The sequence below is a fragment of the Myodes glareolus genome, chromosome 4 (assembly GCF_982192425.1).
Source record: "Myodes glareolus chromosome 4, mMyoGla1.1, whole genome shotgun sequence".
NCBI lineage: Eukaryota > Metazoa > Chordata > Mammalia > Rodentia > Cricetidae > Myodes > Myodes glareolus.
In genome coordinates this window covers 101446619-101682233 of record NC_142029.1, presented here as the reverse complement: position 1 = coordinate 101682233, position 235615 = coordinate 101446619, and the positions used below count along the sequence as shown (strand labels likewise).

Here is a 235615-nt window from a genome sequence, read left to right as displayed (position 1 = left end):
CGATCTCCCCCCAGAATTCTACGGTGGACTCACACATTGCACCTCTGTGAACTCTCATCTGTAGTCCTTGCCCTTCTGCTAGCCACGATCACTCATTGCCGCACACCCGACCCCATCCTCACACTTCCTGAGAAATAGTTCCTTCCGTTTGCTTCTCCAGGGACCTGCATCCCTGATCCATCTCATCCACCCTGTTTTACATTGTCATCATGAACCTTTTAACCACCCCAACCTGCCTTGACCTTTGTGGCATTCAATCCAAGGTATCCCATCAAGGGCTTCCCATTGTCTGTTACTTTGAGTCAATGGCAGGTCCACCACTGCAATACGGGCAGAATCTTACCTTCCTTCTTTGCTTGGTTCCATCTCACCCACATGGCAAAGTTTCATCGTACAGCTCTGAGATCTGCAGCCATGCTGCTAAGGAATACTAGGGAAATGCCACAGCTTAGAGGGTAGGAACCCCTATGGATTCTTAGTTCTCTTGCCTGCTGGACCCTAGTAACTGTCTTTTATTTTCTTCTGACCCCACTCTCATTGCATGTGTAGAAAATGTCCACTAATGTCTGACACCTGCACATGCCACCAACCCACATTCTAGAAGATGGCTCCTCCATAGAGCCACTGGACACTTGTAGAAGTAGCTGTCCTACCTTTCCTCAGAGGCACCCTTGGTTTCCTTCCCTTTGATAAAAGGGGGAGCCCTCCTCTACATATCCAACTTCTTCTTCCGCAGCATCCAACTATCTTGGTGTCTCACTCTATCAACTGGATGCTTGGTTTACTCATGATTCTCCTGAGTATGTTCAACAGTTTCAAGGAAGGCCAGGTGTCTCTTATCTTAAACAGAACCTTCCTTAGAGCCAGTATCTCAAGGTTGCAATCCTCTTCCTCCTTCATCCATAGATGCTCTCAGCAGAGCTCCTGATACCTGCTGTTTCCGTGTTCTTATTTTCCTCCCAGGCTCACAGAACCTGGCATTTGCACCTGATCTTCTCCAACCCTTCTTCTGCCAAGGCCATAACAACCTGCACATTATCAGCTACACAGAAACGCAAGTCTTCTTCCGCCCTGGAATCTGGTCACTCCCTTCCCATGCTTCTCTCCTCCATGGCATCTAATCACTTACTTCCTGTGGTTTTTCCGAAGCACCCTCTCAGGTTTGTGATTCCTATGTCTGCTTTTTTTTCTGTTCTCCTTTGAAACTACCTCTTGTTTACAAATATTAATATCCCCCAGAATCTGAAGCTGCCCCTTCTATTTTTACTCCATTTCCCCAGGCAATATTCTGACTTTGTAATAGATACATATGTTGGCAGTGAAGTGTGCTGCAGAGAACAGCTGTTTGCAACATGGTAACTAGGTACTTGGAGAAAGAGGAACCAATTAGGTCTCCAGTCCAATGGATCACACACTGAAGGTATGTGTCCCCCAGCCCTCAGTTAATCTTTCTGCAAAAACCCTCACCATATACTAAGAGGTCTATCTCCATCTCCTAGGTGATTCTAAGTCTATTCAAGTTGACAATGAAGATGAACCGTTTCATTCTTTGTACAATATGCAAACCTGTATCCCCAGTTCCTCTCCCTGACACTCAGACCCATATACATGCAGGTCCACTCAGTACTTCTACTAGAATTTTTCCTGGTACCTCAAATGCCCAAATCTTACCCTGTGTTTTCTCTACTATCCTTACCTCAGTAAATAACCATTCCCTCAGTCAGGAAGCCATTCTTCCTTCTTGCTACTCTCCAGACTTGATCAATCCATAATCTGGACGTTCTGCTCATTGGCGTCTGTCATTTCTTTCCTTCTATAATCTGTCAAAGTCTTCACAGCACCTGAATCTGTCTCTGAATCTTCTCTGACTGCCCACCAACCATCTGCAGCCTGATTCCTAGCAAGTAAGTTACTTCTTAGGCAGGAAGTGCACGGTTTTGCTCAATCGTGTCTTTTCATTATAATGGACTCCCTTACCATAGGCCAAGAGCAGCAAAGCTAGCCAGTCATGGACTGCAACTGCGCAAACCAAAAGTCAAAGTGAGCTTTTTCACATGTTAAGTTGATTATCTCAACATTTTCAGTAATAAAATGTTTATCAGTAGTGCACAGTACATATTTGTAGCATGTGCAAATCAGGTCTTGCTTGGCAGAACTCTGACACAGATTTCAGATAAGTAGGTCACAGACTGATGAAGGTTCATTCACTATTCATTTCAAATTATTCATTATTTTTAAGATCCTGTAGATAGATTTTTAAATTAAAATGTTTAGAGATTTAGTTATTTGGCTTAGTAAACAGGTATTCAGTTCACCTAAGCTTGTGCTGGGAATCTTATTTTTCTGTCTGTTAACTAAACATGAAGGGGCAGCAGGAGATGGTTCACTTCTACCTCCCGATGACACAAAGCACACACTTCTAAGTGAGGGTACACTTGGTGTTGCCTGCTAAGAAGTTCTGTGTTGCCACTGTCTAGGTTTTGTAGCAGACAGCAGGTGGGGGAAGAGAACTATCTTGTCAGAAGAGAACTCACTAGCATCAGTTTTGCCCACTGATTTCTGCCTCTGGCCTGTGACCATTGCACACTGTGGAATCAATATTACTTCAGACGAGCCAAGTGCAAAGTTCAGTGGCACTGTGTGCTACCAGCCTTGACCCCGCTTGTGGAGCAGTGGAAACCATAGCAGGGTGCCAGCAGCCTTGGGAAGGAATACTCTGCATAGCAGTCTGGAGAAGCATGGAGACCCTGTAACCACTGCTGTGAATTAAAATGAGCCTTCGCACAGAGGAAAGCAATTTGTTTTTACAGTACAGTCAACAAAATAAGCAGCTTCCACTGAGCACGTGGCCCCAGATTCCATCCTTGGTCCGATAACTGCGCACGCTATGGCTCCCACCCAGGCTTGAGGACTGAGCGGGGGTAATGGTGCCATGACTAGCGATGAACACAGGAACTGGATGGCACATACAGGCCAGTGCCCCTTCTCACTCCGAACGTCACTCAGTTAACACTTGCTTAAAGTGTGAACGTCAGAGAAAATCAGTTGAGCCTCTGGAGTACCGTGATCAGATGGCACAGTGGTCCTGCCTGGTGATATGCCAGTGCTGTGCCTTGCTTGGTGTGACAGAGCTTATGCACAGCTGGATCTAAAGTAGTTTTGTGGGTGAGCGGACACAGACTGATCTGTGTCTCCCTCGCCAGCTTATTGTAGCCACAAAACTCACACAGACATGCGTTTGCCGCCTTCCCTCTCTCCAGTGCTGAAATAAACACAACTAGGGCTCTAAGAAGTTACTTACAGGGCACACACAGTCCTTTACCAGCTTCGCAGTTTAACCTGCAGTATTGTTTCCTTCCTGGGAGTTAGATCTACAAGGAAGATCGACTTGAGTATCCAGTACAACAGAGACCAGTGCTTGGGAGCAACCCCAGCGTAGCTGGAATTTTCTCTGGGCCAACAACCAGCTCCCAATAAAGACAAAGAGACTTATTGTTAATTAATGAATGCTCAGCCTTAGCTTAGGCTTGTCCCACTAGCTCTTATAACTTAATTTAACCTTTTTCTATTCATCTATGTTTGCCTCGGGCCTTTTTGCCATTCTTTCATTCTGTATGTGGTTACTTTCCTGCTTCACCTGTGTCTGTCTGACTGGCCCCTGCTGATTCCCTGGTGTCTCTTTTTCTTTCTCCCTCCAGCCTAAATTCCTCCACCTACTTATTCTCCCTGCCTGGAAGTTCTGCCTATACCTCTTCCCTCACTATTTGCCATTCAGCTTTTTATTAGATCCATCAGGTGCCTTAGGCAGGGAAGATAAAATAGCAACACATCTTTACATAGTTGAACAAACGCAACACATCTTCACATGGTTAAACAAATGCTCCACAATGCTCGGATGCTCAGAGCAGAGCCTCACACTCCTGTGAAACCCACTCCAGCTGCAGAAGACAAGCAGGGAAGCGGTGGCAGCAGTGCTAAATGTCCGACAAGCAAGAGGCAATGTCTGAAAAGTCAGCCTTATCATAACATCATAGGAATCGGACTGTTTCAGCGACTGTTTGCCAACTGAATGTCCTCTCAAAGTCCCCGACTACATAAGATGGTTGGAAGAAAGATTATGGTGAGGTGCAAGGAGGACAGAGGACCCTGACAAGGACAGCACAGGTAGAGGAGACAAGATGGATGGAGAGAAGGAAGGGAACAACATAGCAGAGGAGCCGCTCACTAAAGCAGAGGTGACACTGCTGTCTCCTGGACATAGGGCCTCAAAGAAGACCCTCTGGGGTCCCATGCCTCCTGCTGTGCCCAGGCTGCTTCCTCACCAGGTTGTTCCTACTACAGGAGATCCACCATAACCTATTTGGATAGTGGTCTTTCAAATTAATTTCATGCTAAAGACCGTGCATCTGGTGTAAAATAATCACAGTAATAATAAATTATATTTGTTTACAATACTATGAATTATTATTATTATCATCATCATCCTTCTTAATGACAACAAGGAAATCTTTAGGAAGTTTGCTTAAAATAATAATGTAGATTATTAGTCCCTGTCCCTAGGAGTTTGAGGTGGAATCTTTTTATGAGCCTCCACGCAGGGTGCTACATGCTGTGGCTTCTGAACACAGCTTGCAGCTGTCTCGTTTAAAGCAGAGGAACCAGTGACGAGTGCTGGAGGCCACACTTCCAAATAAGTATTTTTCCCTTCTGTTTTTGTTTCTGGAGTACAAATATTTTTTCTTCAACTAATTTTTAGCAGTTCGTATGCCTGTGAGGAATACAAAACAACAAGAACAAGAGCAAACATGCACACAGTCTTTCTAGAAACCATGGGGAAGGCAATAGAGAGAAGTTTTTGTGTAGTTTCTTTCATCATCTTTCTTGAAGTTCTGTTTTAAAGTTTTGGCCAGTGAATCTTCCTATACGAATTCTTTAGTCATCAAGATAGATTCTAAAATTAGATATTGACAAGATCGCCAAGGAAACCAGACAGGGAAAACTAGAACAAGCACTATTCATGAAATTGATTTGGTTTTCATATTTAGGAACGTGTGAACCATAATATTCCAGAGGTGGAAGAACACTGGAGGTTACCTGACCCTTCTTGAAACAGGCAGGGAAGGGGGTAACTAGGGTACCCATGGGTCTCCATGGACACCTGTGGTTTGAATGTGACATACCCCATGGGCTCACATTTGAACACTTGATCCTCAGATGGTTGCACTCCTTGGGGAGGTAGCTTTGTTGGAGAAAGTGTGTTACTGGGGGTGGGCTTTGATGTTTTATATCCAGTCCCACCTCCTGTTTACTCTGTGCTTCCAGAGTTTAGTTACAATGTGACCAGCCAGCTTCCTGCCATCACGTCTTCCCTAGCTGCTATATTTCTTCCCAACCACGATGGCTTGTATCCTACTGGAACTATAAGCCCAGATAAACCCATTTTTCCTTAATTTGCTGTGATCAAGGTTTTTAGCCCAGCAATGGAAAAACAACTAAGACAGAGCCCATATTCTGCCCTCAAAGCTGTGGAACGTGAAAGTTACTTGAGCTGCATTAAGAACAGCTGACAACTAGCCCTCACTCCAGGTCCTGGAGATGTTCCTCAAGCGGCTGCCAAATGGGCAGGCTGAGACCTACAGCTTTGGGGTGAGAACAAAGAGCTGCCTCTCAGATGGAGTTGAACCGTGGAAGAGGCTTTCACGTGGCTCAGCACTAGGTCTCCTCTGGGTCCCTCTTCTCTTTCACACATCTTGGGGGGCTGTCTTGGCAACTGTCTCCTTTCCATCTGAACCTCTTCTGGAGTATCCCCAGCACACGGGGCAGGCCATCAGCACCCAGAGCCATTTGCTTATAGCACTTATTAAAAATGCTGTGCCCACCCGAGCTGGGCAGCTCTGTCACCCGAGCTCTGTCCACCTGAGCTCACTTCACTCTCCACCCTGACCCACAAGAGGCCAGAAACAACAAGAGCTGAAAGTGATGGGTGAGGAGGGAGAAATGAAGCACAACACAACAGTGGAGAGAATCTTCAGGTGCTTTGGGTAAAAACTCTGTGGCAAGCGCCATTTTTCTCACAGTCACGAGCACAGATCATTTCAGGAGGCAGTCAGGAGATGTGGGGGGTTTTTAGCATCCCCAAAACAAAAGCACCGCAGGCTTTGGAAGTCCACCTGTTCGCGTGCAGTGTGACTCAACACAGTAAACATCTATTTGTTCTTCACACCCTAAGACAAACTCATCAGACAGCAGAACAAATAGAAGAAAGTCTCACTGTTCCAAATGGTAGCGCTTGAAAGCCAGTCCTTCGAATACATGAGTGTGTGTGACTCTCACAGCACTCTACAAGGGGCATGATGCCATCCCCAGTATTGTAAAGAAGGAGCACAGAGACCCTGAGTAACTCACTTGAGATTACACAGCTAGTCAAGGGTAGACTCAACGAGGTCTCTGTGACTGTGCCTTTGAGACTACTACACTTGCTGTTGAGATGTAGTATTCATAAAAGGCGGGCACCGTGTTTCACGGTTCCCCTTAAAAACTCAAAATTGCTTCTTCGAAAACGTGGCGATCGCTACAATCATAGGCTTTCACAGCATGTTCAGAGCAATGGAGTGTAGCATTTTACGGGGATTAACTTGACTCCCCTTTAATTTATATATTTATAAGTAAGCCCTTTGCAGACTGACAAACTATTGTTAGTAACAAATGACTTTTCCCACTGCTGACAGCCCAATGCAACACCCCGGTGTGTTGTGACACCACCATGGCTAGGAACCCACTGGCTTGGAAAATAAACCTGAGTGGGAGATATTTATATAACCAAGTTGGAAAGGTAGTTGGATTGTGCACAGAACAAGACGTCAGCAGTGCAGTCAGTCTCCTGGCTTAGAGCCTTCCTGGAAACAGAAAAAAAAAAGGGAAAAAAGTGTCTGGTGGTAAAGTCAAGGCCTGTGGTGCAGAAGTGGGGATTGGGGGCTGGGGATGGGGGTGTCGCTGGGATGCCTGCAGAGATAAACTCTGGATCTCTGTGGGGAGCAGGCTTGAGGACAAAAGGCCTAGATTTATTGCTGCCAAGGATTTCAGCTCTCCCTGTTGGAGAATGTCCTCTGAAAGATCACAGGATCCACCATAGGGAAGAAATTGGGTTTCTCCAAGGCCCTGTGGGTGCTTCCTGGGGAATTTGGTCTTCTGAGTGCCAAGGCAGTTTGTGACTTTGGTGGAGTCACTCAGTGCTACCCTGAGGGGAGAAAGCAGGCACTTCTTGCATTCCTGTCCAACTTGGAGGAACTGCGAAGCCTTGATAAAAATGAAGCCAAGATGGATTTCAGTTCCCGCTGGAAAGGGTGAACTCCGACTGTTCCATTCTCATGGCTTATTTCCTCTTGTCTTCAATTTCCTTCCAGAAATCCACCCCCAAATCACTTTCTTTTTCATTTCAAATGAGTAGGTTAGCGGAGCCCCTGTGTGTCTATGGTCTAGAAAGACTAAGCAATACACTTCTTGCGTTCAACCCATGCAGTCTTTATTTAGATAAAAACCAGTGGATCTGTATATCAGCTGTGTGTAAATGCAAAAGCTTCAATATTCTCCATATTCCTATACATCCTTTCCTCTCAGCCCATTCATCATAGAGTGCATTTGAAGATGTGTCACTAAAACGAATACATTCTGTGGGAGAAGTTTGTTTGCAATGTGAATCCTTTGCTTAGATTCACATGATCACAATGGGCTTGAGAGATACAGAGATACCACCTCACCTAGCGTACTAATTAGCTCCAGGGTCTCAAAGCCTTGTTAGTTGGGAGATGGGATGATTGAAAAGAAACCAACAAAACAACAACAAAAGAAACTGATTTGTAACTTCGGGGCTTTTTAGGGACTGATCAGTGGACTTGATGCTGAGCATAAACATGAATAAAACCTGGTCCTACCTTCAAGTCTAGCATAGCAACAAATTGTGTCAGACAGCTCCCACCGAAAATCCCAAGCTTGTGACTGGTGGGCGATCTATTGCACTGGGTGAGCATTTCGTCTGGGCTAGCGAGGAGAGGAGCATCGTGGGGCAGGTTTATCAGCTACCGAAGGGCAGCACACAGTGAGGGGAGAGGGGAGAGTGGGGAGGGAGGGAATATAGTGTGTGAATCAGAAGATGCTCATCTTTGGTTCTAGACCCTTCCCCAAGTCCAGCCACATCCCAAACACTCAAGAACTTGAGCACCCTACATTTTTCTAAGTGGGCTCACATTACTATTGCCATTTTAGTGTCTCTAAACCAAGAGTTAATGAAATGAATTGCATGACCATTAAAATGTCTATGGAAAAATTTGACCTGTCTTACAAACACAACTATCTTCAGTAACTACGCCAAAGACAAATGACGACGGCTCTTAACCAGCTTCTCCTGTAGAGACTCAGTTGCTGATCAGTGCCTGCCAGCCTCTGAGATCTGACAATAAGTATAAACGTTTTATTTTGATCAAGGATAAGGTCAGGGAAAAGCAAAACTACTAACTGGTAATATTTCTGTCTCATTCAGAATGATTTTGTTGTTACTTTAGAAGGGGAAGTAATATTTTTATGACTTGGGTGGTTATTCAGTAGAGCACTGTGCATGGAAAAAAAAAACGAGTGGTTTTTAGATTCAAAACAGTCAAGCATAATGCCATCTGAGAGTCTTCCTCCCTCTTCTGTTTGGGCACCAGGCGGGCCCATCTGCCTCAGCCCAGCTATTCCCCATCCTCCACAGAGCTCTACCGGAAGTTATTCCTTGCATTTATCACAAGAAGAAACTGAGGTCCATTGACATTTCCAAGCATGTCCTGTGGTTCTGATGTTGGTGGTCCCTCTCCTAGATCCCAGGCACCATTCCTCCCTGTCCCCAGCAAAGCATGCTAGAACTGGCAGGGTGACCAGGAAGCAGATCACCAAGAGCGGCTAGTTACAATAGGATTGACTATTCCAATTGAAACAAGCACTTTGGGACCCCGGTCGTTATATGCTAGAAGGTCCACAGGGAGGGACCCCACTTTGGTACTGAGAGGTGCTAAACATCCTGAGTGTATCAGCCCCAGATGTGTAGGTCTTCCCAGCCCAGGCTCAGGGCCTTACAAATGGAAAGGTTGCCAAGAGAATCCTAGCTACAGACGGTCATCGAGAAAAGGACTAAACCCTCCTGGCTGAGTATGGCCAACTCCCCAAAGGATAATAAATGCTTGGTGTTGTTTTACGTCCAGAAACTCGAAGTCATTCTCTGTGCTGCAGGCTGCAAGAAAGTGACTCCCAGGATCAATTCATCCACTCACTGCAGAATTAACCAGATGACTCGGAGCCTTGAGAAGCAGAGGAGGTTAAGGTATCCCACAAAACTTCTGCCAGCCCGTGTCGCCTCCTCCCGATGGCGTCCAGAAGCAGCTTCTTCCCACCCGAGTCATGCATTATGAATGCACCCTATGGCTGCTGGTCTCTAGAAACAGGCTCCAGGACTCTGGCTTTTCCTGGAACCTCGCTGTGTACAGGTGGCTCTGGCTTCGTTGAGGGGTGGCGCTTATCCCACCGCCAGCCTTAATTTCCTTACCACCTCTTCACTCCTAACTTGATTGTCTGATCCGAATTGAGTACAGACAAGCACCGCAAAGTTGTTTGGGTGTCATCCCACCTGCCTACAGTGTTGATTGCTTCTGATAAATTACATCCCATCCCTGGACTCACGTTTGGCTTAATCGACAGTGGAAATCTGTGTTAATGGTTTGGTCTAGCTTATTTCATTCCCTGTTAAGATTCTAAGTCGTCTAATTCCTCGGCTTTTTCTACTACGGCGTTTCTCTCTGTGCTCCAGCGGAGGCTTTTCACAGAATCCCATTGAATGGCTCCCCCTAGTGTACAGCAGCGCAGGAGCGCTGTGCCCAATGCCCATTAGACATTCCTTTTCATTCAGAGACAAGTACATTTAACGCCCACAACTGAGGTAAATCAGTAAGTATGTATTATTTTCGTCTTTAAAACGTCACTTTTCATAGTTTTTCCTTCCACGAATTCTATGACCAGTTAAGATGATCACTGCCAAGCTTCTATTTGTTTTCTAGGTTTATTTTATCCAAGATATTCTTGTACAGTATAGAGAAGGAGAAGAGGAGTAGAGAGAAAAGAATGGGGATGGGGAGAAGGAGGGTGATAAGGAGAGGGAGAGAGGAGGAGAAGGAAGAAGAGGAGGAGGATGAGGAGGAGAAGTTTCCCAGATGGTAAACCTAGGTTATTATTTTGCTTATGCGCTAAAGCAAATTCTTTTGCAGCTAATTAGACAGCATACAGTCGTGAAACTAGCAGGGATGTGCACAGAGAACATTTTGCTAAATCAACTTTCACAGGACACCAATTCACTAAGACATTGGCAAGCACTTTACAAGGCAAGACTTTTAGCATGCTTGAGTCAGAAGCAGATGCTTCACAAAGCTTGTTTGGCTTTGCTTAGCTCTTCTCCCCGATTTTAATTACCTAAGAGAGTCTCGGAGCTTCTGGAGCAGAGTGGGGAAATCCTCTGAGGGAGGAAGTGGTGAGGTCCAGGGTGAGACTCCATTGACTTCCTGCAGGGCCAGGAGGCCACATTGGACTAACAGCATTCTTGCCCAAGTGGAAAGCCATGGTCCTACCGGGTAGGAAAGCAGTCTTCTCTATACCCTTCTTTAAGAACTATTTGTTTCCCTAGGGGTCCTGGCTACCCCTAGAGCATACCCCTCGTGACCTGGCTGACCATCCCTAGAGTGTCACAATGGAGCATCAGCCCAGAATACATATTGAATAAACCATGGCTAGTGTATGCCGAATGCTACCATAATCACGTGAAAACCTTGCCCTCTGCAGAAGAATTCTGTTAGTCCTAAGAGCAATATTCTATGCTAATTAGCTTTTGTCAGCTTCACAGAAACGAGAAACATCTGGGAAGAGGGACCCTCAGTTAAGGAATTACCTACATCAGATTGACCCACGCGCATGTCTGTGGGGACATTTTCTTTAAAGATGGATGTGGGAGGGTCTAGCCCGCCGTGGGAAGTGCTACCCTGGACTGCTAGAAAAAAGGAAGCCAAGTATGCTGTGGAGAGCAAGTCAGCAAGCAGGTCTCTCTGTGGTCTCTGCTTTGGTTCCCACCTTGAGCTCCTGGACTCTGCAGATGATGGACCTGGAAGTGTAAGCTAAAATAAACCCTCTCTTCCTCAAGTTGCTTTTGGTTTTATGTTTATCACAACAGAAGAAAGTAAACTAAGACAAATATGAAGCAGTTTTGAGACATCCTGACTCTCTTAGAATGTGTTTATTGATCCTACAGCTGCTTCCTCTCTCGGGCTACTCTGACATCATCACACAGCATGGCCGCATTCAGAATATGCTCTATGCCCAGTGCAGTGTCAAGGACAGACACGGTGAGACCGAATACAGGAAGCACAAGGGATGACCCTATAAAAAATGTGAATCTACCAGGGGAGATACATTTACACAGGAAACTTAGAAACTAGCTACACGTGCATCACACACACACACACACACACACACACACACACACACACACACTTTCAGCTCTGCCAGTTCAACCAGTCACATGGCTCATGTGCCCCATTGGCAAATACCCAGTACTCTGACACTTTTCCCTGTCATTTTCACAGACTGGAAAATCTCCCAGACCTTTCCAGTGCTTTCCCAGCCTCACCTTTTGATTAAGTCTGATCTCTGCCTCTAAGTCACCACCTCAGAAGGGGATTTGTGTCTCAAAGTCTTTTTCTTGATCTGTCTCCTTGCTTCACCTGATTTTGCCTCCACAGACTTTACGACAACCTTATGTGCCTCTCTGCATTTCCTTGTTTATTGTGCTTTGACCGTCCACCCTTGCTGGGCCAGTCACTTCATGGAGGCAGGGGTCATGACAGTTTAACTTGCTGCAGTTTGGAATGGAACTTGCTACAACACAATCATTGTTTTCTGAGCAAGGAGACAAGGATCTATACAACTGATGGAACTTTATATATATTTAATAGGATAGTGATGAAAAACAGCATGATTTCCTATTTGTATGTTTGTATATTGTTGTCAGTTGCAGAGTCTCATTTAGGAATCTGAATTTACAAGCATTTTTGGAGTGTGTGTTTGTGGGTATATACTTGTGTAGTGTTTGTGTTGCTGTCTGAATCACTCAGCATGGCACAAAGACTGTGTAGCCTGAAGACACTTGATGCTCTACCCCTTGCTAATTTCATGACAAAGCATGTTTCTGTCTTCTCCGAACCCAGGGTTACTTCATTGTAATTTGGAAAATAAATGTACCTATTTCATAGGTTTATTATGAATCAGACAGTCAGCTTAAAACTCTATGAATGAGAACTATTATAAAGAAGCCCTGTTCTAGTAGGGCATATCCCCCACTCCCTCCCACGGCCTCTTCTTTTGCATCTTCTTGATAAAGGGTGTCACTCTGTAACCCCATGCTGGCCTGTAACTCACTATGAAGCTCAGGCTAGCCTCAAACTCAAAATCCTCCAGCCTCAGCCTCCTAGCTGTAATTACTTACATCAATACATATGACATGAACTTAAAGCTTTTAAATTTACATATAATGATCTTCACTCATTTTGGGGTACAAACAATTTTTACAAATCCACACAACTGTGTTCAGTATTCCCACTGTTCTTACTGCCCTGTGTACTGCTGTATCAGTGTCCTTGCTCTCTGAACTCCTGTCACCTACTGACCAGCACTTCCTCCCATAATTTTACCTTTTCCAGGGTTTCACGTTAATGGATTCTCTGCATACAACTTTGGAGCCTTTGAACATGAAGCATAGTGAGTTTGGCGTGTGTTGCACACATGAACAATTTGTTTTGTTCTTTGACTGGATTCCCTATTCATTGTTCATTCGCTAATTAAAGTGCATCTCATAGTTTCCAGTTTTTAGTTTCCAGTTTTAGTGAATTACCGACAAGCTGCTGCATTCCTTACCTTAAAGTGAGATTCCTGAGTCACATAGGAGGAGCGTGTTGGGGCCTACAGTATACTGATGGAATCTTTTCCAAAATACTGAGGCTCTGAGTTCTTGCTAACATTTTATAGTGTTATACTTTTATTTCAACATTAGTACTCATAGTTTGGATTATGAATAAGGTGACTTTGAACTCTCTTGTCCTAATGATTAACACAGTTAACTGTCTTTTCATGGTGCCTGTTTGCTATCTCTATGTTCACATACCCAGTGGTTGGAGAAACTGTCTAAATTTATGACATGCTTTAGAATATTGCTATTTCCATTTTGTTATATTTTAGAGTATTTTATATATTCTGGCTGCAAGCCTTTTGGCATATGCATATTCTAAAAATGTTTCTGTAGTAGCCTGGCTTGTCTTTGCATTCTTTTGGTGTTAATTTTGTTGGGAAGATTCTCAACTTCTGACTAATTCCAATTTATGAATTTCTCATGCATACATCAGAATGGGGGTCAAATATAAGGATCCTTTTAGCTAACAGTATAATATAATAACTTTCCTCATATGTTTGCTTCTGAAGCTTCGTAGCTTTAGATTTTAGCCCTTGGCTCAAGCTGTTGAAATTTCTGCTTTCACTATATTTCACTGACTTTATAGACTAGCAAAGACATCTTACCACTACCTAGTTTGCGAATGACATATGCTTCTCTTTTGATTTAGGCTTTCTTTGAGAGTTATCATTATTATTATTAATTATTACCATTGTGAGACAGGGTCTTATGAAGTCCTAGCTGGCCTCAAACTCGTGATACAGTAGAGAGTAGCCTTGAACTTTGCTAATCCTGCTGCCTCTACCTTCACCCCATCCTCTTATCAGGTCCTGGAACTACAAGCTTAGATTCCTGTAGCCCAGTTGAGTGGTTTTTTTTTTTTTTTTTATCAGGACTTGCAGTTTTTAGCATCCGGATGCTGTGACTCTATTTACTCTTAATAGGTCATTTGGTGGTACTATTTAACACACCTGTAAAATTTCAATATTAAGTATCTTTTTGGAATGACGTGGAAATAAAACTTTTTAGCACTAGAACATTTTTTTTTTGATTTTGTGATATTTTCTATGTATTCATGTCGACCAGGAAGAGATTGAGGGACTGGAGAAATGGTCCAGCTTTAAAAGCACCTGCTGTTTTGCCAAGGACTTGAGCTTGATTGACAGGACTCTCATCAGGTGACCCAAATGGCCCATCACTCCAACTCTAGGGAATCCGATGTTCCCTTCCAGTCTCTGCACACAAGTGCACACACCTGGAACATGGCACGCAGAAACATATAGGCTTACAGAATTTGTTTTAACGATGGTTTGTCTCATCTTTCCAATCTGCTTATCGTTTCTTTTTCTTGCCCCGTCACACTGGTTAGACTTTTGTGTAAGAATGAGAGAAGGAGATAACCTTGCCGTGTTCGCAATTTTAGAAACAAAGTGTGTAGGAAGAGTCACGAGGGGTGGGGGCAGACCTGGGAGGACTGGGAAATGAATGTGATTGGGGCGCATGATGGGACATTCTCAAACAGTAAGTTAAAATATTATGTTCGAAAAATAAAGTGTTTAGTCTTTTTACATTAAATATCAGCTATTCACCACTTCTCTATAAGCTAATACATTTTCCTCTATTAACAGTTGCCTAAGAATTTAAAAACATAACTAGATACTAAAATTTTCAGATATTATAAATAGAACATCACTTTTCCTCCACTTCATTGCTAATACGATGAAACACATTAATTGATTAATGTTGAATGAGTTCTGAATTCCTTCCTAAAATAAACTATTTATTCACAGAGAAAAACTTCTTAAATTTTTTTGCTTCTGTGCTTTTCTTCTATGTTCATGAAAATATTGGCATGAGCCGTAGTTTGGTTTGCGAATATACATCCTCCAAAGGCCTGTTTGTTAAAGGGTTGCTCCATAGCCTGCCCTATTGGGAGAGAGGGGCTCCTATTGGGAAGTAGGGCCAAGGGAAATGAAGTTAGTTCATACAGGTATGGTCTTGAATGGGGTTTAGAAATCTGTCTTTCTGTCTCCCTTTGTCTCTGTCTGTCACTCTTTACATGCCTGTTTCTGTTTGTCTCTCTCTGTCTCTGTTTCTCTCTCTGCTTTTGAGATGCCGTGAGGTACAGTAGGCTTCTAGTATCACATCCTCTTCCATGGCGCCGCTACCACAGGCTCAGAGCCACAGCGCTAAATGACCATGGACTGAAACCTCTGAAACTATTAGTCCAAATAAATCTCCCCCCCATACAAGAACGTTTCGTTATAGCGACAGGAAGCAGCACAGTGTAGTTTAGTATCAGTGTAATTACAGGCTCATAAAATGGACAGGAAGTAATTCCTTTTCTAATTTCTAAAAAATGTTCTTAGAATTATTATTTATTGTAACAAATGCCTCATATAATCAGCTGAGCAAGCGGACACTAGCTTCTTCTGATCCTTGCTCACTCTCTATTTCTGCTTCTTGGTACTGTGAAGTGAGCAAATTTCTCGGAAACAAGCTCCCATTGTGTGTGCCAGGAAACAAGCTCCCATTGTGTGTGCCAATGTGACCCAGACACAATGGAGTCAATGTAGCCTGACCCCGGAAAGTCAAAACAAATCCTCCCTCCTTGTAAGTTATCACAAGTACCTTGTGCTTCAGCGATAAGCTGACTCGGTGACTACTTCCTCTTTGAGGCTCTTGAAAACAATCTTCTGGCACATAGCAGGTCTGCGATGATACAGATTTTTAATGTCTTTGTTGTATTTCAAATTGCCTGAAAGCTTCTTGGCTTGAGATACAGCATTTTTCATGTCTTATTAAATATATATGATAAAATCATATCACTCCGCTCTAAGAACTATCCTGCAGTTACAGACCTCTCCTGCATGAGTGAGGCCAATTAACCATTTAGTAGCTTAAGCATCATAGAGCTGGCAAGAATTCTTAAACTGTTCTTCACAGGCAGGTGAAAGAAAGTTTAGAGACATTTTTCTATTCAGGGTAAAGTCCCAACCCACCATGAAGGTAAAATGGAGAGTAGGGTCCTACTGTGATAGTGTGGTCAGTTCCCATGGTTGAACAGTAGCTAACCCCAGCCTCAGTTTCCCCTTTGCATTAAGACATTCCTTGAGAATGAACTGACTTTCTCTGGGTCTCTGACTGCATTAGCTATCATACTCATGACTGAGCTGTGTCTCACCGGTGTTGTTCTCCGTGCTGTGCCGTTCTCATCCCATTGTGAAGCCATAGCCTTAAAATGCTCCGGTTTCCAAACACCAAAGCATTGCTGTTCAGGTGGTCTGTGAGTGCAGACAAGGAGGTTTCGTCTTATTTTCTAAGGCTTTCCTGGGGGTTCAGACACACATCCCGTTAGTCATTCACCTGTGGGTTTTCTGAGAAACAACCCTCCCCAGGGACTGATGCTAAGCGCTTGCACAGTAGGCCAAGAATACTGGATGGCCCCAGGGCCTCACAGGCATCTCACACAATGGCAAAAGTGATTCAGACAGGAAGGATCCTCCCTTCAGGTGACATCTGACATCCACTAAGGGAACACATGTAACCACTTGTACAGGACTTCCTTCCAAGGCGTAGGTGGAACTTCTGAGCATCAGTTGATCCTGGATCCAGGATCCCCAAACTTGAGTACAGACACCTTCACCCCCTCAATCTTCCCAGTGGTTTGTTGCTTGTAAAGTCAAGGAATATTTTCTTGCCCTTATTTCCTTTCAGCTTTGTTTATAGCATGTTCACTAGCTTCCCTTTCCTTCTCCACCCCAGGTGGGTCTGGCCCTTGACTTCCTACTATGGGCACCTGGCCTGCACCCAGCCTAGGAAGGCTGGGGTAAGATGATCTGTGTGATCTGCTAGGACAACAACCTTTGAAACAATTCTTGAGATGTGTTTTGGAGCCTCAGACTTAACCTACAAGGGTTCTTATGCCCCGTGTTTCCCTCAGGGAGTACCAGGGCTTTACCCTTAATAGTCTGCTCTCTATGTCCCCCTTGACCTGGCTACAAACATAAACTGACAAGTCAAGGGGTCCCTTGCTTTCTAGATGTCCCCTTAGGTAAATGGAGCATTTGAGTTTTGATTGCATTTGATAGATTAGATGGAGTAAAATAGAATTTCGAACCGTGGTCCCTTCCTAGGGACATCTCTGATACTTAATTTTCTCATTTGTAAAACTGCTTTATCAAGGTGGTCACATAAGTTACATGATGAGCCTAGCACAGAGCAGGTCTATAAATGGTGACTCTATAATTTTTTTCAGCGCATCTGCCTCATGTCCTTGATGACTGCTGGCTGGTTCCCACTGGTCTTCAGACTTACTTTATCAGATCATACAGCCTCTAGTAATGACTGAGTCAGCCCTTGACTCAGCTCTCATCCGGACACTGTACACTTTCAGCTGGATGATCGGCCTTTTCCGTGACTTTCTCTGCATTTTCTCTGCCTCCTTCACTTTATTATTATTACAGTTCCTTTAGTGTCAGAACACAGTCAAAAGAATGATGCATGGTGACCAATCCTTGGGCAACTGTGAGAGAGGCTCCCAGAAGAAAAGGCAAAGGGCCTTTTACCCCAAGTGCATTTTGTTCCCTGGATTTCTCTTGGATGTTTTTTCATACCTCCTGTATTGCACATTCACATTCAACTTGTAAGACATGTTCATTCTGGTTGGATGTTAGAACATAGCTATAGAGCCCAATCTGGCCAGTGTACCCTGAATCTAGATATGGCCTTCTGCTTTTCTTTCATGCTTTGCCAGATACAATCTATACAGCATGTGGAAGGCAATTGCATTTAAACTGCTCTGTCTTGAGAAAGTTCTGGGAATGGGGCTGCGCTGTTAATATTTAGTATGTACTCACTAGTGTGTTTATTTACATGTTTTTCTGAGCTTAAACAACCTTCCTTAGATCATTGGGTTTTTGTTACATTTGTGTATAAAAGAATACTAAAACTGAACTAAGACTGTCTACAGCAGGAGACTGTAGTCTACCCCATTGTTTAGGTCCTCAGATCCCAGGTCTAGTAGACAAGATCTGTACAGGTCAGCAAGAATCAACACTTAGTTGTTCATATGAGAAAGCAAGGGTGGGCTGCAGATTCCCAAAGAACAGATTTACTCCAAGGCTAGTTCATAAGTGGCTGAATTTTAATGGCTATGCAGATTGTCCACAAAAAAAAATCAAGAGCAAATCGTAGGAACACTCAAGGGATAGACTGTTCCGTGTTCAACTATGCTATCAGTGAGTTCTGAGTAAGAACAGATAGTCATAATAGTAAAACCGCAGGAGATGGTTTTGTGTATGAAGTTAATGATAGTGCACTCATTCCCTTTGTATGTGATCTGGTTCCAACCTCCTTTATGGCCATCTACTGCAAAGACCTTCAATGATATTGCCAGATAAGGCATCTGGTAGGAATTGGATACAATGTGTCTCAACAGGAACACCCTGCCTGGGCTCTAGAATTATGACTGTACAATGCAGAGCTCAGTCACCAAAAACTTCTTTATCTCACCTTTATAAATCAGAAAAGAGATAAGCATTGGGTATACATTGTAGAAAAGTAAGTGTGCAAAAATGTCCCTGAAGTATTAACTTGAAAACAAGTGTTCACAGTGAGCTACTGACGCCCTCTTCCAGCACAGGAGAGAGGATGGGCTCTTCTCACATGTGGATTGCTCATCCTGCTTTCTTCTTCATGCTTCATGCCATTCGTGCCCTTTTGTAGCACTAAACTCCATGGCACTCATAACGTCAGAAATGTGTTTAGCTGTTGTAGGATAACCAAACTAACTTTAAAAAAAGAATTTGTCATGTGTGTTGACAAAGGACTCCTTCTTCTCTTCTTCCTCCCTTTCTAGTTCATGTTAAGCAGGCATTATAGACTGAGTCATGTTCTCCTGTCACACCCATATTTGAACCCTGACCCCCACCAGCTCAAATGTTTAGAACTAAGGTCTCTAAAGTGACAAAATGAAATGAAGTCATTGTGAGGAGAGCAACCATACTTACTGAAGTAAGACTGGGGTCTTTACATGAACAGCTTCTTAGGATCCAGACCAAGGAAAGTGCATGTGAAGACACAGAAACGGCAGCCACTGACTTCCGGATCTCTCACCTCCATCCTTCCGAAATCTCCAGCATACGTTTGGTATGGTAGTCAATGAAGTATAAAGTACTTTCCGCAAGGGTGACCTCTCTGCAGCCATCATCATCCTCTCTCTGAAACTGGTCTCTAGTGGTCAAAAGCACTGCCCAGGAGCCTACTATGAGCCAAGGCCTTTGCTGGTTACTTCCAGTGATAAATGAACATCCACTAAGTTCATTTATGAACGGTGATACCGTGCCTAATGTGTGCAGCATAGCTTTAATTGGTTGATTTTTTTTTGTTATTAATTTTGTTTTTAAACTCTTTCCTGAAATAAAAAATGCCAGTGACAACAAATCACACAGCAGTCACAGGATTTTTAGAGCTGCTTGATGGGGAAGCTCAGTCAATCACATCTGGCTAGGGTGTGGTCACCTGGAGTCAGGTAGATAAACGGGGGGGGGGGGGGGGTTAGATAGGTGCGCACGCTCTCTTCGCTGTGCTCGCCAGACCATTTCGGATTTCGGACCTCTCACTCTGCTAGCGTGAGTTTCTCCCTTTTCAATGATTAAAAATATAACCGTTGTTCTTGAGTGATCTGGTTATTCATCGCACTGACCGGATACGCAGACACTTACAGCTGCTGGTCTTTAGAGCTCCAGAGTTGCCAGTGCTCCGCTGGCCATGGCAGGCATGAGCAGCTGCAGGTGAGATATTATAGTAATGCGTCTGCAGCCACAGCGATCCGCACACAATCCTGTGGTGTCTATTTCTTGATTATGGCATAGCTTTTAAAAATTAAATATATAAGCTCTTGCTTGTTAGAGGAGTGGCGGAGTAGTAATGCTCCTTCGGGTGGCATAAGATCATTTATGAAAAGCCTCCGGGAATAGAGAGTTCCTGGGTGAAGGATAGGCTCCCAGCCAGCAGCAGCTGCTCCGCTGAGCTCTTCACACACCCAGCTGGGGGCATCAATAGCACCACCACCACCAAAGAGTTCTCTGGACTCAGCGACATCAACAATGAACAGTTCTTGGGCTCAGTAGCACCAACCACCGCAAACAGCTTGCTGGGCGGGCGCTTACCTCATCCTCTTTGCCTTGCGTATATTATCGAGAATATTTCTTCAAAACACCATTTTGAGTTAGCTCTCTTTAGCATTCCAATTTTGTAAGTGACGCCATTTTTAAATATTAAATAAATTGCCGGGTTAGAGCAGGAATTCATATCTACTCTCAACTACATAATATCATTAAGGCCTGGACTGCAGTCCCCAGTCCAGCACTGGACATTAGAATAGATTAAGGGTTTATCTATTTTGAGGATAATTCAACCATACTATAGGAATAGAAAACAGAGGGAAAAAAACCCAAAAGGTCATCAAGCATACTGTTGGTGAAACATTCTGCATTGTAACTACTTATCTTTCACATATTTGTTTATTAAACATTATTGATTTCTTACTACTATGACATTACTCCCTGGATAGGAAAACAGAAATAAATGTCACATATCATGTACCTGAGTAGTTCATAACAATAAATAAAAGACTGTCAAAGGCAACCAGATAGTTTTTTGTCTTAATTAAGCCAAGCCATACATAGTTCTGAAGAGGTAATTCTACAGCCAGGAGCACTTGCTCTTGTAAAGGACCCAGGTTCTGTTCCCAGCATCCACAGGATGAACCACCTGTACTACCAGTTCTGGGGTATTCAACGCTTTCCTCTCACCCCCAGACACCTTGAATACACATGGTAAACAGATATACATGCAAGCAAAACATTCACATGCAAAATGAATAATTCCATTTCTTTTTTTAAAAAAAAGCTTAGTTTTGCTTTTTAAAAAAGCCATACAAAGTAGTGAGTTTTATTACGTGCTTTCATAATATTGATTTGTTCTTATTGATTCTCCTTCCTCACTTTGATTATCTATCCCGTCTCCCACTTGCTAACCCTGCCCCCAGTCATCTCTCCTCTTCTGCCTGCACGTCTCAGGTTCTACCCCACACATCCCTGCTGTAGATCTTCTCCCCTTATGATCCTCTTCTAGCCTCTTCTAATTTCATGGCCTGCACTGTCCCACACATACAATACCCACTTGCACTACGTAGGATCTAGGTTCTGTATAGGAGAGAAGCAGTCTGCTTGCCTGAGCCTTGTTCATTTCACCTCAAGACAAATTTCTAGTTCCATCATCCATTTCCCTGCAAAGGCGATTCATCTTCCTGCACAGCTGAACAAGATTCCGTAGCTATCCAGACTACAGCTTCCTTGTTGAACTACTTCTAGGTGGGTTCAGTGTCTAAGCCATAGAAATAAAGCATCAGGAAACAGGAATGAGCAAGCAGCTCTATGAAAGGGCTTGCTGTGTTAGCATGCCTTCCAGGGAGTACGGCTGGGCACATGGTAGTTCTAGCTTCAGTTTGTTGTTCCCTGGTAACATTGTTTCCTACGAGGCTGCACCAGCTAACATTCTCACTAGTAATAGCGGGAGATGGAGCAAGGAAACTGTGGAAAGGGCCAGGTTAGGGGGCATGGACAGAAGAGCCAGGGATGCTCCTATTATTGCAATCACACAGACTCAGAAAGCACAACTCAGGTTTTGAATTCTTGTGTTTCTCTCGCAGTACTTTCCAAGTAACTCCAGGACAAATGTTGTAAGGCTCACAGCCAGAAGATGGTGCTAATGAGACATACGAGACTGTTAAGTGTGTTACAGATTCCTTTGGAGAAGGGTAGCTCCTACTTACTTTTATGGAAATAAAGTTAGTTTTTATAATGTAGTAAATAATTTAAATATAGAGAATAAACTGAAGCTATCATTCGATTACGATTTTTTCACAATGCAGCCATTGTTTATTTAAACATATCCAGAATGGGGGTAATATTAACACCAGCATTTAACTTTCCATAAACACACGTACTATGCCGTGTGCTATGCCTCAACTGTTTATGCCAAGGGACTTTTCTTCACTTCAAGAACTCAAAACGTTGCCTATGGCCTGGAACTGAAAGGTAGGGTGGGCATCTTTGAAGGGTAACGTCTGCCCCGGCAAGGGTACCCAGAAGGACTTCTCCCAGGCAAGGTAACGCAGCAGCAAGGGTATGAAATGAATAAGTGCCTATGTGGCATCATGCCTGGGGAGTCAGAGGAAATCACAGAAGACTAGGTGGATGGCGAAAAGGTCAATGGGGTGACTGCTGTTAGAACAGCATGAGGAAGGGTTGGATGGTGAGAAGCTTCAGGCTATGAATCAACATGGTCATACAATATGCATACACATATTCATAAAAATACGTGTCATATATTCCTCACCATCATTGTTTGTTGAACACCAAACCTGCTCTATGACAGCCACTTTGAGGAGTGATGCAATAGACATTTGCTGCTGCAGTGTCTCTGTGACATCGTGGTCCAATCACACAGTAAACCTAGCTTTAGTTTTCTGAGGACGCTCCACAGAAATGCTTACAGTGGCTGCACGAGGTCACATTCTGTCAGAAGTACCTATGAGTTTCCTTAGGTCCATGTCCTCTTCACTGTTTTCTGACTGGGGTGAGATGGAATCTCAGAATAGTGCAAATTTGCATATCCCTGATGGCTAGTGAGACTCAGCATATTTTCATATTTATCAGACATTTACGTTTCATCTTTTAAGATTTTGGGGTTTATTTCATTGGGTCATCTCCTGATTTCTTGTTTAGTTTTTGAATCTCTCATGCACTCTAGATATATTAATTCTGCTCACTTGGTTGTTTCATTTACAGCATGGAAGTATTTCAATGTCATGAAATACCATTCAACAATTGTTGGCATGATTATTTAAAAATGAGAATCCTTTTATAGGCATATAAAAATAATAGAATCTTTTAAAAAATTAATTATTTTTTATGAGCATTGTTTGGTGTTTTGCCTGCATGTATGCCTATGTGAAGATGTTAGACCCCTAGAACTAGAGTTAGAGAGAGCTGTAAGCTATCATGTGGGTGCTGGGAATTGAATCTGGGTCCTCTTGAAGATCAGCCAATGTTCTTAACCAGGGAGTCATCTCTCCAGCCCCATAATCCAAAAAATTCTTCTCTCACATATTACATCCCAACTGCAGTCTCCCCTCCCTCATCTCCTCCCCATCTCTTCTCCCAAATTTCCCTCTCCCCCAGATCCACTCCTCCTTCTTTTCCTTCAGAAAAGGGTTATCGATCAAAATGATATATCAAGTTGCAGTAAGACTAGGAAGTTCCCCCTCATATTAAGGCTGGAGGAGGCAACCTAGTAGACCTAAAACCTAACTGCAGGTAACTGAGAAAGGCTGGGAAGAGAAGAGGTCGTCTTCCCCAGGAGTGAACACACCAATTGGCTGTCCAGTGTCAATAGGTCAGCCTTGAAAACATACATACAAGTAACATTATACAGGTTCTATTTCAGAACATATATGCACATACATTTATGATTGTAATACAATTGATGGTAAGGGAAGCCATGAATTTGATGGAGATTGAAGGTGTGTGGGGGAGGGTTTGGAGGCAGAAAAGGGAAGGGATTAAATGTCGAAATTATATTATAATCCAAATTTTAAAAATACATCAGAGAAAATAACCTCATCATATTTACATGTAGAAGGATGAAACTAGATCTTTATCGCACATCTCTCACAAAAATCAACTCCAGGTGGATTAAAGACCTTAATATAATTCTGAAAACTATGATGGAGGAAATAGGGAAAGCACTCCAAATTTAGGCACAATGTAGGTTTCGAATAAGATTCTGGTTTTTGAGCCTAGCATAATCATCATCAGAGATATTTAATTCAGGAACAAATGGGAGCAGATACAGAGACACAAACCAAATATTAGGCAGAGCTCAGGAAAATTCTGAGCAAGAGGAGCAGGGAGGATAATGGATCCATAGGGGTCAAAGATACCAAGAGAACATGGACCACAGAACCAATGAAGCAGGGCTCATAGGGGCTCAAAGAGATGGAAGCACAATCACAGAGACTGCCTGAATCTGACCTAGGTCCTCAGCATATACGCCATGGTTGTGTAGCTTGGTGGTTTTGTGGGTCTCCAAACAATAGGAGTGGGTGGTGTCTCTGACTCTCTTGCCAGTTCTTGGGACCCTTTTCTCCTATGGGATAGCCTCATCCAGCCTTGTTATGGGGGTTTGTGCCTAGTCTTATTGTATCTTATTATGCCATATTTGGTTGATACCCCTGGGAAGCCTGCTCTTTTCTGAAGGAAAACGGAAGAGTGAATCTGGGGTAGAGTGGAGGTGAGGAAAGGCACTGAGAGGAGTGGAAGGAGAAGAGGCTTTGGTAGGGAGGTATTGCACAAAAGAACAAAAAAGAAGAAGAATCTCTTATATTCATTGACAATTTGTATTGCTTTGTTTGTTTCTATTTTATTAATTTCTACTCTTGCTGTTGACTGGATTTGAATTTGGTTTCTTCTTGTTTTTCCAAATTCTGAGTTTCATCATTAAGTCATCTATTCGTGCTTTTATTTCTCCTTTTTTTTAAAAAAAATAATGTAGATACTTAGCACTATAAATTTCTCTTGTAGAACTGCTATCAGTGTGTCCAAACGGTTTTATTTTTTGTGTTTTAATTTTCATTTATATCCAGTAAATTTGCTTTTCCTTGATTTCTCCTTTGATTGATTCACCATTAAACAATGAGTTGTTCTATCTCTAAGAGTTTCTGTATTTCCTAACAATATGTTTGCTGAGTATTTTATATTTATTACATTGTAGTCAGAACACAAGAGTTGTTTCAACTTCTTTGAATTTGCAATTGTTTGGTTTTTTTGTCACAGTAAAATGGTCTATTTTAGAGAAACTTCCATGTGCTGCTGAGTAGAATGTATATTCTTTGATGTTTGGGTGGAATATTCCATAGGTAATTTAATAAGTCCATTTGATGTATGATGTCAACTAATTCTTATGTTTCCCAGTTTATTTTTTTGACCAAATATTTCATCTATTGGTGAAAGTGGGATATAGAAATTGTCCACAATTAATGGGTTGATGCCTTTAAATCTAGAAGCACATTTTTAAATGAAAGCTAGTGTACCAGAATTTAATGTATGTCTTTTTAGGATAGTAATGCCTTCAAAGGTAACTAATCCTTTAATTAGCATTAGTTTTGTTATGACATCTATTTCGTCAGCTATTAGGTTAATAACAACTGCTTTCTTTCTCATTCTATTTGGTTGGAGTACTTTTGTCCATCCCTTTACCCTCAGGTGGTATCCTTCCTTAATGCTAAGAAGTCTTTCTTGGAGGCAACAAATAGAAGGATTTTGTTTCTTGATCCTGTTAGTTCGTATCTTTTGGTTGGAGAATTGACGTCATTGTTATTTAAAGTTATTATTGAAATGTGTGCATAAACTACAGTCATTGTGTTGGTTTTGGCATTGCTTTTTGTCTTCTTAGCAGCACTTTCTGTTTTAAGAATTATGGCTTAATATTTCTTTCCAAATCTCTTGCTTATGCTCATTCCTCTCCTCAATGTGGAATATTACTTCCTCTATTTTCTTTAGATTTGGTTTGTTGTATGTAAAAAATTTTAGACAGTTTACAGCATAGTAAGTTTTTCTTTATCCTTCAATTATGGCAAATAGTTTTTCTGGATATATTTATCTAATATGTTTGTCACTGTCTTTTATGACTTAAAATTCTTTGCTCCTGGGTCTTCTGGTTTTCAAAATTTTTATTGATAAATCAGCTGTTATTCTAGTGGTTTTCTCTTCACATGGGACTTGTGTATTTTTTTCTCTTAGATCTTGCAATATACTTTGTTATGTATACTTGGTGTTTAAAGTAGTATCTGTTGTGGGGATTTTCTTTTCAGTCTGGTCTATTTGGTGTCCTGTGTGCTTTCTATTTTAGTATGGGGTGTGTTTCTTTAGTTTATGTAACTTTCTTTTGTGATTTTGCTGACCATCTGTTCTATGCTGTTGACTTGGGATTCTTCTTCATCATATATGCCTGTGAAGATTTGATCTTTTCATTGGATTTTACATTGCATACACATTTACTATATGTCCCTTTCATATTTTTCTACTTTTCAATTTTTTTTAAAATTTAAACTAGGTTCTCTCCTTTATGTTAATGTCCTGATAGTCTATCTTCTACTTAGTCATCAAACTATTTTATTAGCCTTTAATTATGGCAGATAGTTTTGCTAGGTATCATAGTCTGCCTTGGCACTGTTCTCTTTCAGCACTTGAAATGCATCATTTCTAGTCCTCCTGGCTTTTGAAGTCTCTGTTGAGGTATCAGCAATTGTTTTGAAGGGGTTGTGTTCAAATATAACTTTTTTCTGGTAGCTTACTTTCTTTGTTTTATATTTTTAGTGTTTCAGGTTTAATATGACAGGATTTTTTATGATCTTGTTTGGTGTTCTAAATGTATTCTATACATGTATATAGTTTCCTTTCTTTGATTTAGGAAAATTTATGCTATGGTTTTATCAACTTTTCTATGATTTCAGGATGAAATTCTTCATCTATGACCATGATTAATAGATAAAACCTCTCAGAGTATCCCATGGATCTTGATCTGATTTCATTTTCTTATTCATCTTTTTCATTGCTTGAACATTCTAATTCCTCTATCATGTCTTTAAATACTGATATTCTGCCATCACCTGTTCTGCCCGATTAATGATGCCTTAATGGACCTTTAAAAAAAATGTTTCCTTTGGGTCTCGGGTTCAATATTTGTGTGAGTGCTTATATGTCTTTATTGAATTTTATTATTATTTGTGCCACTTTTATTTAGACATTTGTGTTCTAGTGGAATATATCTAGGTCTTTGCATCTGCTTAGATTTCTGTGAAAATAGCCATTATTTTTAATTATTTGTCTGAATGGGATGAGTAATTATTGAAGGATACATGTTTCCATAATTTTTTTTTATAAGCTGGAACTTGTGCATTAGGGTTAGGTGACTGGTTCATTATTTTAAGTAATCTTTATTCTTTTAGCCGAAGTGTTTGCAATATTTATGATAGACTATGTCATAATAAGATTAAGTGCCATTTCTTCTTATAGATCAGTGTTGATAGTACCAGGCTCAATTTCCAGTACTCCGCTTGAATAGAATGTTGCCTGTAATATTAGCAGTAAAGGATAGACATATTTTGAAAATACAGTAATAATCAAATAAAAAACAATCACTTCTTAAATGGCAATAATGATAGGAAATAAAGGAGCACTGATAGTACTATGTACACTGATAATGTTATTCTTTTGGTCTGGTTCTTTTAAGGGGCAAGCCTCGCCCACTCCCAGCCACTTCTGACCTCTCCGTCACCATTTTAACCTTCCTTCTGTTCCCTTTCTTGGCGTGTATACACGTGTCTCCTCTATGTCTGTCTCCATGTCTCTCTGTCTCTCTGTCTCTTTGTCTCTCCTTTAAGTAATAAATGTTTACCTTTATGTTTAGCCTTACGTCTATTTACTATGTCCTGTAAGCTTTTTATCCGCCGACTCCAGACTCCACCGCCCGCTATTTGAAACTATTTGGCCTATTAGCTCAGGATTATTATTAACTAGCTCTTACAACTTAAATTAACCCATAATTCTTCCCTATGTTTAGCCATGTAGCTTGGTACCTTTTTTCAGTGAGGCATTCTCATTTTGCTCCCTCTGGCTGGTGACTTACTCTCTTTCTTTCCTTCTCCCAGATTTCTCCTCAACTGGTTGCTCCACCCATACTTCCTGCCTGGCTGCTGTACAATCAGCATTTTATTAAACGAATATGCACGACAAAACATGCAGTATCCAAATTCTCTGTGTATTTTTCATCTTACATGTCTTTTTTAAAAACACTATTTTTATTTCTATTTTTAATTTTTGTTTTTTTGAAACAGGGTTTCTCTGTATCTTTGGCTGTCCTGAATCTCATTCTGTAGACCAGGTTGACCTCAAACTCACAGAGATCTGGTTGCCTCTGCCTCCCAAATGCTGGGATTAAAGACATACACCACCATGCCCAACTACTCTATTTCTTTTTCTAAAGGACTTTCTCTACCCTTTTTCTTTCCTTTCCCAAGTCTATGGATATTTTTAAAATACTGTAAACCACTTAGAGTTTTTTTCTCTTTGAATCTGTCTTTGCTATCTCTCTCTTTTTTCTGAGCACATGAATCTTTAATCTGCAAAGCAGCATGGTTGGGATTAAAGCTGCAGTTTTGGCAGCTGGCTGTGCCCCATCCCTTAGCTTTCTGAGAGTCTAGCTTCATGATAGAGGTAGTGGTGGGAGCCATGTTTATTATCAAAACTCTGCAGAGTTTCTAGGTCCATGCCACCACCAAGAAGCCTGATGGCAGCTGCTCATAAACACTATTTAAGTGTTTGGTGGCAGAGCCTCTTGAAAGAGCTGAGAGGTTTTTACCACTAATGCTGAGTTAGGAAGTCTCTCTTAAAGGAGCCGTACCTCCGCTTGCCATAGTATACAGCCTACCAGAGTCAAGACAACTACCAAGAAACTGTGCTTGACTTTGTTCCTGTCTATCTAGAATCCTTTCCATAAAACCTTTCTTTGTGTGAAAATTCTTGCCATATGTTTGGGTGCCATTAGTAGACACATGTTTCTGTCCCACCCAGTACCACAGTCATTCAGTCCCAAAGAAACACATAGAGGTTTATATTAATTATAAACTGTTTGGTCAATTAGCTCAGGCTTATTAATATCTAGCTGTAATTAACCCATAATTCTTGTCTATGTTTAGCCATGTGGATTGGTACCTTTTCTCAGTGAAACATTCTCATCTTGCTTCCTCTGTGTCTAGCTGGTGACTGACTCTCTGCCTTTCCTCTTCCCAGAATTCTCCTAATCTGGTCACCCCACCTATACTTCCTGCCTGACTACTGTACAATCAGTATTTCATTAAACCAATATGAGTGGCAAATCTTTATAGTGTACACAGCATTATCCTACAGCAGTACTAGAAGGGAGATGAGGTAGTTTGACCAAAGGTAGAATGAAAACAGAAAAGGAAAGGTCAGTCAGATACTCTCAGGAGCCTGTGACAGGGACACCTGCAAACCAAGTCAGTCTGTGTTGTACGTGGACACTTGTCTAAAGTGTAATGGCAATGGGAAGAATGGGGAGAAGAGAAAAAGAGGAGGATGAGGAGAAGGAAAGGGAGAAGGAGGAGGACCAAAAGAGTGTGAGAATAGTGTGTCTGCAGAATAGACCTGATGTGCTGACTCGGAATTGTCCATCAGGAAAAAGAGAAATAGATATGAAGAGGGTTATCTGGATGGATATTTGAATACTGTCCTTCCTGCTTGTTGGTTTTACTCTCTGCTGCATCAAGAAGCCCAGTAATCACATAAGGCCAGTACCATACAGAGGACACGGCACTCAGCTCCCTTCCCAGGATGCACTGGTGGATAATAGGATGCCTTTCTAGAAACTGTGCATGATTAGACATGGTTCTGTAGTCCTCCTTTTTTTGAGATCTCCATCCCAGTTTCTAAACAATATGTTTTCCCTTGAGTGCCACATCATTGATCCAGTCAATGAATCAGGAAATTGCAACTTTCAGTGCTACTGTAACAGCTCCAGCCGTTGTTGCACTGAGGAAGACACTAAAAAGACAGTGCCGTGATGTTTCTCAGAGGCCCACAGAACCTAGGACCACAATAAGAACCTTTCTGGCACTGGAAATGAGTCCCCAATGAGCAAATGGTGACCTGAAAGAAGATATTCAAGAATTTCATTCTTAACATAGATGATTCATCAAATGGATGAAGCTGTGGAAGCTGAGAAAGCTACATTTAAGAAGGCAATGGCTTTACCTTGGGTAAGAGTGATTCTAACTACTGAAGTCCCGTGGAAAGGGTATCAGAGTTGTAGACCTGTGGAGAAGACCTTCTGAGACAGGGCCTGGGATGAACAGCTGAGGAAGAGGTGAAACAGACAGTGATGAAGAAGAAACTCAAAAAGATGCCAAGTGGTGTCAGCTCAGCGAGTTTCCTGGCCAGCAAGGGGCACTGATCCTCTAGCAGACATCCATTGTTTGCTCCTGACAGAAGCCCGGCAAGGAGGAGCTCAGACATTCCCCGACCCCCTTGACTCCCTGGTCACTTTGCAGGGGCCGCTCCACCCTGCTAAGCTCTCTTGCCTCCTACCCCATCCCAGATTTCACCCAGGTACCCCTTCCTTTATTCCTCCTTTCCCCCTGGGGCCATAAAATTCCCCAGCTCAGCTCCCTTGCCTGCTGGGACTGGGCTGAAAGTGCAACCCGGCAGGAGGGAGTTCCTGTGTTTCAATAGCCTGCCTGAGGAAAGGTAGGCCTTATGTCACTGAGGTCCCTGTCCAACAAGGCAACCTGACCCGGCATCAGAAGATCCAAAAGACAGCATTTGAAGGAAGAGATGGGCAGATGCCAAGGCAAGAATTCCTCCAACAATCTGAAAAACATCTTGAAAACACCAGATCCCAGCGATCCTACAACAGAAGGACTTAATCACCTTAATCCAGAAATAGTGGGAAAAAGTGCCATTATGAAAGCAATAGAGTCCCTTAAACAGGATATGAATAACTCCCTTAAAGAATTGGATGAGAAGTATAACAAAAAGTTTGAAGAAATGAGTAAAGCTGTAAACGATACCCTGGGAAACCAAGAAAAAGCAATCAAACAGGTAAAGGAAACAGTTCAAGAACTGAAAACTGAAATGGAGGCAATGAAGAAAACACAAACCAAGGGCCAGCTGGATATGGAAAATCTAGGTAAACGACCAGAGACTACAGAATCAAACATAACCAATAGAATACAAGAGATAGAAGAATGAATCTCAGATTCTGAAGACGCCATAGAGAAAATAAATGCTCTGATCAAAGAAAACAGCAAATCCAACAAATTCTCATCACAAAACATTCAAGAAATCTAGGACACAATAAAAATAACAAATCTAAGAATAATAGGGATTGAAGAAGGAGAAGAATTGCAGATCAAAGGCCCAGAAAATATATTCAACAAAATTACAGAAGAAAACTTTCCCAACCTAAAGAACGATATTCCTATGAAGGTTCAAGAAACATACAGAACACCGAATAGACTTGATAAAAAAAAAAACCCATCTCCTCGCCATATAATAATCAAAACACAAAACATACAGCGTAATGAAAGAATATTAAGAGCTGCAAAGGAAAATGGTCAACCTATCAGACTTACACCGGACTTCTCTATGGAAACCATGAAAGCCAGAAGGTCCTGGATAGAGGTACTGCAGAAACTAAGAGACCATGGATGCAAGCCCAGACTACTATACCCAGCCAAGCTATCATTCATAATTGATGGAGAAAACAAAATATTCCAGGATAAAACCAAATTTAAACAATTCGTAGCCACAAATCCAGCCTTACAGAAAGTACTAGATGGAAAATCACAATGCAAGGAATCTAATATTGCCAACACTGCCTACAATAACTCAGACATCTAGCGACCCTTCACAAGCACAACTCAAAGAAGGGAAACACACAAACTCTACTACACAAAAAAGTAAAATAAAATAAAAAAAACTGGAGTTAACAACCACTGGTCATTAATATCACTTAATATTAATGGACTCAACTCACCTATAAAAAGGCACAGACTAAGGGATTGGAAACGAAAACAGGATCCAACATTCTGCTGTTTACAACAAACACACCTCAACCACAAAGACAGACATCTACTCAGAGTAAAGGGCTGGGAAAATGTTTTTAAAGCAAACGGACCTAAGAAACAAGTGGGTGTGGCTATTCTAATTTCCTACAAAATCAATCTAATTTCCAAACTAAAATCAATCAGAAGAGATGGAGACGAACATTTTATACTCATAACAGGAACAATTCATCAGGAGGAAGTCTCAATCCTGAATATCTATGCCCCTAATAGATATGTTATTATCATATCTTATGATATGTAAGCACCCACTTATGTAAAAGAAAAACTTTTAGAACTCAAGGCAGTCATCAAAGCACACACACTAGTAGTAGGAGACTTCAACACACCTCTCTCACAAATGGACAGGTCAATCAGACAGAAACCCAACAGAGAAATAAGAGAATTAACAGAGGTAATAAATCAAATGGACTAAACAGACACCTATAGAGCATTCCACCCAAATAGCAAAGAATATACCTTCTTCTCTGCAGCTCATGGAACCTTCTCGAAAATTGACCACATACTTGGTAACAAAGCAAACTTCCACAGATACAAAAAAATATTAGTAACCACCTGTGTCTTGTCAGAACACCATGGAATAAAGTTAGAATTCAACAACAATGCTACCCGCAGGAAGCCAACAAACTCATGGAAGTTGAACAGTCAGCTAATGAATCACCCCTGGGTCAAGGAAGAAATAAAGAAAGAAATTAAAGTCTTCCTTGAATTTAATGAAAATAAAGACACAACATACTCAAACCTTTGGGACACAATGAAAGCAGTGCTAAGAGGAAAGTTCATAGCACTAAGTGCCCAATTAAAGAAAACAGAGAAAGTCCACATTGGAGACTTAACAGCACACCTGAAAGCTTTGGAAAAAAATGAAGCAGACTCACCCAGGAGAAGTAGAAGACTGGAAATAAACTGAGGGCTGAAATCAACAAAATAGAAACACAGAAAACAATCCAAAGAATCAACGAAACAAAGAGTTGGTTCTTGGAGAAAATCAACAAGATTGACAAACCGCTAGCCAAACTAATCAAACGGCAGAGAGAGAACACTCAAATTAATAAGATCAGAAATGAAAAGGGGGACATAATCACAGACACAGAGGAAATTCAGAGAATCATTAGATCTTACTACGAAAATTTATATGCCACAAAGTTGGAAAATGTACAAGAAATGGACTTGTTTTTAGATAAGTACCATTTACCAAAGTTAAATAAAGACCAATCTAATAGATTGAACAATCTAAATAGACCTGTTAGTCGCGAAGAATTAGAAGTTGTTATCAAAAATCTCCCTACCAATAAAAGGCCAGGACCAGATGGTTTCAATGTAGAATTCTACCAGAGCTTCCAGGAAGAGCTAATACCTATACTCCTTAATGTATTCCACAATATAGAAACAGAAGAGTCATTGCCAAACTCCTTTTATGAAGCTACAGTTACTCTGATACCAAAACCACACAAAGACACAACCAAGAAAGAGAATTACAGGCCAATCTGACTCATGAACATCGACGTGAAAATTCTCAACAAAATCCTGGCAAACTGAATCCAAGAACACATTAGGAAAATTATCCATTATGATCAAGTCGGCTTCATTCCAGAGATGCAGGGCTGGTTCAACATACGCAAATCTATCAATGTAATCCATCATATAAATAAACTGAAAGAAAAAATACATATGATCGTTTCAGTGGATGCTGAAAAAGCATTTGACAAAATTCAACACCCCTTTATGATAAAGGTGTTGGAGCGATTGCGGATACAAGGATCATACCTAAATATAATAAAAAGCTATCTACAGCAAGCCGACAGCTAACATCAAATTGAATGGAGAGAAACTCAAAGCCATTCCACTAAAATCAGGAACACGACAAGGCTGTCCACTCTCTCCATACCTCTTCAATATAGTGCTTGAAGTTCTAGCAATAGCAATAAGACAACATAAAGGGATCAAGGGGATTCGGATCAGAAAGGATGAAGTTAAACTTTCGTTATTTGCAGATGATTTGATAGTGTGCATAAGCGACCTCCAAAACTCTACCAAAGAACTCCTACAGCTGATAAACACCTTTAGTAGGGTGGCAGGTACAAGATCAATTCCAAAAAATCGGTTGCCCACCTATACACAAAGGATAAAGAAGCAGAGAGGGAAATCAGAGAAACATCACCTTTCATGATAGCCACAAATAGCATAAAATATCTTGGGGGTAACTCTAACCAAGGAAGTGAAAAATCTATTTGACAAGAACTTTAAGTCTTTGAAGAAAGAAATTGAGGAGGATACCAGAAAATGGAAAGATCTCCCTTGCTCTTGTATTGGGAGGATCAACATAGTAAAAATGGCAATTCTATCAAAAGCAATCTATAGATTCAATGCAATCCCCATCAAAATCCCATCAAACTTCTTCACAGACCTTGAGAGAACAATAATCAAGTTTATATGGCAAAACAAAAAACCCAGGATAGGCAAAACAATCTTATACAATAAAGGAACTTCTGGAGGCATTACCATCCCTAACTTCAAACTCTATTACAGAGCTACAGTATTGAAAACAGCTTGGTATTGGCATAAGAACAGAGAAGTCGACCTATGGAATCGAATAGAAGACCCGGATATTAACCCACAAACCTATGAACACCTGATTTTTGACAAGGGAGCTAAAGGTATACAATGGAAAAAAGAAAGCATCTTTAAGAAATGGTGCTGGCATAACTGGATGTCAACCTGTATAAGAATGAAAGTAGATCCATATCTATCACCATGCACAAAACTCAAGTCCAAATGGATTAAAGACATCAACATTAATCAAACCACTTTGAACCTGATAGAAGAGAAAGTGGGAAGTAGTCTACAAGACATAGGCACAGGAGACCACTTCCTAAGTAGAACCCCAGTAGCACAGACAATAAGAGAATCAATGAAAAAATGGGACCTCCTGAAACTTCTGTAAAGCAAAGGACACTGTCAGTAAGACAAAAAGGCTACCTTCTGACTGGGAGAAGATCTTCACCAACGCCTCATCAAACAAAGGTCTGATCTCCAAAATATACAATGTACTCAAGAAACTAGACACTAAAACTCTAATTAAAAAATGGGGTACTGAACTGAACAGAGAATTCACAACAGATGAACTTCGAATGGCCAAAAGACACTTAAGGTTATGCTCAATCTCCTTAGCGATCAGGGAAATGCAAATCAAAACCACTTTGAGATACCATCTTACACCTGTCAGAATAGCTAAACTCAAAAACACCAATGATAGCTTATGCTGGAGAGGATGTGGAGTGAGGGGAACACTCATCCATTGTTTGTGGGAATGCAAACTTGTGCAGCCACTGTGGAAATCAGTGTGACGGTTTCTCAGGAAACTGGGAGTCAACCTCCCTCAGGTCCCAGCAATTCCACTCTTGGGAATATACCCAAGAGATGCCCTATCATACTACAAAAGCATTTGTTCAACTATGTTCATAGCTGCACTATTTGTAATAGCCAGAACCTGGAAACAACCTAGGTGCCCCTCAATAGAAGAATGGTTAAAGAAGGTGTGGAGCATATACACATTAGAGTTTTACTCAGCGGTAAAAAACAATGACATCTTGAATTTTGCATGCAAATGGATGGAAATAGAAAACACTTTACTGAGTGAGGTAACCCAGACCCAAAAAGAGGAATATGATATGTACTCACTCATAAGTGGATTCTAGCCATAATTAAAGGTCTTTGAGCCTATAATTCGTGATCCTAGAGAAGCTAAATAAGAAGGTGAACCTGAAGAAAATCATATACTTATCCTCCTGGATATTGGAAGTAGACAAGATTGCCAGGCAAACTTGGGTGCATGTGGGGTGGGAGGGTGGAAGTAAGGGGAGATGGTGAGAAAGAAGGGAGAGGGGGAGGATTGGGGAGGGCTTGGGGGAATGGGATGGGGGGGGAGGGAGGAAGGATGGTTATGGGAGCAGGAAGGTATATATCTCAACTAAGGGAGCCATTTTAGGGTTTGCAAGAGACTTGATTCTGGAGGGGTTCCCAGGCTCAAGGAGAGGTCCCCAGATTGTTCCCTGGGCAGCAGAGGAGAGGGTGCCTGAACTGGCCTTGTCCCATAACCATAGTTATGAATATTTTGCATATCACCATAGAACCTTCATTTGGCGATGGATGGAGGTAGAGACAGAGACACACATTGGAACACTGGACTTAACTCCCTAGGTCCAAATGAGAAGCAGAAGGACGGAGAACGTGAGCAAGGAAGGCAGGATCAGAGGGAATCTTCACCCGACGATGGATGGCGATAGAGACAGAGACCCACATTGAAGCATTGAACTGAGCCCCAAAGGTCCAAATGAGGAGCAGAAGGAGGGAGAACATGAAAAAGGAAATCAGGACCGCGAGGGGTGCGTTTACCCACTGATACAAGGGGACTGATCTAATGAGAGCTCACCAAGGCCGGCTGGACTGGGACTGAACGAACATGTGATCAAACCGGATTCTGTGAATGTGACTGACATGGGGGCTAAGAAGCCATTGACAATGGCACTGGGTCTTGTTTCATCTGCATGTACTGGTTTTTTGGGATCCTAGTCTGTTTGGATGCTCACCTTCCTAGACCTGGAGGGAGGGGGGAAGAACTTGAACTTCCCACAGGGCAGGAAACCCTGACTGCTCTTAGGACTGGAGAGGGAGGAGGAGAAGGAGTCGGGGGAATGGGAGGGTATTGGGAGCAGGGGACGAAGTAGAAATTTTTATAAATAAATACATTTAAAAAAAAAGAAAAAAAGATGCAAAATGAGTGGTTTAAAAGAAACCTTTACAAATGTGAACCCCTACTCCAAAGATATTTCTATATGTTAAAGTATAATTACAGAATTTCTTCTTTTCACTTCTCCCTTCAAACCCTCCCATATCTTCTGTGTTGTCTTTTAAAGTTATGGCCTCTGTTTATTATTATTCTCTCTCTCTCTCTCTCTCTCTCTCTCTCTCACACACACACACACACACACACACACACACACGTATACATGCTACGTGTTGAACTCATTTTGTTGCTGGTATGTACATGATTTCAGGGCTTATTCCTTCATCTTAGACAACCAATTTATGGGCTCATCTCATCCCTGGAGAAGACTACCTCTCCTAGTAGTCCTTAACTGCCTGTGGTTCTTTGTCTACAGGTGGGGCCCAGATAAACTACCCCTTCCCATTTTGAATGTCTGTTGGTGCTGTCACTGTCCTGGGTAGTCATATTGTGGTATCATGGGTGTAGATTCTCTGACATTATTTGAGACATTGTTTCCAAGCAGACTCTCCAGGTCTTTGGGGATATCTGTGATGCATTATCACCTTACCAGAAGATCTGTGAAGACAAGAACAAGAAAGCCACTCAAACCTCATGGACACATTTCTGATAAGAGAAGCAAGTTCAGCAGTGCCTGGGGAGCATCCTTGGGAGGGAGCCAGAAGAAAACTGTCCTGTAATAGAAGGAGATAGGGGCACAGAGGGTGCTGCCACTGAAGGCTTTTTAGGGAGGAACACGTGGAGGGCAGTGGTGCTACTGATTGAAGGGCCTGGCCCTGATAGGCCTAAGTCAATCTATGTTTGTGTCTAGTTTTTAACCAAAAAGTTTTAAAAGTACAATAAAACATAGAAGGTTGTAGAAAACCAATGCGATGTTTTTACACAGTTGTGCAATTTTATGTGTTTATGTCTTCAGGTGTTACAAAGTCCAGGAAGTTTTAAAACTTTTATAAAACTTGTTTTACTATAGCAAAAGAAGACAATAAGCGGAAACCTGTCCAGGCATCAAGTAGAGCCTCCCAAACACTCCCTTCTCGTTCAAATTCTCTATCTTCAATAGACTTCATCTTTCTTATACAAATAAAGCAAAATAAAAGCCTAATTTTATTAGAACAGAAGTGATTTATTTTAGGGCATGGGCAGAAAAAGGATGAAGCTTAAGTGTTGTTTGTTATGGCCACACATTGCTTCTGAAGCTGGACAATAAAGGACAGCTGTGTGAAGCTCCCTTCAGCCAATTTGAGGTCAGTGTACGGGCCAGGAACATAGACAGAAAGAAAACCTGCCCACCATCCGCCTCACAGCACTCATGTGTAATCTTCAAACCTCAAAACAATAAGTGCTAAAACATGCAGTTAAGAAAGGAATAGCTTATTTAAATTAATTTAAAAATTAAAAATAAGTTGAAGTCTAACATTCCTATTTACCTACAACAAATTAATGCAGAGCTGTGTAGACTTTTGAGACAGGTCTACCTCCTCCCGTAGTTCTCTATTACTGAGATGACTTTTAGTGGGCCGGGGAAGGAAGAAGTGACATTGGCTGAGCACTTCTGCCTGCCGGAGCACTTCGACACTATTTAACCGATGCTCACTGACCCTGAAACTAGGTGAGTTCTGATTCATACTGAAGAAACGGAACTTCACAAGATAACCTGAACAAACTTGGCCCAGGACCTACCGTAAAACAAGCACCAATAGCCTTTGGAATGGCTGGCTGGCGGTGGACCAAGTGTGAAAGAACAGGGACAGACTTGATTTCCGCGCCTTCACCTTGCTCACTTGCTCTACCACAGTCCCTCGCCTCCCAGTGAGACCAGGAAAAAGACTTTTAATGGCTAAAGATCACTGCCAATGTAAACCCAGTGACTACACCCAACAACCTATGATTTCAGGGCTCTTTTAATTTCAAAAATATATGTTTCATGAAGAATGAAAAAAAGAAAATACAGAGAGTCTTTGAGGACCTTTAAAATGATTTAATAAGCATTGCACAGGAAAATAACAAAATTCATAGGAAAATACTATGTGTATGGAACATTTTATTGGTTAATATAGCTTGCATCGATTTTACTGAATTCTGATAGCATTGTCCTAAACATGTTACTTTAATGAATCTTTTCCCTTCTTTGTTCCACACAGCAAAAGAAATTACTTGAAAATGTTAAAATCAATACAATATAGCACTCTTTCTTGACTATTTTGTGTCCAGCATTAAAATATGTTCCAACTTTTATAGTAACTTTATATACGTATTTGCTTACCTATTGGCAAATAAATTAATCTGTGAAATTGACTCATCTCTTATGACTGGCCAAAAATATAAGGAAAATATAAGTATAAAACCTCCAAGATGCTTAATTTGTAGCAGATGCAGATTCAAACTTCCAGTGTGTTTAAAATTTATCATGAAAGAGAGGACTGCTCTTTTCAGGTACCCACTGTACTTTCAAGGTAATTGCCAATTTTCAAAGAATTTATGACGGATAGCTTTTATTGCAAGATAAAAATTTGTAAAACAATGCCATCTTCATCATAAACTAAAAATAAACAAGGACTTAAAAATATGAATTACAAAAGATGGTGGCTTCAAACACAGACCATACTCAGCGAGCCAGGGGCCACCGAGAAGAGAAGGCCATTACTTTGTTACGGTCTAGCCCCTGAAAACCTCATTTGATAAACCCAGGCGGATTTTCTATACTGATGCCTAGTTCTGAATTTGATTTGGTTCCATAATAATTTTCATTTTACCTGCTATTAAAAGAAAACAACAGGATTCTACCAACAGATTGATAATTATTGGGTTTGGTCTAGAAATTAATCAGTGGCAAATATTTATCTGGTTGAGTTAATAATCTTCACAGCATTCAAACTATTACAAGTCAAAGTGCTTAGAAACACTTGGACTGGAAATGATTTTTAAAGGTTCTTAAAAGCCATTAAAACTCTCTCTCCAGGGCTAGCTAGTAAGCTCAGAGCACGTGGGAGTTGAGGTTACCACCACCCTCAGGCTTCTCAGAGTCTGCGCAGAGTCTTCCTGGCTCAGAGGGTCTGGGCTGATTCGTGAGCTCTAGGGAAACTGGAAGCAACGCATCTAGCTGGGTTGAAAAGGAATTATTTATCCTTGGTTTCTTAAATTGTATTGTTATTTTGCATACACATTTCCTCAAAACTCTAAAATGAACGTTTGTTGATGAGGTATGAGACATCTTAAATCAGTTATGAGGTAAGCTTGGCAGGCTCACAGTTGATGTAAACAATGAAGTAATTTATCCTTAGTAACCAGTAACTTTAAATAATTGTATCTTCTTTGAAAGTGTCTCTTAGGAAAGTTTGTGATTTTTATTGTTGCAGGGCTGGAAGTGTTTAGTTTTGACATCTTTGCGCAGAATGATGGATAGCCTTGTTCTCAGTTAATCTTCAGGACTCTGTACATACTATTCTGAAACACTGTGGTGAAGTAGGGCTTGGCATTCTTGAGCAGGACACTACAGAGGGGAGGATTAGCTGCATTGGAAGGATCTTCCACATCCCAGATTTCAAGCATACTGCAACCAGGTCTGGAAGATAAACGGAATAGATAAATAGCCATAGTAAATAAATTAACATATTCAAATGAAGAAATAGCTTCTAAATTTCCAGAGACTAATCGATTTAACTACTAAAAACTTCAAACCATAAGTTTAGAAACCATTAAGCTCAGGAAAAGAAAATGAAGCATGCTTTCAGCATATGCTGACAATAAAGGCAAAATATGGGGTCAGAAATCTATAACTGAAATAGTTTACCTCCAAAATGAAACATAGCTGTACTTGTGGATTAGGATTCCCATCCAGTCATAAGATCTGTTTGCAACTGGGTGAGCTAAATTAAAGGAGAGCTTATTAAATTTCTTAGAAGATTCATATCTTTTAAATATAAACTGCCTTGAATTAGTATAAACATATCCAGGCAGAGAAAGAAGGTTCTTCGGCTCAGTTGCTTTCTTTAGCCTTCCCTTTCGGGGAGTGGTAATAGGAACACACTGAGTGGTGTAATGCCTTGATAGAGAGTAACCTACATAGGAATCATTAATTGGAAGAAGTCAGGCAAAACTGACATCAGATTTTTGAAGTGTATTTTAAAGTCTAACATATAAAATCCTGACATTTCCCATATAAAGTTAGGCTATATGTAAGGATCATCACAGCCAATTCAGAGACATTCCTATCACCTAACAAGTTCCTATGTCCTTCTTGTGGTCAATCTTCTTCCCCATGCATGGGGAAAGTCCATAGGCACGCATGGATCTCGTTTCTGCACTACAGCGTTTAAAATTCCATGCAAATACATTGAGGAAGCTTTTCATTTCTGGCTTCCTTATCTTAGAATACTGCACTGTTGATACCTTGGATACTATTTGCCCTGGTGAGCTTAAATGTCAAGTTGCCACAACCTAAAAACACTTGAAAAGACAGCTTCAATTCAGGAATACATCAGGTTGCCCCATGGGCATGTTCATGGGGGATTGTGTTGGTGGTTAACTGATGTGGGAGGACCCAGCCACTGTGGGCAGCACCAGTCCCATGACAATCTAGCTGAGGGGCTGGAGAAGCGACACAGTGGTTCAGAACACAAACTGCTCTTGCAGAGGACTTACATTCAGGTGGCTCACAAATGCCTGTATCTCCAGACAGGAAATCTTATGCCCCTTTGTAACCATCATAGACACCTGCAAACATGGCATACACATGCAGAAACACACACACACACACACACTCATAAGCAAATATTTTAAAATATAAATGCAAATCTAGATGAGCATGATGAGCCTTTGAGCCTTTCAGCAAGCAACATCCTCCATATTCCTGCCACACTTCTTTGGGGTGAACTCAGTTCCTGGGTCTAAAACCCAGCGTGTGTGTGTAATACTACAGTAATAACAGTAATGTGTAATAATAGGGCAACAACAAGCAAGTCTGCCTTTAGGTTCGTGAATGTCTGACTTTACTTCCCTCATGATAAACTGTGACCTAGAATTGTTAACCAAATAACTGAACATTTGGAGTATTTGAGTCTTGGTGACAGTGATTATCATTAATATGAGGACACAATGCAACTTATTTTAGGCAGACACCAAGCAGCGGAACCGAAAGGCAGAGTGCTAAGTGTGATTTGTAACTTTATAGTTCAACATTATCTTCCAAAGTGACTGTAATGTTTTCTGGTTCTAAAAACAATGTATGTAATTTCAAATTATTCTTAATTTACATAGAAATACGGTACTACTAATCTTCATAATTTTAGTCATTTTAGTATTGTTATGGGTCATTCAAAATATCTTCTCCGGTACAAATTTGCCAAATTTTGTGTAGTTTCTTATTAAGTTTGTGAAGTTTAAATATCCTATCAAATGTTCTAGACATAATATATAAAATATCAGTGCTGTATATCAATATATATAGAATATATCTGTATATACTTATATGCAAATGCATATATATGCATTTTGTACGTGTGTGTATTTACAGATTTTTATCAGAGTATCAGAGTTCTATGTACATTTCAATTGGTTATGTTCTTTTTATTTGATGTTGTTTATCCTTGAGGATTTCCACAAAGCTTTTCTATCACTTGCTAAATGTTGCGGTGTTGAATTGTATTTACTGGTCTGTTTCTACTTCTGAGCTGTCAGCCTTTGTTTCACACAGACTCGTGTTCTGTTTGACCCACAGACGTTCACTGCCACAGTCACTCCATCATCCCGCTGTGTGGACCGCTCAGCATTGGGCCGTTTTCCTTCGGTGTTGGGTTTTAATATCCATTTTATCTGATAAGAACTACATGCTTTCCATGAAATTAAGTAAAACGTTTAGTAATAGCCCTCCATTACCTGCTGCCTCATCTTAATTTTATTTTAAATTTTGTACTTTAGTAGCTGCTTTTTCAGATGAGGCTGAGCATTGTCCTTTTGAGGTCTGTGAAAAACTGTGTTGGGATTTTGATGGAATTGCACTGACTCTGTAGATTGACTTTGGTAAGAATGCCATTTTCACTATGTTAATCCTATCTACCCGGGAACATGGGAGATTGATTTTTCCATTTCTGATACTTCTTCAATTTCTTTCTTCATAGTTTTAAGTCATATAGATCTCTTACCTGTTTGGTAAGATAATATAGTTTATATTATCTGTGGCTATTGTAAAGGGTATTAATTCTCTGATTTCTTTCTCTGCCCATTTATCATTTTATATTAGTAGTTGTTTATGGATTACAAACAGAATTCTTCAAAATATCTTTTGCTGGGCAGTAGAGCTGAATTGTTTTCAGTAAATAAAGCTTTATATTTCCATTTATTCTTTTTTTTGTGCTGTTATTGTAATGTTATTCACATTTAAGCTAAGAGATATGTTGACATTTTCTTTTATTTCACAAAATTTTTAAATGTTCTCATAGAACAATGCGGTGATTAGAATATGCAAATTTTCAGCACATTGCTGTGTTCCCTGTATCTGAGCCACAACCAGGAATTACTTCTCTACAACATAGAGAACTCTAGGCCTCCTCAAAGTGGAAGTTTGCTTGCAAGATGCCTGTTAGATTTCATTGGTCTGAACACTGTCCGCTGACCCTCCTGTACAGATGAAGTTCATTAGAACACCATCGGTCGACCCTCCGGTACAGATGAGTCTCACTGAGTATAGAGTTCTTGGCTTCTTTATTCACTATGCTCATTCCAGCATCAGATGATCAGCATCTTCCTGATGAGGAGTCAGATGTCCATCATGGTGTGCTTGCCTCTTCTCTTCAAGACAGTCCTCCTCCTGCTCTTTCTGTCGGGCTGCAAGGTGCTTTGCTCTGACCTCTCTGTTGGGCTGCGGTGAGCCTTGCTCTGCTTTTCTCTGGATTTGCCCTGTGTGGATTTGCTGAACTTTGCAGGGGATCTCTCAGTTAATGACTTTCACAAACCTCAGAGACTTTGACATTTCTTCAGCTCTTATTTCTTATCACTTGTCTTCTCGTTCTCCCTGGTCCTGTGCTCTGTCCTAGCTGTTCTCACATCCAGTTACTTAGTTATGTTGTCGAAGTCTCTGAAATTTTTCCTTAAAAACAATTTAGATAAGCCCTGTTCTTATTAGTTGCTTTTCCTTGGTCAACTTCAAATTAACTGCTGTTTTTTCTATTGTTGTATCAAATAAAATTTTCAGTTCAGCACTTTTAAGTGTTTTATTTGAAGTATTTTCCCTCGAGAGCTCCTGACAGAGGTTGTTTTAGCTCTGTTGAGACAGTGTATCTTTCCACTAACTGACGGTAAATTCTACTTTATTTCATGCCCCTGCCTTTTTGGTTTGTTTGTTTGTTTGTTTTTGTGAAAAGGTTTCTTGGAGTAGCCCTGGCTATCTCTGTAGACCAGGCTGGACTCGAACTCAGAGATCCACCTGCCTCTCCAGTGCTGGGAATTAAAGGTATGGCCCATTTTTATTGTTCCTAGAACAGATGCCAGGGTCTTACGCCTGCCAGGTGAGTGCTGAACCTTGGAATTGTATCCCCAGGACTATTTTTTATTAAATCTTTGGATAGTGAATGTGGACTCTGTAGATGCTTAATCAAATACTTTGAATCAGTTTTTGATAACTTCCCCTGTTCAGAGTTTTGGTCCCATTTTGCCATCATGTGTATGACTAATAAGTGTAGCATGAAAAGTGGACATTGGTAATGCAGTCTAATGACACGGGAACCTGTATTGAGCTTCTGACTGATGAATGTGATTGTTGCTATAGGCAACAATTTACTTGCATGGATCTCTTGATACCTCTACACAGAAATCTAAACAATAACCTCAAGAAATAACCTGAACATATTGTTCTTATTTTTGAAAATGCAAATCTAAAAAAATTATATTTTTACTTACTATGTCATCTTTAGTTACAAGTAATTTTAAGCTTTATACGTCTAATCTAATTGAGTAACAGTAAGAGACACTTCACTTATAATTCAGACATCAATAGAAATATTATAAAAATTTGAAAAATTATGGAATATGTATGTACAATAGATATTTTAACCTGACTAGAGAATTACATGATGAATATCTGTGCTAAAACACCTTACTTCCTAAGGTGTTTTATCATAATCATAGCTTATGATTCCATATACACATATCCATGCAAAGTAAATATAAAAGGTCACATGAAAATTAAGATATTAAAATATAATTTTAATAGTTATTATGAAAAGATAATGTGTTTTAATTTCTCTAGATGAACTTACTATGTACTATGTTGTTGTAGATAATATTTTAACATGACAAATCTAAAATATAAAGCCTTAATCAATCAGGACTTCTACAAAGTAGCATTTTGTCAGTACATTATAACATGGAGTGGTTTTTGCTTTACAACATATCATACTATACATAACATTGATACTCACTTGGTTCTCACAACACACCATGCTTCTTCTAGAACATAATAATTCACATGTAATTTCAACAGCTTGTCTCTCACTTCTGCTGCAGATTTTCGACTATATGCAGAATACACTATTTTTGTTCGAGCCCTTTAAATTTAAAAACAGTAATTACAAACATATTTACAGAAATATTGCTAGCAAATTGATAACGTAACCCTCAGTGGATGGAAGATGGATATGTATGATCAAATTCTGCACCTGCTTTGATAGATTGGTTTTCACACAAATATTTATGTGTTTAATGTACCGAATCTTAAAGCAGTCTGAAGTTTGTTATATCTAAGCTAATTTAAAGTTGTACTGGGTGGCAGGCTGATAGGTCACGTTGTAAATTTTGCTTCACATAATCCACAAAAGAGTCTGCTAATAGAATATAGTTACTTAGAAGCTGGGGCTTGTAGTAATATGGATTTCAGTAGATAATCTCCCCTATAGGAACAGATAAATTGAGATGGAATGCTACCAAAGAAGTATTTAGCAGTGGGCATCCAGGATACTACCACAGATAGGAAAAGTCAGGTTGTTCATTTAAATATGGCACAATAGAAATTTGGCTGTTAAGTTAGAGTTCTTACACGATCCTGAACAAACTCAAAGTTTGAGGTGTTCAATCACCACAACCAGACAGAAATTTTTAAACAAATTAAAATTTTTCTTCCAGCCCCCAAATTAAGAAAAAATGATTTCTTTAACAAATGACAGACTAATGAAAATAATTTTTAAATCCATACCTGTTGCACTGGGATGATGACCTGAGTTCTGGTCTCCTACACCCAAATCAGTAATATTCATTCATATCTGTGACTAAAGCATAGGGAGATCCCAGAAACTCACTGGCCAGCCTAGCTGGACTTTATGCTCAATAGATCTTGTCTCAAAAAATAATGTGGAGAGCAATCAGGAAAGGCATCTACCACTGACCTCTGGTCCCCAGACATGCTCTCCTCTCTCTCTCTTTCTCTCCAGATGTGTGTGTGTGTGTGTGTGCGTGTGTGTGTCTCCCCGTCTGTCTGTCTGTCTTGTTTGTCTGCCTCTATCGCTCTGTATTATGTTGTCTTTGTCTCTTTGTCTCTGTCTCTTTCTCTCTCAGGCACATAACCCCCCATACATCAGAACCATTTTTTTGTGTATATGTGTGTTTGACTAATGAATGTGCTTGTGTGTACGTCTGGAGACCAGAGATCAATGGTGAATGTCTTTCTTTGCTTATTCTTTCACATGGTCTTTCACTGAATGTAGAGTCCAGCTATACTATCCAGTGAGTTTCTGGAATATGCCTGTCTCCAGTGCTGCCTATGCTGGAGTCACCTATGGAAGCCATTGTTACTGACTTTAGGTGCAAGGGACCTGAATTAGGGTCTTCATCCCAGTGTGACGGGTACTTTATTGACCAAAGCATCTTCCCAGCCCTGCAACATTATTTTGCTCATGTTTGATTCAGATTTGAGGTTCTATTGAACCCACATCAGAAGAAACAGTACCTTAAGATATCTATCTGTTTGTTAGAGACAAGGTTCCACTCTGTGCTTCAGGTTGACCTGGAACTCACTATGTAGGCAAGGTCAGTCTTGAACTCACAGCAGGTCTTATGCTGCAATTTCCCAAGTGATGGGTTATATGTGTGCCTTCCACACCTGATTCTTTGTGCATCTTTTTAGCTTCCAGAGATGAATATGAAAATGCTTATAGGAATATGTGCACATGAATATGTTTGTGTGTGTATGTGTGTTTGTAAACAAACACATTTTCTTTTTCTAAGGGCTAGTAACAAGTAGTGACAATTCTACTCAATGAATGCAGGTGACTGCTCACCTCAAGTCTGCATCCTCATAGTGCGGATGGTTCACAATTGGATGCAGTGTAGATAGTTTGATGCTCGCCATCGTAGGCATAGCGCCTGCAAAGACAGCATCTGGGGAACAAGACGACATTTCTTAGCAAAGTATTTCAAAGAAAATCAAGTCCAATGTGCCCCTAAAATTGGAATTCAGAATAAGAAAGATGAAAGGTTCTTACATAATGGCCACTGATGTAGATATTTTTCTTATTCGATATCTATTCTTTGCCTGTTGTAATATTTAGCCTTTGTTACACTGGTGTTAAGAGCTATATACAATACATTTAAATTTTATTTCATATATTTTAATTTGGGGTGTGTGCGTGTGTGTTTATGCATGTATACATGCATGAGAGGACAGAAGACAATTCTTGGGAATTCATTTTCTCCTGCCAGATGAGGCCTGGGAATTGAAATCAGATCCTCAGAGTTGGTAACAAGTGCTTTTACCCACTGAGCCTTCTCACTGACCCCATGCACAATATTTTTATAAGGATCCAGTGACTCGGTTTGTAGGACAACTCAACGAATTCTGTTTTCCTTATTGTGTAGATAAATAGATAGACACAACCATTGCAAAGCTAAGTGATCTGCCAAGACTATACAGTTGAAACCTATCCTATTTCACCCTTCACGACTTCATCAAACTTTCTGCTACACTTCAAGGACCAGTACCACAGGGAGAAAACTAGACAGAAGGAAAACCATCCTGTAGTACTATGCAAATTCACAATGAAGAAGCAAAATTGGCCAAAACAAACTGTCAGCAGACCAAAAGCACAGTAACTAATGACATACACTCCTAGCCAATCACAACAAGCCAGAAGCAACCTCAAGTTTCAAAAGGACCAACCAAAAACATCCCTGCAGCAGCTTAATTTTCCTAACCCCATAAAACCCCCAACCCTTTTACAACAAAGAGCTTTTACTTTGAAATCTTTCAGCGTCTGTGTCACTGCCTTTGCATGTTCTCACCCTGACCCCAGGAAACAGGAATTGTACAACAGGCAGCAGCAACAAGCCTGCAACAACTAAGGGCCTAGAACCGTAAGGCGTGTCAATTTTATCCTCTAGTGATGGGGTGGCTCACTGGAGCCTACAACATCCTAAGAGAGGATCATGGCTAGGTCTGGGGAAAGATGACAATCAAAACTGAAACATAATTTCTACTGAATGTATATTTTTTCCAGACAATTAAATGACTAAAAGTGAGGATTGTATACACATAAGCACACACACACACACACACACACACACACACACACACATATATATATATATACATACATCTAGAATGCTTAGCTGTGTGTGACAAACAAACATGTATGTGTTCTTTATATTATATATGTATAACAACTTACCTGGTCTCGTGTTGTATCTGATCCACTGTATGAGCTCTTCCTGAGGCATGTTAGTAAACTCTCCCATGATGCTCCATTGGTAATGGAGGTTTGCACAACCTTGTATTGACATCATTGTCAGAATACCGAAGACAATATTCTCAAAATGAACTCTGCAAAAAAGCCAGCCAAAGAGCTGAAATAAAAAACCATTTATTTATATTTCTTATATGAAGAGTACTATTGGATCAAAAGTACATTCTCGCCTTCCTACTGAATCCAAAGTGGGTTACCCTTCATCTCAGTACAGACACACAGAATGCCCACCTGCTGCTCTAAACAGCCAACATGCTGCAGTGACTGACTTGGTTATAAATAAATTTTCTGTGTTATTGAATGAATTGAGGGTCTTTTCAATTTTCAATCTTTTCAAGGATTGATTTGCAGACAGATACTAGGATTAGGGAACTACACCTTGAAATATGCTATACTGAAATCTTAGCTGATTTTTTTGTTTGGTTGGTTTTGGTTTTTTTGAGATAGTGTTTCTCTGTGTAACAGTCCTGGCTGTCCTGGAACTATCTCTTGTAGACTAGGCTGACCTCAAACTCATAGAGATCTGTCTTCCTTTGCCTCCCAAGTGCTGGAATTAAAGGCATGCAACACCATGACCCAACCATTTGACTGGTTTTTATGATGACTTGAGTAACCAAAGGAAACCCCACTAGCAATGATGTGTGTGTTCCTTTCAGGAAAATGGCTGCTAGATTGTCAATGCCGAATGAGGTACATCTAGATGTACTGAGTGTCTATCTAGTTCATGTAGTTGTCTAGCTAGCTTATTTATCTATTAGCTTTAGTAAAGAATAGCAGAATGGAGAGTTTTTGAGGAATTCTCTTATCCAAGCAGGGCCACTCTGGATTTCCTCAGCATTGGGAATGTGCTGTTTATGGGACCAACACACCTGCACAGACTTAAATGCTAAAAGACTTTATTTGAGGACATGATAATAACAGAGAGCGAGGAATACTCAATTGCTCACCACAGAAACACCATTCACAGTCTATCAGTATTTGTCAAAGCCACTCTCTTGCTGGCAATGAATCAAACCAACTGACATTTACAGTCATTGAACACAGTTAACTCAAAGCACTGCTGCGTTCATATTTTGGATGACCCAGCAAAGTCATGTCAGCCCCACGGCCGTCACTTTAGTTGTTCTAGTGACAGTCACTCAAGAATGGGTGGCTTACCCGTCGGGAGCAGATCAAAGAAGCCATAATGCACATGTGGGGTGTCAAAAACAGCTTCAACCGCATGATTAAAATGGCAAGAACTGTGAATGCCAGCAACTGCAAGGTGTGAAAGATCAGCTGCAAAACACAAAATAGTGACTTTATACACTTTGTACTTTATACATTTTAAATCAACACATCAAAATGAAGTGTCTTAAATTTTCTTATACAGGAGGGCAGCTATTTCCTAGCATAGCATTTATATGCATTCGACTATTCAACTAAGATTTCATAATATAATCAATGCCAGGAACTGTCCGGAGTACCTCGCATGGGGCACTGAGCAGTCCTACCCCCGTGAGGCTCACATGTTAGTGCATTTAGTGAGAAAGGGACACCAGTAACACTGTACACAAATAAGTTGCAATTGATTAGACAGTGACAAGAACAATGGGCAAGAAGATGGAAGGGGTAAGAGCCAAGCAACAAAGACTGTGTGAAAGGCCACGTGAAGACGCTGTATCTTAAGGAGTGTCAACACAGTGGACAAAACTGGAAAGGTGACATCTGGAAAAGGATTTGAACAAGGAGGGGGGCAGAAGAAAAGGTGACAAATGCAGAAAGCTCCATATATGCGCGTGTGTTTCACTAAGAGCTATCGCTGTAGAACACAACCCAGGCTGTTTTAAAGTAGGATTGGCCAAATGTTTGCGCTAGTCAGTATCCATTCCACTTTAGCCGGGCTGCAGGCTCCACAGGGCAAAGGTTTCAAATAACTCTTCCCTCACTGAGACATCCATACAGCACAACCTTTACTAGAAACACAGGCAGTGAATGTAGCAACAGCCACAGTAAACGGCAGCTAAATATTTACATCCCAATTCACCAATATTCAACTAAATTACAAATGCGTGGGGTAACAAATCTTTTTCTGTCTGGTCATTCAGCTCCCAAATAACGACACAAAAACTTCTTATTAATTATGAAACCTTGGCCTTTGGCCTAGGTTTGTCTCAACTAGCTCTTATAACTTAAATTAGCCCATTTATACTGACCTACTTTCTGCCACAAGGCATTACCTTTCTTCCTCTTTGTACCTCCTGTTTCCTCTCCATGTCTCCTGCCTTCTCTTATGTACTTAGCTTCCTCCTCCTCTTCCTTTCTCTCCCCGGAAATCCTGACTATGCCTCCTGCATAGTTATTGGTCATTCAGCTTTTTATTACAGCAAACACGACAGTATATTTTCACACAGTGTACTAATACCCCACCACAATGTGGTATTTTTCATTTATCAAAAGGCATACAGTCAGCTTGTACTTTAGAATGAAATGAAATAATCACTGAAATAGTAAAATGACCAATTTCTGTAATCCCAACCTATCAAGATCCTAGAGAATAGCCAATTACTTTGACTGACACATTTCTTCTAGGACTTTACCCAGGGAATGAGCAAGGTATTTTAACAGCCTCAACTGGAAACAAACTTTGTGACTAATATAGAAGAACAAATAACAGATACGCTGCATGGCCAGAAAAAAAATACTATTAAAAGATTAGTTAATGGAATACAAAAGGTTTTAGGAAACATGAACGGCTCCCTAACAGGTCTGAGCTGGTTTTGCCTATTACTTCCCCCCCCCCTATTAAACTGTGAGATTAAATCTTAAAGCTAGTCACCAAGGTCTATCTCCTTATTTGGTCACTGACTTATTCCTAAGACAAAACACCAAGTTCCAACAATCAAACTTCATTATTTGGATACACTGACTAACACATCCAATCAGGACTATCCACTCACCCTAGCATAAACCTCCCCCTTTTCTCCTTAAAAACCTACTCCTGCAAAAAATAAACAAACAAAAAACAAAACAAGCAAACAGAACACCTGCTGCTGCTGCTCCTGCTTTCCGTCTGCCTCTGCCAGGTCTATAGGCAACCCCCGTCCCAGCTCGCCCTTCTTGGGTAATCAATCTTTGTAATGAGAGTTTGGTGCCTGGGTGTATCCTATACTGACTCCAGTGGGCTGCCCTTCCTTACACTACAAACTTGTGTATGTGCAGAATAATATTCTGTAAAATAAATGAATAAATAAAATAAAAACCCATGTATCTATAGCACAGAGGATAAGGAGGGTGATAAAGAAATACACCAAAAAATTTTCAAAGTTGAAGGGTTACTTCTGGCAATTTTTATGTGTTTTCTGAGTTGACTTTCAAATCATTATTACTATTCAATTTTGAGACCAAAAGGAAGAAGTCTCAAAAGAAATGAGTACTACTGCCCAAAGTTCAAGCAGCACGGATCTACATCGGCAGGAAGGTTGCACCCCTGCAAACTGTTCTTCAAGTAGGGTTTAACAGATAAGGCTACCAAGAATGAGAGCTTTTACCTCACCGTTGTCAAGGATCTGTTTTCTGAAAGAAAAGAAAAATGATTTGTTTATTGAATGCCCATTACAATACAAAATGTAAAACACTATATATGCTAGTAAAATTAAAGAGTTTCAAAGATATAATTTATGATTGCTTTATGTATGGTGTATGAAAAGGCTGGTCTTTGATTAAGTCAGAATATGTTCTACTCATTCCTAGAGACTTTAACTCTAGAATGACATACTTCTGTTTAATATTTATTCTATGAATTATAAATGCAGTGCTTTCAATGATTACCATTGAACTTTTGGCTTGTTTTAAATTTTCACAATTATAAACTACATAAATATTTTATACATACCTTGGTAAATATCTTTAAGGCATACAAATATTTTACTTCTTGAAAGTCTCAATTTATTGACTATCTACAGTAACATATAGTGTTCTAAATACTGCACAGCGAGCATACTATGAATAGTATAGAAATTAATTTTTATGTTCATAGAATTTATAGTAATCTGATACAAAATAAAAATGTCTATTCTATTTCTCTACAGAAAGATGGTGCTTTATAAATGGCCTTACAGGGAGGGATATTCTCGGAGAAAGAGGTGATATTGTGATTGGAGGGGATTCACAAGAGTAGTCCTCAAGGTGCTCACAGGTCCTCTGGAAGGTAGGAGAGGAATCGGATTACTCTGATCCCTGCAGCTTCCCACAGAGAGAAGGCATTGTTTTCTTCCACATTGAGAGGCAATGTTTTCTCTCAGCACTGAGAAAAGCAGTACGGAAAATTATTACCACTCCTGCTGGGGCAATCGCTATCATATGGTGCTTAGGCCTTGGCATCTGGGTAGGAAGATTTAGGAAGAAATAGGAAATTCACATTGGACATGGACTGGAATAGATCAGCCACACTGATGGGAATTTAGAAGAGAAGAAAACTGAGAGAAATGTCAATACAGGTCTGACTCATTAAGTTCAGAGAAGAACAAGGACTTTGTTGAGTACAGGAATGGAAGACATTCATACATATTCTGGCATAGAATCTGATTGCCTTTTGTCCATATACTGAGACTTTGAGGCTAAATTCAATATACTGGTTTTTTTAAATAGAGAAAATGAGATAGTTCAGTGGGTAAATGTTCCTGCTACCAAGACTGATGACCTGAGATTTTCAGAACCTACACAGTAGAAGTAGAGAATCAACTCACGTTGTCCTGTGATCTCCACAAGTGTGTCATGGTATGCACACACATACAGCTGCCCATGCAACACACACACACACACACACACACACACCAAATATATGGTAAATGTAATAAAAAGCAAAATTTGAAGTTTGATAGGAGACTAAACTGGGAATAAAAGGGCCCTAACTGAGAACTACCACCTCAGGAAGTATCCCCCAGGATCAGGCCAGAGAGCCATGACAGGTTATTCCTGGAGATGCAGCAGGACTAGTTTAACTCATTCATCTGGCAATGGCTTTACAGGAATTTACGCATGGAAAATGCAAGAGTAGAGGAATATGAAGCCTGCACCAAAGTTCCTGAAAATTGCTGAAGCTAGAAAGAGAGTGGAAGTATTGGAGTCCCCTCAAGAATGTCCTGAGACATCAGTTCATTAGCATGTGAATGTAAGTCTATGTTGAAATGGATACTGTGGGATGTCAGAGATGCTACACAATAAGAAATTTGCTGAGCATCCCAGTCTGACTTTTTCATTGACTAGTTCTTTTAAGGCCACTATTTTAGGTTCTATTATGGACCACTGTTCCACCCAATGTCAGTATCAGAGAGCCAAGAAAGAGAAATAGGGTCATGGACCCACTACCTTGATGGCTCATGGCTGGCAGTGGCCTTTAGAATTGGAGTTGTGCTTCTAGGTATTCAGTCAGGAAGGAGCTCCCTGAGAGGCCCACTTTGCCATGGATCATATCTTCAAAGAATGCCCTATCAACTGTGGTCAAAACTACAACATGTCTTCTAGAATATCCTTTCCCCAAAGACTACAAGGGACATTGGTCACAATAGGAGGGAAGGAACTATGGTTACCATCGAGGTCCTTCCAGTACACAGGACAGACAGTAGTGTATTAGTCTAATTGGATGCCCACTAGAACCTTTCACAAGCAGACTAACACCACCATATTTGTCATCCACAGAGGTCGGCCATTACTCTAGGACCTGTACGTTGTTAATGAAAAAAAATGCAAAGAATGGGTACTGCATAGACTGGCCTGCCCCATCCCAGTACTACTCCCCCCCCTCACTAAATCTTTATCTTAGATAACAAGGACTGTTTATGTTTTAGATTCCATTTGCAACATCAGATAAATGATGCTTTACCTTCGCAGTCTGGGAACTTAACATGTAGCAACCTGCCCAAAGATACCAATGGACAATCTTACCCCAAAGCATGAAAAATAGTCCTACTGTTTGTCAGCTCTATGTTTCACAGTGTTGCCAATGATGTCCATTGCATGGACTACATCCTGCTGCTCAATATCTAAAAAGGGTATCTTTGCCACTCCTTGAAGATTTGGTCACACTCAACCTCTGGGTGGCCCCTGAAAAACTCCAGTCTTTTCCTCCTTATGCTTTTCTAAGATTTGCCATAGCTTGAAAATTACACCCCTTGTCTTTCAGCCTGACATTCAAGGAACAATACACCTTGGCAGACCTCCAATAACTCTGTGGCTCTATTAATTGACTTAAGTTGTTTTTTCTCATTCTGGAATGAGAGATGAATTCCTTGTTTCCTCTACTTGATCTGCCCCTTGGCAAAGATAAAGCTCACATGAGAAGTTAAAGAACTCATTTGTAGGGTGACCTCCCTCCTAACTGTAACCTCTTTAGCTATACACAAGCCTCATAGGCCTCTCCTAGCAATCATACTTTGTACTACTACAGGTATTTTGGGAGCATTTGGCAATCAGGTTTGTTAATATGGATACATCAAGTGTTCTCATGTCTACAAAAAAGATCACGTCAAAATTTGAAATGGTCTTCTGCCTCGTTGTTAAGGTACAGATGCTGGCCTTAAGGACTATCTTTTTTTTTGAGACAGGTTTCTCAGTAGTTATGGAGCCTGTTCTGCAACTCACTCTGTAGATCCAGCTGGCCTCAAATTCACCAAGACCTGCCTGCCTCTGCCTCCAGAGTGTTGGGATTAAATGTGTGTGTCACCACTTTTTGGCCCCTTTGAGGGCTGATAGTCAATAAGGGGTAAGGTCTTGTTTAGCAAGCCAATCGAAGACAGACACAGTCCAATTGCTGGGTGCTCCTGAGGCAGAGTCAACAAGATCGGGGCAATAGTTCCCTGATTCCTACTGAGTAGAGAGAGACCATAATGCATTCCAGATTGGCACCACCCCTGCGTCCTGGAGGGGGTATAAGAGGCCCGCCGATACCCTCAATAAAAGTAGTCGACTTTTGTTTTTATCTGGCTCCCAAAGTCTGTGTTGTTGATTCTGCACTTCTAGACCCCTCCCTTAAGATGCTACGCATCACTTGCAACAATTGAGGATATTTTTATATCAGTGTTCCTAAGCATGAAGCTGTGGTGTTTATGTTGTTGCTATTTTATGTACTGCCCCATGCTGTAATCCTCTTGAACACTGTAAAGATTTGTCATTCAAATTGGATTAATAAAATACAGACTGGTCAGTGGCCAGGTATAAAACATAGGTGGGTCAACCAAACTAAAGATGATGGGAAGGAGAAGGGTGACATTGGGAGATGCTGGCCAGATGCAGAGAGATCAAGATCATCATGCCATATTGAGTAAAGGTACTGCCATGTGGCAGAGCATAAATAAGGAATATAGGTTAACTTGAAATATAAGAGTTTGTTAATTGTAAGCCTGAGCTACTGGTCAAGCAGTTATAAGCAAAAAAAAAGAAATCTACTGAGGAAATCTGCATGCATGGATTGTAGCTGGGCCAAGAGAGGGTCTATTTATGCTACCAGAGGTAGAGATTTAGAGATTTGAGTACCCATGATCTTTGAGGGCCAAATGATTCCACAATGAGCACCACTTACCAGACACAGAGCTTCAGTTTTTAATATTTTTGCTGCTGTGTTTTAGTCTTAATTTGGTTAAGTCTGTCTTTGTTATGCTCCCACCCCTCAGTTTGGGAATGGGATCCTTTCTTCTGCGCCAGTTTCTGTTAAACATGTATTACAATTGTTTATGCTGTGGAATATTTATCTTAATGATACAAAGACATTTTACATTCTTTTATATTGCATTTGTTTAAGTCTGTGAAGTTGTGATATTTTGCCTGCCTAAAACACCTGATGGTCTAATAAAGAGCTGAATGCCCAATACCAAGGCAGGGGAAAGGACAGGTGTGCTGGCAGACAGAGAGAATAAATAGGAGAATTCTGAGAGAAAGAGAAGGACAAGCAAAAGAGAAGAAGGGACAAGAACAAGGAGAGGAGGGCAGTAGGGGCAAGTTACCCAGTCACACAGCCAGCCATGGAGTAAGAGTGAAAGTGAAAGGAAAAAGTCTGAAGACAAAAGGTAGCCGGGATAATTTAAGAAAAGCTGGATATAAATAAGCCAAGCTAAGACAGGACATTTATAAATAATAAGAAGACTCAGTATAGAATAATATGGGAGCTAGGTGGTGGTCCCCCAAAAAACTAACGAGCCAAAGAGTAGGAAAAATAACATTTTGGCATTAACCTAGAACTAAATTTTCAAAAGAGCCAAGAGAATAAAAACAAACAATATTTTGGCACCTAGCATGTGACTGCATTTTCACGTAAGGTCTAAGAAATCTGGGAAAAAAAAGAAATAAAGACAGAAATATAGACAGGAAGGAAGAAGAAAAGGAGGGAGGGAGGGAGGGAGGGAGAAAAGAAGGAATGAAAAGGACATGGCTCCCTTAAGAGACACTGCTGTTCAACTGGCCATGCTAAAGAAAAACTAGAAATGGCAAGCTAAGTAAAAACCACTTTTGCAATGTGGATACTGACTTCCTGCAGCTAGGACTGTTGAATGAAGTTCTCAGGTACAAACCTCCCTGTGAACTTTAGGCTTGGCTTTCTCAACCCAAGAAGTGGGCCAATTCAGTCACCAAAGCTTCACAGAGGTCCTAGCCTTGCTGCTTAGCAGCTTTTTGCTCATTTAGGTGAAAGAAAAAACCTAAAAATATGCGGAAAAAGAGATCCAGATAGATGAACCTGGTAACAGGTTCCAGTGTATTTTACAGTGTGTGTAGTCTTAAGAAAGAAAAGAAAATGGGTATAGACAGTCACAGAAAGAAAAAATAGTTTATAAAAATAAAGACTTTATAGAGAAAGTAAGAGTAATGTAGAAGAAAAAGTAAGGCAGAGATGGGATTTACACAGGGAGTCTGAATTCTGTATAGTATTGTGCTCATCTTAAGCTTTTTGAATGCTGGTGGGAAAGGGACACTGCTGACAGACATGGGATTGTGAACAGGACTGCAGGATTGAACTAACCCTAGATACTTAAGAATTCAATCCTGTATTTGTCAAAGGGAATTTAAAAATCCTTTGGAGAATGGGCTTTGATTTTGTTCCTACAGAAGACAAAAGGCTGTTGATTTCTTCAGGAATGAATTCAATCAAGATTGATCAAGGGAGATCTCCTGAATCTTGACAGGTGATATATATCAACAAAGAATACAATTTGTCTTCCCAGGAATTGCCCATTATCTCAAATTTTCTCAGGGACCCTTAAAGATGTTTCACCCACAGGCAATAGAAAGTAGTCTAGAGAAAAGGACTTCCACATTCCCAATAAATGGTATAGGTGGCTGTTGGTTATTTGGTGGGTTACGGGTGTTTGCTATAATTTAGGGAAATATAAAACACAATATATAATTAAGAAATGAGGTTAGTACTTAATCTATAATAATTAAATTATAGTCACATTAGGTGTGTTTTCAAGTTTAAATGGGTATATTTTTGACAGATAGATGGTTTTTAAACATTTCAAAGACTTACAGAATATGTCACTTAAGATGTTTAATAACCCAAGGTTTTTCATGACAATGAGACACAACTGCTCCTGGAAACACCAATTTATTCATAAAAGGAGGATGAACATTGAAAAAATTCCATAGGAGTTTAGCTATTTGGGCAAGATTAGCCATTTGGGCAAGAAACTGTTATTGCCTTGATTGCTTGACTAGGTGCTGTGCAAACTTGACATGCAGAGCCCACAGGAAAGTGACTGCTTAACTTTGCCAAAACAATATGGAGCAGTTCTTCAAAATTCCTGATTCATGGAAGAGTCTGTCAACATTCTACAGGACACACAGGAAAGTTACTGTTGAACTTTGCCAATATAAGGTAGGACATTCCTTCAAATTTCCTGCTTCACTGAAAAGTCTGCCAGATATTCTGGACCTGTAGACTGAAGATAGATGCCCCAATATTGCAGAGAAACTTTGGTGACTGTCCAGGAAGCAAGATGTCTCTGTTGTCATGTAATATCACATCCTTTTGGGGGGCTTTGAAAGAGTCAAAGACTAAACAGACTTGCAGTTTTCCTTGGTTATGATAGAAAGTAAGTTAGGTACAAAACTTGGGAATCACTAAGATGAGAAGGATGGTGAAGCGCTTTCTCTGAATTTTCTAAATACAGATGGATTAAATATTATAAACATAATTTTCCCTGAAAACTGTTTTGTTGTGTTAAAGTTAAAATGTTTCATTTTTATTAATACAGAAAGAAGTGTAGGGAAAAAGAGCTAGCCTAAGAAACTGACCCTGGTACTGAAATCAGAGCTAGTAAAGGAAATCCACGCTGTTCCTAAAGTCAGAGTTAGTGAAAGAAACCTACCCTGATCCTGAAACCAGAGCTGGTGAAAGAAACATTTTTGCCCTGAACCCAGAACCAAAGAAATATAACCTGCTTCTAAAACCAGAGCCAAAGAAATATACTTTGATCCTGGAACCAGAACCAGTGAAAGAAGTATACCCTGGCCCTGAAAATGGAGTCAAAATGCTAAAAAAGTTCAAATATAAAAGAAATGCAGTTTGAAAACTGAAAAATAAAAACTACATGATTATCTCATTATATGCCGAAAAGCTTTCGACAAAAGTACAAAATCTCTTCATGATAAAGGTCTTGGAGAGACCAAGGATACAAGTAGCACACTGAACATAATAAAGGCAATATACAGCAAGCCACCAGCCAACATCAAACTAAATGGAGAGAAACTCCCAGCGATTCCACTGAAATCAGGAACAAGACAAGTTGTCCACTCTCTCCATATCTATTCAATATAATTGTTAAGGTCCTAGTTAGAACAATAAGACACCAAAAGGAGATCAAGGGGATACAAATTGGAAAAGAAGAAGTCAAACTCTCACTGTTTGCTGATGATATGATAGTTTATATAAGCGATCCCAAAAATTTTACCAAGGAACTTCTACAACTCATAAACCCTTTCAGTACTGTAGCAGGATATAAGATTAATGTAAAAAAATCAGTAGCCCTCCTATACACAGATAATAAAAGGGCTGGGGAAGAAATCAGAGAAACAACACCCTTCACAATAGTCAAAAATAACATAAAATCTATCAGAGTAACTCTAACCAAACAAGTGGAAGACTTGTATGACAAGGACTTTAGATCATTGAAGAAAGAAATTGAAGAAGACACCAGAAAGTGGAAAGATCTCCCATGCCCTTGGGTAGGCAGAATTAACATAGTAAAAATGGCAGTCTTACCAAAAGCAATCTACAGATTCAATGCAATGCCCATCAAAATCTCAGCAAAATTCTTCACAGAAAGAACAGTACTCACTTCATATGGAAAAGCAAGAAACACAGGATAGCCAAAACAATCCTGTATAATAAAAAAACTTTGGGAGGCATCACAATCCCTGACTTCAAACTCTACTGCAGAGCTAGAGCACTGAAAACAGCCTGGTGATGGCATAAGAACAGACAGGAGGACCAATGGAACCGAATAGAAGACCTGGATATTAATCCACACACCTTCCAACACCTGATTTTTGACAAAGAAACAAAAAATGTCAAATGGAAAAAAGAAAGCATATTCAACAAATGGTGCTGACATAACTGGATATCAACATGTAGAAGAATGAAAATAGACCCATATCTATTGCCATTCATAAAACTCAAGTCTAAATGGATCAAAGATGTCAACATAAAGCCATCCACACTGATCCTTATAGAAGAGAAAGTGGGAAGCACACTTGAGTGCATTGGCACAGGAGATCTCTTCCTAAATATAACCCCAGCAACGCCGACACTGAGAGAAACAAGTAATAAATGGGACCTCCTGAGACGGAAAAGCTTCTGTAAAGCAAAGGACATGATCAACAAGACAAAATGACAGCCTACTGAATGAGAAATCACCAGCCAGAGGGCTGATCTCCAAAATATACAAAGAACCCAAGAAATTTGTCATCAAAAGTACAAATGATTAAATAAAAATGGAGCACAGACCTAAACAGAGACCTCTCAACAGAGGAATCTAAAATGGCTGAAAGACACTTAAGGAATGTTCAACATCCTTAGTCATCAGAGAAATATAAATCAAAATAACTCTGAGATTCCATCTTACACCTGTAAAAATGGACAAGATCAAAAATACTGATGACAATTTATGCTGGAGAGGATGTGGGGAAAAGGGAACACTTCTGCATTGCTGGTGGGAATGCAAGCTGGTATAGCCCCTTTGGATGTCAGTATGGTGATTTCTCAAAAAATTAGGAAACAACCTTCTTCAAGACCCAGTAATACCACTTTTGGGTATATATCCAAAGGATGCTCAATTGTGCTACAAGGACATGTACTCAGCTATATTCATAGCAGCATTATTTGTTATAGCCAGAATCTGGAAACAACCCAAATGTTCCTCGACTGAAGAATGAATAAGGAAAATGTGGTACATTTACACAATGGAGTACTACACAGCAGAAAAAAAATAATGACATCTTGAATTTTGCAGGAAAATGGATGGAGCTAGAGAACATTACTTTGTGTGAAGTAGCCCAGATTCAGAAAGACAATTATTACATGTACTCACTCATAGGTGGTTTTTAAACATAAAGCAAAGAAAACCAGCCTACAAACCACAATCCCAGAGAACTTAGACAACAATGAGGACCCTAAGAGAGACTTACATAGATCTAATCTACAAGGGAAGTAGAAAAAGACAAGATCTCCTGAGTAACTTTGGAGCATGGGGAACTTGGGGGAGGGTTGAAGTGGGCAGGGGAAAGGCAGGTAGGGGAGCAGAGAAAAATGTAGAGCTCAATAAAAATCAATATAAAAGAAAAATTATAATCACAAAAGACAATCCTATTCCCATGAATTAGAAGGCTTAACATTGGTAAAATGCCCATATCATCCACAGTAACTTACAGATTCAGTACAATATTAAAACCATCATGTATTTTTTTAATAAAGAGAAATGAGCAACTCCAAGTATGAAAGCACAAAAGAACACACATAGCCAAATCAATTTTGTGCAGGAACCACACTTCCCGATTTCAATAAGATTACAAAACCACTGTATCAAATGCAGTATACTACCAAGGCTCAAGGCACATCACAGAAGAGGGTTGAAAACTCGTAAGAGCTAGAAGATAGGAGGAATGCTATGAAATGCTATTCTAGACATAAAGTGGCAGTGGCACACATAAACTCAAAGCAGGTGGTGTTACCTTCACAAAACCTATTTGAAATACAATCAATTAAAATGAATCAAAGTCCTCAGTGTAAATCTGACCACACTGAAGCTGACAGAAGATAAAGTGAGAAGTAGCCTTCAACACATGGGCACAGGAGACCACTTCCTAAACGTGACACCAGCAGCACAGACACTGAGAGCAACAATAGATAAATGGGGCCTCCTGAAACTGAGAGCTTCTGTAAGGCAAAGGACACAGTCAATAAGACAGTAAAACAGCATTCTGAATAGGAAGAGATCTTCATCAACCCCACATCAGAGAGGACCGATCTCCCAAATATATAAAGAATTCAAGAAATTATACATCAAAATTCTAAATAATCCAATTTAAAAATGGGTACAGATCTAAAAAGAGAATTCTCAACAGAATCTCAAATGGCTGAAAGACACTTAAGGAAATGCTCAACATCCTTAGCCAACAGGCAAATGCAAATCAAAACAACTCTGAAATATCATCTGATACCAGTGAGAAAAGCTAAGATCAAAAACACCAATGATAGCTCATCCTAGAGAGGATGCAGAGTAAGGGGAACACTCTTCCATTGCTGGTGGGAATGCAAAGTTGTATAATTACTCTGGAAATCAGTATGGCAGTTTCTCAAAAATTTAGAATCTACCTACTTCAAGACCCAGCAATACCACCCTTGGGCATATGCCCAAAGGACACTCAATCATACTACAAAGACATTTTCTCAATTATGTCCATAACAGCTTTATTTGTAATAGCCAGAACCTGGAAACAACCTAGATGGCCCTCAGCCAAAGAATGGAAAAAGAAATGTGGTACATTTACACAATGGAGTACTACTTAGTGGTAAAAAAGAAAAAAGTCTTAAAAATTGCATGAAAATGGATGGAACTAGAAAAAACCATCCTGAGTGAGTTAACCCAGACCCAGAAAGAGGAGCATGGTACATACTCATTTATTAGTAGATATTACCTGTAAAGCAAAGGATAAAGAACCTATAGTCCACAACCCCATAGAAGCTAAGTAACAAGGATAACCCTAAGAGAAACATATATAGATCCCCCCCATGGGAAGGGGAAATAGGCAAGATCTGAGAAAATTGGGAGCATGAGGAAGGGGGGAATGTCAGGAGAAGGAGAGAAGAATGGGGGAGAAAAACTTGAGGGAATGGGATAGTCAAGAAGGGGGAAGGACAAAGATAGAGAGCAAGGAGAGAGATATCTTGATTAAGGGAGCCATAATGGGGCTAACAGGAAACCTGGCACTAGAGAAATTCTCAGGAATTCACAAGGATGACTTCAGCTAAGACCCTAAGCAACAGTGGAGATGGTGCCTGAACTGGCCTTGCCCTATAGTCAGATTGATGACTACCTTAAATGTCACCAAAAAACCTTCATGCAACAACTGATGGAAGCAGAGGCAGAGATCCACAATGGAGCCCTGGTCTGAACTCCCAAAGTCCAGTTGAAGAGTGGGAAAAATGAGAATAGGAGCAAAGAGGTCAAGACCATGATGGAGACACCTACTGAAACAGATTACCCGAGCTAATGGGAGCTCACCAACTCCAGCTGACAGGGAAGAAACCAACATGGGACCAAACTATTTTCCGTGGAAAATGTGTGACAGTTGTATGGCTGGGGCAGACTGAAAGCAATCTATTTTCAAGAAGCAAAAGTAGAGGGTGAAAAGTATTGGTTGCCTTGAGTCTCAGATAAGCCTTGGACTTCAGACTTTTGTCCTGTGTTTGAATTACTAAAGACAATGGGTACTTGAAGACTGATGAGTGTGTTTCATATTTAGAGGTGCCATGAGTGAATGGGAACAAGAAATAAGGTTATGTCTTAAAACTGGTATATTTGGGGGATCAAGTTGATCAAGTTGTGATGATTCAGATTGTCATCTTGACAGTATTTAAAATCACCATGGAAACAAACAAATCCTTGGAATGTCTATGAGAGATTATTCAGATCAGGTTAATTACAGTAGGAAACCCCTCCTAAATGCGGGTGCACTATTACATTGCTGGGTAACTCAAAGGAGAAGGCCCGAAGTGGACAAGCGTCACCACTCTCTGCTTTCTGGCTGTGTAGACAGTGTTCCACTGCCTCCTCCCTGTGACCATGATGGACCGTGTCCCCTGGAAAATTAGTACAATAAACCCTCCCTGTCTTATGGTGTTTTTGTTATAGCAATGAGACCAGTAACTGCCACAATGATCTCTGTGTACAACAGGAAACTATCTAAGGTATTTTGAATAGTTTTCTCTTTTATATGAATAATATTTGTAACCAACAAACGAACACAGAATACCAGAAAGTTTTATATAGTTTTGACTATATAGACATTTCAAAATTCACACATATTAGGAATTCATTCCTTGCTTCAAATTATATTAGGTATGGGTATTATATATATATGCTTGTTGTCTAAGAAAAAATAAATCACTAAGAAGAAATATAATAAACAGATCTTGAAAAAAACATAAAACTTCACTTTCAAATATGTAGTCAATAAAAGACTCCCCTATTCTGAGTTACTGCCTCCCACCCATTTGTTCCACAAGCTTTTCTTCTTCCACATTCCATCAGTTTGCCAGTATCTGAGGACAGTTTTCACATCTCTATCAGTTATGGTTCGTACAGTGGAATGTTCTACGTCCCTTCATGCATTCTTATGGAAGGAATTATCAAGGACACTTATTTAGCACGACACACATCTCCAGCTTCCATCTGACCCACATGAAACAGAGTGTGCTTATTAGAACCCTGGTTTGGAAACCATTGCACAAGTGCACTCGAGGTCTTAATAGCTTTACTGACAACCACACAAATCTGCTAATAAAACACAAGCATAGAGTACACAAGGCTTGAAAGGACTCTCAGCATGGTTGGTATAATATTTCTGAAAATGTAAACTATTCAAAAATTAAATGATATTAAGTAAAATTAAATGATATAACTACTAATATTAAATATAGTTTGAAATAACATTTCTTCAGAAGGTATTTTTCTCAGTTATGTGTGATACAAGTTATATTATATTTCATTGGCCCTAGTCTGTGCCCTAATTCTAACAATTTTACTGAAACCACTAAAGATGTGATACGACAAATATTTTAAGAAATACTTTTGGTAAAACATTTAATACTTATATAGAAATATAACAGATATTTCTTTTCTGAAAGTTAAAAATAATGATGGCTCAAATAAAACAGGTTATTTCTGTTTATGAACTTTAAACTTTCATGATATATATAAAAATTAAGTTTAAAATTTTAGTTATTTCAAAACAAATATATATAAAGCAATTTTGAATAAATAGTCTAAATCCATAGGAGTAACATTTTTTGAAAAATTAAATCTATTTCTTATTTCCTCTTTTGTTCATAATGTTGAAGTAAACAGTCATTAGAAAAATTAATATTTCAGTAAGTTACTTAATAATGAATATAGTATGATTTTAAAATCTGAAAAAATTACCTTAGGTAAGTGTTTGTACATAAGACACAAATGATATCACGAACAATCTGTAAACAGAATCAATCAAAGAGACTTTATGACATAATGTGATATACAGAAACGTGGACTCATTGGTATAAACCTCCCTTACCACCAAGGTTCTTTTCCTTTGCTTTCTTCTTTGTTTTCTTTTGTCTTTTTTGGGTATAAATGTGTCCCTGGCCTAGGTCACCCTGGAACTGGTGATCCTTGTGACTCAGTCTCCACATCCTGAGATTACAGGTGACACCATGAAAATCACCTTCTTAATGTTAAGACCTCTGTAGTAGATTGCTCCCAGCTTTAAATCATAAACTTATGCTAGCAGCTTCCTGGTATACTCAGTGGAAGTGGTAGAGTGAATCTTATGTCTATTTCAGCTCTAAAGCACTTGGCTTTGGTAATGTGAAGAGCTACTCACTAGTACTGAAACTATTTTAGCTGCTGCGGGGGTGGGAGGGAGACAGATTACCTGAAACCTCTACCATGTACTTTAGCTTCCACATCCCTCTCTTCCTGGTTCTTCCTCTTCCCTACTCATTTATATTCCCGTTTTACTCAAAACTCTAGGTAATTATTAAATAAGTTATTGATCCATCTGCTTTCTTGACTACTCTTTAATTCAAGGTGGCTGCTGTTGAAGGATTATTAGTTCTCACCAGAAAGGACCGGATGATGGAGAGGGAAGGAGGAAATGTGTAAACTAAGCTGGACCACAAAGGATTTAGCATATAAACAAAAGAATCCATGAGTACTTAAAAGTTTGTACTTCACAAAATAGTAGCTTATAACCCAAATTAACATGTAAATATAGATAGATGAATAGCTAATTAATCTTTAGTTGAAATAAAATAGAAAAATATTTCAAATTCAAGGAAAACATAAATGTAATATTAATTTAATATGTATCAAATAATATATATAATTCTAGTCACATATTCAGACAATTTGAGGGTATCCATAAAAATATCAGTTTATAGGAATTTAATATTTATGCTTTCTCAGTAAAATCATGTTACATATATCATCCTCCTTCCATGAGGTTCTTTTATACAAGTGAAAATCTAATTGAACATCAGCTATATCTATGAAGTGAAAAATAAGTCATACAGGGTAAGGTAAGAATCAAGAGTTGACAAGGAAACCGAAAGGAGTGGAGCTTTAGTGGCTGCAGGTGTGTGTCTGTGTGCATGTCTCTCTGTGTGTGTACATATGTGTTTATGTACACACTAATTTAGGCTTTGCAGTGTTTGAATGCTAATAAAATATTTGAGAGTATCTGTGTTTGATAAAAAAAATAGCATAGCTGTCCTCTGCTACACTGAATACCTCTTCATTCAACACTTACTTCACACCTTAGTCCCTAAGTTTATGTTGAGCCTGGCAAGAATGCCATGGTCTACTTTGATGGAGTACAGAAACACACACTGTAAAATACCTCTGCTTTGAGCATGGTAGACCAGTGCACAGGAGAACAGTAGTTTTCTTGCCATCTATCCTATTCATCTTCCCATCCATCCTGACTGCCCCAGTGGAAAGGAGCCAAGTCAGGTGTAGACTTGGAGGGCGGTGCCTTCTTTATTCAAATGACTACTACTTATATTCTACGTTGAAAGATGGGGAGAAGAAATGGGGCATAAGGACTACATGGAAAAGACATGCAATTTTTAACTTTAAGTATATAAAACTCTTTCAACTGGACCACAGCTGGAATTGTGGGTAAGGAATCATGTTATAGCTTCTGCTGAACAGGGAAAATGAAACATAGGTTGACTTAAGAAACTACTAACAATATAAATAAAGATGGCTTCTGTATGCTAAAAGTGTGGTGGTACATGCCTTTTAATCCCAGTACCCAGGAGGCAGAGGCAGTCGGATCTCTGTGAGTTTGAGGTCAGCCTGGCCTACAGAATGAGTTCCAGGACAGAACTGTTTCACACACACACACACACACACACACACACACACACACACACACACACCTTGTGTCTCAAAAAATATTTTAAAAAAAGAAAAGAAAAGAAAAGAAAAGAGTCTCCAAAATCTAAAAGTAACCATGAGGATTTCTGTCATTAAAGTCTTAAACCTTGAAAATATGCTAGTGAAAATTTAAAGATAGTTTCTTTTAACATGGTAAGGTCTTTTGATATAAAAACAGTGTATGTGTAGGGAAAGATTGTTTTGGTGGTTCTGTAACTTTCTCCTATGCACTGCATATCTACTCAGAGTAGATGAAGACTATGAATGTGCTCACACTCACCACCCTACTTCTCACACATGCCACACAACTACGACCTTATTCTTTAGCTCCTTGTGCAGTGTTCCACACCACACACTTGGTCAGGGAGTGGCCATGTTTGGCTTATCCATCATGTTTTCAAGTAAATGCAATTCTTTATGCATAGTCAGTGATTGGTAAAATCACCTTTGAAATAATAAGCATCTTTAATAGTGTCATTTTTAAAGTTTAATACCAAAAGCGCCTGAATAAAATTATGTACACAGATAAAAAGGATTAAACCTAAAAGTAAGAAGGAAGGAACTTGAGCAATTAGCATTAATCTATTATAGTTCTTTCTCGAAATCACAAAAAAGTGATAAATCTTTACATACCTTTTTAAAGATAAAATACGTAATCACTAGAACAAGCGGAAGCAATAATGTCTTCGTGTATCTCAGTGGAGTCTACAATACAGCAAATGATTCAAAATGGTTAATTGTGAAATTCTACTTTGAAGCAGTAAATACATCAGTCAAACTGAGTGTCATAATAATATTTACTAAAGTTTAAATTTTCTTGTCTTTAACAAAATATATGCTTATTTCCAAATAATATATTTCCCAAGAATAAAATATTTAAAATGGTTATAAAAACCACTCAATGAAGACAGCAGCCTAGAAGCTGTTCTATGACCTGGTTACATGGAAAGCTTCAAGAGTAATAGTCTCTACTCCAAGGGCTGAAAGGTGGTGAAAGACCAGTTGAGATGTGCTGAGAACACTATCATTGTATGAATGGTCCCCATAGGTTCATTGGAATGCTTAGTCATCAGGGAGCGGCACTATTTAAAAGGATTAGGAGGTGTTTTTAATAGAAAGTGTGTCTCTAGGGAGTGGACTTTGAGGGTCCAAAAACCCAAGCCAGGTCCCAGTGTTTCTCTTGCTTCCTGTTGCCTGCAGATTCAGATACAGAACTCTCAGCTACCTCTCCAGCACCAAGTCTGCCTGCATGCTGCCAAGCTTCCTGCCATGCTTCCCACTATGATGATAATGGACTAAACGTCTAAAGCCAACCCCAATTAGATGTTTTCTTACGTAAGAGTTTGCTGTGGTCTTGGGTGTCTTTTTATAGCAATAGAACACTGACTAAGACAATGTACCCAAAATTAACTTCAACTTTGTCGTTACCCGGTAGGGAGAGGGGAAGAAAAAGGCCCGTCCAAAAGGAAGGCCAGCTGGCTTTAAGAAAATGACTGGCAGTCCTACCCTCCAGAAAAGCTCCCAGCCCTCACATGATTCAAATATTAGACCTGAAGCTTTGAAATTGCTTAAGGGAAACATAGATAAACGTTTCAATGCCTTGGCATAACAAGAATTTTCTGCAAAGGATGCCACTAGCAAAGGGAATAATGCCAAGAATTAACAAACAGGCTATGCAAAATTTTTAAGTTTCTACATGAGAAAGGTAACAATTGCCAGAGCAGGCAAGAGTTTAATATCAAATTATAGGAAGGACTTAAAAAATAAACACTAAAATATCTAACTAATAATTGAACTGAATAGATAGGTGTCCAAAAGAAGTAGAAAAGACAATGGGTTTGAAAAAGGGATCCATATTCATATTCTTAGCCATCTCGCCCCAGTCCGAATAGCTCTCATCAAGAAGACAATGCTAGCACAGGTGCAGACAAAGGGAACCTACTGGCGGGATGGAAAGCAGGGCAGCCACAATAGAAACTATCAGATGTCCCTCAAATAGCTAAAGGTAGAACTATCAAAGACCAGTACATCACATCTGTGGCCCAGCCACAAACCTCTGAGCAGCTATCACAGAGATACGAGCACAACCATGTCTATTGTTTCACTATTCACAAGAAAGGGAACAAGATTGGGTTTCTATCAACAGATGAGTGGATAAAAATAATGTTATGAACATACAAAGTGGAACTTTATTCAGTAGCAGAGAATATTGAAATCATGACTTTGTAAGAAAATGGATGAAGTTGGAATTCATTTCACTCATGAAATACTGGTGTGTGTTTGTCTACTGTGTTAGTCATGAAAGAAGAAAGGGGACTATGGTAGGGGAGGAATTTATTTTGTTGGAGGAGGGTAGAATTAAGGAACATATGTGTCATGAAAGTAGAGAAGCTTAGCATTTTCCAGATGAAGGAGCCAGTAACAGTGGGCCAGGGACTATGGAGTAGAGCCATGGGCTAGGGGATAAAAAATAAAAAATATTAGGAACTGTACATATAAAAATAATTTTAAAATCTATAATTCAACCCATTATTTTTATCTTAATTTGGAGATTAACTAAAAAATTAATAGGCAAAAAATTATCCATAACATCTATGAACCTAGATTTGATTATGCCTACATTTATTTTCCTTTCTTTTAGGTTGTATTTTTCTACATATGAATAATGCTAGATTTTATGTGTGTTAATACGTACAGGTCCTACAGTCTCACTTCTATACTGAAAAGTTCTATTATTTTCATGACTTTCTTAAGCTAAGAAGAAAGTACACCAGAGTAACCACAGAAAGTAGAGAGAGTGCAGAGTGTTACCAGGCAGACAGTTCTCTACACCAATTCTCATATGAACTCACTTGACACATTACTAATTATGTTTATGTGTCATATGTGCAAGAAACTCCCTCTCTGAAGTCCTATTGTGACCTGCCCAATAGATAGCTGTCAACAACAGTTTCTGAGTTAATGGGTAAGGAATAATAAAATTTCATTACTTTGTTAACTTAGAATTCATAGGTATTAGGCAAGAACAGATCCAGAGACAACCTTTTTATAGTCTAAGAAGAAGACTAAGCCTCACATTATTGAGGCTGTGCACTGAAGAAGTGCACTGCATTGGGGGTTCAATGACCCATTAGAGACAATGTGCCTAGTTTTCTTCCACTGCACGTGGAAAAATTATGTTACATGGTTACATCCTCTTAGTCTATGATCTTACAGCAATGCTTTAGCACCTATGAATCTGAGCCTTTTCAAAGGTGAATGGCATGCCATTCTATAACTTAAATTGTATTTCTTCACTTAGAGTCACTAGCAGTTTGTCAATCTAGGCAATAACCTGTTACGAGTTTTTTTTAATTGATTTTTATTGAACTCTACATTTTTCTCTGTTCCCCTCCCTGCCTCTCCCCTCCACTTCAGTCCTCTCCCAAGGTCCCCCATGCTCCCAATTTTTTCAGGATATTATGTCTTTTTCTGCTTCCCATGTAGATTATGTATATCTCTCCTAGTGTCCTCATTGTTGTCTAAATTCTCTGGGATTGTGATTTGTGGGCTGGTTTTATTTGTTTTATTTTAAAATATTTTTTTAATATTTAAGGTAATAATGCAGCAAGAGTAACTTTCTTAGAGAAAAAAATTGAATTTAATTTTTCTAACTGGTCTCTCAGTGCCCTGCACTAGTCAAAGCAAATCTTTTTGGAATAGCTATGGTTACTCTGATCAGCCATTTAACCTAAATTAACTGTTTTAGCCATTATCCAGAGTTTTTTTTTTTGAAATAGACTATTAGGCCTTGATTTTATAGGTAAAATTGTTGAAAAATACCACATGGCTAGCAAACACTACAGGAAAATAGAGTACGTCGGGTGCTTCAAAATTTGTATTTCCAACTAAATGGAAAACTAGCAAAGAACACAATCATTACATATGCAGAGAATAAAAGGAGAAAAATATTCATACCGCTTGTTCCATGAAGTCAAATTCAGGAGCACAGGTGTATATTAAGGTATCAAAATCTGTGTATCTTAAGATTCTGGCTGCTATAAGGTCACTCAAGCGAATCTGGAAAAAATAAAGCAAAATGAACAAAAATTATATGGATAAATGATATTGCCCAAGTGTAATAGAGTAGATGAATCCAAGATGCAGAGGTGTGCCTCAACATCAAAAATAAAACATAAATAAATGAATACATTCAGCAATGACTTATAAGACTACTGAAAATAAATAGGAGTATCAAGTGTGCTGGTTATTTTTTATCAATTTGACAAAAACTAGAGTCTCTTGGAAAAAATAACCACAATGGAGGAACTACTTCTATCAGATTGTCCTGTGGGCATGTCTTGGTGCATCTTTTTGAATCAATGATAGATGCAGAGGGGTCCAGTCTACCCTGGGTAGTGCCAACCTCAGGACATTGGGTTGGAGGAGAAAGCAAGATAAGCGAGCCATGGTTAACAAACTAGTAATAAGTGTTCCTCCTTGGTCTCTGCTTTGGTTCCTGGCTCCAGATTATTTGCTGAGCTTCTGCCCTGACTTTCCTCAATTAAGGACTGTGACATGGAAACTAGATTAAGTCTTTCCTCCTCAAGTTGCTTTGGTCAATGTTTTATAATGGCAGCAAGAACAGTGGCATGACCATCACTGGCATAAACAATAACTTTCTAATTGGATTTAAGTCCCACTCCACAAGGTGCAACCCATACCTGGCACCATTATTGGTCCAAGAACCTATGGCTAAACAAGTTATAGACTTCAGGGGTGATCCTACTACTATTACACTGTCAAATAGGCATAGTATTAATACTGACTCCTTATGACTTATCATTATACCAATAGGTCATTATATATCTCATAGTTCAACTGAGATACTTCTATTTGCAATAATTCAACTGAGATACTTCTATTTGCAATAAATAGTGATTAACACAGAGACCCACAACTACACAAGGGGCAGAGAATAAGGGAGTACAGAATAATTAGCCCTCCAATGTTTTAGGGATCAGTGTAGAAGGTGGTGCAAAGTGTAATAACCAGAAGAGGCTAATGACTAGAATATAACTTTGACACAGCAGGGTAGCTGCATGTATGGGCTTACAGCAGTTGGGACACCATATACTGATGTGGGACATCCTTCTGTATGCTGCAAATATGTACTGCTTTTACTAGTTGATGAATAAAGCTACATTGGCCTATGGCAGGGCAGAATATAGATAGGCAGGAAAGTGAAACTGAATACAGTGAGAAAGAAGGTAGAGTCAAGAGACTCATGCCGGCAATACAGAGAAAAAAAGGTTAGTGGGCTTTATACTACTTGGCAGCATGGACCCACTGATTTCCAAAGTTGGGGCAGTAAATATGTCTCTCAGAGATGGTACTTAAATGTGTCTCTGACATGTTGGAAAGCAAAGTGAGGTGAAGCCAACAGCCAATATGGCCACTTTGGTTTTAACCATGCCTGCTCAGCAGTTTAAAGCAATGATCAGAAAGGATTACAGATAAACAATAAAGACAAATTCAAACCAAAAGAAACCTCTAAATGAGTTACAGTAGATTTTAAGAATGTATGTAGGCTTGAGAGACAGAGGAAAAAGGATAGAGACAATCATAGATTAAGATAAAGTCCTTGAAAATTAGAGAAATAAAAATTATAATAATCCATGTAAAGATGAAAAATACACAGGAAGTCTGGTTTATGTATACTTATACTCTTGTGCTTTCTTTGAATTTTTGACTGTTAATGAGCTAACTGCAGAGAGATATTGATTGTGGGGAATGCTAACTAACATATGTATTTTAAAGGCATCTTGACTTCAAAATTTAAGTCAAAGGATATGTTGCTTTGGAAAAGAGGGGTTTTTTTCCATAGAAAATGAGAAGCTGTGTATTGCTTCCAGGTTAATATGGTTTGATCAAGCCAGACTCCCTGAAAGGTCTCCAATGAAAACAATGGCCCACATGATCCAGTAACCACAACAGCTTCAAAGCTACTGGCTGAGATGAACCAACCACACTAAATACCCATCAAGACTTGAACATAATTCTAAATTTTCTCAGAATTCCCATAAGATTACCAGTACCCCCAATCAACAGGAAGAAGTATAGAAAACTACTCACAAATTCTCAAAATATTATATATAAATGCTTGTTTACATTTAAAGGAGGTTGGTTATAAATGGTTAATGGTTATAGTCAATATCTTTCTCAAGAAAAATGGGACATATAATATAGAAATGATAAAAAAGGTGGATTATTGAATCTACTGTAATCCAAAAGACAACTGTTAATCTAAAAGTACGTTGGTATGGATTTTGGTTTATTGACACAAATTTAAGGCCAATTTTATTATATTGTATATATATTTCTACTCTTGGTTAAGGTATTGTGTTTATGCAACTCATTTAAAAATGTAATATATAGTTAAGAAATACAAATTAATAGTCATATTTAATAGTCAAACTTACAGTCATGTTAGATAGCTTTTCTAGATATAAGAAATATATTTCAGTAGGATAAGTAGTCTTCAAACACTTCAAAGACCTACATAATATGACATTTAAAATGTTTTAAAAACTTCAACTTCTCTTGACAGTGATACTTGTCTGCTCCTGGCAGCACCAATTACTTTAAGAAGATGATGGGCATCAAAGAAGCTCCTATGGAGTTTTCTTTCAAAGTGGCAATGCAAGCCATTTGGTCAAGAAACTGCTCTTGCCTAGACAGCTTGACAATATACTGTATAAACTGGACATGCAGGACCCACAGAAAATGACAGCTGAACTTGCCGAAACAAGGTGAGACAGTCTTTCAGGGTTCCTGATTCACGGAATAGTCTTCCAGACATTCTGCAGGACACAGAAGGAAGTGACTGATGAATTTTCCCAAAATAGGCATGACAATCCTTCAAATTTCCTACTTCCCTGAGAAATCTGCCAGACACTCTAGGCCTGTAGGTTGAAGATGGATGCCACAATGTTACAGAAGAACTTTGGGTGACTGACCAGACAGTCAGCTGTTTCTGTCATTTCTTGCATTTTTTTGGAAGTCACTTGATTGCACTTCCTGTTTATTCAGGTAATATTATATCCTTCTGGGATCTTTGATGGAGTTGAAGACTATATAGTTATAATTATAAATTTTCCTTAGCTATGATAAAAGATAAATTAGATATGGAATTTCAGACTCAGAGAGATAGAATAGATGATAGAGTATTTTCTTTAATTTTGCCAAATGCAAATGGACTAAATATTATAATTGTAATTATTGCTTAATACTTGTTTTGTTACACATAATTTTAGAATGTTAAAGCTAAAACTTTCCTTTTTAATTAGACAGAAAACAAGAAATGATGTGGGATGTCCTTTTGTATGCTGTGAATATGTGTTGCTCTTATTGGTTGATGAATAAAGTTGCTTTGGTCTATGGCAGGGGAGAATATAACTAAGCAGGAAAGCCAAACTGAATACAAAGAGAAAGAAGGCAGAGTTGAGAAAAAGCTCAGCAGCCACTGGGGAAGCAAGATGTGAGATAACAAACCATGAGCCTCTTGGCAAAATATAGACTAATAGCAATGAGTTAATTTTGTTGTAAGAGCTAGTTAATAATAAGTCTGAGTCATTGGCAAATTATAGTTAATATTAAGTCAGTGATTATTTTATAAGCAGCTGCAGGACTGGGTGGGACACAGAAAAGCCATGGCTACAATATACAAACCCTGTGAAAGGCCAAGTCAGACCAAACCCCAGCATGGGCAAGGGAGTTGGATACACAATCCCGTCCCTAGCCAAGGATTGACTAGAAACTTAACTGCTGCTAGACAGAAGAATAGTTTTCCTTCCTTCCTTCCTTCCTTCCTTCCTTCCTTCCTTCCTTCCTTCCTTCCTTCCTTCCTTCCTTCCTTCCTTTCTCCCTCCCTCTCCTCCTCCCTCCTTCCTTCCCTCCCTCCTCCCTTCCTTCCTTTCTTCTTTCTATTTTTGGGGTGGTGGTAGTGGCTGTGGAGGTATTGAGACAGGGTTTCTTTGTATAGCTCTGGCTGTCCTGGAATTTTGTAGACCGAGCTGGCCTTGAACTCCCAGAGATTCATTTGCCTCTGTCTCCTGTGAGCTCAGATAAAGGAATGCATCACCACACCCAGCTATGACAGTTTTCTTTAAGTCTGTAGCATTTAGAAATTTGATCACGCTCCAGTGGAAAGAGGGGTATAGAAATAAAGGACACAAAACTGTGTGGGTAGCGATGCAAAATGAATCTGGGAAGAACTGAGGTAGGGAGGTGAGACTTGAAATTCTCAAAGAACTAATACCAAAATACAGACATGATGAGAACTAGAAAAAAGTCAGGAAAAAATTAACACTGAAGCCAGTGTTTCCCTGAAATAAACTAATTTAAGACATTTATAATCATATAATTTGTGGGGGGAAACACGTCCAGTTCACTCTCTTCACTATACACTATAAATCATAAACATTTCTAGGTATTAAAGTTTTCACAAAGCCTCATGTCGTGACTGTGTTTGGTACGTAATAATTCTAGATATCCGTGTATCCACTATACCTGTGAACCCTTCTCATAGGCACCACACTGTTCTGACTCAGTGTCTTGACACCATCAACTAACCGCAGTCCAGAACCCTTGCTTTCTAACACTGCAGAGACAATCACTTTACCACTTTGAGATGTTTGACATGGAAAAACCTTAATTCAAATTCTTGGAGAGGCACAGAAACAATTTTAACTCTGACAATTATCAGTGTTTACACTAATTCAAAGAGTTTTCTTATTGACCAATACTGAGGATTTTCTTAAAGTTACCATTTTTAAATTTAAAATAGTTCTGATAACTAACAATTTTATTAAAACGCTAAAATTTCACATCTAGTGGATACCACCTAGAAAAAGTCATTTGGGACTACTATCAGACCATTAATTGTGAATTTATAATCTGATAATTTATCATAAAATTATTGGGCTATCTTTTCATTTTATCCTGTAATGATGGTGTTTCTTTATTGATTTACAAAAGTTGAGTGAGAATATAGAAAAAGATGAGGAATAAAATTAACAACCAACCAAATAGTTAAGTAATGTGGAAAGCTTAAATAAAGTTAATTAAAAATATATTTTATTAAATAAAAAGTTAAGGATAATAAAGAAAACTGGTGCCACACAACCCCAGAAAACAGAAACAACAAATTAACCTATGAATCCATGTTTTCTATATCAGTAAGTACAAAATGAGATCTGTGTTCTGAAATTCTTTCGTGTGTGTAAACAATCTCACCAGCCATCCCTACCACCCGGCCTGTTACAGGAGCAGCGCTGCAATTAGTTGCCAAAGATAAGGTGGTTCTATGCTGCATGGGCCCCTACTGCAGAGTTTTAAACAGAGAAAATTTCCTGTTACAGTTTTTCCTGCTATGTTCAAGTATGCCTACTTCTTAATAGAAAGTACTAAATATCAAATGTGTATTCATGCCTTATTTTACTTTCCTTAAACTAGTTAGCATTCTGGGAGTTAGGACTTGAAAAGGGACTTTCATTTAAATATTTGTTTTAAGACGAATAAACACCAAATTAAAGATAAGGAATTTACATATATTTTTCTAAAAAATAAAAAGACAAAGAGCTATTCACATGTTTTTACATGATAAAAATAGTCTTAAATACCAACACACAATTTTAGCTCCTAATATTAACTTAGTAAAACTAATCTGAAAAAATGTAAAGTCTGTATTTCAAAGATAAGTAGACACTGGCCATATATTAACATCTTTAACAAGGGAAAGTTTTCATTAAGGAAATATTTATTTTCAACTAAAATAATGCGAATTACTAATAAGGAAATTCTTAGTTTTCTTTCTTGAAAGTCTTCAACCAGCATCCACTGACTCATTTTCCCTGGGCATATATGATCACTCTGCAAAAAATGTACTTGCAACCCAGAGTCTTATTAAAATGAAGAGATACAAATAGGCTCCTTCAGATTCGTAGTCAGGGATGTACCTTCAGAGATGCTAATGTTTTAAATAAAAAGTACTTACATGATCTGAAACACCACAGATTTTAGATGTCAGGAACTTCAAAATAATTGTTCCGCCCCACCAAGCACAGCCTTGGATTAACTAGAAAATAAATAGAATTTGACTTTTAAAAATAACATGTGATTCAGTTAAATATTCAGTGATACTCAAAATAGCCATACTAAATCATGTGAGACGCATTAGTGTGCTATGTACATGAATGGGAAGAAAAGGAAAGCTGACTTACAGTTCAGCGTATTGGCAAGGAATTGAATTTGATGACACTGTCACAGTATGATCAAGTGCCTGACAACCCCAGGGCACTACACATCTTAAATATAAAGATAATTGTAAAGAACAAAAACAAAAAAATAAACTTCCTTTTAATATCTTAGAAGACAGAGAAAGTTATATTCCTGAGCTAAAGCCAAGGCAAAAGTGGTTAAAGGGGCAGGATAAGAAATATGGTAAGATCCCAAGTTTAAGGATGGGGGAGGGTACAAGCTACTTCTCTGAAGTGTGTCTTCTGAACGTGATAGGGACAGGATTACTTCAATCAAGAACTCACACAGCTGGGGCTGACTGCACATGACCTGAACAAATCAAGCTAGTCTACACTTTCGTATAACTGGGGAGTGAGTTCACAAACCTCTTTCCCTAACTGAGGAGCTATGGACAGATTGCTGACGGTTTCTGTGCAAGGGTGAGTCAATTTCTCTTTAAGAATATGGCCCCGGCACATCAGCAACACTGTAGTGGAGGGCAATACAGCATGGAGTTTGTGAGCAGCGGTAGATATTGGGCTCCGTAGGTTATGAAAAAATAAAAAAAAGAGTACCTGAATTTGAGGAATTGAGAGTTGCGGGTGAATCTGAGAGTAGTTAGTGGGAGAAATGTAGTTAGTATGATTAAAATACATTGTATGAAATTCTCAAAAAATTAATAAAATATTTTATCAAATATTTTCTACTACTCTTGTGAAAATATGAGTTTTTCTTCAAGCAAAGGAAAATTTTCTCATATCTAAATTTTCTGAATTAAGATCCACTAAAAAGAAAGAGCATACGGTACTTGTCTCACTCAATCCATGCTCTGGTTCCATCCATTTCCCTGACTGCTTCAGCTCATTCTTCTTACAGTTAAATACAAATCTGTACTATACATGTATCACATTTCCATTACCTGTGCATCAGGTGAAAGACATTTAAGCTTGTTCCATTCCCTAGCTATTGTGAGTAGGGCAGCAATGACCGTTGAGCAAATATCTGTGGAGTGGGATGTCAATTCTTTTGGGCATCAGTCAAGGAAGGGCAGAACCTGGTTATATGGAAGATGAATTCCTAGCATTTGGAGGATCCTCCCCCGTGATTGCCCAGTGACTGGACCAGTTCGCAATCCCACAGTGAATTGTGTTTCTCTTTCCTCACATCTTCACCAGCATTTGTTGCTATGATGCTCTAGATCTTAGTCATTTTGATGGAGGTAAGATGAAATCTCAGAGTAATTTGAAGTTATATTTCCATAATTTTAAAAGTGATGAACATAGTGATGGATATTTTTAGCCTTTTGTTTTTCTTTGAAGAAGCAATTGAAGAAAATATCAGAAGATGGAAAGATCTCCTATGCTAATGAATAGGTAGGATTAACATGGTATAAATGGCCATCTTACCAAAAGCAAACTACAGATTCAATGTAATACCCCATTAAAATTCCAACACAAGGTCTTGGCCCTGATTGTCGCTGAAGAGGTGAGTGTCTGGGTTCATGGCTGGAGGGCCCAGCTCTCTGGAATCTAACCCCTGCCTCAGGCACATTTCATTCACACACCTGGTCACCTAGGCCTCAGTGACCTGGGAGCAATCTTTCCATACTCACAGCCAACACACCTTACCTCTGGCCACTGAAGTCTTGGCCCTGGCTGTACCTAGAGAGGTGAGTGTCTGGTTTCATGGCTGGAGGGCCCAGTTCTCTGAACCCTAGCCCATGCAGGAACATCCTATGCCCACCCCAGCCACTAAAACTCAGAGACCCCTGAACTGTCTTTGCACACCAGCAACCATCCCCCACTGCACCTATGATCACTGAAGCTTTGGTCCTGACTGTACCTGGAAAGGAGCCCCCAGAGTCACATCAGCTCTGTCCATATCAGAGTCATGGCCATGCCTGCACCAGGAGAATGAGTGACCACGTAGCCACAAGACTCACGTGCACCAATTGGACGTAGAGAAACCCCTTGAAGCACAGCCCCAACTGCACCTCTTGGAGGAAGAGATGGGTAGGTGCCAATGCAAGAAGACATTCAATAACGTAAAAAGCAATGTGGCAATTCCTGAATCTTATAAAAGGAAGTCCTGAACATTCTAACCCAGAAGTAGCAGAAAAAAATCTTTAAATATAACTTTCTGATAATGACAGAGACACTTAAAGAGAAAATAAAAAATTCCCTTAAAGAAATGGAGGAAACGGCAAACAAAAATTAAAAGAAATCAGTAAAACTCTTTAAAAAATCCAAGAAAATCAAGAAAAACAATCAAGCTGTTTGAAGCAAATAGTTAAAAAAAAATTCAAGACTTGAATATTGAAATAGAGGCAATAAAGAAAACACAAACTGAGAAAATTCTGAAACTGGAAAATCTGGGTAAATGAACAGGAATTACAGATGCAAGCAAAACCAACAGATTAAAAGATATGGAAGAGAGAACCTCAGAAGTTGAAGATACAGGAAAGGAAATAGATTCATTAGTCAAAGAAAATGTTAAATTCAACAAATCCTTAACACAAAAAGTCGAGGAAATCTGGGACACCATGAAAAGACCAAATCTAAGAATATTAGGGATAGAAGAAAGAGAAAAACTCCAGATCAAAGGCCTAGAAAATATATTCAACAAAATCAGAGAAGAAAACTTTCCCAACCCAAAGAAGAAAATGCCTATGAAGGTACAAAAAGCTTACAGAACACCAAATAGACTGGACCAAAAAAAGGCGACTTGTCATATAATAATCAAAACACTAAACATACAGAATAAAGAAAGAATATTAAGATCTGCAAAAGAAAAAGACCAAGTAACATATAAAGGCAGATCTATTAGAATTGCCCCCTGACTTCTCAATAGAAACCCTGAAAGCCAGAAAGTCCTGGACAGATGTTCTGCAGACACTAAGAGACCAGGGATGCAAGCTTAGACTACTACACCCAACAAAGCTTTAGATTACCATTGATGGAGAAAACAAGATATTCCATAAAAAAAACTAGATTTAAACAATATCTATCCACAAACCCAGCATTATAGAAAATACTAGAAGGAAAATTCAAAACCAAGGAAGCTAGCTGCATCTACAAAAACACTGGCCACAGATAATTTCATACACACACACACACACACACACACACACTCACACACACACACACAAAGGGAAATACACAATCACTGCCACCAAAAAAAAGCAATAGAAATTAATAATCACTGGTCATTAGTATCTCTTTCCATCAACGGAATTAATTAACCTATAAAAAAACCACAGGCTAACAGTATGGATAAGAGAACAGGATCCATTCTTCTGATGCATACAATAAACACTCCTCAACCTTAAATACAGACATTACCTCAAAATAAAGGGTTGAGAAATAAATTTCCCATCAAATGGTCCTAACAAACAAGCGGGTAAGGCCATCCTATTATCTAACAAAATAGACTTCAAACTAAAATCAATCAGAATAGATGGGGAATGATACCTCATAATCATCACAAGAAAAATCTGACAAGGTGAAGGATCAATCCTGAGCTTCTATACCCCAAATACAAGAGCACTCACATATGTAAAAGAAACATAACCAAAGCTTAAACTGTGCATCAAATTCTACACACTAATAGTAGACTTCATCACCCAACTCTCCCAAATAGAAAGGTCAATCAGACAGAAACTTAATAGAAAAATAAGAGAACTAACATGTCATGACTCAAATGGACTTAACAGACATCTATAGAATATTTCACCCAAACACAAAAGAATATAACTTCTTACCAGCATCTCATGAAGCCTTCTTTAAAACTGAACACATACTTGGTAACAAAGCAAATCTCAATGGATACAAAAAAATTGGGTCAACACCCTACTCCCTGTATCTTATCAGATCACCAAGCTTAAAGTTATAATTCAACAACAACACTAACAGAAAGCCTACAAACCCTCATAATTGAACAAAGCTCAGTCGAATCATCCCTGGGTCAAGGACAGAATAAAGAAATTAAATAATTCCTAAAATTGAACGAAAATAAAAGCCCGACATATCCAAACCTATGGGACACTGTGAAAGCAGTGCTAAGAGGAAAGTTCATAGCACTAAGTGCCTACATAAAGAAACATACTCATCCAGGAGTAGTAGACTTTAGGAAATAGTCTAATTGAGGACTGAAATCTATAAAACGGAAACAAAGAAAACAATATAAAAAGAATCTATGAAACAAAGAGCTGGTTCTTTGAAAAAAATCAACAGGATAGACAAGCCCTTATCCAAAGTAATCAAAAGACAGTGAAAGAACATCCAAAGTCACAAAATAAGAAATGAAAAGAGGAACATAACAACAGAATCTGAGAGAATCCAGAGAATCATTAGGTCACACTTAGAAAACCTGTACTCCACAAAGTTGGAAAATGTAAAAGAAATGGAAAATTTTCAGAAAAGTTACCACATACCAAAATTAAATTAAGACCAGATGAACAATTTAAGTAGACCTATAACCTGTAAGGAAATAGAAGGAAAAAGCCCAGGGCTTGATGGTTTCAGTGCAGAATTCTATCAGAACTTCAAAGAAGAGCTAATACCAGTACTCCATACATTGTTCCACATAATAGAAACAGAAAGAAATTGCCAAATTCTTTTTATGAGACTACAGTTACCCTCATACGGAAACCACACAAAGACTCAATCAAGAAAGAAAATTACAGACCAATCTCCTTCATGAACATTGGCTCAAAAAATACTCAATAAAATACTGACAAACCAAACCCAAGAACACATAAAAAATCATTCACCATTATCAAGTTGGCTTCATCCTAGAGATGCAGGGTTGGTTCAACATATGAAAATCAATGTAATCCATCAAATAAATAACTGAAAGAAAAAAGCCATATTATCATCTCATTAGATACTGAAAAATCATTCAACAAAATCTGACACCCCTTTATGAAAAAGGTCTTGGAGAGATCAGGGATACAAGAAACATATCTAGACATAATAAAAGCAATATACAGCAAGCCAACAGCCAACATCAAATTAAATGGAGAGAAATTCAAAGTGATTCCACTAAAATCAGAAACAAGATAAGGCTGTTCACTCTCTCCATATCTATTCATTTTAGTGCTCAAATTGGAAAAAAATCAAACTTTAGCTAATTGCAAATGATATGGTAGTATATAAAACTGACCCTAAATTAGACAAGGGAACTCCAGCAGCTGATAAATATCTTCAGTAATGTAGCAGGAAACAAGATCAACTCAGAAAAGTCAGTATCTCTCCTACATACAAATGATAACAGGGCTGAGAAAAAAGTCAGAGAAACATCATCATTTACAATAGCCACAAGTAATGTAAAATATCTTGGAGTAATGCTAACCAATGAAGTGAAAGACCTTTACAAAAGAACTTTAAGTCTTTGAAGAAGGAAGTTCTAGCAGATATCAGAAAATGGAGAGATCTCAGATGTTCTTGGATAGATAAGATCAACATAATAAAAAAATGTCTATCCTACCAAAAGCAATCTACAAATTCAATTCAATCCCCATCAAAATTCCAGCACAATTCTTCACAGACCTTGACAGACCAATATTCAACTTCATATGAAAAAATAAAAAAACCTAGGATAGCCAAACAATCTTGTACAGTAAAGGAACTTCTGAAGGCATCACCATCCCTGACATCAAGCCCTGTTACAGAGCTACAGTAATGAGAACAGCTTGATACTGGCATAAAAACAGACAGATTGACCAACGGAATCAAATTGAAGATCCTGATATTGATCCACACACCGATGAACACCTGATCTTTGACAAAGCTAAAATTATATAATAGAAAAAAAAGCATCTTCGACAAATGGTGCTGGCATAACTGGATATTAGCATATAGAAGGACACAGACAGATTTATATCTATCCCCATGCACAAAACTCAAGTGCAAATGTACCAAAGACCTCAATATAAATCGAGCCACACTGAACCTCACTGAAGAGAAAGTGGAAGTGCCCTTGAATGTATGGGCACAGGACACCACTTCCTAAACATAACACCAGACGCACTGACACTATAGCAACAATAAATAAATAGGACCTTCTGAAACTGAGAAGCTTCTTTAACGCAAAGGACATGGTCAAAAAGACAAAAAGGCAGCCTACAGAATGGAACAACAAAAAAAAAACTTCACCAACCCCACATCAGACAGAGGACTGATCTCCCAAATATATAAAGAACTCAAGAAACTAGACATCAAAATACCAAATAAGCCAATTTAAAAATGGTGTAATTCCACAAATAACAAAAAATATTGTGGGGTAACACTAACCAAAGAATAACCTTTACAAAAAGAACTTTAAGTCTTTGAAGAAAGAAATTGTGGAAAACATCAGAAAAGAGAAATATCTCTCATGCTCTTGAATAGGGAGGATCAATATAGTAAAATGGCAATACTACCAAAAAGCAATCTATAGATTCAATGCAATTCACATCAAAATTCAAGCAAAATTCTTCACAAACCTTGACAGAATAACACTCAACTTCATATTGAAAAACAAAAGTCCCAGGATAGCCAAAACGATTCTCTACAATACAGGAACTTCCAGAGGCATCACCACCCCCAACATCAAGCTCTATTAGAGAGCTACAGTAATGAAAACAGCTTGGTACTGGTATAAGAACATAAGTGACAGGCTAGGTAACAAGGAGGGCTCAAGGGAGGATGCTTGTATCTCCCTGAGAAGAAAAAGTAGAAAAGATTTTGTGAATGAACTGAGGGAGGATCAGGATGGAAACATGAGTTATCGGGTTGGGGGGTGACAAAGGGGGAGACTACTGAAAGTGAGGGTATTTTGAGAGCAGGTAAAAACCTGGCACAAGGGAATCTCCCAGGAATCTACAAGGAAGACCCCTGACTTAGACTCCTAGCAATAGCAGATACATTCCTTGACCTGGTCATCTCCTGTGACCAGATTGGTGCCCAGTCCAATTCGCATCAGAGAGGCTTCATCTAGCAACTTATGGAAACAGATGCAGACAAACGTTAAGAAGAGTTCGGGGAATCCTGCAGAAGAGGTGGGGAAAGGATAGTGGAAGCCAAAGGAGTCAAAGACACCACAAGAAAACTCAGAGAATCAACTAACCTGAGCTCCTAGAGGCCAACAGAGACTGCAAAAAACAAGCAGGAAACCTGCAGTGGACTGACCTCGCACTGTATATATGTTACAGTTGTGTAGTTGGTACTGTTGTGGGACTTCTAACAATGGGAAAAGAGGCTGTTTCTGACTCATTTACCTGTTTTTGGGACACCATTTCTCCCGCTGGGTTGCCTTGCCGCCCAGCCTTACTTAACACAGCACATGGGACATGCTTAGTCTTACTGCAACTTGATATGCTGTGTGTTGTGCTAAGGCCTTTCCTAAACAGAAAAGGAGGAGTAGATTGGTGAGGCAAACAAAAGGGGTATTGGGGGAGAGACTGGGAGGAAAGGAAGGAGGGGAAATTGTAACCAGAATGCAAAATAAATAAGTAAATAAATAAATATTTATTAAAAAAATAAGAGCTCAATTAAGTGCCTTTAAACAGTAGGGAAGATATTTCTAAATGCATAAATGTTTAAAATAAATTCATAAGAAATTCAAAAGCTAATAATAGAGTTGGAAAAAATAGGACAAAATAAAACTTTCACTAAACACAGACAGAGTGGGGAAGGAGATTATAATTGAAAATGAAGGAAATGATGTCTACAGAAAAGACCCAAGTTAAAATATGGCAAAGATACTAAAGGCAACTAAATAAGCAAGCAGAATGGAAATGAGGGTAGACTGGTAGAATGGACAGAAAATAGAGCAGGAAGATAAATACATTATCAGAACTGTATTTCCTGAGAAGGAGACAACAGATAACAAACTGTCCATAATAAAAGATACCTTCGACGCACCACCTTAGCTATGGTTTCTATTACCACCTTTTAAAAGTTGAGTTGTGGGCTGGAGAGATGTCTCAGTTGTTAAAGGCTAGGCTCAGAACCAAAACCTGAGTTGCTCATTTTTTTGATATTTAATTTCTTTTTAGTTCTTTGTGTATTCTACACATACACTCCCAATAGATATATAACTGATATTTTTCTCCCTTTGTAGATGGCCTGAACACTTGAATAACAGTATCCTTTGCTGAATCCAAAGTTCATAAGGTTTCATTTATTTTTGGTATTGGAGAAAGAGACAATATCTTCGATAAACTGGAGAACTCATGTAGAAGGACTGAACTTGAGTCTTATCTTTCATCCTGCATTAAGCTCAACTCCTAATGGACCAAGAACCTCAACATAAGACCTGATGTCCTGAACCTGAGAAAGGAGACAGTAGGTAATGTGCTTGAACTCATGTGCACTGGGAAAGATTTTCTGAGCAGAAGATCAAGAATGTAGACATAACACCAACAATTAAAATTGGAAATGAAGTTAAATAGGGTTCTCAAAAAAGATAAAACACAAAAGTTTGAGAAACACTTTTAAAACTGTTCAACATTCTTAGCCATCATGGAAATGCAATTTAAAACTACTTTGAAATTTTGTCTTACCTGATTCCGAATGGCTAACATTTAAAAAAAAAAACCAACGGATGACAATAATGGTGGCATGGCTGTCAGAAAAGGGGCACATTTATTCACTGCTGGTGGGAATTCAAATGGATGCAAGCACTGTGAAAATCAGTGTGGCAGTTCCCCAAAAGCTGAAAAATATCTACCACAGACCCACCTATACCACTCTTTGACATATATCCAGAGTACTCTCTAACCTACTACAGAGATCCCTGCTCATCCATGTTCATTGCTCCTGTATTCACAATAGGTAGGAAATGGAAATGGACCAGATGTCTATCAATTGATGAATGGATAATGAAAATGTGGTACATTTACACAATGGTCTGCTTCTCAGCTATTATGTAAAGTGAAATTGTGAAGTTTGCAGGTAAATGGATAGAGCTGGAAATAATCATTTTGAGTGAGGTAAGTCAGACCCAGAAAGGCAAACGTTTACACACTTTCTCTTGTGTGTGGATGTTGCATTTGAATCTTCAGATATGTGTGTTTCACTCTATATCCACAGAGGTCTGAAAATTAGTAAGGAACCATGGATGGGTGGCAGTGCTTTCAAGAAAGAAGAGCTAGAATTCGGTGGTATAAAGTGTTAAAGGGGAATAATGGAACAAGGAGGGTTAAATGGGGTGGAAGATGGGAGGGTAGGATAGAGGAGAGTATGGGGAGGACTAAACAGTACTAAAGACATTTAGGAAAAGCCATATAGAAACTTATTATAGAAGTTCTCATGTACGCATGTGTACATATGTGTAAACACGCATATGTATATATACATATAGTTAAGATGTTCTCTCTTTCTTTTTGCTTTTTTTCTGTCATTGAGGTTTTGGGTATTGAACCTTTAAACATGTCAGGCAAAGAGGCAAACAATGAGTTACATCCCCAGGCCATTCTAAAATCTCCTTTCCATTTTGTTTTATGAACTAGAATTAATCCTCCATTGTTTCTCTAGTAACAAATTCTGTTACTTATCCTTGATCTCAGAATGCCCTCACTTTCCTTTCATTCTTAATGGACAGTACTGTCGCAGATCACGTGATAAATGTCCCCACTGACCTATGTATTTGAATACTTGGTACCTGGATGGTGGTGCTTTTTGGTGAGCTTTAGAAGTTCATCACTAGGGGTGGGACTGTAGATTTCAGAGCCTCTCACCACTTCGATTAGTAAGGTCTCTGTTTTGTGCCTGTGGTTGAAGCAGGAGGTCCCCGCTCTGCAGCCATCTGTGCTGCTTGCTGTCCTGCCTTCCACCACGATCAACTCTTATCCCTCTCAACTCTAAACACAAATAAAGTCTTCCTCCTACAAGTTGTCTCTGTGGCGGTATTTTTCACAGCTACCGAAAAGTGACTTAGACAGACACCATCACTGTGTATGGAATTTTTGACTGGCATTTCTTCACACCTAGACAAAAATACTGTCTTCACAGTTGGAGATAGAAGTCGGCTACAATTCTCAGTCTTTCCCTTTGAGGCAACATGCTAATTCTCTCTACCCAATATCAAGATTTCTTGCTTTAGCTTTTGCTAGCATTCAAGCATCTGTACTGGCCTGCCCTCGGAGTCCTAACAGGATACATCCTCAGCTGCAGCCATGAAGAACACCTTCTCTGCTTACTTGTTGTGCCCACTCAATCTTCTGCCCCATCCTTGGAAACTGAGTCACATGCCTCCTTGCTCCCATTGGGATGTCTTTTAGACACCCACTGATCACTCCTATTAAATCAAATCTGGTCTTGGTATCCTTTGAACCAGTTGGAGAATAAAGAAAAACATTCTCTGCTTTATTTCTTTTTCATTGCTTCAAATCCTGCTTTCTACCGGATTGGAAACTCCTATGGAAGTGGATGCTTTCCTTCCTGACCCTTTCCCCTTTTATTCTATCTTTACCACACCCTGCTTCATCAATTTCTTTTCTATGTATCTCCAACAATACCCTCAAAAATCCCTGATCAAAAACCTAATCAGCTATTGTTACAGGACTACCAACTGTTAGACACAAAGCTGGAGGCACACAACTACCAAACATGCACGGTGGTGAGAACCAACAGCACCCCAGAGGAATGCTCATTCCCCAAGACTCAGAAAAGAGACTCACAGAACAGATTCTAATGTAACTCTATCATTCATTTCTTTAAAAGGTACTAACTCTACGACTGCCCTCAGTAATCAACCTGTGTTTCCTAGTTGGCTAGAAAGAGGGTGTCCAGGTGATGCTGTGTTGATGGGAAAGGATCAGGTGCTTTAATATCCAGGCAGTCAACTTGGATCCCCCTTGAACAACATCTTGCCAGATCCAAGGGGTACCTGCCAGATCCACAGAGCCTGGACAATGAAGTGAAACAGCCAGCTACCCCAGGATGTGGTACTAGCACTCCAGATTTCTCAGGTTCCCCAAAGATTGTGATGCCCCCAGGTCAGCATGAAGCAGTCTCCAGAACACAGCATCCTCATCCCCACCTCACATGCTACCCTTTCTAACTCCTCACCTTTTAATAATAAAGGCTTCTTTCTGGCCTGCCCTTGGGGTCCTGCAGCCGCTAAGACCACTCTGTGCACAACTGCTATGTTTCCTTTCAAAAAGTGGGCCTGGCCCACCTCCTGTCTCTTTCTCTCTTTCTCTCTCTCCCTTTCTCTTCTGCCATTCTTGTCTCCAGGACCAGTCTCTGCCCCCCTCTCTGCCCCTCCAAAAAAAACTCCTAGGTGAGCCTTGTTGCATGGCATGAATTCTCTTTGTGACATTTTTAAATAAAATTTTTAACAATATTATTTGATTTATCTTAATCAGGACCCACCTTTTGACAGATAGTGGTTTCAGTCATTGTTTTTCAAGTTGTTAGCCTATTTTTGGACCCATCTAGAATTTTTATTATATATATATAAGAAGAAGAATATATATATTCTTATTGCCCACATATTTCTGAGGTACTGTCATATTTCCAGTCTATTCTTAATTTCGATCAAGTTGTTTCTCTTGCTCCATCTTCAATGATGTGGTTTCCTGTCATTCATTTTCACCATAAGCTTACTCACCAAATTTTAATTTATATTTACTGTGTTTTTCAATTATATAATTCCCAAGTTCTTTATTCTAAAAGTCTATTTCCTGAGATGTTATAATCTCTTTGTTTCTATCAGATTTAAATATGTTCACTGAAGCATTTTAAGATGGATGTTTTAAAATCTTCATCGAGTAATTCCAGTGCCCAAACCCAGTCTCCCTCTCCTGTCTCCCTCCACTCTTCACAGCCTGGAGTAATCACCGTAATAAACTTCAGCCAGTGTTTGTAAAACTTCTGCACATGGGCGAGAATATGCAGTAATTTTTCTGTGCCTGACTTCTCGCCTTATGTATAATGCCCGCCAGCTTTAGAAATTTTCTATATATCATAGGTTATCACTCTTATTTATAGCTGATAAATTATTCTGTGCATAAGCACACCTCATTTCCTTTCTCTATTCATCCACCAATAAGCACCCACATTGATCCCATGTCTCAGTTATTGAGAATAGTGCACCATAAACATAGACTGTCAGGTGTCCCTCTGATATATTGATGCCATTTCCTTTGGCTGTAAACCCAGAGTGGCAATCTAGCCAGAGCAAGTAATAGTGGTCCACAACACCAAGGCACGGTTATAGTTCATGATAATCTCTTGTGTATTTTATGAAAACCAGAAATCAGGTATGCAAGAGCTCTAAACACAAAGTAGTGATGGAGAAGTGGAAGTCATCCCGACTGTCAGAGCAATAGAATACAGGAACTGAAACACCAAATTTTATACCATAGATATATGGAATTACTACAAGGTAATACATTTTGTTAACAGTTAAGGAGTTGGAAAAGTTAACTACTCTAGTCACTACACACTCAGTGATACATTGCATCCTGTAAATCTGAACCATTAAAATAATCAGTAAAAAAGAAACAAAGACTTCCAAAGATAACGCCGCCCGATTCATCTCAATGAAAATTTGCTTATCACCTTTTCTAACTCACGATTTTTCTCGTTCTTGCTGTTATTGGTGGTAGCTATTGTATCTAGTGTATTCTGAATCATGTAATAGAGACTGTAGGACCTATTTTATCACCCCATATTAACCTATACTTCATTTCAACCTACAAGGCTCTGGCCCTTTTTGATGCTCTTGTTACAAAAGCAACTTAGTTTTTCGTCTTTGTAGAGCTACTTTTGTCAGTTCACGTGGTGCCTCTGAGGTTCTGTCTCAGTCCCCACTTGCACTGTCTACTGGGAGAGAACGCCCCTCACCAGCCCTCTTGCCATTAAGTGGAGGGTGTAGGAAGTAGGGAGCTCATTATTTAGAGATATTTTGATTTGGATCTTAAATATTCCCTAAAGCTCATGTGCTGAAGGCAGAGTGTTCTCAGCGCAGCAGGGTTGAGAAAAGCCTCTGGGAGGTGACTTGATCATAAGGGCCCTGACCTCACAAATATTAATTCATTCATCAATCCCTAGATAAACAGAATTTGAGAGTGGAATTTGGTTATAAAAGGTTCCCAACTCCTTCCCTACCTCTTTCTTTACTTCCTGGCTGCCATGAGGTGAGCAACTTTTATTACCACTGCTCAGTAACCACGAACTCGCTGTTCCACATCACTGCTGCCCAGTAACCACGAACTCTGTGTTCCTCATCACCTCTGCCCAGTAACTACGAATTTACTATCCTACATCACCACTGCCCAGTAACCATGAACTCGCTGTCCTACATCACTGCTGCCCAATAACCATGAACTCGCTGTCCTACATCACTGCTGCCCAGTAACCATGAACTGTGTTCCCCATCACTGCCGCTCAGTAACCACGTACTCGCTGTTCCCCATCACCGCTGCCCAGTAACCATGAACTGTGTTCCCCATCACTGCCGCTCAGTAACCACGTACTCGCTGTTCCCCATCACTGCTGCTCAGTAACAATGAACTCGCTGTTCCACATCACTGTTGCCCAGTAACCACATACTCATTGTTCCACATCACCGCTGCCCAGAAACAACAGGGCCAAGTGGCAATAGATTGGCACCTCTGATGTGAATCAAACATGCCTTTTCTCTTTCCTTCTTAGCCATTTTTGTTACAATCATGGGAATATGAGTAACACAACTGTCTTCATGGCACCTGTCTTTATGGCCTCCATGGCTGCCCATTGAGGCTAGGAAGATCCTCAAGGTGGAGCATGTCCCCGACTTAAGTAACTGTTGGGGTTTCTCTTCACACCTCTGTCTCCTAGTTATTGCGAGGATGCCTGTTCAACCTCTGCCAGAGAAAAATGTTAAAAGAGTACATTTTTACATGCAATTAGCCGAATCTTCTCAGTGCCCACAGACATGGTTCTACTTACTGCTCACAAGTAAAGCAATTGATATTCATTCATTTTATCAAATGGCACTCTTCTGAAATTAGGACTATTGTGTACTAAAAGTGTCATGCTATCAACTTGTCAGACAGATCTTTCTCCATTTTTACCACATGGTACAGGAATGCCTCAGAAAGAACCTAGAAGATCAGTGTTTTTCTTTTTGTAAATGAAGCCTACTTCTTCATTAAGTTTAAGAAATAAAAGGCAGATGGGAATAAACTGTTAAAAACATGAACTCTTACCCAGAAGTGGAGTTCAGAGGATCCCAATCTTTGAATTTTATTCTTCTTTTGCAATATTGCCTAGAAGACATGTAACCAAAAAAATGAAAGAAATAAAATTAACATTTACATTATACAATCACTCCCTCCTATCTCAACTATAGATAAGGCAATTTCTGCCTTAATTATTGACTTTTCAAATTGTGGCCAAATAAACTACCTGGAAGCCAGATGATGTTACCCTGTGTGCTGTGATGTTGTCTCCTGCATCACATGTCTACATCTCTACCTCAGTGAGTTATGTGGTTTGCTCTCTGCAGGTATGTGGAAAACACGGAGACAGTCTACTGCACTCTGCACTGTCAGCTTTTATAGAGACGAGTGCATGCCTTTCTTCTGTTTCTGCATTATCAAGTAATCAGAAAGGACAATCTTACACCATCGAGGCCTTGTATGTCCTTCTATTCCTTATAATTGTGTTTTTCTCTCTGCAGTCAGACTCTGTTTATTTTAATGTTTCTCAGGCAAGACTCTTACAGGCAAGATTGGCTATTAGTAACTTTCTACTCAGTTGTGGGTAGCTAGGAGGTTATCAGCAGGGGCTTGGTGTTATATTTATAGAGGGGCCTGGGCTGGTTTGAAGCACTGCTAAAAACAAACATCATGTATAGCAGTGGCTCCATAAATCCGTTTAATGACTTTTAGTCACACCTCTGATATGTATAAGCCTGAATTGTGAACGCCCTCTGTTCCCTCTCATTTCATATAGAAAAGCAAAACTGACCTTCCCCAGGTACAATGCACTAATTGAATCACTGGAGATTGCCCTGGAGTTTTAACATCTTTGTTAAAACTTTCTAATTCATAACAGCACAGCTATTCCCATCCCCCTTGCCTCAAAGCCTAGGCTTGACTCTCTGTGACTTACCCATGTCACTAACAAACATGAGGAATAATAAGAACTTAAGTACATTGGATTTCCAAACATCAAAATGAAACAGAGGGCAACAGAACTCTGAGAAATGGAAACAAAAATGATTTACATTCATTACATGTAGTCACACTTTGGAAGCAGGCTAGATAATTATATCTTTAGCATTTTTATTAGTGGATATTCACTGTACATATTTCATTATGACATTTTCACATAAGAAGACCATACAATTTGATCATATCATATAAGCCATTGATTACAGTATTAGTGGGATTTTCTAAATAAAAATAAGATTTCAAGCTACTGCTATGATCTAAGTATTAAAATTCAAGATCACAAATTACTAATAGCAGAATTTAAATTCTTTTCCATGTGCCTCTGTGGCTTCTATAGTTCCAACAATGGACTGACATAATATGACAATAATAAATGTATTTTCACTAATGTTTTGTTGCATCATTTTATGACTTTTGTAACTTATAAAGATTTATTATCCCTTTGTGTTTTAAAGGAAGATGCATTTGGGAACTAAAATAAAAAGTGCAACTATAAAAATTCAGTTTCAAAATTTCACATTGGCACAATGTAAAAAATCCCAAGTATAAAAAGCATTTTAAAATTAATGACAATATTAAAATGTAAAAATAAAGACTAAAGTGCTGGAGAGATGGCTCAGCAGCCTAGAGAACTGGTTGCTCTTAGAGAGGACCCAGGTTCTGTTCCCAGTCCCCACATGGCAGCTCACAACCATCTGTAACTAGTTCCAGGAGATCTGACGCCTTCTTCACTCTGTGGGCACTGTATGCACTCAGTGCACAATACATGTATGCACAAACGCTCAAGCACTTAGCACAAAAATAAACATATCCTTAAAACATAAAAACTTTAGAGAGGACAGTCCATCTGTAGTGTGGTTGCAGTTTTAAGAAAAGCATAGCATAGCGCCACACAGAGCGTGGCATGTGCATTTCCAGCTTTCCCTCTAGACAGCGTCAGTCTCATGCACCTGAAATACCAAAAGAAGTACCCTGGAAAACAGAATTGCAATGCTTGACAAACAGAGATAACTTAATACTAGACTTATAAATATTAAAATGTTACCATGTTGATAATAATGATCTTCTGAAATTTGCTTGGCTCAATGTATCCCACAACATACATGGGAAATAATGAGGCTATCTGAAACAAAAACATAAAAACCCAAAAGTGAAAAAATACAGAAAACAGACAGTTCATTATTCATAGAAAAAGCAAATACAAGGAAGCATTTATATTTCTGATGACAGGAGTAAAATAATTTTCCATCCTAGAAATGTAATTGCTGGGGGAAACATACAAAAGTATACTCATATACGAGTGCATTCATGATATTATTACTATTGTTATTATCAAGCTGATTAAGAATTAAGAAGATAAATCCCAGTTAATAATGTGAATCTCTACCTCTGACCATGATATCTGGATTATTTCTCTTCCAGAATAACTTCAGCCAACAATGGCTGAAGTGTGCAGGGTATATGGCAGACTTAGCAGACTAAGCAGGCAGACTCCGAGGGGGCACACCGAGAAGGACATGTCTTCTGCTTTCTCAGGCCTTGGTTTGAGGCTTCAAAGGTCTGTCTCTAGATGTGAGTCAGGAAGACGGAAGCTACCAGAATGAACAAAAGCCACTTTGGATCATCTCACTGGGTGACAATAATTTAAGATTGCTTGTGTTTCTGCTTGTTGGAAACAAATTCCCTATTCCCTGGAGAAGATTATCATCAACTTAGCCTTACACTAATCCTAAATCACACATAAAAACCAACCAACCAGGCATGGGTATAGAAAAACACAAAAGACTCTTGAAATAGATGTTTAAAAAATCTCCTACATCACAAATCAGCCAACGTTATATGAAAGGCCAGATCTGCTCAGTGTGTCACAATTTTCTCCATTGCACCTTCTTTTCTTGACTATTTTTTACAAACATCCACACCAATTATATATAGATATAAGTCTGTATCTGTTTCTATCTAGATGGATGGATGGATAGATAGATAGATAGATAGATAGATAGATAGATAGATAGATAGATAGATAGATAGATAGAAAATTATTCTTATCTTTCAGGACATTCAAAAACATGCCTGATATCATCAGACATCAATTAAATTATTTTTGGTGTGCTCTAAGATGTAATAGATAGGGCTAAAAATTCTACAAGAGAACTAAAGGTCATAAGAAAAGAACAAAACTGAAATTTTACAAGCAAATAGTATAATAAGTAGTATTATGAAGCAGAGAGAGTGGCTGGGAAGATGAATCAGTGGTTGAGAGGCTTTTCTTTCAGAGGTTTGAAGTTCAGTTCCCAGCACCTACATCCAAAGGCTCACAACTGCTGGTAACTATCTCCAGGAGGTCAAACGAAATAAATAAATCTTCTTTTAAAAGAAGACCCCAGCAGCTAAATTTCAAAGCAGGATAAACAAGGAAGAGTGTGCTAGAAGATGGGTTATACAAAAGCATCTTGAGGATGGCACAAAATTAAAAACCCTGGAATATATGTGGAGAAACATACAGTGGGTGGTACATAAACCATCGTGCCACACTGACATTTCAGGAGGTGGGGAGGAAGGAGGTGGAGGCTGTAGTGAAAAGAAGTACAACCGAGGGCTTCTAAAATTTTAAAGGCAAAACAAATAGTGATTCATGGAACATTACAAACCAGAAAAGCAAAATAAATAAATAAATAAGGAAACATTGTCAGGGTAGAAATAGAGAGGGACTAGCAGCGTACAAGTGGAGATAAATACAGAAGGAAGGAGAGAGAAGGGTAAAATAATAGTAAAGATGTCTTGAAAAGTCATACAGAATCATAATATTAATGATCTATTAAAATACAATGTGCATAAATTGGTTTATAAATACAGATACGTAGTTTAGATAAAACTTTTCCATCTGAGCTAGCAATATTCCCTCCAAGAGCCAAAGACTAGTTCATAAATTCCCAACACCAAGCATTAGAAGCCATATTTTGAGGTACTGGTCAGGGCTGGTTTATCAGAGAGCCCCCAAAACACTGCAGACTCTTGCTATGGTTACCACCAAAAGGTGGAAGGTCCCCATTGCTTACAGACATCATGCACTTCAGACACAAGGCTCAGAAGCCCCTGAGCTGGAACTGAGCTGAATGCCTCCTCCCTGAGGACTAGCTTTCATGGTCTCAGAAGTCCCCATGTAGGTTTCCAAAGAAGGGAATCAACCAACAGTCCTGCCAAGCTACGATGCCGAAGAATAACAGCACCCAGCATGGCACGATACTCCTAAGGGTGCAGTAGTGACGCACATGCCTTAATGCTCACAGATTGCTCTCTAATTGGACTTCAGATCCACTCAACAAGACAGAAACTGAGCCAGGTACTGGAAACCTAGCCAACTCCTGAATGCTAGTGAAGTTATGGATCTTGAAGGACCTGCAGCCCCCAGTTTACTAAATCACCACATTCCCTAGCAACACTCCATAAACTTTTCCCTTCTACTCACAGATAAATGTAGTCTTCACCCTACATCAAGGAAACTTCTCTGCATCAGACGGAGAACACTACAGAAAACCACAACCAATCCAAACAGAGTTGTGGAATCCAGTCCCAGTGGATACACTAACAACAACTACAGCATCTAAGACTTAAGGAAGATTGTAGAAGAGAGGGCAGGGAGTTGGCTGTGAGACTCTGTCTCCTAGCAGTGTCGGAAGTTGCACCTGTAAAATCTCATCAGCATAGCTTCCTAAATGTGAGCTGATCAAAGGCACAATAGACAAGCCACAGAGGACAGGACAAGGCCATGAGGCCTCATCTCCACAGAAAGAACTACAGGCAACTAAGGAATTTTGAGAGAGGATAAACCATGTTTCCTATGGAAAAGCAGATCAATTGGTTTTCTAATATTAAATGATCAGCCCTGAAGACATACAAGTAACATTATAGAGACTGAGCAGGTATTTATGTACTCATATGTATGTATTACCAATATATATGAATATATATTAGAATCTGTGTGTGAGTTTAACAACAGTTAATGCAAAAAGAAGTCATGAACTTGAGAGATAGCGAAAAGAGGTACATGAGAGGGTTGGGGGAAGAAAGCGGAGAGAGAAATTATGTGATTATATTACACTTGCAAATAAAACCTCAAAAAGGTAGCACAAATAATTTTTAACAATCTTAAGGCAGAAGAATATTCTGTATTCTATGATTGGAAAATACAATATTGTTAATATGTTAATTTTTAAAATTTTGAAATAAAATTTTCAGAAAAAACAGAAAGGAGAATTATAGTGATTAAATTAAAATTACTTTTTCTGTAAACAAAAGACAAACATATGGAATAACTCGGGATTTCATCCAAGTTTAGAAAAAGCAGCAAAGGAAGGAAGAAAGGAAAAAAGAAGGAAGGAAGGAAAGTAAGCAGGTTTTAAGGGAAAAAACATAATTGCTTCATATGCTTCCCGCTGAGTCTCGATCACTTAATAAAACAGTTTTATCATTGAAAGACAGTTCATAAAATCACCTTGTGAGGAAAATTGAATCTTTTTTTTTACATTACATAGGAAAATTATTAAGTAACCGTAAATTTAATTAATAGTTTATACAGGATATAGAAGCCTTGTTCAATTGTGCATTTCTTTATCAAATCTGCATGAAAGTTGGAGTCCTTTCTTTATAACAATAATTTAAACAATACAGTCAGATTGTAGCTTTGAGTAGCGTGCAGTTCTAAGATACTGGGTGTGTCTCAGAAAATACAAAGTGCAGGTGCTTAGCAGACTAGCCTGGCTTAGTTGGAGGCCTGGGCCTGGTGGTCTCCATAAGTCAGAGGGAGGGAGTGCCACCTGCTGGACTGCACTACTCCGGGATTGAAGCAAAATGACCCCCACTTCTGAAGCTTGGCACACTTAGTCTTCCGTTCTTACGGTTAGGATCCACTTTTCTTCAGCACTTTCTAAAATGCCACAGCCAAGCTTTGATTGAGAAAAATACTTTTAAAAGGCAAAGATTTGCAGGGTTTCTGAAACGTCATGAGTTTAATTGCTGGTTAAATGACCATTTCTATCTCAAGACAGAAGCAGCAGAATTGATAAATCCACTGTGAAGCACCGAGAATGGTGTGGCTCCTTACTTCCAGGTGCTTCTTTTAGACAGTGGCTTCCAGGTGAGTAGCCTTCAGTAGAGGTAAGAATTTGTCTCCAGGAAACAAAAGGAGGGATTTGAATCTGTTCAAGTCCCTGGGAAACTTTAGTTTCTAAAATCAGAGATGTGTCCATATAGCTTAAATTAAATTAGTTATGAGATGTGAAACCATTAATATAAATCCTATAAACATATTTCTTGTTATCTACTATTTGTTTTATAAAAAGAGAATTTAAATTGTATTTTAAGCATTATGACAACAAATGAAACATCTAACAAACTCAGAGAAATCCACTCTACAAATGTTTTCTTAAGGAGTAATTGACCTTTAATGGGATACCAAGTAAGACAAAGCTTGTAGAGACAGAGACGGTGGGTTGGGTCTCAAATAAGAGAAGTGCTATAGCAAACACCTGATGGAGGAACACCAAATTGCCTGTGGGGAAACACATTTGCTGGCCTCTTTTTATTTTGATTTGCCTAATAGAGGCTCTTATGTTTTGGCATATTTTGAGCTATGTATTCTGCATCTACGCAACTGTCCACATCGGAACACTGGACTTAACTCCCTAGGTACAAACGAGAAGCAGAAGGAAAGAGAACGTGAGCAAAGAAGGCAAGACCAGAGGGAACCTTCATCCGACGATGGATGGCGATACAGACGGAGACCCACATTGGAGCACCTGACTGAGCCCCCCAAAGTCCAAATGAGGAGCAGAAGGATGAAGAAAATGAAAAAGGAAATAAGGACTGCGAGGGATGCGATCACCCACTGATACAAGGGGACTGATCTAATGAGAGTTCACCAAGGCCAGTTGGACTGGGACTGAACGAGGACGCGATCCAACCAGATTCTCTGAATGTGGCTGGATTCTCTGAATGTGGCTGGCCCGGAGTCTTTCTGAAAAGCCATTGACAATGGCACTGGGACTTGTTTCCTCTGCATATACTGGATTTTGCGGATCCAGTCTGTCTGGACACTCACCTTCCTGGACCTGGAGGGAGTGGGGAGGAACTTGAACTTCCCACAGGGCAGGAAACCCTGACTGCTCTTAGGGACGGAGAGGGAGGAAGAGAGGGAGTGGGGGGAGTGGGAGGGTGGTGGGAGGAGGGGCGGAAATGGAAACTTTTATAATTTAATAAAATTACTTTCAAAAAAAAGAAAAACAAACAAACAACAACAAAAACCTCAATAAAGAAAATGGGAAGAAAAAAAAAGAAAAGAAAAGGGAAAAAAACTCTGTCCCAAAGAAAGAAATTGAGGAAGAGTTTCAGAAATGCACCAAAGAAGGCATGAGGGATGAGGAGGCAGAATGAATGAACTAGGGAGTACTATGTGACAGCAGCCCCGCCAAACCAGGCAAGCTTCAGTCCTGGACATTGTCCTTCCCAGAAGGAAGAAGAGCTGGTGTCGTGTTCAGCGCCAGGCTCCACATGTAAAGCCCTAAAGCACGCAAGCACCACAGTCTCAGGGAAACAGCCTGCTCTGCTGGGAACCCAATCAGAGCCTAAACTGTTCTCGGGAGTACCAAGAGGAGAAACTGGAACCTTTACAATACCCATAATTCCTCTTCCCTACCATGGCGCAGGGGAGCAGATAGCAGGTGACCTGCTTCCAGGGAAGATCAAAGCTGGGAAGAAGCTAATCTCAAGCAAGGAAGTTCAGAAGCAAAGGAGGATGACCAGGGCCCCAACAACACTGCTCCAGAGAAAGGACTAGAAGACTGGCACCACCCGGTGTCATGAGGTGTTAGACCCCTGTTAGTGTCCCACGGAGCAGGAGAACCTTTGAAATGGGATGTACACAGCAGGGTGGGACCCTGTTGCTGCATCTGGACAGGAGAAACAGACCCCAAACCACATCTACCAACTGCACAGGCTCAAGGAGGGCTGAAGGGGTGAGATCCTCAACAGCCCGCCCCAGCCATAGCAGAAAAGATCGTGGCACAGTGTCCTCATCACAGACTGAGGTGACACAGGGATGAGCTCCCCTTCCAGATGAAACCATCAACTGAAAGCACTTATTTCACTTGATTTCTGTGAACATGCTTTTAGATTTTATTTTGTTTTATATACATAATACCTTGTTCGAAATTTTAAAACTTTTAAATTAAACTTATTTACAGTTACACAATTTGAGTGTTTAGTTGATATGTTCTCACTTGTATCCAGTTTGAAGGTCTTAAGTCTATCCTTTTCTCTCAAGATAATCCATAGTATTTCTTTATTGATTTTCATGAGTTTACCACATACTTCCTCTTCATTCCTCTTCTCTCCCTCTTAACCCCTATTCTCTTCACTGACTAATTTACTACAGGTTTTCCAAACAGGGTCATAAGCAAACATTTAAAAATGTGAGAAAATTATTCAAGGAAATAGAGATGCTGAAAAAAAACCAGACAAATTTTCTTTTGGAAATTAAAGCCTCAATCAATTTAATAGCAATAATAATAATAACCATTCAACAGTATTATCAACAAAGAAGACTGAGCATAAAGATATTTAGGGACAGGTGACAAGGTCAAGATGATGAAACAAACATGGATAAAACCACCAAAAAGTCTAGGGTAAGAGACCAAAATAAGAGTTCAGGGGATAAAAGAAACGGAAATAATATCTAACAGCATGGATATTCCATTCACTGAAATTATAGCTGAGAATGTCCCAAAGGTAAAGAAAGAAGTAGTCATCCGAATATGGGAAGTATTTGGAACCTCAAATACCATTACCACAGACGGACATCTCCATGACAGAATAGTGTTTAATCTATCACCATAAAATCTGAACACCGGTAAAAGATGGAATGATGTACTGTAAGCTTTGAAAGTAGATAACTGTCACCCAAGATACCCAGCAAACTTATCCACTAAAATAGATGATGAAATAATATTTCAAGACAAACATAAGTCAAGGTTACTGGTGTTAGCTAGCTTGCAGAAAATTCTTAAAAGAATACTATACACAGAGGAAAAAGAAATATAATTTTACACATGAGAACACAGGAAGAAGTACATTCCATGAAAACAACAGATGAACATAGAACATCTAGGAAGGAATCAATCATGTCTAACACAGCAAATTTGCCAACATGAATTGGAAAAAACCACTGTTTTTAACTTTAAAGATTTCATTTGTTTGGAAAAAAGAACTATTCTATGACCACCTACACCACCACTTGGCATCACCCAAAGGACTCTACATTCTATTACATAATATGCTTGTACTGAGCTTCTAATTTTTATGCTTGGATTTGTTTTGAGTGACAATAAACAGAGTCCAAGAAACAGAAAGCAAGTCCATGATATAGTGAGAAAGTGACTTTAATGGAGGGCTGTGTGAAGGAAAATGGAGTACAATGAGCTATTCAAGCAGAATGGGTAACAGTGGGACTGCAAGTGAACAGCAGGGTATGGATGGTGGGAAACGGAGGAGGAGTAAGAGTGGGGAAGGAACAACCATTCAGGGTTATGTATGAAAACTTCATAAGGAAACCAGCTGCCTTGTAAGCTCATTTAAAAACTAATTGATGGAAAAAACAATTGTCTCCTTACTTAAATAAGCACTAGGTTCAGTGATCCCCTCAGGTAGAATACAGCTAATTTGGGAATCCTTCCATTGAGGCGTGATTAAACAGTTATCAAGCAATGTGCCTGGCAATATAATGGAAAAGCCACAGTCGTGCGTGTAAAAGGGAAGAACTGGGAAGTTAATGGAAGGTCACATTCTCATGCATAAAAGGGAAGTGTTTTGCTAGAAGTGACACGCTGGCATTTCCACAGTGCACAGAATACATGATGGGTACACAGCCTTGCCAATGCAGGCAGTCTACTTTCCAGCTCCTATGCTAGCCCAGACCTCTGGAGCTTTCCCTTGTCCTAAAACATTTTTGGTGACAGAAGGAGAAACTCCAGGCCCTGCTGTCAACAATAACAGAAAGGCATGCAGCCACGCTGACTGAAATATTACAAAAGATATGAACTAATTATGCACCTCGGACTGAAAATCAGTCATATAAAGAAAGACAACTGAATTGATAATGAATTTGGTATCTTGTCTAAAAACAATTTCTATCTATCTAACTTGTTTTACAATTTCTTCCATCTTCCCTTGCCATAACACAACTTTTCAAACATAGCTAGGGATTCCAAAGGGAAGCTGGATAAATTATAAATTAAAACCCACTGCCAAAATTCTTATCATCTTAGAATGATCATGTCTAAGGCCTTGTCAGATCAAATGTCCTAGGTTCCTGTGATTCTAATGATTTTGTTCTTTGAAATGTGGGTCATCTTTCCTTTATATTCATTTCTTAGACAAAATGGTTAGAGGATATGAACTAACCTTCACCCTTATTAAGAAAGGAGGGAAGGAAGGAAGAGAGAGAGAGAGAGAGAAAGGAAGGAAGGAAGGAAGGGAGAGAGAGAGAGAGAGAGAGAGAGAGAGAGAGAGAGAGAGAGAGAGAGAAAGGAAGGAAGGAAGGAAGGAAGGAAGGAAGGAAGGAAGGAAGGAAGAAAGAAAGAAAGAAAGAAAGAAAGAAAGAAAGAAAGAAAGAAAGAAAGAAAGAAATCTCACCTGCAATCCCAGCACTTGGGAGGCAGAGGCAGGCAGACCAGTGTCTGTGAGTTTGGGGCCAGCCTGGTCTACAGAGTGAGTTCCATGTCAACAGGGCTGTTACCACCAGAAAGAATCTCCTCAATAAAATGTAAATACAGACACAAATGTAAGCGCACGTTTCAGTTAAAATATTAAGTCCTGAATATGCTTGGAATTGTTGGAAAGTCATTAATGTAATTTTCAAACTCACTTAAAGAGCTTGGTTGATAAATTTGCTCACAATGACTTGTTAAAATACAAGGCCCGGAGACACGGCTTGGTGGTTAAGAGCACTAGCTACTCTTCCAGAGAACCCAGATTTGATTCCCAGAATTCACTCAGCAGAACATAACAACCAATGTAACTCCAGTCCTAGAAGATCCAACACCCTCTTCTGACCTCTGCAGGAACTGCCTCCATGACACACACAGACTTAAAAGCAGGCAAAACACCAACACATAAAAGTTATTTGTATTCTACTATTTCAGCCTGCAAGATCAAAAACCTTTCTTACAGCCAACTCTAATAAGACCTGAGAATCCTTTAACAACTTTTCAAACAAGCTGTGCTTATGGAGCTGAAGTCATAAGTCATGTCTTGGTTCTGGTACAGGACATCACAGTTGGTTGCAAGGACCTACGTGGGTACGCTTATTGCCGTAAATCTTCACCACGTTGTCCTGGGTATGCTAATTTAATTGCCGTAAATCTTGACCACCTTGTCCTTTAACTCTGCTTCACTAGTTTAATTTCTTGGTATTAGTTATATAAGAATTTTACAAAAAATAATGTTGCTTCGATTCTCATAAAGAAGATCTTGATAAGAGCTTGGGAAATGGCCAGGTGGCAGTGGTGGTGCATACTTTTAATCCCAGCACTTGGGAGGCAGAGACAGGCAGATCTCTTTGAGTTTGAGGCTAGCCTGTTCCAAAACAGACAGGGACACACATACATACACACACACACACACACACACACACACACACACACACACAAACAAAAACAAAAACAAAAAAAAACTGTCTCCAAAACCCAAAAAGAGTGGGAGAAGGAGGGAGGGAAGGAGGGAGGGTGAGGGGGAGAGGAAAAGAGAGAGAGAGAGAATATCTTGAAAAATGGCTCCTAGAACACTTTTGCTCCTCACAAAAAACAGACAGAACAGAAACATTTCTAAAACAGGATGAAGACATTTATAAAGACTGTAGGATCAGCAGTTAATTTGAAAGCATAAACGAAATCAACTAGGTGTGATGGTTGCCTCTCATACCTTTTCACTTGAGAAGACAGGAATATCATAAATTCACACACAGTCAACTTGAGTTGCAGGGCGAATTTGAGGCTAGCCTCAAAATACAAAATACAACAAGCATTCTACAACCCTCTGTTGGAACAATCATGCCCATCTGCATTCTTCTTAAATTAGTTTAAACCATCTTACCTGCGTAAAGAGTATAAACTGGGCGAACTGCCAAGGAAGCATAAAGGCAACATTGGAGAAGCAGAGCGCTATGTAGTGTTTTCTGTGGGTGGTGGAGGTCCTTGATGGAGGGAAGCAACACCAGTAAGTTCTGCTGTGAAGACAGCTGGTAACTCAGAAACAACGAAGCCCTTGCTAAACATAGAAACCTAACTGATCTCCTTACCTTTTATGTAACACAACAAAATACAAGTTTGGAAATCAACTTGCTAAAATTATTTAAAGTACTTGAACAATAGAAATGATTAAATAAAACAAAATTAGATATTTAGAAATATTATTGGACAAATTTTTCAGTAAACTAAATTATTCAAATACATCTTTAGTTCCTGATTTAAAAAAATGCTTGCCATTCGCTTTTAATCCTCTAGAGAGAGCTCAGGAAACAGGGCCTGACACTGATCCTGTGTTCCTCAGGGTGTCCCACAGGACACAGAGAAGGCCTTCCCTCACTGGTCACTCACATGATTCAGAAAATAGTGAGGAGACGCACACATGCTGTCAAGTAGTGCACCAACACTTCTGGGGGCCTGCAGTGAAGTTCTTAAAACTGCAAAGCTGAGAACAGTCTGACTGTCGCAGCTGGCATTTGAATTGTGTATTTTGCAGCAGAGCAACTTTGGGAGCTAACACCTTTCACAAAGAAAGTGGAACATCTCTTAGAATATGAAAAAGATAAACGTGTGTGAAGAATAAAACAGGTCTGCAATTGCAGTTTTATGTTTTGCACAATCTAGGGTGGGAGGGATCCTTGCTTTCAAGTCCCATGTCCCTAGCAAAGCACAAAGTCCATCTGAGCATCTTGCATTTATTCAGACAAAACTGGTTTTTGTTAAATAGAGTACATGCCTTCAAGGTCATGATCTTAAATGTCCCGACTAACACATTCCACTGTATGATTCCCCCTAACCCCTAATCAGTCAAGCTAATATTACTTCAAATGAACAATCCTGCTCTCCTCCTGGGAAAAGAGAGGGTAGCATCTTTCTCTATAATTTTTCTAAGTACACAAGGTAAGGAATGAATGTGGAAACCTGAACTGGGAACAGATCCCCAAATCCATATTCAAGCCCCAATTGCTGGCACACCAGGGGCAGCCTGCTCTCCAGACCTGCAGGGAGCTCAGAATGTACACTCCATCTTTACTCAAATGTATGCCTCAACCCTTTACTTGACTCTGCCAAGTAGTCTATGGCTAAAGATTCAAATTTGGCATAATTCTTGCTTCTATGGGTACTTTTAAATACATAATGCACAACCTTAGGAAGAAGGGCAGGAAGGAGTGAAGATTTCCATATAAGGCAGAGGCTGCCAGAGCTTAGTAACTGATTATGGCTGTTCCCCGCGAGTTTAAAAGACATAATGATCACAATTTCAATCAGTGGCAAATTTCACTAATGTTCTACGAACTCTATTCCTATAACAAAGTTGCTTTCTGTATTCTCCTCTTCTTACTTCTCAGACCTCTTACATTTCTAAAATGCTTAAAACTTAATTCACAAAAGAATGTGTCCAAGACAATATGAAACTGGCTGAACAACAAGAAACATAATTCAGAAATTGATTATATATTACACATATGTACAAAATTCATATACCTATTCGTGAATGTGTATGTGTGTGTGTGTGTGTGTGTGTGTGTGTGTGTGTGTGTGTGTGTGTGTGAACTCTTTGGTACTATAGAATTTACACCTTCCCAAACCCATCTGTACGTGGGTCCCCTTTTCATGGCACTGTGGCAATCTTCTTTCAAGGCCACAGTTCGAGAAATAAAGAGCTGGAGTATGTTAGCTTTGAGGGATCAAGTAGTCAGTTGTCAAAAACATTTGAATGGGGCTGGCCGCATGGCTTTTGCAGAGGACCAGTGTTCAATTTCCAGCTCTCACATGGGGACTCACAACCATCTGTTGCCCTTTTCTGAGAATCTGACCCACTCTCCTGGCCTCATGTGTGAACATGCCACACATGTAGACAAGATATTTATTCACACAAAGAAAACTAAATAAATCTTTCTTTTAATTATTATTTAATTATTAATTATTATCTAGAACCTGTAGGCTAACATTTTCACGTTAAAAACAGTTTACAAATACATGTTGCAATTATCTTATTACTCAATTCATTTTTGAATAGATGTAAAACATAGTTGAAATTAGGTAATTATGACTTAGGTAAAAGCAAATCTTAAGAAAAATAACACAACTTACTTAGCTTTGTTTTATGACAGAAATTACCTGAGTATAGTAGTTAAAACATACATCTGAAGTACAAGGAACGGATATGAAAAACTTTCCCGGAGAGGCGGTGTCCACATCACACGGGTGGCCTGAAACCATAAAACATGCAGTTTGCATTATTTTCCATTAAAGTAAATGTTACTCACAACTCAGGGATTGGTTTACTTTCAGAGTTTTAACACTGGGCTCGTTAGATCCTATTTCTCACTGACTGGAATAGCTTTTGGTCCTTTGACATCCTCTCTCATGGCCCTATTACTGTCAAATTCAGAAACAAGTAAAAACTATCTGAAATCACATGCAATTTAGCCAAAGGACCAACAAACACACAGGGATAGGCGTTATGAGGACTACTGACTCAGAGTGCACTGCAGCCCGAGCCTGGCATTTGGGGCTTTGAGGTACATGATTTGGCTAGGAAACCATGTTAATCAAAAACATAGAGCACTTGCAAAACTCAGGCGTCTATACACAATAAATTCCAACTAATATAGATATACATAATCAGTGGTCAATTGAATCGGAGTTAAACAAATATACTCTACATGAGTCAAGTTTTTTAAAATAGTTGAAAGCACTAAGAATTGCTGGTAATGAACACAGTGACAATATTCAACTTGAATACACATATTTAAATTGCCTTAAGACACATGGATCAACATTTTCTGTATAAGTTTTTCAATTAGAAACTCCTAGACTTATAGAAATAATTTGAGTTTTTATCATTTGATAAGAGTCTGACTGCTTCATTAAGAGTCTCCAGAAATTATAATTATAAACTTGCAAACCTTGAAATGAGCAATGGTTTTATTTAAACTCAAACTCAGTCCACCAAAACCTGCACACCCAAATAAAATGTTTTTCTTTGTGCCAGCAGCTGAATTACGAGGCATTTGTGTTCATTGAATGTCATATATTTATAGCATTTTATGTGTGACTTTGTCTCTTCCTTTATCTAAGCGATGTTTAAATTGGCCCACTATAAGAGCAGATAAGTACATCCACTGCACGTAACCTGAGCCACTGCATAACACATCTGATTCCAAACACTAATAGTCAGATTCTCTCTTCTTACCATGCATTCAACACCTAATACATAACCCAGAGCATGGATAATACTCACAGTGAATCCATCATGTCATAAACTGTTTTTAGGAGCACCTGACAGCCACCTATGTTTGGGATGGCTTACAGAAAAGGAGGAATAATTCAACAGAAGCAGCAAAGGAACGGGGCAGCTACTGAATGAACTGTGTGCCTGTTGTCGGGCCAACCCCATTCTAATCACTGAGAAGAGCAAAGACGTAAAATTTCAATTATGGGAGATGGAAAAGTTATGAAGATATGATACCCTCAACATTTTTGTTAAATTTGGGGACTGGGCAGATGGATCTGGAGGCAAGAGGACAGGTGTTTAATTGCTAGTAACCATATGGTGGCTCGTAACTGCCTGTAGCTCCAGCTCCAGGAGATAGGACACACTTTTCTGAACTTCACAAGCACAACCATGCACACACACACACATCCACACACACGTGCGTGCGCACACACACATCCACACACATGTGCGTGCGCACACACACACGCTCATTCACACACATACACATTTACACAATAAATCTTTAAAATTACTGTATTGCAGAATAAAAAAAAACCCAAACTGTTAAGAGGGAGGGTATTGTGCTAAGTGTTATTACCATTAAGAAAAAAACTTTTCAAAGCCAGACATGGTTAACAGGCAATGTAATTCTAGCCCTTAGGAGGCTGAGGCAGGAGAATCAGAAGTGTTGAAGCCAGACTAGAAGACACAAGGAGATCCTGTCTGAAAAAGCCAAAAGGAGAAAGGGGTAGGTTTATATTTCAAAAAAACAGAAAAAGCTGGGGACATCTCCTTAGACACCTGGGAACCATACATAGAACCTTCATCTAGTGATGGATGGAGATAGAGACAGAGACCCACATTGGAGCACTGGACTAAGCTCCCAATGTCCAAATGAGGAGCAGAAGGAGGGAGAACATGAGCAAGGAAGTCAGGACTGTGAGGGGTGCGTCCACCCACTGAGACAGTGGGACTGATCTAATGGGAGCTCACCAAGGCCAGCTGGACTGGGACTGATGGAGCATGTGATCAAACCAGACTCTCTGAATGTGGCTGACAATAAGGGCTGACTGAGAAGCAAAGGACAATGGCACTGGGTTCTGATTCCACTGCATGGACTGACTTTGTGGGAGCCTGGTCTGTTTGGATGCTCACTTTCCTAGACCTGGATGGAGGGGGGGAAGTCCTTGGACTTCCCACGGGAGAGGAAACCCTGACTGCTCTTAGAACTGAAGAGGGAGAGGGGAGGGGGGAGGTGGAGGGAAATGGGAGAAGGGAAGGAGGTGGAAATTTTTAATAAATAAATAAATAATTTTAAAAAAGACAGAAAAGTGAGGCTTTAGAGTCAGACCAACACAGATTAGGTAGCCTATCTTCACCTCGAAATCTTGGTTAAGTAATGTAATTCTCTAAATTTCAATTTCATAACCCATATGATGAAGATAACACCCACACACCAGACGTCTAATAGTCAATGAATGACATGTACAAAGTGACTGGTTCAGGGAGTGCAATGTTATCATTTATCCACAAAACATATGTATGTAAATAAGCACCAAAATATTGATGGATCACCTGTTTTAAATTGTACTGTTTTACAATTCTAGATTAATAATTAGCATATCAATTTACAACATAAAGTACTTTAAGATCTCACAGTCACAACACAATGCAATCATAGTAGTTTAGTGATGATATGTTCTTGTTCATACAAGCCACTCTGTTTCAAAAAGGTTAAACAGAAAACTGACCTCTCCATGATTGAAAAAGTAGCACAGCACTGTAATCAGACCTCCTAGCTGACTCCCACTGTAAAAATAATAAAGTACACAGTCATAGCATGCAACATAGAGGCTCTTCCCACAAAGTTATATCACAATTAAAACCATAATTTTCTGTGCTTAAAACATGAATAACTAAGTCATAAAACCACAAATATTTCCCAAAAGCCTGTGTAGTTAGTGTTTTAATCCTGGCTGTATAAAAACACAAAATGCACATGTAATACAATCTCAGTTTTACAATTACATCATAATATTTTCTAAATAATCCATGACCATAAAATAATTTTAAACACATAGCCCAGCCCTTTGGTCTGTATGCCATTCTTTCAATAATGTAAATGGGCCAATTGTGTCTTTTGTAATTAGGCTTAAGTGACTGAGGATTAACGCCAAAAGACTAATAGCTTCACTTCACAGAAACTCATGACCGTTTGATTGACTACAAATACTCTGATGGAGCCACGCTGTAGATGCTACATATCAGACCTACAGGGCCTAAAAATCACCACAGACTCTCAGATCCATGTTGTAGAGTGGTTTTTGTCTTGTTGTACATTCATCCGTGGCCCATATCCCAGGCCTCTATATTATAAACACAAAGCTGGCAGAGTCTATATGTGCCTACTCCTCACTGTTTGCTTAGTATAGGATACAATAAATACTGGTGAAATGAAAGGAGGAAATAATGAGATGAAAAATAAAAACAAAAGCAGCAAGCTGTGGTAACAGCCCTGACCACTGTGTGCAGGTAATAAGGTAATAAACTACAGAAGAGCTGAGCGAAGTGTGAAATTATGTTATTTATTATTCATTTATTATTAAATGAAGTTATTGTCAGCTTCCTTACATTGACCAGAAGCGAAGTATAACAATTCATTTTAATTTTACTTTAGAAATTTTTTAGTTAGCTTACAACATAATGGTTTCATTATGAAATTTTCATATATATACATGCATATCCATATCTCTATGTATATATACATATATGTATATACAATTTTACTTTGGACATATTAAACCCATTATATTCTTCAGTTCCTTTCCCACTTTGCATTCTTTTTGGTCTGCCTTCGCTTTCCTCTCTCATACACACACACACACGCACACACACACACACACACACACACACACACACATATATATAATATATGTAGTTAATTTCTAACCTACATTACATAAACTATTACATCTCTATAAAAAAATCTAGATTTGGATAATCATATATGCATGCTTTTCCCATAACATTTTTTTATTTTTACTTTACGTGTAGGAGTGTTCCCCTGCCTGTATGTATATATGTGCCCCTTGAGCGTGCATGCCTTGTACCCAAGGAATCCAGGAAAGATGTCACTCTCTCTGGAACTGGAATTACAGATGGTTGTGATCTGCCATGTGGATGCTGGAATATGAACACTGGTCATCTGCAAGGACACCAAGTGCTCTTAATCACTGAACAATCTCACCCATTGATCACTCTTGTCCCTATCCATACCCGTTAGTCCCCTGTCCTCCAATAACAGTAGTCCTTCCAATTTCATGGCTCAGCCTATATTTTTTAAATCTAGGTTAAATCTACCTATAAAAGAAAACATGGTATTTGTCTTTATTAGGTTTTTTGTTTAATTATGATACTCTCCAGTTCCATACATTTCATTGCAGGTGAAATAATTTCATTTTTATTTATAGCTGGATAAAGCCATTGTATATATCTACCACATCTCCTCTACTACTTTTAAATTTTTATTTAGATTAGCATACAAACAAATGAGTTTTATTAAAGCATATTCCTACAAATGTGTCATTAATTTACTCTCTCCCCTACTTGCTTTGCTTGTGATGATGACTTTGCCTTAATTTTTAATGAAAAAAGTTAACTCATTTGGCTCTTCTGAGGAGCAATGGGGAGTGGGGGAATAATATGTGACCGTCATAATTAACTTTATGACCTACGACTAGGCACATTTACACTTCAAACAAAATTGTGGTACTATTATCAATAAAGACTGACTAATGAATCTGTCTTCTACAAATGTTATTTAAAATTTTTGATAGCTTTTAAAATCTCACATCAAAAAGAATAAAATTGGAAACAACATTCTGCTATGTAATGTTATAATTTACACATGAACTAGAGTGATGTGGGATTCCCCTCTGTATGCTGTGAATATATTTTATTACCATTGGTTAATAAAAAAAGCTGCTTTGACCTATAGCAGAGCAGAATATAGCAAAGCAGGAAAATTCGATCAGAGATAGGGGAAGAAGTGGAGTCAGGGAAACCCATGTAGTTACCAAAGGAGAAAGATGCTGGGACCTTAGCAGTAAGCCACACCCCCATGGTAATACATAGATTAATAAATATGGATTAATTTTAGATGTAAGAGCTAGCTAGAAATATGCTTGAGCCATTGGCCAAACAGTGTTGCAATTAATATAGTTTCGGTGTGATTATTCGGTCTGGGCAGCCAGGAAACCAACATGCAGTCTCTGCTTACCGTAGAGATATCTTCACTAGTATTTTTGTTACTAAATCTTAGTTTTCAAAGATCCCCAAAAGGGTAAAATAGAGATCTGTAAAGTGTTATTCAGTGGAATCTCATTTTCTGTTTGCATGGCATTGGTTATGGAAAATCAGATCTACAAAATTCCTTATGCCCAGTCAGTTGGCTTCCTCAAGCTTCCATTTTATTTAGTCACAGGTATCAACCAGTCTTTATTGGCTCACTCTCTCTACTAGTCTTTACTAGTCTTACCTCAGATATGTACCATATATGAAGAACAATCCCATCATTAGTCCATTTAAAATAAAAATTACACCAACGTAAAAGCAAGCCGGGTCTCCCAATCCTTTAAAAAAGACACAGATTGATCAGTATTTAAGGAGCAAAATTATTTCAGTGGTTTATAATCAAGAACTCATAAATCTGCTAAAAGCATTTGCTTTCATGATCCTTCTTAAAGCTACAATCCCCTACCTCCATTGAGGATGGTTTTGTTTGCTGTCCTGGAGGCGGGGAGGGCAAAGTCATAGCCTCTCACACAGTCCCAACCCCTAAAACATATATTTGGTTACATTAACACTTTCTCCTAATAGCCTGCTTCTATAATATAATGATATGTTGGGGTTCACATAATTGAAATGATAATGCTACACTTCAGTGTTGGGGACTTTCTGCAGAGCCACTTGAAGGCCCTGGAGCCACAGATTATTTTCTAGGCTCTCAGAGGAGTAGCATATAGTTCCTAACCTCTGGAAAAGCCTTAGTCTCTGTGATATTATCCAATCACTTCATCTATCATGGTGTAGACAGAATGTCAGCATATCTGATACATATAGTTGTGTTCGTATGTGCATCATTTTCTGTGTGCTTTGTAGTCATCGATTTACACAATTCTCGGGCCAAGTTTGAGATTAACTGGTATAAAGGATTTTTATATTTGAGAAAACAATATTAAAAACCTAAATAATTTCCAAAATTTTTGTTGCTCTGTCTGCTGGGAGCCAGGTCCTGTGACCCTGCTTGCTCTGGTTCATTAACCCTTTCATCCCAAGACTGCATGGCCTCTGTCACATGCTCTCTCTACTTCCAGATACCATTCATGCACAGTTGGTGTCAACTCTATATCCAGACTGCTCTTTTTCCTATTTCTATGCTTCTACAGCTATGTGCTCAATGATTATTTCCTGCTCTGGGTCTTTCAGTTACCTTGAACCAATACACGAAGTGAAACAACATTCATACCAGCTACTTTTCATTCTGTCAGTCCCAAGACTCAAGCTAGAAGCCAGTAGTATGGTTCTTCACTCTCCTTCTCACCCAAACATGCTGCTTCCCAAATCCAGACATTTACAGTGATCTTTCTCATGAACTGACTGAGAAGATATCAGTCATCTGCCTGACCACATGGAAGCCACCACTGCCCTTGTAAACGTGCTTTTCATGCAGCTTGCAGCGATGCTTCAGTATGAAGATCTGTTAAGGCACATCAGTAGATAAGAGGCAAGTCCCCAGCCAGTACATTGTCCAGTGTGGTCTGTCCTTGATTACATTCCCAGCGTATGAACATTTGTAGTATAGTATGCACTATGGTTATAACTGTTAATAGCCTGTTAATAGTATAAGCTCTCCAAGTTTCAGACCCATGTCTTCCCACTCTTTTGTGCACTCCAAGTACCAAACACCAGCCTGCTCCTGACTGGGAACTTAATATACACCACACATCTTCGAGGTGATGCCTTTTACCCTCAGAAAAGCTGATGATGGACACACTACAAACTCTAATGTTTGATGAGCCACAATTTCCATTCCTGTATGTTGCAAAATTCACAAAGTATTTCATTCCTTAGACATTCTTCACCAGTATCACCTTAGACTTTTAAGGAAATTAATTTTTAAAAAGTACAGGAAATTCAATTTTTTAATATGCCAAGAGTTAAATAAATGTAGTAAGTACATACATGTGGAAAATAGTCATGTATGAATATATTATAAACATTTTGTGTTAGATACATGTTTCTATGAGGCTATCAACAGTCTCATAAGGCATCTGGCAAACTATTACATAATTCTAACAGAGTTTGATTTTTTTGTTTCTCTGTTTTTGTTTGTTTTGTATTGAGAAAGAAGCCAATATAGAAGATATTCAGGGTTAGTTTCATTAAAATTTCTCTTATAGTGTGAACAAGGGTAAAGCAATATTTATACTAGCTTATTATTAGCATTAACTAATCCATAACTATTATAAGTATATATTTTGCCCTTTACCCCACAAATGTATGTACTAATGTTGCTTCAAATATTCTTTGTACCATCTCATTCTGAAACAAACTCTTACTCAAAAGTGCCTTATGTTGGGATAGATCAGTGCTCAAGTTAAATTTCCAGATTATACTCAAATTATTAGTGATATGGCCTTCTCAAAAAATAACTATAAGATGCGAAATATTTATTGTGATGGGTCATTTCTTTGCTGTCTAAAATAAAATTGATCACAGTTTATTATAAACATTGAAATCTGCCCCAACATCAGATGTCTACAGAACACCAGTGAGCACAGAACACATGCCTTCACAGCTCTGAACTTCACTAAGAGGTTTGATTCTGGTGACATTCCAGCAGGTCTTAGTTTCCAACCCAAATAAATTCATTGTTCCCACGATTGTGCGATACCAGTAGGCTATGATTACCTATAAAAGAGAAGATGGAAGAAAACATATTTTGATCACAAAGACAGCTTCTCTAAAATGATGGTTGCTTTAACATTATAAACCTAAGCAAATTTATTTGAGAAAAACTTTGAAGTTATATATTAGTAACATTTACATATATTAGTCAATTTAATTGTAGTAATATAACCACACAACCAAATATAAGAATATAACTCTGAATTTCTTTATTATTAAGACACATCATTTAAAAAACTGCGGTACAATGGAGTAACAGCTCCAGGGGATTAAAAACTGGACCAGGGCCAAGACTGAAGCAACTGGTTCTTTTCAACCCGAATCCTAAGTTTGAAGGTTCTGAAGCAAGAGAGGAAAATAAAAACAGAAAACAATAAAATAACACAAAATGCTCTATCTGGAATTTTTAACTTGGTGAATTTTTTATAAAAGGTATGAGAATTGTTGGTAGAAAGTAAAAAAAGAATTTCAAAAAAGAAACACATGAATCTGACACTTAATATTGGGAGTCACCTTGTCATCCCTCTGCACTGACAGCATGGAGCTGCACTTACTCAATGACGCACAACTCTGAACAACCTCATAATTTTCTTTCTCAGTCCAAACTATAGAGTTATAATTTTGTCTTAAAAATTACACAGTGAAAATTTTAACATTTTTATTCTTGTGACTTTTGCCATGCCTGTACAAAAAATACCGCATTATATGTATGTGCTAAATCTAAAATTATATTTCTCTTGGTATGAACTTTGGCATAGTAAGGAAAGCATATCTTTGGAGTCAAATTTTAACTCAAACTCTGTCTCTGGGGCTGGAGAGATATCTCAGTGGTTAAGAAAACATACTGCTTTTTCCAGAGAACTACAGTTCCATTCCCAGCACCCATGGTAGGGAACGAACAATCACCTATAATTCCATCTACAAGGATCAGATGCCCCTCCCCCCCTGAACTCTATGGGCACCTTCACTCGCACATCTATAAACCATACACTTACACATAATTAAAAATAAAATAAATCTGATTTAAAAACACATTCTCACTCTGCACTTTGTAATTTCCATGTTTCTGAGTGAACTTTCAGTCGTCAAACATCAGCTTGTGTTTCAAGTGAACCTAACAATAACCACGTTTAACCATGAAAGGGGTGAGAGAACTTCTGTGTAAAAGGCTGGCATAGAATAAACATGAAATAGATTTAATCTTCTCAAAAAATAGTTCTAAACTTACATTTTTAACCCGCACATTAGATATTGACAATATAAACACAAAAAGTGAGAACACACAAAACTGTGATATTGTGTAGTCATGGCCTTCCACATTTTTCATCATCTCAAGATGGAAATACAACTCAGAACAAACCCCAAGCTTCAGGACTTGGCCATGCCATCATGTTTTAACAAGCAATTTATCACATTTTCACAATGAATTTAAGGCATCAAGAGGGAAACTAAAAATACAGTAAACCTTCAATAAAGCTATGAAGATCTTTGCAGCAAGCAAAGTGTGAGTGTTTCACAGGTAGACTCACCCTAACCCATATAACACTAAGCTATTAACTAAAACATACATATTAAAACATGCATACATCTCACAAGTAGCATCTGCCCTCCTGTAACCCAAAGTCCCCACTGCCGTGGCATCTGTGGACTAAGTCATACATGTGTTCCACTTCTAGTTACCTTCTGTGGTAACCTCAGGTCCCCATATCTGAAGCCCAGATTCCCTGGTGCACTCCAAGGAAGCCCTCCTCTTCCCCTGCCCATTAGGGCTCTAAGACGGTCAGTTGGAGATCTACGTTAAATGCTTGCGCACCGTGCAGGCAAATCTCACCTTTGTCTCTCTCTCTCTGCACTCTAACCTCAATTTCTGAGGAACTTCTGGGAAAATCTTTTAGCTACATAAAAGCCCCTTCATATGTTGAAAGCTTCATTTTGGCTCAGCTGAGCATGGATGACTTCTATACCCCAATAGCACATCACCACTGAGTGACCCCAAGACTGAATCACAAGCACAAACCCAGAAGATTCAAATCTTCGAAAGTGGGTGGCAGTCAGTAAGGATCCAAATACCCACCCAACAACAGCAGCACAGATATCTATACCAAACGACCCAGGCAATGGCCTAACCACAGATGCCCAATAACATGAAGAACCAATACAGTATTCCCGTAGTCATTTTCTTTGAGAAAAACAATTTAGAAGACCCACAGTACAATAAACACAAAGTATCATTTATAAATATGTACAAAGAATTCAAAGGGAGTATGAATAAACACCTAAATGAAAACCAATACAACACAAACAGTTGTTAAAATAAGACAATTTTAGATATGAAAGATAGGATTCAATGAAGATTCTGATTTATTACTTTTATTATTTTAGAATTTCATATATGTATATAATTTGTTTTGAGAAAATTCACTTCCCATTCTCACTCTTATGATTTCTTCCCTTTTCTCAATACCTCTCCTACCCTACCAACCTCGTGTGCTCTTTTTAAAAACCCACTCAGTTCACTTGCTGATTCTAGTTCTGAATAAATCTAATTCATCACATAAATGGACTCAAGAACAGAAACCACATGGCCTTCCACTGGATACAGAAAAAGCCATTGACAAACTTCAAAAGCCCTCAAGCAAGCACCATGAAGGCTTCCAAAGGACGGAGGCAACCAATGTTTCTACCCAGTTATGATGCCTAAGAACCAACCATATCAATGACCATAATGGCATGACAACTCTAAGGGTGCAGTGGTGTCACTAGCACTTCTATAATTGGACTGAAAGCTGCTCAACAGGAAGGAAATCAAGCCTAGCACTGAAACCTATGTAACTACTTAGTGCTAATGAAGTCATGGATATTGGATGAGAGCCTACAACCATTACTTTAATAAAAACCAGCATAATCCCTAATGATGACTTGTCTTTATAACCACAGATATATGTCGTCTTCACCCCTCATCAAGGAAACTTCTCTTTACAAAGGAAGGAGACCATCAAGGAAACTTCTCTTTGAAAAGGAAGGAGACCTACAGAAAACTATAACCATTCCAAATGCAGAGCTGTGGAGCTCAGTTTTAAAGGATCCATCTATAAACCTTACCACACCCTAAGGCTCTGGGAACTTTGCAGTAAAGGGAAACAGAAAGATTGTAAGAGCCAGAAGATCAGAGAGATTGTTGTGAGATTATGTCTCATAGTGAAGTCAGAAGTTCCATCCATAAAAGCACTAACATAACTGCCCAAACATGAGCGAAACAAGGTAATAGCAATAAACATACCAAAGTGGATGTGAGCAGGCTCAGGAGGCCTCCACGTACACATCTAAAGAATGTTGAAAGTGGAAGGAAAAGTCTTTCCCAGGAACAAGCACACCAACTACTTATCCAATACCAAACAGTTAAAAATCATACATGCAGGTAACATTATATAGACTTCACAGGTTATATATAGGATTATATATAGGTAAGGGTATGTGCATGTGTGCATACACGTATGTGCACATATATGTATGCAATAACAGTAAAAGAGAGGACATGAATTTGAAAGAGAGCAAGGGGAGGTATGTGGGGGCATTTGAAGGAAAGAAAGGGAAAGAAGAAATATAATTATATTATTATCTCAAAAATAAATAAAAAGATACCCAGGCCACCTCCACTGCATGGTGTGGCATTGGGCTACAATGAACAAATACATGATGGAGAGGTGGAAAAGATAGAAAAAAGGAAAGGTGCACACACTGTGAAGAGAGGCAGAACTGAAAACACAATGGCAGTGACAGGTGAGAGAGTGGGCTGAGGGTGACACGCTGTCATCGCCCAGTAGGGTCAACAAAGTGGTGTGCAGCAGCAGCCTGGAGCTTATGCAGACACAGACTCAGTTCCCGAGGCCACCCTGACTCAGGATCCCCCTGGATCTGGACAACAATGGAGGTCTGAGATGAGAAAAGTTTCACTTTCCAGACTGAACCTCCTCAGAGGACCACTGTGGTCCATGATGCCACCACCGGCCATGTTGGTGTCTATGGTCCATGCTGCTGCCCAAGGCTGCAATGAAGCCTTGTGAATGTATGTTATCTGTGCCACTGCCTGAGGTCTTGGTGATGTCTGTCAGAAACCACCTTGCGGGGGAGGGGCAACCACATTTTTGGGATGACTTCTGCCATGGTCCTAGCCATGGCTGGTTCTTACATTCCCGGTTAGGGGCATGTAGGTTAGAAACATTAGGTAGCAGGAAGAGATAAGAAAGAATCACAAAGACACAGGATAGTAACGAGAGAGCAACTCAGTGAATGCTGAATGCTAAATTCACTAGTGTTTATTTTCTGTACATTTTTATACCCCAATACAAAATGGGGGGAAGAAGACAAAAGACTGTTTTAACATGATACAAAGGACAAACAGAACAGTTACTTGCCCCAATACTTGAGACATCAAACCATTAATTCTTGAGAAAAGTGTTTAATGCTTAGAGCAGTTAAACACTCTAGACCAAGTATCTCCTGCAGGCAGTTACTCCCTAAGTCAAAGCTCACATTTCAAAAGAAGCCACAGAATTATGCTTGAATTCTCTAACCTTAGTCAGGGTACAGTGGTTCTATCTCTATTGGCCATCTTAATGTCCAAAACACCAAGCAACCATACCCTACGTCAGCGTGTGTAGCCATACTTGTTGTCAAGAACCTTGAAAGAGCAAAATAAGCTCAAACTCTCTGACCTTCAGATAAGGTGGGATACGCTCACATTTTGGGGCCTCCACAGATGTCCTTGGGCTTTGCCACATCAGTGGGCCATCTGGATATGTGTGTATACCCAACCACCTGAGTTCATGTCGAGGCTGTGACCCTTACAGCCACTGAGAGCCATGGGTGAGCCAGTGGTCCTGATAAGGTCATGGACGTCGTTGATGCCTGTGGTCTGGGCTGCTGCCTGAATATGTGTTAATATCCGAGGACCTTTGTTGAGCTGTCACTGTCACATGTGCCAGCATGGTGTGGACACCCAGGAGAGCTGTTTCTACCCCTCACATGTTGCAACATGGCTCTTCACAGTTAATGGCTTCTGGCTGAGTTGAGTACATGGGAAGAAAGACTAACCTTCCTTTGGGGGACTGACCGCTAGGAGTTTGACCAAGTTCCAGTGAGTGTATAAAAAATGGACTTGGTTTTGGGAATGTGGGGGCAGGAATGAGTGGTATACATAAAAGGACAGGGAAGTGAGGGCAATCAGGGTGCATAATGTAAGATACCCAAATAATCAACTTTTTTTTTAAAGTAAAACAAAAAAATCTTGGAGAGACTAGGGATATAAGGATTATATCCCAAAGACCTACAGACAACCACATGCTAAATAAAAAAAAATTCAAACCCTTTCTACCAAAATGAGGAAAAAGACAAAAATGTACATAGTCTCTACTTCTGTTCAATATAGTGCTTAAAGTCTTATTTAGAGCAATAAGACAAGAAAAGGTTAAAGGGGGTTGCAAATAGGAAATAAACTATAAACTATCAAATAATAATATCTAATAGTTATCAAAAATAATGATATCAGAATATCCTTATTTGCAAATTATATGATTCTATACATGAAAGACCCAAAAGATGCCAGCTGAAAAGTCCTAGAGCTGACAAATGAATTCATTAAAGTAACAAGATATAAAATTAATACACAAACATTAGTAGTTTTCCTATATACCAAAGGCACGCATACTAAGAAAGAAATCAGGAGACACACCCCATTCACATTATCCTCACAAAAAATATTTTGGACCAAATCTAAGCAAGGAAACAAAAAATATTTACAATAAAAACTTTAAACATTTGAAAAATTGAAGTAGATACTAAAATATGGACAGACCTCTTATAATCACTGATTGATAGGATTAATGTTATGAAATGGCCATCATAATAAAAGCAATCTGCAGAGTCATTGTGATCCCATGAAAATTCTACTGCATATAGCTGGCCAGAAGGCAAGCCTCCTATAGGCAGGATGCTCCAACAACCCCCATCAATCAGACCCTCTAATCTATAAGTCCCACTCTGCCCCCAAACCCACCCATCCCCTGCCACCTCAGTGACTCTTTGAGACACAGACTGTGACTACATAGAGCTGACCAAGAAGTGAAGGAACAACCCCCAAGCTGGACATCCCAATCTGTAGACCCTAGTCCCCAAGGCAAAACCCCAGGACTCTCCCAGAAATGCCTCAACTACACAAGCTTGTCAGTGAGCAAACCTCCTGCAGGCAAACTCCTCCAACACCCCGCATCAGACCCTGTAATCTACAAGTCCCACTCCACTCTCATACCCAACCATCCCGGAGTCCTAAGCAGCTCCCTGAGACAAACAGCAACTGCACAGAGCAGACCAAGAAAGGATCCCTGAGACACAGACACTGACTACAAGGATACGACCAAGAGACAAAGTCAGTGCCTGCACCAATTGGAGGAAGAGACGGACAGGCATCAATGCAAGAATATATTCTACAACCTAAAAAGCAAAGTGAAAGCACCAGAAACGGGTGGTCCTACAACATGAGACTGAAATCCTAACCTAGAAGAAGCAGAAGAAAACAACCTTAAAAATAACTTTATAAATATGATAGAGATCCCTAAATAGGAAATGAAAATTTTCCTTAAAGAAATGAAAGAAAATACAAAAAAAAATGGAAGAAAACAATAAATCTCTTAAAGAGAGCTAAGAAAACCAATGAAAAAGCAAACAGGAGAAGCAAACAGTTCAAGAATTGAAAACTGAAGTAAAAGGCAACAAAGAAAACACAAACTGACAGAATTCTGGAAATGAAAAATATAAGTAAATGAACAAAAACTACAGATGCAAGCATATCAAACAGAATAAAAGAGATGGAAGACAGAAATTCAGGTATTTATTATATGATAGAGAAAATATACTCATCAGTAAAAGAAAATGTTAAATATAACAAATTCTTACAACAAAACATCTAGGAAATCTGGAACACCATGAATAATAGGGAAAGAAGATGGAGAAGAACTCCAGCTCAAAGGCACAGAAAATATATTCAACAAAATCAGAGAAAATTTTCCCAACCTAAGAAAGGCTATTTCTGTGAAGGTACAAGATGCATAAAGAACACCAAATAGACTGGGCCCATAAAAAAGCCCTCTTGTGACATAATAATCAAAACACTAAACCATACAGAAAAAAAGAATATTAAGAGTTGCAAAGGAAAAAGGCTAAGTAAGCAACATATAAAGGTGAACCTATCAAAATTACACTTGATTTTTCAATGGAAATCCTGAAAACCAGAAAGTCCTAGACAGATGTATTCCAGACACTAAGAGACCATGGATGCAAGCCCATTCTACTATACCCAGTAAAGTTTCAGTCACCATAGACAGAGAAAATAACATATTTAATGACAAAACCAGATTTAAACTATAACTATCCACACATCCAGTCTTACAGACTTACTAAAACTTACTAGAAAAAAAACTCCAACCCAATGAATGTAGCTGGACTCATGAAAATACAGGAACCAGATAACCCCGCACAAGCAAAACCCAAAGAAGGAAAGCACACAAACACTACCACTGGGGGGAAAAAAAAACAGGATTTAACAATCACTGGTCATTAGTATATTTATATGTCTATATAGATATATAGATAGAGAGAGAAGAAACTCGCTTGGAAGCCTGCAAGAGACCCTGCTCCCGTGCTGAGGGGAACCAGAGAGATGAGCAAGTGGCCACACTGCCGAACATCGTGAAGTGCCACTCTCTGTGACAGTCCTGGCAGGGGTGGGGGAAGGACTGAATCCAGGTCCCCTCCAATTCCCTAAGCTTTTCTGACCAACCAGAAGAGTGTGTTCCTGCTGCTGGTTTTTTTAAATCCCATTCCACCCTGACCACAAGCCCATATTTTAGTCTGCAAGGTCCTTGGAACCTCCAACACAGCCTGCTTCAGGGCTGAGGGGATCTGAGAGCTAGCTCCAATGCTGAGAGGACCTAAGAGAGGGAAAACCAAGAAAAACTCCCAAGTACAGTCACCCACAGCAAAGATTGGACCAAGATGCCAAGACTCTACTGGCCTCATTAGAAGGAAGAGATGGGTAGGCACCAATGCAAGAATTCCTCCAACATCCTAAAAAGCTACATGATAACACCAGAATCCAGTGAACACACAGTAGGAAGATTTGAACATCCTAACCCAGAAGAAGTAGAAGAAAACGACTTTAAACATAAACTTATGAAAATGATGGAGACCCTTACGCAGGAACTGAAAAACTCACTTAAAGAAATGGAAGAGAAGACAAACAAAAAAATTAGAAGAAATTTAAAAATCCCTCAAAGATACCCAAGAAAACCAATAAAAAGCAATCAAACAGGTAAAGTAAACAGTTCAAGACTTGAAGACCAAAATGGAGGCAATAAAAAAAAAACATAAACCGAGGGAAGGCTGGGTATGGAAAATGTGGGTAAATGAACAGGAACTAGAGAGACAAGTATAACCATCAGAATACAAGAGATAGAAGAATCTCAGACACTGAAGATATCATAGAGGAAATAGACTCATTGATCAAAGAAAACATTAAATCCAATAAATTCTTAACCCAAAACATCCAGGAAATCTGAGACACCATGAAAAGACCAAACCTAAGAATAATAGGCATAGAAGAAGGAGAACTCCAGCTCAAAGGCCCAGAAAATATATTCAACAAAATTATAGAAGAAAACTTTACCAACCTAAAGAAGGATATTCCTATGAAGATACAAGAAGCTTACAGAACACAAAATAGAATGGATCAAAAGAAATTCCCTCACCATAGAATAATCAAAACACAAAACATACAGAATAAAGAAAGAATATTAAGAACTGCAAAGGAAAAAGGTCAAGTAACATATAAAGGGAAACCTATCAGAATTACTCCTGATTTCTCTATGGAAACCATGAAAGTCAGAAGGTCTTGGACAGATGTACTGAAGACACCAAGAGACCATGGATGCATGCCCAGACCACTATACCCAGCCAAGTTTTCTTTCACCATCAATGGAGAAAACAAGATATTCTAAGACAAAAACAGATTTAAAAAATATGTATCCACAAACCCAGCCTTACAGAAAGTACTAGAAGGAAAACCTCAACCCAAGGAAGCCAACAACACCCACAATAGCACAGACATCTGTGGATAACCCTCTACCAATACAACTCAAGAGAAACACACAAACACTACCACCAAAAAATATCCAGAGTTAACAATCACTCGTCATTAATATCACTTAATATCAATAGACTCAATTCACCTATAAGAAGGCAGAGGTTAAGGGAATGGATACAAAAACAAGATCCAACATTCTTCTGTTTACAAGAAACACACCTCAACCTCAAAGACACACTACCTCAAGAGTAAGGGGTGGGAAAAGATTTCCCAATCAAACGGACCTAAGAAACAAGCAGGAGTGGCTATAAAAATATCTAACAAAATTGATTTCAAACTAAAATCCATCAGAAGAGAAGGATAAGGACACTTTATACTCATAACAGGAACAATTCATCAATATGATATCTCAGCCTGAATATTTATGCCCCTAATATAAAAACACCCACATATGTAAAAGAAACATTACTAAAACTCAAATCACACATCAAACCCCACTCACTAATAGTAGGAGATTTCAACACTCTTCTCTTGCCAATGGACAGGACAACCAGACAGAAACTTAACAGAGAAATAAGAGAACTAACAGATGTAATGAACCAAATGGACCTAACAGACATATAGAGCATTTCACCCAAACAGGAAAGAATATATCTTCTTCCCAGCACCTCATGGAACCTTCTCAAAAATTGATTACATACTTGGTAACAAAGCAAACATCCACAGATACAAAAAGGTTAGAGTCTTATCAGATCACCTTGGAGTAAAGTTAGAATTTATTAATACTACTTCCCCCAGAAAGCCTACAAACTCATGCAAACTGAACAATCAACTGGGTAAAGAAAGAAATAAAGAAAGAAATTAAAGTCTTCCTTGAATTCAAATAAAATGAAGGCAAAACATACCCAAACTAATGGGACACTTTGAAAGCGGTACTAAGAGGAAAGTTCACAGCACTAAGTACTCACATAAAGAAAACTGAGAAAGCTCACATTAGTGACTTAACAGCACACCTGAAAGCTCTAGAAAAAAAGAAGCAGACTCACTCAGGAGGAGTAGAAGACTGGAAATAATCAAACTGAGGGCTGAAATCAACAAAATAGAAACACAGAAAACAATCCAAAGAATCAATGAAACAAAGAGCTGGTTCTTTGAGAAAATCAACAAGATTGACAAACCTCTATCCAAACTAATCAAAAAGCATAGAGAGAACACTCAAATTAACAAGATCAGAAATAAAAAGGGGGACATAACAACAGACACTGACCATTCTTTGGATATATACCCAAAAGTGGTATTGCTGGGTCTTGAGGAAGGTTGTTTCCTAATTTTCTGAGAAATCACCACATTAATATCCAAAGGGTCTGTACCAGCTTGCATTCCCACCAGCAATGCAGACGTGTTCCCTTTAAACCACAACCTCTCCAGCATAAGTTGTCGTCAATATTTTTGATCTTGGCCATTCTTACAGGTGTGAAATGGAATCTCAGAGATGTTTTAATTTGCATTTCTCTGATGGTTAAGGATGTTGAGCATTTCCTTAAGTGTCTTTCAGCCATTTTAAATTCCTCTGATGAGACTTCCCTGTTTAGGTCTGTACCCCATCTTTTATTGGATTACTTGTTCTTTAATGACCAATTTCTTGAATTCTTTGTATACTTTGGAGATCAGTCCTCTGTGTGGGGTTGGTGAAGATCTTTTCCCATTTTGTAGGATGTTGTTTTGTCTTGTTGACTGTGTCCTTTACTTTACATAAGGTTTTCAGTTTCAGGAGATCCCATTTATTAGTTGTTTCTCTCAGAGTCCATGCTGCTGGGGTCATATTTAGGTCTCCTGTGCCAATGCATTCAAGTGTACTTCCCACTTTCTCTTCTATGATGTTCAGTGTGATTGACTTTATGTTGAGGTCTTCCAATACATTTGAACTTGAGTTGATAGATATGGATCTATTTTCATTCTTCTACATACATGTTGATATCCAGTTATGCCAGCATCATTTGTTGAATATGCTTTCTTTTTTCCATTTAAGATTTTTTGCTTCTTTGTCAAAAATCAGGTGTTCAAAGGTGTGTGGAGTATTATCTGGGTCTTTAATTCACTTCCATTGGTCCTCCTGTCTTTTTTTTTTTATGACAATGCCAAGCTGTTGACAGTACTGTAGCTCTGTAGTAGAGTTTGAAGTCAGGGATTGTGAAGCCTCCAGATGTTCTTTTATTGTACAGGATTGTTTTGGCTATTCTGGGTTTTTTGCTTTTCCGTATGAAGTTGAGTATCATTCTTTTGAGGTCTGTAAAGAATTTTCCTGGGATTTTGATGGGCATTACGTTGAATGTGTAGATTACTTTTAGTAAGATTGCCATTTATATTACGTTAATTCTACCTACCCAAGAGCAGGGGAGAGATTTCCACTTTCTGGTGTCTTCTTCAATTTTTTCAGAGATTTAAAGTTCTTGTCATACTTCCACTTGTTTGGTTAGAGATACTCCAAGATATTTTATGCTATTTGTGACTATTGTAAAGGGTAATGTTTCTCTGATTCCTTTCTTAGCCCATTTATCATCTGTGTACAGGAGGGCTACTGATTTTTTTTTGAGTTAATCTTGTATCCTGCTACATTACTGAAAATGTTTATGAGTTGTAGAAATTCCTTGGTAGAATTTTTGGGATCGCTTATGTAAACTGTCATATCGTCAGAAAACAGTGAGAGTTTGACTTCTTCTTTTCCAATCTGAGTCCCCTTGATCTCCTTTTGGTGTCTTATTGCTCTAGTTAGGACCTCAAGAACTATATTGAATAGATGTGGAGAGAGTGGACAACCTTGTCTTGTTTCTGATTTCAGTGTGACCGTTGGGAGTTTCTCTCCATTTAGTTTGATGTTGGCTGTTGGCTTGCTGTATATTGCCTTTATTATGTTTAGGTATGTTCCTTGTATCCCTGTTCTCTCCAAGACCTTTATCATGAAGGGATGTTGTATTTTATCAAAAGCTTTTTCAGAATCTAATAAGATAATCATGTGTTTTTTTTATTTTTCAGCTTGTTTATATGGTGGACTAAGCTGACAGATTTTCATATGTTGAAACATCCCTGCATCTCTGGGATGAAGCCAACTTGATAACGGTAGATGATGTTTCTAATGTGTTCTTGGATTCGATTTGCCAGTATTTTATTTAGTATTTTTGTGTCAATGTTCATGAGTGAGATTGGTATGTAATTCTCTTTCTGAGTAATGCCTTTCTGTGATTTGGGTATCAGGGTAATTGTAGCCTCATAAAAGTTTGGCAATGTTCCTCCCATTTCTATTGTGTGGCATAGTTTAAGGGATATTGGTATTAGTTATTCTTTGAAAGTCTTGTAGAATTCTGAGCTGAAACCATCGGACCCTGGCTATTTTTGTTGGAAGGTTTTGATGACTGTTTCTATTTCTTCAGCAGTTAAAGGTCTATTTAATTTGCTTATGTGGTCTTGATTTAATTTTGGTAAGTGATATTTACCCAGAGAGTTGTCCATTTCCTTTAAGTTTTCTAACTTTTCTCTGTAATTCCTCCATGTCTGTTGTTATGCCCCCTTTTCACTTCTGATTTTGTTAATTTGGATGTTCTCTCTCTGCCTTTTGGTTAGTTTGGATAAAGATTTGCCTGTTTTGTTGATTTTTCTCAAAGAACCAACTCTTTGTCTCATTAATTCATTGTATTCATTAATTCATTGTATTGTGTTTTTTGTTTCTATTTTGTAACTTTAGCTCTCAATTTGATTATTTTCTACCAGCTAGTTCTCTTGGGTGAGTTTGCTTCTTTTTTAATTCTAAAGTTTTCAAATGCTCTGTTAATTTACTAGTGTGGGATTTTTTTCAGCTTCTTTATGTAGGCATTTAGTGCCATGAACTTTCCTCTTAACACTGCTTTCATTGTGTCCCATAAATTTGGGTATGTTGTGAGTTCAATTTCATTGAATTTTAGGAAGTCTTTAATTTCCCCCTTTATTTCTTTTTTAACTCATTGATGATTCAGGCTTAATTTCCATGTGTTTGTGGGCTTGCTGGAATTAGTTGAATTCTAGTTTTAAACCATGATGATCTGATAAGATACATGAGGTTATTCTAATTTTTTTGTATTTGTTGAGGTTTGTTTTGTTACAAAGTATGTGGTCATTTTTTAGAAGGTTCCATGAGATGCTGAGAAGTTATATTCTTTTATGTTTGTATGGAATATTCTATAGATGTCTGATAAGTTCATTTGAGTCATAACATCTGTTAGTTCCCTTATTTCTCAGTTCATTTTTTTTTTGTTTGACTAACCAGTTCACTGGTGAGAGAGGAGTGTTGAAGTCTCCCATTATTAGTGTGTGGGATTTAATGTCTGATTTAAGCTTTAGAAGCGTTTCTTTTACATATGAGGGTACCCTTGATTTGGGGCATAGATGTTCAGTATTAAGATTTCCTCTTGATGGATTTTTCCTGTGACTAATATGAAATGTCATTTTTTGCCTCTCTTGATTGATTTTAGTTAAGTCTATTTTGTTATATATTAGGATAGCTACACCAGCTTGTTTCTTAGGTTGCTTTGATTGGATATTTTTTTTTCCCAACCCTTTACTTTAAGACGATATCTGTCTTTGAGATTGAGGTGTGTTTCTTGTATGTAGCAAAAGAATGGATTCTGGTTTTGTATTCAATTTGTTAGCCTGTGCCTTTTTATAGTTGAGTCCATTTAATTAAGGAATATTCATGACTAATGATTGTTATCCACTGTTAATTTAGTTTTCATTGTTGTTGACGTTAATTTGTGCGTTTATCCCATATTTGGGATTTGCTGCTATGAGACCTTCAATTGTCTATGTTTTTGTTGATGTAGCCAACTTCCTTAGGTTGGAGTTTTCCTTCTAGTATTTTGTGTAGTGCTGGGTTTATGACTAGGTATTGGTTAAATCCGGTTCTGTCATGGAATATGTTATTTTGTCCTTCTATGGTGATTGAAAGTTTTTCTGGGTATAATATTCTTGGCTGGCATCCTTGGTTTCTTAATGTCTGCATAATGCTTGACCATTAACCTTCTGGCTTTCATTGTCTCCAGTGAAAAGTCAAGTATAATTCTGATAGGTCTGCCTATAATTATTCCTTGGCCTTTTTTCTTTGCAGCTCTTAATATTCTTTCTTTATTCTGTATGTTTAGTGTTTTGATTATTATGTGGCATGGGGATTTTTTTTATCCATTCTATTTGGTGTTCTATAAGCTTCTTTTATCTTCACAGGCATACTTTTCTTTAGGTTGGGAAAGGTTTCTGCTATGATTTTGTTAAACATATTTTCTGTGCTTTTGAGGTAAACTTCTCCTTCTTCTATACCTATGGTGCCCCATATTTCCTGGATATTTTGGGTTAATCTTTTGTCAGATTTAATGGGTTTTTTTTTCACTTATGAGTCTATTTCCTCTATTGTATCTTCAGCATTTTGTTCTGCTTTTTTCCTGACCACTAATAATAACAATTTGTAACCAACCATCCTAAATGATGACAAATAACCATACCCACTGTACAACCAAAAACCACCAACCCTACCTCTTGGGAATGTGGGAGGTCATGTTCCTCTGTCTGGGGGCGATGACATCTTTAGGGGATCCTGAAAAGAAAAATTTGGGGTTAATCATCAAGTCCTGGGAGAGGTAGCTGTATCATTTGTTGTCCAGTCCTTGCATAATAGGAAAGTGCAGGACTTGTCCCAAGTCCTGGTTTGAGTAATTTGTTAGGCTGGATCATCTCAGTTAGCCACTTTGAAATTGTCCTGAGCAGTTTGTAGTCCAAAGCCGGTCTTTAGGCAGTCTTTTTTTTTTCAATGTAGTGGTGGTATCATCATCCTGCTGGTATCATTGTTGTGGGGCCCCATCTTCCTTTCGGAGACTTCAAAGGTTGCTATTAGGCATGGTCATGGTTCACTGCAGAAAACTTAAACATTTTAAGTGTCATACACAACAGATCTCAAAAAGTTTAAAGAATTAATATTTGTTATGTACATCCAGAGTACAAAACTTAATTTCTAGTTTTCTGATAGAGACTCTAACAATAAATCATTCAAAGAAAGATAGATGAAGCCTTTTCTCTAGAAAAGTTAGTTAGTACTCTATATAACCATTAATGTCATGGTAAAAAATTAATATATATTGGGAATTGTGAGATAATATTTATACCTTAAGAAAAATGTTAAAGAACCTAAATAAAACCAAAGGATTATGAGATTAGTGTCAATAAAATAGTCCCTAAATTTTGATTTACCTTCTTTTTCTTATCAGGTGGTCTTTCTGACATGAGCTAGAGATTTTGGATTTTACTTTAGCAAGCATGCTTGGGTTTAGAGAAGGAGAGAGCCATACTCCAACTATAGAGCCAGCTTTAATTTTAAATTGAACTCTGACTACAAAAGATTATATGCCTATAGAGAAAGTAAAATCCTTTCTCATTAGAATTTAGAAAATTCTAAGCTAATATAAAGCATTTTGTGCCATCTATTTCTGAGGGTCTTTATTGCCCCTTTCTATTTGTTTAGTATATCCTTTAGAGTTTGATTTGATCTTTCTGTAAGTGCTTGTCCTGTAGGACTGTATAATATAACTGTAATATGCTTTATATTGTAGGAAGCAAAAAGCTGTTTCATTTCACTAGAGATATATGCTGGAGTATTGTCAGTCCAGGATGGTCATAACTTTCTAGCAAATGTGTGATTACAGAATCAGCCTTTTTTGAAATTAAAGCAGCCACCCATTGAAATTCTGAGAAATAAGAGAACTAACAGAGGTAATGAATCAAATGGACTTAACAGACATCTATAAAACATTCCACCAAAATAGGAAAGAATATACCTTCTTCTCAGCATCTCATGGAACCTTCTCAAAAATAGATCCTATACTTGGTAACAGAGCAAACATCAACAGATACAAAAAATTATAGAGACCACCTGTGTCTTATCAAATCACCATAGAATAAAGTTACAATTTAACAATTCTACCCCCAGAAAGCCGACAAGCTCATGGAAACTGAACAGTCAACTACTGAACCATCCCTGGGTCAAGGAAGAAATAAAGAAAGAAATTAAAGTCTTTCTTGAATTCAATGAAAATAAAGACACAACATACCCAAACCTATGGGACACTATGAAAGCAGTGCTAAGAGGAAAGTTCATAGCACTAAGTGCCCACATTTTAAAAAAAAAAGAAGCAGACTCACCCAGGAGGAGTAGAAGACTGGGAATAATCAAACTGGGGGCTAAAATCAACAAAACAGAAACATAGAAAACAATCCAAAGAATCAATTAAACAAAGAGCTGGTTCTTTGAGAAAATCAACAAGATTGATAAACCAATCAAAAGACAGAGAGAGAACACTCAATTTAACAAGCTCAGAAATGAAAAGTGAACATAATAACAGACATGCAGGAAATTCAGAGAATCATTAGATCTTACTACAAAAGCCTGTACTCCACAAAATTGGAAAACATAAAAGAAATGGACTTTTTTTAGAAGTACCATATACCAAAATTAAATCAAGACCAGGGGAACAATTTAAATAGACCTATCAGTTGTAAGAAAATAGAAGATGTCATAAAAATCCTCCCAACCAGAAAAAGCCCTGGACCAGATGGTTTTAAAGCAGAATTCTACCAGAACTTTCAAGAATAATTGATACCTATACTCTTCAATGTGTTTCACAAAATAGAAACAAAAGAGTCATTGCCAAACTTTTTTTATGAAGCTACAGTCACCCTGATACAAAAACCACACAAAGACTCAATCAAGAAAGAGAATTACAGACCAATCTCACTCATGAACATCGATGCAAAACTTCTCAGTAAAATACTGGCAAACCAAATCCAAGAACACATCTAAAAAATCATCCATTATGATCAAGTAGGGTTCATCCCAGAGATGCAGGGCTGGTTCAACATACAAAATTCTATCAATGTAATTCATCATATAAATAAACTGAAAGAAAAAACGTATGATCATTTCATTAGATGCTGAAAAAAGTATTTGACAAAATTCAACACCCCTGTATGATAAAGATCTTGGAGACATTAGGGATACAAGAATCATACCTAAATATAATAAAAAGCAATATACAGTAAGTCAACAGCTAACATCAAATTAAATGGAGAGAAATTCAAAGACATTCCACTAAAATCAGGAACAAGACAAGGCTGTCCACTCTCTCCATATTCAAAATAGTGCTTGAAGTTCTAGCAATAGCAATAAGACAATATAAGGAGATCAAGGGGATTCATATTGGAAAGGAAGAAGTCAAACTTTCGTTATTTGTAGATGATACGATAATGTACATAAGTGACCCAAATAACTCTACCAGAGAATTCCTTCAGCTGATAAATACCTTCAGTGATGTGGCAGGATACAAGATCAACTCAAAAAAAATAAATAAATAAGTAGCCCTCCTATACATGAAAGATAAAGAAGAAGAGAGGGAAATCAGAGAAACTTCACCTTTCACGATAGCCACAAATAGTATAAAGTATCTCAGGGTAACACTAAGCAAGGAAGTGAAAGATCTATTTGACAAAAACTTTAAGTCTTTGAAGAAAGAAATTGAAGAATATATCGGAAAATGCAAGGATCTCCCATGTTCTTGGATTGATAGGATCAACACAGGAAAAAAAAAAGCAATTCTACCAAAGACGACATACAAATTCAATGCAATCCCCATCAAAATCCCAACAAAATTATTCACAGAACAAGAGAGAACAATAATCGACTTTATATGGAAAAACAAAAAACCCAGGATAGCCAAAACAATCCTATACAATAAAGGAACTTCCAGAGGCATTACCATCCCTGACTTCAAACTCTATTAAAGAGATACAGTAATGAAAACAGCTTGGTATTGGGACAAAAACAGAGACATTGACCAATGAAATCGAATCAAAGACCCGGATATAAATTCACAAACCTATGAATACCTGAATTTTGACAAAGAACTAAAATTATATAATGGAAGAAAGAAAGTATCTTCAACAAATGGTGCTGGCATAACTGGATGTCAACCTGTAGAAGAATGAAAATAGATCCATGACTATCAACATGCACAAAACTCAAGTCTAAATGGATTAAAGACCTCAATATAAATCTGACCACACTTGAACCTGATAGAAGAGAAAGTGGGAAGTAGACTGTAACACATGGGCACAGTAGACCACTTCCTATGTATAACGCCAATAGCACAGACAATAAGAACAGCAATGAATAAATGGGACCTACTGAAACTGAGAAGCTTCTGTAAAGCAAAGGACACTGACATTAATACAAAAAGGCATCTTACTGAATGGGAGAAGATCTTTACCAACCCCACATCAGACAACAGTTAAATCTCCAAAATATATAAAGAACTCAAGAAACTGGACATAAAAGTTCGAATTAACCCTATTAAAAAATGGGGTACTGAACTGAAAAGAGAATTCTTATCAGACAAAGTTCAAATGTCCAAAAGACACTTAAGGTCATGTTCAACCTCCTTAGAGATCAGGGAAATGCAAATTAAAACAACTTTGAGATACCATCTTACACCTGTCAGAATGGCTAAAATAAAAAACACCAATGATAACCTGATGTAGGAGGGTCATCTGTCTATGTGTTACTTTCATTGGTTAATAAAGAAACTGCCTTGGCTTTTGATAGGACAGCAGTTTAGATAGGTGGAGTAGACAGAACAGAATGCAGGGAAGAAGGCAATGAGTGAGACACCATGGCTCTCCTCTCTGAGATGGAGGTGGGTTAGAAACTTTCTGGTAAGCCATGACCTTGTGGTGATACACAGATTATTAGAAATGGGTTAATTAATATGTGAGAGTTAGCCAATAAGGGGCTGGAGACAATGGGCCAGGCAGTGTTTAAAGGAAATTCCTTTTTGTTTAAACAGAAAAAAGGAAAATGATGTAGGTAGGTCTTCTTTCTATGTGTTGTTTTCATTGGTTAATTAATAAAGAAACTGCTTGGCCTGATAGGTCAGAACATAGGTGGGTGGTGAAGACAGAACAGAATGCTGGGAGAAAGAAGCAGAGTCAGGCAGAGGCAGAGAGCTGCCCACCATGAAGCTGCCAGGTCAGACATGCTGAATCTTTCCCGGTATGCCACAACCTCGTGGTGCTACACAGATTATTAGAAATGGGTTGAGTCAAGATGTGAGAATTAGCCAATAAGTGGCTAGAGCTAATGGGACAGTCAGTGTTTAAAAGAATACAGTTTCCGTGTAATTATTTCAGGTATAAAACTAGCCGGGGAGCCGGGATCGCAGCGGGAGCGCAACCCGCTGCCCCTTCTACAATAGCCTATGCTGGAGAGGATGTGGAGTAATGGGAACACTCATCCATTGCTGGTGGGAATGCAAATTTGTGCAACCACTTTGGAAATCAGTGTGGAGATTTCTTAGGTAATTGGGAATCAATCTACCACAGGATCCAGCAATACCACTCTTGGGAATATACCCAAGAGATGCCCAATCATACTACAAAAGCATTATTTCAACTATGTTCATAACAGCATTATTTGTAATAGCCAGAACCTGGATACTACCTAGATGCCCCTCAATGGAAGAATGGATAAAGAAAGTGTAGAATATGTACACATTAGAGAACTACTTAGCAGTAAAAAACAATAACATCCTGAATTTTGCATGAAAATGGATGGAAATAGAAAACACTATCCTGAGTGAGATAACCCAGACCCAAAAAGATGAATATGGTATGTACTCACTCATTTGTGGACTCTAGCCATAAACAAAGGACATTGAGCCTATAGTTCACAAGCCTAGAGAAGCCAAATAATAAGATGAACCCAAAGAAAAACATATATAGATCCTCCTGAAAACTGGCAGCAGACAAGATCACTGGGCAAAAGCTGGGAGCATGGGGATGGAGGTGGGTTGGGGGGAAAAGGAGATGGGGAGTGAGAAGGAAAGAATTGGGGAGAGCTTGGGGGAGTGGGAGGGTTGAGATGGAGGAAGGGTGGATATAGGAGCAGGAAAGGAGATATCTACATTAAGGGAGCCAATTTAGGTTTGGCAAGAGACTTTGCTCTAGGTGAAATCCCAGATGTCCATGGGGATATCCTTGGGTAGTAGAGGAGATGGTGCCTGAACTGGTCTTGTCCCATTGTCACACTGATGAATATCTCGAATATCACCATAGAATGTTTGTCTGGCGACAAATGGAGATAGAGACAGAGACCCACATGGGAGGACTGGACTGAGCCCCCAAGGTCCAGTTGAAGAGCAGAAGGAGAAAGAATATGAGCAAGGAAGTCAGGAACGCAAGGGGTTGGTCCACCAACTGAGACAGTGTGCCTGATCTAATGGGAGTTCACCAAATCCAGCTGGACTGGGACTGATGAAGCATGTGATCAAACCATACTCTCTGAATGTGGCTGACAATGGGGGCTGATTGAGAAGCCATTGATAATGGCACTGGGACTTGTTTCTACTGCATGTACTGGTTTTTTAGGACCCTAGTTTGTTTGGATGCACACCTTCCTAGGCCTGGATGGAGGTGGGAGGGCCTTGGACTTCCCACAGGGCAAGGTACCCTGCCCTCTCTTAAGACTGGAGGGGGAGGTAGAAGGGTAAGTGAGGGAGTGGGAGGGGATTGGGAGAAGGGAGGAGAAAGTGAAATTTTTTGAATGGAAAAATAAAAAAATATTCAACAGAGAGTAGATTTAAGAGGTAAGTGAACAGCCACATTGGGGGGCGCCCCACTCTCTAGGACCTCCACAGTGGGACAAAACCTAGGGCCCCTCCTCCAACTCCCTCAGCTTTTCTAGCCAGCCAGCAGGGGGTTTCCAGCGGCTAGACTCCCCCAAAATCCAAACCCATCCATTGTATCCCCCAAGCTACTAGCCACTCCCTGCCTAAGAGCTGAGAGCTTCCTATAACACTGAGGGGATTAAGAGAGAGCACCAAGAGCGCAAACCAGGAGAGAAGACCAAGAGAGCGGGTATATAGAGACCTCAGGGGCTTTCTGAGACAGACATTGACAGTACAGAGCAGACCAAGAAAAACTCCCAAACACCCAGACAGCCACTACAAGGATTGGACCAAGATGCAAAGATACTGCCGGCCTCATTTGAAGGAAGAGATGGGTAGGCGCCAATGCAAGAATTCGTCCAACTTCTTAAAAAACAACATGGTAACACCAGAACCCAGCAGTCACACAACAGGAAGACTTGATCATCCTAACCCAGAAGATGGAGAAAAACACGACTTTAAACGTAACTTTATGAAAATGTTGGAGACCTTTAAAAGGAAATGAAAAACTCCTTTAAAAAAATAGATTCAATGCAATCTCATCAAAATCCCAGCATAATTCTTTACAGACCTTGAAAGAACAATAATCAACTTCATATGGAAAAGCAAAAAACCCAAGATAGCCAAAACAATCCTATGCAATAAAGCAACTTCCAAAGGCATCACCATCCCTGACATCAAGCTCTATTAGAGAGCTACAGTAATGAAAACAGGTTGGAATTGGCATAAAAACAGAGACGTTGACCAATAGAATCAAATCAAAGACCCGTTACTAATTCACACACCAATGAACAGCTGATTTTTGACAAAGAAGCTAAAATTATACAATGGAAAAAAGAAAGTATCTTCAACAAACAGTGCTGACATTACTGGATGTCAACCTGTAGAAGAATGAAAGTAGATCCATTTCTATCACCATGCATAAAACTCAAGTCCAAATGGATTAAAGACCTCAATATAAATCTGACCACACTGAACCTGATAGAAGAGAAAGTGGGAAGTAGACTGCAAAACATGGGCACAGGAGACTACTTCCTACATATAACGCCAGTAGCACAAACAATAAGAGAAACAATGAATAAATGGGACCTACTGAAACTGAGAAGCTTCTGTAAAGCAAAGGACACAGTCAATTAGACAAAAAGGCAGCCTACTGAATAGGAAAAGATCTTCATCAACCCCACATTAGCAAAGGTCTGATATCCAAAATATATAAAGAGCTCAAGAAATTAGATATTAAAATTATAAATAACCCAATTTAAAAAATGGAGTATGGAACTAAACAAAGAATTCTTAACAGAAGACCCTCAAATGGCCAAAAGATACTTAAGAAAATGTTCAACGTCCTTAGCTATCACGAAAAGCAAATTAAAACAACTTTGAGATACCATCTTACACCTGTCAGAATGGCTAAAATCAAAAACGCCAATGATAACCTATGCTGGAGAGGATGTGGAGTGACAGGAACACTCATCCATTGCTGGTGGGAATGCAAACTTATGCAACCACTTTGGAAGTCAGTATGGCGGTTTCTCAGAAAATTGGGAATCAACCTACCTCTCGTTCCAGCAATACCACACTTGGGCATATACTCAAAAGATGCTCAATCATACTACAAAAGCATTGTTTCAGCTATGTTCATAGCAGCATTACTTGTAATAGCCAAAACATGAAAACAATATAGATTCCCCTCATCTAAAGAATGGATAAAGAAAGTGTGGCACATTTACATATTAGAATAAAAAACACTACACTCAGCGATTAAAAAAAACCAATGACATCTTGAATTTTGCATAAATGGATGGAATTAAAAACCACTATCCTGAGTGAAGTAACCCAGACCAAAAAAGATGAATATGGTGAGTAATCACTCATAAATGCATACTAGCTATAAACAAAGGACATTGAGCCTATAGTTCATGATCCTAGGGAGGTTAAGTAATAAGGTGAACCCAAAGAAAAATATATATAGACCCACCTGGAAATTGGAAACAGACAAGATTGCCTGACATAACTGGAAGCATGGGGTTCGGGGAGAAGGGAAGGTATGAAGGGAAGAGGAGGGGAGAATGGGAGAGTTAAGGAAAACTTGAGGGAATGGGATAGTTGAGATGGAGAAAGGACAGAAATGAGAGAAAGAAAAGAGATATCCTGATTGAGGGAGCCATTATAGGGATAGCAGAAACCTGGCTCTAGAGAAATTCCCAGGAATTCACAAAGAGGACCCCACCTAAGACCCTAAGCAATAGCGGAGAGGGGACCCGATCTTGACTAGCCCTGTAGTCAGACTGATGAATATCTTAAATATCACCATAGAACCTTCATTTAGCAACTGTTGGAAACAGAGGCAGAGACCCACATCGGAGTACTGTACTGAGCTCAGAGTGGAAGGAATGAGAATATGAGCAAAAAGGTCAAGACCATGATAGATTCAACCACTGAAATAGTTTACCTGTGCTAATGGGAGCTCACCAACTCCAGCCAGACTGGGAAGGAACAAGCATAGGACCAAACTAGTCCCTTTGAATGTGGTTGACAGTTGTATGACTGGGAAAGACTGAGGGGCCACTGGCAGTGGCATTGGAGTTTGTCCCTACTTCATGTACTGACTTTTTGGAATCCTATTCTCTTTGGATGTATACCTTGCTCAGCTTAGATTTAGTAAGGAGGGCCTTGAACCTTCCACAAAGCAATGTGCCTTACCCTCTCTGAGGATTAGATGGGAGTAGAGTGGGAGGGTGTATGGAGGGAATGAAAGGAGGCAAGGGAGTGGGAACTTGGATTGATATTTTTTTCAAAAAATCTAATATATTAAATATATATTTATGCATATGTATATGTATATATATATACAAAAAATCAACAGAATACTTGCAAGCAGAATGCTGACATATATCAAAAAGGTAACACACCATGATCAAGTTTGCTTTAATCCAGAAATTCAGACATGGTTAAAATAAGTCAACATAACAAAAATATCATACATCAATATAAAATACATGTAGTAAATCATATAAAGTGTCTTAAAGACAAAAACATCACATGATCATCTCAACAGATTTGGAAAAAAATTTTAACAAAATTTAGTATCTCTTCATGATAAAAGTCCTAGAGAATGTAGGGCTTGAGGAAACATGACTCGATATAATAATCCACAACCAACATCATCGTTAAAAAACAAGAGTTTGAAGCAATCCTACTGAAATTATGAAAGGAACAAGGATTTCCAATATCCCTATTCCATTTCAATATTTTTCTCAAAATGCTATCTGGAGAATTAAGGCAAGAGAAGAAAATTAAAAGGATACAAACCAGGAAAGAAGTCAAACTATCCCTATTTGCAGACGGCATGATACTATATACTAAAGATCTCAAAATGTTTCCAGAAAACATGTAGGAAGATAAACAAATTCAACCGTGTTGCAGGACACAAACTCAGCTTGCAGAAATCTAAAGCTTTCCTTTCTCTCACCAATAAACATACAAAGAAGGAGATCATGGACGCGCTCATTCAAAATAGACTCAGAGAAAAGAAAAGATCTAGGAAGAAACCTAACTAAAAGAGTGAAGAACCACTACAAGGAAACATTAGACTGCTGAGGAAGGAATCACAGGCACTAGAAAAAGGAAAAGAATCCTATGCTCACGGATTGGTAGAGGTAATGTTGTGAAGATAATCAGTACCAAAACTTATTTACAAATTCAATGCAGCAATCTCATCAAAATTCCTGATTCATTCATCACCAAAATAAAAGAAATTGTCCTACAAATTCATATGGAACCACAAATGACCCCAAATAGCTAAAACAATCCTGAATAAAAAGAACAATACTGGAGGGGTTACCATTCTAGATCTGAAGATATATTGCAGAGCCATAGTAATAAAAACAATATGGTACTGGCACAAAAACAGACATGTGGACCAGAGAGAAAACAGCTGAAGACCGAAACATGAGTTCACATAACTTCAGCCGTCTGCTATTTGACAAAGGTGCCAAAAATTTAAACTGGAGGGATAAAAGCATCTTCAAGAAATGTTGCTGGAAACTGCATGTTCACGTGCAGAAGAATGAAATTAAGCCCAATCTTTCATCTTGAACAAAAACTATGGCCAAACTGATCAAAGACCTAAATGAGAAGGATGAAACAGTGAAATTATTAAAGAAAACATAGACAGTGCCCTAGCAGATATAGGTGTAGAGAAGGGCTTTCTGAAGTGGACTCCATTTGCCCGAGAAGTAAGGCCAACGACCGCCAAGTGGGACCTCATAAAACAAAAAGCTCCTGCAGAGCTAAAGAAGAAATCACCTGGCTAAAGACAAAGCCTTCAGAGTGGAAGAGAATCTTTGCCAGCTACACATCTGACAGTGTAAGAAGTCCATAATATATAAAGAACTCAGAAGCAAGAGTTAACCAAACAAATGACACACTCAAAACCAATGGCCTGGGTTCTCAGGAGTAAAGATTGGAAAATATTTCAAAAAATGTTCATTGGTCCTTATTATTTAGGGAAATGCAAAGTAAAACAACTGAGATTGCATTTTACACCAGTCAGATTTTCTTAATGCTAATGAGAAAGGAACAACAGCAGCAGAGAGGCATTGGATAATGGAAAAAACTTCTGAACTAAACCAACCTGTTTATTTCAAAGACATGCTGACCTCTCAATGGAGGCCAGGAGATGTGCTGCGTTGGGGAAGGGGTTTTGCTCTTGTTTCCACAGGAGAAGAAAAATTATGGATACCATCAAAATTAATAAAGGTTCAATTTAAAGAGGAGAAACCTCTTGGAAAGGAGAAATGACAGCTATATTTATATTTATTGTATATAATTATGTAGGTTTATACTTACTGTATATAATTTCATAGTAGGCTTAGAACTCTCTTACTTAAACAAAAGGGGGAGGTGTTGTGGGAGTAACTTCCGCTGCCTCAACCAATAATCACTGAAGCAGGAGCCCACAGTGCAGCGGGGAGCGACTTCCGCTCCGTCAGCCAATAGCTGCTGAAATACCAGCCCACTGGGGCGTGGTATATTTCTCTCTTAAAAAGAGAAGCAGTTCCGGATAAGGCCCTCTTGGTTCCGGTGCTCGGTCTCAGCTGCTGCTCCCGGCTCCTGCTCCAGCGACTAGGCTCCCTTCCTGACGGTTTATGGTGTATGTAAGTTTTACCCCCCGCCAAATAAATAACCCCTTAAAACATAACTGGTGTGGGATTGATTCGTTAATAGGGGATGGACACCAGCTCCCACCCTTAGCCAAGAATCTATCTCTAGCTCGCACCCTCTTGCAAAAGAAACATTAGTTTTCGCCAGCTGAGTCTCACTGGGGACGTTAACCACACCTAAGGGTAAGGCCCATGTCTAGAAGTAAAGGGCCAACACAAAACTCAGGGGTAGTTTTGCATACTTTTTGTCTTATATCACTTTGATTTTTTTCATCTTACTGGGTTTTTTTTGCTTGTATATTATGATTTGCAATTTTGTATATCTATACATTTTATTTTTGTCTCTGTCTCTCGTGCTTTCTTTGATACTTTTTATTCCATTTTTCTCACTTTTTTTGTTTGATTGTTTGCTTTCTAAAAATAAAGGTAAAGAAGGTGAGGAGTTGGGCAGGTGGGGAAGATCTAGGAGGTGGAGAAGTATAAAAATACTTTCAATAAAAAAGAATTCACAAATGAAGCTTCCCAATGATTTTGTTGTTGTTTCTCAAATTTCTAGACTCCCATTAAAAAGCCATACTTTCTAAGGCTAAATATTTTTAAAAATCCACAGATTTCTGGCCGTGCAACCAAATAAAGCTGACTTTGGCAGTGAACTCCAAAGCCCTTGTTCCCCTGTCAGTCTCACTGTCCCTCCATGTGCTCTGCAGATCAACCCTTGTGGCCCCAAGTGGAGCCCTGGCCCCAGCTGTCCTCTGCTGCCTTAGTTACAATTCCCACGCTAAGGTATACTCTCTGACATCATGTAAGGAAAGTCAGTAGGCTGGCTTTTAAGAGAGGATCGCTTTATGGTGTGATCAAATCTTTAAAACGTCTAAAGTTAACGAACCTAAAATAGCAAACCTCTTTTATCTCCTCTCTCCTTATATCTCCTTAGTCTGCTGGCATTGTTTGTTTCTAGTGATTCCTCACCTCTGGATAAAGGTGGAAGCGTTTCACTGTATTGATTACCAGGGGATATTCAGTTAGCCTGTCATTCATGATCATCCACAGTCCTTCCAGAAATGAAGGTGCTTCGATGATGGTCTTGAAGTAGGAATAATAAAGTCCCTTTTAAGAAAGACACACACTGTCAATGTCAATAAAACCTTAAGTTGTTTATAGAACATTTTAGAACAACTTTTTTAGATCATCTTTCTTCTGTTAAAAAAAAAAAGGCCATGAAGAAGACTCCGTAATGACCCCTTGCTGTTAGATGCAGACTAAAAAGCATGTATCTGCACGTGTCTTCTCTATGATTCTAGTTTTCCAAAGGTCTGAGATTATTTAGATTAGGTGGATGGTTGCATGTAGCACAGATGAAGACATGCTCATCTAGCCAGTATACTTTAAACTTGACTAAATCTATTTGTCCCATAGTCTTAGAAGTTGGCATATAATAAATTCTATCAAAAACAGGGTTGTCTTCATGTCGAAGTGCAACCCCACATTTGGAAAGGAACGACAGTTTTATTAACTAGTAACACAGGCTTGTCACCATCAGGTGGCTGGGCCAGCTTACTGCGGAGCTGCAGCTGGTGGCTGAGCTGCCCTCACAAATGCTGTGTCATAAAGTGATCACCCCTGCCTGGTAGTTCCGGCACAGGGAACAATGCCCTCTTTAGACCAGGAGGGCATTTCAACTCAAAAGTCTATACTATTTTATGTTATTTTCATCTTAAATTTGCTGTTTGCCAAAACAAGTAAATAAATAAATAAAAAGTGCCACCGTGTTTTTCAGAGTAATGCAACTGCCCCATTCTTCGAAATTTTGAGATAATTGAAACTCCATGCTCATTCCTGCTTCACCCGATTGCTTCAGTGTTGATATGTTAAACAACACCAGGGCTTCTAAATTCAAGCTGATTCCTAATTAGTCATTTCTGCACCGTTTAGATTTTCCTTTCAGTTTATGAAGATAACACAGCAATAAAACTACCAAATGATACTTAATATGCAAATGTCTACCTTCAGGGAAATAAAATAAAAATGATTTTTGTTCATAATAAGCTATTGTTTTATGCCAGATGCTATAATGTGTGCGTCCATCCATTCACCCCTTCATTTCATCACAACCACATAAGTCTGATGTGATTTCTACCTTATAGGTAGATGACTGAGAATCAGAGACTGAGATCAGTCCTCACAGAAATAAGCACAGGACTGCTGTCTGCACCCAGCGTCTGTCCCCAAAGGCCCGCCACAGCTATGTTCTTATTTAATAGTAGTTTATAAGCCGCCCTTGGAAATAATGCCTTTGAGATATTCAAGAGCCACACTAACATTAATGATGTACTCAATCCCTGAACCTAAGTACCAAATGAATCACCCACCAATTCAAGAGCAATTGGAGGAAAATAAAAAGCAGTGCGAACGTCCATAGTGTACTGACCAACTCACCCAGGATGGGCATGAAGGCAATGTGGGTCACCCAAAACCCATTTCAGTTCCTGCTAAATCTCTGTCTTATTGTCCCACTACCCTTACAACACAGATTAGTTAGAAGAAAGATCCGAACCATTTCCGTGCGGAAAGTCATCTCCCGTTCCAAAGATGAGAGGTGAGAAAAATGACGGTCATTTTCAAAAAGGGTTATTAGGTGTATCCTGGGGGAAAAGAAACATATGATAGTAATGAGAATGGGCTTCAGAACCAGCCCTAAAACAGTTTCAGAGCTCAGAAAGACATACAAGGAAAGCAAGTTTTATAACAAATGCTGAAATAATTTTATAGTTTACTGATGCACTTGTATATTCTTGAGCATTTATTATTCATCATCACACACACTCCAAGCTGCTTGACTCCATTCTTCCATGTGCATACACAGTTCCTATTGTACATGCACATCTCCTGTTGTACATGCACAGTTTTATTGTACATGCACAGTTCCTACTGTGCATGCACATCTCCTATTGTGCATGCACATCTCCTATTGTGCATGCACAGTTCCTATGGCATCTTTCATTCTTCTTCCACATCCAGCTCCTTAGGAACACAGGAAGAGCTGGGCAGTGGTGGTGCACACCTTTAATCCCAGCACTCAGGAGGCAGAGGCAGGTGGATCTCTGTTGAGTTTGAGGCCAGCCTAGTCTACAGAGTTAGTTCTAGGACAGCCAAGGCCACACAGAGAAACCCTATCTCAAAAAATTAAAAACCAGAAAGGACTATTTTTTTTCATGTTGCAGGAGTGATTCAAAAGGGCTGGGAAATACTTTTGTAACCTCTGAAAAGCACTTCCAATACAATTTAAATAAGATCACTTTTAAATAAAGTAATTTTAAAAGAAGTGTAAGTCCATACAAAGAATGGCCTTTTAAGTCCCCCACAGGCCTATACTTGAAGGTCCATAGCAGTGAAACTCAGCAACCATTACTAGTGACCAAAGAGCATGTGTTGAAAGCAGTCACCGTTAGGGAACACGCTTCCCTCAGTTTATAAAAACTTCCTCCAAAAATACAAACAAAGTCCATGTATCAACATAGGTTCTGCTCTGGATTCACATGCAGGTCATATGCCAGAAAACCAACAGTGTAGAGAAATGGCTCTTCCTGGTCCAACCTCAGGGCTGACAGCAAAATTGTTAAGGCAGATGGGAAGGCAGAGAAACACTCACCAGGAAACCTTCCTACATCTAAGAAACTTTAGCTCAGATACAAATGAAAACATTCCAGATGAAATTTTCGGGTTTTTTTTACACATGATTTAAAAAAATACATTTTTAAAGTATTTTTTAAATCTCTTTTTTTAGAGAGAGGGAGAGAGAGGGAGAGAGAGAGAGAGAGAGAGAGAGAGAGAGAGAGAGAGAGAGAGCCAGGGAACACAGACTGCAGACTGGTGTGGCAGACAGAGCACTTCTGCCACACCATTGAGGGAAAGGCTTGTTTTCTCCAGGCAGAATCTCACTATGCCTCGCAGGCTGCCCTCAAACCCATAATTCTGCCACCTCGGTCTCTAAGTGCTGGAACTGCAGACACGCACCACCATTTCCAGTTCAGAAAAAAAAAGTGAGCTTTTATTTCCTTTTCTGAGTTTTAGATTGCAGGCATTCCTAAGACTTTAGCTCTAAACTTAGGTCAACAATAACGTACAGGTGTTACTGGAAAGCAAAGGTTTCAAGTGAGTTAAACTGAAACACCTTGTGGTGTGGGAGATATTTAAAGAAATAGAGGGGTGAGTCTTTGGTAAAGCGAAAAACCAATTTGTGGGGCTGGCGAGAAGACTCGGAAGGTAAGATGATCAGCACTCACAGGACAGCTCAGAACCACATCTGACTCCAGCCCCAGAGAATCTGATGCCCTCATCTGACCTCTATGAGAACACACGTGGTGTACAAGCATACATACAGATAAAACTATACACATAATTTTTTTTACTAGCTCCCAGGACATCTGCCTTGATGCTGTGCACATGAACTTTACACAGAAGTTACGCAGAGGTGTCAGTTGACGCAGGTATAGATGTCCTGTTTTGCTATTTACAAGTGGCAGTGCCAAAATTTAGCCCACATGTTTCTATGTATTTTAAGCTGAGACAAAAATCTTACCAGTGCAAAATCCCCACAAAGGCAGCTGGAAAAGAAAAAAGAGAAATAATTAAAAACTGTTTTATTGCTAAATGTCTTTAAAATAAGCACTTAGCACTTCAAATGCACACATAAGAGCTCACTGAGCTAGACAAGTCAGCTGTTTCTGCCTGCTTGAGCCAAGAAAGAGGCCCAGAAGGATGTAAAGTAAACTGAGCCATGCTCCTTCTGCAGCTGGGGAGGACCTGGAAGCTTTACACATCCCTCTTTTTAAGAGTGATGTGGCTTGATCGTTTTGTGACTTTTCAGTATGATTGTCTATTGTTTCTTATTCTCTCCTTCCTTTATATAAAGTGTTTTTTAAAGCATGTACACTATGCCCAGATAAGATTCTTTCGGAAAACACTCTGGCCTGCACAATCCAGCCTAGAACACTGTCCCTTGCACTCTTCAGTGATCATTAAATGTAGAAAGAAATCCCTTGTTCAGCCATGCCTTTGAAAGCTAAGTTGTACTATTCATGCCCCGGTGAACTGCCAGCTCCTGACGAGAACCTGGATCCAGGCATGGTCAAGGGTCCAGATGAGTCCCATGCACGAGGCTAACAGGGGATGAGGAACAGGTCCAGTTCCAGGCTACTCTAGGTTTGCAGCTTTCCGCAGAGCTCCAAATGCAGTGACCAGGAGATGGAGCTGGGAGCGACGAGGCGAACAGAACAAGTTAAATGCCACAGCACCTCTACTTCTTCCATTGGCTCTTCCTAAATGAATGTTCTTTCATCACAATAAACTTACACTCATTTCCAAAGTTTTGAATGTTGGTTTTAGTAATTCCCCAGGTCCTTGCTGACAGGGAGGAAGTAACTCACTCAGCCACTGCAATAGTCACACAGAGACTTTGTGTTGCATTTCCCAGGGTTGCCCCAAGTACACTTGGCAAGACACCTCATAAACCACAAGCATTAACCTTCTAAAACTGTTTTTTAAGACCATGCACCTTGGGTGACAGAATAAAAGCAAAGCAATTCAATAAAGAAACATAAAATCACCATGTTGGATTTCCCAGCCCTGCTCCTCTGCCTACATAATGACCAGGCTGGGCTCATCTTAAATTCTTCTCAGATTTGCTTGTATTGTATCCGGATGGGCAAACTATAGCCTGCTCTGTTTTCATGCATGCTCAAGCTAAAATGCTCTTTGTTTTCAAAAGGTTATTAAAACAATGATCCAATAGATGCCACGCAGTCCCTCACACAAAACAAACGCTCTCTGCACCACTCTGAAATAAAAACGTGTATCCTGTATATTCAGCTGGAAAAAAATGTCCTGAGATAAAGTTTAGTTACCAATGACAGAGGGTTCCTATTTGACTACATTTATTTCTTTTTTGTTCCAGTCTCTTGTTAGTGATATATAGTGGGAAATAATTAAAATTACATTTTCAAAATAAAAACATGGAAGAGCTGGCGTCAGGGAGTAGGAACTTGCTCTGCAAGCATGAGTACCTTAGCCAAATAGCCAGGACCCATGCGATAAAGCCAGGCATAGCTGTATATTGTGTAACCCAAGATGAGGGGTGACGACAAGCAGAGCCTGAGAGCTGGCTGGCCAGCCAGACTACACTAAAGGGTGAGCTGATACTTCAGTGGGAGAACCTGTCTCCAGCAAGTAAGCTAGAGAGTGGCCGAAAAGGACAGCCTAGGTCCTGCTCTGGCTTCTGTAAGTGTGTGCGCTAGAGCGCACACCCTATACTCACATGTATGCACCCCACCCCACGCACACATATTCTCACAAAAGGCCTAATATGATCCACCTATCTTTCCAAAGATCCTCAAAATCCAACCGTGTTTCCCAACCCCTCCTGCCACGACTCCCCAAAAGACGCATGCTTAGATACATCTCAGTTTTCCTGTCCCACTTGTCTTTACCCTGCCTCTATTCTTTCTGTACATTGGTGCTTGTCTTGCAAATTTCCTTGCCACCTAATTGCCCACTTTTGCTCAGAAGTGGATAACACCCAAAGCAATTATCTTCATTCCCTCCTGTCTCCCCTGCTTCTGCTTCAATTTCAGCCGCTACAATCTCATCTGCTACCTTCTCTGTCCGTCTCTTCTCGCCACCCCTCCTGCTGCTGCTCTCATTAGACCATTGTAGTCTGGTTCCAGGAAGTTTTCCAACTATTCTTTCTGCTTTCGCTCTCAGTACCCTCCAGTCCACAGCACACACTTCGGCCTGCAGGGTCTCGAAAACACACACTGATGAAGCAGCTTTTCCGGAGGGAGAAATCACTCAGTGCCAACATCACACAGCTACCAAATGCCATAGAATATTTATAGAACAATTCATGTTTTAAATATATATAACCTTGTTTGTATAAAAAGTGAACACTTAGTTTTTCATAAAGAATGTTTGAACAGCCTTCCCAAGGAGCAACACACCAACTTGTGATCCAGTACTAAATGGTCAGTTCTGAAAACATATACAGACAAGTTATATTATATGGACTGAGAAGGTTATATTTATGTACTTAGGAATGTGTGTGTGTGTGTGTGTGTGTGTGTGTGTAACAGCATTTAAACCAAATGAGACCATAAATTTTTAGGAGAGCAAGGGGATGCACAAGAGGATTTGAGGAGAAAAACGGGAGGGGATAAATTATGCAATTTTATTATCTTAAAAATAAATAACAATTAAAAACAAAACAAAAACAAAAACAAAGAAAAGAATCCATGCCTTCACACAGAGAATTCAAATGCCTCACACCCATCACTGAGTTGGAAGCTTATGATGCCAATAGCATCCTCCTTCTATTCTTTATGCCCTTCTTTTCTTCTTAACTTTGCTTCCACACCACGCTGTCTTACTGCTAAGACAGGTAACCTGCCATTCTGTCAGCATCTCACACACACACACACACACACACACGCACACACACACACACACTATTCCCAGCTCCACACGGCCATATATCAGCCCTTTGCTATACACACACACACACACACACACACACTCACTCACTCACTGTTCCCAGCTTCACACGGCCATATATCAGCCCTTTGCTACAACTCAAGTTCCACCATTTTCTAAAAGTTCTCTCTCTCTCTCTCTGAGCTACATTTGCCTTCCATTCTAAAGTATTAACTGTCTCTCCTGAGCACAGCTAATAAAGTTATTATTCAGTTAATAAAGCCATCCACGATTTCCTTAGCCACTCGTGGGTAACCGTGTCCCACACCTCAGTACATTGGAGCTTGGATTTCAGAAAACAGCCCTTATTTTGTAGCTATGGCACGGGTCTGTTGGCATAGGCCGCAGATGGAAACCTAAGTACGAATTTCCATTATTCCTCAATTATTGTTAACACTTCAATGTGACAACTCATTTTTACCTCAGCAGCCAAATAGCATGTGGTGGGAAGAGGCGACAATAACCTGTATTGAGGTATTTGTGTCTCCGTTTATATCGGCAGTTAGTGTGACGAAGCTCTCGACTCAAATACCAGACAGCAGCAATACTTAAGTTACCTTAGAAACTACAGAAAGTTAGAAGTACAAATGGAGGAAATGCTTGCATGAGAAAACTCCTAGCAGCTGCCGTTAAAGCTCGGCAGAGTGGAAGGAAGAGGGTATCAGCAGGGGTAACGAATGCACCGTTTATTCTCCTCCTCCCTCCACATTTAGTGATCTCAGCTAAGAAACTTTGGTTTAAAATAGAGCATAACTCTGTCCAGAAGGTAGTCAACCACTTCTACAAACTTGTGTTAACTAGCTGCTCTAATAGGATTAATTTATTGTTGGCATGCAGGCGACCACTAAATCGGACAATCCCACAAGATAGTTTGAAACAGGAGCTAGAAGGTTGAGAATTCCAGGCATGAGATTCTCCGACATCACCATCAACTCTTCCAACCCACCAAACACCGGTGAATGAAATCCCCAAGAGCCATGAAAAACGCTTCAAGGCTTTAGGATGGTGGGGTGGGGGGAGGGGGGTAATCCTGCCCGACTAGGACTGGAGCAGGCTCGGCTCACCTACACCAAAGAGGGTCCTGTGGGAGAAGCGATGATTCTGCAGTGTCTGTACCCTTTCGCGGAGCTGGTCCAAGAGGCTGTGGAGGAATTGGAAGCGGCCGTGAAGGAGGAGCTTGGTGACCTCTTCCAGCGGTAGGTAATTTTGCGCGTTCAGATTTCTGGTCTTCCGCTGCGAGTAGTTGCGGGCGCCCCCAGGCAGACTCCTGTCGCCCTGGAAGAAAGGCTGCTGCAGGCACCTCTTGGGCCTCTCTGGCGAAGCTGCGCGCTCCAGCGGGGGCTCCACCGCCCCTGCGCCCCGACTCCTCCTGGTTTGCGATGCGTCGGGGTCCGATTCCCTGAGTTTACTCCTCGTCGGCCCCACCATCTTCTCATAGTCTGTGGTCAGGTGGATGGAGCTGGGTCACCACAGAGCGAGGTCCGGGGGCCGGACTCACCTGGCAGCCTCAACGACCAGCCCCCGCCGCCGTTGCGGGCAGCCTCGTCGTCATGGCGACCGTGAAACAAGGAGGGTGAGCGTGAGGTCCAGGCAGCCTTGCGCTCTCCATGTGCAGTCCACGTGCACGCCAGCGAGACTTGTGAGTTGTGTGACCTGCCCCAGGGCCTGGCCCCTGAAGGACAGTACTCGTTAGCTTATTCTTTAAGTAACATGGTCTGCTCCAACGATGTTGCTCAGATCCTGACTCAGAGAAGGGACCCTGTTGTCGGGTGTTCATTACCTCCCTAAACCAGAAGCCACCCTGGTCCAGAAAAAGGTCTTGGTCTCACAGTTTCTCTACAGCACTATAGACGCCACTGTCACGCCACATTCCAGGTCTTACGTCAGTCTGTACGGCTGGAGTCCACACCACTTCACTCACCCATTTTAGGATTTATTGAGCTTCCAACAGACACAGTCACCATGATGTTGACCAAGTTCATCTTCATGGAAGAACACCGCTTGAAAACGCTCATGGTTCCTCCATATCCCTCACAGCTTAAGCTTGTTGGTTTGACTCCTCGATACCTTCAGTAATATTTCCCAGTCTACCTTTCCCATTTTAATTTCCACTTTCCTGGACACAGATCTTCCGATGAATATAAGTGAAACACACACACATACAAACTTAAGCATGCACGCACATATACATGCCATCCCATGGTTTTCCCCAGCCTTTTCTCCTGCCTATTTGAGTGCTATCTTCTGACCCCAAGCCCTTTCTCTAGTTCACATGAACTATTCCTTCACTTCAGAGCTAGAGCGCTCACTGGTAGTTATATTTATCTACTGACTAAATCCAGTACATGTGAAACAAGTAGCTTGCTGCTAATTTATGTATTATACGATTTTTCTCAAGAGGCATTTCTTCATTCCTGGTACTGTTTGTTGCGCTAAAGATGTACATAGGAAATACAGGACCAGAAATATGGTACTGTTCTCATATTTTAACAGGTTGTAATTTTAATAGGTTGTAATTTTGTCTATCCAATTTTGAGTTTAAAATACAAGATATTATTAATTATCGTTTGGCAAACACACACAATTCATATTTAACGCCTCTTGTTATGTAGTCCAGGATGGCCTTGAACTCCTGTCTCAGTCTTCCTAATCCTGAGAGTACAAGTTTTGTCACCATATTAAGCTGGCAAAAACCTGTTCTTAAATGAATCCACAAAATCAAAATGGAACTCCTTATTTTTAATGTGCACGTTTTAACTTTGCATTTTGCAGCAATAAAGGGAGTGCAGGGATTACCTCTTCTCTTCTTGTTAATTTTCTGTAGTCTCTTTCCAGCTGCCTGAAGAGGTATGTTCTTACCTATGGTTCATCCCTTACAAATAAAATCTAGTCCCTTTCACCCTTAAAATAATCGTTTGCACAGATATCATTGTTCCATTATTTATTGTCCATTTTGAAATTAGGATAGCTTCAACATCAAACTCCAAGTTACAGAATTACTCGTGCCATACAGCATTAGGACCATTAATTCATTTTGAGTGAATGGCTAGTGATAATAGAAAATAAGATATAGTATTAAACATAAGCGGGATGTGTTTTCTGAATCCAACCCAATATGTATACTGTTAGGTTTTAAGTGTCAACTTGCCACTCAGTAGGGAGCATCACCTAAAGAACTGAAATTAGCCCAAATGCTTCAAATGGCAAATTCTTGGAACAGGGGAGAATACTAACCACATTCTTTCCAAAATATCAAAAGAGTAGACTATAGCCCAGTTGCTAATATTGTTCCCCTCTGAAACCTCTTGAATTGGACGTCCACAGTTCACACTGTCCCCAGCACTCTTGTCTTCCAAGCTCCTACTAGACTGGCCTGTTAAACTCCACCCACTTTCCTTGTCCAAAGTCCCCAAATCACCCAGAAATCTCAAAAGAAAGAAAGAAAGAAAGAAAGAAAGGAAGGAAGGAAGGAAGGAAGGAAGGAAGGAAGGAAGAGCGTGGTTAGTCCAACCACATCAATACACCACTCCTTGGTACCAACTTTTGTCCTAGTCACTTTTCTAATACCATGACAAAGCACTATGAAAGGGACAACATAAAAGAAAGCATTTAATTTAGAGATCATGGTTCTAGAGAGTAGTGGAGTTCATGGCCATGTGGGGAAAAAAACGGCAGCAGGCTATCTGGCATCTACTGGGGCAGTGGCTGAATTTACAAATTGAGAAAATAATCACAAGGCAGCAATCAAGCCAAATGGAATGGCATGGGCTTCTGAAATGTCAATCCCACTCCAGATGACACACCTCCACCAACAAAGCCATATCCTCCAACAACCCACACCTCCTAATCCTTCCCAAATAGTTCCACCAACTGGAACCCAAGCATTCAAACATATGTGCCTGTAGGGTGACATTGGAATTCAAATACTCCACCCATGTTTTAGAAGATAATCTCTCCCCCCCCTTTGGTTTTGCAAGACAGGGTTTCCCTGTATCTTTGGAGCCTATCCTGGAACTAGCTCTTGTAGACCAGGCTGGCCTTAAACTCACAGAGATCCTCCTGCCTCTGCCTCCCGAGTGCTGGGATTAAAGGTGTGCACCACTACCGCCTGACTGATAACTTCTTTTACATAAAGGTACTTTATCCAGTTATATATCTAAAATCTGTCTCTGCCCCCCACACACATTTTTGTTAAATTAATTTTTAAGTGCTTTGTGAAATTATAATGTAATCACATTTTATTCTTCCATTTGCTCCCTTCAAACCCTCCCAATATCCCTCTGTGGTAGTTTGAATGCAATTGCCCCCCGTAATATCATCGGAAGTGGCACTATTCTGAGGTGTGGCTTTCTCGGGGTAGGTATGGCCTTGTTGGAGGAAGTGTGTCACTGTGGGGACAGGCTTTGAGGTTTCAGATGCTTAGGATGCCATCCAGTGTTTCAACTGACTTCCTGTTATCTGAAAGATGTAGAACTTTCAGCTCCAGCACCATGTCTGCCTACATGCTGCCATACTCCCCACCTGATAACAAGGGACTAAACCTCGGAGAAAGCAAGCCACCCTCAACTGAATGTTTTCCTTGTAAGAGTTACCATGGTTGAGATACCATCTTACACCTGTCAAATGGCTAAGATCAAAAACACCAATGATAGCTTATGCTGGAGAGGATGTGGAGTAAGAGGAACACTCATCCATTGCAGGTGGGAATGCAAGCTTGTAAAACCACTTTGGACATCAGTTTTTTCTTAAAAAGTTGTGAATCAACCTACCTCAGGATCTAGCAATACCATGCTTGGGCATATACCCAAAAGATGCTCAATTACACTATAAAGTTCAGTTATGTTCAAAGCAGCATTATTTATAATAGCCAGAACCTGGAAACAACCTAGATGCCCCTCAACTGAAGAATGGATAAAGAATGTGACACATTTACACATTAAAGTACTACTCAATGGTAAAAAAATAATGATTTCTTGAATTTTGCATGCAAATGAATAGAATTAGAAAACACTATCCTGAGTGAGGTAACCCAGACCCAAAAAGATGAATATGGTAGGTACTCACTCATAATTGGATACTAGCTATAAACAAAAGATATGAGCCTATAGCTCATGATCCTAGAGAAACTAAATAATAAGGTGAACCCAAAGAAAGAATATATATATGTGTGTGTGTGTGTGTGTGTGTGTGTGTGTGTGTGTATACCTGGAAATTGGAAAGAGACAAGAGACAAGATTGCATGACAAAATTGGAAGCATGGGGATAGAGGGAGAAGGGAGAGTGAAAATGGAAGAGGGAGGGAGAAGGGGAGGGGAGGGTTGAGGAGAATTTGAGGGAATGGGATAGTAGAGAAGGAAGAAGAACAGAGATGAGAGCAAGGAAAGAAATATCTTTATTGAGGGAGCCATTATAGGGATAGCAGAAACCTGGCTCTAGAGAAATTCTCAGGAATTCACAAGAATGACCCCAGCTAAGACCCTAAGCAATAGAGAGGGGACCCAATCTTGACTATCCTTGTAGTCAGACTGATGAGTATCTCAAAGGTTCAAATAAAACCTTTATCCAGCAACTCTTGGAAACAGAAGCAGAGTCCCACATCAGAGCACTGAACTGAGCTCCCAAAGTCTAGTTGAAGAGTGGGAGGAATGAAAATATGAGCCCAAAGGTCAAGACCATGGTGGGTTCACCCACTGAAACAGTTTACCTGAACTAATGGAAGCTCACCAACTCCAGCTGGACTGGGAAGGAGCAAGCATAGGTCCAAACTAATCCCTCTGAATGTGGTTGACAGTTGCATGACTGGGGCAGACTAAGTGGCACCAGAATTTATCTCTACTGCATGTATTGGCTTTGGGGGATCCTATTCTCTTTAGATGTATACCTTGCTCTTCCTAGATACAGTAGGGAGGGCCTTTGACCTTCCACATAGCAATGTGTCTTACCCTCTCTGAGGAATGAATGGAGGTGGGGTGGGAGGGTATGTGAAGGGAATGGGAGGAGGGGAGAGCATAGGAACTTGGATTGTTATATATAATGAAAGAAAGATAATTTGTTTTCTTTTAAAAAATAAATACATATAAAAAAGAATGTATAGGCATAAAAACCAAAACAAAACAAACAAAAAAAAAGAAATGAGTTGTCGTAGTCATGGTATCTCTTCACAGCAATAAAAATCCAAAGACAGAAGTTGGTACCAGGGACTGAGGTATTGTTGTACTAGACCTGATAATGTTTTTGTTTGGATTAATATAGACTTTGGGAGTTTGGGTTAGGAAAATAGTGAAATGTTTTAAGTACTGCTTAAGGGGCCATCCTAGTAGGAGCATGGAAGACAGTGGTGCTGGGTGTGAGTTGATGAACTATGGGGATCAAGAGACTTCAAAAGAGATGAATGTTAGTATATGGCCGAGAGACTGGTCTCAGGGTATTTTTGTGAAGAATGTGGCTGCCTTTTTGCCCTTGGCCAAAGAGTCTGCTTGAGACTAAAGTGAAGAGTTTTGGATTAGTTCCGTTGGCAGAAGACATCGGAAAGCAGCTTCATATAGACTCTGTCATGTGGTTACTAGTATTCATGCTTATAAAGATTTATAAAGATTTTCTCCATGAAAAGGAGAAAACTAAGCAAGGTAAATTGTTGTAGTTTTCTGCACTTGGTTTCTATCTGTTGCAAAGAGAAATTTTCTTAATGAGGGGTGAAAATCGCATATCTCTGTGATTATAAGGACAAGAATTTAGAACATAGTTAGGAATTATGCTGGTTTAGTCAGGTGGTAAATGTAGGTTCTCCTCTGAGATCCATGACTTCACTAGCTCTGGGTAGTTGGCTAGTTTTCTGGTGCCAGTGAGTCTTAGGTTCGATTAGAGAGAAGCTGGTTGCCATTAAGGTATGTGCACCACTATTGTACCCTTCATGCTATTGTGCCATTCTGGTCCTTGCTGTGATAGGCATCATAGCTGGGTAAGGTTGCTGACTGCTTCCCTTCTTTGGAAACTTGCATATTACCTTAAGTTACTACAAACACTAGTCCTCAGGGAGGAGGCATTCAGGTCATTTCCAACTCTGGGGCATAGTATCTTCAGCAACAGGACTTACTTTCCATCTCTGGGGGACAACCTAGGGCAGTATCAGTAGCCTAGGCTATAATGTTTGGGTTGTCTCTTGGACAGTCCTGAGTAACACCTCAAAAGAGAGCTTCTCATATTTGGTGTTTGGAGTTTTTGTTAGATGGTCTTTGACCTTTGGGAAGAGCATTGCCATCCCAGATGGAAAATTTTCATTTAAACTATATTATGTGTATTTATATATCAACTTACATGTATTACAGGCATTTTAGGTAGATTTTATAGTATGACTCCTTATGACTCCTTAGGATATCTTTACTGATTGTTTTTATCCTCTCTCCTTGTATATTTAATTTTCCCTTCTTTAATTAACCCCTATCTGATCACTGGCAGCTTGCTATTTCCTTTCTATTGCTCCCCCAACCAATTGCCCCAGCAATAGCAACACCCCACTCTAATTTCTTGTTTTTTGCAGTTACTCCGGGATATATACTCACATCCAGAAATCTGGAACTATGAGCTTCAGATCCTTTTAGTTCCATCTGTTTTTTCTGAAAATTTCAAGATTAATTTTTTTTACAGATTAACACTATTCCATAGCATATATATATACCACATTTTCGTTACCAGTTCTTCAGTTGAAGGATACATAGGTTTGTTTCCATTTCCTAGGTATTGTGACCAGTGAGAGCAGTTTCATGAAAAATGCAACTAAACCGTATAGCCAGCAGATGGCGATGGTGGCCTGCAAACCAGTATTTTAAAGTGGTCTTTAGAAAATACAGCCAAGGTTTCTGCAGTCCTTGTCTAAACGAGTACTTCCGGGGCAGTTTAGACCTGTAGTTGACACTCCTTTCTCTCAATTAGAAGCATATGCTGTTCTGCCTGGAAAAATGCACTTGAACATGAAAAAATACCTATAATAGATCAGTGTACTAAATATGAAATTTAGAGAAACTCCAAATGTAACACCAAATAAAGGCAATTTCACTGCACATTTCAGATACCTAATTAATAATTGTATTTTGTGTACAGTGTTTAGTTTCTCAAATAAGAATGCCTTCCATTTGTTTCATTGAGAGTCCTCCTCTTCCTGTTAAGTTCAGTCTATGGTTTTTAGCTTTGAGCAAATACACGGGCACAAATATCAGCAGTTAAATTTAATCTACATCTAACCTGGTTATACAAAGCAAAGTATACGGACAGTTCTATCATCACAATTCCTGAAATTTAGAAACTTTCCACTCATGACTGGATCATTTAAAACAACTGATTTTATCTTAATTAATATTCTTTACACAAAAAGTGGAATTTTGTTCATGCTGTTTCACAGTTTCTTCTACGTTCAGGTACTTTTTCTTTTCAGTTGCTTTTTTAATTTATTTTTTATTTTTATACAATATATTTGGTCATGTTATTTTTTGTCACCCAGATTTCCCAGATTTTCTCTACCTCCCTACCCACCCAACTTCATTTTCTCTCTCTCTCTCTCTCTCTCTCTCTCTCTCTCTCTCTCCCTCTCTAAACAAATAAAATAATAAATAAATAAATAAATAAATAAGAAACCTAAAAGAAAAGAAAGCTGACAAAATTTTCATTTTGCATTAGTCAACCTCTCCCACGCATGAAGCCTGCCCTGGAGTGTGGCTCACATAGCCACTGGACATCTCCCAGCAGACATCAATCACAAAAAGCCTGTTGGTATTTTATCTAACAGAGAAACCTAAAAGAAATGGATGAGTTTCTTGGTAAATATGACCTACCAAAGTTAAATCAAGGTTAAATAAACTATTCAAACTAACTGATAAACCCTAGTAAAATAGAAACAACAGTTAAAAATCCCCCAACGGGGACTGGAGAGGTCACTTGGTCGTTTTGGACACCAGCTACTCTTTCAGAAGATCAGGGTTGGATTCCGAGTACCCAGACACCGTCTCACAACTGTCTAAAACGCCACTTCCAGGAGATCTAATGCCTTCTTCTGGCCTTTGTGGGCACCAGGCATTTGTGTGGTATGCAGACATACATGTAGGCAAACACCTATATACATGCATTTTAACTGAATTGAAGAAATCCTCCCAACCAAAAAAGTTCAGAGACAAATGGATTCAACACATAATTTTACCAGCCCTTAAACAAAGAACGAATGCCAATATTCCTCATAATACTCTGTAAAATAGAAACTGAAATACTTCCTAATTCTTAAGAAACCACAATTATCCTGATACCAAAGCCACATAAAGACTCAAGAAAAATGGGAAATTATAAATCAATATCCTTTATGAACATAGATGTAAAAATTATTAATAAAATGCTTGTAAACTGAATTTAAAAACACATCAAAGAATGTTTTCTACTATGGCACTGAAGAGATGACTCAGAGTTTAAGAACATCGACTGCTCTTACAGAGACTTGGCTTCGGTTCCCAGTACTCATATGGCAGCTCACAAACCTCTGTAACTCTAGTTCCAGAGGATCAAATACCCCCTCTGCCCTCCTTGTGCACTGCATGCATGTGGTGTACAGATATACACACAGGTAAACACTTACATGCATTACATAAATAAGTAAAACATTTAAAAATTATCCACCATAATCATAATCATATTAGTTTTATCCAGAAATGTAGGAATGGTTCAGCATATATAAATCAATAAATATAAACAAAAAGTACATGATCATTTCATTAGATGCAGAAAGAGCCTTTGACAAAATTTCAGAATTAGCTATTTACGAAGATGGTTATAAAGTTCTTAGCACCTCATAATTATGTAAACTGTGCTTGAATCTCTTTCCACAATTCTAGGACAGTATTATTTAGTCACCTTGTTCAATCATCACTCTGTCAGACATTGCCTCCAAGGTCAAAGATAAAAATCAATCTCCTTCTTTAGTGATGTGCTTCAATTTTTGTATCAGAAAGGTTTTACCATGAAGCTAAGTCTGGCTATAATCTGAGATCCTCCTGCCTCAGTCATGTATTTTGATGCTGGATTGAGTTTATTTCTGGAAGGCTATTATTTCTAGATAACTCAAATTAGCCTATATATATATATATATATATATATATATATATATATATATATATAAAGGATTTCCTTCCACATATTGCCTCTACTAGAAACTACTTTGCACTCATATACTTGATAGAACACTTGTGTGTGGCCTCTGAGGAGTCATTAAGAGGTTTCTGGAACACCTCTCTGAACTCAGGAAAGCAGAGACTTACTTTGACACTCAGTTTGGGGCGATGTGCAGCAAAGGGCTGAGGACATGTGTCTCTGCGACTCCAGGAGCAAGTGGTGCGTGCTTTCTCACATCGGGACCATAAACAGAAAAGGGGGTGAGATGCCCAGCTGGACCACAACTCTTGAGCTAGTGCCTGTCTTCCTCCTCTAGTTAATTCTTTCTGGAAATGCCTTCCCAGGCACACTCAGCAGCACCTCGATAATACTCTTAAGATGGTCAAGTTGACAAACCAAATTAAAATATAGGTCAAGACCAGTAGACCCCTGTTTGGGACATCGGAGTCTATCTCCCCTAAAGATATTGACTCATCCCCCAAGAAAAACACATAACTGTAAAGTGTTTAAGTCACTGAGCCATCTTTCCAACCTCAGATTTTATATTCTTGATGACGAATATGTACCTAGTTCAGAAATATCAAGGAAAGCATAACTTCCTGAATCTCATCTGCACATGACTATTTCTGTTTCCACTTCTCTGCCATGTTAGGACAGCCCAGTAGAACTTACCCAGATGCCAACTCCATGGTGTTTGTACATTGCAGTCACCAAAATTATGCCAAACCCTCTTTGTGTAAAAGTGTTCCAGGCTCGGGTTCTTTGTTATAACAAAAGGAAGTGAATCAAGAGAGTAGACAAATTCTCAACATTTGTTTAAATGTTTATAGGGTATCTTAGTTTGAGTCCAAAAGGGATTGGCATCTCCAAATCAGAGTAATTGATCTCTCTAAGACTCATGAACAGTTTCCCTCACTGTTACTGCAGAAGTTCAGACACTGCACACAAAGTCCTACACACCATAAAGGTCTTATAAAGTGTAGTAGTAATTGTTACTATTCCAAGACTTGGAATAATTTTCTTCCAGGAATCTCAAGAACTAGCTATGACTTTTCTCATGGGAGGAATGAGGAAATGAAAATGAAGTAATATAAATTGATGACCTAGGTCTCAAGGCTGTGAGACATCAGAAATGCCTTCTATTTTAAGAAAAATCAGGTGAGTACGATATTCTAGGGAGTATCTCTTAATTCCAAGATTTGTCTGACACTCAGAAATTTTGAAAGTGGACAAATTAAACCTACAGAATCAAAATAGAGGTATCCTGCTTGTGTGTGTGTGTGTGTGTGTGTGTGTGTGTGATAATTACTTCCATGACAAATAATTTCACCATAACATACATGCTTTGAGTATGTAAGCCAATAAAGTATACTCAAAGTTATATGATAAGCACCATCCTCTCAGTCCACATTTAATATGATTGGCATAAATCCCACAACCATAAGCAATTCGTTCCATTTCTCCCTCCTCTCTGCTTTCTTTCTCTTCAGACACTCCTGTGCTGGACATGTCATATAAACAGGATTGTGTAATGTGTCATCACTACTGGCTGACTTGTTTCACTTGGCTGCATGTTTTCAAAGTCCCTCCATGCTGTAATATTTTCTTTAATCCATCATATGGGTGCTTGCCATTTTATTTATGAACTCATCCTTGATGGACATTTACATTTTCCTATTTTGACTGTTATGCATTCTGCTCCTGGGACTGGGATTCTGGGATCACCTGATAAGTCATGGTTAGCCTTTGCATCAACAGCCAGATATTTTCTAAAGTGATCACACCATTTCCCACGCTCACAAATAACAAATGAGGGGGTAGTGTTGTTTCCCCACATCCTTGCTAATGCCTATTATTATCACCCTTGTGACCAAAGATGTCCTAGAGACAAGAAGTGATGATGGAGACACTTTGTTAACCAATTATCTTTAAGAGGTGGGACCAAGTTAGGGTGAGGCTTTCTGAGACTTGGAGAAAAATGGGAGGGCACAAGGCCCAGGTGCTCTCTCTCTCTCTCTCTCTCTCTCTCTCTCTCTCTGTGGTTCCCTGGCAGCACAGCTGAGCTTGGACTTCTCATTCCTTTTTTGTGAGTTTTCCCCTTATAATAAATAATATAATTATTTTATCTTTTAGCTAGCTTGGTTATTTCCCGAATTGAGCTAACTTCTACAGAATGACATTGTGCTGTTGTCTTGCTCACTCATTTCATTTTTTTTTAAGAAAAGTTTCAGGTATGCAGAAAAATTTTTCAGAAACAGAGTTTTCATAGCTCCGTTTTGGCCAATAATAACATCCCCTGTTATTAATATGTTAGATTCGTGTAGTCCATGAGTTATAACTGACGAGTCAATACAGATGCACTCTTAGTAACTAGTCTCTAGTCTGCAGTAGAGTTCATACTTAGAGTTGTCTGGACCCGTGGATTTTGACAAATGCATAATTTTTCAGACTCCCCATTAAATTATCATAACAGAATTATTTGAATCTCTAAAACTTCTCTAGATTCTATCTGTTCACCTCCTCACCCACTCCCCCAAAATACCTGGAACTCATTGATACACCTACAGTGATAGTAATTTGCTTTTCCTAGATTATCCTGTGGTTACATGGTCAGAAGCATGCAGTACCCTTTCTCAATGTCCTTTTCACTTAGCAATAAACATTTTCAGTTCCTCTGCCTCTTCTCACAGCTCGACAGTGTCTCTCCTCCTCAAATTCCTCTCTTCCTCTCTTTCTCCTTCCTCATCTCTTCCCTTCTCTTCCTTTTCCTCCCCCTTCCTATTCCTCTTCCTCTTCCTCTTTTGCTTCCTCCACTCTTCCTCTTTTTCTCTTAGTTCCTCCTTTCTTGCCACATTCCTGAAAATCTACTCAGGGATTTGTGCACAATGGGCCAGCACTCCATAACTAAGTTATACCTCAGCCCAACACATTTCTTTTTGTCACTGGGTAATAGATGGCTGTGCCGTCACCTGTTCATCTATTCACCTGTTGAGGGACATTTTGGGTGTTTCTGAGTCTTGATAATTATGAAAAAAAAAAGCTGCTATAAATTCATGTGAAAATTTTTGTCCGACAGGACCAGATCATTGGGGTAATAGCTAAAAAGCATAACGGTCATACTATAACACCACGTTAGCTTGGTGCAAAACCAGAAAATCTTGTTTTCACCAGCAGTCCTAGTCTTTGACCGCTGTTTTCATTCTTCTAATATTGTCTATCACCAAAAGAGGTTTTCGCTTTTTGACTGTGGATGTATCTGATATTCATTTGTGTGTTCATATGTGTATAAGCACAAGTATGCATATAGATGCATGGGTAAGGTGCATGTGCATGCCTTACAAATGCTGGCGGGGTCAGAAGATAAGGTAAGGTGTCTTTTCCCATTATTCTTCACCTTATATATTGAGGTAGAGTACTCACTTGAGCTCAGAGCTCTCTGCTTAGGCTGGTCTAGCTGCCAGCTTGCTCACTGGATCTTGCTCCTGCCTCGTGATAATTGGATTACAAGTGGCCTCATGCCTACTCAGCATTTTCTTGGGTGCAGAAGACACAACTGCCCATCCTCCCACTGTGTGAAGCCAGGGTTTTACACTGAGCACTTCCTGAGCCCAAGGAATTTTTCATTTTAGCATAGTCCAAGGTTGGCTTATTAGGTTAAAGAATCACACTTTTGGTGTTGTGTTGTAAGACATTCAAACAAGCGCAAGCAAAACTACAAGTGGGCAAGGCTGATTTTAGGCCAATCTGGAGTCATTTGGAAAGAGGGAGTCTCAATTGAGAAAATAACCCCACCAGACTACCTGTGGTACCACAAGACAAACCAGTAGTATGCTTTCTTGATTAGCAAATGATGTGGGAGGACACAGCACGTTGTGAGTGTTGTCATTTGCGCATGCTGGTGGTTCCGGGTTCTGAAAGGAACCTGACTGAGCAAGCCATGGGGAGCAAGTCAGGAAAGTAAACAACCTTCCTCCATGACTTCAGTTCTTGCTTGCAGGTTCCTGCCCTGATTTCCCTAGAAGATGAACTTCACTCTGGGAGATGAAATAAACCTTCTCCTCCTCATCCACTATTCGTCATGCTGTTAAACCACCACCATAGAACACCTCGCTCTTCCTCTTCTGCTATCTTGTGAACGTTTTTATGTTTATGTACATTTTGATTTGGTTTTTATAGCTGTCAGGCCTGTGCCTAAACTCATAGTACTGCATATGGATATTACACTATTCCAGGACCAACGCTAAAAGATGACTTTCCATGGACTGGTCCTTGATTAATTGTGGAGATGAGATTTTTATGTTGCATGGGTGTGCTGTGAGGTCCTCTATGCTATTTCTTTGACCTGGTCATGTTGTTAAAAACATTTCACAACAACAACAACAAAGAAATATCTAATGTCACAAAGTCTATTTCACTGTAGCTTTGTAGCACGTTTTGAAGTGAGGCCTGACTAGTCATGACTCCATCAGTTTTGTGTTGGCTTTATGTATCTTTTACCCTTCTATATAAACTTTAGAATAAATTTATTCATATAAATAAAGCACTTCCTGGGGTTTTGAGTAGAATTCTGTTGACTCTGTTGCTCAACGCTGTGAACTGACATCTTTTCAATATGTATCTTTTCACATAACCATGCTGCCCTGAGCGTATCTACCACCCAAATTGATTTCTAATACCCTTTCCACTAAAAGGAGCCTAGCTTACTTCTAGAAAGGGCTGACAAGGAAGGTATAAAATAGACCTGAAATAGTTCATTGTGACAGAAATTGAAGAATGGCTAAAACTAATAAAAATAAATGGCTCAAAAAGAGAAAAATTATTAATTACCAAATCTGAAACAAATGGAGCTTCAAAATAATTAAAGATAGAAACACTATGAAGCGTTGACAAATCTGATACTTTTGTCATGAAGCACCAAGACAAGCTGAGGATCTATATAAACACATGTCATTCTGAAGTAGATGTGAACTGAAAGAACAAAATGCTCAGTCAAGTGACAAAATTTGAATATAAACAATAGTTCTTAGATTTCATAGAGTTGCCAAACCACTATGCCTATTTGTCCTTTTTAAAAACATGTTTCAGGTTACTTCTGGAAATGGGGGGTAGGCTCAACATATGCTTCATCCATTCACAAGACAGTTTCTGCACTGTGCGTATTTATTTCCATGCACTACTGTGTTTGCTACTCAGTGCACATGTGACAAAGCAAATGGCGATGAAGACTAAGAATTGGTGAATCCGAAAAAAGGATATGCAGGATTTCTTACATTATGCTTGCAGTATTTGCCTTAACTGTAAAATCCTTCCAAATAAGATCTATGAAAGCTGGAGTTCCGCATACACAAAAATTAGACGTTTGCAAGCAGAAGGAAGGATAGAACCATGTAAAGACCATGCAAACAAAAGGGATGATGGTACCATGTATTCTGCAGAACAGTTGTGTGGAGGATGCCTAAGACCTTGAGTTCAGTTAATCCTGCTTGGTCAGCCCATTTGTTGTAATGTCACTATAGTGTGTATCAGTGCTCATGGCTTGGAAAAGGCAGTCGTTTTTAAGCTACATAGGATCAATTTCAGGGTCAATTGGTACAGGAGACATAAAACCATATTTTTCTCTGAGGATTCACTGAGTGGAATATGTGAGTGAAGAGAATTAAGTAGTACTAGAAAGAGAGAAAGGTAGGTAGGACTATGAGGGTGTCTTCCTTAAACAACAATGTCACAACATGACATCCTAGCCGGGATCATATCTGGGAAAGGCTGGCTAAGCCCCAGCATCATCCAATCCTTCTCCTTATCAGGGGAGAATGCAGGCACCAAGAGTCACTGAGTGTAGATAATGAAAAGTGTAAATGTGTTCATATGTATAAATGCCACTCCATTCTTCACAAAAGAAACTAGTATCCACACATTCATGCTTCTGTACAATTCGGGATAATATATAATTTTAGTTGTTTACAAATAACATGTTATGCTTCAAATATTACATAAGGTTGATAATACATTTCTGGCAGAAATAAATATATTGCACTTAAACAGAACTTCGTTAGATGTTACTTCATAGTATTAGGCTTATAATTTTTCCCCATAGAACATTTCCCACACCCTTCCCCCACCCCACACACTGCATTACAGTGACTTTTCCACGCAATTCATTAAGCAAATGAAGACACAGCAAACAAGAAGACCGTGACAGTCTGCTTAAACAGGTGATACAGAATTTCATATTTTAGTTAACAAAAGAATCTTTTCAGATTTCTAAAAAAAAAATGTTAAAAGCAACTTAATACAACATGTCTTTGCGCCAGAAGTAAAATACAACAAACTGTATCTTTTGTCCAGATGTACTATTACACACGCACATACACACACATACACACACACACACACACACAATTTATTTTCTTTACAGAATGCTCTTTTTAAAGAGGGAAGAGATTGAAATTATGCAAGAGAGAGAGAGGCAGATAAAGAAAGCTAGAAAACATGAATTATTAACCCATCAAATACTTACAAGTGAGCTTCTATATTTAGCTCGGAGAGGAAAGGTAAGTGTTTTGGTGTGTTTAATCTGGTATAGACTAGTAAACCATGACAAAAGGGTTTTATGCTTCCTTAATGTTTTAAAAGTTTATAATCTTCCCTTTGCTTGTTCACAGCAATGTCTTTCTTTCTAAGACAATAGAAAAAATACATATAAAACCCACCCTTCCTGAAGTAACTCTCTAGAGTAACAAGATAATCTTTTTCTTTTGTCTACTGGTTTATCATAATGTGTATTGTTTTGTTTGTAGTAATTATCAATTCTAGAATTTTTCACTGAGTGAAAACCTGGGTTTTAATACAGCATGTTAGCATGGTCATTAATGACTAAGTCACCACTGAGCTTCCCTGCCTGTCTAACAGTGTGGGAAGTCCTCCCACCTGTTGAATACACAGGTGATTTTCCTCAACATAATTGCCCTTTCCATAAGCACTGTAGCTTTAAAAGTTCATCCGAAATAGAGAAATAGAATAAATAACCTAGCATCTCCCTGAAACACTCATAGGCAATGTGAGACAAGAGGCTTCACTTCTAAAAATATTTCTTGGGCATGTTGAGGATTCCCTTTCTTTTTATTACTGTATTTGGGGATGGGAGTGTTGTACCTGGAGAAGCAAAATGGTGGACTCTTGGCCAGTGGTTGGGGAGGTAAGATCTACAAATGGCCTGAAGTCAGTGCAGCTCTTACATAAAAGCCCACCCAATGTTACTGCTGCATCATGAATCTCTACAGAGAAATTTTACATCTCTTGTCCCCACTCACTACCAGTGCTGGTAACCTTCCAGACAATACACCATTGTTACTAGCTGGAAATGCCAACAACGGAGCAGAAAGCCCTGAGCTAGACAGTGTTACCTAACAATTGCTGATATGCCAGGCACATCTGGATGTAGTCCCACAAGAACTGCTGGGGACAGGAAGCAGGTGGGATGAATCACTAAACAAAGAATGGACACAACTCAACTTAGAATTATTGAGGTATATTCTAAAGCCAGTGAGTTATGAATGAGTCTGTCAGAGCTCAGTAAAGCAAGCCTGGCCAGGCGTCCTCAGCAGCACTGCGCTTGGTCACACAAAGGGGAAGTCCTGAATTTATTCCAATTATGTTTTAAGTCTTAATCATGATTATCCAATTGAATTTACCTGTTACTATCTAATTCTTGCCATCAATTTTGGTGGAGTGAACATTTGGTATTTTTAAAGAGTAAATTCCCAAGGAATTAATAAGAATTGATGGCCAGAATAAACCCCAAAGTTACAGGTGGATCCCAGGCTTGACTGCTAGGCACCCACATGGCCCCATTCCCCTTGGATGGCTTCTGTCTAGTTCATGTAATACCAACAGGGGAAACAAAAACCCAGTTAAGAACTTTAGGGAGAAAAATTTTCCAGAGCCTGCTTTGCTAGGCATCATGGATGCCATTCAGTTTCGTTCTTATATTGCCGAATTACAAGAAAAATTCCAAGAAATATTGACAAAGATCATATTTAACAACAACAACAAAAAATCTACTGTGAGGCACACAGATTGGGAAAACTACAGAAAGTATTAAAAACAATCGTCTCACTGTCATGGGAAAGAAAATGCAGACACTCACTCACTTCACTAGGCATCCTAGAAGATAATGTCCTGGTTTTCCCTGCAGCACTTTATTCCAAGATCCTATTGCAAAAGGCCAGTCATTGAGTACCATCCCCTACCCTAACCCTATGGGGCGTTTATTTTAAACATCACTCACCACTGGTTTTAAAAATAAATGCATGTCTGTACTTGTCGGGAAACCAACTCCCTGCGGATCCAACTGCGAGACGATGACACACAAGACGCCAGATTCACCGGCAGTGTCTGACAGGGGAGTTTAAAATGGTTTTGTTGACAGTACATGCCTCTTTGGAAGTCCCGTACGGACTTTGGTGGAAGAACATCAAGTGAGAAACCTAAAGCCAGCATCCCACCCTAGGCTGGGTGTGGCACCTTGTTTCAGAGGTTGGTCTTGGCTTAAAAAGTCATTCAAAGTGGAAATGTCCAACAAAACCACCAAATCAAATTGCCGAGTGAGGTGGTACCTACATTGAGCTGATGCCTCAATACTCTTCTACGGTCAGGAGTGCCACTTTCCGTGTCTTCTAGCACATTCAATATATTTGAAGTAGGAACAGAGTAGAATGAAAACTACATAGGAAATTTAAACTAAACTAAAGTTCAGGGGAAACTGTGTGAAGCAAACCGGTCACATCCTAAAGGTGAAACACACTGTCTTCAAAGCTGAAGGTCTAACAACTTCAATAAATCTATGCTATTAGGGATTTATTATTGTAAAATACCAGATTTGTTGCCCTGGACTGTAAATGCTAAGATACATGTTGTTCAAAAATAACATCTTGACTATATAGCAGTAAAACATAATCTCTAGTGTATTTAGAGAGGGGACGCTTAAGCAAGAAGCTGGCTGCAGCCCTAGTTTGCTGGCAAGAACTGTCAGTGTTTCTGTCAGGGAGTCACCGAATTAACATTCAGTTTCATGTTAGCGACTGGGGAAAATGGAAGGGGGTCTGTAAACGTATCACAGACAGATGAAAGAAGTCAGAGGCAGGGCACACCCATGCCCACGGGCATATGTGAAAACATGGTGAGCCACCTGTGAGAGAATGGCCAGTGGCAAATCCCTGATAACAAAGGCAGCCGCAATAAAGCAGATTCTAAAAAAATCAGACGTTGGCCCAATGTGTTTTAATATGCAAAAGATCCCCAACACTGAAGTAAAAACGAAGGGGACTTCGGTTGGCATGGCAGAGAAATTCCCCTCAGATGAGAACCGCCATATTTTGATTGTAGTTTGTACAAGGGAACCTTGTCGATCACCATGCATGGGCTCTGGAGAGGTCCTCGGTGGCCATTCCAGCAGCCCATTGAGAATGCAGCACCCCGAAAGCCAACCTCTTAGATAATAACAGAACAGCTTACTTTAAAATAACACACAGAGGGTTTCCCCTGCATACCTGCAAGGTTTTTGCAAGAAAAAGAATTATTAGGAAAAAGAAAAGGGGAAAGAACTGAAGACAGAGCTTCTAGTGTCCCGGCCTGTGGCCAGCAGGAACTTGGGAAAGGCAGTTTCTGCTATTTGTTCAGACCACAGGATGCTTTAGCACCGACTCCGCCCCTTCCCCAGCAAACTGACAGAAAGGAAACTAAACATGCTTAAGCCACAGCACTACAAACATTCCGCTACTGGCTCCCATTTCACACTGGGAGAAACGGAGTTGAGTATTTCAATATGCTATATAGTATTGCCTTCTGGACGATGCTTAGGACCTGTTGATAGAAAGAAAGCCTATATACAAGGATTTTATACAATACTGCATCAACAGGACTTTTAAACACGAGGAATAACGCACCTGGAGATTCCTTTGCCTTAGATCATTAAGCTTCCTAGGTAAACTGATGTTTTGTTAGTTGTAGGAGCAGGCTGGCTAAACTTAACACTGGATCCAACTGCAGATGAATCCTGGCCCATGGTGCACTCCCCTACACTCGGAGTCCAGCTCTCCTCTTTAATAAGTCTCTATTTCCTGGAGAGTCCCTGCTCCAATACCCCACATCCCACCCACCCCCATCCCTCTCCTCTATTTTCATATCCATTTGCACATTCTGGATCTAGCTCCCCCGACTCTCAGAAGAGTCATACAAACGGCGTCATCACCGCAGAGGAATGGCGTAGTCCTTGAATGGCTGCATAGGGCCCCTGCTGAAAGTAGTGATGATATCGAGGCATATGGAATGATGGGAACGTAGGACCACTTCCCTGCATCGAGCTGGCAATGGCAGATGGGGTCAGAGGCATTCCCAGGCGGCTATATGGTGGCAGAGAACCCTGTATAGGGTGAGGAATGGGTGTCGCTATGGACGCTGTGCTGGTGCCAAGAGCAGTCAGGGTCTGTGGGTGCTGAAAGCCAGGGAAACTGGAAGACGATGATACCCAGGAACTGAGAGACAAATTGTCAGATGTTGTAAAGGCTGATCCTGGAAAAAAACAAAAACAAACAAACAAAAGAAAAACACTCATTAGACTGAGGTGAATCTACTGATGAAGAACTAGAGATCAGTTTGTGGTTGTTGTTGTTGTTAATTTGAGATAGGGTCTTACTGCGTGGCACTGGTTGTCCTGGAATTCACTATATAGACCTGAATTCACTGAAAACTTACCCACCTTTGCCTCCTATGTGCTGGCATTAAAGGCATGTGCAGCTACGCCTAGTTTAAGATTAGTTTACTTTAAAAAATACTAATACTCCACACTCAATAGTAGTTGGGCAACATATGGGATTCAATTATTTCTAAAGAAGGGGTTGGACTGTTGACTCATCAGTTGAGAACACTGTAGTCCAGGGGATAGTTTGAATCCCATCACCCATACAATAGGTCACAACCGTCTGTAACTCCAGTCCTATGGGAATCTGATGCCTGCCTTCTTCTGACCCCTACAGACACCAGGCATGTACATACATGTAGATAAAGCACTCGTGTGTGTGTGTGTGTGTGTGTGTGTGTGTGTGTGTGTGTGATAAATATAAAAAAAAAAAAGAAGAGAACTCAAAGTCAGGAGGCTAAAGAAGTGAGGGTGGGTCTGGGAAGAGTTTGGAGAGGGAGTTGAATGTGACCAAAACACACTCTATGGAATTCTCAAAGAATTAATAAAACTGTTAACATTTTAAAAAGAGGGAAAAATGTTATATCAGCATTTCAAAAAGACAAGCCAACATGAACCTTACTAAAGGGTAGATCCGACTTTGTAGATAAGAAGGTATCGTTGGCATCCTACATGGAAGGAAGAAGTAACTAAACAGAAACACACTCAGCTGATTGCATGGCCTGCATATTCCGGAGTGGCCAAGCAGTGATGCTTTGCCGGAGAATATGACCTCATTTCCTTAAAGAGGAAGCACCTATCTGTAGCACCTATCTGAAGGAATCCAGATAAGTTCAGCAAAGCCACCTTTTCCCAAAGCCGTCATGAAAACCTGAAGAATAAATTTTTCTACACCAGAAATGCTGAATTTTCCAATCACGTAATGGTTTGTGGCTTCCTTTCCCTGAGTTATTAGAAATGCCCTGTGTTTTCACTAACTGTGTTGCTTGGTATTTTAGAAATAGGCCCAGAAGAAAAGATAGAAATTCTTTCCCCATGGTACCATCCTAAGGATGGGCCCCACTGGCCTCTCTACTCTGTCTTTCCCATCATTCATGCTTCCTATGTGCTCCGTTTTCTCTCGGAGCTTCCAGCTCAAGGAAACTTGACTCCCTTCCTTTGTGCTTTGTGTCACGTGTGCAGTGTGTACTGGACAACCTCGGGTGTCATTCCCCACCCCGTTTTTGAGGTATAGTCTCTTTACTATTCTGGAGCTAACTTATTATGACAGGTTGGAAGCCAGTGAGCCCAGGGATTTGCTTGTCTCTGATTCTCGGAGTCAGGGAACTCTAGGTGACCAAATCATCTCTCTAGCCCTTGGTTTAATTCTTGCTTCAACTATTAAGGCCAGTGAAGGCCCTCTGTCATGATATTCTTCTTTTAAAAGTGTTCTTCATTGTGAACTTTGATCCTAACAAAATATCCCTAATTTTCAAATAATAAAGCTGAGATTCAAAAATAGTAAGAAACTGTCCAGAACTGTGATTGGTGGCTCTTTGGCAGTAAGACACAGATAAACTCATCTCTATCCTATTCTATGTTCAGTTACCAGCAAAACACACCACAGAGTAGCCACTCAAGCAAACTAATGAGGCATACGAGGATCAGCACTGGAGACTGCTTCTTTTGAAAAGGCTTGAAGGCACTTATTGGCATGCGTCCCCAGAGGACCAGACATTCCACCAGCAACCTGTGTTTATTCCCTGTCAAGTGTTCTGGCCTGCAGCAGCTCCACATCTCCGCATGGTCGACAGCCTTACCTCGATTTGGAGTTGTTTGGTTCTCCTCCCCCAGTACATCCTCTTCTCCATAGGTGCGGATGGGTGAGCGGGCATAGGAATGCTTCTGGATCAGGCTCTCCACACTCTCCCTGCAGAACAGAGCGACATCTCACAGTTCTCTGCAGAGAGGGGGTTGGGGGGCTCACTTGTCTATTTTTTTTTTTTCAGACAAAGGGCAAGACAACTTTCAAAGCTTGTACGTTCATTCACTGTAAAGAGACTTCTGGAACGTGAGTTCAGATGCCTAAGTGCAAATAAATACAACTAGGCAGAAATAGAAGGACACAGAGCAATGAAATATGGTCATAGGAGGATGGGATTTAATGAAGCAAAAAATGATGAATGAATCTACTATAGGATGGCAATAAATCTTATAGATTTCAGCAGATAATGACTCGAAACAGATACGAATTGATTCACATGTACTGGCTCAGGATATGATAAAATATTGGGAAAAGTTCATAATATCAGTTATAAAATGACCCGGTATTCACTAAGAATGTAAACACACAGGGTACATGGCAATATGAACAGCTTGGATAATGGACCTAGAAGATCTTTGTTGTGTTTAAACTGAAAATTATAGAAAAGCTGTAGCAGGAACATGAGCAAATCGAGACCCTCAGAAACACTGGTACATTGTCTTTGAAGAGGATCTCCCAAGAGGTCAAATAACTCTTTCAAAAAAAATAGTTATGACCTATCAAAGGGCCAAAAATTGATACTTTTAAATTGTGTGGAATGAGAAAGGAGAAGCCAAACACCCAAGTGCTTACTGAAGAAATAAGTAACTAAATCAAGTGTCACAATAACTATTCAATGTAACATTTGACATTTCACAGAGATATACCCACACTTGTGAAGATGCTATCTAATTAGCAGTGTGTTTGAGGTCCTAAAAGTTTATATAATCATAACGCTGTGGGGTCTTGTCCCCAACAGATAATGGGGAGAGCCCACTTCTGCACATTCCAATGTTTGGTTGATCTCTGTTTCTAGAGATCACTAAAAACCACAATGCCCTAATTTCTGCTGCTGAATTAAAGTATCAAAATGAGCTTTCACCAGTACCCCAAATTCATTTTTTATTCAAAATTGTATTGATTATTCTAGTTTCTTTATTTCCATATAAATTTAGTACTTGTTGATTTATTTTTTTAATTTATTTATTTGTTTATAAAAATTTCCACTTCCTCCCCTCCTCCCCATATCCTCCCATTCCCCCCCCCACTCCCTCTCTTCCTCCCCCCGACTCCCTCTCCTCCTCCCTCTCCAGTCCTAAGAGCAGTCAGGGTTTCCTGCCCTGTGGGAAGTTCAAGTTCCTCCCCTCTCCCTCCAGGTCTAGCAAGGTGAGCATCCAAACAGACTAGGATCCCAAAAAGCCAGTACATGCAGACAAAACAAGACCCAGTGCCATTGTCAATGGCTTCTCAGTCAGCCCCCATGTCAGCCACATTCAGAGACTCCAGTTTGATCACATGCTCGTTCAGTCCCATTCCAGCTTGTTGATTTATTTTTAAGATTACTGAAATTTTAATCAGAATTGTGTCTGAGATGTACACCAATTTATGGAGAGTTGACATTTATAATATTGAGTCTCTTTCAGCCCATGAACAGTATGTCCTTCTATTTATCATTAGAGCTAAATAAATTTAAATATGCCAGCCTGACACATGTAAGCCACATTTATCTCAAAATGTTTCATGTTCTACTAAATGCTCTTTAATTTAAGTTTCAATTTCTCATTTATAGTAGATATAGATGCAGGTTTTTTTTTTTGCATGCTGCTTGTGGTTTGCAGCTTTGCTAACACACGTATTTGCCCCAGTGACTCTTTCAAAGATTTGCATTTATATGCAATCGTGATATCTAGGATCAGAAGTGATTTCAATTCTTTGCTTCTGTTCATAATGAATTTTATTTTACTTTTCTCCCATTTTACTGCAACATCCACAGTCACCTGTCCAGCTATGAATAGAAGTGGTCAGATTCACTTAGTGAGATCCCACACCATATACATAGCATTGCTCCAGGGCTGGGTGGATGGCTTTCATTGGAGTTGGTCTAATGAAATTCAAAGACTTGATCCCTCCTCATGCCATGTTGCTGACAGGAATTTTTAAAATAAGAAATAGATTTTGCATTTTGATTTTGTTTTTGTTATTTTCTGTGTCTATAAAGAAAATCAAATGACTTTTCTTTTTTTAGTAAGTTAATTTAATCAGTTACGTTGGGTAAACTTCTAGTGTTAAAATAATTTTGTTCTTCTGAGGAAACCTCTAGTTTGGTCATATTATTGTTGTTTTGTTTAACTCAATCTCCTAGAATTAGTTTAAGACTTTTCCCATGTATATTCAAAAAGGAATATTAGTCTCTTTTTTTCTATTTTGCAATATCTTTATTCAGTCTTAGTCTTAAGGTAACAATGTCCTCATAACTTCATTTTAAAAGTATCCTTGGATTTCTCTTCCTGAAATAGCCTACCAAAGCAACCTAAGGGGAAAGGGTTTATTTCAGCTCATAGTGCACAGTCCACCATGACAGGAATAAAGATAGAATGAGCCTAGGATAACAGGTCTTATTGTAGTCACAATCAGAAAAGAAAGAGATGCAAACATGCTGCCTCCACTTACACAATCCAGGATCCAGCTAGAGCATGGTGGCACCTCACCCACAGGAGATGGGTTGGAGTTAATGCAATCAAGATAACCATGCATGCTCAGAGGTCTACCTCCCAAGTGACTGCAGGTCCTGTCAAATTAATCATTAAAACTAACCATCACATAACCCTTCCCTTCGGTTTACTAGAAAAGCTGAGAATTTTTGTTATTGTACATTATTTAAATATTTTGTATAAGTAACCAGGGGGCACCTTAGCCTCTATGGAAACATTAATTACAAATTCACAACTATCAAATGCATTTGATAGCTCTTGTCTTCAAAAAAATTATCTGGCTCCTTTAAATTGTTGAAATCCTAAGTGTGCTAATTATTGTACGATGATAATATTCTTTTATTACTTCTTGTCTTAGTGTCTTGTCTCTTTGCTGTAATAAAATGCTCTTACAAAAGCAACTTACAGGGGAAGGGTCTTCCCATCTCAATTACTGTGACCAACACAACCCCCCACATATAACGCAGAGCAACAGTTCTCAACCTTCCCAATACAGTTCCCCACGTTGTGGTGACCTTCAACCATAAAATTATTTTATTGCTTTTTCATAACTGTAGTTGTCTACTGTTATGAGCTGTCATTTAAATATCTGTGTTTTCTGATGTTCTTAGGTGACCCTGTGAAGGTTCACTTAACCCACAAAGGGTCACAACCACAACCTGAGAACCACTACCATAGTCCGACCTGCTCTGGTCAATACTTCATGGCGGTCTTAGACTTGAGAGATTATGATGTCTCAACAGTGGTGTTAGTCCCCACATGCTTATTAACGGGGACTGTGTTTCCTTCCTGATCTGTTTGACTGGAGAAGTGTCAATTTTATTAATCTCCGCATTCAAGTTCCTGCTTTTCTCCCCTTATTTTCTTTTTTCTCCCCACAAATAAGACTTTTCATTTGTCACTATTAGAAACAGATTCTTGGACTGGTGACTCATATCCATCAGCCCTTTCAACTTTAGCACTTGTCTCATCACTGATAGTTTTCCCAGAACTACCACTTCCACCAGGGAGCTCCAAGAGATTTCCTAATTCAAACTTGAGTTTCTTTGGCATTTTCACGTTTCTAACAAAGACATCATGAAGAGAATAAATGGACTTGCAAGGCTTTTCTATGTCTTTCCCCATGCTATCTAGAATCAATGTACTAGCCATTTCCTTCAAGTCATTTGTCTGGACTTCTCGGATTATAATTTTCATCATCTTCTGGATCTGTGCACGGGAGGTCTTGCGTTTCTGGTTGTAGCATTTTTCGGTGAAACCAACACAGAAGAGACGAGCAAATAACCATCGCCTGTCTTGACATCACCCTGAGTGTCAATCATGGTCCGCCACTTTTTGACCACAGAACACATTTTATCCCAGGTAAGTTCCATGCCGTGAAAGTTAGTTGGACAGTTTTTACCCTAAAGATCCTCAGTAATTACCTTGAAATTTCTAAGTGCAGTTTTGTCCTTCTGTAGATCAGCAAGGCTCATTTCAAACATACGACTCTTAAGGTCATCAGATGCAATTTTGGTTCCTTGAGTCCTTGTGAGCAGTGTTTTTCCAATGTTTCTAATATTGAACATAGTTGGAGCTTTCACATCATACCAACCTTTCTTCTAAAAAGATCACTCCCTTCCTGATGGCTTTCTTCTGATCCATATTTATAGTAAATACTGAATTTGTCATAGTCTACCTTGAGGTGATATTGCGCCTTTCAAGGATAGTGGAAGAATTTTGCCAGTCCCCAGCACTTTTAAAAAAACAAAACAAAACAAAACCTTGCAGTTATATATTTAATTTACCCCTTCTAGCTTTGTATTCATCTTTTAAAACATTGTATGTTTTATAAATCCCACTCTCTACTTTTACATTTTTTAAAGATTTAAATGATATGTAAACTTTTTGTTTATCCATGTCCTTTGCATTTCTGTCAGTCTTCATTTCCTCCTGGAGATCCAAAATGGAACCTAGCACAATTGCTTCTGCCTTAAGGAGTTCCTTTAACAGATCTACAAAGCAACTAGATGGTGATGAAGTCGTCGGCTTTTGTGTGTCTGAAAAAGAACCTTTGCTCTGCTTTTGCTTTTAAGAAGTCATTCTGGTGGCTGTCATAACTCTACCGACATGCTTCCCCTCAGCTCTTCAAAGACAGTTCCTTAGTCACAAGAAGTCCGTCATCGTCTTCACTGTCATCCTCAGTTTTGTTCCTCTGACATCATGTCTTTAATCCCCTCAGTGCTGCCAGTGTTTCCTTTGTCATTGACTTCCAGCCATTCGATTATGATGTAGCTTTTACTTTCTTCGTGCTTCTTGAGCTCAGCCTGGTTGAACCTTCCGGATCATGTGTTTAATCATTGTTAAATTGGGAAAAATTACATTTCTTTTCCCATCCTCCAGTGACCTTCCAGGGTCTCTAGTTACATATATGTGATGCCTCTTGAAACTCCTTTTGTTGTCTAAGTTGTCTCTTTGTTCTCTTTCACCCTTGAGAGTTTGTTACTCTATCTTGGATCTCGCAAATTTTGTCATCTGCAGTGTCTAATCTGTCCTCCGCCTACCCCGTCTACATTTGACTTTGTAAATAGTCACTTCTTTCAGAATTTAATTGGGATCTTTTCTTCATCTTCCACCCATCTAACTCTGCATATGTGAAATAGTCATGACAACTATCTGATTATCTATGTTGATTATAACATCGACATGACTTTGGCATTAATTTCAGCTAATTTACCCTCGTGGTCGGGTGTATCCTTTCATCTCTTTACGTACCTGGTCCCTTCTTTCTATGCTGATGTTTAGACTCGACCTAGTCACCAGGCATTGTGAATTGATCTTGCCAGGTATTGCAAGTCCTCACACTCCCACACATATTCTGAAACTTTGCTGTGGGATGTGCTTACATTAGTTGGAAATACTTTGCAATTCTTCCAAGGATATGTTAGGTAGGACTGTCCTTAACCCAGTGTGGGAGAATTATCTGTATTCTGTCAATCATGTATTTTAATAAAACGCTGATTGGCCAGGCAGGAAGTAGAGGCGGGTCAACTAGACAGGAAGTAAAGGTGGGGCGATGAGAACAGAAGAAGGCTAGGAAGGAAGAAGCCCATTCCTCCATTCCTGTCCAGATCACAGAGAAGCAAGATGTAACCTGCCCCACTGGATAAGATACTGAGCCACATGGCTAACACAGACAAGAATTATGGGTTACCATAAGATGTAAGAATTAGTTAATAAGAACACTGAGCTAATGGGCCAATCAGTTTATAATCTTATGGAGTCCTCTGTGTGATTTTCTTTGGGGCTTGCCGGCTGTGGGGTACCGGACGGGACAGAAACCCCAACAAGCCGGCCCTCATGTTACAGAATGGTGCGCCTCCCTTTCTCGCTCCCATGTCTGGGTCTAAATACCCTCAAAAGTAACGCACTGAAGCATCACTTCCCTCTCTCCATTTGCTCTGTCCTCAATGACTGCACTGCCTTTGTTGCTTCAGGCCCAGTGTCATTTTCAAAAATGTTTTCTGTGAAACTAGGAAACAACCTTCCTCAAGACCCAGTAATACCACTTTTGGGTATATATCCAAAGGGTGCTCAATCGTGCCACAAGGACATGTGTTCAACTGTATCCCATAGCAGCATTGTTATAGCCAGAACCTAGAAACAACCTAAATGCCCCTTGACTGAAGAATGTATAAAGAAAATGTGGTACATTTACACATTGGAGTACTATAGAGCAGGAAAAAATAATGACATCTTGAAATTTGCAGGCAAATGGATGGATCTAGAAAACATCATGTTGAGTAAGGTAACCCAGACCCAGAAAGACAATTATCATATGTACTCACTCATACATGGTTTTTAAACATAAAGCAAAGAAAACCAGCCTACAAATCTCAATCGCAGAGAACTTAGACAACAATGAGGACCCTAAGAGAGACATACATGGATCTAAGCTATATAGGAAGTAGAAAAAGACAAGGTCTCCTGAGTAAATTGGAAGCATGGGGACCATGGGAGAGGGTTCAAGTGGAGGTGAGAAGTAAGGAGGGGAGCAGAGAAAAATGTAGAGCTCAATAAAATCAATAAAATATTTTAAAAAGATACTACCAAAAATGTTTTCTGTGTTTTGTCTGTTTCTGACCCTTGATGCAACACCTTTTCTCAGAGCAGTGTTCTTTATGATAATATCCTTCTAAGAATCTCAAAGCCCACCAGGACTCCTAGATCAGCTCAATCACAGCATCCAGGGGTGGAACACTGACTTCAGTAACTGGCTGAACTTTCTAGGTAATTCCAACAGAAGGCGAGATTTAAATAAAGGGGAGATATGTGAAAGAAACTTTTCACCAAGCACTCTTCTCTAAGTTTTGAACTTTTGATGTATGCATTATTTATTCAAAAATAATTATAAAGTATAAAAATGTCATATGACTCTCACAGCTTACCAAAGGCAGAATATAAAAGAACTGATGTCCAACAATAACATTTCTGGGACTTATGATAATGGATTAGTAAAAATAATAATCATCATATCAGCTTTTATATCAACATAAAAGGCATAGGACATTGCATGTTACATTGGAAATGCCATAAACATTAATGTCATTCATTGACTGTATGAATGAATCCATGAGGACTACCTACAACACTCCAACCCTTGTTTATTACTAGCCTAACCTCTCTTGGTTTGTAAATTGGGGAACAAAATATTTGCTATACAGGTTCAGTCTTATGTTCAAGTAAATAAATATACTTTTGTACACTTATTTATATAGGTGCAGATATATGGAATTGTCACCGTGAACAATATGTTACAGAAATTGTAGGGCTATTAGTAAATAAGATAAATAAAAATCTTCCCCTTGAAGGAGAATGATGAGAAAAGAAAGAGGAGGAAGGGGAAGGAAAGAAAGAGAGAGAATATGGTAGATAAATTCATGATAGTTTATATAATAATGATGGTATAGTATGCCATCATGAGGGGAAACAGCATTCTGTCTTTTTCAGCAAAGTGATAGAATGAAAAGACCCGATGTTAAATGAAACCTTGGCCATGGAAACATGTGTTTCGTATGTGACAGTAAACAGAAGAAAAAGGTTCTAATGGAAGTTGATGATTCGAGGTCAGGAAGTGGGAACATAGGATAGTAAAGAACAAAGAACTAGATTTAGTCTGTGTGTGTATGTGTGTAGTGTGCATTATTGAGACACAGCACTAATATGTTAATAAAAAGACTAAACAGAAAGGATGGCTTTAATCAGTACAGACCACACCCCCGTATTGTTGAAGCTAGCAGCCTCTAAAGGTAGTAATACTTACTAAGGACTCAACACACTGTAATATCAGAAAGGGTCTCTGCTTAGGGTAAGCTAGGTGACTAAGAAGAAAGTCAAGCTGGCTAAACAACCCATCATAAAATGACAACCAAAAACTACACCAACGTCAATGTCTTTTAAGTCTGTGCTTGAGTCATGCCATTAATGTTTAAAATAAAAAGTAAAAAGAATTGGTCACTATTTATACATAAGGAAAAAATTTGTTTAAATAGCATAGAAAAATGCCTCCTTTTTGAATAATTATAAGAGAATATAGCTGTATGTTTCGAAAATATATTCCTTTACCAGGACTTTCATGTGTAAGCATTTAAATTCCAAAGAGGTGTGTAGTGTTTGCCTCTCTAAAAGTGCCTTTATAGAACACCATTTAAACATCTTTACATTCAACAAAAGAAAACTCATTTTCCAAATGACACGATGAATCACTGCCTTGTGAAACATTTTGCTTTTCTATAAAAAGTACATTACATTCATTTTGTCCTTGCTAGATCACTGGTATCATTACTTATGCTATTCCCTGGGAGTGGGGGGGCGGGAAGGATTTTATCGAAGTGATTTACTTGTGTCAGGCCTGGAAGTGAACTGAAAGCAATAGCAGTTCTTATATAAAGGGCAGCCTAATTGCATTACTGCCTTTCAAGTGATTGAACACAGGGGTGCATATCAGAGCCATCTCCTCAGAGATGCTGCAAAGAGTAGACAGCTCACGCTGCTTACTTTATGGAAAATCCCTGTTTGCAGCAGAAAGGAAGGAGCAAAGACTCTGTTTAGCCTGAAAAGCCATCAGAAGGGTTTCAAAGACACTGTCCCATGAAGAGTGTGGAGTTCAGCTAGAGGGATGAATGATTCACATATTATACACTTTGTGAGGCTCAGTTCTGCTGCCTCATAGTGCAAGAGACTGGGGTTTCTGTTAGACTTGCCTTGGAGTTACCTGAGTACCACTGTGAATGAGTAGTGGGTTTAGCATCTAATGCTAAGCTCGTCCAAGCCAAGGACGGCATTATTGCTTTAGGTGGTCTTCAGTGGATGGCTTCTGACTGCTCCGTAACTGTCAGTTCTGGGAACACTTGTTAGAAACACCAGCAGACAGAAGATGACGAAACAGAGAGGAGGCAGGGAATCATTCTGTTCTCGCTGCTATAGTGTTCATAAGCATTGAAACCATTTCAACGATTTCTTCAGAGTCTCAGCAAGCAAAACCTGCCCACTCTGCTGGAAGTGGAAATGATTTTCTTCCTTCATCCTTGGAACTAAAATGTTTTTTTCCCAATGCCCAAACCCCAGACCTTCTCCTCCCCTCACATTCTTTTTTGCATAACTGCCCTTCCAAATACACCTTTTCCGTCAGCACCTGTCAGCTTAAGGGCAAATATTTGCATGCCTCTCTGTTCAGATGGCTTACTGGAAAACAAGGTAGAGGACAGTGCCTCTTTCTGGAAACTCCAGGGTGCAATGCCTCTAAGTCTGTCCAGCTATGACCCAGGGCTTCAGCGTTCTGGGGTGTGGCCTGAGCATGTGGGATATTTCCATGTAGCTCAGATGTCATTGGCTGGAGGCCCCATATGGGGAAGGAACCACTGCCTTCATGAGTGTGTTTGCTCCAGTGCTTAATCAGAAGCTCAGCTTGGCAGCTTGTCCTGCAGGGTTGAGGACATATTGTTTCACTATTCTACATCTCCATCTTAACACATCTAAAGTGAAGATTTTAATGTGTTCTCATTCTTAGTGTTGTTATTAGATTATGCAAATTAATACAATATTCATTGGTCCCTGACACAAGAATGCTCAATAAATATGTGTAGATTTAAAAACTCAGTTTGGCTTCAAAACTGTATTCTATTAAGCAAACTTATTTTAGATAAAACTGACACTTCTGGTCCCTACAGCTTTCCATGCCTTATTTTTCTATAATTTGCTAAATCATAAAGAAAATCAGTAAAATCAAATGTCATTTCAATTTAATTCTAACTTTCTCTTTTAAAGATAGGCCTGCCTCCCCTCCAAAAACAGCCAACAAAACAAACAAAACAAAAAAGATTGTGTTTAGAAAGAAAACGTCAAACATGCTGAAATCAATCTAATTTATAAGAAACAAAACACTTAATTTTTCTTCATTAATTTGTTCTTTACCTCATGTCTCATTAAGTCCTTGTAAATAACTTCTTGTCATCTTAATAAAGATTTGTGCAGATATGTTGTAAATTATAATTTATCAATATCTGTACATTCTATAAAATATTTAAAAAATGAAAACTTTGGGATAATGCAACTTGAGATATATTATAAAACATTAATTTTAATGTAGGAATTGAAATATTGTATGTAATCAATTTCGGAAAAGCAAATAACTCTAAGTTCATCTTTTAAAAAGCTTTTAGACTTGATGTTCATTTATTTGACTGAATCCTATTGGGTTTTATTTTCCTTAGCAATATGTATTTCTCATTTTGTATTATCACTAAGAACTTAAATAAGTAAAGAAACCATTGAAAAATACATAAGATCTGTTGTTTTGTTTACTAAAATCCCTGACTATTACTAGAAGAAATCTCTTAGGCAAAGTTCAAAGAATTCAGTCTATAAATAAACCGTGGTAAGCCATGAGGTATTCTTTACTGCAGACATTGTAGGCTTTTCATCATATGTTTTGCAAAATATAGCTGTAAATACCACCGAAATACAAACGAAAGATTAACAGAATTAGCAAACAAAGTTATAAACCACAAAAATGCAGTTACTTTTGCTTTCTCCTATCCATGATCAGTTTCCTCCTTTAAAAACAGAAGTGAACAATATTGCCTTGGCCCAAATCTATTCCATTGGCTTTCTTTCAAGAGCTAAGGAAAGTAAGAGAATTAATTCTGTTGTACACTGAGCTAACAACTATTAGGTTGAATTAGTCAGCTCACAACATGCATGGCCTTTTCAGGAGTCCTAAGTGGCAGAGTCCTCTCTTTCAGAGCTAGACAGTACTGGGGAGAAAGCACAGAAGTGCAACCAAGAAGAATGAAGGCCAAGATGTACTAAGGGCACACAACTGTATGGCAGAAAATCTCAGCTGCAGGGAAAATGACTGCATGTCTAAAATAAAATGACAATAACATCTGAAATAATGGGGTAGAGTGGGATTGCTTTTAAGGAAATGCCTCTAGTGCAAGGACAATCAGAGAGGCACCTGAGTGTAGCATCCGTTCAGTTCCACCGAGCTCCCTTGAAATGACTCACGTGCCAGAGAACCGAATGAGCTTCATGAAGAGAGGGAATCTTCATAATCTTCACGGTGCATTTTCCCCACAACTGTCCTCCCTCCTCTAAACTTACAGCCACACTGTCAGCCACGCAGAGAAATGCACTGGGAAACTCACCAGAGCTTAGTGTGGGGATAGTCTCAGACTGTCTTCAAAAGACGGCGCATCCTAAGGAGCCTTGCTTAGTGTATGAAGGAGTGAGCAAGGGAAGTTTTAGCACTGATGCCACCCTCCCCGTGTTGTGTCACCTCTATTGGGAAAAGACACAGATATGCAACAGGTGTGGAGAGTCCCTGTCTGCTCACAGATGAGAGAGAAATGGTAGCAAAGAAAAAAAAATTCTAACTATTTAATGATGTAAGAATGTTTTTAATATCTGCTTTCATTTTTTTTCACGCTATCTTTCATACCAACTCCTCAAAGGCCCTTCATGTTCCCAGGATTCTGAAGGGGGATGGTGTTACACATGTCTTTCTCCAGGTTGCTCTGCTATACCAGAGTATGTGAGCTTGGGTTCTTCCTAAAGAAAAGATGTGCACCTGTCTCATGGTTTTAGAAGTTGAACATCCAAGAAAGGTCATGTTCGCTTTCCTAGAGCCAAGATCAGCTCTATTTGCTGAGAGCCTCATGTTATTTTGTAACTTGGCGACATCAAGTGACAGCATCAAGTGTTACTGGTGAAAGAACACCCCCCCCAAAAAAAATGCCATAAGGTGGTAAAGACAGCAAGAGAATACGCAAAGGAGGAGAGGTTTGGCTTGTACCACTCACTCTTGAGGTAGGCAATCTAATCTTTCAAGAACAAGAACTCATACCCTATGGGAGGGAAAAAGCCTCAATCCCTCTTGATGACCTAGTACTCAGAGACACCACTTTCCAACACAGCCACGTTAGAGATAAAGTCACACAGCAAACCGTAAAGAGTCAAGCTATTTTCCAGTTATTCATAATTAATCAGGCACAAATTTAGAAAACTGGCAAAAATAACACAGTGTTTCGAGATGTTTAAGAGGTTTTACAGGTGCACATCTACACATTGTCACTGTCTCACCCCACCCTCGTCACCTCCACCCCACCCACGTCACCTCCACCCCACCCTTGTCACCTCCATCCCACCCTTGTCATCTTCAGGCCAAAGCTGCAAGTACTAAAACAACCCTAATAATATTTTCACTGCCGATGTGAAAACAGAAAAGAGAAACTAACAGATAGCTGCAACCATCACTACCTGGACTTCAGAGTAAAGCAAGCCTTTTAATTTAACCCACAAGGCAAAGCAAGCCTGGACTGATGGCACATGTCTGGGTTGCAAACATTAAGAAGCTGGGTAGGAAGATGAGGTTCAAGGCTACTATAATGTCATCCTGACTTCAAAAGGGAGTGGAGAGAAAAGGTAAAAAGAAAAAGTCACTTGAAGGAGGTACGATTTCTTAGTGGGAAGTTACCTTGCTGCCAACATTCCCCAGGTCATTAAAACCATACCACATATAGTTAAAGTTTTTCTGTGGGTCCTGTGGTCTCCATATACTCAGCTCTGTGGCTGGAGTAGAGAAGAAGTTACATTGTGTAACTAAATATATAAACTAAAAGCATGACTGTGTTCCAACAAAAATTATTGCATCTCACTAGTCTTGTTCCCAAACCCCATCTTTAAAAGTTTTTTCCAGAAATTTTTTAATGATTTTCTGAGCCTCTAAGTATGGCTTCTAAAGCAACATGGTAATATAAGATTAGGTATTTAACCTCCTGCTCCACTTTCATGACTAGAGAAACCCAGAAAATGAAGAACAATGACAACTCTGTACTTGCATATTTCAGTCACAATAAGAAAAGAGATGGGGAGGCACACCCATGTGCCACTCACCAGTGTATAAAGAAAAATACTACTTGAGAACAACAAACCATTTTTTTTTCTAAATCCCAGCTTGGACTAGTTGGTGAGCAACAGGTTCCATACTCCTGAAGAGTAAGAAAGGGCAGCAAGGAACTCTCAAGTAGCAGTGCACTTGGTTGGTTGAGAGGTCCTTCTGTCTATGTGTTGCTTTCATCGATTAATGAATAAAGAAACTGCAACTGCCTTGGCCTGTTGATAGAGCAGAACTTAGGCAGGTGGGAAAGACAGAACAGAATGCTGGGAGAAGGAAAGAGTCAGGGTGATGACATGGATCTGCCACCGGAGATAGACGTGCTTTGCCAGTCAGCCACTGCCACATGGCAATACACAGATTAATAGAAATGAGTTAAATTAAGGTGTAAGAGTTAGCCAATAAGAAGCTAGAGCTAATGGGCCAAGCAGTGCTTTAATGACTACAATTTCTGTGTGGTTATTTTGGTTCTGAGCAGCCAGGACAAACAAGTGGCCTTCCTCCTACACTTGGTACCCTAAGCGGTGCCATCCATGACTCATATCTTGACTATCTCTAGAGAAGGGTGCAAACTCACTTAGCTGAGAATGGTTGGAGCTTAACCCAGATGAGTTATGCTGCCAAGGCAGGCAAGAGAGCTACATGAATGCAAAGACTTAGTCCAGCAATGGGATTCAACTCACTATACCACACAGAATTAAAGTTTCCATGCTGCTGAAGTGACAGTGAATTAATTAACCTTCTTCAGTCTCAGTTTGAAGAGCTAACCAACCATCACATGATTTTATTCAGAATGCATTTTGATTTCTAATATTAAGCAAACATTTTATCCTATAAATGAATTTTATAGGGGGCTATTATAAAATATTCAACAATAAAAAGAAGGAAAGCTACTATTAAAATATAACAAGACTCCTTTTGAAACAAGTTTGCTGCAAACAACAGGAAGACACAGCTCTGGCTTGCACTTTGGAATTTTGACATTTAATAAAATTAGATGAAAAAAAAACAGGAGTTAAGATCCCATGAAATGGGAACATTGTAAACTTGGTAAACTGTTCAGAAATAACAAAATAGTAATTCTCACATTTTATAGAAACTCAGTAGAAACTGTCAGCAGAATATTACATGCACCAGAAAGTAGAATCAACACACTAGAAGACTGATAAACTCGCTCCAAGACTCAGAAGAAAGAGTTGGAAATACAAAAACCAGGATAAAGACTCAGGGGTGCTGTGTGTGCACAGCAGGAGTTTTAAAGCCTGACTGGGGACAGATGAAAAGCAGCAACAGAGAAGAGAAATGCAAAAGCCAGGAGAAGTTTTTCCTGAGCTTAATTAAGACTTCTTATCAGCATAAAACATTAATCATACTTAAATGTTTACAAAATGTCTACAGTGGACAGATATTTGGTACTGTTTGAACTCTAAAATTAAAGAAACACTTCAGAAACATATTCTATAGAAAGAAAGAAGTAAGCTCCCTATAACTAAAACCATAAGTTTGGCATTAGCTTTTATCCCATTATCTACAAGAGCTAGATGACATAGTGGTGTATAGCAATTTCCTCTGAGATAAAACATTTAACTCTGGAGGGAAGGTTATTAAGACACAAGATGTTCTAAATCATCCTGTCCTACAGGGAAGCTCCATGAAATCCAGGAGTAAACAACTCATATGCTTCAGGAAGTTCCTGAAACTGATCAGATGTACTAGGATCCTCCTTTCCCAATCATATATAAGCTGCAAGGACTGCTGAAAGATGCTTAAAGAGGCAGTGACCAGTCCAGTTGTCTGAAAAGGAACACTGTACAATCTGTAGAGCTGCCTACAAGCTGTGCAGTGTACTTGGATTTTAAAAGACCCCAAAGGCTGATATGATAAAAGTTTCAACTCCCAACTACTATTATTATTGGAAGTTTAATAGTTCATAAGGATCCTGTTCTCGTAAATGGGTTACTATTGTGATACCTTGCTGAAGGAAGTAGATCACTAGAGTTCTGATTGTGAAAAGAATGCCTGGCCTTCCTCCTTTATGAAAACTATGAGGCATGGGCTGAGGGGCCTCCTTGTCACACACTTCCATGGCCATGACAATCCACTTTACCTGGGATCCAAAGTGACATAGCCTGTCAACCATTGCTAGGAATAGTCCTTTTGTACACTGCAAGAATTTGTCATTTGAATTAGTTTAATAAATGCTGATTGACCAGTAGACAGAAAGTATAGACAGGACAATCAAACTAAGGATGATGGGAAGGAGAAGGGCAGAGGGAAGAGCTGCCAATCAGATACAGAGGGCGCAGGAGATGAACATGCCATGCTAATAAAGGTACCGCCATGTGGCAGAGTATAAATAATGAATAGGGGTTAACTTAAAATGTAAGAGCTAGTTAGTAATACACCTGAGCTATTGGTCAAGCATTTGTAATTAATATAAGCCTCTGAGTATTTATTTGAGAGGAGCTGTGGAACACAGAAGCTTCTTTTTACAAACTATGGTCTGAAATTTCTGAAACTGTGGGCTAAAATTAATACTTATCCATGTAAATGTTCTTGCGTACATTGTCACAGAAACATACATACATTAATAATACAATGCATGAAGAAGAGGATATTCATGGCCTTCCAGAATCACTCATTGTAAGTTTGCTACCAACTGAGAGTCAAATGAATCCAATTCCAGTAGGTGGAAAGAATATGGAAGAAATAAGTATGAGAATAGTTAAGACTAAAAAGATTGTGGTTAATGTATTATAAAAACAAGAAAGACACAAAATAGCATAGGGATGAAAATCTGGATTCAAATTATTCAAATAAAAATTATTGGTTGATGAAGGTTAGTATCTAGAATAGGAAAATATGCAGTTTCACTTCCATTCAAAACAGATAACTATCAATTTTAGAATCATTTGATTCTAGAATTTAAAGGTGATGATTTTGAGTTTAAAGGTAATATTTAAGAGCGATATACTGACCATTAGAGAAGGGAATTTTATAGAAAGATGGCTATATGTCATGCTCTAGACTCAGCAGTTTCAGGGTGTGCCTTCCTTGAGGGACTCTATTTTATCCAGCACAACTTGAGCCCTTCTGAGCCCGAGTACTAAGGCTGGTGTCGCTGTCACACTATCGCCACCTCCAGTCTACCACAAGCACGTAGCATTGCAAGAATAAATAGTTAGAAATGCAAAACTGGTCACTCATGCTCTTCTGGATTAACTCAGGGACACACAGCATATCAGGTCATCTCAAAGAAACCAAGTCAGTGACAGTGCCATGCCCATGAGACCAGTGAGTGATGCGTCTCTACTAAAAATACATTTAAAATCAGACGTCTACCAGTGGCAAGGCAGTGCCTGTCAGCCATCAGACTACCTAGGATATGTATCATGAGTCAGCCAGGTATAAGCTTCTAAGGTTAGGGCTGGAAAGACAGCCCAGCAGTTGAGAGCATATACTGTTCATGCACAGAACCCACTTTCAGCTCCCAGCATCCTCATCAGGATCCTCACAGTCACCCGTGGCTCCAGCTTCATGGAATCTGATACCCTCTTTTAGCAAGGTAGGCGCCTGCATCCCCATGGTGCACATACATACACTCAGGTACACATACACACACACACGTACACACACACACACACACACACACACACACACATCACCATAAATAAATCATAAAAAAATAAAACTCTGGGTGTATACCCAGGCTTCAGTTCAGTGCTATCTACCTGCTTGATGCTGCCATTGGGAACTGCCTGCACTCAAAACTGAACGTCCTGACAGCCCCTGCCTTGCAGACCACCTTTGCAGCTCCTCCCCTGCAGCCCCTCACCTGACAAATCTGCTCTGAGTAGCCTGTGTCTGGGCTCAACAGCTTTCATCTGATCACCTTCATGACTATTCCAACTCTGCTTTCACTTCCAGCAAGGTTCTTTTGATTCCTGAGGTAGCATTACCCTTCCTTGTCCACCCTCTCACTCCTGTATCATTGCGTTAAGTGTAATGTGTGATCTGAATGTCAGTGATACCATTCATTAAGGTTAGACTAGAAAAAGAATTGGCTTTTTTCCTATAAGTGAACTTCAGACTCTTCGGTGAGTTAAAGCCTAAGAAATGATGGAGCCTGAGAATGTAATAGTGCTAAGTCCTGACTATGGAAAGACAAATAGTCTGTCTACATTGCTGGCATAATTTGACCAGGCAACCTTGGTTTCTGACAAGCTAAACAGGCTTTGATGCTCAGCTGTCACAAGTCATGTGACTAATGACAGAGCACCAGTATCACTCAGCTGTATTTGTCACATCTACAAAACAGAGATAAGCTTCCTGGTGAGTGATTGGTTTGAAGAGTAACGAAAATTCATTTTTCCAGTGTGTACCTCACTGCCGAGCACGTGTGGAGAGCTCCCATTACAGGACTAAGAGTGAAGCAAACTGCAGCTGTCCTACAGAGGACACAGGCTCTAACAGCTGTCCTACACAGGACACAGGCTCTAACAGCTGTCCTACACAGGACACAGAGTCTGTAACAGCTGTCCTACACAGGACACAGAGTCTGTAACAGCTGTCCTACACAGGACACAGACTCTAACAGCTGTCCTACACAGGACACAGAGTCTGTAACAGCTGTCCTACACAGGACACGGAGTCTGTAACAGCTGTCCTACACAGGACACAGAGTCTGTAACAGCTGTCCTACACAGGACACAGAGTCTGTAACAGCTGTCCTACACAGGACACAGGCTCTAACAGCTGTCCTACACAGGACACAGAGTCTGTAACAGCTGTCCTACACAGGACACAGACTCTAACAGCTGTCCTACTGAGGACACAGACTCTAACAGCTGTCCTACACAGGACACAGACTCTAACAGCTGTCCTACACAGGACACAGACTCTAACAGCTGTCCTACACAGGACACAGAGTCTGTAACAGCTGTCCTACACAGGACACAGAGTCTGTAACAGCTGTCCTACACAGGACACAGACTCTAACAGCTGTCCTACTGAGGACACAGACTCTAAAAGCTGTCCTACACAGGACACAGACTCTAACAGCTGTTCTACACAGGACACAGACTCTAACAGCTGTCCTACACAGGACACAGAGTCTGTAACAGCTGTCCTACACAGGACACAGACTCTAACAGCTGTCCTACACAGGACACAGAGTCTGTAACAGCTGTCCTACACAGGACACAGACTCTAACAGCTGTCCTACACAGGACACAGAGTCTGTAACAGCTGTCCTACACAGGACACAGAGTCTGTAACAGCTGTCCTACACAGGACACAGACTCTAACAGCTGTCCTACTGAGGACACAGACTCTAACAGCTGTCCTACACAGGACACAGACTCTAACAGCTGTTCTACACAGGACACAGACTCTAACAGCTGTCCTACACAGGACACAGACTCTAACAGCTGTCCTACACAGGACACAGAGTCTGTAACAGCTGTCCTACACAGGACACAGACTCTAACAGCTGTCCTACACAGGACACAGACTCTAACAGCTGTCCTACACAGGACACAGAGTCTGTAACAGCTGTCCTACACAGGACACAGAGTCTGTAACAGCTGTCCTACACAGGACACAGGCTCTAACAGCTGTCCTACACAGGACACAGAGTCTGTAACAGCTGTCCTACACAGGACACGGAGTCTGTAACAGCTGTCCTACACAGGACACAGAGTCTGTAACAGCTGTCCTACACAGGACACAGGCTCTAACAGCTGTCCTACACAGGACACAGAGTCTGTAACAGCTGTCCTACACAGGACACAGACTCTAACAGCTGTCCTACACAGGACACAGAGTCTGTAACAGCTGTCCTACACAGGACACAGACTCTAACAGCTGTCCTACACAGGACACAGAGTCTGTAACAGCTGTCCTACACAGGACACAGACTCTAACAGCTGTCCTACACAGGACACAGAGTCTGTAACAGCTGTCCTACACAGGACACAGGCTCTAACAGCTGTCCTACACAGGACACAGAGTCTGTAACAGCTGTCCTACACAGGACACAGGCTCTAACAGCTGTCCTACACAGGACACAGAGTCTGTAACAGCTGTCCTACACAGGACACAGGCTCTAACAGCTGTCCTACACAGGACACAGAGTCTGTAACAGCTGTCCTACACAGGACACAGACTCTAACAGCTGTCCTACACAGGACACAGAGTCTGTAACAGCTGTCCTACACAGGACACAGGCTCTAACAGCTGTCCTACACAGGACACAGAGTCTGTAACAGCTGTCCTACACAGGACACAGACTCTAACAGCTGTCCTACACAGGACACAGAGTCTGTAACAGCTGTCCTACACAGGACACAGACTCTAACAGCTGTCCTACACAGGACACAGAGTCTGTAACAGCTGTCCTACACAGGACACAGACTCTAACAGCTGTCCTACACAGGACACAGAGTCTGTAACAGCTGTCCTACACAGGACACAGGCTCTAACAGCTGTCCTACACAGGACACAGAGTCTGTAACAGCTGTCCTACACAGGACACAGGCTCTAACAGCTGTCCTACACAGGACACAGAGTCTGTAACAGCTGTCCTACACAGGACACAGGCTCTAACAGCTGTCCTACACAGGACACAGAGTCTGTAACAGCTGTCCTACACAGGACACAGACTCTAACAGCTGTCCTACACAGGACACAGAGTCTGTAACAGCTGTCCTACACAGGACACAGGCTCTAACAGCTGTCCTACACAGGACACAGAGTCTGTAACAGCTGTCCTACACAGGACACAGGCTCTAACAGCTGTCCTACACAGGACACAGAGTCTGTAACAGCTGTCCTACACAGGACACAGACTCTAACAGCTGTCCTACACAGGACACAGAGTCTGTAACAGCTGTCCTACACAGAACACAGACTTCAACAGCTGTCCTATACAGGACACAGGCTCCATAACCACTGTCCTACACAAGACACAGACTCTAACAGCTGTCTCATATGCAGGCTCAAATCAGAGAAGCACCATGCAAATTAACTGTCCCAGTCTTATAGAGGTTTAGCGAAGAGGAAGCAAAGATCTTCACACATTTTCCAGGTATACTGAACGATATTTTTAAGGACACATCATCAACAATACAACTTACCAGCAATACTTGAGTGTTAGTATTATCGGACTCTTAAGTTCTGAAGACATTAGAATACAAAGGCTGAAATGAGGGCATAAAGTACAATGCTGGTGGAGGATCTAAGTGTTCCTACTTAGCCTTGGCAAGTTAGGAGAAAAACAAGAGACCAGAGTGTCTAGAGCAAATGGACAAGAGATGGACAGATGCACTTACTTGAAGACCAGGGAGAATTCACTGGGTTTTCAGTGAGTAACTAGAGAACTTGGCACAGCTTCCTGTCACTGAGAAAGTCCTTCCGATTGCTCTATTGAAAACAGACAGAAGGGCAGACAGGGTGGAGGCAAACAGATCAAGTAGAAAATTAATGTAATAATCTAGGAGAAAGAGGGTAGTGGCCCCATTTGTATGGCAAGCAACATGCCAAGTGTTTGGGGCTCTGCAGTGTATTCTGAATGATTAGACGACAAGAGTCATCAACTGTTTCAAGACAGAAAGAGGAGTCACTGTGACCTCCCAGTTGATGGCCAGAGCATGGGAAAGAATCAGTCATGACTGCATCAGGAGCAACGAGGGAAGAACAATGCGGAGGGCAGCAGTAGCACATTCCGTTTTAAGTAGGTAAAATCTGAGGTGCTTCTAGCCAGGAGGGGACAGTAAACGCAGTGGCTAGTTAAATGTTTGAATCTGGAGAGAACTTAACAAGCCCTGTTGAGTTGGCCTCAATCAGAGACAGACCTCCCAGGATGCCTGTGCAGCCTATGAAGCAATGATGGAAGATCTAAGATCTGTATCACCTCGCCGCTACAGAGGAGGCAATGAGGATGGAACAGTAGGAAAGTCTAATTAGAAACCAGGAGAGGGAGAAGTTGCGAAGCCCAGAAAGGAAACGGAGAGATGTACTAGATTTGCTGATGTGCTGAATAGGCTGAGGACTGGAAACTGGCCTGGTGGGTCACAGGCAACCAGGCCAAAGGTGAACTATGGGGCAGCAGTGAAACTCTACAAGACAGGGCAGAAGAAAGGGAAGAAAAGAACTGGAGAAAGTATGTACGATTCTGAGAAGGCATAAAAATGAACAAAAAATTAGGCGATGCAAGCAGGAGATGCTTATTTTTGTCTTAAAGAAATGTCAGGGTGTTTTTGTATGTTGAAGAAAGAGAGGAGAATGCATTGGTATCATGTCTTCTTCTAAAAAAAATCAAAGGGCAATCAAAAGAAAAAGTTAAAAGAGAGTGCACGCATGGCTAGACAAAGCTCAAGTCAAAGCAAATGCCCTAAATAAGACAAAGTCCATCTATAGTTAGCTATGACTTGTGGAACAAACTAGGGATTTTGACAAGGAAGTGGAACTTTGACAAGGAAGTGGTCCTCTCAAATCCACTGCAGCTGATGTTTCTGCCTAATACACTCTTCGGGTAAAGGTTATTTCTTTTCTATTGAATCTAAATCCAAAAGTGAAAAGAAGAAATACTGTATTTCCATTAAGCAAACTGAATTTGAGAGTGAGAATGAAGGAAATCTGAAAGGGCCAAAGAGAGAAAGAGGAACAAAGTCCTACCCATGACAAATATCAGCAAAAGTCTTAAATAAAACATAACTAAAGTCTGACAATATACTTCCAAAGCAACATAAAATCCAGACGGGAATTGTTCCAAAAATAAGATAATAATTCAACAGGCTATATGAGAATGATAAATCATATTATTATGTAAAAGTAGACAAAAAATTTAAATCAACTCAACAGATTCTAAAAGAATGTTGAATGTAAACCTAACAGTGTTGGCTTAAAGGAACTTCTAATTGCGGCCCTGGTGCTTCCGGGCTTGTGTAATGAGGAGCACCCATCTGAAAGCCAACCAGCAGAAACTACCCACAGCAAGACCCAAGAAGCACTATAAAGGACAGAGAGAAGAAAAGAGAAGAATATCAGAGATTGTGTTTGTCGCCAATATGCTTTAGTCATTGTCAGAAAGAAAGAAGTTGCTTTAAATATGTAGCTATAAAAGATAAAAATTATCATCTTTTATAAAGACTGTGAAACAATATAATTGGAAATCAACAAACATTAGAATTTATTAAACTAACCTTTGTGTTCACTACAGTGGTGGAATGATATAGGGAATTTGATCATTTTTAATAAACAAGAACAGTCTGGTTTCTAACTTAAAATTGTATTTATCACAGCAAACTGTCTCAAAACTCCTTATTACAGTATTTTCTAGTGGAATAAAATGCTAGCCACATATGTAATTCTCTAATAGTTCAGTGGCTGCATAAAAAAGCAATAAAATATATTTTATTTAATCCAATAATTCAAAATATTTTAATATCTAATGAATATTACAAACTTCTTTTGGTTTTTCAAGATACGGTTTCCAAGTAGCTATGGAGTCAGCCCTGAAACTCGCTCTGTAGACCAGGCTGGCCTCGAGCTCACAGAGATCCGCCTGCCTCTGCCTCCTGAGTGCAGGATTAAAGACATGTGCCACGTATTAATAAGAGCTTTTCATTGTGTTTTCTAAGGCTTTAAAGTAAAGTTCAGATGGACAAAGGGTTCTTTTACTTTTGTTTCTAAATTTAGGATTGGGAGAGACTCCCTTCAAATCTTCACTAGCTACCTTTACACAGAGCTGTTACACTAAATGTTGCAGCTTCGTAGAACCAGGTATGTGCCTAAGAAAATTAATGTGGGATTTCAAAACCTGAAAATGCCAAAATTCTGTCAGTGATAGTGTTAGCTAACAGAGTAAATATGAATAGTCCTGAAAAGAACTGAAGGGAACTCACAAGGATGGCCCTAGCTAAGACTCCTAGCAATAGTGGAGAGAGTGCCTGAACTGGTCACCCACTGTAATTAGATTGGTGACCACCCAACTGTCATCAAAGAGCCTGCACCCGTATACACTATAAACACATCAGTTTTCTCCTGAGAACTTGTGTATACATTCAATAGAAACAAAGTCAAAATCCCTATGACATTTTCGGGGGAAGATTTGCCAGGTGATTCTGAAGACTAGATGGATGCATCATAGAGCAGCAAAGAAATTTGAAAACAACAAGAAAACGGAGGTTTGACATCTGAGACACTTGAGTATTTATGTATGTTATCAATTTATGCAAAGTACAAAAGCAGCAGCTAGGAAGACTACAAGACCTAGTGTAGATAAGAATTAGGGGGAAAAAAAGAATGAGGTAAGCTACCATCTTACACCTGTCAGAATGGTTAAGATCAAAAACTGAAGACAGCTTATGTTGGAGAGGATGTGGAGTCAGGGGAGCACTCCTTCGTTGCTGGTGGGAGTGCAAACAGTACAGACACTTTGGAAATCAATGTGACGGTTTCTCAGAAAATTGAGAATCAATCTATCTCAGGACCCACCTATACTAATCTTGAGAATATACCCAAAGGATGCTTGCTCAACTATGTTCATAGCAGCTTTATTCATTATAGCCAGAACATGGAAGCAACCTAGATGCCCCGCAACTGAAAAATGGATAAGAAAATGTGGTACATTTACACAACGGAGTGTTACTCAGTTGTAAAAAACCAGTGACCTCATAAAATTTGCAGGCAAATGGATAGAACTGGAAATAATCATCCTGAGTGAGGTAACCCAGACCCAGAAAGACAAACATGGTATGTACTTACTCATAAGTGGATTAGAAGTAAAGTATAGAATAACCAACCTACAATCCACAGCCCCAGAGAGGCTAGAAAACAAGGAGGACCCAAAGTGGGATGCATGGATTTCCCTGGGAAGGGGAAATAGAAGAGTTCTCCTGGGCAAACTGGGGGCAGAGGTTGAAAGGTGGGAACTTGAGGGAGTGGTTTTGACAGGCTCTGGACCAGAGGCAGATGAGAGGCAATATGGAAGGAGAGAGTAATGAAAGAGACATCTTGATTGAGGGGAAGGGGTCATTTCGGAGTTAGGGAGAAACCTGTTGCCAGGGAAACCCCCAGGAATCCACAAAGATGACCCAGCTAAGACTTCTAGCAATAGTAGAGAGGATACCTGAATTGGTCATCCACTGTAACTAGATTGGTGACTACCCTAATTGTCATCAAAGAGCCTTCATCCAGTAACTGATGGAAGCAGGTGCAGAGATCTACAGCCAAGCACTAGGCTGAGCTCTGGGAGTCCTGCTGAAGAAAGGGAGGAGGGAGTGTACAAGTGGGAAGAGGGGGGGATGTCAAGGTCATGATGGGGGAGGGGGTCACAGAGACAGCTAACCTGAGTTCCTGTGAGCTCATGGAGTCTGGAGCAACAGTTAGGGAGTCTGCATGGGACCAGCCTAGGCCCTCTGCATGTGTGTGACAGCTGTGTAGCTTGGTCTGTTTATAAGGCTCCAAGCAGTGAAATCGGGACCTGTCCCCTGGAGACTAGCTGACTTTGCTGGATTACCTGTCCAGCCTTGATTTAGGGGAAGGAGTTCGGTCCTGCATCTACTTGATGTGACTTGCCTGGTTCAAGCCCAAGGGAGGCCTGCCCCTTTCTGAATGGAGAAAAAGGAGTGGATGAGGAGGGGAGTAGATGGGATGCGGGGAGGGACAAGAGGAGAGGAGGGAGGGGAAACTGGTCAGTATGCAAAATGAATGAAAAAATGTTAATTAAATTTTAAAAAGGAATTAGGTAAACAATCAAGGCAGACATAATTAAATAAAATTGATTTACAGGTAATATATGGTATAGAAAAAGTATAAAGTGATTTATCTCTTTTATATCATATCAAAACAAGTAGTCAAAAATGTGAATAATAAGCTAGAAGGAAATACGATGACTTTATGTTAACTGTCAACTTGGAGAGTCAAGAACGGGGAGACTGTGGGGGACAAATAAGTTGACTGTATTAGCTGAAGTGAGAGGGCCCACATCCTGGGGGAGGCACTATTACCTGGCTGTGATCCTGGTCTGTATAAGAAGAGAAGGGAATTGAACAGAAGCAAGTCTCCACCACTCTCAGATTCCTGGTACTGGACCCAGTGCGCCCAGCTGCCTCAATCTCCTGCTGTCTTATTCCTGCCATGATAGACTGTACCTTGAATGACGAGCTAAAACAAACCTGTTCTTTCTTACAGGCTTTTGTCAAAGTACTCATGATGCATAAATGGCTTTCATAGGTTGATAGGAGATGGCCAATGCAAAAAAACAAACAAACAAACAAGCCAAAAGGAGCTCCAGAAATAGATAGGCTAATTCCTCAAAGAAAATTTGTATTTAGCGCATCGTCTTAGCAAAAACGAAACGGTGGCCACCATTTTTGACAGGGCACAAATATATGGGCAGCCAATCTTTCTTTCCTTCCTTCGTTGTTTTAATGCCTAGATGAGCTTTCTTGTAAAAACTTGGCTGTGTGTTAAATATATTTGAAAACATGTGTCGACTCATTACAGGAGAAAATTAGCTACGCAGATTCACACAGACAGAAACTAAAATGGATCAGGTAAGGAGAAAGAAGCAAGATGGGGGGCTGGAGAGTTGGCTCAGAGGTTAAGAGCACTGGCTATACTTCCAAAAGTCAATTCCCAGCAACCACATGGTGGCTCTCAACCATCTATAATGAAATATGGTGCCCTCTTCTGGACTGCAGGAACATATGCAGGTAGACCACTGTATACTTAATAAATAAATAAATCTTTAAAAAAGAAGAAAAAGAAGAGGAAGAGGAGGAAGAGGAGAGGGAAGAGGAGAGGGGGAGGAGAAGAGGAAGAAGAAGAAGAAGAGGAGGAGGAGGAGGAAGAGGAGGAAGAGGAGGAGGAGGAAGAAGGGGAAGAAGGGGAAGAAGAAGAAGGGGAAGAAGGGGAAGGAGAAAGAAAAGAAGGGGAAGGGGAAGGGAAAGAAGGGGAAGGGAAAGAAGGGAAAGGGGAAGAAAAAGAGGAAGAGGAAGAAAAAGAAGAAAGAGGAGGAGGAGGAGGAGGGAGCCTGAGCATACCATCTTTTTGTGATACTGAGAACATTCTGGAAAAGGAGAGAGGTGATGACTGCATGACATTATGAATCTACTTAATGTCACAGAATATCTTTAAAATGATTAAAATAGTATTTTTAATTTATGTATTTGAACACTGTCTTTTAAATCATGTGACAATAAAGTTTAATAAATCATTTCCTACTATTGAAATCTTAGGTTCTTTCTCCAGTAAAACTGACATTAAAAAATGCAGTATAGTAGAAAAATAAATAAAACCACATGTTTTTACCCAGTATTTTTTATCATTGGATACTTATCCTATATACATAATTAATAATACATTTAAAGAAATACACTTTTCTTTTTGTCATTGTTCAAAATGGGAGAAAATAAGAACCCAAAGTAACTAAAATTGTGGTGGAAAATGAAAAAAACAAGATAATAATTAAAAAATTATAAGGTAAATATATCTAGAAAGAAAGTGGTTAAACATAGCATCTGGTGACTGGTGTCCTCAGAAAAAGAACCTGGGGAATGCACAGACACTAAAGCCTGCTGTTGTTTTTATGTTTTTTTTCTTCCTGGTCAACATTTTTTGTTTTTTTGTTCTGTAGCTGAACAGTAACTCTTTGTCAAAGGAGCAGGACCAAAAAAAGCACTGAATTTTGAAGAAAATATCCTAAGTTATCGTCCCTTCCTCAGAAGTAGCACTGAGCTTTTGTGTCTATATGAAGCCCCCCTAAAAGTGGGGAGGGATGGAGATCAGAGCAAGCCAGAGGCTGCCCTAGGCTCCTTACTACGTAGAACTAGCAACAATCCTTTCCCTGGTCTAAAGGGTTAAAAATTCATTTCTGTGAAGTCATCCCTTTGGGCTTTGTAGTGTGCTTCCACTCCTGATAAGGACATGAACTTGCTTTACAACTCAGGACGCTGACCCCGCACAATGAGGCTGCACATGAAGGGCAGAAAGGACACATCCAGCAACACAGACCCCGCTAAACCCAGACCAGGAGCAACCATGAGGCCTCAAGAAGCACCCAGCGCTGATAGTTGCAAAAAGGCCTCATTAAAGTCCAAGAACACATGTCCCATGCTGACAGTATTTGGGGGCGGCTGTCCTACACAGCAAGTTATAAATCTAGAACAGGAAACTTGAAATCATTAAAGTCACATATTTATTACATCATATCCAGTTAGGTTAGAAAAATGCAGTATCTGTCATCATGTCATAAAAAAATGTGTTTTCCCCTCAGATCTCTCATGAAGAAAAGCTCCCAGGATTGATACAGATAGGGCTGTTTTCAATCAGTTACAAGGAACAATTCAATTACTACATGGTTTAGTGCAGTAACTGACTCCAGACTAATTTAATTTCTTTAGGTCTCTAAAGATCAATTGATCTGATTTGTCCCATCCCCAAAGGCTATTTAGGAAAAATTCAGGCTTAAATACCTGGAAATGAAATCCAAAGCCTTGGCCAGTTTCACACCACTTAGGTCATCTTGCAAACTTTCAGCTAGTCACATCAGAGCGCTGTCTTGGCCTTAGGACCATCGCGAGCCACTTAGCTTCACAGGCAAGCGGGTGCTCCCACATCAGAACGCTTATTCAATAAGTGGAAAATGTGGCCACATGCATTATCAAATCTGCTGTTCTAAAGGGCAGCCAGGCTGGGCTCCTATCTCCTGAGCATGGGGCAACTCCAGGACTATTTTTACTCTAAGATCAGCTCCCAGAGAGCGTTCAGAGTTACTCAGACAGGGTCTAAAGGGTTGGATGCGAGGCTACTCTAAGGTGAGAGACTCAGAAACAGTTCTGCCCTTTGGGTTCATGTGCACTTTTATAAATGTCACCACCCACAATTCTCCAACCAGCCTGCTTTTTGAGACTTGGGCAATAGATGTCCCTTCAACAGCCTTAGGTTTGTTGCTGACTTCACTACTCCGACCAGCAGTCAGACTCTCCAGCAATTAGTCTTTATTTTTGAACTCAACCTCTCCAGCTCCCTACACAGCCTCTACATCCATTCCCTCCGAGTATGCCACCACTTGGTGCTCGGCCACTTTGGCAGGTTTAAGAACAATCAGACACACGTTGATAAAGCACAGTTAACCTTTCATTTGAGCTGCCAAGGCAGATTGCACAGAAGTGTCAAGGTCAGATGTGCCCGTGTGGTAAACAATAAAAGGAAAAGCAGAAATGTGTGGCCGTTGACAGGGGAGTCCCACAAAAATATTAAGATACCATAAGTAAGGGAGCTGGGAGCGAGGCAGTGTTCCGCCCATTAGCAAACATAGCAGACCTAGTATCAAGATGAAGGATCGAGATTTACTGTGTGTGAAGAGTGTAGATAACCAATTGGGTCAAAATCTTCTCGAAAAACTACATCCCAGCATTCATAATGTGCTGGTCGCTATGGATCCCGATCACTCCGTGGTGTCAAATTAAAGAAACACCTGTCACTGTGGAGGGGTAAGTTTCACATGCACGGCTGCTTCTTGTCTGCTTCCAGGTCTTCAGACTTGATATTTATTTCTCCGATTAAAAATAGCAACCCACTTTACAGATAAAATTATGTGGCCTCAAATTAAATGGCATTCCCTTGGTTCAAAATTGCAAATCAGCCCTCAGTACTTTGTGTTGCCAAGCACATCCCCGTCTGAAGGAAAATGGCTCTAAAGTCCCTCAGAGTGGCGCTCAGTAAGACAGTGTTCGATTGCAACTTGGACCCACTTTCTGGCCACAGCAAGCGCAATGTTTCACAGTGGAAGACACGGTCCATATCAAATAAACCTCTTTTCTGAGGAATCACTTGAGAGATCCTGCAGCAGGCGCTCTGGAGATGGAGGAGCGGTACAATGACAGGGTTTGTGGTTGGGGAAGGAAAGGTGCGGAGACAGTGGAAACTACATGCTATAAAACCATGCTTCGTGGGCAAGAAGGGGCACCTGTTCTTACAACCCACTCTTTTATCTTGTCTGGACAAAAGAACAAACAGAAAATTCTCATTACCTCTCAATGTCAGTGAGCCTGGAGGAGTCCCGGAATCCTTTGGCAAACGGATTGCTGTCTATTTTCAGCTTGGTTATCTAGGAAGGAAAAAATGGGTACAAAACGATCTCCTTTCAGAGGTCAACAAAACAAAATCAGAAGTAGTTTTTTTTTTCATTTCCCATAGACCCCAGTGATCCTGTAAACATCAGGAGACGTTGGGTTTGGGTGAGAGACACGTTCACGGTGTACTGGGGTCATGGCTGAGAGAGCGAAGGTTTGGTGGCCTTTCAGGCGAGACTGGACATGAAACTAGATTGTGAAGGATTTAAAATGCTTGGGAAAGGCTAGGACCAACTGGGGCAGGAGAACTACCTAGATGGGAGAGTTGTGCAGACTGTGTTGCTGTGGGGGAGTGAAGAATGGAAACAAAGACGCTGTCTCATTCTGACACGGAAGCATGAGACAACTTTTTGAGCAGGTGGCTATATACTGTAATAGACAAGAAGATAAAAAAAGTTCGACACTGTGCTGATATTGACGTGTTGTATATGAATGCAGGATATGAAGCCTTCAAAGTATACATTTACTACCATTATCCTTTCCGTTTGCCTAATTTAGAATCGAAACAGTTACTCTGTCAGCCTTCTGTTTAATGTCACTTACATAACTATGCTTATCTAGAAACAATTACTCTCTAGTGAGAATCAGTCTCCAACATTAAGTGTCTATATCTCAGAATTTATAAATCTTGTAGTGTTACTATTAACACAGAGAGGCCGATTAGACCCCGTGTGCCACACCTCTGAGGAAAAATACTTCAGGCTGTGAAGCAAAAACCGAGGAAGGACTGATGAGAACAGACTGGAATAGATTTCTGTTAGCACTAAAAGGAACCTCACCGATGAGCAGACCTATGCCCTCATCTGGCAAACAGTCACAGTGAGGCACAAGGAGCTCCAGGACCCAAGTACAGCCTGTTCCTAGCTGAATTCCTAACAGGGAACCCTTTCAAGAGGGCCTTAGCTTGTAACATCAAATTTGGAATACAGGTTCATCTTTGAAAGGAGACACACAAAATACTCTGAGCAGGGAAAAGGAGCCATGGGTGTGGGGTGTCCTCCTGCTTCACACTAAAGAGAAAACCATTAAAACAGAATTTTACATGATAACTATAAAATTTATAAACATGAGTATATTATTTATTTATAAAACAGGGTTTTATAACAAATACTACTTTGGAAAAAAAAACTGACCACACTATATCCAAAGTTCAATGCTTCGAGTTTCTCTTTACATTATAAGGACAGACGTGGTTTCCTTTTGAAAATATCCTCGATGTGAATTGTGTTTGCAAGGCTGCCAAGAAGCTTTCACCTCCCTTAGGGTGCCCTCCATCACACAGGTGGATGCTCTTCTCTATCTGCAGCACTGGCTGGCCCCAGGAAGAGCCTGTGACTTAGAGCCTTGGGGGTACCTGCTCACTCAGAACATCCCGCAGCGAAAGGATAACGAGGTTCCTTTTCAGTAAAATTATGGATATTGCTAAACAGGGATGGGACCGTGATAGACAGTACGATCTGTTCACAATGAAAAGCAATAATAAAGTGTGCACAGAGCCGAGTTCTCCAAGGCCTCAGGCGGCCTCTACAGTGTGCACAGCCAACACTTCAGGATGAGAATCTCTTCTCATGCATGGCTGCCTCTCCTGAAGACCAGTCGGTTCAGTCATTTGTTTCTGACTTGAACTTGTTTCTGAATGTCATCTTTCAAGAAGAATAATATTGTTTATTCAATATATATCATAAAAAATATTTTAAGTCCATACAACCAAAATGTCCTAAGATTCTAAGTCCTAGCAAGATTTCAGTCTTTAAGGAGAAAGATGTTCTTCTTTCTGCTCAGCAATTGTAATGTAAAATACTCTATAATATTAAACTGCCGTAAGGCTCCTGAAATGTTTGGGCAATCATTAGCCAGTACCTATGTAATGATCGGTTGCTTTGGTCCAGGGTAATGGCGGGTGGAGACCTGAAACTCTCTGGAGCAAGTGCAGAGATACACCATGAAGAGCCCTGGGTGGTTGATGTGGGTCCACTGCAAGGTAGTGACATTAAAGGCAACTCAAACCCTAATGAAATCTTTAACTGTGAGCCCAAACAAAAAAAAAAGGCACATCTTGCTCTCAGTAATATGTTCTAAAACTGAAAAGTGGCTGGATTTGCTGGTAGCTAAAATTGTCTGGAGATAATGGCAGATACTGTGTCTCACATCGAGGGCAACAGCAGGAGTTCTTGGAGCCTTTTCTCCTCGATGTGAACCACAGCAAGCTTTATTTGGTTGCAGATAAACTACGCGACAGAAAGAAGTATCTCCATTATGATGGTTGCTTTGTCCTGGAAATGATTTTGAAAAATTTGTAATTGGTTTTCATATTTTCAAAGTTTAAAGTTCAGTGGCTTTGAATGAGGTGGCTCTGGTTAAAATCCTCCAGTGCCCTGATACAAGTGAGAAATAGATGCCAATTAATGTGTCCATGATCTAACATTATTGTCATAACTTTGTGCCTGGAAATGAATTAAATGCAGCCTGAGTTTCTTTATTTCTTGCAATTATCATTCATTATTGTAATTATCAACCACAAAATTTTTTAAACTTTCCTTTTTATAACATTCATTGGTATCAATGATAGCTTTTATTCTCCACATCTTGATATAATTTCAGGCTTCAGAAAACTTGCAACAGGGCATGGTCCTCTGTATATCTAGGCCTACTAATAAAGTACAATGATGATTTAATTTAGAACAATAATTAGAAAGGAACCCAAGACAATTACCTGATGTTTACTTTCTCTATGGATGAGTTTGACTAAATCCAGAAAAAAAAAATCACTGATTTTGAACATTAGGGGAAAAAAAAAAAAAGCTGGGTGAATCTGGGGTTATATTCTCTCCAGTGAATATAGCAGCGCAGAGATTGTAGTTCCCTTTATACCTCATGTGGTTCAGCTCACCTCCAGACCCAACAGACAACCACAGTAGTAATTCTAGACCTAGGCAGGTCTGTTGAGCTTTATGCTAAGGACAAATCGCTAAATTGTGACTTAATGATTTTGCAGACTAGGTTAAACTGTGTGTTAACCTAGAATGCTTAAAAGCATTCCATTTATTTTCTTTTTCTTTTTTTTATGGTTTTTCAAGACAGACTCTCTCTGTAGCTTTGGAGTGTGTCATAGAACTCGCTTTTGTAGACCAGACTGGCCTCGAACTCACAGAAATCTGCCTTCCTCAGCCTCCCAAGAGCTGGATTAAAGGTGTGCTCCACCACCGCCTGACTTTTATTTCACTTTCTTATTTCAAGATTAAACAACACACACACACACACACACACACACACACACATACACATACATACATGTAAACAAGTGTGTGTGTTTGTGTGTGTGTGTTGATTCTTTGAGAGAGAATCTCTCTACATACTCCTTGCTATCCTGCTGGAACTCACTATGTAGACCAAGTTGACCTCAGCCTCACAGAGATCAGTCTGTCTCTGCCTCCTGAGTGTTGAGTCTATGTCTAAAAGTTAATACCATCATACCCTACTGCAAAATTATTTTAAATAATAAAATTTTTATTTTCTAAGTAACAACAAATCATAGAAAAGTCAGACATTAATATTTAAATTAAAAACATGGAAACTTGCTTATGTAAGGGAGTCTGACATCTGCTGAAGGAGGCCACTTGGCTGCTTGTTCGTTTCTTGGCCATCCAGACCCCGAAATAATCACACAGAAACTGTATTAATTAAATCACTGCTTGGCCCATTAGCTCTAGCTTCTCATGAGCTAACTCTTACATATTAATTTAACCCATTTCTAATTAATCTGTGTATGACCATGTAGCTGTGGCTGACCCTCTAAAGTTCTGGTGTCCATTCCTGGCAGGGCTCCATGGCTTCTCTCTGACTCCACCCTTTTTCCTCCCAGCATTCAGCTTAGTTTTCTCTGCCTAGCTAAGTTCTGCCCTGCTATAGGTCCAAAGCAGTTTCTTTATTCATTAGTGGTAATCACAGCACACAGAGGGAAATCTCACAGCAGACATCCCTTTGTAGAACTGAGGATAATGGAACGACTGTGTGAGAATGGATGAGACGAGGTGGCTAAGCCCCTGGACCTGCTCCAACAAACTCGGCACAGGAAGTTTGCAGCCTGCGAAACTGCTGCCCGGTTAAACCAGAGACACAGATCCTTTTATCACTCAAAAACAATTATCTTAAGATTTATTTCTATTGTATGTGTATGTATGTGCCTATGTGGGCTGATGTTTACTACATGTGTCCAAGAGCCTGCAGGAGGCAGAAAGAAGGCATCCGATCCTCTGGTTGAAAATTTCCAGATGTGAATTCTGGGAACCAAAGCCCAGTCCTCTGCTCTGGAACAAGGAGCCGTCTCTCTACTCCCCTGAATCAACTTTTAAAAGCAGCAAGATTCTTCACTTGGTGAAGAGAACGTATTGATAAATTAGAATAGCACTACATACTACAGAAATCCTGCCATTCATATGTTCATGTACATGCAAAGACACGTGTTTTTGATATACAATGCAATGCAATATACAATTGCAATGACAGAAAGTAGTGGGAAACCAGAAAATTCATTAATTTTACCATTGCTATTATCTGTAAATAAGTGTATTCACAATTAGAGGGCAGATTTGTGTTGCCGCCAGCAGTGCGTGGAAAGACAACTTTACAGCGGCTGTTATTCTTGTCCGCTGTCACAACACCGGACTCGGAATCCAGCTGGGGTCCCAGCCATAAGGGAAAATTGGCCCTTGGAGACCATTTCTCCAATTATCAGGAGGAGGTCTGACCAAAGGCATTTAGAAATGAAACCTGACCTACACTTCAACTCCACAGCAATGATCTGCCAGCTCAAAAACAATGCATGACCTTTAAATCTTAAATTATAAAATAGTTTGTTGAAAGTATAATGTATTTAGCGTTTATCTAATAATGTAAAGAAATGCAATCATCCCCTTGCAAAAAGCAGAAGAAGAAATGGGTGAAAAGGTCCCATTTTCATTAATTTTAAATAAAACTACTGGCGTCAATAAGTAAAAAGGTTTCACACACACACACACTTTCAGAAACTTTGACTTGAATTTATCAGACATAAAAATAATAGTCATATCAAAGTTTAAGACAGAGGGAAATGGGTCCAAGTGGAAACCTTTAATCCCTCCCCCTTCCCATCTTAGTTCTTCATGCACGGAAAACTTTTTGTTGACGCTATACAGAGTATGTATTTCCTTTGTATCGTATTTATTTTTGTGTGTTCACTGTAGGTAAATTAGTACACACAGTGTGGCAATGAAAAAGCAGCTGACTCCAGGAGCCCTGGAGGTGAGGTAGGGAGAAGACAGCACACGACCCCCTGAAAACAGCAATTCCTGAACTTCTACAGAGATCTGGGTCAGCTTTATTTGCTGAAGGAAATCTATTAGCTAGTTTTCAAACAGCCCTGCTATATTAAGCCACATCTATGGATGGTTTTATGCTAAGGATGGCATTGAAAGTGGATTACAGAAACAAACCCAGGGGTCTAAGGAGGAAGATGCTTCTGTTGTGGGCTATTCCATGGTGAAATGGCCTACTAATCCTATTAATCTTTAGACTTTATGATGCAATCAAAGATTGACGGATTTTGGGGACTGAATTTTGAATCCACTTGTACTTTCAATTAGAAAAATAAACATTAGCGAGAGGAGTAATGAATGTTAGAATCTGTATTAGTTAGCATTTTAGCTTATTTTAATATAGTAACATTCTCAAATTCAGTTTTCAAGCTATTGACCTTGGAAGTGATTACTTTATTGCCTTGCAATCCAACCCAAACGGAGGAGTTAGGACCCAGAAGGTCAAACCTTCTCGACAGGCCTGGCACTTATCAAATATGTAGCCATGAGTGAGTGTCCTAACCACGTGGAACTTCACTTTCATAATCTACAGAATGATACTCACCGGACTCCCATCAGGGACTAATGTCAGAATTAAATAAGATTATTGAGAAAAATGTAGAAGGATTTTTCTGAATTAAAATAACCAGCCTAGACAATGAATCTTAGCTGGAGCTTAGGATAAGAGGGGAAGAAACAAAATCCCACTATGTTGACCCACTGTGGGTCAACACTAAAATTTAGATGAACTGACAGAGTATGAAGGAATATTTCTAATAGATCTTCTGGGCTGTCTTAAAGACAATATGGTCACAACAATAATATCCTCACTGTGGGACCATGCTTGCTGGAGGGAGTCAGCCTCAGTCAATGAGACTAGCATCTTAGTTTGGATTGGCAGAACAGTCCAGACAGGGGGAAAAAGGAGTGGACCGAATGAAGCAAACTTGGTAACAGTTAATTATGAAACCTGGATGGAGTGCATGCAGTTCATTTGACCATTCGTTTATAAGACTTTCCTTTTGACACTGAAGTTAGTGAAAAAAGAATTCCATGAGACTATCAAATGGATGGGCAAGGTATAACTTTGCTAAAGTGGGCCTAGCTGACACTTGGCCCTCTTGTTGAGGATAGTAACCCTCACATGATGCTCACCAATATCCTGTGTGAGCACAGCCCCACCCAGCCAATAAACAGTGAAACCTTGGTGTGTGTGTGTGTGTGTGTGTGTGTGTGTGTGTGTGTGTGTGGTGAGGGAGGAACAATAACTTAAAAACTTCTGGGAAAGATGTCTGAGGGTCCACCAGGGTCAGAAGCTGGGAGAAAAAGCGTTCTGCCCCTCTGACACCCAGTTCAGAGATCAGGGACTATAGTAACTATAATTATAACTGCCCTGCTTCAGATCCATGATGGGCACAGCAAGTCACCTCAATTTCCCCCGCTGCGCATTGCATAATAAACTACTATTAAATCAGAGAATGATTTAATAATATTCCTGCAAAGATTAGATAAAATCAATCCTTTAAGTGTCACTTTGTACAATAGCAAGCACCCAAAGTCTAGCCACCTTTATGTAATCTATGCGCTGTGGCAGAAGGCCTGCTGGTGGTTTTTTAGGATGTCTTCTTCGCCTATCAAAACAAATCTAAGTTATTGCATGTGGAAACTTCTAATTTTTGACATTTCTGTTTTAGAAAAAAAAAATTGTAATTTACTTTTTCTAACTTTGTCCCTCTTAAAAGGGACTTCTGAGAGCAGCATTGAAGTTTCCATAGGACAAGTTTTTATTTCATCCCAAAACATCAACAAGGTTCTTAAAAGTGTTACACATCTAGTATTGTATCATAAAGGTACACATTCACTTAGTGGAAATGAGCTTAATATTTCTGGGAGCCTGTGAGACCCACTTTCCGCGTGCTTTCCACAAGTGCAGTTGTGACTTCAAAGATCGAGATCTCCAGGGCGTTAGGATGTTGTGGACTTTGATCTAGTCACAAAGTTTTACTTGGATATTCTGTGAAAGTCTCTCCTTCTATGCTATCATTTTGGAGAACAAAGAGATGACACTTTGTTTATCTAATAAGGTAATTTACATAACAACTATGCATTGATTTATCTTAGCAAATATACCAACAAATTTTTAATTTCATTTATTTACTTAAGTGTGTGTGTATGCGTGCATGAGTGTGTGTGTGTGCGCGTGTGTGTGTGTTTTCTAGGGATCTGCCTCAGGTGAGCAGGTCACAAGTGCCTCTACCTGTTGAGCCATCTCCATACACAATCACTGACATTTTAAAGTCCAGGTATGGATAAGCACTCTTGGCAGTCCTGAACAGTTCAGCACTGCAGTTTCCAGGGCATGTTGGTACACATCATCCCATCTGTGGTGCACTGCAGTCTCCAAATACGGTCTAGTTAGTTCTTAGCCCCAGCTTACAAGCCAGGGAAATGGCAACAATAGCTGTGAAAGGCACACGAGCCTTCTCCACCCACTCTGGCCATTCTTAAATACTTCTTCTGTCTGTTCCTACTCCTTTTTTTTTTTAAAGATTATTATTTCTTTTATGTATGTGAGTGCTCTCTCTGTGTCCATGCCTTTACACCAGAAGAGAGCCTCCGATTCCACTATTGATGGTTATGCACCTTGGCTGTTGGGAGTGGAACTCAGGCCCTCTGGAAGGGCAGACAGTACTCTTAACTGCCGAGCCATCTCTCCAGCCCTCTTCCCACTTTCTTATTTGCACAGGACTTCCTCTGCTTTCAGCTTCCTCCTGACTTTCCCGAGTCTCTGGATCTCCTCTGACTACCCACCCATGCTGGATTCTCAGCCAGCAGGCAGTATGATTGTTATCCATTCGAAACCTACACCACAGCATGCCAAGAGGAAGGCAAGCACCTGGCGACTTACAGCTGACCAAACAAAAGCGAGATGAAGAGCTCTGAACAGCCTCATTGTCGATTAAACTAAAGGTGTGAATACCTTTTACTAAGTGCACTGGGGAATCCTACTTCCTGCTTTGTTTTTTGTTTGTTTGTTTGGTTGGTTGGTTGGTTTTTTTTCCCTGCAGAAAAGGTTCTCACTCTTCCTTCCCCTCAGCGCCCTCACCATGCCATTCAGCCTCTGTATTGCTACAAACCTGTCAGCATTCTGCTGACCACAAAAAAAAAATAAATAAATAAAATGTTTGAGCAAGTGCCTAACAGCACTTAGCCTTAGTGGGACAATTATAAATATTTACTAGGACTAAATCTTATGCATGAAAATAATAGTCCAGTTGGAAATATAGGGTCTGACAGAGAGCAGAAGATGGGACCTGATGTTGTGAGCTGGAATCTTGAAGTCAATGAAGTATCCCACTGAAGCTTACTATTTAAAGAGCCGTTCACAATCATTTTCCTAATCCTCAGTTGTGGCTAAGCTAGTTTCACAAAATTCCTCAAATGTCAGTAATTTTGGCAGCTGTCTACTAGGTTAGCATTTGTTTTAAGAGAGAGAGAGAGAGGAGAGAAAGAGAGAGAAAGAGAGAGAAAGAGAGAGAGAGAGAGAGAGAGAGAGAGAGAGAGAGAGAGAGAGAGCATGCTTCTGCTGGAGGAGGAAACAGTACCAGGGAGCTCCCTGCAGAAGGTACACTGGGGTGGATTCAGGTTAGGGCTCAGCTACCAGACAGCCTGTATTACAGAACACAGGTCCTAGAAGACAAGCTGATGCAATACATGGTCCCTCGGTACATGATGCTATGATGTTGAAGCTCTCTCCAAAGAAACTTTCGTTTTAAGTACCAAAACCCCTTGTGCAGAGGCTGAACTGCAAAAGGCCCACTCACCAGCTGGTTCTGGTAGGCAGTGACTGCTGTGAAAACTGTCTCTGGAAAGATGAAGGTTCTGAATTCTTCAGACTTCAGATTGAGCAGGGAGGCCGTGTGGTCTTTCTTCTTTATGATGTGCACCCGTGGCTGGTACTTATGCATTGAATTCAAAATGATCTACAGTGAAGAGATGGGAAGTCCTGAGTTTCACATCCTTAACCCATCCATCTACAACTTGAAGTTCAATTCTAGGAGTAGGAACGACCCTTTCCCTTCTGTCAAGTCATTCTCATACAATTAGAGAGTCAGAGAGGTGAACATTTTACTAAAGCAACCGCAAATCACAGGAGCCATCTTCTAAAATGATGGAGGCAGGAGAGAAGGCATTGGAGACATGCTGCATGCATTAGATTTTGTGTGTGTGTGTGTGTGTGTGTGTGTGTGTGTGTGTTTCTCCAGGTGTTCCCGTTTCTGTGAACACATGTGTTTATGCATGTGGAGGCCAAGCTGAACACGGGTATTTTCCTCTGTCTCTTCCTCTGGACAGCGACTCTCACTGAACCTGGAGCTCAATGACTAAAAGACTGACCAGTAAGCTCCAGGATCCAATTGGCTCCAACCTACAGCACCCATTGCTGAAACCCGTCTTTTGTGTTGGTGCAGAGGATCCAAATGGAGGCCTTCATGCTTATGTGGCAGGCATGTTCCCAACTGAATCATCTCCTCAGACCAAGTCTTATTAATTTTTCAAAATCAACCCTTGGGCCAGTGAGATGTCTCAGTAGACAAAGACGCTTGCCTCCAAGTCTGATGAATTGGATGTGATTCCTGGGAGCTACATGAAGGAAGGAGAGAACAGACTACTGTAAATTTTCTTCTGAGCTTCATACATGCTCTGTGGCATGAATGCACACACACACACACACACACACACACACACACACAAATAGATAAATAAATAAATGCACTTGAAGATCTTTAGATATGCCTCGGTGGCTAAGGGCTCTTGTTCCTCTTGCAGTATGCACATGGTGCATATACATGCAGGCAAGATACTCAAACACATAGCATAAATGAATTAAATAATAATAAGTCTTTAAAAACAATTTGGGTCTTGATCTATTCAGACCATAATATGCATGTTTCCATTTTCTAAATAAAAAACAATATTTTGTAGGTCAGATTGTTATTTACAGAGGAAAAAAGTAAAATGATTTAGAAATACAGTGTTACATTAAAGAGACATTGGTTAAAATTCCAAAACTTTCACTTCATGGCTCTTTTGTAGGCCAAGTGAGAGAATCTTTCCAACCTAGGCAGCCTCAAATGCAAATATGATACTAACTTCACAGGGTTATAGTGAGGATAGAGGAATGTAACTTTTAATTTTTTTATTATTTGTATATGCATGAATTTGTACAGGTACCCATGGAGGCCAGAAGAGGGCACTAGATTCATTTTGGCTGGAGCTACAGGTATTTGAGAACTGCCTGACAGGTGCTGGGGACTGAACTCAGATTCTTAAGATAGAGAAGCAAGTGCTCCTTAACCACTGAACCATCTCAACCATCCCTAAAGACTGTAACCCTGGGGGGGGGGGCTGGAGAGATGGCTCAGAGGTTAAGAGCATTGTCTCCTCTTCCAAAGGTCCTGAGTTCAATTCCCAGCAACCACATGGTGGCTCACAACCATCTGTAATGAGGTCTGGTGCCCTCTTCTGGCCTGCAGGCATACACACAGAAAGAATATTGTATACATAATAAATAAATATTTTTTAAAAAAAACAAAAGACTGCAACCCTGTAAAACACACAAAAAACAGGAAGTGTTCAAAAACAGGAACTGTTTTTTGAAAAAGAAAAATGACAATTTCTTTTATTCCAATTTCCAGTTGTAAAACTAAATTTTAATCAATGTCATGGCAATCTTCCAAGCTGCAGCTACCAAAGTTGCAAGTTCATGGCAATGGTAAACATATCTTAGTTAAAAGGGCAGCTGAGAAATAGCATTTTCATTTATCCTATAACAAGCATATAAATATTTTGCCACTGTACAGAATGAGCCACAAAACTGGTTAGTACTTGTTTGCTCGCTGACAGGTTTGTTTCCAGGCAGGATTTCACTCTATCCCTGTCAGGCAGGGTTTCACTCCTTTGTACCCCAGGCCGGTCCCGAAACCTTGGCAACTTTCCTGCCTCTGCCTCTTGAATGGTAGGATCACAAGCCCGAGCTACCACATTTGACAAAACAAAACTCACTTTTAGGTGTAAAATGTTTCCCACATGTCTCCACTGACAGGCAGCTACTTAAATGTACAAAACCTATCTAACTTTTCTGGAATTGGAGGTTTGGCTGTGTCCTTTCCTTAAACATCTTGCGAATAAATCCCCTGGCCTCAGTAAGCACCCCATAAATGGTACTTTGGGGCCCATAGGTGTTTGCTATGTTGACATGGTGACTGAAGGGCCCCTTGGTTTCTGGACTAACGTGGATGGATGTGGTGAAGGAAGGAGAGTTGCCGCTGAGTGTGTTTACAAACTCTCCACCAGATCCTGTGGATAACTGATACGTGGCGGACATCTGCATCTTTGGGTGAAGCCCCTGCAGATTTAAACAACCTTAAACAGGGCCAGGCATGGTGGTGCATGCCTTTAATCCCAGCTCCTAGGAGGCAAAGGCAGAGATAGGTGGATCTCTGTGAGTCCAAATTCAAGAGGACCCTGATCTACAGAATGTGTTCCAGGACTAGGTAGAGGAAACTCTGTCCCAAAGAAACAAACAAACAAAACAAACAAGAAACAAAAAAGAAAGAAAAGTAAATAAAATACAATAGCAACTGTAGATCAAAAATATTGTGCCTATGCTGAAGATACGTACTTTTTTCCTTGGCTTATTCCCTCAAAATTCAACCTACTAACTAGTCACATAATACTTGCATTAGATATTACCAGTAACCTACATAGCACTCACAATATAGAGGAAATTATATGTCAATAGTGTCCCGTTTTATTAAGTGACTTGGGCCATGGCTACACTATTTTTGGAACACCTTAGAAGCAATGTCCACGGAAACAAGAGAAAAACTAACCATGTAGTCAGTGTCTCTGCCGATCTCTCTGATTGTAAATCAACCTCGAGTTACTAAAGAGGATTGAATTTTGTACCTGCTACTCTTTCTGGTCTCAAACCGAAGTAAGAACAACTAAGTATAAAGAGATCTTCAAATGTATTAAAATAAGTTTTGAAAAAGAACCTCATTTCTCTGTATAATGTACTTCCTCCAAGGTGTCCAAAACAATGAGACTTGATCATAGACCTGGATTCAGCTTTAAGTAATAAATAGGCAAATATTTGTCCCCTCAAATAAAATGCCTTTCAGAATTCCTTATATGTTCAACTGAGAAGATAAGAGCATTCAAATAACATTCACACTCACCCTCATGTACACATACCGAAATGAGATAAAAAAAAAAACAAACAAAAACAAAAACTAACAAAAAAAAATCCTTCAATTTAAATAACACTCCTCATACTCCTAAGCTCCAGGCCGGCTTTATTTAGTAAGGGGTGCTGAACAACCCCAAACTCCAAGGCCTGCTGACGCTCCTCCAGCCCTCACAGAGCTAAGAACGAACAGAAATGCACACTCGGCTTCCCTGAGAACATACCTTCCTGGATACAGTGATATTCCTGTCAGAGACTCAAGAGTATTTGTGTGTGAGAGAGAAGGGGGGAAAAGGGGAGGGAGAAGGGAGGGATAGGGAGGGGAGGGGGTCCTTTGGGTCTGGATAAGGAGTACTGATTGCTCTTCCAGAGGGCCTGGGTTCAGTTCCAAGTATCCACACAGTAGCTAACAACTGTCTATAAATCCAGTTCCAGGGGATCCGACACCCTCCCACAGATAAAACATCAGTGCACATAAATTAAAAAAAAAAAATTAAAGAGAGAAAGGAAGTTCATCAATCTGAACCCACAAAGCTTGCTAAATAATATGTTACCTAAGGAACCTTCTTACTCAATTTCTGAGGTTACTAATTCTGATGACAAAGGGGATTAAATCAGACAAGTTTTGAGGCTAGAGTAAACATAAGCAGCCCCCGACAACTGAGCAATTAACAAGATCTAACTGCCACACAATTGGGCTAGATATCAGAACTCCTAAAACCCAGATACCCTTGAAACTGATGCTAAAATAAATCATTTAAATTTTGGGTAAATAATCTACCATTGAAATCTAAAGTTTTCCTGAAGAATCCTGAAGAATTCTAGAACTTTCATATGTAGAAAATGCAACAAAATCTTCTTTTTAATTGTACTTTCTCTCTGCGAAGATTCCAGTTGGAACCTAAAATATTTTAATTTGAGTCACATTAAATAAGACGGATGACTGACCTACAAAGGATACCTCAGATAGTTCATAAATCTTAACCTGACAAAAACCCACTGAGTGGAAGCATCGTCTATTTTTCTTGAAGGGTAAATTAGGCCAACACTGAAAAGGCTATTATCTTTCTAAAAGGTGAAACTACAGAAGCTCCTTAACCCATTTCCAATGTCTCTCCAATGCTACCCACAAGATACATGGTCACCCTGATGTGATTATAGTAAGCAAAGATTTCCTGGGGCACAAGGATAGGGACACCAACTCAAGTCATTTGTTTAGTTCTAGATTCAGTTGAACTATCTGAAACCGTCTCTAGAACTCTCTCACTTATTTTCCTCCATATTTCACAGATCCAAGAGAAACTAAGCCTTAAAGTCACAAGACCCTTATTTAGTAAAAAGATAAGAGAGATTATATATTACTGTATAACTATAATAATTATCCAAGGAAAGAAACGGAAAGAAATCATGTGCTTTCCAACAGTGAAAACAAAGACACAGAAATAGTGTCTTCAAAAGAAGCATGCATGTCTGCCTTGAGTTCCTCACATAAAATCTAAGAGAATTTTACATCTATTTCTGCTCAAGAGCATTTAATCATAGGGGTTTGTGAAGTGGCCTAGCAAGTAAGAGTGCTTTTCCTAAAAGCAGAAGGTCCTAAGTTCAAATCCCCAACATCCATGTAAAAGCTTGGCACAGCTGTGTATACCTACAAATCCAGCACTAGGGGACAGGGAGAGGAGGATCCAAGGAGCTCACTTGCCCACTAGCCTGACTGAGACATCATGCTTTGATTGGGGGAGAGATTCTGCCTTAACATAATAAGGTGAACAGAGGTAAAGGAAGACACCATATGCTTGCCCACCTCTGTCCTTGGCATGCATGTTATGGGCACACACACCTACATACAAATGTGAACACAAGGACACGGACATGTGTACACATGTGCACACACATACACACGTCTACACAGGCACACATAGGAACGGGAACATTCAATCACATTAAAGACAATGCCTGACAAGGAACGTAGCAAATGGCAAGGGCCCTTTTATCAATGGTTATTTGCTCTATCAAATACTGATAGAAGCTCCGAGCTATATTTTCTCTTTGTCCAACAATCAATAACACTTTTTCCCATCATACAATGAAGTATACACCAAATAAAATGTGCTTTGGTTTGGTTTGGTTTGCTTTTTGAGACAAGGACTCGGTGGGGATGTATTATTCGGACCAGGGTGCCTCCTCCTGCCTCCACCTCCCCTGGAGAAATGACAGGTGAGCAGCATGTCCTCTGCTCTGCTTATAATTGTAAATATTGTCTGTCTTCACACTTGTGCACCTCTCCCAAAGAGCAGACAACTGCCGTAGTCAGTGCAGCCAGAACTAAAACTTGGAGTCCTGGGAGGAAAGAGTAACAGAGAGCCTGCAGGACACACAGACTCTGGGTTCCTTTTAGGGAGAAAAGAGGACAACTTTAGCCTACATTTAATGTATTTGGTGCAGAGCAGTGTCACTGAGGGTGCCAGGCCTCCTCATCTAGAACCTTAGCAGTCACAGTGCGCTGAATGCCCTCTCAAGCACTTCTCTGAGAGACCCACCTGCGGGCAGGCCTTTTCCTCCTGGCTTTCAGATCGCCCTGCTGTTTTCTGAGAAGACATGTGAATGGCAAAGGGAAGATTAACTGGGTCAGAGTTTGCCCTAGGTTTAGGTTTGCCCTTAATAAATGCTTTACAGGCATTCATGAGTCTGTACAGCTACAGACGTGAGTCAAAACTTTGCAGGATTCTTTGGAAATGAGGTCCTCTCCACTCTGCTGCAGGTACAGCATGCTGCGCTCTGCTGGATGAATGCACTTAGGAGGCTCCCACAGGGAGTCTTAGCCCTGCTTTTTTTTAATGTGATATCAGTATACTAACATTAGTAAGATGCTTAACCCAAAAATAGGTTTGATGGCCTCCCTAAACTCACATTTCCTTTGTCTTGTTAGAAAATGTGGTAGTGTTTGCAAACATCTTAGGAGATCCTTGGCACAGAAGGTCCCGGACCTCTTTGTGCAAACAGTCCAACAGGGCATCTGCATGAATGGCTTTAACAAAAGCAGTCAAGGTCCCCTGGAGAACATGAGTGTTCTCCTACATTGACTCTTGATGAATAGCAGGAAGTTTGGAAAATGGGGAGAGGGAAAGGTAGAGAGAAGGGAGGAAGGATGTTTTATATAACATGTCTGTTACATCTAGGGGAACCCGCAGATGCAGACTCTGTACTTACATGGCCATGTTGATCGAGTTCGTTGTTGGTGAGTTTCACCTTTTCAAAAGACACCATCTGCTTGAGGAGCTGCTCACCAGTAAAGGGGGAGTCTGGATGCACATAGAGTCTAAGAAGAGGATTGGAGAGTTTTACTGAGGTGTGCTTTAAGACTCCGTCTTGAACTACGCGTATTGGCACATGTGTCTGTTATCTCAGCACTCAGAAGGCTGAGGGAGGATTAAGAGTTTGAAACCAGCCTGGACTGCATAGTGGGATCCTGGATCAAAATACAACAAAATTCGGTCCTTATTCTAAATGTTTTGATTCTAAAGGAACACAGAAACGTAATGTAAGCGGCACATTTCATGAGTCCCATGTATCTTGAATTTATTAAAATAGCAATGCTGAGATAACTCCAAAGCATCTAACAAACTTCTTCATGTCTCAGAGACCTTAGAAGTAATGAATACATTTTCTATTATCTGCTGAGCAAACAATTTTTTTAGGGATGAATTGTTACTGTCTGTTTTTGTTTTTTTTTTCCAGTCTATTGGTCTACATTTATCAAGTACGTGATCTTACTGTTAGAGGATTTAAAAGAATCTGTTACAGCAATGTGTACGTTTCTATATACTATAGAGCAATGAAAAGAAACAAGTTAAGTGAGGAAATAATTTTAAAGAATCAACTCATTTAAATTTAAAAGTGACTTTTCATTTACTAATTTACTAATACAAGACTTCGAAATTTTAATATAGGACATAGCAAATGTTTTCTAGTGTACAGATCAGAGTTGAGAGCTTACTGTGCTGACTACTCTAAACTCCACCACACAGCTTCATTGCTATCTGGTTATGGACTGCTAAAGGAGAGTTTTAACAATCTAAATGAACCTCTGGCTATTAAATTGATTCATTTATTTTAAAAAAACTTAAGCAATAAAAAGCTTTGGCAAGGAAAATCTATCGTCTATTTATTAGCTGCTGTGTGGAAGGAATCAACACTCACTGTAGAAGAAAGGCTCGCCACCCCTTCGTCCCTGCTGCCACACCAGCTACAGCACTGTGTACATCTGAATGCTGCTCTCTGCCTCACAAAATCTTTCAAGATTGAAGCGAGATGGCAGAAGACTGAGAAGGAAGGCGAAATCCTCTTTTTCCTAAGACAAATTACATTTTCCCCTTTCTTCTTCTTTTGTTTTCTTTGTCTTTCTCCTTCTTTTGTTCTTTTGTTGTTGCTTGTGTGTTGGGAATCGACCCTTGGGCTTGATGCATGCTAAGCTCATGTGGCATCAGGAGCTGTATCAGCAGCCCTGACAAATTCCTTTACCCATGTGTCAGCTGATTTATATATAAGTTTTGCATACCATCCTTAGAACTGGAATTTGTGAATAGTTGTGCTGGGAAAAGGTCACAGAACAAACATTACTGGCAATATTTGGGTAGAGAATGAGAAGTCTGTGTCACGGTCTGCCATACAGAAAGACTAAGAATGGAAAGAATTTGTCCCCTTGGTGAAATAAACAAAACAGTCGGAAATGAAGCACAGTGAGGCTGAGGGGACCAGGGGTCCCACCCCACCCACAGTGGACTCTGCTTCTTGCATTGTCTTCCCCCAAGGTGTCATAATTGCCTCATAAATAAGAGTAGACTTTGATAGCTTGAATACAACAGCATGTCAAGGTTTATCTCTCCAAAGGTATAATTTTTAAAATACTGTTAATTTATTTACCCTTCTACCCTAGAATTCCAATATACTAACGATCTAGAAATTGATGACATGTTCCTCCTTTATCATATTTACTATACGTAATCACATTAGCAAAGATATGAACTTATTTAAGTATAAGTTACAGTAGCGGTATGGAAATGCAGCATTACTTTTGGTCATGAATAAAATACTGTGCCTGTTACAACTACCAGATAATATTATCAAGTATTATGCTTCTTGATTAGAAATCGCTGGCTTCAGTCTGAGGAGGGAGAAAGGCATCTTAGATTTAGAAGTTTCTTAGAAACTGACTTTTTACCATCAGCTCAAGCATTCCAATTTCCAAAGTTTCTTCCTCTATGGAGGTGGGAAATCTGGAAAACGATCTTCCATAATAATAATAATAATAACCAGGAATTTCCATGAATTATCTGAAATGTCTCCATTTCGTGGTTTTATCTAATATTGGTTTAAATAAGCCAAACCGGGATACGTGGAACAACTTACAGGAACCTCCCCTTCCCTCACCCCCCTCCTCCCGACCTAAAATTCCAGCAATAGCTTACACAAGCTTCAGTTAAGATAGCACACTGGTAGGCACTTTTCTTTCTCTAACCAGAACAGATTAGAAGCATAAACAAGCATGTCATATTTATGAAGTACCGCTGGCCTGCAGCATTTGGCCATACCTTCAGAGAGGAAGAAAATGAGGGATAAATAAGAATAAAAGACTAATGAAAAGAAAGGCTAGAGAAAGCAAAAATGAATGTGTGCTCAGAAAAAAATGGTTAGAAATCTGCTAAAATTCATATCTGCCACCCCCATTCTCCCTCCTCCTTGAGATCCGTGTTAAAACCAAATTAAAAACTGAGCATTTGTGAGCCCAGTCATAATGCAATCAGTTGGATGCTGCAGCAGGAGGACTGTGAGTTTTAGGACAGTCTGAACTACATAAGAAGACCCTGTCTCAAAAAAAAAAAAAAAGTTTTTAACTAAATTGACTTTTCATAAGTAAATAATAGAAAACACCAATTCTATTGATTTTAATATCTGTTATGAAGTATTGCTTTTTAATTTAGAAGAACAACATGCCATTTGCAAGTATTTCTTAGTCCTAATTGTTCAATATGCTGACTTGGAAGCCTTGGAAGGAAGTTTTCCTCGCCTGTTTTAAGAATGGAAAGCCAAAAAGTGTTGTTATCTGTTTTCTGGTGCTTCGAACAGGCTGCCAGCGCAGTAGTGAAGCAGAGGCTCCTTCAGGACTGAGTCCAGCACCCCCGCTGAGTCCGTGGTGTCTGTGGCTATGGACTCTATGCTTACCAGCCACACCATCAAGGATTTTAAATCTGTACGTTGAAATATATGTTTGACTGTGATCTAACTTTCAATAAAATACCAAAGATCAGTCAGGAAACATGCAATTTCTTATTCAGAACAGTGGCATCAGCGCATGCAATGTCCTGTATAGTAACAGAGTTGCTACAGCGACATAACTCTGGCTATTCCGCTGCTCTTCCTGAGCATGCCTCTGAGGAAAATGCTCATGAGAAAGGTTCATAGGAATTTTTAACAACATTATCAGCAAAGGCAACCAAGAAAACAAGCTGCACTGTCTCCTATATATTAGCTGAGTTTAATGTAAAAGAATAATAACTTATTGAATTATGTTTATCCATCAAAATTGTGGAGGGGGGAAGGGATTGCTGTCCTTATCTAAAACTTGTGGCTCTTGCATGGCTCAAAAACAACCAGTTTTACCCAAACGGACACTAAGTGTGTGCAGATCTAATCACGCTGCTAAGAAATGGCTAAAAATGTTATAAATATAGTATGCACATGGAGATTCAAGGACAAATAGCGGTGCATTTATATATTCTTACTCAGCACCCTAGCAGCAATATTATACTTTTATCCCAAAAAAGTCACATTTCTAAAAAATAATTCAAACTCAAATTTCACGAATATCTGGAATTAATTTTTGAGAGATTAAGTTAAAGGTAATGTTTTCTCTATGCACAAACTTCACTTTTCTTGAAGACCAACCAACAAGTTTTGAATTCAATCCTGTGCTGTTCTGGCTTGGAAATCTCTCAAGTCAGAGCCCGGTGGTTAAAAACAATTTCCCTAAATTTCACATAAATCAGAAGGATTAATATCACTTTGATCTGCGAGAAGTCCAAAGTCACGAACCTGGCAGGCAGAGGAGGGTCAGCCTTGCCGGCCACGAGCCACGAGGACCGATGGTAGGCATAACGATACCTCTTGTTGTCCACCGGGACGATGTCCATCAGGACGATGTACTTGGCCTCAGGGTCCACACCAGAAAATGACACGCGGATGGTGGGGAACATCCTCCTGGCAGAGAGAGACTGGATTCACTCATTGTAAAGAGTTGACCCGAATTAGGGAAAAAGGAAGAAAATTGGAACCATCCACTATGCAGTGCCCGATTTCCCATTTGGTTGTTGTTGGTTTTGTTTGTTTGTCCTGTTGATGAACCCTCAGAGATGTGCCTACAGAGACAGGACTTGCACAGAAAAAAAGAAAGAAAAAGATTCTGTCTCTTTTACAGGGTCCCCTACCGGTAGATAGAAATTTTGAGCTTGTTTTATTTTCTTCCAAATAACCAGAGATGACTCTGTTGCACAACCCACCAAAAATCCCGGGCATTCCTGAGAGGGGATTCATGGAGTTCACTTCCTAGAGATCCTACGGAATTGCCCAGGGTCTGGCTTAGAGGAGCAGCCCGCCTCCTGCGCTCGGGGCCACTGCGCAGGGCCTTCTCCCTACTCCCTACTCCCTACTCTATCTGTCTTCCGCCCGAGTTTTCAACTGAGTTTTTATTGAAAGCGGGAGACTCTATTAAGAGACATACCACTGTCTCTAAACAGAACTGTTAGATGTTTCTGTTGCCAAATCTTCGACTTAGGTTAGTCATTTATTGTATACCGGGGGGGGGGGGGCTCTCCTTCCCCCTCCTGCAGTCCCCAGCCGAGCTCCCGCTAACCGGGCCTTTATCCGAACCCAAGATGCCTGAGTGGGAGCAAAGACCACGCTGTGGGGAAAGATGTCCATCTCTGGGTGTGGAGTCTTGAAGCCACACCTTACGATTGCAGGACCTACTTCTAGTACCGAGAATCTTTCTAAGGAAGCTGGTGAAAAGCGGAGGCCTCTGAGCTTGGTCACCGCTCGTACCCAAGCCCGGCAGCTCCTATTCCAGACCCCCGAGAGCGCAGTGTGAGAAACCCTTTGCTCTGTATGCTCCCGCCCACGCAAACTACCTTCCCGACTTGGTGATGATCATCTCCGTGCCCAGTTCGTGGAATTTGTCCCAGAGCTCCTTCGTTTCCAGGCTACAGGCGATTTTAGCCATCTCCTCGCTGGGGATGATGGGGGTGGTGGGGATCAGTGGCTCGGTGCACAGAGAGGAGGAGGAAGGGCTGCCGCCCCCGCTGCCGAACTCCGCGTGAGCCTCCAAGCTGGTGAGCTCACCCAGGGGTTGGGCGCAGGACGACTTCTCCACGAATTGTTCTGGAGGCAATGAGAAGTAAGATTGACTTGCTGTCACTTAGTTAACAACAGACACTTCACGAAGGAGCTGGGAAGAGTACCTAAAAAAGGCAATTGGTCGCCGCTAAACTCCGCAACTGCAGCAAAAAAGCATGATCCACCGCAGGACATAAAATACCTGGGGTGTGCATGCCTGGGGCTGGACGCTAACCGAATCAAATGAGGAGGGTCTATCTAGAACCAGGGCCTATCACCGAGCTGCCTGAAGCTACCTTAGGAATAAAATATGAGTGAGGAATTGGAAAAGTTGTGATCATGAGGGATAAAATGTTAACTGTTACCACAGTCATCCCAAATTCTAGGCTTTGCCGCTACAGAAGCTGCCTTAGAAACCAGTATCCAGCTTGTTAAATCAAAGGGGAGGACTCTAACAGACTTTGTTTGTTTGTTTGATTGATTGATTGAAGACAGAAACAGATTACTGGAGAGATAATGTAAGCAACTGTTTTTCCTCCAAATAGCCCTGGAAGTGAGGAAAACAACTTCAACCCTAGTCTAGCAGGAAATTGAAGAGAAGGTTTCACCACATATGAGTGGGTTGAAATATCACTCCTCTGGACCACACTCCTGCGCAGCTGCTAAAAGACTGAACCTCCACAGTAACTTTGTGGAATACAGGGAGGTCTTTAAAATCTGGCCAATTATCTTTCAATTCTTAAAAAGAAAAAAAAAAGAAAAACTATCTAAATCTGCAGTGTGGAGCTGATCCTTCCAACCAGACCAGTCTGTTCTAACTGCTCTCAAGAAAAGTCTATCAGCTCCAGTTGTGGGCATGCGTCTGTATATGGGTGTGTTGTGTGCTCGAGTTTGTTCTGAAATGATTTCTTATTCCTCATACTTCTTAATGTGAGGCTAATACAAAATAGGATTTTGCCCTTTCTTGTCATAAAGCAATAATCCAGCTCATGGAGATGTTTTCAATGAAGGATATTCAAATCAATTGTCATACAGGCTGTTTCCAGGTCAAAGGAAACCAGACAGTACCAACACCTTATTTTCTAGAAATGCTTTTGGATGGAAATTCACACCACATATTTATAGGGGATCAAAAAGCAAACTGAGCTTCTCATAGTTCCAACAGCTGACAGGTGAGCTCTCTCAGCATCACCTGGCTCAGAGAAGGAAGACAAGGAAACAGGACTGCTCCAGTACAACTGATACTCTCGAGTGGTGGAGCATGGGGCACCAGAGAAACCCACCCCTTGTGGTGTTATTCTGTTTTTCAATGAAAACACCCCACTGTCTCTTAAAGGAACCCTTGGGTGTTTCTGTTGCCAAGTCTTCAATTTGGTCATTGATTATGTTCTGTTGGACTGATGAGTGTAAGGGATGAGAAAAGTAATAGGCGAGAACTGAACTGTTCTCCACACAGGTGAACAAACGCCTTTCAGAGACTGGAGCCGGTAGCTAACTGGGGGAGGTTGTGGAAAGCCAGGATTGGCCAAGCACTTAGAATTCGTAATTTTGATGGAAGGGCTTTATTTTTAAGAAAAACTAAAGAGAATATACGAATGTAGACACGAGAGTAGAGTTGGCAAGCTTCCCAGCCCAGGGCTCACAAATCTGAGACCCTCATTTTCTATTGGGCATTAAATGAGATGGGGGTATTCCAAAAGAATTCCCCTAACCCAGAAGAATAATGATTGTGCTATGACTCTCAGCAGAACAACTGTGAAATTAGTAGCCAATTCTATATCTTAAAAAAAAAAAAGGAGGATTTGGTGACTAGCTCACTCGCTTTCAAAGATTTTGACTTAGATGCAAGTTGGGTGGGGGCTCAGAGCTAAGAGCTGTGTAGTAACACTGGCGTTTTCTTGGTTTCAAGTTGTTTAGGGCTTTGGTTCTCTCTGCTCAGGTATAAATAAGCTCCTTATTTTTCCCAGCATCTTAAGGTTTCTTCTCTGCTGTGATCTCGGAGGAAAATTAGTGAATTTTTAAAAAATTGCCCTAAGTTAGCTATTTGATTTTTGTCAGTATTTTAAGAATGGTGGTGACTCGGGTGTGTGATAAATTTTTCCGAAGACCCTAGAATGAATGACAACACCTCTTTCTCTGTGGGTTGGAAGGGGGCTGTCCGGTATTTGTTTTCCTATTTCATACAAATCAAGGTTGCTCTCCTCTCTTGCTCATCTCTCCTCTCTTTAATTTGATTCTAATGCCTTCTATAAAGAAAACAGCTTTTGCAAAAACAGTGTAACTAAACGTAGAGAAATTTGGGGAGATTTTTGCTAATCTCGACTGAAAATGGCAAATGTAAATGAAGGTTGCAGATAAGTCTAGCGCTTCCTTGGAGAAAGCGGCTCCTGCTTGGAAGACTGGCTAATTTTATAGTTCTTGCCAGAGAGGAGAAGGATGTTTGCTGCGATGGAAAATTAAACTGGTTTCTTGTGAAGTCGTTCAGTATCTTTGATTCCAAGTACGTACTCAGATGGTTACACGCAGTGTGGATCCTGGTCTTTTAAAAAAATTCTTATTTGTCCTTGAATTTGTTTTTATTCGAATTTGCACATGCATACACTATCTGCTTGACCTCAGGATTCCAGGAAACTCCGGAGAGCAACTACAAACACAAGCTGGATTCCCACGACCTTTAGATGACCGTGAAACCCCCAAAGAAAACTTGCGCAGAGAAGAAAATGAAATCTCCCTCCTCAGACCTATATCTGTTCGATATGAGTCGTAGAAGCAGATCTGGTCAGGAGAAAAGGCCACCCTTGCTGCCCACGAAGCAAACCGCCTGTAGCCAGGGGACATAAAGAAAGACGGCCCCTGTGGAGAGCCTAGCACCCCGACTTACCCAGGGGTTTGATGGTGTTTTCTGCTGCCTCCTTCTCCTTGGGGCCACCGCTGGACATAAGCGCGGCGATGGAGAAGGCATTGGCTCGAGAGGAGAGCTGGGGCTTTGGTGACGCCGTGAACTCCATGGTCCCCAGCGTGCAATCCTGGTTAGGGACCGGGCCTGCCAAACCGCAGTCCAGCTTCTCCCAAGGGGCACAAAAACCCGAAACGCAGCTCAAAGTTCCTGAGTGCAGTGAGAGCTAAACTGGGGACTCTCGAAGAGTCCGGTCCCACGTCCCCAGAGCTCCACGCTGACCTCTCCAATCCACTAGAGCAAAGATCGGGAGCCGCAGAGACTTCGAACCAGCGGGAAAGCAGGGTGGGGACCAGCTGCGAACTCAAACTGTGTGCAAGCCGCGGGCACGCCAGACGTCAGTTGAGCAAAATACGGGATGCACCCAAGCCGAGTTCCCCCTCCCTCCCTGCTGACTGAGGAGTGGCCCGGGCCACCGGGAGGTGACGACCCGCTGTGGGACTCTCGAGGGTGCGGAAACCAGGGAGCCCGACCGCAGCTTTGCAGAGCAAGGCGCGACCTACACTGCGCCTGGGCTCCTGCGGCCCCGCGCCTTAATTTGCTGGTGGCGGCGGTCCCTGCCTGCAGCAGCCAGTCAGAGTGGTCTCACGTCACCGCTTCCTGGCTGTGTGGCGTGGGGCGGGGCCAAGCGACGCCTGCAAGGAGTGCTTGGAGCGCGTAGCCCTCCTGCCTCAGCGCTCTGGAAGGAGAACTGGGCACCCCTCAAAGTAAATAGTGCCACCAACAGGGTGACGCAGCTGCCTCTGTCACCTCGGCCCGGTGTCTCAGATCCCGCGGGAGGGCGGCCCGCGGTGTCTAGAGCTGCACTTAGACTGCTGCCCAGAAGATCCAGTGATGCGCGCGTGGCACAGGATCCGACGCCACCAGAGGAAGCCCCTCCGAGTTCAGTTATTTCCACTCTTGCCTACTAGCGTTCAAAAGTTCCCAAATAGCTGAGAAGAGTAGAGAAAATTTCGCATCGCTGAGTGGCTTTAACCTGATTAACGCCGCACAGTCCCCAGAGCTAGGTTCCCTACTTGAAGGTCCCCCAGGTCACATCTACTTTCACGGAGAGCTGGAGAGGTACATCCCTGGAAAAGAAATGCTGAGATGCAGGGATCGTGTAGGAAGAATACTTTATGGCGAACCTGGGCTTTTGCGGCGCACTGGTTGCTTCTAGGCTGATTTTTTTTTTTTTTTTTTTTTTTTTTTTTTTTTTTTTTTTTTTTTTTACTCTGAAGAGGGACTCTGAAAGTGAGGCAATGGCCCGAAGCAAAGACCAGGGCAGGGCAGCCCTGCGGGGACCATGCAACGCTCGGTGGGAAAGTGTGACCTTTCCAGAGTTCTGGCTTTCGGGGGACACGGAACCATCTGCCTTGCAGACCCGGCTAGGGCCAGGACTTCCCACGGCCTTGTGTAGGGAGTTCTGTTGGCCTTGCTCAGTCTAAATAACTCAAATTCTCCAAATTCGCAGGGTAATCCACTTCGCTCGCAATCCTGTAAACTCTAGAGGACACACACACTCTCAGGCTATGCTTGTAAATGTTTGCTCTCCTTTCCAACCAGTTGGTCTGGCGATTAGGAACCTCTTGGTAGGTCTTAAAGTGGGGGAAAGAAAGAACGGGACACACACACACACACACACAACCTCCTCCCACTGCATTCTATTCATAGCTTCTGAAACAAAGTCATAGGAGAAAACGAAATGCCAAAATAACTATTTAGAGCATCCGGTGTAAACAACATGTTGGCATCTGAGGAAGTTCTCCTCTAGACTGGCCTGGTCATTCTAATATCTCAGTCCAAATGTAAAGGGTCAATGTTGGGGAAATTCGAAATCAGTATGAGGACAGAGTTTTCAGGCTAGGTGTTTGTTTACTCCTTGTCTGGGCTATGCCTCACTTTTAAAAGACGACAAGTTGGCAGCAGCATCTCTTCCTCCCAAGCCACCTCCCAGCTAGAAAGGGTCTGAAGACCCAAGAGGCACACTCCAGTCCAGGTCCTGATCAACCCAGGCTCTGCAGCTCTGGCTATGGAGGAGCTCACAACAGGACTAAGGTCAGATGGCAGCAGGCTTTGGAGATGATACATCTCCCCGCATACAACACATTTTACATTTTTATTATTTACTTATGTGTTTGTGATGTATGTGCCTGAGTACCGCATGTGCGCATGCAATTGGAAGCCAGAAGAGGGTTATCAGATGCCCGGGAACTGGAATTACACCCTCCGTGTAGGGGCTGGGGGTGAACTCTTCCAGCCCCTCTAGAAGAACAGCAAATGCTTTAGGTTGCTGAGCCATCTCTCCTGGTCTCATAAAAATTATCCTAATCAAGGTAACATTTCCTTTTTATTGTAAGGTTCACATTGTCTTGCTTCTTGTCTGAATTTTAGGGTTTGTCAAGGAAGACGGATTTTTCTTTTCAAGAAGTGAGGTTTTTATTTGGGAGAGAGAGAAGAGGTTAATATAGGCTTTTATATAAAGCTTCAAGTACTGCTGCAGGTTTTGTTAGATGTTTCTAGTTTTCAATAACTTGCTGTATCATTATATCTCAATTGATAAAACTTCCTATTTTATCTTATATAAGGGGAGGTACTATCTTTTATTACCTTAATGACTTAGCTTATAGTTGGAATGGCACCCTGGGAGACAGATATGTTTCAAGGAAACTGACGGAGCACGGGAAAGCTGAACTGTCCAACAATTGTTCAACAATTGAGCTTTATTACCATTCTTATACAGACTCCACCTTAGCCCAGCTCTGGGACTTTTGTGGGCAGGAATCAGGAGAGGTTGAGCAAGTGGGAAGAGAGAGCAAACTAGAGGAATTGAAATAAACACTTTAACAAATCCAGGGGCCACAGGCGAGTCACTTGGGTGTCCCTTAGCTATGCATCTTTTCGGTGTTGAGACCATCACCACAGTGAAACATTGCTGCAGGGATATTGTCCTGGTAAACTGCTCCTCCTCGGAATTCATTGCCTTTGCAAATCAATACGTTGCTATAAGATGGGGAGCCCGTGCTAGTGGGAAGTTGCAGCCACGGGGTAATTCAAACCTTCCACCCTGGGAGCCCAGAGGAACTAGTTCTGAGGTCCCTTTAAAACCCTCCGGGAGCAAGGGTTAACACATAAAACCACCCATGGAGCTAGAACAAAGCAATCACATTAACACTTCCCGCGACCCTGCCCAGGCTGATGACAGGCTGTGTGTTCAGGCTGCTTTCAGATACTGGAGAAGGCATTGGACTTGAAGAAAGTCTTGTTTTAACATGTGTTTGTGCTGGCGTTTTGAAGGTTTCCCAAACTGTTCGAAGCCTCCGTTTTATCGCTTGCCTTACACTGGGACTAACAGTACTATGTGGTAGATAGCTCTGTGAGTTAATAAAATCGGCAGTGTGTGTAAAGCACCCAACGATAAGCAACATCGATTATTACTCCGCAAAGCAAAACAATGCAACATTTTAATTATTTGATTTTGAGCTGCAACGCTTAATCGCAGAGACATCAGATAGTTCTGGGATTTACGCAGAAGATTGGGACCACATAAAGGTGCTGGGACTACCACAGACATTTAAGCTTTAGAACTGATAGAGACGTCTAAGATTTTGATATTATCTAGAAGGACTGGCCAATGCCCCCTAATGTAAGATATGCATTTTAGAAAATTCTGTTTTGTAACTCCCCAGAACTCAGAAGCAAAACTGTCCAGGGAGTGATCGGCAACCCGCATTCTGCTAAGGTCCCTGACTTAACGAACGCTGCCTGAACGTTTTGGGAGATGCTGGGGCAGATGCCGCACAGGTCTAGCTAACAGTTAGCAGGCGCTGATGACCAGAGCGGAGCCTGGTCGTTGGACCAGGTACCAAGCAGAAGTACTAAGCAACTGGGGTGGGAGGCAAAAGTCAAGGGCAATAGGGACATTCGTTTTTCAGCAAACAGGCAACTACTTCCGAAAATGTCCCGAAGTCTTGTCCTGATCTTCCTTCCAGTTCTGCCCGGTAGAATCTGTAAAAACGACAGTCAAAGGCGACCGCGCCTTTAGATCAATAAATTTGGTTTACAGAGGAGGAAAGCCGCCTCGAACAGTGCGGGGAGCTAGACGACCACAGTCCTAAAAGGCCTTTGAGACGTGGTCTCCGTGATGCGGGAGCTTTGCTCTGCTAGTGCCGGGTAGGCAGCGCTCTGCAACTTGCTAGGAGAGGTCCCAGCCTGTGCTGCCGGGGCCTGGCTTGGTGCCCAAGCACACGGTCAGCGTTAGGTATTCTCGAACTCGCGTGGTTCGCAATAAGCAGGAGCGTGGGTCCTAGTTCAAACCGTAGGATGTGGCCCTAAACATTCAGACCTTCGGGGGACCCTGGTTGGCGACTTCCTCCAGTTCCCTTTGTAAGGCCAAGCAGAGTCACCCTGTGCTGGGAGGCTGGGTGAGCGCGCTATTCACCTGGGAAGTCACGTTCCTGCTCAGCGTAGACTGGGAGGAGATTGATGTGGCGTCCACGGCCCACGTGATCTAGAGATAAGGGACCAGAGGCTGAACTGCGGCGACGACATTTATTTCTTCAGCTGCGGGTTTGAGGAGGCCAGCAGCTGAGGAGGGCGCAGCCTACACGGCCACGGGCACGCATGTCCTCGTGGGGGTCGGTCCTCTGCTTGCCCTGCCGAAGTCCCACCGCGCCTTTGGATCTTGCAGGCTTTTGCACTCCTGCATCTTCACTCTTCCTCTCCTTTTTCTACGAAGTGCAGCCTCTTCGGCCCAAAACCATCCAAATACTGGCGAGTGCTATTTAAAATTAAAATTTCAAACGTTTCGTGTTTTTAAAATCACATTAAAGTATTTGCTTGTTTGCTGAGGTTTGTGGCACTTCTAAATTTGAGGGGCTCACCTGGTCCCAGGCTTGTCAGGAGGGTTAAGGATTTCATCGAAATGATGCTGACAATAACAAGTGGAACCAGGACTCAACACAAATGTGCAGTTTGGAAGAGCCGTACCTGCAATTCAGCGGTCCCTCTTAGAGCCGCCCTCTCTGCGACTGGTGGGGAACAGGCACAAGCTGCGTCTTCATAGGCCTTCGGTGAAGATCCTATGGACAAATTCTCTAGCGATGCGGAAGGGCGTGGGTTAGGGCCTGTGTACATGGTTGTCTCGACAACTGGCCAAAGGGTCTTTCCAAAGCTGCGGTTTCTTAGGCGTTTTAAACTAAAGTTTTAAGTACATATAGAACAGCAGCCACCGCTGCCTTCCTGCGCCCTTTCCCGGTCGACTGGGGCCAGTTTGGAAGATGTAACCAGGTTAAACTCAAAGCAATTCTGCACCATTCCGATAGTTCCTTTTACCGCCACAATTGTGCACTGGCCCTTCTGGTGACTGAAGAAGTTGCTCCCACTTTGCATTCTGCAGGAACTCGAACCTGCTTAACGACAATAGATCCACATCTTTATCGGGAGGGTAGGGATGTTAAGGAGGCAGGAAGGAGCCTCCAAGTTCTCTTCCCCTAACCTTAGTAAGACACAGGGAAAGTCATTGATTGACCGCGCCCCCGCCCCCCCCCCACACCCAGCTACAGCAGCTGTCAAAACTCACCCATTAAGGGCTTGGGTACCTATTGCTAAATGTCAACTGATTTCAGACAGCCTGAAGCCAACGTGAGGGAGTAAATGCCTATGCATCTAGTAAACAAAAAGGCACAGTATCTGTTCATTCGCCAACATTACCTAGTGCTTACTTTGTTCTGGTTACTGTGCCAAGCTTAGCGATCAGAATCTTAAACTCTCGCTTCAGTGCAAGTCAATATAGGACACAGATAGGAAGCACACAGGCACAACTTATAGAAACTGAAGGGAAGGTTTAAGTAAATTAAGAGGGGACTTAGAGAATTCAGTCTATTAGTGACCACTCATTCATTCCGGACCAGACACTCCCCACAAACTTGAAGATTTATTTATTTATTTATTTTTCTTTTTTTTAAAGGATCCATGCAGAAAATAGGTATGGCATTTGCATCAAAGTTTTGCTAAGAGAACTCCAGGGCTATAGGGGTGTGAACTGCTTAACTTTGAAAACACAGTGGGACAAAATAACAACTTTCAAGCCCTTGCAGAAGAAGCGAACAGAGTCTCTAACTGGGCTTTGTTTCCACATCTGTAAATATGGAGACTGCCCACATCAGCTATTAAGTGAAGCCACACATTCCTTCTGGCGAACACGTCTTTCTTGATTGAGAAATTATATTATTATATCGTATCAAAAAGTAGGTTCAAGAGCCATAATTCCGCTTGAGAAACAGCGGCTCTCTGGCTTCTGTGTGCTAACTCTCAGGAACTTTGCCAGGAGGGCTGCTTCCTGCAGAAGTCAACACGCTGTGGCTGTGAACACCTTATTAGAATATCTGGAGACCCACAGCCTCCGTGGCTGGATTGTCACACATTAACTCGCTCTTCGGGAATGTTACCTTCCAGTTTTCCATAAATCCCGAATTTATGCATCTACTCATTGCACTCTTGGTATTGCCAGGCTTTGCAGTGGCTGAGTGTCTTTTGCCCAAGGCACAGGAGGAGTTTCAGGGTATAGTAGGTGCCCCTGGTCCCCTACCAGTCTGTTGGCTCCTCAGTGACAGCCCCTAGCCTACATCTACTACTAGCTGCCCAGGTTCATGTAACAAATATTCCTGGGGCACTAAATAATCTCAGAACCCAGAAGCACGAGTGTGTTTGTTTTAAGAAACTTGGGCTAACTCGTGGACTATGGCCTCTGTAGCTTTTGTGATTCTTTCTTTTCTGAAAGTTACTACCTAGGTACTACTTCAGGTACTGCCCAAGCAGCTGTGGCTAGTTTGTCTGTGGTCTCATTTGTCTTCATAAAGGGGGCCCTCCCAATCAAGTGCCCCGCCCGGACTTGGCAACCTTTCTTCAGCTTGCCAGAGGCTCCTTTACCCCTAAATTTAGGTGGCAAGCTGCCAAGGTTGTCCTCAGCTTGGTCCGCTGCGGTCCTGTGACCCTGGGTCACTGTATTTCTCTAGGCCTTATTTTCCCTAGTTTTGAAAGGAGGGGCAGGTGCTCTTGTAGGAAGGCAGTGTGGATTGAGTGACCCAGCGAGGGCAAGGCTTGCCCGTACTGGGCACCGTTTGGGCTGTGTCTGAGGTGCGAGGAAGGCACTGGCTAGTTGGTGCCGTGTTTGTCTGGCCGCACACATCTTTTTCTAAGCAGAGTACGGACACCCAAGCCATCTCTTAGTTCTGGGTTCTGAGATGCCTTGGTCCCCTCCTCTCTTTCCCCAGCATCTGCTCCTAGTACCAAACCCAGACTTCAAAGAGGCCGATCCAGCCCAGAGCTTAGGGACTGTTGATGACGACGGAGCTCTAGGTGACTTGGCTCCACGAGACGTACGTTTGGGGGTCCCTACAACCCTGTCTTGGGGCCTGTGCCCGGGTCACCTCTGCCCCATGGCCTTTCCTCCAGGCTCAGAGGCCGGAGTGCGCCTTAGACTGCAGCTGCGGTGGCCCTGGGCTAGGAGGCAGACGCCGAGGCGGAGCCTCCGCCACCGCTGGTCCCTGCTAGGCCGGCGCGGGGACCGGGCGCTGGCGGCAGCGGGGCCTTCCCATGGCTGCTCCGCCATTTAATCAGGGCTATTATCAGACTGGCCATGCAGGATGGCGCCGGCCAGCTTTACCCCCATTAGCACAGGGCCGGGTGGGGGTTGGGCCCCGGCCGCAGCTGCAGCGCTCCAGGGGTATTGTGAGAAAGAGCCCCAAATCGGTCTGGCGGGGTAGGCCGCCTTTATCCAGCTTTTTAGAGGCCCACGTTTTATTAGAATTTGATTTCCTAGTTTTTCCGTCTGACTTTCTAGTTCTATACAGCTGGAGGCCACTCACGAACTACTCTGAAGCTCGGTTTCCTCATCTGAAAAATGGGTCTCGAGAGATGTTTCCCTCCAGCTTGTAAAGATGAAATACGACAGACCAGAAATGTTTAAGTGTTCTGTGTAAAGGTCTGGTACATACACCAGGCGGCGTCGCTACTGTTACATTAAAATCTGATGCCATAAAAAGATTTTTTTTTTCTTTTGAGGCAGTCCTGGCTAGCCTGCAACACACACACACACACACACACACACACACACACACACACACACAGAGAGAGAGAGAGAGAGAGAGAGAGAGAGAGAGAGAGAGAGAGAGAGATAAAAAGGAGGACAGGACTAGAGGTTGAAAGTTTCAAAAAAGTTGAGCACTTGACTTGGAGTTTGCTGGTTTTTTCACTGCTGACTGGGTTCAAGTTACAGCAGCCTGCTGGGACCAGTGTGACCTTGGGCAGATCCCTTCCTTCATCTCTCAGAGCCTCACTGGTCACAACCGTAGAGGGAGGACACGCACCCATGTCATATGGTTATGAATAGACCAGGAGCCCATTAAATGAGCCCAAACCCTGGAACGCTGAACAGAAAATACATCCAGGGCATTTACTGATTGCGATTAGCAAAATGGTTTACAAGCCGCAGGTTTCAGGCTTTAAGAAGATCTTCCTACACTTAACCAGCCGGTTTTCCTCTGATCCCAAAGGGTAGCTATGGGGAAAGGATTCCGGTACTGGCACAGAGAGGGTCCCTGTATCACCCAACACTCGGATTTCCAGTTCCCTCACACTGCTTGCATGACACTTTATTGAAGGTCCTAAAAGCAACAACCCAGCATAGAGATCAGTCACCATTATTGCCAGACGGTCGCTTAGAAACCCTCCTGAGCACTCACTGCAAGCCTGGAATTATCAGCATTGTTTCTAATCAGTAAAGTGTAATTAGCAAAGCAGGGCTAATTAGTAAAGTGGCCTTCTAAGTAGTGAATGTTTGTGAATCGTTCTTAAGTGGGATGTGCTGGGCGCACAGCCCAATCCCACAGGCAGCTTGGGATTCCTTCCTCCTGAGTCGAGCTCCCGTCTGCAGTGGCTCTAGCTCACCAGTTTACCCCAAAGCCTAATTCCAGCTGGAGTTTTGAGCTGACTTTCCCTTTGTCGCATAAAACAGCCATCTATAACAACAGGTCTCAAGTGTTTAAATGTACCACGAAGCAACAGAAGCGCCTCGCCCGTGTTACCTAATTTGATTTCCCCCCATTTAACTGATGACAGAAGGAAGGTTCCGATACAAGCTCCTGTATTCCACTCAGCTACCGGGGGGTGGTGCCTTGGCTTGAACTCAGTCGGTCGCAGCTCAAACTCTCAGGCGCTGTGAGCCGAGTTCTCCTAGACTCTAGAGAGGCTTTGAAGTGGTAATGAGCAGAGACAGGAGGGAGGAACGTGGAGAGCCGGGTCCCTGCTGCTTCTTCCCTGGAAGTCCCAAAGGCAGAGGCTTCAACCGAAAGCAGAAGACAAAAGACGGTTCCAGTTTGGTTCGGAAGGCTTGTTTTAGTCAGTGTGACCACCTCACCTCCACCACTGGCCTTTGAGCTGCCCATAAACTCCCTCCCACGATGGGATTGAGTGCATGCTTCTTGCATTGTTCACTTGTCACGTCATCTATGTATCATTTACTGGGATCTAATGTATGCTAAAGCCCAGGTAGAGGTGGTGTCTGTGTGTGTGTGTGTGTGTGTGTGTGTGTGTGTGTGTGTGTGTGTGACACATATAATTTCACGTTGAAATAAATTTAATCAATTTTACTTTATTGTAAATATAATCTACCTTACAGGACTTTGGTTTTAACCAACCAGATTATTCAGAAAAAGGAGTTTGCTAGAAAATTTTTATTATTTATTTTAAGCATTCTTAAAAAGAAGCCACATTCTTTAAAACAATTGATTTCCATATGTAGTTCAAGGTCTTCAAAGATGTTACAGACCTTTTATGTATTTCCTGGAGTCACCCAGAGCTGTTGGATCCAGAACCCCTTGGATGCTATTATTCCCCACCTTACTCCAAGAGGTTGGCTTTGAGACATGGCATGCCTGTTGCTTGATTTGGAGAAGGGGGTCACTGAAACTGCATAATGGCCTTTGTGCAACTTGAGCAAAAGAAAAGCTAACCACCAGCACCACCCCCACACACAGACCTGAAAGACTGTTAGTGGTGACTATGTTTAGCTTCGATCAGTAAAGAGAAATGACTAGGAGAGTCTGGGTGATAGGAAAAGCCGTGAACTCTACTTCCCTTCCATCCTACAGGTATCATCTACATGAGTAGTCTAGGGACACCTTCGGGTGCACTGTGACCCAAGAGTCAAAGGAGAACCTCTCCTTCCTGGCTTGATGGTGTTGGTGCTATTTCCAGGCAAACTTTCCTCCAGGGTTACATACGCCTTCAATAGGTCTCAAGACCTCATCTTACTCTGTTTTTCTTTTTCTTTTTTCCTTTTTTGTATCCATTGGGAAAGTCTTTCTCCTTCATTGGATCTGTGGGAAAAGGAGTCCAGGGAATTTCTCCTTAGGATTCATTGATTCTGCTTTGAGATGAAGTCAAATCAGTGCTCCATCTCTGGGATGTAAGCAGAGGAAGGCTACTAAATCCATGTGATCAAGACCAGGGTGGAGGTGAATTCAATAAGGAGAAATGAGATTGCTACTGATAAGGTAGGGACAACAGTCATGATGAGGCCATTGCTAATAGTCCACCAAAGTAAGTCATCACCTACAAATGCAGTTCTTTTCTAGTTTTAGAAAAGTCTGGAATTGTCCAAGGAGAGATCCCCAGATTGTTCTCTGGACAGAGGAGAGGGTGCCTGAACCGGCCTTGGCCCATAACCATACTGATGAATATTTTGCTTATCACCATAGATCCTTCATCTGGCGATGGATGGCGATACAGACGGAGTCCCACATTGGAGCACCGGACTGAGCCCCCCAAGGTCCAAATCAGGAGCAGAAGAGGAAGAAAATGACGAAGGACTGCGAGGGATGCTATCACCCACTGATACAAGGGGTCGGATCTAATGAGAGTTTACCAAGGGCAGTTGGACTGTGACTGAACGAGCACGTGATCCAACCAGATTCTCGGAATGTGGCCGAATTCTCTGAATGTGGCTGACCCGGAGTCTTTCTGAGAAGCCATTGACAATGACACTGGGACTAGTTTCCTCTGCATATACTGGATTTTGGGGATCCAGTCTGTTTGGATACTCACCTTCCTGGACCTGGAGGGAGGGGGGACGAACTTGAACTTCCCACAGGGCTTGAAACCCTGACTGCCCTTAGGGACAAAGAGGGAGGAGGAGAGGGGGGGAGAGTGGGAGGGTGTTGGGAAGAGGGGTGTAAATGGAATCTTTTATAATTTAATAAAATTACTTAAAAAAAAGAAAAGTCTGGAATTGTAGCTTCTAAGCACATGTTAATCCATTCGAAAGTCACAGTCATCCTACATGTTAGTCAGTGAAGACTGGCTACCAGTGAATCATGTTTCCACAGCTTACATCCTAGGAACCCTTCAATGGGTCCTACACCTAGGAGCGGGGTCAGGAAGGCTGATTACAAATAAGATGGAGAGGTGGCAAGAATATGAAACAGCAGCCAGAAGCAGAGGCAGGTGGATCTCTGTGAGTTTGAAGTCAGCCTGGTCTACAGAATGAGTTCCAGGACAGCCAGGGCTGCACAGAGAAACCCTGTCTCAAAAAACAAAACAAAACAAACAAACAAACAAAGAATCTAAAACATCTGTGCTCAAGAAGGGTCCTAAGCTTGGCTTGGAGGTGCATGCTTATAACCAGTGCTGGGGAAACCAAGGCAGTGGGATTCCAAACGGGAGACCAGCCTGGGTTACAAAGCAGGAATGTCTGAAAAAGAGCAGGTGAAATTCTACATGTTAAAGAAGCCAAGACTCTGAAAAGTCAGACTTAGAAGCTATACTTGAGTTTGTGAAATCGAACATTAAGTATTCATTCTTTTCTCTCTTCTCAGGAGACTTGCACTGTTCTCTTAGTGACGTGTGGCAGAATACAGGCTGTTCCTAAGTCGTCAGACTTTGTGTACTCAGGGAGTTAAAAATGGTTTAAAATGAAAAGAACATTTTGTGACATGAAAGTTATATAAAATGTAATTCTTTCTGTACATATTTTTTTAAGGGCTTGCAGATTTTTCTGTAAATGTCAAATAGCTAACATTTAGATTTTGGGAGCCATGTGGTTTCTGTCCCAAATCCCACACACCCTTATAGCACAAAAACAACCTCAGAAAATAAAAATAAATATAGGTATTTCTCATAAAATCTTAACTGTAGCCACTGTAATTTGAACCTTGTAGAGTTTTCAAATTTACATTTTTAAAAACCATAAATTCCAGGCGCGGTGGCATAAGCTTTTAATCCCAGCACTTGGGAGGCAGGGGCA

At 40.2% G+C, this 235615-nt stretch overlaps 2 protein-coding genes, 1 long non-coding RNA gene and 1 pseudogene across 3 annotated transcripts; 1 reads left to right on the top strand and 3 right to left on the bottom strand.

Moving 5' to 3' along the window:
• Positions 1–38533: 38533 nt before the first annotated feature.
• On the bottom strand, positions 38534–149012 carry Dpy19l2 (dpy-19 like 2). Its single transcript, XM_048446638.3, has 22 exons — positions 148558–149012; positions 144549–144573; positions 142524–142611; positions 140939–141076; positions 113765–113885; positions 111451–111544; positions 108665–108722; positions 105812–105903; positions 103539–103638; positions 93439–93516; positions 92332–92418; positions 91425–91484; positions 77001–77081; positions 70922–71023; positions 67598–67669; positions 64967–65013; positions 51827–51851; positions 49455–49574; positions 48222–48396; positions 46836–46935; positions 44985–45110; positions 38534–40132 (listed from the first exon to the last, which is right to left on the bottom strand). Exons 1-22 carry the CDS (start codon positions 148919–148921, stop codon positions 39982–39984), a joined length of 2304 nt encoding a protein of 767 aa, XP_048302595.2. The 5' UTR covers positions 148922–149012; the 3' UTR covers positions 38534–39981.
• A 48-nt stretch (positions 149013–149060) lies between these two features.
• Positions 149061–162149, top strand: LOC125408253 (uncharacterized). The gene is made up of 3 exons (XR_007234429.3): positions 149061–149132; positions 158667–158797; positions 161637–162149. It is a non-coding gene; the product is annotated as an uncharacterized LOC125408253 (long non-coding RNA).
• A 1411-nt stretch (positions 162150–163560) lies between these two features.
• Positions 163561–223846, bottom strand: Tbx20 (T-box transcription factor 20). Its single transcript, XM_087905764.1, has 8 exons — positions 223258–223846; positions 220172–220421; positions 219081–219245; positions 215199–215307; positions 208564–208722; positions 199305–199381; positions 170135–170244; positions 163561–168208 (listed from the first exon to the last, which is right to left on the bottom strand). Exons 1-8 carry the CDS (start codon positions 223382–223384, stop codon positions 167868–167870), a joined length of 1338 nt encoding a protein of 445 aa, XP_087761890.1. The 5' UTR covers positions 223385–223846; the 3' UTR covers positions 163561–167867.
• Positions 173721–174940, bottom strand: LOC125408236 (small ribosomal subunit protein eS1 pseudogene; annotated as a pseudogene).
• Positions 223847–235615: the final 11769 nt, after the last annotated feature.

Bases quoted from the DNA above. Each gene is read 5' to 3' on its own strand.
- Tbx20 (XM_087905764.1), bottom strand. From the start codon at position 223,384: ATGGAGTTCACGGCGTCACCAAAGCCCCAGCTCTCCTCTCGAGCCAAT. The intron at 219,246-220,171 runs GTAGTTTGCGTG...TCTCTCTGCCAG, and splicing joins ATCATCACCAAGTCGGGAAG to GAGGATGTTCCCCACCATCC. The intron at 208,723-215,198 runs GTAAGTACAGAG...TCTTCACTGTAG, and splicing joins AACTCGATCAACATGGCCAT to ATCATTTTGAATTCAATGCA.
- Dpy19l2 (XM_048446638.3), bottom strand. From the start codon at position 148,921: ATGGTGGGGCCGACGAGGAGTAAACTCAGGGAATCGGACCCCGACGCA. The intron at 108,723-111,450 runs GTAAGACTAGTA...TTATTTTTACAG, and splicing joins ATATATGGTACATATCTGAG to TGGGAGTCAGCTAGGAGGTC. The intron at 71,024-77,000 runs GTAAGTACTTTT...TATTTTTTCCAG, and splicing joins TCTGTGGTGTTTCAGATCAT to ATTCGCTTGAGTGACCTTAT.